This window comes from Scyliorhinus canicula, chromosome 22, assembly GCF_902713615.1.
Source record: "Scyliorhinus canicula chromosome 22, sScyCan1.1, whole genome shotgun sequence".
NCBI classification, from domain to species: Eukaryota; Metazoa; Chordata; class Chondrichthyes; order Carcharhiniformes; family Scyliorhinidae; genus Scyliorhinus; species Scyliorhinus canicula.
Genome location: NC_052167.1, coordinates 7,164,853 through 7,445,792, shown reverse-complemented (window position 1 = coordinate 7,445,792; position 280,940 = coordinate 7,164,853). Strand labels below are relative to the sequence as shown.

Sequence of the window (280,940 nt, the reverse complement as noted above, 5' to 3'; positions counted from 1 at the left end):
GTTTGTGATGCAGAGCAAGGCCAGCAGCGTGGGTTCAATTCTCATACTAGCAGAGGTTATGAAGACCCCACCTTCTCAACCCTGCCCCTTGCCTGAGGTGTGGTGATCCTCAGGTTAAATCACTACCAGTCAGCTCTCCCCTTAAAGGGGGAAGCAGCCTATGGTCATCTGGGACGAGGGTGAATTTAGTTAAGGAGCAGGATTAATGCCTGTTAAGGAGTTATGTTTTATTGAGACTCTGATTCACAGTTTTGTACAATACCATACACTGTAATCTCCCCCACAGCAGGTTGTCCAAGCCTCCGGGATAGGCCTGGAGTCTTGAGGAATTGAAGATGAATCCCTTGGACCCTACTGCAAACATTTCCGGAGAGAAACATTCATGAGGGCATTAAAATATTGTGTGCTCGTTTTCTTTTCTTTGAGAAGTTATGTTTGTTGGTCAGAAAGTGTGGGAGGAAAGGCAGTTTCACCAAGGTGGGCATTAGAAGGTCAGGTGGTAGTGGCGCAGTGGTTAGCATTGCAGTCTCACAGCATCAGGGACCCGGGTTCGATTCCCGGCTTGGGTCACTGCCTGTGCGGAGTCTGCATTTTCTCCCCGTGTCTGCGTGGGTTTCCTCCCCCGGAGGGGGCTCCGCTTTCCTCCCACAGTCCAAACATGTGCAGGTTAGGTGGCTTGCATGTGTTAAATTGCCCCTTGGGGTGAGGTTACAGGGTGGGGGATTGGGCCTGGTGGTCTTTCAAAGGGCTGGTGCAGACTCGATGGCTGAATGGCCTCTTTCTGTACTAACAGGATTTTATGGCACCTTCAGGAATAAGTCCAACCATAGTCGCTGACCCTATCCAATAACTTTCCTTCAAGTAAGGTTGTTTTATTCATTCTTTGGATGTAGGTGTTACTGGTCTAGCCTGAATTTATTGCCCTCTGCTTGTTGCCCCAAGTAGGTGGTAGTGGGCTTTTCAATCCACTTTCACAGTTTGGTACAATCTTTGGTATCCTTACGGGATAATTTTAGAGAGTAATTAATGTTCACGTTAGTGCAGGACTGAAGTCACATCCAGGCCTTTATTAAACTTTCTGATTCCTTCATTGTTCCTTTTAGATAGAACATAGAACAGTACAGCACAGAACAGGCCCTTCGGCCCTCAATGTTGTGCCGAGCCATGATCACCCTACTCAAACCCACGTATCCACCCTATACCCGTAACCCAACAACCCCCCCCCTTAACCTTACTTTTTAGGACACTACGGGCAATTTAGCATGGCCAATCCACCTAACCCGCACATCTTTGGACTGTGGGAGGAAACCGGAGCACCCGGAGGAAACCCACGCACACAGGGGGAGGACGTGCAGACTCCACACAGACAGTGACCCAGCCGGGAATCGAACCTGGGACCCTGGAGCTGTGAAGCATTGATGCTAACCACCATGCTACCCTGCTGCCCCCAAACTTTTACTCCTTTTAGTCCTGTACTCAGAAAATATTTGTTATTCTCCAATACGTTTCTCACAATTTAAATTCTCCAGCTGTCCTGGTGGGATTTGAATTGATGTTCTCTGGGTTACAGGTCCAGCACCATAACCACTATATTACCACCTTATCAATCACGTGAGGGTGCAGGGCAGGGCCCTAACACACAAATCGTGGATGGAGTCTGCATGCAGCAGATCGCTGCTTTTCATTGTCCGTTCTTGCTTTTCTTAGTCAGTCCTGCCAGTTAGGAGGCGAGTGCGAGGCCTATTCAAGGTTCTCTGAACAACTGCCTGAGGGAGGTGAGGTCAGCAGACATCCCTGACACAACCACTCCATCATCTCTCAGCAACTGGCATCATTTCTCTTGGCAGGGAGCAAGGCGAAGACAGAAATAAAAGTAACTCCTCCAAGGGGCGGAATAAAATAAAATGAGGAGCAAGGCACGGAGGGAACTGGAATCTATTTACGAAGAAGGCAGGCCATCAACTGGGCAGCTGTAACAAACGCCGTCACAGGCTGCAGGCTGATTGTGGAGTTGGATGAGCAGGTCATTCTCACCCTGGGCAGTCGGAGCTTTAAGTGTCAATTATATTGGCAGTGCCCCATGAGGCAGTGTACTGTGCAACACATTGCTGAGTGCTGTGACTATGCACTGAGTGACACGGCACCGTGTGAAAACACCATGTGACCCGGCACCGTATGACATGGCATTGTGTGTCATGGCACTGTGTGGCCTGGCCCCGTGTGAAAACACCATTCAACATGGCACCATATGATAGAATGCCATATGTGTGCAGAGTGCTCATTTTTGCTGCAGTGTGACCCTGTACATGGGACCCTGCCCCATGGGACCCTGCCCCATGGGACTCTGCAGCAGCCCAGCTATGTTCGGTAGTGAGCCCCTGGATTTTGACTCCACGACAGTGCACGAACGGCAATATTATTCCAACTCAAGAGGGTCAACCGCTTCAAGGGGAACATACAGGAGGTGGTGTTCCTGTGCATCTGCTGCCCTTGTCCTTCCAAATTGTAGAAGTCGTGGATTTAGAAGGCGTTGTCAAACAAGGCTCGTTGAGTTACTGCTGTGCATCTTATAAATGTTGCCCACTGCTGCTACTGTGCGCCAATGGGGGAGGGAGTGAATATTGTAGATGGGAGCTGGGGTGTCAATCAAGCGGGCTGCTTTGGCCTGGATGGTGCTGAGCCTCACAAATGTGGTTGGAGCTCCACTCCTCGAGGCAAATGGAGAATATTTCATTAAACTCCTAACTTGTGCTTGTAGACGTTAGACAGAATTTGGGGAGCCAGGAGGCAAGATTCTCTTCACAGGACTTCCAGTCTGCGACTTGCTCTTTTAGCCACAGTAGTTATATGGCTAGTCTAGTTTATTTTCTGGTCTATGTATCCCCGAGGATGTTAATAGTGGGGATTCAGCGATGACAATACCACTGAATGTAATGGGGAAATGGTCAGATTGCTCGAGATGGACATTGCCTGCCACTTGTGTGGTGTGAAAGTTACTTGCCACTTGTCAGCCTGCCTGGATATTGTCCAGGTCTTGTTGCATTTGGACACAGACTGCTTCATTATCTGAGGAGTCGCAAATGGTGTTGAACATTGCGAAAGCTTCCCCCCTTTTGATCTTATGATGCAAATTATGTAATTGATGAAAGAGTGAAGATGGTTAGGTCTAAGACGCTACCCTGATGAACTCCTGCAGCTTACTGCCCTCCAACAACCATCTTCCTTTGTGCCAACCAGCTCCACCCAGTGGAGAGTCCCCCCCACCCCCCCCCCCCCCCCCCCCCCCCCCCGATTCCCATTGACTCCAGTTTTCCTGGGGCTGCTCGGTGTCACACTTCGTTAAATGCTGCCTTGATATCAAGGGCATTCAAGTATTTTGTCCATGTTTGGAGGAACACTGTAATGCGGTCATGGGCTGAGTGACCCTGGCCGATCCCAAAATGAGCGTCAGTGAGCAGGTTATTGCTAAGCAAGTGCTGTTTGATAGAACTGTTGGTGTCCTCTTCCTTCACTTTACTGATGATCCACAGCACAGCAAAGTGGTGTAATTGGCCGAGTTGGATTTGTTTTGCTTTGTGTACACCGGAATTTCCTGGGTAACTTCCCACATTGCTGGGTAGATGCCAGTGTTGTAGCTGTACTGGAACAGCTTGGCGAGGGGTGTGGTCAAGCTCTTCCAAAGTATGGTTTTGAATATATAGAGCGAGAGGGAACTGCTTTAAAATGATCTTTCCCTTAGGCTGAGGTGAAGGAGGGGCAGCACAGATAACAGTGAGAAAATTATTTGATGGCTCTGACAAAGAGCAGGCATGAGCATCATGGCGGAGCAGGTGCGAGGGCCAAATGGCCTACTTTGGCTCCTATTTCCAATGATGGACAATATATCCTTTTTTGTGCCATATCATTCTACAAGAGCAGGAGTATTGCATTAAAGTGTTTCATTGTTTCTCAGTTGAAGATGTGTACAACTGCTGTACTCTTTTAACATCACAAAATCAAAATGTTATGCACAGCCTGTTAAGAATCCTGCTGATGTGACCTTCAAGGGTGGCTCAAAACCCCGAAGGATATCTTGAAACACTGGTCCTCAATGCTGTATTTATGTTTGGAATAAAGTGAGGACCTTTGTACAAACCAATGAAGAACCAGTTCAGTAATTGTATAAACAATTAATAAAGAATATTTCTAAAGTAGAAATTAGAATACACAACAAAAGACTAATATGCATCAAGGCACATATGTATATGTATAACCAAACACACTGTGCATTCTGAAGTTACCTCTTGTTCCCAATATATGCCCACATTTCCTGAACTTACTGAGACACCCCTTTTCTCAAACAACATCTAATTTTAATAACTCTATAGGTCAAATCCAGCTAATAGTTACCACACAATACCTCTTAGGTGATCAAATCTGGGAAAGTGTCTCCTCCTGGTTCAATGAAGGCAGGAAACTACGTTGTTTAGGGGAGACTATCTGCAATCTTTTGTTGTTCTAAACATTAGCTAGAACTGGCCTCCATGGCTCAGATCATAGTTGGAACTGCTTGTGTGGCTGTTGGATGAAGACTAGCCTACATCTTCAATGAGGGGCCCAACGGTTGTGTTGTTCAATCTCTCTGTGGATTCTGCTGACTACCTTGTTCAAATTCCTTGTCTTTAGAAGTTACTATTTGTATTACCTCACTGATCTGTTATGGCCATTCACACCTCAATGTCTCTAAGCTCCTGCTAATCTTGTTAGTTGGAAATTGCACCCATTTTTCCTCTATGTCTGCTAATCTTGTTACTTGTTTGTATTTTATTTTCATCTCAAATTCACTGTTAATCTTGTTAACTTCCCACATTCTTGACAAGTCACCTCCAAAACGTAATTACAGACTTAAATTATCAAAGTGTCCTGCTATAACATCTTTGATAATAGTTTCTACCATTTTCCCTATAGTAGGTTAAGCTAACTGGCCTGTAGTTTCCTGCTTTCTGTCTCCCTCCCTATTTTCAAATCTAATGGAACCTTCCCTGAATCCAGTAAATTCTGGAAAATTGAAACGAATGTACCAACTATCTCACAAATCGCTGCTTTTAAGATCCTGGGAATCCATCAGGATTCAGGGATTTGTCAACCCACAGTTGCAACAACCCTCTCAATTCCATTTCCCTGTTGATTGTATTTCCTTGAGTTCCTCCCTGCCTTCCAACGCCTGATTTATAGCATTTCTGGAATGTTACTTATATTCTAGTGAAGACTGATGCAAACTACTAGTAAAATTCACCAGCCATCCCCCTGTTTTCCATGATGTGGAGATGCCGGCGTTGGACTGGGGTGAGCACAGTAAGAAGTCTTACAACACCAGGTTAAAGTCCAACATGTTTGTTTCAAACACTAGCTTTTGGAGCAGTGAGGAAGGAGCAGTGCTCCGAAAGCTAGTGTTTGAAACAAACATGTTGGACTTGAACCTGGTGTTGTAAGACTTCTTACTATTCTTGTTTTCCATGATTAACTCCCCAGACTCACCTCAGATGCTCACTTTGTTAAACCTTTTCTTTGAAGTCTTTAGAGAAACTCTTACTATCTGTCTTTGTTTCTAGCTAGCTTTTGCTCATACTCTTAATTTTTCCCTCCTTAATAATCTTTTCGTAATTACTTGCTGCATTTTATTTTCTGTCCAATATTCTGACCTGCCACACAACATTGCACAATGTTAAGCTTTTTCTTTAAGTTTGATTCTTTTTTATTTAACTATGGATGGTGGAATTTTTCTTTCTCATTCTGCGTATTCTGAAAATCCCCTCAAATATCTGCCACGGCATCGCTATCGACATATTAACCTAAATTGCCAATTGACTTTCGCTCATTCTGTTTTCATGCCCTTATCGCCCTGACTTAATTCTAAAATACTAGTCTCAGACCCACTCTTCTGACTCTCAAACCAAATGTTAAATTCAATCATATTATGATCACTGCTGCCGAGGGATGCCTTCGCTATGAGGTCATTAACTTTTCTTATCTCATTGCACAATACCAGGTCTAGTATAACCAGCTCCATGATTGGCTCCAGAATGTGCTGATCTAAGAAATTATCCTAAAAACATTCTATGAATTCTGAGTCACGTACTCATCTCTAATTTATGTACCCTATGGCAATTTGCACATGGCTCAGGTAATAATCAACAGATTATAACCTGTGAGGTTTTCTGCAGAGAACAGTGTCAATCCCTCTCACTATACTCTCCTCTGCTACCACCGCATTCCTTTTTGCTCCCCCCACTTCAATGGCTTCCTGTACCGTGGCGCCGTGGTCATTTTCCTCCTCCGCCTTGCAGCCCCCACTCTCATCCAAACAAGCTGAGAGAACCTCCTAACCCTTGGATAATTGCAGAGGCTGACACTCCTGCTCTCTGGCTCTCCGAAAAGAATGGAAGTTGATTTGTTCTTAACACAGGAACTGACAATGGGCTATGGTTACTCTGCTCATGCACTTTGTTACATCACCCTAGGCTGGTGTGCGGTCAATTTCAGCCCCACTTGACCCGGAGTCGCAACACAAGTGAGTTAACTAATAATTCTTATAAAACTACCATAAGTCTTTGATCCTTGGCTGTGCAATAATTGCCCTCACCAGGTTTGTAAATCTAAATGTAAACTGTTTATTTAACAAGAATGACTATAATGAAATATGCAGCAAAACAACTAATGAACTATTATCTAATTCCTAATTCCCCACTTTAAATTGCCCCCACCCTTTACACACACCCCCCCCCCCACACACACACACACACCCCACACACACACACACCTACACCCCCCCCACACACCCCCACACACAGCCCCCCCCACACACCCCCCCACACACACCCCGCACACACACCCACCTACACCCCTCCCACACACAAACACACCACACACACACACCCCACACACACCCCACACACACACACCCACCTACACCCCCCACACACCCCCACACACAGCCCCCCCCCACACACCCCCACACACACACACCCGCACACACACACCCACCTACACCCCCCCACACACACACACACCCCACACACACACACACACAACCCACACACACACACCCACCTACACCCCCCCACACACCCCCACACACAGCCCCCCCCACACACACCCACACACACACACACCCGCACACACACACCCACACACACACACACCCCACACACACATACACACACACCACACACACACCCACCTACACCCCCCCCACACACACAACACACACACACACCCTACACACACACACCCACCTACACCCCCCCACACACACACCCCCCCCCCACACACACACACACCCTACACACACACACCCACCTACACCCCCCCCCCCACACACCCCCACACACAGCCCCCCCCACACACACCCCCACACACACACACACCCGCACACACACACCCACCTACACCCCCCCCACACACACACACACCCCACACACACATACACACACACCACACACACCTACACCCCCCCCCACACACACCACACACACACACACCCTACACACACACACCCACCTACACCCCCCCCACACACACCCCCCCCACACACACACACCACACACACACACACCCTACACACACACACCCACCTACACCCCCCACACACACACATACCCCATACACACACACACACACACCCGCCTACACCCCCCCACACACACCCCACACACACACACACACCCACCTACACCCCCCACACACACACCACACACACACACACCACACACACCTACACCCCCCCCACACACCCGCCCCCACACACACACACCACACACACACACACACCCCACACACACACATCACACACACACATACCCTACACACACACACACCCACAAGCCCCCCACACACACACACCAGACACCCTACACACACACACCCAATCACAACCCCCCCCACACACACACCCCCCACACACACACACCACACACACACACCTACACCCCCCACACACCCGCCCCCACACACACACACCACACACACATACACCCCCACACACACATCACACACACACACCCACCCACAACCCCCCACACACACACACACACCACACACACACACACACACACACCCTACACACACACACACACCCACAACCCCCCCACACACACACACCCCACACACACACACACCCAGACACACACACAAAAACACACACACAGACACCCACACACACAGATACACACACACACACCCCACACACACACACCCGCACACACACACACACCCCACACACACACACCCACCCACACCCCCCCACACACACACACACCCACACCCACACCCCACACACACACACCCCCACACACACACCCCCACACACACATACATTCCACACACACAGACACACACACAACAGACAGACACACACACACACACAGACACGCACACACACCCACACACACACCCGCACACACAGAGACACACACACATACAGACTCACACACAGGCACGCACACACACACAAACACACACATACAGACACTCAAGCACACACAGACTCACCCACACACACAGAGACACACACACGCACACACGCTGACACGCACACACACCCACACAGACACCCACACCCACACACACACAGACACCCACACACACATACACGCACAGACACACACTAGCACACAGACACATACACACCCACAGACACACACACATACAGACACACACACACACCCACACACACACAGAAACACCCACAAACACGCACACACAGACACACACACTGACATGCACACACACACCCACACACAGACACCCACATACCCCTCCTACACACACACACCCACCTAGACACACATACACAAAAACACATACACAGACACCCACACACACACAGACACGCGCACACAGCCACACACGCACACCCCCACACACACATGCACGCACAGACACACACATACAGACACACACACACACAGACACCCACAGACACCCACACACACAGACACACACAAGTCAGCCAAACACTGAGCAGCAGAAAGGGTTAAAAAAAGCATAAGGAAAAAAAGAAACTTTGTTCCAGATGGTAGTTTTTAGCACCTTGCTCCTCTTCAAACCTTTTCGTTCGGTTTAAGGTTTTATTGTAGATTTATTCAGACCTCTGTAATTTCAGAAATACAGCACTAACAGTCTTTCTGTGAAGTGAGATACCAGGTTCTGACCTTTGTTTGCAGCCTGCAATGGTTTTCCTGCAGATTCATTCATTCAGATTCTCTGCAAGTTCAGAAATAAGCAGTCACAGCTTTGCTGGAGAAAACACGGAGGAGAGAAAATAGCAGGACCTCATCTCTGTGCTGCCAGAGTCAAACTGGAATTCCTTGGGACTCCGAAAATCATTCCACTTGGATAGGGTCCAATCACCACCTGTTACTGGGCAGAGTACAGCCTCTTGAGCCAATTCATTGTCCACCAATCAATCAAATTGTGTCCATCTCCATCTCCCTGGTGCCGGCAAGTCTGAAGCTCCTGTTTAAACCAACAGAGACTAGCAAAGTGTTCTCTCCTGCAACTTCTGAACTCTGCCTTAAAGATGCACGTCCATTAATTATCCATTTATCAAAAATAATAACGGCAAAATAAATGAAAGGGAAAATAAAGGAATAAACAGGAAGGATCCTTGCACGGGTTCCACCAAGGGGTGGCACAGTGGTTAGCACTGCTGTCCCACAGCACCACGAATCCGGTTTCAATTCTGACCTTAGGTGAGTGTATGTGTGGAGTTTGCATTTTCCCCATGCCTGCGTTGGTTTCCTCTGGGTGCTCCGGTTTTCCCCCCAATCCAAGGATGTGCGGGTTAGGCAGATTGGCCATGCTAAATTGCCCCTTGGTGTCAAAAAAATGTTAAGTGGGGTTACTGGGTTACGGGGATAGGGTCGGGAAGTGGGCCTAGGTAGGGTGCTCTTTCCAAAGGTCGGTGCAGACCTGATGGGCCAAATGGCCTCCTTCTGCACTGTAGAGATTTTATGATTCTATGATTATATAACAGCGCCATTAGTTCTTATCTTTGAAGTCAGAAAAGGGACTGATTCAAAGAGGAGCTGGAACAAAGAACAAAGAAAATTACAGCACAGGAACAGGCCCTTTGGCCCTCCAGGCCGATCCATATCCTTTATCTAAACCTGTCGTCTATTTTCCAAGGATCTACTTCCCTCTGTTTCCCGCCCGTTCATATACCCGTCTAGATGCATCTTAAATGATGCTATCGTGCCCGCCTCAACCACCTCCGCTGGCAAAGCATTCCGGGCACCCACCACCCTCTGCGTAAACAACTTGCTACGCACATCTCCCTTAAGCTTTCCCCCTCTCACCTTGAAATCGTGACCCCCCTTGTAATTGACACCCCCACTCTTGGAAAAAGCTTGTTGCGCTCCACCCTGTCCGTACCTCTCATAATATTTTAGATCTCAATCAGGTCCCCCCTCAACCTCCGTCTTTCCAACGAAAAGAATCCTAATCTACTCAACCTTTCTTCAAAGCTAGCACCCTCCATACCAGGCAACATCCTGGTGAACCTTCTCCGCACCCTCTCTAAAGCATCCACATCCTTCTGGTAATGTGGCGACCAGAACTGCGATAGATCCCATCCGGACCTGGGGACTTGGCCACCTTAATGCCTTTTAGAATACCCAAAACTTCCCCCTTCCTTACGCTGACTTGACCTAGAGTATTTAAACATCCATCCCTAACCTCAACATCCGTCATGTCCCTCTCTTTGGTGAACACGGATGCAAAGTACTCATTCAGAATCTCACCCATTTCCTCTGACTCCACGCATAAATTCCCTCTTTTGTCTTTGAATGGGCCAATCCTTTCTCTAGTTATCCTCTTGCTTCTTATATACGAATAAAAGGCTTTGGGATTTTCCTTAACCCTGTTAGCCAAAGATATTTCATGACCCATTTTAGCCCTCTTCATTGCGCGTTTGAGATTTGTCTTACTTTCCCGATATTCCTCCTGCCGAATTTTGCTATACTTGACCTTTCCCCAATTTAGCACTCTTCCTTTAGGACCACTCTCGTCTTTGTCCATGGGTATTCTAAAATTTACGGAATTGTGATCGCTAATCCCAAAGTAATCACCGACTGAAACTTCAACCACCTGGCCGGGATCATTCCCCAATACCAGGTCCAGTGGTGCTATGTCTTTTCGCCCGACGTCACTTCGTCCAACGACACTTCGTCCACGTCTTTTGGTCCAACGTCTTTTTGTCCGCACGTCTTTTGGTCCTACGTCTTTTTGTCTGATGATTTTTTTCGTCAAAGACTTTTTGTAACTTGTTACGTCTTTTTGTCCGATGATTTTTTTTGTCAAAGACTTTTTGTAACTTGACTTTTTGTAAATAGAAATCAAGGTATAATATCTTCACTAATGCACATAGCAAGGTATAATATGTAATAAAGGATTTTTAATACCGGTCTCTTTCCTTTAACCAGCCTCGTTAAGGATAGTTATTATCGTTCTCTTTCCTTTAACGAGCCTCGTTAAAGGATAGTTATTATCGTTCTCTTTCTTAATTCGCCCATCCCGAAATGGCAAAGTTCATTGTGTCGACGAAGAGCAAAAGAAAGGTAGCTGATGAAAGTAATTACATCTACGATTTTCATTCAAGCAGTACAAACCTAGGAAAAGAATACTGGAGATGTGAGAAAAGAAGGCTGTGTTCAGTGCGGATTCACACGGTAACGGAAAACAATGAGCCGAAAATTATTTATTTTTCTAATGAGCACCTTCATCCAGCTGATGTTTGGGGAGATCAGTCGAATTCATGTACGCGATATAAAAAAATAACTGAACGCCTCAAAAGATTGGTCACTGAATATGATTCAACAACAAAAATTGATTTTTTGAGGAATGTTGCATATAATTTGCATCAATTTTAAGTGATATCTTATCTAAGTGATATGATATCTTTCGGGAATTTTAAGTAATTAGTAAACTTTTAGATTTACTTGCTATGATATCTTTCGGGAATTTTAAGTAATTAGTAAACTTTTAGATTTACTTGCTGTATTTTACTTGCATTTTATCAATAAAATTCTCATAATAAATTATTAGTTCTGTGAATCTATCATTGAAGATATTATACCTGGTTTTCTACTCGTAATTGGACAAAAAGACGTTGGACCAAAAGACATGGGGACAAAAAGACGTAGGACCAAAAGACGTGGGCGAAGTGTCGTTGGACGAAGTGACGTCGGGCGAAAAGGCGCGACACGGGTCCAGTATGGCCCCTTCCCGAGTTGGACTATTTACATACTGCTCTAAAAAACTCTCCTGGATGCTCCTTACAAATTCTGCTCCATCTACGCCTCCAACACTACATGAGTCCCATTCAATGTTGGGGAAGTTAAAATCTCCCATCACGACCACCCTATTGCTCCTACATTTTTCTATAATCTGTCTACATATTTGTACCTCAACTTCACGCTCACTTTTTGGAGGCCTGTAGTAAAGTCTCAACAATGTTACTGCACCCTTCCTATTTCTTAGCTCTACCCATATTGCCTCAGTGCTCGAATCCTCCATCGTGCCCTCCTTAATCACAGCTGTGATATCATCTCTGACGAGCAATGCAACTCCTCCACCCCTTATACCTCCCTCTCTATCCTTCCTGAAACATCTATACCCTGGGATATTTAGTTGCTAATCTTGCCTTTCCCTCAACCAAGTCTCAGTAATACCAACAACATCATATTCCCAGGTACTAATCCAAGCCCTAAATTCAGCTGCCTTACCTGCTACACTTCTCACATTAAAACAAATGCACCTCAGACTACCTGTCCCTTTGCGTTCATCATCTCTTCCCTGTCTACTCTTCCCCTTAGTCACAATGAGTTTATTATCTAGTACCTTACTGGCTTTGGTTGCTGCCTCTTTACTGACCTCTAACTTCCTAATCTGGTATCCATCCCCCTGCCACATTCGTTTAAAACCTCCCCACCAGTATTAGCAAAAGCACCCTCTAGGACATTGGTTCCAGTCTTGCCCAGGTGTAGATGATCCGATTTGTAATGGTCCCACCGAATCCAGAACCGGTTCCAATGACCCAAAAATCTGAACCTCTCCCTCCTGCACCATCTCTCAAGCCACGTATTCATTCTGACTAAGCTTGAATTTCTACTGTGACTGTCTTGTGGCACTGTTAGCAATCCTGAGATTACTACCTTTGCGGTCCTACTTTTTAACTTATCTCCTAACTCCCTAAATTCTGATTGTAAGACCTCATCCCATTTTTTACCTATATCGTTGGTGCCTATATGCACCACGGCAACTGGCTGTTCACCCTCCCCCTTCAGTATGTCCTGCAGGCGATCTTAGACATCCCTGACCCGAGCACCCGGGAGGCAACATACCATTCGGGAGTCTCGTTTTCAACCACAGAAAAGCCTGTCCACTCCCCTTACGATTGAATCCCCTATGACTATAGCCCTGCCAGTCTTTTTCCCACCCTTCTGTGCAGCAGAGCCAGCCACGGTGCCATGAGCCTGGCTACTACTGCCTTCCCCTGATGAGTCATCTCCCCCAACAGTATCCAAAACGGTATACCTGTTTTGGAGGGAGATGAGCGCAGGGGACACCTGCACTGCCTCCCTGCTCTTTCTCTGCCTTTTGGTCACCCATTCCCTGTCTCTCTCATCAATCCTAATCTGCGGTGTGACCAACTCACTGAACGTGCTCTCCACGACCTCCTCAGCATCGCGGATGCTCCAAAGTGAGTCCATCCGCAGCTCCAGAGCTGTCGTGCGGTCTAACAGGAGCTGCAGCTGGACACACGTCCTGCACATGAAGGAGTCAGGGGCATCGGCCGCGTCCCTGAACTCCCACATTGAGCATGAGGAGCATAACACTGGTCTGGGATCTCCTGCCATTTTTACCCTTTACCTTAACTGATTACAAATATATCAAATAATGAATAAGTGAAAGGAATAAAGATTTTACTTACTAATCACAATACTTACCAACACACGAAGAGTTAAATTTCTCCCAGCTACTGCTAATTGGAGCACTTTCCTTACCAGCCAATCAAGTCACTGCTTTGCTGTGATGTCACTCTTCAAATTTATCCCCAAAGACCCTGTGGCCGCTGTTTAAGCAGCGAAGCAGCTCCGCCCACTCCAACAGCTGGATTCCCGCAGCTCCACCCACTCCAACAGCTGGATTCCCGAAGCTCCGGCCATTCCAACAGCTGGATTCCCGCAGCTCCGCCCACTCCAACAGCTGGATTCCCGCAGCTCCACCCACTCCAACAGCTGGATTCCCGCAGCTCCGCCCACTCCAACAGCTGGATTCCCGCAGCTCCGCCCACTCCAACAGCTGGATTCCCGCAGCTCCGCCCACTCCAACAGCTGGATTCCCGCAGCTCCGCCCACTCCAACAGCTGGATTCCCGAAGCTCTGCCCACTCCAACAGCTGGATTCCCGAAGCTCTGCCCACTCCAACAGCTGGATTCCCGCAGCTCTGCCCACTCCAACAGCTGGATTCCCGCAGCTCTGCCCACTCCAACAGCTGGATTCCCGCAGCTCCGCCCACTCCAACAGCTGAATTCCCGCCGAAAAGGAAGAAGAAGAATTCAAAGCTGCATGAAATTAATAACAATGCTTGATTTTTTCAGAGAGATAGGAGGAGGGATTCTTAAGAGTGAAATTCTGACATCTGGTGGCGGCCATGGGCTGATCGGCTGCACAGAAGGTGGCTCCCGCTTGGAGGTGCTGACTTTGGCCCACTGTACCCAGTTAATGGAGATGTTTGTGAAATCAGTAAGAAGTGAGTGGAGAGTGGTAGTTTCTGCCCCCCAGTGGAATGTGGGTGGGGTATCACACCCGGGAAAAACCCCGAGCTCAGGAGTCGGAGCACATGCATGTCACAACACCAATGGGGAAAGGGTCATCGCGTCTATCACACTGCCTGTATGTAGCTGATGGACTTTACTAAGGGGGGCGGATTTCATCCACATCAAAAGGAGATGCCGGGGGTCTGGTCCAGTGCGATTGAGTGAGCAGTCGCCCCTGTTTATGGGAGAGAAGTGCCAGGTGCGACGATCCAAGAGGTGGAAAGGGCAGTGTTCAATCATAGCGACCGGATTGTGTAATTGGAGGCGGAGATGGTGATGCTGGGGGAGGACTCAAAGGTGCTGCGGGAAAAGGTGGGCGACCAGGACAAATGGCCCAGGTGGCAGAATTTGCAAATCGTAGTTCTGCCGGAGGGAGTGGAAGGAACGACTGCCACAGGTCACGTTTTGAGGATGTTCGAGGAGTTGATCAAGAAGGGGATCTACAGGGCAGCATGGTGGCGCAGTGGTTAGCCCTGAGACTGCAGCGCTGAGGACTCGGGTTCAAATCCCGGCTCTGGGTCACTGTCCGTGTAGAGTTTGCACGATCTCCCCGTGTTTGTGTGGGTTTCACCCCCACAACACAAAGATGTGCAGGGTAGGTGGATTGGCCATGCTAAATTGCCCCTTAATTGGAAAAAATAATAATTGGGTACTCTAAATTTATTTTTTTAAAAAGGAGGGAATCTTCGAGAAGGCCCCAGAAATGGATCATGCCCATCGGTCATTAAGACAGAGGCCGAGAGCTTGGGAGCCGCCGCTGACTGTGATTGTGCGTATGCACAAGTTCCAAGACAAGAGAAGATTTTGAGGTGGCTGAAATAAACTCAAGTCTGTAGCTGGGACGGAAATCAGATCCGGATCTATCCGGACATTGGTACTGACCTGGCCAAACATCAAGCAGGGTTCAATAAGGTCAAGGCGGCCTTTCGGAGCAAGGTTCACTTTGGGGTGTTGGACCCGGCTGAACTCAATGGCTAAGGAGCTGTTGGAGGAAAGGAAAACATTGGAGGAGCAGTTTGACATGGTTGACAATAGGGAAAGCGATGTGTGAACTTCTCCGATCAAGTGGGGGGGGGGGGTCTGAATGAATATGAATATGGGGTAAAGACCAGTCGGATGCTAGTCCATCAGTTGAGGCGGCAGGCAGCTGTTTGTGAGATTGCGCAGTTGAGGGACGCAGGAAGGGCGTTGGTAACAACGGCAGATAAAAAAATCAATGAGGCATTTGAGGCCTTCTATCGGGGCTGTACAGGTCTGAGCCCCAGGGGGAGGTCGCAGATATGGGGAAGCTTTTGGATGGGTTGGTGTTGGAGAATGGTTGGAGACAGGGATTGGAGGTGCCATTGGAATTGCAGGAGATAATGGAAGTAAGTAGGGTTGTTGCAGCCGGGGGAAAGCATCGGGGCTGGATGTGCTTCTCAGTCGAATTTTATAAGCAGTTTATGTCAGAGTTGGTGCTCCACCTCCTGGATATGTACAACGAATCATTGGCAAAGGGGGAGTTGCCAGCCACACTGGCGCAAGCCTCTATTTCATTGGTCCCAAAGAAGGATAAAGACCCGCGGAAGTGAGGGTCTTTTAGGCACATCAACCTTCTAAATACTGATGTGACGGTATTGGTGAAGGTTTTCGCAAACCGTTGGATGGGTGTGTACTGGAGGTGGACTCGGGGGACCAGACGGGGTTTATTAAGGGGCGGCAGTTGTCAAGTAATATCAGGAAGTTGTTGAATGTGGTGTTGACCCCTTCACGGAGAGAGGACCGGATATTATCATTTCAATGGATGCGGAGAAGGACGTTGACTGAGTAGAATGGCGGCGCCGTTTGAGTCCTGAGGAGGTTTGGGTCTGGTCCGATGTTTCTTTCATGGGTGCGATTGTTATACGCATCCCTAACGGCGAGTGTGAGGAGCAACATGACAAATTCAGGGTATTTCAGGTTATATAGGGGACAAGACAGGGGCACCACTGTTCCTGTTGTTGATCGTATTGGCTATTGAATCCTTTGCAATTGCGCTGTGGGCGTCCAGAGTGTGGGAGGGCATTGCGAGGGCATGTAGGGAGCACGGGGTATCTTTATATGCAGATAATGTGTTACTATACGTCTCAAACCTTGGATTGTTGGGGAAATTGGGAAATTTGGTGTGTTTTCGGGATACAAATTGAATGCAGCGATCAGCGACGTATTCCGGTGAATGTCCAGGGAGGTGTGCAAACTTGGGAACTCTGCCATTCAAGGTGGCCAGGACACGGTTTCGGTATCTGGGCATTCCCATGACTGAGCCACAATGCAAAAATGGAACCTGGATAGTCAGATGGAGAATGGCGCTCCCAAAACTGTTGGATTATTATTGGGCAGCAAACGTAGAGACGGTGGCATGTTGTTGGGGAGAGGGGGTTCAGAATGGGTGCAGGTGGACGAGGCTCAAGTGTGGGGTGAGCTTGAGGGCCCGCTCCCATTTTCTCTGGGCAGCTACACCAGTAGACCTGTCATGGGGTCGTCTCTCAAAACAATTTGGAACCAGTTGAGGCGGCATTTCAATATAGGACGTATGTCAGTATTGTCCCCAATACGTGGGACACACGTTTAAACCAGGAAGGATGGATGCGATGTACAGGAGTTGGCGCAGGGAAGGGATAGACCGGGTTACGGCCCTTTTCTTTGGGGGTGAGGGAGGTTCACAGGGCTAGCAATGCTCCAGGAGAAATTCAAATTGCCAAGGGAGAGTGAATTTAGATATTTTCAGATCTGGGGTTTTGCACAAACGGAGTTCCCCCCGTACCTTCAGCTGTTAAAAAAGCACACGCTGTTAAATAGGTTGTTAACTGGATGAGCTGGGGACGGGCGGATTCAAGATATTTACGGGTGGTGGAGGAGACGGAGAAGGACAAGGAGCCAGTGGATGGGATAAAGCGGAAATGGGAGGTGGAACTGGGGGGTGGGGGGTCCTGGAGTGAGATAGTGGATCGGATCAATTCGACCTCGTCCTGTGAGAAGATGAGCCTTGAACAGCATGGAGCAGATATAACCCAGGCCCAGAGGAGTGAGTTTTTCCCGGTGGTGGAGGATGAATGTGAAAGATGTGACAGAGGGCCAGCAAAACACGCTCAAATGTTCTGGGGATGCACGAAGTTGAGGAGTTTCTGAGCGGTGGTTTCCATGACTCAGGTCAGAAATGGTGGGGGAGGGGAGGGGGGGGGGGGGGGGGGGGGGGGGTGAGAGGATGTTACCCTGTCACTTGGTGGTGATTTTTGGATATGCCGGAGCTGATGGAGGGGAAAGGGGCCGATGTCGTGGTCTCCGACTCTATGACTGCCCGGCGGCCAAGCGTTCTGAGTGGAAAGTCGGCTTGACTGCTGGGGATCTGAGAGTTGTCTGGAGAAAATGGTTTGTTCTTCGGGGGTCAGAGGACGGGCTTTATACTCAATGGAGGCCTTTTCTATCATTGTCTATCATTGTCTATCATTGTCTATCATTGTCTATCATTGTCTCCAGTGGGTGGAGGGGGGGTGGGGGTGGTGATGATAGTTTTAGAACATAGAATTTACAGTGCAGAAGGAGGCCATTCGGCCCATCAAGTCTGCACTGGCCCTCGGAAAGAGCACTCCACCTAAGCCCCACACCTCCACCCTATCCCCGTAACCCAGTAATCCCACCAAACATTTCTGGACACTCAGGGCAATTTATCAAGGCCAATCCATCTAACCTGCACATCTTTGGACTGTGGGAGGAAACCAGAGCACCCGGAGGAATCCCACACAGACACGGGGAGAGCGTGCAGACTCCGCACAGTGACCCAAGCCGGGAATCGAACCTGGGACCCTGGAGCTATGAAGCAACCGTGCTAACCACTGGGGGTAATTAATAAACTGTTTGAATTCTGTTTATGTTGGGTTATTGTATTTGTATGTTGTTGATTGTGCTTCGAATAAAATATATATTTTATAAAATGAGTGAAGTTCTGCCTGATTTACACCTGTCCAATTCACAGCTCACCCAACTTAAATCTGTCTTCCACCCGATTCGATTGCATTTTCTGGGGTAAGTCAATAAGCTGCCAATACACCTTCACAACTGCAGCTACATTCATTGAAATAGCCACTTGACGGTAGGAAGGTGTATAATCAGACAAAGATGAGTTAAGAATCTTGGAGGGCTGTAAACTGAGAGGAGATTAAAGAGATAGAGAGTTGGAAGATCGAGGAGGGATTTCTAAACAAGGACGAGATTTTGAAAATAAATCAGTAAGCAGAAGGGTGGTGGATGAATGGGGCTCAAGTGTAAGTAAGAATATGATTAAAGAGCTTTGAATCAGCTGCAGTTTATGCAGGTGGATGATTGGACCAGGAGAGCAGTGAATTTTCAAGTTGGGAGGTACCAACGGTTTCATCATGGGATGAGGAGGGACAAGGACAGAGCCAGGTGATGGGAAAACGGAATCAAAAGCTCCACGCGGGGTCAATAGGACACGAGGCGCATTTCAGCCTGCGACAGAAACTAGGGAGGGGAGTGCAGCTCATGATGGGAGCCCATGTTTACCTGGATATTGCATCTTATCCATGACTGGCTCTTGGACAAGCCTGCCAGCGACACAGGGACGTGGAGGGGGTGAGGGGAGATGGTTGGAGCTGGGTGTCAGAACATTAAGAACACATGTTATTCCATCCAATTGATTTTAAGACCTCTCGTTCCATCCATGAGAAACTTGACATGGGCTCAAAATATGGGGAGAATCGGAAAACATGATTCTCTCCGGTGTGATCGGCTTTTGGAAGCCCCCACCCCCCCACCCCCACCGTGCGAACCACGTGAGTCTGGGAACCTCATTTTAATCAATTAGCGTGTCATTCGCCAGCACTCTCTCAAGGCCTTCACCCCTTCATCACGCCAGCGCCATTTACAACAACTCTACATAAATATGAACCTCCAAGGGCGATATCGAAGGTAAACACTCAGGCACCATGATCAGACTCTTCACTGCTCAAGGTGCACCAGGCAGGATGTGGGGGTGGGGAGAGTGAGGTTCAGTCTCCAATCTCACAGGGGGGAGGAGGTGTCACTCGCAGGCCTCCAGGGCTTCCCTTGCGTTAGGGGGGTCTATGGGTCGGCATGCAGGCATCACTTCCTGTGTCCTCCTTGCTGGGCTTGTGGCCAAGTCTCCACTGAGGGAGTGTCCATCCTTACTGGGAGCTGGAGAGTGGCTGGGAGGAGGAGAATACTGAGGGCGGTTGTGAGGTAACTGGGTTGGGTCCCATGAGAAGTTAGAGTGGGTGCCTCAGGAATGGGTTGCTTCTCTATCACATGAGTAATGAAGAGCCTCCCACTTCAGGAAGGACACTTGAACCACGTGTAGATCCCCACACTCAGGCACAACTCTGAGGATCACAGGGTTGAGCTCGATTGAATACTAATTGAAAGGGAAACTCGCCATAGTCCCAGAGGACCATCGGCTGCTTTCCCCTTTGAGCGAGAGGGCTGACTGGTGGTGATTTAACCTGAGTATCACCATACAGGGGACTCGGTTAAGAAGGGCTGTCATGGTTGCCTCAGCCAGCATGAGAATTGAACCCGTGTTGTATCAATTGCACTTGTCTAGGAAGTTTGTCGCTCTGGAATAGGTATATAGGGCTGTGAAATGGGAGAATGAGGGTGCCCTCTAGATTTACACTGGTCAGGCTCATTGCAGGCTCTACTCTAATAAGCGGTGCCTCATCTGTCACAAGAGGCATTCATTTGATTGGAATGCAATTTCATCCTTCAACTCAACAATTCCAAGGAGATATGCAAAGCTAAAGAGAAGAGCCACTGATTTGAATCCCAAGCAATCAGGAGAGACTGGTAGCTTATTGGTATTATCCCTGCACTAGGATTCCAGAGGACCCAGAGCAATCTCTGGTGGACCTGGGTTCAAATCCCACCGTGGCAGATGTGAAATTTGAGTTCAATAAAATTCTGGAATTGAATGGCATTAAACCATTCTTTTTTAAATTTAATTTTAGAGTACCCCATTGCGCCACCGTGCTGCCTTCCATTAAACCATTCCCAAGTCCCAAGCATTGAACCACAATCTTCAATCAAGAGGTTACATCTACATCACACAGGAAACACGGATGTGATCCCGCCATTGAGTTCAGGAGCGGAGTCACGGAGGGACATCACTCGCCGTGGAGACACGGATGGGAGATTATAGTTGGCATACCCGCCAGTTAATTGGGTGAGGAATGGTATGCATGGAACTGGAGTGGGAGCAGGGATGTGAGGAGCAAAGTTGAGACTTGGCAGGGGCACCATGTGTGTGTGTGTGTGTGTGTGTGTGGGTGGGTGGGGGGGGGGGGTACCGGGGGAAGGGGAAGAGTGCCTTATCACAGGTGCGCAACCCAGGAGGTGAGTGGCTGAGATATCACCTTAGAGGTGTGAGGGTGGGTGAGGTGGTGAGGGAGTGGTGAGGGAGTGCGACGTTGCTCTTTTGCCACCATTGCCACCAAAGCCTCTCAGACGGGGGTGGTCACCTTGCTGATGGGCCGCCCTGATTGCAGGTAGAATGCATCCCACAACTGCTGCACCCCACCCAGGAATCTGGTCAGGGCTCCTTCAGAAAAACACAGTGCAGGTTTCCTAGCAACTCTCCCCCCAACCTGACCTGGAACAGGTGCTGGGCACGACCAGGGAGGCGCTTACATGGAGCTCCCCAGTGATCGCAGTGATTAATTTCCCAGGGCTGAGTCTATCAGCGGGAGGGTGTCAGGAGCATCAGGACGTGAGAAATCCGTTTTTCTCACTGGAGCGAATACTTTGCCATTTTTTGATAAGGTTCCGCCCTATGTTGCTGAGGGGCAACCTGGAGAGGAGGCAGGCAGGAACGAGGAGCTGGAGAGGTTACAGTGTGGGGTGAGAACAGAAATCATTGCTGCAGTCCCTGTTCAGGATAGATTTCACTGCCTCGTGTTTCTTAATGAAATACCATGGGCTGGATTCTCCCAAAATGGGGCGATGCCCCCAAGCCAGCGTTAAAATGCTGGCGTTGCACTCCCCAGTGGCCTGCACAAAATAAAAGTTGATTCACTTACTTTTTGGGAGCTGGCAGGAACTTGAGGAGCTTCACACCGCTGCAGATATGGGTCTCTGCACCTCCTATTCCGAGTCCGTGCATACGCTCAGAGGCGGCCTCCAGCGACCGCACCAAGTGCCATGGCGGACCAACACCAACGCCAACGCCAACGCCAACACCAACGCCAATGCAAACACCAACACCAACGCCAATGGCAACACCAACGCCAACGCCAACACCAACGCCAACGGCAACACCAACGGCAACGCCAACACCAACGCCAACGCCAACACCAACGCCAACACCAACACCAACACCAACACCAACGCCAACGGCAACACCAACACCAACACCAACGGCAATGCCAACGCCAACACCAGCGCCAACGCAAACACCAACACCAACGCCAACGGCAACACCAACGCCAACGCAAACACCAACACCAACGCCAACGGCAACACCAACGCCAACGCCAACGCCAACACCAACAACAACACCACAAAACTAGGCCCCTCCCGATCGGCCGCGCGCCTGAAGATCCTCCTGGCCCAATCGTTGCCCCGGCCGCCCCCCCCCCCCCGGTGCCCGATTCCCCCCGCCCAATAGGGGGGCCGCGGACTGAATCCACAGCCGCCACACGAGAGTCCCGACCGGCCACACCACATTAGTTCCACGCCATCGGGAACTCGGCCCATCCGGAGCAGAGAATCGCTGGGCGGGCCACTGGCAATGCCCCCCCCCCCCCCCCCCCCCCCCCCCCACCAGCCGAGCGGAGTATTTTACGAAAGCGCCGATTCTCGTGTCCCGGAGAATCACCGGGCCTGCCCCGGGCCCGATTCTGGCATGAAAATTGATTCCCCGCCCCCGCGCCAAACACGATTTTGGTGTGGGGCTGCAGTGAATCCAGCAGCATGACAGTGCACTATTTGAGTGAATCATTACAAACTGGAGGGAGGGAGATGGACAGATTTAATGGTGAGATTTTCTTATGCGCACATTAAACAGTGTGGGTCATCAGAAAATGTTAAACTGTCTTGCATTAGGCCAGCATGGGGCTTCAGAATCTCCCGTGGTTTGGTGTGCCAATGTGGCCCTCTGATTCCTCATCCATTTTTATGTTTTTCATGTGTGGTGAATCACAGTAGCGTAATTCACGCTGTATTACACATGTTGTACTATGTCTCTGTAAGCTCGGCACACGAGCAGTTGCGCTGCTCTGCCACTAGGGGGAGATACACTGGGAGTGTACGGGAGTTTGTACTGGGCTCCACCCTTGGCTCCACACACGGCTCCTCCCCCTAACCGGAAGTATAAAGGTTGATGCTGAGAGCCTGCCTGCCAGTTCATCTGGAGTTCACCTTGTCACAGGCAGGCTCTGTTGTAAGACGATTAAAACCACTGTTCACGTCTAACCGCGTGTCGCGTGAATTGATGGTCTCATCGTCATGTTTTAAGTTGAACAGTAAGTGGTGCCAAATTGTTCACCCCTATCACAATAGAGCCTGGTGCCATCTCACTCCACATTGAAACCACTCACTCTCACCACCAACATCTGGAATCCTGTCTGATTTAACTCTGCTTTCAACTGGAGACACGGGGACCATTTCCATAAAAGCAAATTACTGCCGATGCTGGAACCTGAAACCAAAGGGAAAATGCTGGACAATCTCAGCAGGTCTGGCAGCATCTGTAGGGAGAGAAAAGAGCTTTGACAAAGGGCCATCTGAACTTGAAACGTCAGCTCTACAGATGCTGCCAGACCTGCTGAGATTTTCCAGCATTTTCTCTTTGGGACCATTTCCAATAGCTCAGTCACCATCCTGCACAGGGAATTATAACTTTGCACTAGCCAGGGATCAAACTGGAAACTTCCTGGTTCCAATGAACAGTGTCAACATATGTGAACCAGCGGGTGAAAGACTCTGTCTTATATATTGAGTAGAAACTGAGACAAATCTCAGAGTTTGTTGAAGATGTTTGACTATAAATCCCATAGAATCCCTTCAGTGCAGTAGCAGGCCATTCAGCCCATCAAGTCTGCATCAACCCTGGCCCACTCCCCACCCTATCCCTATAACCACACCTATCCTGCACATCTTTGGACACTAAGGGACAATGTAGCACAGTCAACCTGCACATCTTTGGACTGTGGGAGGAAACCGGAGCACCCGGAGGAAACCCACGCACATACGGGGAGAACGTGTGGACTCCGCACAGACAGTGACCCAAGGTTAGAATTGAACTGGAGTCCCTGGCGCTGTCCACTGTGTCACTGTGTCACCACAATGGCACACCAAACTAGTGTGAAATATACAGTTCTTCACACAATCTCACAACTTCTTTCCATTTTTCAAAGAGCAGTCGGTCTCTACCTTGCCATCTGAAATTTGAAGATTGCTTACATACATGGTTTTATCTTGTCTCAGTGCTATCTGAGCTCCCTGGTCCAATACTATATATATCTCAATGATGCACATTGCATTTGGAATCAAATTCGCTGCACTTTGCATCAGCACTTAGTGCTGTGCAGACACAAGTCCTGCTTCGTCCTTTCTTCACAAACCTCATGTACATTTAATCTGAGGTAAATTCTGATCTGAGACTGCAACCAGTGGCCAGATATTCCAGCAGCATTTTTCAGCAAAAAGGTAAGTTTTTGTAAGCATTATCTATGATAAAATATCAGCCAAGTTTGCGGTAGCTTTTAAAAGCAATGCATACAACCTGTCTCTCTGAAAATGTGTAATAACAAGCATTGGATCTCAGATTCAGAACTTTATATAGTTTTCTCATTACCAGGAGAACTGTAAGCAGAAGGCCATCAGAGTTTTCGAATGATGACTCTGTTGCAAGTAGGAAAAAGAATTAAGTACCTGTTTGTTTCTTTCTGCCTTACTTCATGCGCTGGTTTCAAATGTTTGCAAGATGACAATCAAGGTTCTAAAATGTCTCCTTTTCTGTTGCATTGCATCTGTGCCTAAACGCGAATAATGTTGTTGCAGTTTTGGGAATTAAGCTGCACTGAACGTGACCAGTCCCAGTGGCAAACATTTGATTGCCTTTTCCAGGCTCACGATTGTACAAACGTTAGAAACCTTTCTGCTGGTTCATTTGATATTCACAAGCGATGTGTGTGCTTTTTCCTACTCGTTGTTCACCAAAGGAGAAAGGACTGATCCCAGCCACCATGCCACTGGCCGGAACCCCTGCACCTATCAAGAAGAAAAGGACACCCAGAATAATTACCAAAACGCTGAAGGATGGTAGGTCCTACATTTATCATGTCCTACTCACAAGCTACAAATGTAGTTTTCCCGATAAAGATACTGGCCTCTTCTAGGTAAACTGAAGGAATTGCTTGGGTTACACTCACATTTCGTTTGGTGGATATATTTGTTTTCTCTTACTTTATAACAAGAGCGAACGCGGAACGGGGGCTCTTTCTGAAAATGTCAGGATTGCTGAGCCCAATACCTTGGCTGCTTTGTTCTATTTAAGATGACAGGTTTGACTGCAAGTTTATAGACCCTATTTATAAAATACCTCTCATACTATCAGTTCTGTAAGCTGCTATTGATTAACTTGCTTATTATAAAGGCAAAACAGTGAACGACTAGGACTCTTTGAATTGTTGCTGAATATTTCCTTTGTTTCTGGTAATTTTATAAAATTTGTGTAGAGCTGGTGTGCCTTCTCCGATGACAGGCGTACACTTTAATTTGGAGAGCCGGTGACAGGGAATACTAACAGCTGAAGATGTGTCTGATTGATTTAGTGACTGCAGTTAGAAGTGTCTCTCATATTTGCAACTCTCACTTATAGCTCCAGCCATAAAAGTGATAGATATGGTTGAGTCCAATAAAGACACAGGGCCAAGGGTGTGCTCCACCATCCACCCCCCCTCAAAACCATTAAACTATTTCACTGTTTCTTCTGTTTACTATTCTCTGCAACAGCTGAAACCGAGATTAACTTTGGGAAGAAGATCAGCATCCCAAGGGATGTTATGTTGGAGGAACTGTCATTGTTGAAGAATAAAGGATCCTTGATGTTTAAAGAGAGACAACGGAGGGTCGAAAGATTCATCTATGAGTCCAATCCCGATGTCTTTAACCCAGATTCAATGGTATGCGTTTCCACCTTAAAAGATGACATTTATCTTACATTCAGTGTTTATCACTTGTTGTGTCACCTCGTAATTCAGTTTCAGAACAGAGCAAATTAAAATTTCTCCTTTTCAATCTGAACTACATCATAATAGCTGCACATTGAAGGTCCTATCACATCACCAATCACATCAGCACCATGGTCTTAAGAAGAAAAAACAATCCCTGATACATGGCAATATTCAGGTGCAGAGAGGTATCAGCCCATTGCCTTACCTCTCCGCCTTTGAAACCTTATCCCTAACAAAACCGTTGCCATCTTTCGGAATGGCTTTTTCCCCACCACAAGTGCCTTTTTCTTCCTCAAGTTCAAGGAGTACAGATATCAATGCATCTCATGCACAACCGGCCTAGCCATTCATCTCCCGATCTAGCTAACCATGTCAAGAACTGCGGGGCCCCAATTTCCTCTGCCAAAACTGATCATTACACCTGGATCATCTAGGAGGGAGGAAATAAGCACGGGTCTCTCTCTTTCTTCACCATTCAAATTGTCTTCCGCCCCTGCTCCTCAATCTTCCAACTTCACTTGCAACAAACAGTGTGTGGACTTCATGATACCAAGATAGATACCATCAACTCAGTTGCCTCTGCTGCTTTCCCCATATTCTCCTTGTTTATGAAGTAGAATCTTGCTCTCGGGCTCTTGCCCCTACCCCAGGCCTGACATGATTTTTCCCACTCTCTTCACCGGTTTCTCTCCCACCTTCCCAATTTCCCATTTTACCTCATGCCAACCATGGGGCCCACCTGGTCTCTTGACCCCATTCCAAATAAACTGCTGATTCCTGCTAAACTGCTGAACTTTCCTAACCAACTCCATGCTAGATGTTATGATAATGGTTCCGTGTCCCTTTCAAAATCTCCCACCACACAAAATGTTTGCAGTCCCTGTCTTCCTGAAAACTACAAGCCCAGCTCCAACATTCCCTTCCTCTCTGAAGGCCCTTGAATACATGTTTGTGTCCTTAATCTGTGTCATTACTTCTGCAACTCTCAGTTTGAATCTCTCCAATCAGGTTTCTCTTCTTACCACAGAATTGAGATGATCAGGCTAAAGATATGGATGTCATTCTCTATGACTTAAACTGTGATATCCTATCCCTCCTCAACCTTCTTGACATTTCACATCTGACATTTCAACTACACCTCCCTCCTCCCCCCCCATATCTCTGCACCATAATCTATCTTACTGCAACTTCCTCACTTAGCAATTATCTATCATAGCAAAGCATATCCAGTCATGGCTTCTCTTTCTAACCCTGCACCATCATCTCTGAAGTCACCCAACGTTCACTCTTTCTGTTTTACAGTTCTTCATTTGCATGCTACAACTTGTCAATGTTATCAAGACACATGGGTCACTTCCAAGCTCTACTCTCTGCCACCTCAATTGATTATCCAGTGTCACTGTGTTATCAGGCTGTTATACAGGATTGGATCAGATGATGTTTTGTACAGTTATACCAGAGAAGACCAAAGTCACTGGGCTGGCTTCTCCGGTTTTGCGGCTATGTCCGGAGCAAGTGTCTAGGATTACGACCAAAATGGCGGCGCCTCCCCCGCACAGATGGTCCGCCCAGTGGGGCGGTTAGCAGCTGCATCACGTAAAACCCCCAGCTTTACCTGCAGAAACGGACGGAGAATTTCCGGGTCCGTGGCCGTCCAAGGGCATGTGAGGACCTGCAGCGGTTGCGCCGTACAGCATGGCACCGGCTGTGCGCGGGCCTGGCCTGCCAGATAGTGCCACCCTGTAACTCCTCTCAGCACCCCCAAACCACCGCCCTCCCCCCCTCCTCCGGGGAGCGGAACGGCTCTCCCCCCAACTGTGGAGGCGCTGGACGCAGTCCGGCCACAGGCGCTGGACACAGTCTGGCCACAGGCACTGGACGCAGTCCGGCCACAGGCGCTGGACACAGTCTGGCTACAGGCGCTGGACACAGTCTGGCCACAGGCGCTGGACACAATCCGGCCACAGGCGCTGGACACAGTCTGGCCACAGGCGCTGGACACAGTCTGGCTACAGGCGCTGGACACAGTCTGGCTACAGGCGCTGGACACAGTCTGGCTACAGGCGCTGGACACAGTCTGGCCACAGGCGCTGGACACAGTCTGGCCACAGGCGCTGGACACAGTCTGGCCACAGGCGCTGGACACAGTCTGGCCACAGGCGCTGGACACAGTCTGGCCACAGGTGCTGGACACAGTCCGGCCACAGGCGCTGGACACAGTCTGGCCACAGGCGCTGGACACAGTCTGGCTACAGGCGCTGGACACAGTCTGGCCACAGGCGCTGGACACAGTCTGGCTACAGGCACTGGACACAGTCTGGCCACAGGCGCTGGACACAGTCTGGCTACAGGCACTGGACACAGTCTGGCCACAGGCGCTGGACACAGTCTGGCCACAGGCGCTGGACGCAGTCCGGCCACAGGCGCTGGACACAGTCTGGCTACAGGCGCTGGACACAGTCTGGCTACAGGCGCTGGACACAGTCTGGCCACAGGCGCTGGACACAGTCTGGCTACAGGCGCTGGACGCAGTCCGGCCACAGGCGCTGGACACAGTCTGGCTACAGGCACTGGACACAGTCTGGCCACAGGCGCTGGACACAGTCTGGCTACAGGCGCTGGACACAGTCTGGCCACAGGCGCTGGACACAGTCTGGCCACAGGCGCTGGACACAGTCTGGCTACAGGCACTGGACACAGTCTGGCCACAGGCGCTGGACACAGTCTGGCCACAGGCCCTGGACACAGTCTGGCCACAGGCGCTGGACACAGTCTGGCCACAGGCGCTGGACACAGTCTGGCCACAGGCGCTGGACACAGTCTGGCCACAGGCGCTGGACACAGTCTGGCTACAGGCGCTGGACACAGTCTGGCTATAGGCGCTGGACACAGTCTGGCCACAGGCGCTGGACACAGTCTGGCCACAGGCGCTGGACACAGTCTGGCCACAGGCGCTGGACACAGTCCGGCCACAGGCGCTGGACACAGTCTGGCCACAGGCGCTGGACACAGTCTGGCCACAGGCGCTGGACACAGTCTGGCCACAGGCGCTGGACACAGTCTGGCCACAGGCGCTGGACACAGTCTGGCCACAGGCGCTGGACACAGTCTGGCCACAGGCGCTGGACACAGTCTGGCCACAGGCGCTGACGAAACCTCAGACCACAAGTGATCCACGCGTCGGGAAGTCGGCCCATCGGGGGCGGAGCATCAGCGGAGGGCCTTCAGGTGGCATCCTGAGGCTGTCCCAACAGCGTATGACTTACTCACCAATGACATTGTTTCGAACAGTACAGTGGCGCAGTGTTTGGCACTGATGCTGCACGGCACCAAGGACCAGGGTTCGATCCCTGCCCCGGGTCACTGTCCGTGTGGAGTTTGCACATTCTCCCAGTATCTGCGTGGGTCTCACCCCCACAACCCAAAGATGTGCAGGCTAGGTGGATTGGCCACATTAATTGGGGTGAAAAATTGGGTACATTAAATTTTAAAAAAGCTTTACTGAAGTCCATGTAAACTACATCAACTTCACTGCCCTCATCTACACACTGAGTCACCACCTCAAAAAAATTCAATCAAATTTGTTAGACATGATCTCCCCTTGACAAAGCCGTGCTGACTATCCTTGATTAATCCTTGCCTCTCCAAGTGGAGATTAATTCTGTCCCTCATAGTTTTTTCCAATAATTTCCTCACCATTGACATTAGACTCACTGGCCTGTAATTACCTGGTACGTCCCTTCTTGAATAATGTCCTCCTGTCCTCTGGCACCTCACCTCTGGCCAGAGAGGATTTGAATATTAGCATCAGAGCCTCTGCAACCTCCTCTCTTGCCTCACACAGCAGCCTGGGATACATCTCATCTGGGCCTGGGGGTTTATCCACTTTTAAACCTGCTAAAACCACGACCCTCTCCTCCCTCTCAATGCTAATCTGTTCAATTATATCACAACCCCCTCCCTGCTTTTATACCTACATCATCCTCTCCATAGTGAATACAGATGTGAAATACTCATTTAATCTTCACCCTCACCCACCCTTTTGGCTCTACACTCAAGTTGCCACTTTGGTCCTGAATAGGCCCTCCTCTTTCCCTAATTACCCTCAATAAAAGACCATAAGACATCAGAGCAGAATTAGGCCATTCGGCCCATCCAGTCTGCTTCGCCATTCAAACATGGCTGATATGTTTCTCATCCCCATTTTCCTGCCTTCTCCCCATTACCCCGATTCCCTTATTAATCAATATATTTATAAAGCACCTTGGGATGCTCCTTTATTTCCCCCACCAGTGTTTTATCATTCCCCCTCTTTGCTCTCCTGATTTATTTCTTAAGTACCTCCCTGCACTTTCTATACACCTCTAAGAAGTCTTACAACACCAGGTTAAAGTCCAACAGGTTTGTTTCAAACACGAGCTTTCGGAGCACGGCTCCTTCTTCAGGCTCGTGTTTGAAACAAACCTGTTGGACTTTAACCTGGTGTTGTAAGACTTCTTACTGTGCTCACCCCAGTCCAACGCCGGCATCTCCACATCATATACACCTCTAAGGCATCCACTGTTTTCAGTCCTCTGTGTCTGCCATAAGCCTCCCTTTTTCTCCCTGATCCAATCCTGTACTTCCTTTTGAATCCTATGTTCTCTTGACTTTATGGCCCCATTCTTTACAGGTACATGATGGCTTTGTACTCTCTCTATTTCCTTTTTGAATGACTTCCACTGCTCTGATATTGGTTTTACTACAAGTATCTGCTCCCAATCCACATTGGCCAGATCCGATCCTGTCTTATTCTATTAAAATCAGCCTTCTCCTAATTTAGAACCTTTATTTCTGGTCCATCTTTGTCCTTTTCCATACTTACATTAAATCCTCCTGAGTTATGGTCACTATCACTGAGATGCTCCCCCACTGAAACTTGTACCACCTGTCGGGCTTCATTCCCTTTCGTACAGTTTTGTAAAAGCAGCTTGTTTTCTTTTTTGCAAAAATGGCGAGTCATTGAAATGTTCTGAGCTGAACTGCGCAAAAAAACCTTCAAATTATTCCAAGCAACTCTATTTCATGTTTCCCTCTCAGTGCTCCATTTATATTGGCCCTTTCTCTGGTTTGTCGAATTTAACCTTAGTCCTTTCTCTCAATCCTCCATCCATACAAAAATTGATGCCATCTCTATTTTCTCACTGGAATTAATTGCCCAGTGGATTTTCCTGTCCTCCATCTATCATAACTGGTTATTTTCCGACTTGACCTTGATCTTGGCCTTTCAGATCAAAGTAACTTAACTATTCTTGATTCTCTTCTATTTTTCCACTTGTGCTTCCCAAGCCAAGAGCCAAGGTTATTAACAGGATTGCTATTAATGTTGGCGACATGGCCAACACCAATTGCTGAACGATTAACAACTATCCAATTACATTGCATTATGGGTAATATATATTTTGTTGCATTGTTCAGAAACATATTTTCCACCTTGTTTGGGAAGAAGAATCACAGGAATACTTCATCCATCATTTAATTTTAAATGAAAATAAATTGTACTTTTATTCAATTGAACTGAAGTTTTCCCAATGAGGTTTACATTCAGATTGATCTCCATTGCAGGTGATCAAGGCATCAAAACAAAATAAGCATAAAGTCAATATTTATGCAAATACCCCATCCATACAAAGGATTTTGTTCTAGTATGCGAATAGTAATTAGCCAGAATATTAAACTCTGTTTTAGAAAGTTTAATAAAATATTTTGAAAATTAGGTGCTAAATATTTGGGGGCCCCTGATGATGCCATCAGTCTGCTCTATCCCATTCAAATATCACAGGTCAAATAGTAATTGTTCTTTGGTTTGATTCATCTTCTTGGGTGAAGGGCAAGCAAAAAAAGACAGAAGTGATAAAACACCGAAAAAGAGAAATAGCAAAAATTATAATTGGAGTTAATGCAAAATATTGGGCTAAATGTGCAACATACAAGTGCCGAGGCAGACAGGGGCTGGAATTGATCCTCGCCAGCAACACAAAAACAGGCTCAGTAAGCTGTAGTCACCGCTCTCACAACATTGAGATTGGGAGAAGATTCAGAACACAACAGCAGCAAAGTTGATTCCAAACTGGAGGTGATTGGGTTGCCAAATCTATTCCCGTCTGAAGAAAAAAATAGATTGAGAGCTGGGGAGCAGTGATTGATTTTTTTCAGAGATAGGTGGAAAATCCAAAACCTGGAGATGAGAATGAGTGAAAGTGTGAAAACAGCTGGGAACTAATGCAGCTTAAACAGTTAAACATGTTAATCAACAGAAACAAACTGCAACCTGGAACAATCAGTGTGAAGTGAACCATTGCAAATACCCTGTAGAGGGGAAGGGAAGGAGTTCTGGGCAGGAGAGCGATTACAGAGGAATCATTCGGATTCCCTACATGGATCTAATTGAGTGAAGCCTTTAACAGCCTTTCCTTGGTTTTTTCTCTCTTAAAAGTTGTGTGTCTTTGAAATGGGACTGTGGGCACAGATGCTTAACACATTGGTCCTTTCTGTTTAAGGGGGGTGTTGTTTTAAATAAATGAGCTAATATGCTGGGCGGAAAGAGGAATTTCAAGCCCAGAAAATGAGTAGAACCAAATATTCTAGTTCAGGGGCTGGTGTGGGGGAAACAGAACCCGGAGTGTAGAAAATAAGCAGGGAGCAAAAACGCCCACAAATCGAGAATATCGAATTCGTTTGCAACAGGAATAAAGCTGAGGCAGTCAAGTTGTGATTCCTCTATAATTAGAAGATCCAAGGCTGACAGGCCAGCTCCTCGCTGTGTGCTGAAGCTGGGTCAGTGTCATGTAGTTAAATCCAATCGCTTTATGGTCACTGAGCTGCTGAACAGAGCTCCTCTGCAACAACCTGCAGCAAAGGCCACATTCACTATGGCCTCCTGAGGAAAGATTATTAAAACCGCACTACATATGGTTTCGCAATATATTCTGTTTCATATTAAAATATGCTACTTGGAATGAAACAAAACAGTCCTCTGTCACTTTTGCAAATCTCCTAGTTCCTGTGTAAAGGGCAGGTTCCCAGACAAGGAAGCTGGGAAAACACCACCAGGGGTAAAGAGATAATAAGCTGAATTAAAACATAAATGGCACATAAAGATTTCTGAATTAAAATTCCACAGAGAGGGGCCATTACTTCAGTAACCCGCTGGCTTATTTGCTCTGCCTCACCTGTCAAGCAGGTCACTCACCGTCACTGTCTGTTCAGGTAACACTGATGACCCTTTGGCAGCCTGTGTGAAAGAACACAATGTTCTCCCGGTGTCCTATCCAACATTCCTCACCCATTCAAGGCTGCCAAAAGGACATGGTAGCTGTCATGTGCGGGGCAACAGTCACAACAAGTGCTATCCAACAGTAATACATTGTAAAGGACTTTGAGACCTTTCTGGCAGAGACACAATAAGACTCATTAAAAATGCCAAAACTTAGTTGGGAAGACAAGAAAAAACTTTGGAAGAAAAAAGTTTCAAAGAAAGGAGGATACAAGGCACTGTTCTGAAAGGTCAAAGGTTGGATGTAGTTAGGCTCACAGGTCACAAAGCTGATTGCCTCTGATGTATGAAATACTGGACATGTCACTTTATCTAACGCTGTACTTTTAGGTCGGTCTGTAGGCCACTTACCTTCCCCAAAATGAATGTCCTGTTGTGTTAAACTCATTCCCATTTGGTAATCAACCATTAAAATTAGTTCATTCCAAATTACCATGTAAGTAACCACCGGCATTACTACTAATTTTCATCTAATCAGGTGCCACTGTGCACAGTGTGATCCTTTCAAATAAGAACAATAAAAAACTCATTAAATTAGAACCATTAAACTACATTTCCCTAATACTTTTCCACATGTCTCAAATGAATGTTCTTAGTTTAGAACATCAATCATTGCCTACCCTCAAAAACACAACTTGTAGGAAAATGCCTGCTTTCCGAACACTAAAGAATATCAGCCACGTTCAGTTGTGGTGTTACCCATAGGGTATGATTGTGACAAGGATTGTGAGATACAAGAGGACATGGATAAACCAGCAGGATTAGCAGATAAGTGACAGGTAAACAATGCAAAAAAGAACAGTGAAATACTACATTTTGGAAATAAGATTGGAGAAAAGAAATATATTCTTAATATTAAAATCGAGTCGAGCAAAAGAGGGATCTTAATATACAGGTGGGCAAATCAACAATTTGGGCAGCACGGTAGCATGGTGGTTAGCATCAATGCTTCACAGCTCCAGGGTCCCAAGTTCGATTCTCGGCTGGGTCACTGTCTGTGTGGAGTCTGCACGTCCTCCCCGTGTGTGCATGGGTTTCCTCCGGGTGCTCCGGTTTCCTCCCACAGTCCAAAGATGTGCGGGTTAGGTGGATTGGCCATGCTAAATTGCCCGTAGTGTCCTAAAAAAAAGTAAGGTTAAGGGGGAGTTGTTGGGTTACGGGTATAGGATGGATACGTGAGTTTGAGTAGGGTGATCATTGCTCGGCACAACATCGAGGGCCGAAGGGCCTGTTCTGTGCTGTACTGTTCTAATTTCTAAATAAAATGGTAGCATAAGAAGATAAGGTCATAAAAAAGAAACAGAATCATTATACAGATACATTGAATATAAAACAAAGGAGACCATGATAAACTTGTACACGACGCAAGCTAGTCTGCAGTTGGAGTCTAGTTTTGAGCACCAGATTACAGGAAGGGTAGAAAAATAATGGATCCATGAGAATTTCAGCAGGATTGAAACGGTTGCAATGAGGCTGTTCTGAGATGTTCAGGCTCTTATCTCTGGGATTGGGAATGTTGGGCGGTTGATGGGATGAATAGTTGAGAACTGGTCAGGGAGTCGGTGGCAAGAAGACAAAAAATTGGAGACAATCACAAAAAGAATTAAATAGGAAATTTAAAATTATTTATTTACACAACAAGTAAGTCTGTGGGCAGATGGCGTGTATTGTAGGCAAGTGGGAGTTCATTCACGTTAATCATTAGAAAAGCAGAATTTTTCTTCAAATGTGTGAAACTTGCAAATGTTAATGTTTAGAGAGACTTAGGGTTACTCATGCAAGAAGTAAGTATAATAAGTTAGCATGCAGGTACAGAAAGCAAGAAGGAAAGCACTTAGTGGGACATTATAAATGTAGGACCTACCATCCTTTACTGTTTTTGTAATTATTATGGATGTCCTCTTCTTCTTGATAGGTGTACGTAGCATGTTAGTCTTTACTGCAATAGGATTGGATTACTGGAATAAAGAAATCTTGTTACAATTGTTTGGGGTTTGGTAAGACCACACCTAGAATACTGTGTGCAATTTTGGTTTCACATATTTAAGGAACAATTTATTTGTACTGGAAGCAGTCAAGCAAAAGTTCACAAGATTGGTCCATGGGATGAGAAGGTTTTTCAATGACGAGAGGCTAAGTAAATGGGGCCCATTTCCCTGAAATTTAGAAGAATGAAAGGTGATCTCATTGAAAGATTCAAAATTATGAAGGGGCTGGACAGGGTAGAAACTGAGAGATTGCATCCTCTGATTGGGAAATCTAGAACAAGGGGGCACCGTTTCAGGATAAGGGCCGATCATTTAGGATTGAGATGAGGAAAAGTTTCTTCACCCAATGGATTGTGAATGTTTGGATTATATTTAAACCAGAGAGACAGAATTTTGGCGTCTCAGGGAATCAAGGGATATGCGAAGTGGGCGAAGGTGGAGTTTAAGCCCAAATTCAGCTTTATTATATTGAATGGAGCAAGTTTGATGGGCTGCATGATCTTCTCCTGCTCCAATTTTATATGTTCTTACATAATGGCTATGGGGAGTGAGCGGGAGAGCATAATTAGACTAGATGGGATATTAAAGGGTATGTGGAGCAAGTGGGAAGGTGGGACTAGACTGAGTTCCTTGCAAGAGTAAGCATTTTGATGTGACAGACCAAATGGCCTGTTATTTGTTTAACATTTTATACATCATGTAAATTTGACCAAGTTGAGAAGCAGAAGATATCAGATACAAGAGAGGAGCAAGAGGAGAATGATGGAGCAATGACGTTTGATAGGTTAGGATAAATGATGCTTGGCTGAGTGAATATTCTTGGAAAGGTGAAGGAGTAAGAGAACACGCAGATATTATTTAGGGAACCAGGTAAATAGAAAGCTAAACATAAGAAGGGGCCAAGTTAGCTGGATGACTAAGAGGAAAGACTGAGAGAAGGAGATAATTGGAGCATTTTAAAAGGCTATATGATAATTCAGGTCTGAATGTTTCCTGTTTTCTCCTCAATAATTCACGCATTGATTTCTATGGAACAATCTGCTGCTGGTTTCACACACTGCACAAATATACCTAACAAATACATTTATAAACTGTCATATACTTTGATCAGACTGCCAAACTGCTTGGTTTTAGTAAAAACATAAAACCTTTTACTTTTTCTCTTCTCACCATCCAAGGCCTCAAACACTCCTTCCAGGAGAAGCAGTAATATTCTTGTACTTCTTTCAATTCTTTCAATCTAGTCTATTGTACTCACTGCGAACAGGATGGTCTCCTCTACACTGGGAAGACCAAACGGGAATTGAGTGACAGTTTTGCAGAACACCTCCTTGGTTCAGTCTGAAAGCATGGTCCTCAGCTCCTGGTGCCATGTCATTTTAAATCTCCACCTTGCTGTCAGGCTGACAACTCTGTCCTTGACCTGCTGCACTGTTCCAGTGAAATTCAACATCACAATGAGGAACAGCGCCTCATCTTTCACTTAGGCACTTTGCAACTTTCTGGACTCAACACTGAGTTCAATCATTTCAGAGGATCGACTCTGCGGTTTTATTTCGTTTCCTTTTCTTTGCACATTTTGTTTTCCCTCTTATTTTTTCCATTCATCAGCACACAGTATAAGGGTATTAGGCATGGCAAGGGTTAATGTGGGACTGGCGATCAGTACCTCCCGCAGTATGGTGGACTCACATGATCGTGAACAGAGTACAGCAGAAGCCAGCATGAGGATACCTAGTTAAGACACCTTGGGGGCGTACATTGTTTTGAGTTGTTAATAAACACTTAAGACAGTATTTCAATGCCCTGGTACAGTGGGGGCATGGCCAGAAAACATAGTGAGCCATTCAAAAGTCTATTGACTTAAGCGGGTCTGGAAAATCCCGCTTGCGCAAGGGGCCGTAAAATTACACCCTTAACATTCAACCGCACAAGCCTCCAGACGTCTGATGAGACACGGAACATACCCTTACCACGTGGTGGCAACTAGTGCACAAATCCAGAACCAAAGAAGCCAGAGTGTGACCCCAGAATCTCATGGCATGAAAAACTAAAGAAACTTAAGTCCTGGCCTGACTGAAGTGCACCTGAACTGAAGACACAGCTGGAGATTGCCTACAAAAAGCTTCATTGCCAGATCTGATCAAACACAGAGTCAAAGGTCCGAGCCAGATTATAAAAGGCTGCGCAAAAATCCAATAATAAAGGCTGAAAACTAGAAGAATTCATTCTGCATATGAAAAACCTAACCTGATCTAACACAGAGTCGAAAGACCTATCTAGATCACAAAAGATGTGAGCAACATTCATTAAAGGCTGAAAGTACCTTTAACAAAAATTGAGGGCACTAATCAGGCAGATCGTACAGACTTTGTAACAAGTGCAGCTGGAAGAATGGTGCAGCTGAGTTTGAAGTGAGCCCTCTGCCATATAGCTGCCGAGTTTGAATGATTGGGGAAAAATGATAAAAACAACAGCTGTGGCCTAAAATTGGCTCCGTATCGCACTTTTAAGTTTAAACAAACCAAGTAGCTGGCTCAAACGGCTTATTTTGAAGATTTCCTGAATAATGGATTACTTTAGAGAGTCAGGCTGACGACTGCTGCCAGGGCCTGCCGAGGCCTGATAGGCAGGGAAGATGCAGTGAGAGAAGGACGGTTACTGCAGTGCCATCTTTGACGAGGTAAAACAAAATTAAAGTTGTACACCTGTCTTACATGAAATGGCCATGGATAATAAATTAAAATCACCAGACCAGCTTGAGCTCATGCAAGGGCTCAAAACAGATGCAAAACTGGTGTCACAGAAAATAAAATGTTTAGATTACAGTACATCAGGATTGGGGAGGGAATCAGTGGGGGTCCAAGTTAATACATTTTATACTTAGTTGGTGAAATTACCAATGAAACCATTCTAATGCCAGGCACTGATGAATCCTCAGCCAGCTTTGATAAGATATTAAAAGCTTTTGACAATTATTTTGATTTTCAAATTGTGGAGCATGCAGAGCTTAAAAAGAGGGAAATAACATCTCAATAAAGCAACAAAAGGGCAAAATACAATATCCAAGCAAACCACATGATGGGTGCAGACCACGTCAGTACAATGAATAATAAAAATCTTTATTGTCACAAGTAGGCTTACATTAACACCGCAATGAAGTTAGCGTGAAAAGCCATGCATGAGCTGAAGAGTTTAGTGCAGAGGAAAGATGAGGCTGAGAAGCAGCAAGAAGACATAAACACAGATTGTTTAAACAGCAACTAACAGGAGGCAGTGCTGAGCCACCTGGCTCAATTGGAGATATAATAGAAGAGCATTCTAAGCAGCAAACGGATAAGAAAGCCATGAGGAGCAATGACAGAACTAAAACAGGCAAAGACTTTGCTGGAGACAGACTTAGCCAACAGTGAAGGACAAGGACAAAGCTCTGCTGCAGATGCTGAAGGAAAAGACAAAAATTAGATCATGAAATGTAAATCCGATGATAAAGATCATGGAACTAGAAGGAAAAGCACGGGATACCTGAAACGTACTGAGAACCTGTGAGTTGTTGAAAAATGAAATGGCTGAAATGAAAATCAAGAATCCAAAAATGGGAAGAAAAGGTTGGACAGTTGCAAGGCAAATTAGAATACCTCAGAAAGGAGCGTTAAGAATCACAGAAACAATAAACACAAGTAAAATCACAGAACGTGAGCTTGGAGGATAGCACAGAGGAGTTAGGCTCTGTTAAGGGAAAACTGTTCAATTCAGAGAACCAGCTTTCATGTATGGAAGATGAGTTTGCTAATGAAGTTAAGAACTGATCAGAACATTGGCATGTTGCTCACTGGAAGTAGAACACTTGAAAAGGGACTTGAAATGCCGAAATGATAACCTTGGAGATGCAAATTCAACTGAGATGGATCTTCAATTAGAGCTTGACGTAATTTCTTCAAAGTCTTCAAAGTCTCTATCAAGTTTAGTGAAACATGCCTGGAATGGGAGAAGAAATTATTTATGCATCAGAACAGTTGGTTGGATGCAGAGTTAAGAATCAGTTCTTGAACTTCGATCCAATCTGAACCACATGAAAGGTGATATGTGCAATATAAAAGAGCAAATCCAGACTTTAAAAGCAGATAAGGAATATTCTTAGAAACAGATTGAGGATCTAATAGGTGAATGGGAAATATAATGGGATGTGCAATATAAAAGAGCAAATCCAGACTTTAAAAGCAGATAAGGAATATTCTTAGAAACAGATTGAGATCTAATAGGTGAATGGGAAAACTCTTAAGGAGCAGTTAGTGACTATGGAAGAAATATTCCAAAAGGAAATGAATTCCCAGGTGAAATTGTTAAGCTTGGATAAGGATTCCCCAAATAATTCTGAAACAAAGTCAACTGAACCCACCAGAGTAGGGGTTGCACTGAATGAAAAGGTCAATAAGCTTTAAAAGAATTAGAAAATAAGAGAGTAAACAAATATTTAGATGAAATTGTGACGAGGTGGAATTGAAGGTTCCATTTCTGAAATGTTAATGTCTGGGAGGAACATGATGGAACTCATGGGGAAAAAAACCCAAACCCCACTCTATGAATGAACAAAGTGAACATTCCCTCTGGAAGGAATGGGACAAACCCATTGAGTCCAACTCCATAGGCAGCATGGTAGCACAGTGGTTAGCACAGTTGCTTTACAGCTCCATAGTCCCAGGTTCGATTCCCGGCTTGGGTCACTGTCTGTGCGGAGTCTACACGTTCTCCCCGTGTGTGCGTGGGTTTCCTCCGGGTGCTCTGGTTTCCTCCCACAGTCCAAATATGAGCAGGTTAAGTGGATTGGCTGTGATAAATTGCCCCTTAGTGTCCAAAAAGGTTAGGTCGGGTTACTGGGTTGCGGGGATAGGGTGGAGACGTGGGCTTAAGTAGGGTGCTCTTTCCAAGGGCCGGTGCAGACTCTATGGGCTGAATGTCCTCCTTCTGCACTGTAAATTCTATGATTCTAGAATTCAAACAAAGCAGTTGGGTTGTAGATAAGGAGAAATTTAACTGCAAGGAGCTCAAAGAATTAGTCAGATAGAGACAACCAGGTGCCTGAAGGTCAGAGTGCATGATGTCAACTCCAAATTCAGAAAATCTGTCCAAAGCAACTGAGCCTACTGCTCCTCCCAACATGATCATAACAAGATCTGGAAGAATTGTCAAGACTCCAGAATTTATAAAGTCAGAGATTTGAGGGGGATCAGGGAAGAAGAGGTAGCTTGAAAAGATTATATTGTCAGTATGATTGGATAATGACTTGGGGGAGGTGTAGTATAAGGGTGTTCAGTGAATAGTGTGGGTCTGGAGAACAGTATCATGTAGAGAGTCACATGACAGTGGACTGAGTACAGTAGAGTCTAGCAGAACACAGAATACAGGTAGTGCTGAGTTAAGGCTATACCATGGAGATGTATGAGTTGTTAAGAAACACTTAATGTTCAACCACACAAGCCTCCAGACCTCTTTGTGAGACACAGAACAAACCCTTACAACACACACACCCGTTCTAGTTAAATATTTTGTTTCTTTGTCCTTTTTATCCCATCCTCTATCTCCTTGGCCTTGTAAGACTAACACTTCTGCCATCCAATTTCTCACGCCTGCCACCTTATCACAGACCTTCCTTTTGTCCTTATCCCACCGATCACCTGCTGAAAACCTCTCATCTCACTAACTTTTCCCAGTTGTGATGAAAGGTCAATGACCTGAATCATTAACTCTGTTTCTCTCTCCACAGATGTTGCCTGACCTGCTGAGCATTTCCAGCATTTTCTGATTTTATTTCAGATTTCCAGCATATGGAGTATTCTGCTTTTTACTTGATTTTCAAATTTTGTTTCGGGAATTTGGTGGAATGAAGAAACTATTTAATTGATAGTTTTACCATGCATTGTAAACTGTTCCATCGATTGCGTTCTTCATCCAGTTTTCAGTCCCTGCACTTTCTCCATATTTCAGTTACTTTGCCCATTCTTCCATTATATTTCGCAATATGTTTACTTCCAGAGTAATATCTTGTTTTAAACATTGTGACTGATTTTGCTTCTCTTGACTTTCATGGATGTTGACAACTTTTAACACATCCACATGTCAAACCAGAGCTTAGACTGAAGGCCTCATGAGAAACTGTGACCTTACTGAAGGTTTATATCGAATAGTTTGAAACATACTCGTCTAACAATCCAAATTCAATCAACCAATCAGAATCATAATGGACATTTCCTGACCTCTGACCTGAGGGAATGCATAACTTCCATATATTTTATGTTTTTTCCCCTAATCTTTATTTCCTAGGACAACCTCCAGAGGTTTCTACCTGGCTCTGGTGTGGTACTGAAGACTGGGGCAGGTGGCATCCAAGTATATGGCCAAATGGGATCCGGAGTCAGAAGTGGGTACAGTCACTTTGGAACACATTCGAGAGGCACAGCACCAGCACCATACCCTAAACCTCAGCACCTTGCTGCTGTCTCCGGGATCACTGGGAAACACGGGAGTGGTCAAGTAGCTAACGGGATTGGAGGTCTTGAAGGTGGCGGAGATCAGGGTAAGTGTGTGAACAAGGTTAACACTTTGAATACGCCACAGACTTCATAAAATGTCCTTGCTTTGTCTTGTCAATAATATTGGTCAACCTGATGCAGGAAGACAGTTGCAGTCTCTGAATGGGGTGCTGTTTACGTAGACAGACTGATTTTCTGGGAGAAATTAAAATGCAAATTGTAAATCCTATCTTGTACCTCGACACGGATTCAAGCAATGCACGAGAATAGAGAGGATTAACAACCAAAGTAGACTCTTCTTTGGACCTGTTTGAATGTGCAGTTGGCACCATCACAGATGCTCTGATGCAGACCACCTGCCAGGCCCAAGGCCCAGTCTGGGTGGGAGAGGATAAACGATTGGGAGTAAAGGCCATAGCAGTTTTCTGGAGCCCTGAGAAGTATTACTTAAGTCATGAAAGCTGCTTAAATTCAGGAATTCCCCGTCACGAGCCTTGAATCGGGCAAACCAATTTAGAAGGGAATATGAAATGAAGTCTGCTGTCATTTCAGGAAGCTACCAGGGCTGCCTAAAACACAAAGCCCCCAACCAATTTAATAGCTACCTAAACTCTTGTACAGATAAGGCACAAAATTGATTATCATTGTGCTTAATTTATACCCATAAAATAGCATCAAAAATGTTAAATTTTAAAATGTGTAAGTTTGGATCATAACAAAGGGGTCTTTGAAATGTTTATTTATGTGGCACCTTGCAAGATCACAGGACATCCCAGAGCACTGTACAGTCAATTCATTACCTGTTTGAACTAATGTAGTGGCTAGATGAAACAAGTTCATATTTTTTCCAGGACAGCATCATATTTTTGACAGGAGTTTTCTAGTTTGTTATTTGCAAAGAACTTGAGGAAAAGTGAAGACATTCTAAGGTTCCTACAAACTAATATCAAACAGCAAGCAGATGTTTTAAAAAAAGTTATTCTTGTGATGTGGGCATTGCAGGCAAGGACATGCCCAACCTGCGTTGCCGTGAGAAGGTGGGTTGGGCCTTCTCTTTGAAGCTCCCACAGGATCCTGCGCCAGACCCATGAGAATGTTTCTCATTCAGCAATTACCCTCAATATCCCAGAGATAAGGAGAGAGAAATAGGCCCAGGATCCCTCCTGCGCGGGACCAGGATTAGTTTGAGCTGTGATGCACTACAGGAACGAACCATGGCTCCTTAGACAGCACCTTCCAAACCCATGACCACTACCATCTAGAAGGACAAGAGCAGCAGATACCTGGGAACCCCACCACCTGGAGTTTCCCTCTAAGTCACTCACCATCCTGACTTGGAAATATATCGCCGTTCCTTCACGATCACTGGGTCAAGATCCTGGAACTCCCTCCCTAACAGCACTGTGGGTGTATGTACACCACATGGACTGCAACGGTTCAAGAAGGCAGCTCACCACCATCTTCTCAAGGGGTAATTAAGGATGGACAATAAATGCTGGTCTCGCCAATGACACCCACATCCCATGAAAGAATTTTCTAAAGTCAGTTAGCCTCATTGTCGAAGCTGACACTGGCTTTTCATGTGCACCTCAGGACAAATGAACATCTTCAGGAGAGGAATGAAAGAGGAGAAAACTGAAAAATACAACTTCCATTTGATAAGGGGCAGCACGGTAGCATTGTGGATAGCACAATCGCTTCACAGCTCTAGGGTCCCAGGTTCGATTCCGGCTTGGGTCACTGTCTGTGCGGAGTCTGCACATCCTCCCCGTGTGTGCGTGGGTTTCCTCCGGGAGCTCCGGTTTCCTCCCACAGTCCAAAGATGTGCAGGTTAGGTGGATTGGCCATGCTAAATTGCCCTTAGTGTCCAAAATTGGCCTTAGTGTTGGGTGGGGTTACTGGGTTATGGGGATACAGTGGAGATGTTGACCTTGGGTAGGATGCTCTTTCCAAGAGCTGGTGCAGACTCGATGGGCCGAATGGCCTCCTTCTGCACTGTAAATTCTATGTAAAAAAAAAAAATTACAGCCCTTCTAAAATCCTCCATGGCTTAAGAGCAATGGAACAAAACTAAGTTTCAATTGAAAATAGTTGCCTTTCCATCACTGACCAATGTGCAAGAACAACACAAATTGAACGAGGTACAACGATAGGTGGAAAGAGAGATTAAGTTACGTTTGAGATAGGAACTGATATATAGAGTGGCATGCATATGGAAAATGAGGTTTTCTTGAGGCATTGGTGCAGAGATGACACAACGTTTAGAGCACAGAAAGAGGCCCATTTAGCCCATCGTGTTTGTACCAGAGAAAAACAAGCCTCCTAGCCCAATCCCACTTTCCAACATTTGTTCCATTGCCCTGCCGGTTACCACACTTGAAGTGATATCCTGAATGAGTTGAGGGTTACTGCCTTTAACATCTTCCAGGCAGCGAGTTCCTGATCCCTAACATCCTCTGGGGGGAAAAAAAAATTCTTCATCTCCCCTCTAATCTTTCTATCAATCACTTTAAATCTATGCCCCTTCATCACTGACATCTCAGCTGAAGTAAACAGGCCCTACCCACCCACTCTATCCAGGCCCCTCACAGCTTTGTACATCTGAATCTAATTTGCACTGAACCTCTTCTCTTCTGGGGAACAAACCCAGCCTCCAATCCTTCCTCATCGCTGCAACCTTCCAGTCCCAGCAGCATCCTGGTAAATGTGCAGAGAGGTGACTGCACGGTGTGTCTGTACAATCAACAATGTTAACCTTTTGTCACTGTTCTGTGATCAGAACTAATCCCATCATAACGCAAAGAAAGGTCTTCACTTTCGCAGCCATGGCTGTTGAGTCTCTATTTCCTTGTTTGCAGGTGGAGTTGATGGTGGGAAGGGAGCTGGAGGAGCTGGAGGAGCTGGAGGAGTTGGGAAGAAGCACATTACAGTATTGAAAACCTATGTGTCACCCTGGGAGCAGGCCATGGGTAACGATACTGAGCTGAAGGCGACGATGAGTTTACACATGGAGTCGCCATCTGCTCCAGGCATGCTCCAGTTTTATAAATCCTTCAACAGGTGAGATTCCTGCCCCAAGAGAACAGAATGAGTTTGAGTTCCACAGCGGGTCCATTCTCCTCTCCCAGCCCACCCCTCACCCCCATTGGTTATCTGCTGATTGGGTCACCCGCAGCTTCTATGAAATGGAAACCGGGTAGATCGGCCAAGTGATGCACTCCGGTTAGAGAGTCCCCTGGGTGCGAAGGTGAACATTAAAATTAATTTCACACAGATAAATGGCACAATTTGATGGGTGATGGGGAAGCAGGACAGGAACAGGCTCACACAAACTGGGCAATCTGCGATTTATCAGCCAATTGGCGAAGATTGCGAATATATGTCCTGTCAAGTTTAGATGAAACCCTCCTAATAACTTTTAACCAAAGCTTCCCTCCAGTTCCTGTGAAGCACAAGGTTAGAGGAGCATCACTGCCACTCAGTGAAGTTTCTATTGCTGGATCTGAAACTGAAGGGAAACTCTCAAAGCAACTTGCAGTTTAGTGCAGGACACCAATAAAGAGGTGACATGAATTAGTTCCGCCAGCCCATCATCTCATGGCTCACTGGCATGTTTACCCCAAACTGTGTGACTGCACAGTAACCTGCTCAGATCACACATGTCCACCCACATGCCGCATTAAACACATCATCTGCTGCATAAATAAAACCTGGGTGATGTTGTTCATTGGCTCCGATAAATTAATAAGAATTTGAATTAAATATAACTTGCTGCTGTTAGTGGAAGCACTAAAGCATCGCTTTCTCTCGGACACTGGGTTGGGATCACTTGGATCTTCCCCAGCCTCGTCCCAGCTTCAGAATGGAGTTGCTGAAGGAAATTAAGGAATTTCTACAAGTTAATTTGTTATCGGGGGTACAGAACGCGGAAAGGCAGAGATCAAAAATGGCACTTTTACTCACCCCACTTGAAATACGCTATAGAGCAATAATACAGAACAGAGATCTTCATCTTGAGAGGGAGGTCAATGAACAAATTGAAATATCTTCAGCATTGGTAAGAAAAAGCTTTGATCCTTTTCCATAGAGAGTAATGAATTGACAAAGAGGTTGATGAAGGTAGTGCAGATGCTTTCTATAAATGGACTTTCAAAAGGCATTTGATAATAGTACCCCACAAAGGATTCTTTGAAAAGTAGAAGCTCTGGCATTAAAGGGACGGTGGGGACTTGCACAAAAGTCGGCTCAGAGATAGAGTGTTGTCCTGATTGGAGAGAAGGATGCCAGGGTCTTCTGGGATCCGTATTAGGATCATTGCCTTTCTCGTTCTCCATACACAAGCTGGGTTTGGGCATTGGGAACAGAATTTCAACATTTATAGAGGATACAAAACTCAGCAAAGTAGCAAATAGTGAGGAGGATAGTTACAGATATGAGGAGACTGACTGGTGATATGGGCAAATACATGATGGAAGTCATTTATTGTAGAAAGTGTAAAGTGATGCAGTTTGGGAAAAACACCATGGAGACAGAGGCAGCAACATCTAAATGGTTTTGAAGGAAAGAAGTGGTGAAATAACTGAGGGACCCGGGGGTATATATTGACCGATATTTGAAGGTGGCAGGGCAGTTAGGAAAGGATATGGGATACATGACTTTGTAAACAGGGGCATTAAATACCAAAACAAGAAGTCATGCTCAACATTACAAACCTCATGGGCAGCACGGTGGCACAGTGGTTAGCACTGGGACTGCGGCGCTGAGGACCAGGGTTCGAATCCCGGCCCTGGGTCACTGGCCATGTGGAGTTTGCACATTCTCCCCGTGTCTGCGTGGGTTTCACCCCCCTCAACCCAAAAAATGTGCTGGTTAGGTGGATTGGCCACGCTAAATTGCCCCTTAATTGGAAAAAAAATAATTGGGTAATCTAAATTTAAAGGAGAAAAAAAAAACATTACAAACCACTGGCTACTCAACTGAATGCAGCATGTGCATCATTCTGGGCACCATACTTGGGAGAAATGTCCAGATCCTGGGCTCGGTACGAAGGAGGGTCATCAGGATGATGTCAGGTCTGAGTGACTCCACCTCAGTGGGTAGATTGGAGAAATGGAGGCTGCTCCTCAGACCTGAGACAGAGAGGCTGAGAGAGAATGTAATATTGCGGAGGGCTTTGATAGACTCAAGAGAGAAACCATCACCCCATTCAAGGTAAAATTCATCCAAGTGAAACATATAAAATTGGTAGGAATAGTCCATGAAATTGAAACATTCCCAATCGAAGACTATAAACATGTGTTTGTTTCTCATCTCCATCAAATACAGATCAAACACCACCGATAGCCAATATAAAATTCAGATAGATACATTGCTCCAGCCCACAGTCAAGAAAATGAGTGATGAAAAATAAACATTGAATGTTTTAAATAAACAAAGAACAGACAATGGTAGTGTGATGCCCTTGGAGATGCACATTTGTGTTGGAATTAGCACAGCATCTTGCACTTGGCTTCCACCAGCGGTAGCTCTTAGTGAGTGGGACCTATAATAAGTACATCTTACTCAGCTGTGGGAAATATCGTAGAGAAGACTTGGTCAGAATTGGGAGCCATAAAACCAGCCAGTTGTAAGGCATGTGCTCTTTCTGCTATTTCTGCACAGATATACAAAGCACTCCCTTTCCAGGGGGTGAGTTAGAGGGATATTGTGCAGGTGAATGCATCCTTATTCGATTTATTGAGAAAAGAAGGTAGTAGAATACAGGTAGTTGAGATATAAAGTCTCACTCACTAAGCCATGTAGACCAGCAGAAGCTGAAGCTATGGCCCACAATCTATCCCCTATAGGCGGAACCATATCGGATTCGCGACTTCTGCTGAGCACTGGGATTTATCAAATGTTAATTGAGAAGAGGTTTGGGCTCCATTCCAACTTGCTCCGTATTTGTCGTCAAGCTCCACACACCAGTTATCGTAACGTCGGAAAAGTACCAGGCAGTAAGCAGTGCCTCGGGGAAATCTGCATTTACACGGGGAGGAAACATTGAAGAGTTCAATGGAGGGTCAAATGATCAAACGGGTTGGGGCATCACTGATAGAATCAAGGGGTCGGGGGTCAGTATCACTGCTAGAATCAAGGGCTGGAGATGGGGGGTAAGGGATCAGGGTCACTGCTAGAATCAAGGGCTGGGGGTGGGGGTAGGGGATCAGTGTCACTGCTAGAATCAAGGGCTGGGGTGGGGGTCAGTATCACTGCTAGAATCAAGGGCTGGAGATGGGGGGTAAGGGATCAGGGTCACTGCTAGAATCAAGGGCTGGGGGTGGGGGTAGGGGATCAGTGTCACTGCTAGAATCAAGGGCTGGAGATGGGGGGGTAAGGGATCAGGGTCACTGCTAGAATCAAGGGCTGGAGATGGGGGGTAAGGGATCAGGGTCACTGCTAGAATCAAGGGCTGGGGGTGGGGGTAGGGGATCAGTATCACTGCTAGAATCAAGGGCTGGGGGTGGGGGTAGGGGATCAGTGTCACTGCTAGAATCAAGGGCTGGGGGTGGGGGTCAGTATCACTGCTAGAATCAAGGGCTGGGGGTGGGGGTAGGGGATCAGTGTCACTGCTAGAATCAAGGGCTGGGGGTGGGGGTCAGTATCACTGCTAGAATCAAGGGCTGAGGGTGGGGTGGGGTGTGTGTCACTGCTAGAATCAAGGGCTGGAGATGGGGGGTAAGGGATCAGTGTCACTGCTAGAATCAAGGGCTGGGGGTGGGGGGGGGGGGGGTGAGTGTCGCTGCTAGAATCAAGGGCTGGGGTGGGGGGGTGAGTGTCACTGCTAGAATCAAGGGCTGGGGGGGGGGTGAGTGTCACTGCTTGAATCAAGGGCTGGGGGTGGGGGTAGGGGATCAGTGTCACTGCTAGAATCAAGGGCTGGGGGTGGGGTGGGGTGTCACTGCCAGAATCAAGGGCTGGGGTCCATTTTGTGTGGCTTGCTCATATTTGCTGCCAATCAGGAAATGCTTATGTTTCAGTTTTTGTTGTTTACCAGTTCTCAAACAGCTGCCAGTCTGTAAGAGCTGTCCTGTTACAGAGTCACCTGACCAGGAACCTGCCTGGCTATTTGACTGGAAGGTGTTCTGGTTTTCAAGCGCCTGCAGCTTGAGTGGCCGGTGTCCACATTATAATTCAACCCCCACCCCCCCAAAAAAAATCTTGTTAAAATAACACAGGGTCACAAAGGGCCTGTTTTTGGTGCCCAAAAAGACGGCAAGAGTTTGAACTCCCTAAAGTCTCTGGGAGGTGTACGTGACCTGATTAACTTTCTTAAATTAGTCGGTTGCTCTGTGACTTGATACGGCCCTGACACTAGATCCTGCATTAGGTTCTGAAATCTCTGTCCACATTCTTCCAGTCAAACCTGTCTTACTGAAAGAGTTGCAGTCCCCTTGAAGATACAAACACTTTCAGCGAAATCTGAGTTCTATTTCTGATTAAACAAGAAAAAACTTCACCAATGACAGCATAAATTCAATGGCCGAGTTGCTTCACGGGGAGATTGACGGTATAATTCCCAAACGGGGGGGGGGGGGAGAAAGGCAGGTTCTGCCTTCTAAAGCGATGTTCAGTGTTGTAACTTAAAATTGAACTAGTGTTCTAAAAATCCTTTCCAGAACTGCCATGCCATATGGAGGGTTTGAAAAGGCAGCCAAGCTGATGACTTTTCAGCTCCCGGAATTTGATACAGCTCCTCCCGAACCTGAGCCCGTGGTCGTATTCCACCAAGATATCAGCTGCCGGCCAAACTTTAACAGGACCCCTCTGGGCTGGACTCCAATGAGCACAGATTCTTTGGTTAACCTTGGAGTAGATCTTGAGTTCAACGCTGAAACTGATGACCTGTAAGAGGCTTGGGCGAGCAGCTGATTTGTTTGAAGCGCTCGTTTGGCCTCAGCTCAGGAGCATTAGAAATGACATTTGGCTTGAATCATCAGTGTATCAATGTGTAGTCTTTAAAAGCTGATGGCTTCTCAAAACCTCTTCCCTCACCCATTACTGACACATTTTGCTACTTGCCTCAAAAACTGATCTGGAGCAGGTTTCAGGTTCCTGTTACAGTTGCAGTTTGCATAGTGTAAGGAAGAGTAAACAGCAAATCGTGATAGAGAAAGATTTTTGGCTTGGATGTCTCTAAGGCAGTAATGTTATCAGGCAACTATTTTCTAAACAAAATAAAAAGCTAACAAAAAATATTGACTGTATTTAATTCCTTGTATGTGAAACATGGGGATGGCACGTGGCACGATGATTAGCACTGTTGCCTCACAGCGCCAGGGACCCGGGTTCAATTCTGGCCTTGGGTCACTGTCTGTAAAGAGTCTGCACGTTCTCCCCGTGTGTGCGTAGGTTTCCTCTGGGTGCTCTGGTTTTCTCCCACAGTCCAAAGATGTGCAGGTTAGGTGGATTGGCCATGCTAAATTGCTCCTAGGTGGGTTGTGCGGATGGAGTGGGTCTGTGTGGGGTGCTCTTTCGGAGGGTCAGTGCAGACTTGATGAGCCGGATGGTCTCCTCCTGCATTGTAGCGATTCTACGAAACTTATAAATCAGTGTTCATAAATTTGCACTTGATGTATCGAATCTAGTCAGTCACCCAGGACATAGCTCTCTCAGTTTAACACCAACAACTGAAACTTTTATTAACATCGTGCTTTAGTTGTAGTAAAACATCCCAGGTCAAACAAAATCTAACACTGAACCACATGTGGAGATATTAGGGCAGATGCCCAAATGTTTGCTCAGAGATTGGTTTGAAGGAACATCCCTTAAAGGAACAAAAAAAGGCAGAGAGCGGGGGGAGCGAGGGGGTTACAGAAATTCTGGTCTTGCCAGCGGAAGGCATAGCTGTCAATGGCAGAGTGACTTAATATTCAGGATGTTCTGGAGTCCAGAATTGGAGTTTTGACAGATATCTCAGAGGGTTACGAGGTTGGAGAATAGAGATAAAGAAAGGAAATGCCATGGAGTGATTTGAAAACAAGGATAAGGTGTTGTTTAACCAGGATGTAATATAGGGGGAGGCTGTGGTATTGTCACTGGACTAGTAAACCAGAGACCCGGAGTACTCTGGGGTCCCAGGTTCAAATCCTGCCTCTGCTGATGGTGATATTTGATTCAATAAAAATCTGGAATTAAAAGTCTCGTGATGACCATGGTCAGTTGTTGTAAAAACCCATCTGGTTCACTAATGTCCATCAGGGACGGAAATCTGCCGTCCTTACCCAGTCTGACTGACATGTGACTCCAGACCCACAGGTGGTTGACTCTTAGCTTCCCCCATCAAGGGCAATTAGGGATGGGCAATAAGTTAATTTTTAAAAATAGGTGACAGTTAGGGCAGGGGCAGATTTTGGAAAATCACAAAGTTTTGAAGTGGAAAAATTGGCCAGTGCCAAAGACTGGATGAAGATTTCAGCAGCTGAGGAGGCAAAGGTGATGTTCGGGAGGTATAAATGGCAATCTTAATGAGTATTGTGCAGCTGTGATGTACAGTGAAACATCAGATCAGTGCAGGCATTGGAATCACTGATTGGAATCGCTAATTAATCACAGGTCGACTCAATTTTCCATAGAATCCCTAAAGTGCAGAAGGAGGCCATTCTGCCCATCGAGTTTGCTCCGACCCTCTGAAATAGCACCTTCCCTCGGCCCACTCCCCCGCCCTATCCCCATAACGCACCTAACCGTTGGATACCAAGGGGCAATTTAGCATGGCCAATCCACCTAACTTGCATATCTTTGGACTGTGGGAGGAAACCGGAGCACCCGGAGGAAAGCCAGGCAGACACGTGGAGAATGTGCAGACTCCACACAGCCAGTCGGCCGAGGCTGGAATTGAACCCGGATCCCTGGTGCTGTGACGCAGACGTGCTCACTACTGTGCCGCCCACATGTACGAATTTAACAGAAAATCCTTCACAGAAACATAATATAGGTGAATGTATTTTGTTTGTATATTTACTGAACAAAAATCTGCTACCATTCAATAATCAAGGAAGCAAAGTACACAAAGCCCAATAAAGCTATGGAACACTCTTCATACTTGTGCAAAGATGAACATTGATGTTACATGTCCAACAAGATGACTCTTACTCAATTTATGCTCAACAGGAATGTCAGAAATGCAATTAACCTTAAGGCTGCTCAGTGGAAACACATTTTTTTTGTAATTTTAGAGTACCCAATTCATTTTTTCCAATTAAGGGGCAATTTAGCGTGGCCAATCCACCTACCCTGCACATCTTTGGGTTGTGGGGGTGAGACCCACGCCAACATGGGGAGAATGTGCAAACTCCACATGGACAGTGACCCAGAGCCGGGATCGAACCCGGGACCTCAGCGCCATGACCCAGCAGTGCTAACCACTGCGCCACCGTGCTGCCCCCAGTGGAAACACTCTTGTTCCTGAGTCAGAGGTTACAGGTTTAAGCCCTGAGAGTATAATCTGACCTGATCCTTCCCTGCAGAGTTAGTCAATTGTCTGATGTGTTCGCTTTCAAGTGAAATGTTATATTGAGTTTGTCTGCCTCTTCAGGTGTAAATTCCCATGGTTCTTTTTTGAAACAAGGCACACAAGCTCCTCAGTTATCTATTAATCTCTCAACCTGCACCTGCAATTGTCCTTGAGCGATAGGACAATGAGGGTGATCATAATTGCTCTCCCTGTTTCCACCCCACCCCACCCCCCACTGTTGCTCAAGATCAATTTTGCTCAGAGAAGGGGGAATATGGAAGATAAACATGGATGAGGAAAACCCAAGGATTACAGGTGAGGTGATATGACCACATCCATGTGCTTCCAACAAATATATTTGTTTGACAACCACTGTTAAAAAAAGCTTCTCTGAAGGAGAAATGTAATGTTTTACAGCAAGTTGGTGAGTGAAGAATAATCTTCAGAAGGAGAATGGAAGAAGTAAAAGTAAGTAATGGGAAACGGCTGTGTATTGAGAAAACACAATTAATATTGTGAATCTCTCAAACAAATCAGTTCCCTTTGTCGTTTGTTTCAATATTCTGCTGCCCAAGTGACTTGGTACCTTATTGTTTTCATTGAGAATCTCAGGCGCAGTCCCAATGCACAGGACATTCTCAAGCTTGAGCTGGGCGATAGATTGGGTATAAATGAGAGCGAGAGAACAGATGGGGAAAAGGAAACACTTGAGGAACCATGTCAGACATTGGGACATCCATACGTGATACTGTGATGTCTATGAAAGGTGTTCCTGACAAACCTTATGTAGTTCAATGGGAGGTAAATGATGAGAGGCTGGGTAAACTGGTTTTACATTCTCTGAGGCTTAGAGGATGAATGGTGATCTCACTGAAACCTACAAGATTCTGAGGGGGTTTGATAGGGTGGACAATGAGAAATTGTTTCCGTTGGGCAAGGAATTTAAATCCCGGGAGCACAGTCTCAGGATCTGGGGACAATCATTCAGGACTGAGATGAGGGGAAATTACTTGCCTCAATGGGTGAAATTTTCTATCCCAGAGAGCTATGGATGCTCCATTATTGAATATATTTAAGGATTGGATTGGATTTGTTTATTGTCACGTGTACCAAGGTACAATGCAAAGAATTGTCTGCGTACAGTTCAGACAGATCATTCTATAGAACATAGAACAGTACAGCACAGAACAGGCCCTTCGGCCCTCGATGTTGTGCCGAGCAATGATCACCCCACTTAAACCCACGTAACCCGTATACCCGTAACCCAACAATCCCCCCATTAACCTTACACTACGGGCAATTTAGCATGGCCAATCCACCTAACCCGCACATCTTTGGACTGTGGGAGGAAACCGGAGCACCCGGAGGAAACCCACGCGCACACAGGGAGGACGTGCAGACTCCACACAGACAGTGACCCAGCCGGGAATCGAACCTGGGAACCTGGAGCTGTGAAGCATTGATGCTAACCACCATGCTACCGTGAGGCCCCAAAGCTATACATGAGAGAAATACATAGGGCAAACATAAATCACAATGTAAATATATAGACACAGGCATCGGGTGAAGCATACAGGAGTGTAGTGCTACTCAGTAGAGAAGATGTGTGAAGAGATCAGATCAGTCCATAAGAAGGTCGTTCAAGAGTCTGGTAACAGCGGGGAAGAAGCTGTTTTTGAATCTATTAATGCATGTTCTTAGACTTTTGTACCTCCTGCCCGATGGAAGAATTTGGAAGAGGGAATAAGCCGGGTGAGGGGTCTTTGATTCTGTTGCCCACTTTCCCAAGGCAGCGGGAAGTGCAGACAAGAGTCAATGGATGGGAGGCGCATTCACATGATGGACTGGGTTGTGTTCACAACTCTCTGAAGTTTCTTGCGGTCCTGGGCCGAGCAGTTGCCATACCAGCCTGTGATACAGCCAGATAGAATGCTTTCTATGGTGCATCTGTAAAAGTTGGTAAGAGTCAATGTGGACATACTGAATTTCCTTAGTTCCTTGAGAAAGTATAGGAGCTGTTGTGTTTTCTTGGTCATAGCGTCAACATGGGTGGACCAGGACAGATTGTTGGTGATGTGCATCCCTAGGAATTTGAAGCTGTCAACCAGCTCCACCTCGGCCCCATTGATGCAGACAGGGGTGTGGACAATACTTTGCTTCCTGAAGTCAATGACCAGCTCTTTAGCTTTGCTGGCATTGAGGGAGAGATTGTTGTAGTTACACCACACCACTAGGTTCTCAATTTCCCTCCTGTAGTCGAGCGCATAGTTGCTTGAGATCCGACCCACTACAGCCGTGCTGTCAGAAAACTTGTAGATGGAGTTGGAGCCACATTTTGCCGCACAGTCGTGTGTCTGTAGGGAGTAGAGTAGGGGGCTAAGTACACAGCCTTGCGGGGCCCCGGTATTGAGGACTAATGTGGTGGTGTTGTTGTTCATTCTTACTGATTGTGGTCTTTGGGTCAGAAAGTTGAGGATCCAGTTGCAGAGTGAGGATCCAAGTCCTAGGTTTTGGAGCTCTGATATGAGCTTGGCTGGGATTATGGTGTTGAAGGTGGAGCTGTAGTCAATGAATAGGAGTTTGATGTAGGAGTCCTTGTTGTTGAGATGCTCCAGGGATGAGTGTAGGGCCAGGGAGATGGTGTCTCCTATAGACAGGTTGTGGCGGTATGCGAATTGCAATGGATCTAGTCATTCTGGGAGTTTGGAGTTGCCGTGCCTCATGACCAACCTCTCAAAGCACTTTGTTATGATCGATGTCAAGGTCACAGGGACGATAGTCATTGAGACATGTTGCCTGGTTCTTCTTTGGCACCGACATGATGGTGGTCTTCTTGAAGCAGGTGGAGACCTCGGGATAGAGTAGGGAGAGGTTGAAGACGTCCACGAACATATCTGCCAGCTGGTCCGCGCAAGATCTGAGTGCACGACCAGGGACCCCGTCAGGACCCTTGCTTTCCGAGGGTTCACTTTCAAGGAGCTGATCTGACTTCAGAAGCTGTGACATTGGTATGGGTGTGTCCGAGGCTGCTGGGGCAGTTGACAGCAATTTGATGGTTTCCTGCTCGAATCAAGCATAGAATGCATTGAGTTCATTGGGCAGGGGTGCGTTGCTGCCGGAGATACTACTCGGCTTTGTTTTGTAGCCCGTTGTGTTGTTTAAGCCTTACCACAACCGACGAGAGTCCGTGACATTAGTCTGTGACTCTAACTTGGTCTGATATTGTCGCTTGGCATCCCTGATGAAGGCTGGGTTAGCACTGTAAAAAATCTACAATTGCCCCTTAATTGGAAAAAAATAGGAGATTAAGCATTTTGAACCCAGTACTCCCTTGTGTACAACATGCTATTACTTCTTTTTTAATATAAATTTAGTGTATTCATTTTTTTTCCATTTCACGTGACCAATCCACCTGCCCTGCCCATCTCTGGATTGTGGGGGTCAAACCCACGCAAACACAGGGAGAATGTGCAAACTCCACACGGACAGTGACCCAGAGCTGGGATCGAACCTGAGGCCTCGGCGCTGTGAGGCAGCAGGGCTAACCCACTGCGCCATCGTGCTGCCCAGCATGTTATTACTTCTGTCTGTTACATTATTCGCACTACACTGCAACTACTCTGCTTGGGGGTTGGCAAGAAAATCCCAACTCTTTCATCAAATCTTATTCCTCTCAATCAGACAAAAATATAGTAATTTCTAATTGTGACGTGGCTGTGCTGTGGGCAGTGAATAGAATTCAAGACTCCATTAATTAGAAGGAGTTACAAGTCATCTCCAGTATTAAGTCCTGCTTTAATATCCATGGGTAGTTAATTGTTGGGATCAGGGTAACACAGCAAGTATTATTCCTGACATTGAAAGGAAGTATACTCATAATGAAAGAAAGATTTGCATTTGTATAGCACCTTGCATGAACCTCGTGCATCGAAATGTGCTTTCCAACAAATGAAGTACTTTGGAAGTGCCACCTTTGTTATAATGTGGAAAACACACAGCCTATTTGTGTAGAGTAGGGTGACACAAACAGCAATGAGATAATGACCAAATAATTGATTCAGTGATGTTGGTCGCGGGATAAATATTTGCCAGGACAATGGGGAGAACCTTTCTTTGAAATATCGCCATGCGATCTTTATGTACATCTGAGAAGACAGTCAGAGCCTCAGTTTAATTTCTCATCCAAAAGATATAGAACAGTACAGCACAGAACAGGCCCTTCGGCCCTCGATGTTGTGCCGAGCAATAATCACCCTACTTAAACCCACGTAACCCGTATACCCGTACCCCAACACTCCCCCCATTAACCTTACACTACGGGCAATTTAGCATGGCCAATCCACCTAACCCGCACATCTTTGGACTGTGGGAGGAAACCGGAGCACCCGGAGGAAACCCACGCACACACGGGGAGGACGTGCAGACTCCGCACAGACAGTGACCCAGCCGGGAACCGAACCTGGGACCCTGGAGCTGTGAAGCATTGATGCTAACCACCATGCTACCGTGAGGCCCCAAATGATATTTCTGACAGTGTAGCATTCTCTCGCATTGGGAGTACCAGCATAGATTCCATGCTAAAGATTCAGGAGTGAGATGTGAAGCCAAAGTACTGTGACTCACAAACGAGAGTGCTACCCTGGAGCTATTCCTAACAGGATGTGACCAGGTGGTCCCAGGTTCAATTTCCAGTCTGTGCCCAGTTTGCTGACTTTAGCTGGAGAGGAAGTGTCGTTCCCACTGTGTGATCCTAGGACTCAGGAAGAGGAAATCAGCCGGGATTTCCTCTTCTGGTCAAAGGTAAAAAGGTTCCATAAGTGAGTATGGGAGCAGGATACAATGCAATTTTTTTTCTTTCTTTCTTCGTGCGATAAGGGCATCACTGGCAAAGGTAACATTTGTTGCCCATCCCTAATTGTCCTTGAACTGAGTGGCTTGCTCTGCGATTTCAGAGGGCAGTGAAGAGCCAGCCACAATATTGTGGGACTGGAGTCACATGTCGGCCAGATCAGGTAATTCCTCTCCATCAACAAATAATCTCACTGACATTCACTGTCTGGACTCAAAAGCAAAGTTGTAATGAATGGCCATTTTTTTAGATATACATTAGTGTTCTCCAAGGTTCAGTGCCAGGACTCCTGCTGTTTTTGTTACACTTTAATGACAGGTACCTGGGGCACAGGCCATCATTTTGAAATTTGCAGATGCCATGAAACTTCGACGTGTAGTAAACAGTAAAGAAGATATTTAAAGAGGACATATTCAGGTTGGTGGAATGGGGGAAAACATGGCAGATGAAATTCAGCACAGGGAAGTGTGAGGTTCAACGGGAAAACTGAGGAGAGGCAGTACAAATAAAATGGTCTAATTTTAAAGTGGATGAAATGAGCAGAAAGATCTGGAGTGCTTGTGCTTAAATCTTTGAAATGGGCAAAACAGGTTCATAAAGCTGTCAATAACGTGTATGGGGTTTTGGGCTGTCTACTGAATCAAACAATGAGTGGAATCGGATCATGGCAAAAGTCAGCAGCCTTAGCCCTGGTCGGAAGGATCTGATTATATACAAACATTACTTGGACTGATTCACCCGACACAGCAATACATAACATTTTACAACACAGGAACGCCATTTGGCCCAACAGTTTCAAGGTGATGTTTATGCTTCATATGAGCCACCTTTTATTGCTCTTCATCTCGCCCAATCAATGTACCCTTCTGTTCTTTTCTCCCTCCCGGTCTTTATCTAATTTCTCCTTCACATCCATCCCGCTCCCATTAACCACTCCCTGTTGTAGTGAGCTCCACAGTCTCACCACTACCCAACAAAGGAGTTTCTCTTCAATTCTTTACTGGATTGATGAGTTTTTTAAAAAGTTTGTTTTCGGGATATGGGCATCGCTGACTGGGTCAGCATTGGCTGCCCATCCCTAATTGCCCTTCAACTATTTCAGTGGGGGGCAGTTAAGAGTCAACCGCATCGTTGTGTGGGCTTGGAGTCACATGTAGGCCAGACCAGGTAAGGATAGGAGATTCCTTTACTGAAGGACATGAGTGAAGCAGATGAGTTTTAATGACAATCGACATTGGTTTCATGTCATTATTAGACTTTTAATTCCAGATTTTTGTTGAATTAAAATGTCACCATCTGCCCTGGTGGGAGCATTACCCTGGGTGTCTAGAATACGGGTCCACCAGTACCCCTACACCACCGCCTCCCCCATGATGTTTCCTATATTTTGGGCTCCTAATTTTGGTTTCTCTTACAAGTGGAAAGATCTTTTCTACATCTACCTGACTGAACCCCTTAGTAATTTCAAAGACCTGCTATCAGGTCAATCCTCAGTCTTCTCTTTTCCAGTGAATAGGATCATAGTCTGTTCAATCTTTCCTGCTGGGATAACATCTCAGTTCTCATATCACATTTGCAGATTTTCTTTGCACCTTCTCCAGTGTCTCTATAAACTATTTAAACTATGGAGAGCCACCCGCAGGTGGTGACCAAGAGTGACCGAATGAAGTTTACCACAATTTGCTGCTTTTTAATTTTATCAATCGGGAAATGAATGAAGTGCAGCAAACTGCAGCAATGTTCTTGTACGATTCTGTCGATTTGCATATTGGATCAAACCACTCGATTTTCTAATTGAACTCATACTGAGCATAAATATCAAGGCTGACAATCCAGTGCAGTACTGAGGGGCTGCTGCGCTGTTGAAGGTTCTTTGGGTGACAAGGAAAACTGAGGCTCCACGAACCTGCTCGTGTGTGTGTAAAACATCCCATGGCACTGTTTTGAAGAAGAGCGGGGGGGGGGGGGGGGGGGTATTTCTTGGTGTCCTGGCCCATATCTATCCCTCAATCAACATCAAAATAAAACTGGTCATTATAACATTGTTGTCTGGGGGAGTTCGTCCTGCATTACAACCGTGACTATACTTAAAAAGTTACTTCACTAGCTGTGGAGTGCTTTGAGGCCAATGGTCGTGAAAATGCTATTTAAATGCAAGTCTTCCTATCTTTAGGTTTTGATGCAACCACAAGCTGTACTTTGGAATGGTGGAATGCAAGTTTGAACTCGCATCTTTGGGTTAGACCAGCAGGGGGAGCTCGAGACAGTGGCTGGGCTTCGTCCCTCAGCAGGTTGGGTTACAGAATGGCCTTGAGATACAGAGAATAACTTTTACAACAAATAAAAAGCATTGGGCTAGGAATCTGTTCCTGTGTATGGTCTGAGTCTGAATTCTCAGGTCAGTGAAACTGTTGCACTGTCATTTGTCTGAAACTATTTACTAGGATTTACTAGGGGCACAGTGGTTAGCACTGCTGTCTCACAGCACCAGGGACGTGGGTTCAATTCCGGCCTTGGGTGACTGTCTATCTGTTTGTACTTTCTCCCGTGGGTTTCCTCCGGGTGCAGTCCAAAGATGTGCAGGTTAGGTGTATTAGCCGTGCTAAATTGCCCCTTAGTGTCCAAGGTTTAAAAAAATAACAATCTTTATTGTCATAAGTAGGCTTACATTAACACTGCAATGAAGTTACTGTGAAAAGCCCCGAGTCGCCACATTCCGGCGCCAGTTCGGGTACACAGCGGGAGAATTCAGAATGTCCAATTCACCTAATAGCATGTCTTTCTGGACTTGTGGGAGGAAACCAGAGGAAACCCACACAGATACGGGGAGAACGCGCAGACTCCGCACAGTCAATGACCCAAGCTAGGAATCGAACCTGGGACCCTGGCGGTGTGAAGCCATAGTGCTAACCACTGTACTGCCCACAGGGGATAGGGCGGGGGAGTGGGTCTAGGTAGGTTGTTCTTTCAGACTCAATGGGCCGAATGGCTTCCTTCTGCGCTGTACGATTTCTATGGTTCTAGGATCTAATAGCCTCAATTGTAAGACATGAATCCACACTGATGCCTGTTCCAATGGGTCAGAAGAAGTAAAAGATTCCATGTCAGCTATTTCAAGAACTGCGGGGAGGTCTCGCCAACATTCTCCAGAAACCAAGATCATCATCAAAAGCAGATAGCAGGCCATTCATTTTGTCGCTGTAGGATGTTGCTATGTGCATATCAGCTGTCACAAAATACCAATGACTGCATTTCAAAAGCTGCTCTTTGACTATGAAGTGTAATAATGTACAATGTTAATTCTTTCTTGTTGTCTTGTAATACATTTCTGCCTTCCTGTTCATAAAGACATATCTCAAAATCTGTGGCAATGAGTTTATACACAGTTTGGGTCTCATTATGTTCACTGCCAGTATCGGCGCTAACTCAATGTTTGCTACGCTTTGTGTAATTGGCACGATAATATTCACCCTGAAATGTTAATGTGACAATGACTGACAGGTTATTAAAAAGATTCATTGATTACTGAGTAAAATGATAATATACATTTTACATAGAATAATGGATGTCTGGGACTGATTGCAAGGAATGATCTTACTGAAATCTCATCTCATAAATCATGACCACTAATGATTGTTCAGTAACACAAGCTCAGTGACAACATCACATTGAGTAAATTTCCCAGGAAATAACCCATTTCATCAGCTTCATACCATTTTATTTTATGTCTCCGGGTGGGGACAGCCATTGAGAACCAGGACGACATCTCCACTCAAGGAATAATAATAATTGCTGCAAGTTTATTTAAGAATAGCCAGTTCTTTGTAATTGGCACACCAAAATTAAAATATTCAATTAATTGAAGGCGGTCTTATCCTGTCCTGCTTGTAGCTACTCCTACTAAGACATGGTATGTGGATGACTTTCGATGACTAACTATCGGGCTTATCCTGCATGAGGTTCCAGACTCTTTACAGGTCACTTGCCATCCGAAGTGTCATGACAGTGATCCGGAAGTATCACACACTTTTCTGATTTTGGTCTTCTGAGCCATTGTAGGATTAACTTTTTGGCATCTCCTGACTCATCAGCCATTCCAACCCTTGGTGAACTTCGGGGTTCCCACACTACACCAGTCGAAGCCAATTGGCCACCTCTCTTGTTGAGATCCTGGGGTACGGCTGCGGCTGTACAAAATCAGCGACTTGAGAGTCATAAGCCAGAGTTGCAGAGTTGTGGGACACCAGTTTCCCTACCCACACCCTGATGGGTTCCCGATAAAACTTTACAAGACGTTCGTAGACCAGCTGGCCGCATTGTTTCTGGGGATGTTTAGTGATTCATTGGCGCGGGGTTCTCTTTCGGAGATTGAGGTAGGCGTCCATCTCCCTCCTTCTGAAGATGAACAAGGACGTCACAGAGTGTGGGTTGTACTGTCCAATCTCTCTGCTTTTGGCTAAAATCCTAGCACCGAGTTTGGAGCCCTGCCTTCCGGAGGTAGCGGGGGAAGACCAGCCGGGGTTTGTGAGGGGTAGAAAACTGTCATCCAACGTGAGGCGGCTATTTAATGTAGTTCTCACACCAACGGTGGGACCAGAACTGTAGGTTATTGTGTCTCTGGACACTGTAAAAGCGTTCAATAGTGTCGCATGGTGGCAGTTCTGGAGAAGTTTGGGATTGGTCCTGGGTTTGTACCGTGGGTGCAGCTGTGATACGAAGAGGCATGGGATTCAAGGTGATTTAACAGTTTGGATCAGAAATTGGCTGGTTGATAGAAGACAAAGGGTGGTGGTTGATGGGAAATGCCACAAGGATCTGTTTTGGGGCCACTGCTGTTTGTCATTTTTATAAATGAACTGGAGGAGGGCGTAGAAGGATGGGTGAGTAAATTTGCAGATGACACTAAAGTCGGTGGAGTTGTGGACAGTGCAGAAGGATGTTACAAGTTACAGAGGGACATAGATAAGCTGCAGAGCTGGGCTGACAGATGGCAAATGGAGTTTAATGCAGAAAAGTGTGAGGTGATTCATTTTGGAAGGAATAACAGGAAGACAGAGTACTGGGCTAATGGTAAGATTCTTGGTAGTGTGGACGAGCAGAGAGATCTCGGTGTCCATGTCCATAGATCCCTAAAAGTTGCCACCCAGGTTGAGAGGGTTGTTAAGAAGGTGTATGGTGTGTTAGCTTTTATTGGTAGAGGGATTGAGTTTCGGAGCCATGAGGTCGTGTTGCAGTTGTACAAAACTCTGGTGCGGCTGCATTTGGAGTATTGCGTGCAGTTCTGGTCGCCACATTATAGGAAGGATGTGGAAGCATTGGAAAGGGTACAGAGGAGATTTACAAGGATGTTGCCTGGTATGGAGGGAAGATCATATGAGGAAAGGCTGAAGGACTTGAGGCTGTTTTCGTTAGAGAGAAGAAGGTTAAGAGGTGACTTAATTGAGGCGCACAAGATAATCAGAGGATTAGATAGGGTGGACATTGAGAGCCCTTTTCCTCAGATGGTGATGTCCAGCACGAGGGGACATAGCTTTAAATTGAGGGGAGATAGATATAGGACAGATGTCAGAGGTAGGTTCTTTACTCAGAGAGTAGTAAGGGCGTGGAATGCCCTGCCTGCAACAGTAGTGGACTCGCCAACACTAAATGCATTCAAATGGTCATTGGATAGGCATATGGACGATAAGGGAATAGTGTAGAGGGACTTTAGAGGGCTTTCACAGGACGGCGCAACATCGAGGGCCGAAGGGCTGGGATCGAACCTGGGACCTCGGCGCCATGAGGGAGCAGTGCTATCCACTGCGCCACCGTGCTGCCCATGCTTCACGTTTTTATAAAGTACTAAATGACGCCCATGTGATTTCTTGCTGGGCAGCCAGTTAATTCCCAGGAGGCCATTACATTCGACTTCAATCTCACTCGTGAGACGATAATTGGTGCAAACTTGGGTCAATGAGATGCTCGCCATATTTGGGCATGATCCGAACTTGTCATTGGGAGCGGGCCGGTTAGATTCGTGCCCGGCACAAATCCTGATATTGGTCTTTCCTGCTATTTAACCGATATGCCCAGATCTATGCCGGTGGGCGCAATGTGGTGGTTAAATCACACCCATGGAGAATGTGCAGGCTTCATGCAGGCTGTCACCCAGGGGTGGAATCAAACCTACGCCCCTGGCTCTGTGAGGCAGCAGTGCTACCCACTGTGCCACCATGCCACCCACCGTGTGCTTCATTATCCCAAGCAGGTCATTCAGCCCAGCTGGCCCACACTAATGTTTGCTGATAGTTTTTCCCATAACTTTGATACATGAGTGTTCAGCAACGATTGGTGACATCTCAGTTGCGATGTTCAAGCAAATTTTGATTTGCAACTACTACTGCGGAAGCCACTATTGGAGAGGTGGGTGAGAGGACTGATGAAGCAGCATGCTCCCTAGTCCTGCAGGGACCTGACTCTATTCTTCTCCAACTTTCAGACTGCATGATTACTGGGACTTCACCATTTGGATCTGCACAGGGCTTTTTCCCCATGTAGTGGGGTCCAACTTACAGACTGTGAGAATGGCTTTCAGGAAAGCTTTGTATCTAAGTTTAGGACATTCATCGAACGTTAGGCGTTCCTGTACTCAGCTGATTGTAGGGTATTTGGGAATAGACCAGGTGAACCAAATGGCCAACCCAGTGAAGCTGAGCTCTGATGAGCATGCTCTCGATACCAGATATGCAGCACATTGCAAGAACTTTGGATTTTGTCCTGCTGCTTGATGTTGCAGAAAGATCTTAAACAGCAACTGTAGAATGTATCTAGTTGCTTTATGTGACACTGGTAGGTTGTCCATTCCTCACAACCATGGCAAATGATGTGAGGACCACCGTCTGTTTGACTTTGGTCTTTGTTTTGAGATTAAATCCATGTTCTCTGCCTGTGGCTGAGCCTACTGAATTGCTTTAGTTGGGCGATTTCACCATCTAATATGTAATTGTTGGAGGGGATATTCCCAAAATAGCAGAACTTCTGAACAGAGATGATTGTGACTAAAGGGTCCTGGAGTTTGTGGCCGGAGGCAGATTAGTAGAAGATCTGTCTTTCTCAGATTTATTGGAAGGTCAAAGCGTTTGGAAGCTCGGGCAAAGTGGTCAACAAACTGAATGTTCTCCAGTGTATGTGTGCGCACAGATCATGTCGACCATACCTTGTCCAGCACAAATGCCACACTGCAAATCTGGGTACACTGAGTGTGTAGGATGAGTGAAAATCCTGTTGAAAACAATCCTTGCAAGAATGTTTTGCTGCTGTGGAGAGAAGTGGAATCCTGTGATGGTTGTAACAGATGAACAATTTCCCTACCTGTACAGGTGAGTTATGGAAGCACCTATGTAATCTTGGGGCACAATGCCCAGGATCCAGATTAAGCAGAGCCTATTGAGTTTCCTAACCATGTCCGCTCCTCCAAGTTTGAATGCTTCAGGTGGAATGCAATTGGCTCTCGGAGACTTCCGCAAAGTTCAGGTTGCTCAGAAAATCAAAGCAATTAATGTCAGACTACCAAGCCCTGTAGCAATGCAAATGTTTACCTTCCACATAAGCCTCCATTCACCCCTCTTAATTTCGACCTGTCAACATATCCTTCTCCCTCATGTTTATCTAACTTTTCTTCAAATACATTTTCACTAGTTGCCTCAACCAATCCTTGTGGTAGTGAGTTCCCCATTCTATTTTTTAAATAAATTTAGAGTACCCAATTTATTTTTTCCAATTAAGGGGCAATTTAGCGTTTTCAATCCACCTACCCTGCACATCTTTGGGTTGTGGGGGCGAAACCCACGTAAACACGGGGAGAATGTGCAGACTCCACACAGACAGTGACCCAGCCGGGAACCGAACCTGGGACCCTGGAGCTGTGAAGCATTTATGCTAACCACCATGGGGGCGAAACCCACGTAAACACGGGGAGAATGTGCAAACTCCACACGGACAGTGACACAGAGCCAGAATCGAACCTGGGACCTCGGCGCCGTGAGACTGCCGTGCTAACCCACTGCGCCACCGTGCTGCCCGGAGTTCCCCATTCTAACCATTCTCTGGACAAAGAGGTTTCTCCAGAATGTGTGGATGTTATACAAAAAACAGATTGAGCGTGACATCCTCCATTTTGGATAGCATTCACTATCTGGTCCCTTTCACGAACAATGTGTACTTTGGTGATGAACCAGGGGTCCGGCAATATTCAATTAAAACAAGATATACTTAAAAGACTTCCTAGAATAGTGTTGCCTATGTCGCTGCAGCGCTGGGGGAGTCTCAATTTTTCATTAGATGACCCGTGACAACGACCAGATGCAAAATGCTTGCAACTTCACCACTTGTGGTCCGCTTGGTGTTGAAATGTGGGCTATCACGGGGACCCAGATAACTTTCTGCATTTCTGACTACACCCTAGAAATCACAGAAGTGTTTGTTTCATCGCAGAACCTCATTTGCAACAGCCACAGACAGCCACAGATTGCGGTTTGTGACAATGCCAAGTTAGATATAAATACAGGCCGGCATGTTTGGTAAAACTGAGCTGAGTCACTAGAATTTCACAGATATTTAATTGCTAACAATGCACTTAGAATTGGATTTTCCATCATACCTTTGCCAGATCATATTAATAAATGCCAAATTTCTGTGATATGATTCAGTGCCAAGAGACGTTTTGCTGCTGTTGTTGAACATCAATGTAACTATTTATTTTCCCCCTGACTCTGCTACCTTTCTGAATCTTTTCTTTGCAGGGTTAAATGCTGATCAGGTTGGAATTGGAGAAGAATTATATATTGCAGCTCCCAGCATAACTTCACACAGACACAATAATTATATATGTCATGGAGAATTTGAACACTGTAACTCCAAAAATTACTGTTTGCCACATTAGTTGAGAAAAGTTAACGCCTTTTCAAAAATTGCAGACACAGAAATGTCATGAGTAAATTTGGAGCTTTGCACAAAAATATTATCAGCAGTAATTTCTGGGTTATAATCTTTACCACAGCATCAGATGAATCATATCCTAGACTCGGTATTACAATGTTCCACATCACTCAGTGATTGATTTGGTAAAAACATCTTATTATTCAAAGAAAATTTGATTCCAAACAGCAAGATTTGCAATCACCAAGGAATAAAATCATAACAAATAGGATCAGGAGTTGACCCATCGAGTCTGTTCCACCATTCAGTAGGATCATGGCTGATCAGACTGTGACCTTAATTGCACTTTTCTGTCTGTGCCCCAGAACCCTAGGCTCCTTTGTCAATCAAAAATCCATAACTCAGCCTTAAATATACCAAACAACAGAATAATGTTCTTGTGTTCCTCCAGTCTGGATATCTGTTGTCAAGCTGCTCTTCTCGAGAAGATTTCTCTTCAGTTCAGTTCATCACAGGTCAACAGCTCCTTTACCTATTCGGGTTTCACTGCTCCTTTGATTCATATAGAAAACATATATATATAACATATATATGATGTTACCATAGAACGCTGGGAAAGGAATCTGTGGCAATTGTCACTCTTTCAGCAATTTGTGTTGAGGAGGATTTGTATTAAATAGTATGGATTGTGTGACATTTGAATCATAGAATTATGAATCTGTACTGTACAACATGTAGTTATTTGTTTTGATGGCAGTGTAGCACGTTCGTCTGGTAAACATCCATTAGACAAAGGAAGAAGCTGAAGCCAGCCTGTCTTCAATGTACACTTATTCTCAAAGCTCAGGATAACATAGGTGCAGCCTACTTTTCCTCTCCATATACAGGTGGGAACTGGTTCTGTGTGCTCAAACCTTTCCCCAATTAGTATCAGCCGTTCTTAGAGGCGAGAGGTCTTCAGCACAGTAAAGGTCCTTTGGTCCATCGTGTCTGCGCCAGTCAAAATCAACCATCTCACTGTTCTGAGATGGACCCAAAAAATGGGCAAGTCGTGCTGCAGCTGTATAGAACCTTAGTTACGCCACACTTGGAAGTGTTCAATTCTGGTCGCCACACTGCCAGAAGAATGTGGAGGCTTTAGAGAGGATGCAGAAGAGATTTACCAGGATGTTGCCAGGTATGGAGGGCATTAGCTATGAGGAGAGGTTGAATAAACTTGGTTTGTTCTCACTGGAACGACGGAGGTTGAGGGGCGGCCTGATAGAGGTCTACAAAATTATGAGGGGCATAGACAGAGTGGATAGTCAGAGACTTTTCCCAGGGTAGAGGAGTCAATTACTAGGGGGCATAGGTTTAAGGTGCGAGGGGCAAGGTTTAGAGGAGATGTACGAGGCAAGTTTTTACACAGAGGGTAATGGGTGCCTGGAGCTCGCTGCAAGAGGAGGTGGTGGAAGCAGGGACAATAGTGACGTTTAAAGAGGCATCTTGATAAATACATGAATAGGATGGGAATACATAAGAACATAAGAACTAGGAGCAGGAGTAGGCCATCTGGACCCTCGAGCCTGCTCCGCCATTCAATGAGATCATGGCTGATCTTTTGTGGACTCAGCTCCACTTTCTGGCCCGAACACCATAACCCTTAATCCCTTTATTCTTCAAAAAACTATCTATCTTTACCTTAAAAACATGTAATGAAGGAGCCTCAACTGCTTCACTGGGCAAGGAATTCCATAGATTCACAACCCTTTGGGTGAAGAAGTTCCTCCTAAACTCAGTCCTAAATCTACTTCCCCTTATTTTGAGGCTATGTCCCCTAGTTCTGCTTTCACCCGCCATAGAGGGATACGGACCCTGGAAATGTAGAAGATGTTAGTTTAGGTGGGCAGCATGGTCGGTGCAGGCTTGGAGGGCCGAAGGGCCTGTTCCTGCACTGTACTTTTCTTTGTTCTTACCCTATTTTCCAGCATGTGGCCCAAAGCCTTGACATCACAACTAAACGTCTAAATACTTCTTAAATGTTATGTGGGTCTCTGCCGGCACCATCCTTTCAGGCAGTGATGAGTTCCAAACTCCCATCATCCTCTTGGTGAAAATGTATTTCCTCATGTCCCCTCTAAACCTCCTGCCCCTTACCTTAAATCTATGCCTCCTGGTCATTGATCTTTCCACCAAGGGGAAGGGTTTATTCCGGTCTACTCTATCTGTGTGCATCACCTCAAAGTTATCCTGATTGAATTACATTTTCCATTGATCAGCCCATCTGACCAGCCCATCTATATCCTCATGGAATCTCAGGCTCTAGAACTTTTGCGACATTAACATAGCCCCTTATAGCGCTCAGGGAATGTATGAATAGTTTATATCATCTTTAAATAAAGCAGGGTTCTCCAATAGATTCTTACTTTCTTTTACCTTAAATATTAAAGCACAAGTTTTCAGGTCTCAGATTTCTTAGCGTATAGACCCAACATTTGGAATGTACAGAGCAGAAGAATGGCTGATTTGATCCCTGGGCGGTGTTTGCTGATCACATTTGGGGTGTAACAATTAAATGCTGTGCAATAATTGGCTACAGTCCCTTTGGTCGAGGGAATGGAAAAAGTCTAATTGTTTCAAAACTGATAATGATCAGATAATCCTCTCTGAACAGTCATGTATCCAGATGTATTCATCACTGACGTGCACTCTCTTCCTGTACCTGAAGAAAGGTAAGCTATGTGACATACTGGAGGGCCATTGGTCGCAACAGAATTAGATACCTGGAGCAGCCAGTACTTGTTGAGTTCTGTACGATGTGGGCAAGCAAATCAGGGCAAATGCCGCTTTGAAGATTCTTGCCGGAAACTTGTATGTCTGGGTTTTTGCTGTGGGTTACTGGTTCTTGTCCAGTCCCTAAAGGGCCCGATGGAGATCCAAACAAAAATGTATGTTTTTTTCTCACTTCCCGTCATGTGGAGCCAGGTGGTGCATGAGTGTTCGGTCATTAAAATCAGATGCAAAGCCCAATTCCTCGACAAGTCTTTGGCCTCTAGCTTCTGCACTGTGAGCATTTGGTAAGCCCTCTGCATTCCTCTCAGCACCTTTTCCCAGGATTTGAGGGGACCAATTTCTATCTCAATTCAATGGAGTACACTGTGGTGAGATACAGCAGTGAGAAAAAACATGTTTTTAAAGTGTGTTTAATCCATTAAACATCTATCTGAGGCTAGTACTTCCTTTTTCCAAGGCAAATGGCCTAGATATAGACAAAATATAACAAAACAGATCTCAACCCCCTGCCCCCGGCACCCCTGCAATTAACAGTGATTCATTCATTAAAGTAGGTTATGGCTGCTGTCCTCAGTGGAACCCCTCAACTGACCCTCTGACAGTGTACTTCACTTTTCCTGGGTACAAGAATTCCATTAGGTAACCCAACCATACCGAGGCACTAGGCAGAGTAAGAGACCTCCAACCACTGGGCAATCGACGTGGCAAAGGCAAGGACATGTGCATTCATTTCAGTCTGCAGACCCACTGAGTCCGACACCCCAAAGATGGCACAAAAGGTTCCAGATCCATATTCAGAATTGCCGACATTGTGCTGAAGAAGGAGACCCAAAAGCTTCCCAACTTGGGCAAGTTGGTAAGAACATATGTGTGTGGTTGGCCAGCCCCCCAGAACACCACTCGTGCCTGTCTTCTACCTCTGAAAAAAAGCCATTCATCCCAGCTTTGGTCAGGTGCGCCCTATACACCTCCTTAAACTGAATTAGACCAAGCCGTGAACATAAAGACATGGAGCTCACTCTGCGAAGAGTCTCACTCCCCACCTCATCATCCACTATAGGCCCCAGCTCCCTCTTCCACTTCGCCTTCACCCCATCCGCCAAGTCCGAGTCTTCAGACAAAATTTGCCCATAAATACCGGATGTGCTACCCTGACCCCGCCAACGATCCTTTCCAACAGAGATGTCCGCGGTGCCTTGGGAAATGTTGCGATGGCCACCCGTACAAAATCCCTTATCTGGAGGTTCCTGAATGAGTTCACTCCCACAAGCTGAAACATCGCCGACAATCCCTCCAAGCAGGCAAACTGTCCCTCTATAAACAAATCCCAAAATCTCTCAAGCTCTTCCCACATCCCGAATGTGGCGTCCAATCTCGACGGCTCAAACAAGTTATTGGCACAGATAGGGGCCAGCCTCAACACGGATCAAAGCTTAAAATGCTGCCTGAATTGTCTCCATATCCTTAAAGTAGACTAGACCACCAGGTTGGAGGAGTACCAAGCCGGAGAAAATGGAAGCAAGGCCAGCACCAAGGAACCCAGGTTAGACCCGTTCACAACCGTACCTCCATCTTCCCCTATACAGAACTGGGTCACTGCACCACCCCAGCACCTTCTCAGCTTTCAATAATAATAAAGCAAATTTGGCAATGCTAGCCCCCCCACCGACCCCCCCCCCCCCCTCCCCCGACTGTCTAACCCTTTGGAGGACTACCCTACAGACCCTTGGAGACTTGTCCACTGATGTAAAAGAAAAGATCAATCTATTAACCCTCACAAAAACGGATTTAGGGAGGAAGATAGGAAGACATTAAAACAAGACCAAAGACCTTGCAAGAATATTGATTTTAAGAGACTAGACTCTGCCCGCCAGGGACAAGGGAAGATTGTCCCACTTTTGCAGGTCGGACTTTTTATTTATTTAATAAATTTAGATTACCCAACTATGTTTTTCCAATTAAGGGGCAATTCAACCTACCCTGCACATCTTTGGGTTGTGGGGGCGAAACCCACGCAAACACGGGGAGGATGTGCAAACTCCGCAAGGACAGTGACCCAGGGCCAGGACCCGAACCCGGATCCTCAGCGCCACAGGCAGCAGTACGAAGAACTGTGCTACCACGCTGCCCTGCAGGGCGGACTTAACCTTGTCCACCAGACTTGTGAAGTTCAATTTATGAACCACTCCTCTTTTTATCCCCTTCCACTTACCCAAAGCCCTCAAAACTATGGATAAGGGCTCAATCGCTCACTCAAATAGGAGGGGAGACATCGGACACTCCTGTCTAGTCCCCCTGTTCAAATGGAAGTACCCCAAACTCAAAGTATTGGTATGAACACTAGCCTAGGGGGCCCTATACAACAATCATAACCATGAAATCAATTTTGGCCCTAGACTGAACCTCTCAAGAACTTCGAAAAGGTACCTCCACTCCACCCTGTCAAATGCCTTCTCGCCATCGAAAGACACAATCCCCTCCAGAGAGGGGGCTTCGGAAGTGGAGAGAACCACAATCAACAGCTGTCTGAATATTGGCTGATAATTGCCAGCCCTTGACAAAGCCTCTCTGATCATCATGTCAGAGAGACAGGGCTCCAGTCTTACTGCCAACACTTTAGCCAGGACCTTGGCGCCCACATTTAACAGTGAGATAGGCCGTAATGACCGACACCCGCCCTCAGATTCTTATTCTTCTCCACCACTGAGATCTCAGCTTCCAGTGAGGCAAGTTGACCTCTGTGCCCCGACAAAGGCACCTCCACCCCCTTCACCACGCTCTTTCACAGCCTCCAAAGTCCTCTCCAACATTTCAGGGACAGGACCCAGCACCTCCTCAATCAATTTACGGAGAGTATCGACATCACTCTCCATTGCCTCTCAAAATGTTTTTCAAACTGCTTTTCAAATTCAGTAGCCAGTACCCCAGTGATCGGGTGGTCATAACCACTGGAGCCGTGGCCGCCATGCTCCCTGCTGAGGCGCCACACAAAGCCTCCGAGTCAGTTAAGAATTTCCATCCAGACTTCTTAGTTGTCACCTTTTTTGGCATACTTCCACACGAGGACTCCTCTACTTTGTTATGGGAAGAGCTTGTCCCCCCAAAAAAACATGTGAACCGGGCAGAAAGGGCCAAAAAAAAACATGTACCCTGGTGGGAGCTACCGAGTGCATAACCTCCTCCATCCAACATGCCACCACCGGAAGATGGCTCTTTTCCCTTTTTCAATACGTCAGTGTTCTGACTTTTTCAGTGATTGCTCATCTATTCCTGGAAAAAGAAATCCAGCTTTCTTTCCTTCAATGTCATGTTCTTAATTATTGCCATCTTATTATCCTCTATTAAGACTCATGTTCTTCCGTTGATTTTACCCAGGGTTCAAGTTCAATACGACTCCTAGCTTCCCAGAAAACATACACTTTGTCTTTCTGCCCGGCATTTACATCAAGGAATTTGTGATAGATTGTGATCACAAACTTACGCATCGAGAGTGAATTGATAACGCTGTGTAAGATTATTTATTTCCCCTCCAACTTCCATTAGGCTTGTGATTTTTATCCAATTTTTAAAAAGTTTAATACTAAAAATGATCTCAACAAACTTTTAAAATTATAGGAAATTATAAAAACTAAAAAAAAACTCAAAATGCCGTCAGTTGAATCATAAATAGTGAAGTTCTTTGCCAATTTTTATTTTAACAGCAGTTGAGAAAAGTGTGCTCCTTTTTCATTTTTGGATTTTCCACTTTCCAGGTCATCTGTACTTTGCACATTCTATTGCTGCAACAAGTCTGGGTGGAGTGATTATTTTGTTATCAAAATAATGGTAGAGTTAGACTCATTCTCCTTTGTGGTGATGTTTCAAATTTTATATAGTTTTTATACAGTTTTGCAACCTTCCTTCTCATGTTTCGCAGGCTGATGGAAAGTATTGCAATGAGGAAGGACTCGGTTTGTGGTTAGGGGGCGGAAAGGGTGTGTCACATAAAATAGTCATCGAGTAATGAAATATCATATGACAGGATTATTGCCCAAGCAGCCTTGCCTGCAGTCTGTCAGGCGGTGGCATCTTATTTCAGCCATGTTTCAGTGCATAGCCTGAGTCAGAAGGTTGAGGGTTTATATCCTAAGCTATTACTCCATTGCAGAATCAAGACTGAAACTTCCAGTACAGTACTGCACTGTTGATGGTGTAATCTTTTACATGAGACATTAAACTGAACCCCAATTGTCCTCTTTTTTAAAATAAATTTAGAGTATCCAATTATTTTTTCCAATTAACGGGCAATTTAGCGTGGCCAATCCACCTGCCCTGCACATCTTTGGGTTGTGGGGGTGAGACCCACGCAGACACTGGGAAATGTACAAACCCCACACGGACAGTGACCCAGGGCCGGGATCGAACCCGGGTCCTCAGCACCGTAGGCAACAGTGCTAACCACTGTGCCACCATGCCCCCCCCCCACCTTTCCTCTTTAATGGATGTAAAAGATCCCCATGACCAGCATTTATACCTCAGACATCTAAAATACAATATTATCTGGTGGTAATCATATTGCTGATTGTATGATTTTGCTGTCCACAAATTGAATGTTGTATTTTCCACAACACAACAGTAATGACAATTCAAAGTTGGCTGTTAAATGCTTTGGGGTGTTCTGAGGTTGTGAAGCCATCACATAACTGCAAGTCTATCTTATATTTTTGTGTCTTCCGCATGCCACGTTTAGAATACAATAATCTATTGTGGTGAATCAACTAGGAACAGACGAGGCAACAACATGGTCAGGGTTCATTCATCTTTAGAACTTGAGTATCAGACCTAGGGGGCGAAATTCTCCCATCGGGAGACTAAGTCCCGACGCCGGAGTGAAAACCGGAGTGTTGTACTTCGGCGTCAGAGGGCGCTCCTCGCCCCCTATTCTCCCATCCCCGGGGGGCTAGGAGCGGCGCCGCATCATTCACGCGCACTGGGCCTTGGCGCCGCGTAAAAGCGACGCCGCGTAAATTACATCACCCGCGCATGCGCAGGTTGGCCAGCATGCGTGTTTGCCGTCCTCCCCGTGGCCGCCCCGCAGGAAATGTCGGATGGATCTTGCAGGGCGGCGGAGGAAAGGAGTTCCTCCTTCAAAGAGGCCGGCCTGCCGATCAGTGGGCACCGATCGTGGGCCAGACCCCTTTTGAGGCCCCCCCCCCCGGTGCTGGATCCCCCCTCTTCCCCCCCCCCCCCCCAGCGTTCACGCCGGCAGCTACCAGATTCTCCCAGCGGCCAGCCGTGAATCTCGCCGCGCCGGTATGGGGGGGATCCGCCCAGGATCTCCCTGGAATCATAGAATCCCTATAGTGCAGAAGGATTCCATTTTGCCCATTAAGTCTGCACCAACCCTCCGAAAGAGCCCTATCCCCATAACCTAACCTGCACATCTTGGACACTAAGGGCAATTTATCATGGACAATCCACCTAACCCACATATCTTTGGACTGTGGGAGGAAACCCACGCAGAGACGAGGAGAACATGTAAACTCCACACAGACAGTGACCTAAGGCCAGAATTTAATCCTGGTCCCTGGCGCTATGATGCAGTAGTGCTAAACACTGAGCCATCCCTGATCTGCAACTCTGCAAACTGATTCATTTATTTACTGAAACATGAGTTTTGTTTAATCAGTAATTCGTCATCTGCCAATATCGCACCATGTCAGTTTGCTCCACAGATATGTTGATAATTGTGTGAATGCAGACAACTGTCTATAACTGCGACTGATGAAAAGCTGCAATAACTCATAACTCCATTAATTGGACTAAACACAAAATGGAAAAGAGCAACTGTAACATAAGGAGGATCTGTCTAACGTTGGAATTTCATTGAAAAATAGAGGACAGGGAGGAACAGAATTTGGGTAAGTTTTGCATTACTAAAAAACAATTAAACTTTTCCAATAATAGGGAATAGGATACTGGGAATGGACACAAATTTGTTACCTTACCACAAGAACATATATTTATATTAGTGCCTTGAATGTGGTAAAATGCTTCAGAGGAGAACAATCACTTGACTAATAATCCAATCATTAAAGTAAATCACCATGTATGATGCCCCTCACCTTCAGAAGACATTTGATTTAGGATTATTTGCAGTGTTTAAGAGGTGTAGAACATATTTGGGAAATGGTCAGAGTGACATTTACATGTTCAGAATCAAGAACTTGCATTGCACAGGAAGACATTTCAAGATGGTTTACATAAGATTACAAATCCAGCTATATTTCTGGAATTTAATTAGTCAAATAAAACAGATCGGATTTTTGCAGCATAAAGCATAGGCGCCAGTGACAAATTAAAAAAAAAAGGCTTGTATTTATCTAGCACCTTTCATGGCCCTCAGAATGGCTCAAAGTATTTTAAAATCAATTAAGTATTTTTGAAGTGTGGTCGCTGTTGTAATAAAGGAAACATGGCAGCCAATGAACTTCCAGAAAGCTTGCACAAACAGCAATAATGATGTTGACTGAGACAAATATTGATCAGATCACTGCGGATAACTCTTGCTTGTCTCCAAAACAGTGTCATGGGATCTTTTATGTTGACGTGGGTGATCAGATGGGATCTCGGTTTCATGTCTCTAATTTCTCTGTGTAATAAATTGGTGCACTATCAATTACGACAAGACAAGAGTAGAGAGTAATTGAGGCTTTATTACAGAGATGTGTGGCCTCCTACAGCTGCTGTACACACACATTTATACTCCGCCTACTGGGCGGAGCCAGCAGGCAGGGATCTACCCCCGTACCTGTAGTACAGGGGCCTTACCGTAATACCCTCGAATGCAGTGCAGTATATACAATATAATACAACAGTGGTGACTACCACAGTCTCCTCAAGGCAGAACCTTCGACAGCACAGCACTTCCTCAGAGCCTGAGAATTTTGTGGTGGGTAACTCACCTCCAGTCCCCCAAAATCAGTCCACTATCTACAAGGCACAAGTCTGGAATGTGATGGATTATTGTTCACTTGAGTGCCTGGATGTATGCAGCTCCAATAGCACTCAAGAAGGTTGATATTATCCAGGACAAAACAGCCCACATAATTGGCACCCCATCCACCACCTAAACATTCACTCCCTCCATCACTAATGCAGCAGTGTGTATGACATATAAAAGATATGTTGCAGGAACGTGGCAAAGTTCCTTCGCCAGCACTTTCCAAACCCATGACTTCTACCACTTCGAAGGATAAGGGCAGCAAATACATGAGAACATCACCACCTGCAAGTTCCCCCTCCAAGCCACACACCACGCTGAGTAAGAATTACATCGCCATTCCTTCATTGTTGCCAGATCAAAATTCTGGAACACCTTCCTTGTAATAATTCCAGGAGGTGCGGAGTGAAAGGCAGAACTGGTTGATTTTAAATTGAAAATAAAGTTGCTGTGCCGATCTTGGGCTCCTCACAAAATAATGCCATCTTCTACACTCTGCTCTTGTCGTTTAGCGAGGAAGGGCTTCATGTCATATGTGGGGTGTCCTCGGATTCCACCACTGTGCTAATGTGGTTTCCTTCTGCGTCCACGCTCGAATCTGCTTTGTGGATACTGGCAAGGGATCCAGGAAGTTCAAGGTCACGATGACATCTTCCAATGCCGGCAGAGGGGCCAAACTTGTGGGCTCAGGGCATCCACGTTGGTAATGTGTGTTCCTGGCCGGTGTTCGAGAGAATCTCGTAGGCCGGGGTGGGGAGGTGGGGTGTTGTGAATGGGAAGAGGGGAATCCCTCTTTGCAAAGGTCAAGCAGGTGTTTGTGACCCGTTGTGATTGTGAAATGTTGGCCATGGACATATGGGTGGAACTTCTCACCCCAGAAATAACAGAAAATCCTTCATTTTCAAATTTTAAATCTGAAAATAGAGCGTTTCCACGTCTGCCAAGATTGTGGATGCTAATGCTAAAGATCTTTGTGCCAGTGTTCCATCGATGGGAAAGAGCTGCCCCTACTCCATATGGACAGGCATCACATGTTAATACCAGTTCACTCGGGGTCGTAATGAGCCAGGATGTTTGATGATAGTAACTGCTGTTTCACCTTCACGAAGGCTTCAACCTGTCATGTCTACCATGATCACGTCTGGTGTGGGGGTGAGACTAAAGTGGCCAAGTTAGGGATTAATCTCCCACAGTAGTTTACGAGGAAAGATTTTAATTCTTTGATATTTCATGGGGTTGGTGCCTCTTTGATGCCTTAACTTTATCCTCCATGGGTGTAGGCCTTTCTTATTGACTTGGTAGCCCAGGTAGATCACTTTGCCCGCCTGAAACAGACACTGTTCTCGTTTGATCAGAAAATAGTCTCAATGTCTCCTACAGGTTTTCTAGGTGCTCTTTTTCCATGGCTCCTGTGATTAGTATGTCATCAAAGTATGCTGTCACCTTTGGTAGCACTTGGAGAATGTTCTCCATCATGCGTTGAAAAATGGCGCATGCCGACAAGACTCCGCTGTTTATATTCGTATAAACCCTTATGGGTGTTAATCGTCACATACTTCTTCAATGGCTCGTCTAATCTAGAAGGAGGTAGGCATAGCTCGTATCTAGTTTGGTGAAGGTGTAACTCCTGCCAGTTTGGGATCTGTGGGTGGCACGGTAGCACAGTGGTTAGCACTGTTGCTTCACAACGCCAGGGTTCCAGGTTCGATTCTCGGCTTGGGTCACTGTCTGTGCGGAGTCTGCACATTCTCCCTGTGTGGGTTTCCTCCGGAATGTGGTGACCAGGGGCTTTTCACAGTAGCTTTATTGCAGCATTAACGTAAGCCTACTTGTGACAATAAAGATTATGATTTTATTATTATTCTATATGTGGCATGTACAGATCTAAATGTGAGGCTTTATTAACCGTTAGTCTATTGTCCGCGCAAAGGTGAACTGACTTGTCAGGCTTGAGGATGGGGACCACTCGTGCAGCCGTAAACTGTACTGGTCATATTATCCTGAGGTTCTCTAACCGCTTGAGTTTGGTCTCTACTTTGGTAAGTATGGGGCTGGTTGTGCCCTGGGTAGGGCGTCAGGGTCCACAGAAATCTTTTCCCTCGCTCCGTTTGTTTTACCAAGGCCTTCTTGGAATACCTCTGGATATTTGCCAATGACCTTGTACAGTCCGCTGGTTCCTCGTAAAAAAGTTTGTAGTCAGTTCAGATGGATCCTCTGGAGCCAGTCTCTGCCCACAAATCTGCATCCTGGTCCTTGTACAACTATGAGTGGGAGTCGGGCCATCTGCTTCCCAGAAGTAACTGGGGTCATAGTGGTCCCATAATCTTCAGTGATTCCCCTCTATATGTGGTCAACCTGGCCCTGCTGTCTCACAAGCCTCGGGCAAGATGCCCATCCCGAGATGCAGAAGGACTGTTCCCCAATGATGGAGACGGCAGCTGCCATATCCACCGCCGTTTCTAGGGAATGATTGTTGACCAAGAGTGTTATCTTTATCGGGGCAACCTTAGGGGTGGTGATGCAGTTTAGTTACATCGCTTATATTCCAAGGGCTGAAAGACTTGCAAGACCCGGGATTGAGGTGGCTTTAGCTTCCAGCCTGGGTGGCACATGTACTGCTGATTCTTACAGCCTTGCCTGGCCCATGTCCTTTGGCTACACTTACAACAGCTTTGCGGCTGAGTTACAGTCCTCGAGGGAGGCTTCCCTTCCTAGGATTAATCGGCTGTCTTTTGAGATGCCTGACTGAATGCTGAGTTGATGGTGGGTGAGGAATGTGGGAGCCTTTACTGGGAAAGCTGGCTTTTCTGTATGAGGATCCTCACCCCACCCCCAGCCTGAGAATGTTACTGTCCATTATCCCTTGGAGTTTTTGAGCCGGTTTATCAGCCTTCCCAAGGATAGTGCTAATTCTCTAATTCTAAAGCGCTTTTGAAGTCTTGGGGCAATTCTACCAACAATTCTGTTTGTGTCGTGACATTATTGATCACACCCTAATTACCAAAGTAATGATTCCAGAAGGCGCAAAGTGATAGGCCGAACTGGTTTATATTAAGCTGAATAGTGGTTAGCACAACCGCCTCACGGCGCTGAGCTCCCAGGTTCGATCCTAGCTCTGGGTCACTGTCCGTGTGGAGTTTGCACATTCTCCCCGTGTCTGCGTGGGTTTCGCCCCCACAACCCAAAAATGTGCAGAGCAGGTGGATTGGCCACGCTAAATTGCCCCTTAATTGGAAAAAATAATTGGGTAATCTAAATTTATTAAAAAAAAATATATATATTAAGCTGAATATGCAGCCTTACTGTGGCACACCAAAAAAAGCGTCTCAGGCCCGGACTCCCGGTCTGGGAGCTACATTTAAAGATCCCGCTATCGTGCCTCAGCTGGGCTGGCCAATGCCTGCACACCACGGGAATTTGTATTCTACGAAGCCTGAAGGGAAGATCAATCAGTGATTCCCATGTGGTGCTCATGAGAAAATCGCATTTCCTAATAGCATGTGGGGACACCCACACCAGATGGACTACAGTCCAACCAACCCAATAAATCCCACCCGCACCCAACTCCACCCTGTACCCAACTCAATATACCCCACCCGCACCCAACTCCACCCTGTACCCAACTCAATATACCCCACCCGCACCCAACTCCACCCTGTACCAACCCAATAAACCCGCCCCCAACTCCACCCTGTACCCAACCAAATAAATCCCACCCGCACCCAACTCCACCCTGTACCCAACCCAATAAAACCTACCCGCACCCAACTCCACCCTGTACCCAACCCAATAAACCCCACCCGCCCCCAACTCCACCCTGTACCCAACTCAATATACCCCACCCGCACCCAACTCCACCCTGTACCAACCCAATATACCCCACCCGCACCCAACTCCACCCTGTACCAACCCAATATACCCCACCCTGTACCCAGCTCCACCCTGTACCCAACAGAATAAACCAGTCCCACCCATCTCCACCCTGTACCCAACCAAATAAACCCCACCCGCCCCCAACTCCACCCTGTACCCAACCCAATATACCCCACCCTGTACCCAACTCCACCCTGTACCCAACCCAATAAACCCGTCCCACCCAACTCCACACTGTACCCAACCCAATATACCCCACCCGCCCCCAACTCCACCCTGTACCCAACCCAATAAACCCCAACCGCCCCCAACTCCACCCTGTACCCAACCCAATATACCCAACCCGCACCCAACTCCACCCTGTACCCAACCCAATATACCCCACCCTGTACCCAACTCCACCCTGTACCCAACCCAATAAACCCGTCCCACCCAACTCCACCCTGTACCCAACTCAATATACCCCACCCGCCCCCAACTCCACCCTGTACCCAACCCAATAAACCCCACCCGCCCCCAGCTCCACCCTGTACCCAACCTAATAAACCCCACCCGCCCCCAACTCCACCCTGTACCCAACCTAATAAACCCCACCCGCCCCCAACTCCACCCTGTACCCAACAGAATAAACCCCACACGCCCCCAACTCCACCCTGTACCCAACCCAATATACCCCACCCTGTACCCAACCCAATAAACCCCACCCGCACCCAACTCCACCCTGTACCAAACCCAATATACCCCACCCGTCCCCAACACCACCCTGTACCCAACCCAATAAACCCCACCCTGTACCCAACCCAATAAACCCCACCCGCACCCAACTCCACCCTGTACCCAACCCAATATACCCCACCCTGTACCCAACCCAATAAACCCCACCCGCCCCCAACTCCACCCTATACCCAACCCAATAAACCCCACCCGCACCCAACTCCACCCTGTACCCAACCCAATAAACCCCACCCGCCCCCAACTACACCCTGTACCCAACCAAATAAACCCCACCCGCACCCAACTCCACCCTGTACCCAACCCAATATACCCCACCCTGTACCCAACCCAATAAACCCCACCCGCACCCAACTACACCCTGTACCCAACCCAATAAACCCCACCCTGTACCCAACCCAATAAACCCCACCCTGTACCCAACCCAATAAACCCCACCCACCCCCAACTCCACCCTGTACCCAACCCAATAAACCCCACCCGCCCCCAACCCAATAAACCCCACCCTGTACCCAACCCAATAAACCCCACCCTGTACCCAACCCAATAAACCCCACCCTGTACCCAACCCAATAAACCCCACCCGCCCCCAACTCCACCCTGTACCCAACCCAATAAACCCCGCCCACCCCCAACTCCACCCTGTACCCAACCAAATAAACCCCACCCGCACCCAACTCCACCCTGTACCCAACCCAATATACCCACCCTGTACCCAACCCAATAAACCCCGCCCACCCCCAACTCCACCCTGTACCCAACCAAATAAACCCCACCCGCACCCAACTACACCCTGTACCCAACCCAATATACCCCACCCTGTACCCAACCCAATAAACCCCACCCGCCCCCAGCTCCACCCTGTACCCAACCCAATATACCCCACCCTGTACCCAACAGAATAAACCTGTCCCACCCAACTCCACCCTGTACCCAACAGAATAAACCTGTCCCACCCAACTCCACCCTGTACCCAACAGAATAAACCTGTCCCACCCAACTCCACCCTGTACCCAACAGAATAAACCTGTCCCACCCAACTCCACCCTGTACCCAACCAAATAAACCCCACCCGCCCCCAACTCCACCCTGTACCCAACCCAATAAACCCCACCCGCACCCAAGTCCACCCTATACCCAACCCAATAAACCCCAACCGCCCCCAACTCCACCCTGTACCCAACCAAATAAACCCGTCCCACCCAACGCCACCCTGTACCCAACAGAATATACCCCACCCGCCCCCAACTCCACCCAACCCAATACACCCCACCCGCCCCCAACTCCACCCTGTTCCCAACCTAATAAACCCCACCCGCACCCAACCCCACCCTGTACCCAACCCAATATACCCCAACCTGTACCCAACCCAATAAACCCACCCCACCCAACTCCACCCTGTACCCAACCCAATAAACCCCACCTGCACCCAACTCCACCCTGTACCCAACCCAATAAACCCCAACCGCACCCAACTCCACCCTGTACCCAACCCAATATACCCCACCCGCACCCAACTCCACCCTGTACCCAACCCAATATACCCCAACCTGTACCCAACCCAATAAACCTGCCCCACCCAACTCCACCCTGTACCTAACCCAATAAACCCCACCCGCACCCAACTCCACCCTGTACCCAACCAAATAAACCCCACCCGCCCCCAACTCCACCCTGTACCCAACCCTATATACCCCACCCTGTACCCAACCCAATATACCCCACCCGCCCCCAGCTCCACCCTGTACCCAACCCAATAAACCCCACCCGCACCCAACTCCACCCTATACCCAACCCAATATACCCCACCCGCCCCCAACTCCACCCTATACCCAACCCAATAAACCCCACCCGCCCCCAGCTCCACCCTGTACCCAAGAGAATAAACCCGTCCCACCCAACTCCACCCTGTACCCAACAGAAAAAACCTGTCCCACCCATCTCCACCCTGTACCCAACCAAATAAACCCCACCCGCCCCCAACTCCACCCTGTACCCAACCCAATATACCCAACCCGCCCCCAACTCCACCCTGTACCCAACCCAATATACCCCACCTGCCCAGAACTCCACCCTGTACCCAACCCAATAAACCCGTCCCACCCAACTCCACCCTGTACCCAACCCAAATAAACCCGCCCCACCCAACTCCACCCTGCACCCAACCCAATAAACCCCACCCGCCCCCAACTCCACCCTGTACCCAACAGAATAAACCCCAACCGCACCCAACTCCACCCTGTACCCAACCCAATATACCCCACCCGCACCCAACTCCACCCTGTACCCAACCCAATATACCCCAACCTGTACCCAACCCAATAAACCTGCCCCACCCAACTCCACCCTGTACCTAACCCAATAAACCCCACCCGCACCCAACTCCACCCTGTACCCAACCAAATAAACCCCACCCGCCCCCAACTCCACCCTGTACCCAACCCTATATACCCCACCCTGTACCCAACCCAATATACCCCACCCGCCCCCAACTCCACCCTATACCCAACCCAATAAACCCCACCCGCCCCCAGCTCCACCCTGTACCCAAGAGAATAAACCCGTCCCACCCAACTCCACCCTGTACCCAACAGAAAAAACCTGTCCCACCCATCTCCACCCTGTACCCAACCAAATAAACCCCACCCGCCCCCAACTCCACCCTGTACCCAACCCAATATACCCAACCCGCCCCCAACTCCACCCTGTACCCAACCCAATATTCCCCACCTGCCCAGAACTCCACCCTGTACCCAACCCAATAAACCCGTCCCACCCAACTCCACCCTGTACCCAACCCAAATAAACCCGCCCCACCCAACTCCACCCTGCACCCAACCCAATAAACCCCACCCGCCCCCAACTCCACCCTGTACCCAACAGAATAAACCCCACCCGCACCCAACTCCACCCTGTACCCAACCAAATAAACCCGTCCCACCCAACTCCACCCTGTACCCAACCAAATAAACCTGTCCCACCCAACTCCACCCTGTATCCAACCAAATAAACCTGTCCCACCCAACTCCACTCTGTACCCAACCAAATAAACCCCACCGCCCCCAACTCCACCCTATACCCAACCCAATAAACCCGTCCCACCCAACTCCACCCTGTACCCAACCCAATAAACCCCACCCACCCAACTCCACCCTGTACCCAGCAGAATAAACCCACCCCAACACCACCCTGTACCCAAATAAATACACCCCAACTCACCCACTCCATCCTGTACCCAGAATAATAAACCGACCCAACTCCACCCTGCACCCAACCCAAAAAGCCCTGCCCCCACCCTCCGCACAACCTAATAACCCCACCAAACCACCCTGCAACCAACACAATAAACCCCACCCAACCACCCTGCAACCAACCCAATAAACCCAACCGAACCATCCTGCACCAACCCAATAAACCCCACCAAACCACCCTGCAACCAACACAATAAACCCCACCCAACCACCCTGCAACCAACCCAATAAACCCAACCGAACCACCCTGCACCAACCCAATAAACCACACCCAACACCACCCTGCACCCAACCCAATAAGCCCCACTGAACCACCCTGTACCAACCCACTAAACCTCACCGAACCACCCTGCATCAACCCAATAAACCCAACCGAACCACCCTGTACCAACCCAATAAACTCCACCGAACCACCCTGCATCAACCCAATAAACCCCAGTGAACCACCCTGCACCAACCCAATAAACCCCACCCAACCACCCTGCACCAACCCAATAAACCCCACCAAACCACCCTGCAACCAAAACAATAAACCCCACCAAACCACCCTGCAACCAACCCAATAAACCCCACCCAACCACCCTGAAACCAACCCAATAAACCCCACCCAACCACACCGCAACCAACCCAATAAACCCCACCCAACCACCCTGTACCAACCCAATAAACCCCACCCAACCACCCTGCACCAACCCAATAAACCCCACCCAACCACCCTGTACCAACCCAATAAACCCCACCCAACCACCCTGCAACCAACCCAATAAACCCCACCCAACCACCCTGCACCAACCCAATAAACCCCACCCAACCCCCCTGTACCAACCCAATAAACCCCACCCAACCACCCTGCACCAACCCAATAAACCCCACCCAACCACCCTGTACCAAACCAATAAACCCCACCCAATGCTGCACCCAAGCCAAAAAACCCCACCCAACGACCCTGTACCCAACCCAATAAACACCACTCAACTCCACCCTGCACCCAACCCAAAAAACCACTCCCAACTCCACCCAACCCAATAAACCCCACCCAACTATAAACTCCACCCAACTCCATTCTGCACCATTCCAATAAACCCACCTAACTCCACCCTGCACCCAACAAACCCCGCCCAACACCCAACCCAATAAATCCCGCCCAACGCCACCCTGCACCCAACCCAATAAACCCCGCCCAACACCCACCCAATAAATCCCGCTCAACTCCACCCTGCACCCAACAAACCCCACCCACCACCCTGCACCCAACCCAATAAACCCCACCCAACACCACCCCGCACCCAACCCAATAAACCCCACCCAACACCACCCCGCACCCAACCCAATAAACCCCACCCAACACCACCCTGCACCCAACCCAATGCCACCCCGCACCCAACCCCACCCCTCACCCAACAAACCCCACCCCACCCCACCCTGTACCCAACCCAATAAGCCCCGCCCCCACTGAGCTGAAGTCTCGGACGGGGCTCACCTCTCGCGAGAGCTGCGGCGGTTCCATGTTGGAGCTCTCCCGGTCGCAGAGAAAGACACCGGGAAGGGGAGAGAGAGAGAGAGAGAGGCACCGGGAAGGGAAGGAGAGAGAGGCACCGGGAAGGAGAGAGACCGGGAAGGAGAGAGAGAGAGAGACCGGGAAGGGGAGAGAGAGAGAGAGAGAGAGAGAGACAGACAGAGAGGGAGACACCGGGAAGGAGAGACCACTAGAAATAAGAGACCGCGGGAGACAGCGGCGGCCAGAAGGACGGAGGCAGAGAGGCCGGAGGGAGAGTGACCTGAGGGACGGAGGGAGAGTGACCGGAGGCAGAGAGGCCGGAGGGAGAGTGACCGGAGGCCGGCCATGAGGTGAGGGACAGCATTTCAGTTGGCGATTCGGGAATCGGCTCCTCACCCCCCCCCCCCCCCCCCGGGAGCCGGGGACCGTTGACGGCCGCCGCCCGCGCGCCGCTCCTGACCCTGGGGGCGGGGCCGGTAACCCAGCGCCGTGTGAACACACTCACTGTGCAGCAGCCTGGTCAGTCAGTGTGAACACACTCACTGTGCACCATCCTGGTCAGCCAGTGTGAACACACTCACTGTGCAGCAGCCTGGTCAGTCAGTGTGAACACACTCACTGTGCACCATCCTGGTCAGCCAGTGTGAACACACTCACTGTGCAGCAGCCTGGTCAGCCAGTGTGAACACACTCACTGTGCAGCACCCTGGTCAGTCAGTGTGAACACACTCACTGTGCAGCAGCCTGGTCAGTCAGTGTGAACACACTCACTGTGCACCATCCTGGTCAGTCAGTGTGAACACACTCACTGTGCACCATCCTGGTCAGTCAGTGTGAACACACTCACTGTGCACACTCACTGTGCAGCAGCCTGGTCAGTCAGTGTGAACACACTCACTGTGCACCATCCTGGTCAGCCAGTGTGAACACACTCACTGTGCAGCAGCCTGGTCAGTCAGTGTGAACACACTCACTGTGCACCATCCTGGTCAGTCAGTGTGAACACACTCACTGTGCACCATCCTGGTCAGTCAGTGTGAACACACTCACTGTGCAGCAGCCTGGTCAGCCAGTGTGAACACACTCACTGTGCAGCAGCCTGGTCAGTCAGTGTGAACACACTCACTGTGCACACTCACTGTGCAGCAGCCTGGTCAGTCAGTGTGAACACACTCACTGTGCACCAGCCTGGTCAGTCAGTGTGAACACACTCACTGTGCACACTCACTGTGCAGCAGCCTGGTCAGTCAGTGTGAACACACTGTGCACACTCACTGTGCAGCAGCCTGGTCAGTCAGTGTGAACACACTCACTGTGCACACCCACTGTGCAGCAGCTTGGTCAGTCAGTGTGAACACACTCACTGTGCAGCAGCCTGGTCAGTCAGTGTGAACACACTCACTGTGCACACTCACTGTGCAGCACCCTGGTCAGTCAGTGTGAACACATTCACCGTGCAGCAGCCTGGTCAGTCAGTGTGAACACACTCACTGTGCACACTCACTGTGCAGCACCCTGGTCAGTCAGTGTGAACACACTCACTGTGCACACTCACTGTGCAGCAGCCTGGTCAGTCAGTGTGAACACACTGTGCACACTCACTGTGCAGCAGCCTGGTCAGTCAGTGTGAACACACTCACTGTGCACTCCCACTGTGCAGCAGCCTGGTCAGTCAGTGTGAACACACTCACTGTGCAGCAGCCTGGTCAGTCAGTGTGAACACACTCACTGTGCAGCAGCCTGGTCAGTCAGTGTGAACACACTCACTGTGCACACTCACTGTGCAGCAGCCTGGTCAGTCAGTGTGAACATAGTCACTGCAGCAGCCTGGTCAGTCAGTGTGAACACACTCACTACAGCAGCCTGGTCAGTCAGTGTGAACACACTCACTGTGCACACTCACTGTGCAGCAGCCTGGTCAGTCAGTGTGAACACACTCACTGTGCACACTCACTGTGCAGCAGCCTGGTCAGTCAGTGTGAACACACTGTGCAGCAGCCTGGTCAGTCAGTGTGAACACACTCACTGTGCACACCCACTGTGCAGCAGCTTGGTCAGTCAGTGTGAACACACTCACTGTGCAGCAGCCTGGTCAGTCAGTGTGAACACACTCACTGTGCAGCAGCCTGGTCAGTCAGTGTGAACACACTCACTGTGCACACTCACTGTGCAGCACCCTGGTCAGTCAGTGTGAACACACTCACTGTGCACACTCACTGTGCAGCAGCCTGGTCAGTCAGTGTGAACACACTGTGCACACTCACTGTGCAGCAGCCTGGTCAGTCAGTGTGAACACACTCACTGTGCACTCCCACTGTGCAGCAGCCTGGTCAGTCAGTGTGAACACACTCACTGTGCAGCAGCCTGGTCAGTCAGTGTGAACACACTCACTGTGCAGCAGCCTGGTCAGTCAGTGTGAACACACTCACTGTGCAGCAGCCTGGTCAGTCAGTGTGAACATAGTCACTGCAGCAGCCTGGTCAGTCAGTGTGAACACACTCACTACAGCAGCCTGGTCAGTCAGTGTGAACACACTCACTGTGCACACTCACTGTGCAGCAGCCTGGTCAGTCAGTGTGAACACACTCACTGTGCAGCAGCCTGGTCATTCAGTGTGAACACACTGACTGTGCACACTCACTGTGCAGCAGCCTGGTCAGTCAGTGTGAGCACGCACACTGTGCAGCAGCCTGGTCAGTCAGTGTGAACACACTCACTGTGCACACTCACTGTGCAGCAGCCTGGTCAGTCAGTGTGAACACACTCACTGTGCACACTCACTGTGCAGCAGCCTGGTCAGTCAGTGTGAACACACTCACTGTGCAGCAGCCTGGTCAGTCAGTGTGAACACACTCACTGTGCACACTCACTGTGCAGCAGCCTGGTCAGTCAGTGTGAACACACTCACTGTGCAGCAGCCCGGTCAGTCAGTGTGAACACACTCACTGTGCACACTCACTGTGCAGCAGCCTGGTCAGTCAGTGTGAACACACTGTGCACACTCACTGTGCAGCAGCCTGGTCAGTCAGTGTGAACACACTCACTGTGCACACCCACTGTGCAGCAGCTTGGTCAGTCAGTGTGAACACACTCACTGTGCAGCAGCCTGGTCAGTCAGTGTGAACACACTCACTGTGCAGCAGCCTGGTCAGTCAGTGTGAACACACTCACTGTGCACACTCACTGTGCAGCACCCTGGTCAGTCAGTGTGAACACACTCACTGTGCACACTCACTGTGCAGCAGCCTGGTCAGTCAGTGTGAACACACTGTGCACACTCACTGTGCAGCAGCCTGGTCAGTCAGTGTGAACACACTCACTGTGCACTCCCACTGTGCAGCAGCCTGGTCAGTCAGTGTGAACACACTCACTGTGCAGCAGCCTGGTCAGTCAGTGTGAACACACTCACTGTGCACACTCACTGTGCAGCAGCCTGGTCAGTCAGTGTGAACATAGTCACTGCAGCAGCCTGGTCAGTCAGTGTGAACACACTCACTACAGCAGCCTGGTCAGTCAGTGTGAACACACTCACTGTGCACACTCACTGTGCAGCAGCCTGGTCAGTCAGTGTGAACACACTGACTGTGCACACTCACTGTGCAGCAGCCTGGTCAGTCAGTGTGAACACACTCACTGTGCAGCAGCCTGGTCATTCAGTGTGAACACACTGACTGTGCACACTCACTGTGCAGCAGCCTGGTCAGTCAGTGTGAGCACGCACACTGTGCAGCAGCCTGGTCAGTCAGTGTGAACACACTCACTGTGCACACTCACTGTGCAGCAGCCTGGTCAGTCAGTGTGAACACACTCACTGTGCAGCAGCCTGGTCAGTCAGTGTGAACACACTCACTGTGCAGAAGCCTGGTCAGTCAGTGTGAACACACACACTGTACAGCAGCCTGGTCAGTCAGTGTGAACACACTCACTGTGCACACCCACTGTGCAGCAGCCTGGTCAGTCAGTGTGAACACACTCACTGTGCACACTCACTGTGCAGCAGCCTGGTCAGTCAGTGTGAACACACTCACTGTGCAGCAGCCTGGTCAGTCAGTGTGAACACACTCACTGTGCACACCCACTGTGCAGCAGCCTGGTCAGTCAGTGTGAACACACTCACTGTGCACACTCACTGTGCAGCAGCCTGGTCAGTCCGTGTGAACACACTCACTGTGCAGCAGCCTGGTCAGTCAGTGTGAACACACACACTGTGCACACTCACTGTGCAGCAGCCTGGTCAGTCAGTGAGAACACACTCACTGTGCAGCATCCTGGTCAGTCAGTGTGAACACACTCACTGTGCAGCACCCTGGTCAGTCAGTGTGAACACACTCACTGTGCAGCACCCTGGTCAGCCAGTGTGAACACACTCACTGTGCAGCACCCTGGTCAGTCAGTGTGAACACACTCACTGTGCAGCAGCCTGGTCAGTCAGTGAGAACACACTCACTGTGCAGCAGCCTGGTCAGTCAGTGAGAACACACTCACTGTGCAGAAGCCTGGTCAGTCAGTGTGAACACACTCACTGTGCAGCACCCTGGTCAGCCAGTGTGAACACACTCACTGTGCACACTCACTGTGCAGCAGCCTGGTCAGTCAGTGTGAACACACTCACTGTGCAGCAGCCTGGTCAACCAGTGTGAACACACTCACTGTGCAGCAGCCTGGTCAGTCAGTGTGAACACACTCACTGTGCACACTCACTGTGCAGCAGCCTGGTCAGTCAGTGTGAACACACTCACTGTGCAGCAGCCTGGTCAGTCAGTGTGAACACACACACTGTGCAGCAGCCTGGTCAGTCAGTGTGAACACACACTGTGCAGCAGCCTGGTCAGTCAGTGTGAACACACTCATTGTGCAGCACCCTGGTCAGTCAGTGTGAACACACTCACTGTGCAGCACCCTGCCCAGTCAGTGTGAACACACTCACTGTGCAGCAGCCTTGTCAGTCAGTGTGAACACACACACTGTGCAGCAGCCTGGTCAGTCAGTGTGAACACACTCACTGTGCACACTCACCGTGCAGCAGCCTGATCAGTCAGTGTGAACACACTCACTGTGCACACTCACTGTGCAGCAGCCTGATCAGTCAGTGTGAACACACTGTGCACACTCACTGTGCAGCACCCCGGTCAGTCAGTGTGAACACACTCACTGTGCACACTCACTGTGCAGCTGTGTGGTCAGCCAGTGTGAACACACTCACTGTGCAGACTCACTGTGCACCATCCTGGTCAGTCAGTGTGCACACACTCACTGTGCAGCAGCCTGGTCAGTCAGTGTGAACACACTCACTGTGCAGCAGCCTGGTCAGTCAGTGTGAACACACTCACTGTGCACACTCACTGTGCAGCAGCCTGGTCAGTCAGTGTGAACACACTGTGCACACTCACTGTGCAGCACCCCGGTCAGTCAGTCTGAACACACTCACTGTGCACACTCACTGTGCAGCTGTGTGGTCAGCCAGTGTGAACACACTCACTGTGCACACTCACTGTGCACCATCCTGGTCAGTCAGTGTGCACACACTCACTGTGCAGCAGCCTGGTCAGTCAGTGTGAACACACTCACTGTGCAGCAGCCTGGTCAGTCAGTGTGAACACGCTCACTGTGCAGCAGCCTGGTCAGCCAGTGTGAACACACTCACTGTGCAGCAGCCTGGTCAGTCAGTGTGAACACATTCACTGTGCAGCAGCCTGGCCAGTCAGTGTGAACACACTCACTGTGCAGCAGCCTGGTCAGTCAGTGTGAACACACTCACTGTGCAGCAGCCTGGTCAGTCAGTGTGAACACACTCACTGTGCAGCAGCCTGGTCAGTCAGTGTGAACACACTCACTGTGCAGCACCCTGGTCAACCAGTGTGAACACACTCACTGTGCAGCACCCTGGTCAGTCAGTGTGAACACACTCACTGTGCACACTCACTGTGCAGCAGCCTGGTCAGTCAGTGTGAACACACTCACTGTGCACACACACTGTGCAGCAGCCTGGTCAGTCAGTGTGAACACACTCATTGTGCAGCACCCTGGTCAGTCAGTGTGAACACACTCACTGTGCAGCACCCTGGTCAGTCAGTGTGAACACACTCACTGTGCAGCACCCTGGTCAGTCGGTGTGAACACACTCACTGTGCACACTCACTGTGCAGCACCCTGCCCAGTCAGTGTGAACACACTCACTGTGCAGCAGCCTGGTCAGTCAGTGTGAACACACTCACTGTGCACACTCACCGTGCAGCAGCCTGGTCAGTAAGTGTGAACACACTCACTGTGCACACTCACTGTGCAGCAGCCTGATCAGTCAGTGTGAACACACTGTGCACACTCACTGTGCAGCACCCCGGTCAGTCAGTGTGAACACACTCACTGTGCACACTCACTGTGCAGCTGTGTGGTCAGCCAGTGTGAACACACTCACTGTGCACACTCACTGTGCACCATCCTGGTCAGTCAGTGTGCACACGCTCACTGTGCAGCAGCCTGGTCAGTCAGTGTGAACACACTCACTGTGCAGCAGCCTGGTCAGTCAGTGTGAACACACTCACTGTGCAGCAGCCTGGTCAGTCAGTGTGAACACACTCACTGTGCACACTCACTGTGCAGCAGCCTGGTCAGTCAGTGTGAACACACTCACTGTGTAGCAGCCTGGCCAGTCAGTGTGAACACACTCACTGTGCAGCAGCCTGGTCAGTCAGTGTGAACACACTCACTGTGCAGCAGCCTGGTCAGTCAGTGTGAACACACTTGCTGTGCAGCAGCCTGGTCAGTCAGTGTGAACACACTCACTGTGCAGCAGTCTGGTCAGTCAGTGAGAACACACTCACTGTGCACCATCCTGGTCAGTCAGTGTGAACACACTCACTGTGCAGAAGCCTGGTCAGTCAGTGTGAACACACTCACTGTGCACACTCACTGTGCAGCAGCCTGGTCAGTCAGTGTGAACACACTCACTGTGCACACTCACTGTGCAGCAGCCTGGTCAGTCAGTGTGAACACACTCACTGTGCAGAAGCCTGGTCAGTCAGTGTGAACACACTCACTGTGCACACTCACTGTGCAGCAGCCTGGTCAGTCAGTGTGAACATACTCACTGTGCAGCACCCTGGTCAGTCAGTGTGAACACACTCACTGTGCAGAAGCCTGGTCAGTCAGTGTGAACACACTCACTGTGCACACTCACTGTGCAGCAGCCTGGTCAGTCAGTGTGAACACACTCACTGTGCACACTCACTGTGCAGCTGCCTGGTCAGCCAGTGTGAACACACTCACTGTGCAGCTGCCTGGTCAGCCAGTGTGAATACACTCACTGTGCACACTCACTGTGCAGCAGCCTGGTCAGTCAGTGTGAACACACTCACAGTGCAGCAGTCCGGTCAGTCAGTGTGAACACACTCATTGTGCACACTTACTGTGCAGCTGCCTGGTCAGTCAGTGTGAACACTCTCACTGTGCAGCAGCCTGGTCAGTCAGTGTGAACACACTGTGCACACTCACTGTGCAGCACCCTGGTCAGCCAGTGTGAACACACTCACTGTGCAGCTGCGTGGTCAGCCAGTGTGAACACACTCACTGTGCAGCAGCCTGGTCTGTCAGTGTAAACACACTCACTGTGCAGCTGCCTGGTCAGCCAGTGCGAATACACTCACTGTGCACACTCACTGTGCAGCAGCCTGGTCAGTCAGTGTGAACACACTCACAGTGCAGCAGTCCGGTCAGTCAGTGTGAACACACTCATTGTGCAGCTGCCTGGTCAGCCAGTGCGAATACACTCACTGTGCACACTCACTGTGCAGCAGCCTGGTCAGTCAGTGTGAACACATGGTGCACACTCACTGTGCAGCAGCCTGGTCAGTCAGTGTGAACACTCTCTCACTGTGAACACTCACTGTGCAGCAACCTGGTCAGTCAGTGTGAACAGTCTCTCACTGTGCACACTCACTGTGCAACTGCCTGGCCAGTCAGTGTGAACACACTCACTGTGCACACTCACTTTGCAGCAGCCTGGTCAGCCAGTGTGAACACATTCACCGTGTAACAGCCTGGTCAGTCAGTGTGAACACACTGATTGGAGTAGCTTAGTCAGTCGGTGTGAGCACGCACACTGTGCAGCAGCCTGGTCAGTCAGTGTGAACACACTCACTGTGCACACTCACTGCGCAGCTGCCTGGTCAGTCAGTGTGAACACATTCACCGTGTAACAGCCTGGTCAGTCGGTGTGAGCACACACACTGTGCAGCAGCCAGCAGACTGGCCACAGCACAATAATACATACCCTTCTGACCAACTGCACTGCTCCCTCTGCATGACAGCGACTTCAGGGGCCAGTTTTGACTTTTGCTCATGATTTAACCTTGGGCCCGCAGCAGTTTGGCTCTCTTTCTGTTTGGGAGAGAGTTGTTGGCCAAGTGGGTGGAAATACCAGTTTTTTGCCTCGTGGATCTAGTCACACCAGATATTTTTGTGTATGTTTTTATTGATTTTCATATTTCATGCGGTACATAGTTTTGTTATCACTGGCAAAGTCAAAGTTTGTACATCTACATAGTTCCTTTTGGGAGGAAGTGAGTGAGGTAGGTGTACATGTACATGAAATGAAAATGAAATGAAAATCGCTTATTGTCACGAGTAGGCTTCAATGAAGTTACTGTGAAAAGCCCCTAGTCGTCACATTCCGGCGCCTGTCCGGGGAGGCTGGTACGGGATTCGAACCGTGCTGCTGGCCTACTTGGTCTGCTTTAAAAGCCAGCGAATTAGCTCAGTGAGCTAAACATCTGTTCCCACCTGAAACTTGCTGACTGTCTACCTATTTCTTCTCCCACCCACTGCGGCTGTGGGCCTTATCTGGCCATTCCACCCTGTTTGGGCACTTTGTGTTGGCGTGTGTTGCCCAGCTTGTTGGTCTTGACTTTGTTCCCTCCCTCTTGTTTTCAGGTTCCTCTGCTGCCTGTGTTCTGTGGTCTGCCCCGCTTGTTTTTATGCCTGCCCCCCTTCTCCCTTTTCTTTACCTTTAATACCAGATATTTTTTAACGGAGATATTTTTTGCCTCGCCACTTTCCAGCTTTCCAGACCTCAGCAGATGATAATGTCTGCCTCCATTTTTCAGACACACGCCAGGGCCAACACAAAGTGCCCAAACAGGGTGGAATGTTGGTAGTGATCCTGCTATAGCCATTTATACTTTGTCTAGACCCATCTTTTGTTTCTTTACTTGACATATTACTGTCTTTTTTTGTCCCATCATCTGTTTTGCTATTTAATCTCTCCTGCAATCCAACCTATCTCACATTCCATTTTGTTCTCCACCTCTCTCGCATCCACACTTGCGTAAAACCACCCCAGTTCTGACAAAGCGTCACCAACCTGAAATGTTACCTCTGCATTTTTCTCTGCAGATGCCACGCATTTCCAGCATTTTGTTTTATTTCAAAATTTCCAGCATCTGTAGAATTTTGTTGTTTGTAAATCTGTCAATTCCTTTTAATAGCAACCGTTTCTAACATTAGCTGTTTAAGTATTGTTTTATGTTTTCATCCACTGACATCAGAGATTCCAGAAAATAATTTGCGAGTACAGGGCATGGGACTTTAAAATTGCTGACATTCTCCACATTTGTATTGTTGAATGAAATGAAAATATGATGGTTGTGAAGACCAGTTGATCTGTTGTATTACACTCGGGGAGTGAAGATAAAATGTAGCCTTGAGGTGAAATTATGTTTGAGGGCAGGGAATAATTGGACCAGGGTTGTACGTATATAATTCAGCTCCCCCTTCAGACATTGTATTATTATTTTTTTAAAATAAAGCATTGATTTTATATTTAGAGTTGAATATTAAATATTGGGGCAATTTAGGAAGCAGTGAGGTGGATTGGAGCACGTAGTTTCTTCAAAGCTGGGGAGTTAAAACCGAAACATTACAGTATCAACATTTTAGCACAAAAAATGTGATGTTGGGAATTGTATGTGAATGTTAGACTTTTTCAAGTAATGTGGATTACAAACCCTGTTGGGGGTCAGGCCTCTTAAGAGTTGAACTTCCACATACTCTATTAGTACTAGAGTGTTCTCATTTATTTCAGTGCTGAAGTCCAAGTTCTGAACTCAGTTGGTTGCCAGTGCTCCCATATTTTGGGATGTTGTGAAGTTTTGAAAATTATCACTGGTGCCTTCTGATTGTCTAATCATTCTATAATACATTGATGGGTTGAGGGATAAAAGTAATACATCAAGTAGCCTTGCAAATATCTGTTGAAATAATTTGCTTTCCCAGTGCCTTAATTTTTGGCACTATTTTCTTATGACGGATGTCGCACACTTTGGATTGTTAATTGTATATAGTTCCCAGCATGTCTAAATGATTTTCTATGGCTATGATGCTTAAATAAATCAAATATTTGTCAACTAGGTAAGCTAATTTTGACAGTAATGCTCTTTTGCTCAGAAATTGCTGCTTTATGATTTCTGAAGAGTATTACATCTTTATATAATCTGTTTTCAAGTTTTATTTTCAATATATTGTTATATGGTTAATATCTGATGTTCTGCATGCTCAACAAAAATTCCAATAAAACTACCTGGTTGTTTTCAAACTTCTGAAAAGCAAATGTCTCACAAATAGTATTGAGTTTTTAAGCACCAGGTTTTTACTTGTTTTACTTTGTGCCATAGGTTAGGAGAATTGCTTGCATTGCCATGGGTTTTGCAAGTCTCTTCTGGCTAATCGTAATGCCTAACCTGAGGTAGAATATTGTTGCTGGTCATGTTTTGGTGCTGATAAAGTTAGTGTTGGATTTTTGCTCAAAGTTTATCATTCACCCCCCCCCCCCCTGAAATTGCAAGCCATGTACTATTGGTAAAACTGCAACATTAGCTGGAGCTAGGTCGGGTTGGTGCTGTAACCAAATAGTATTTTTTTCCCTGTTGCATTACCTAACTAGTTTTAGGAATTGTGACCCTTATGTTATCGCAAAAATGGACTACATCCTGAGGCTGAGACAGCGGGTGGTAATCTAGTTTTTCATTGAAACCTAAAAGCAAGACTAGGAAGTCACAGCATGATGCAAACTGAAGGCTGTATTCAATTGTACATATCAAAGGGCTTATTCTGATCTAAAGATCTAAGAGATAAAAGCTTTTTCACCCTTTTCTAATAAATCAGATTAGTTCATAATTTTAAATAATGAAATATAAAAAGCAAGGTGCAAGAAATTAACACTTGTACTTATTTAATAATTTATCATGTTGAACTATTTCAAACAGTTCATTATTGTATAGTTGCATCAATATATTTTCTGAACTGCTAAATGACTTTCATAACCTTTCCTGTACAACATTCTCAGTAATTGTACCTTGCAGCTCCATTCATTCTTCGCGCTCTCCAGGCACCTACTTGAACCGCTGCAGTCTATGTGGTGCAGGTAGCATACAAGATGATCAGAGGATTAGATAGGGTGGGCAGTGAGAGCCTTTTTCCTTGGATGGTAATGTCTAGCATGAGGGGACATAGCTTTAAATTGAGGGGAGATAGTTATAGGACAGGTTCTTTACTCAGAGTATTAAGGGCGTGGAATGCCCTGCCTGCAACAATAATGGACTCGCCAACACTAAACACATTCAAATGGTCATTGGATAGGCATATGGACGATAAGGGAATAGTGTAGATGAGCTTTAGAGGGATTTCACAGGACGGCGCAACATCGAGGGCCGAAGGGCCTGTACTGCGCTGTAATGTTCTATGGATTTTAAAGTGCATACTTTATCTAGACTGGTAAGATTAAGACAAGTGATAGATAGAGGTGACCGGAAACGCAGCTGTTCATTTTATAGAAATTAAAGATGTTGCAAAGGAAGCTTTTATTCAATTTGTGGCGATGTCAGTAAATGTGAACTTGAACATAAGGTTTTTTTTTTTGCGACTGTGTTACCTGTATTTGTAATGCATTAACTCTGAGGGTTAGTCACAGTGGGGTGCTGTTCTTTGGAATCTTTTGAAGTTAACAATTAAATTTAGCACTGAGCTGAACATGGTTTCAGTGTAAATGGTAGCTTTTCACTGAAATTGCATTTGAGGTCAAATATAGTAAATAGATCTGTCAGTTTCTGTATGTATACTTGATAATAAACTGACCAATCCACAGGTTGATCCCCTAGCAAACAAACATACCCAAGGATGATGATTATAAAATTCCTATCCATTGCACTTTCACATTCGTGTTTGCTGCTTCAATGAATTTGTTTTAATTATATTCTTATTCATTCCCATTTTAACTGCTATGTTGTGAATAGTTGGAGAGAATATGGGATTGGAAGCTCACCGAGGTATTGAATAGGACAACATTAAGGGCAGCACGGTAGCATTGTGGATAGCACAATTGCTTCACAGTTCCAGGGTCCCAGGTTCGATTCCGGCTTGGGTCACTGTCTGTGCGGACTCTGCACATCCTCCCCGTGTGTGCGTGGGTTTCCTCCGGGTGCTCTGGTTTCCTCCCACAGTCCAAGGATGTGCAGGTTAGGTGGATTGGCCATGATAAATTGCCCTTAGTGTTGGGTTGGGATACTGGGTTAAGGGGATAGGGTGGAGGTGTTGACCTTGGGTAGGGTGCTCTTTCCAAGAGCCGGTGCAGACTCGATGGGCTGAATGGCCTCCTTCTGCACTGTAAATTCTATGATAATTCTATGAAACAAGGTTATGAATCTATGGTAAAGATACCGAGTCTGTGATGAGGGCCAAAGTTGATGGATGGCTTGACTATTTACAATGGTTAACTGGGGGAGATTGCTGTTCATTCCCTGACTCTTGGGAGGAGAGAGATTAGGGAGGGAGCGTTTCCAAATTTCTGTTAATTTTTTCTGTAACTCCACGTTTGAATATTTGTGGTTAAATTCACACTGCAGCACTCAAACAGCACCGATGAAAGTCACATTTGTCATTTCTAACTCTCTGATCAACCATGCCATCCTTCTCCAAATCCTCACCTCTATTGTCCTGCTTGAATGGTCCTGTCCTCGCCTGGTTCCATTGTTATCTATCCAGTTACAGCCAGGCATTTCCAGTAGTGATTTCTTTACCCAGCCTTTCCATGTTAACTTGAGAATTTCCCATGATTTCACCTCTTCTTCATACTGCCCAGAGTAACATCATCTGCTGGAGTGTTGTCAGCCGTGTCTCCGTCACAACTGAGTTGAACAAAAGAATATTGTGGCCAATGCTAACTGATGCCCAACGATCAATTTGGACAGGTTAGGACAGTGCATCAATACTATTAAATGTGAAAAATTATTCCACCTTTATTGATCTTATCCAGCCACAAGTCTGAGCCTGCACCCCCTGTATATGCTTAATCTATTACCAATTATTCGCTGGTATGTTTCTACCATTGTTATCGAAGCATTTCTCTGCATAAGTTGTTCGATACAAATCACATTTTATACTGTGCTTATGTTGGAGTCACTCCTTGAAACACTTCAGATTATTCTGCTGCAGTGATGCTACAAAAAAGATGAGCACTAAATTGGAAGAACTGCCTTCCTGAACCCCTTTGCTGCAAGACCAGATGAATCAGTTGCAGTTTCCTCAAGTTAAAAATTACGAAGAGCAAAGGCATCAACTTTGTACCTTCAGATGCATCTCCACTTGCTGTGAAAAGTGGGCCATATAAGCTTGTATTAATCATTGCAACAGTTAATTGTGCAATACATGGCTAAAAGTTTGGAGGTTTTCATGGTGAGAATGATAACATTGAGTTAGAAGATTTTTAGGGCTGCACCATGTAAAATTTGCTCTGAGATGAATCCATTCTTCTAAGTACCCCCTTTGTTTAGGTAACCACTGCTCTTTTTGGAGCAAATGTTTTGTGGCGTAACCGGAAAATCATCTTACTCAATATATAGCTATTTTCCTGGACTTCATGTTTTCCATAATGGCGAGAGTAGATATAAGCTCTGCTGGCCTGTAGGACATTAATAAGTACTTGTATCAGTTGAAAAATATATGTCCAGCGAGCTGCTTTCTATTTTTGCAGGCAAAATGTGAAACCTTGGTGTTGCACACTGCTTTTGGTAGCAAGGGCACCACCTTTGTTCAATTGCCATTTGGTGCTGATTGCAGAGATACTGTTTGCAGCAAACCAGCAACTTAAATGAGCCAGAAACGGGCTCCAAACAAAGTGTAAACATGTCCAAAATGTTGAATAAAAGGTGGCACTTATTTGAGATAATTGAGCACTTTTGTTTGTTCCAGTGTTTGTTGAACTTGTCTGGAACAAATTGCTGTATTGGTATGAATACTAAATGAAGGCTTGATTGTGTCAAAAGATTTGCTCAATTCTTGCATATCTTTAGTTTATTTCCTGGTGCACAAATGTCTCTTGGCTGAATACACTATAATGAGCCACATAATTAAATTCATCAGAACAATTCAAAGATAATCTCATTTTGTTTACAGGAAGAAATTCCCAGAAGCTTTGAAAGCGCACCATGGTGTGAAGTAACTGTAGTGTAATCAAATGATATTTTGGGTGACTGGTTAGTATTTAGCAATTCTTTTGTATAGAAGAAATAGTGAAAAATACACAAAAATGTGAAAAGGTTTGGCAACCAAAATTTGCCGCTTCACAATTAGATGAGACAGTTTTTAAAATTTGGCAAGATGCAAGCAACATGTTTCATACAAAGGAAATCTCGAATCTATGTACAATTATTTTAAATTGGAGTGGATCTTTCAGTACAACAGGTTTTATTTTAGTTTAGAGACTGTCAGGTTCTTGTTCAGTTTTAACTTAAAACTTCAATTGTTGAATGAGACTGAGGAATTTTTAAATTAATTTACGGGATGCGGGCGTCTCTGGTTCGGTCAGCATTTATTGCTGATCCCTAGTTGCCCTTAAGGTGGTGGAGTTGAGTTGAGTTGCCTTCTTGAACCGCTGCAGTCCTTGAGGTGTAGGTACACCCACTATGCTGTCAGGGAGAGAGTTCTAGGATGTTGCCCCAGCGATATTGAAGGAACGGTGAAATATTTCCAAGTCAGGGTGGTGAGTAACGTAGAGGGGAACCTCCAGGTGGTGGGGTTCCCAGGTATCTGCTGCTCTTGTCCTTCTAGATGGTAGTGGTCATGGGTTTGGAAGGTGCTGCCTAAGGAACCTTGGTGAGTTACTGCAGTGCATCCTGTAGATGGTACACACGGCTGTCTGTTCATCAGTGGTGGAGCGTTTGAATGTTTGTGGAAGGGGGAGCAATCAAGCGGGGCTGCTTTGTCCTGGATGGTGTCGAGCTTCTGGAGTGTTGTTAGAGCTGCACTCATCCAGGCAAGTGGAGAGTATTCCATCACACTCCTGACTTGTGCCTTGTAGATGGTGGACAGGCTTTTGGGGGTCATGAGGTGAGTTACTCGCCGTAGGATTCCTAACTTTGACCTGCCCTCGTAGCCACAGTATTAATGGCTAGTCCAGTTCAATTTCTGATCAATGGTAACCCCCAGGGTGTTGATTTGTGGGGGATTCAGCGATGGTAATGCCATTGAAGGTCATGGGGCGGTGGTTATATCCTCTCTTGTCGGAGATGGTCATTGCCTGGCACTTGTGTGGCATGAATGTAACTTGCCACTTGTCAGCCTGCCTGGATATTGTCCAGATCTTGCTGCATTTGGACATGGACTGCTTCATTATCTGAGGAGTCACGAATGGTGCTGAACATTGTGCAGTCATCTGCAAACATCCCCACTTCTGACCTTATGATGGAAGAGAGGTAATTGATGAAACAGCTGAAGATGGTTGGGCCGAGGACACTACCCTGAGGAACTCCTGCAGTGATGTCCTGGAGCTGAGATGATTGACCTCCAACCACCACAACCATCTTCCTTTGTGCCAGATATGCCTCCAACCAGCAGAGTATTCCCCCCCGATTCCCATTGACTCCAGTTTAGCTGGGCTCCTTGATGCCATACTAGGTCAAATCCTGCCTTGATTTCAAGGGTAGACACTCTCACCTCACCTCTGACGTTCAGTTATTTTGTCCATGTTTGAACCAAGGCTGAAATGAAATGAAAGGGGCTGGTTTAGCACAGGGCTAAATAGCTGGCTTTTAAAGCAGACCAAGGCAGACCAGCAGCACGGTTCAATTCCCGTACCAGCCTTCCCGAGCAGGCGCCGGAATGTGGCGACTAGGGGCTTTTCAGTCATTTCATTTGAAGCTTACTTGTGACAATAAACGATTTTCATTTTTTTCACTTTCATCATCTTGGAACATATGAATTAGAGCAGGAGTAGGCAATTCATCCCCTCGAGCCCGCTCCATCATTCAATACGATTGTGGCTGTCTCCTTGGCCTCAACTCCATTTTCCTGCCCGTTCTCCATAACCCTTCAATGCATTGCGAATTAAGAATCTGTCTAACTGCAAAAACTTACTCAATATCCTGGCATCCATCACACTCTGGGGTAGTAAATTCCACAGATTCACGACTCTGAGGGAAGTAATTTCTTCTCATCTCTGTTTTAAATCTGCTACCCCTTATCCTAAAATTATGACCTTTTGTTCCAGATTGCCCCACAAGAGGAAGCATCCGCTGTTCATCTACACCTCTTTTCATAAGACAAACCCCTCCTCTCTGGAATCAATCTAGTGACCTTTCTCTGAACTGCCTCTAATGCAACAATATCCCTTCTCAAGTAAGAGGATCAAAACTGTACGCGGTATTCCAGGTGCGGTCTCATCATTGCCTTGTACAGTTGCAGCAGCACTTCCCTACTTTTCCACTCTTATTCCTTTAGCTATAAATGCCAAAATTCCATTTGCCTCCCTTATTACCTGCTGTACCTGCATACTAGTTTTCTAAGATTGATGCACAAGAACACCCGGATCCCTCTGCACTGAAGCACTCTGAAGGCTATCTCCATTTAGATGATTTGCTCCTCCATTTTTCCGACCAAAATGTGTAATCTCACACTCATCCACGTTAAACTCCATCTGCCACATGTTGGCCCACTCACCTAACCTATCATATCCATTTGTAAATTTTCTATTTCCTCATTGCAACATACTATCCCACCTATTTTTGTGTCATCTGCAAATTTGGCCATAGTACCTTCTACCACTATGTCCAAGTCATTAATAATATAGATTGTAAATTGCTGGAGCCCCAGAACCGAACATTGTGGCATCCCACTAGTTACATCTTGCCAACCCATTTATCCCAACTCTCTGCCTTCTGTTGGTTAGCCAGTCTTCTAACCAAGCTAATAAATTACCCCCAATCCAATGTGATCTTGTGTGTTAACCATTTGTGCGGCACCTTATCAAATGCCTTCTGGAATTCCAGATATACTATGTCTGCAGGATGCCCGTTGCCCACTTGGCTTGTTACATTTTCGAAGAACTCCAGCACAGTCAAACAGGATTTACCCGTTGTAAAACCATGCTGACACTGATGGAATGGGTTTTGATTTTCCAAATGTCCTGTTGTCATTTTCTTCATAATAGAATCAAACAATTTCCCAAAGACAGATGTTAAACAAACTGGTCTATACTTTTCTACTTGCTGCCTCTCTCCCTACCGTCGCCATAATGCACTAACTCAATGCCTCATCCTTGAGGCCTTTTGGTTCATGCTCTGCAACTGCAAAGTTGGAAAAAAAAAAGAAATATTTTTAGTAAGAGCTTCTATTTCATAAGAAGGCTTCAGGCCAATCAACATCCAACAGCCTGTTGTGAAAACTACACACATTTTGAGACAAAGGTTGACACTGAATTAAAGGAGGAGAGGAGGAGGTAAATTTTAGGAGCATTTTAAAGAAGAAAATAATGCACCAAGGTTGAGGGAGGGAATTCTGGAGCTGAATGTGTAGATGGTTGAAGGCATGGCACTACTGGTGGGGTGTTGGGAGCAGGGGTTATAGAAGAGGTCAAACTTGAAGGGACACATACGCCATTTTGGGATTTGCTCTCTATTGAGTGTTTTAAAAGTGATTCACCATATCAGAACAAAAATATGCGATTTAGCCCTCGGGCTTGTTCAACTATTGAATCAGATCATGTCTGATCCGTATCAGAGCTCCATTTATCAATCTTTGTTTCCTGCACCTTGACATTGGTCTGTTATGAAAGATTATGTGTTTTAGCTTGAAAATGAGGTGTCTGAGAGACGACCTTATATTCACGAAGATCGTAGATGGAATGGAGGAAGTTAATTTTACATACTGAAAATAAATTTGAGTGAGCCACAGACATGGCACCAAACTACAAGATAATTTTGCAAGATTGATATCAGAAAGTTCATCTTGAAAAATATTTATACAAACATTAGTACTTGGGTGGATTTTGTTGGAATTTTTCTAACATGAGTCACCAGTGTTTCTGTAGGTCACGCATACCCATTGCATGCTGCATACAACTTCAAAATGATTAAATTCTTTCTTTTATTTTCATTATTGCCCTTGTGCTGCTTTTCTCAAGCAAACATAATTAGGATTGCTTGCAGCGTTGAGGTGGTTGATTTTAGCATTTTTAAGTTGCTTCTTCCTGTTAAAGTTGATAAACAAGTTTGAAAAAGATTTGGGCAAGTGATTACCACATGGTGAGTACCTGGTCATGCTTATGCTGTCAATGGGGTGGGATAGCCCAACAAAGGAAAATCAGGAGATAAGTTAATCAGCCTTCAAACACAAACTTTGCTTTCCTGCCAGTTTTCGGTACTCTGCTTTGCTGAAAGGTTAGATAGACTCCTTGCAGAGGGTTCTCCCTTCCCTTGGTACCAAAATAAATTAATGATAGTTCACATAAACGCCTTGTTGGTGGTATTTGATAGATTGTTTGACTACAAAGGCATCACATTTGAGCCTGACCAATTGACTGACCTGGTGTCCAATTTGCACAGCAGGGAATAAACTCTGCCTTTTTTGCTTTGCATGGTTCCAATCGTCACTGGCTAAATTTGCTGATGCATTTTGGGAGCTATTTTACTTCACACGCGCTACAATGGGATGTGCTTTCTCGCTGAGAACTGTTGAAATTTTAAATGAACTTGTACAGATGTGTGAAATTGATGGTACAAGACTGCAGAATATTCAATGACAAACTGTTTTGCTATTTATTATTTATTATTGACAGTGAATGGAGGAAAACATCACATTTTGCATAGTGAAAAAGGCATTTTTTTTTGCTGACACTCCTACTGCTGGAATAAGTTAGCTGAAAAGACCAATATTAGGACCTCTGGAGAGATGGTGACATAGTGGCAATGTCACTGGGCTGGTGATCTAGAGACCTAAGCTAATGAATGTGGAGGGGGGAAAGGGTTTAAATCCCACCATGGCAGCTGATGGAATTTAAATTCAATTAATAAATCTGGATTATAAAGCTAGTCTTGGTAATGGTGGCAGTGACCACTATCATTGGTTGTTTGAAAAACCCATTTGGTTCACGAATGTCCTTTGGGAAGAAAATGCCATCCTCCTACATTGGCCTGCATGTGCCTCCAGTCCCACAGCAATGTGGATGACTCTTTAACTACCCTTTGAAATGGTTTCACAAGCCACTGGGTTCAAGGGTGATTAAGAATGAATAGCAAATCCTGGCCTTGTCAGAGATGGCCACACCCCATGAAAGAACAAAGGAGCCCAGGACCCCTCTGGTCTGTATGGGTCAGCTGGAAATTCTAGGGGGAAAAAGGATTTCCTCTCCCATTTTTAAACTGAAGTTTAACTATTTGGTAAATGACAGCTGAACTTTGCTTTCTCGACATTTGGGCCAACATTTCTGCTCTGCATTTAAGCTGACATCTTAACTTCTAAAGATTGCTTCTATCCCAAAATGGCATTGTACAAAAGACAACTATGATCAATTTTTCAATCAAAATCAGTAAACTGCAACCACCCGAGAACTGGCCGTCTTTCATTACATAACTTAAAATATTTTTGATTTGTTGATTTGAACAAGATTCGAAATAATTTGGCACATTAAACTTGGGATGGCTGGGAGATGTGGCATTTTACTTGATGGTTGGCTATATGAATTTTTTTTTAATCAACTAAGCCAGTATTAGCACATGGCATGTGCCAACTTAATTTTTAGCATTAGTTCTTTGTATTCATATTAATAGTTTGTTCTTAAAAAAAAAAAAATTGACATCATCCAATTATCTTGGTGCAAATTTGAGTGAAATCCATCTAGATTCATAAATAATTCTTTGTAATTTCATTAAATATCAGTAAAGCTGAACAAGTGGCCATCTTGTCAAAATGAGTCATTTAGTTGCAAAAGGAAGGTAAGGTAAAGTTGCCATTAGTCCCAGATGACCACAGGCTGCTTTCCCCTTTGAGGGGGAGAGCTGACTGGTGATGATTTTACCTGAGGATCATCACATCTCAGGCGGGGGGCAAGATTGAGAAGGCGGGGCCTTCATGAATAACCTCAGCCGGTGCAGGAATTGAACCGGTGTTGCTGGCCTTGCACTATATTACGAACCAGCTGTCTAGGCAGGTGACCTAAACTGGAAAGTATGTTTTACTGCATTTAGCTTTCAAGATGTAATTTTATAAAAAATTCTCAATTTACTTTTTGCATGAAGGGAAATTCAGAAAATGCAGATTGAGCTTCACGTGTCTCTTCATTGCGCATATCTAAGTAAAATTGTTTTGTACGCAGCTAGTTGCAAGTGCATTATCCAATTGAAGTGAATTGAATGCCCTTGCGCTGCTCTAATTTGAGTGTTGCATGCTTGATGGATGAATGCTTCAAATCTGACATCCAGACTGAAACCGTTCGCTCCCTTCTTTCTCCACAGATGTTTTCTGACCTGCTGAGATTGTACAGTATTTTCTGTTTTTGTTTCCGATTCCAGCATCTGCAGTAATTTGCTTGTTATCTTTTGTCTAAATCTGAGCATATTCTTGTCGTCAGCCAGCATCTTTAATGAATCCAAGTTGTACATACTAAGAGCATGAATTGTTGAACCATAAACAGGAGGCAGAAACTTGTAGTGATCTGTACATCTGCACGTACACCAGGGACTACAGACAGATGTAACAGCCACAGCATCACTTGATGTCAACATCAGAGATGGGTCCAGCCCAAGGGAGGATCCGCCTCTTTCAGAAGCACAAGGCTCGTGAGCAGCAGCAGAGACAGCTCAGCATAGGCAGTTTACCTTAGCTTCACTGGTCATACCTCTTGACTGTATTATATCTAGTTAAGCTCTGGAAACAGAACAAACCCCTTGAATAAAGTATTTGTGTTAACTGGAAGTCTACAATCTTTATTCAGACTTAGAGAATAACATATGATACCAGGAGTGATTTCAGAAAGCTAGCTAGACACCAGCAAGAGAAGAAAAACTTAAACCGGATATTTGACTGTGGAAGACTTGGCAGCAAATGGATCCTCAACGACTAACTGATTCGATGGAACTTGTTGGAACTCCATGGCAGCTGGAAACAACCGGTAATTTAAGTTATAACTGGAAAATGTTTGAAAAGCTGTTCCAATTATTCATCACAGCTAATGATTTAAGCACTGCCTCTGACTCCAACGAAAATAGCCCTACTACCTCAACAGGAGGGCATGAAGCTAGAGAAATCTATAATTGCTTTAATTACTTAGAAGGTGAGGACAACACCAAAGTAGACATTATACTCAAAAATTTGCTGAATGCTGTAACAGTCAGTCCGGTGAGATGCTGGAAAGATTTAACTCTTGTTAGAGAAACGGAGGGCCCATCTCTGATTTTATTACAAATCTCAAGTTAATACCACAAGGCTGTGATTATGCTGATTTCAGAGACACTGTGATAATGCATCAATTAATTTCTGGACTATCTGATAAAGATTTGAGGAAAGAACTTTCACAAAATAACTATCTAACTCTAGAAATAGCTATACAAAAATGCCTTGCATATGAACAAAAACAAAATCAGTACTGTGAGTCTCTACAAACACAGAATCATCATTTAGAAAACAAAATCCATAAAAATGGCGTGAACATTCACCACGAGGCGGAGGTGAGGTTGAATCGGAGAAAGACGGAGGTTCTGAGCGACAGCCATCTTGAGAAAGGAGCCTCACATGCGCAGTTGCGAAAAGAGCGCACCGTACAGGAAACTTAGTGTGCGCACGGGCAATCGAGTCCTACACATGACGTCACGAGCGTCATGATGTCAGAGGACCAGGACCACGCCCATTTAAAAGGGAAATGCATGAAAATGAACAAAAAGAAATTTAAAGCTGTAAAACCCAATTTTCTTGCCTCGAAAGACAGAACAATGCCCGAACTTAGACCAGCAGTTGGAAATAATTTTCACAACACCCTGGAACAAGCAGTTAGCACCGCCCTAGAAGATGATATGGCCCTTGTAGACTACGACTCGGACGAAGATTTCATCTTGGGAGATGGCTACCCCAGTACCAAATCCGAACCGCAACTAGACGTGTTGTACCGTGAAGACCCCGACAATGAGTTCTTCGGAATGGGGAATCTTCAGCCCAGCATATATGACATCCCGACTCGTGAGTGCAGGATTATGCTGTGGCCTGACGCGAAGGGTCCCAGCCTCCACACAAGAAGATGATTTGTTCATTGAGCATGAAGGGAATGATCACAACTCCGAAACAAAAAACGATGATTTGTCTATCGAACAATACACACAATACTGCTCAGACATAGCTGAGTTATTCGGAGATCCTGATTACAGCATCAGCAACACGGTTGAAAAGCTCAATAGGACTCTTCTCATGGTAGATGAATCCAATACCATGGTGCCATGGCAGATCGTCAGTACATTGGATGACAGCTATACCCAAGACGAAAATGACGCCACACAGAGAGCACAGAACGACTCCACAGAGAGAGCGATGACAAACTCCATAAAGAGAGCGATGCAAGCCTCCACAAAGAGAGTGACGCAAGCCTCCACAGACAGCTCGGTGACAGACTCAAAAATGGAAGCAAGCAAATACTCCATAGTGAACGCCATGCATGTACAAGACCATGAAGATCTATCAAGCCTATTTGGGCCACCAGAAGAAGACACTGAATGTCTACCCACTGTATGTGAGACAAGTAACGAAGAAATCACAATTTCCATACAGGATCACGGCGAGACTGATATATCTCAGCTCGTCTGCACAGAAGCACTCAATAATCAGAGGACGGCCACGTCCAGGCAGTTTACCTTCGCTTCACTGGTCATACCTCTTGACTGTATTATATCTAGTTAAGCTCTGGAAACGGAACAAACCCTTGAATAAAGTATTTGTGTGAACTGGAAGTCTACAATCTTTATTCAGACTTGGAGAATAACACAAAACTATGAACCTAGAGGTCCAGACACCTTTCAAAAATGCAATGGCATGAAACTATAGTTTAGATTCACCCTTCAATATGCCCATCCATACTCTTCTATCATCGACCATTTCACTGCTACTTTCTATATAAACGGTATATATGTTATTAGCAGTGCTTAAATAAATAGACGGTATTTGTATTTTGTGGACTGTGAAATTGTTTTTGAGTGATGCCTGTGTAAGCAGTCCTGCTGTTGTGCTGGCACAACTTGTGTTATGACCACCAGTGGTTTCCATGGATTCCAAACAGGAATTTCAAGTGGTATGACTGCTAAAGTTAATTTTTCAAACACACTTTTAAACATTGATATTTGTAGCAACTTAAAACAAGTTGTGAGCTGTATATCAAAGATGTTAGGCTAACCAAGCTTTTGGACACACATAGGCCACAGATTTTGTTTGTGCCTGACCCACCGTATTCTAAGGACCGTATGTAAAGTCTCCTGGATGCAGAGTTAATTGAACAACTGATGTCTCCTCTAGTTTGCATTCAGTTTTGTGTCAGGAAACAGATAGTTTTAAGTCATCTATGTTTGTATTTGTGGATATTAGAAACAAGATATAACTTAATTAAATTAATTTTTTTGTTTCTGTGTCAGAAAGGGTTAGAACTTTAGTTAGCTTCATGCATGTCTGTGGGTCTTGATTTCATTTCAAACTGTCTGCATTGTAATCAAAGGTTTGCAATGTGAAAACAAACAAGAGTTTAAAGAAAGACTAGGCTGTTGCTTTGCAACCAGCAAACCACATTGAAGAGTAGAAATGTTTGGCTTCAGTTGGAAGCAGGTACCTGAGAAGAAAGCAGCTCTCACAGAACCTGCCAGCAGATGGGCAGTACAATCCAGTAAGGGGCAGAAAGGCCCAAAATCTAAAGAACAGAGAGGTCTGGAAACCAGGGAATAAAGAGAACAAAGAACAAAGAGAACAAAGAAAAATTACAGCACAGGAACAGGCCCTTCGGCCCTCCAAGCCTGTGCCGATCCAGATCCTCTATCTAAAACGCGCCTATTTTCTAAGGATCTGTATCTCTCTGCTCCCTGCCCATTCATGTATCTGTCTAGATACATTTTAAATGACGCTATCGTGCCCGCCTATACCACCTCCACTGGCAATGCGTTCCAGGCACCCACCACCCTCCGCTTAAAAAAACTTTCCGCGCATATCTCCCTTAACCTTCCCCCTCACCTTGAACTCGTGACCCCCAGTAATTGAGTCCCCCACTCTTGGGGGGGGGGGGGGGGGAAAGCCTCTTGCTATCCACCCTGTCTATACCTCTCATGATTTTGTAGACCTCAATGAGGTCCTCCCTCAACCTCCGTCCTTCTAATGAAAATAATCCTATTCTACTCAACCTCTCTTCATAGCGAGCGCCTTCGATACCAGGCAACATCCTGGTGAACCTCCTTTGCACCTTCTCCAAAGCATCCACATCATTTTGCAGCGACCAGAACTGCAAGCAGTATTCCAAATGTGGCCGAACCAAAGTCCTATACAACTGTAACATGACCTGCCAACTCTTGTACTCAATACCCCTTCCGATGAAGGAAAGCATGCCGTATGCCTCCTTGACCACACTATCGACCTGCGTAGCCACCTTGAGGGTACAATGGACCTGAACACCCAGATCTCTCTGTACATCAATTTTCCCCAGGGCTTTTTCATTGACCATATAGTTTGCTCTTGAATTGGATCTTCCAAAATGCATCACCTCGCATTTGCCCGGATTGAACTCCATCTGCCATTTCTCTGCCCAACTCTCCAATCTATCTATATTCTGCTGTATTCTCTTGACAGTCTCCTTCACTATCTGCTACTCCACCAATCTTAGTATCATCTGCAAACTTGCTAATCAGACCACCTATACCTTCCTCCAGATCATTTATGTATATCACAAACCACAGTGGTCCCAGACGGATCCCTGTGGAACACCACTGGTCACAGTTCTCCATTTTGAGAAACTCCCTTTGTTGCTCTGTTTACTTGGTATAAATATTGCAGTCAAAATGGTCGCCTTCCTTAATCCTAATTCTGTTTACTTTCAGAGTCGCCAGATATCTCTCGATACCGCCACAAGGTTCAAACCCGAATACTGATCAAAGAACCAATACACCAGTTTGTTAGTTCAAAGTCAATACTATTTATTTACACACACAGTAAGATCTACTCATGCGCAAAGTACTACAAACTAAACTATCTCTAATGCTAACGCCTATACTTAACTTTGGGTGCCCACTCAGTCAGAGGAACAATGGCCGTTGTTCGGATCTGAGGTTGTTGGGTTCGAAGAGGTACAGGAGAACAGCTAAGGTCGTCCGTCTGGTAGCGAGCGTTGAGCTTGAACTTACTTGCTTCTGATGATGCTGGTGGACGGGTGTCTCCACTTTGAGAGCCAAGTCCAAGAGAGCGATTCTCTCGTGGGGGTTCCTTCTTATTCCCAGAGGGGCATTGCGTGCTTTTAGGCGGGCCTTAAACTTGGCCCCAATTAATTGGGCCGCTTCTTGATCACTGGTATTGATCTTGACCAATAAAGGGGTGGGTGCTCTGATGGCTGGGCGTATCTTAGGTGGCCGCTGGCCTTGCTTTGTTTGTGTCTTCGGTTAGGGAACTGGCGCCGGGATGTTTGAAACAGTATCGGTTGCTTGAGTGTCTTTCCTTTGTTCCCGGAGAGGCCATCAATATGCTAATCGACCTATAGTTTCAATTCCGTCTGGGAGCTGTCTCCAATATGCATGCAGTCTCTGTGCCTGCTTGTTTTCCTGACATTGTCCACAGTTCCCTACATTCTTTGCGTGCGTCCATTTTGTATTCTGGAAGTGGCCATCCCAGATGGCTACACCTTCCACTACTAATCTCTGTCTCCTGTTGCCCAGCCAGTTCTTTATCCATCTAGCTAGTACACCCTGGACCCCATGAGACTTCACTTTCTCCATCAGCATACCATGGGGAACCTTTTCAAATGCCTTACTGAAGTCCATGTATGTGACAATGACAGCCCTTCCCTCATCAATCAACTTTGTCACTTCCTCAAAGAATTCTATTAAGTTGGTAAGACATGACCTTCCATGTTGCCTATCACTGATAAGCCCATTTTCTTCCAAATGGGAATAGATCCTATCCCTCAGTATCTTCTCCAGCAGCTTCTCTACCACTGACATCAGGCTCACCAGTCTATAATTACCTGGATTATCCCTGCTACCCTTCTTAAACAAGGGGACAACATTAGCAATTCTCCAGTCCTCCGGTACCTCACCCGTGTTCAAAGATGCTGCAAAGATATCTATTAAGGCCCCAGCTATTTCCTCTCTCACTTCCCTCAGTAACCTGGGTTAGATCCCATCCGGACCTGGGGACTTGTCCACCTTAATGCCTTTTAGAATACCCAACACATTCTCCTTCCTTATGCCGACTTGACATAGAGTAATCAAACATCTATCCCTAACCTCAACATCCGTCATGTCCCTCTCCTCGGTGAATACCGATGCAAAGTACTCGTTAAGAATCTCACCCATTTTCTCTGACTCCACGCATAACTTTCCTCCTTTATCCTTAGTTAGGCCAACCCTTTCTCTAGTTACCCTCTTGCTCCTTATGTATGAATAAAAGGCTTTGGGATTTTCCGTAACCCTGTTTGCTAAAGATATTTCATTACCCCTTTTAGCCCTCTTGATTCCTCATTTCAGATTTCAGAATACCTACATTCCCAGTATTCTTCCAAAGCTCTGTCTGTCTTCAGTCGCCTAGACCTTATGTCTATTTCCTTTTTCCTCTTAGCTAGTCTCACAATTTCCCTAATCTTGCCATTTCTATCCCTCATTTTGACAGGGACATGTCTGTCCTGCACTCTAATCAACCTCTCTTTAAAAGCCTCCCACATATCAAATGTGGATTTACCTTCAAACAGCTGCTCCCAATCCACGTTCCCCAGCTCCTGCCGAATTTTGGTATAGTTGGCCGTCCCCCAATTTAGCACTCTTCCTTTAGGACCACTCTCGTCTTTGTCCATGAGTATTCTAAAGCTTACAGAATTGTGATCACTATTCCCAAAGTAATCCCCAACTGAAACTTCAACCACCTGGCCGGGCTCATTCCCCAACACCAGGTCCAGTATGGTCCCTTCCTGAGTTGGACTATTTACATACTGCTCTAGAAAACCCTCCTGGATGCTCCTTACAAATTCTGCTCCACCTAGACCTCTGACACTAAGTGTATCCCAGTCAATGTTGGGAAAATTGAAATCTCCTATCACCACCACCCTGTTGCTCTTACATCTTTCCATAATCTGTTTACATATTTGTACCTCTATCTCACGCTCGCTGTTGGGAGGTCTGTAGTACAGCCCCAACATTGTTACCGAATGAAAAGAGAAATCCCAGAAAGACTGAAGTCTAAGGGACTGGAATCTGAACAAGGTACTACTCGCTGAAGTTAAAGAAAGGGGTAGAGGAATGCTCTCAATTCAAGGCAGGGCTGAAAGATGCTGACCTGGTCAAGTCAGCTGGCAAGAATCCAGACATTTTAAGTAATCTTAAGGTTGGTGACATCTTGATACAGCCTGTGAAGCAATACTGTTCTGTTGGTATGACTGGGTACCTAAGGCGTTATGTGAAAGCCTGAATGCATGTGGCAATCCAAGACAGGAATAATGAAAGCTAGGATCAAAATCCTGGAAGTGGCTCCTTGGTGAAGGCATCTGACACCATGTTGTTTGGTAGAAGATTCTAAGGCACAGTGAGGTTATGATTGAGTGAGTCTGTAGCTGCAAAGATAGCATGGAGACTGGAAGGCCAAAGACTGGACTGTTGAAAAGTTGTAAGTGATTCATAAGTTTATTTGGAGGTGAATGCAGAAGGAAATTGGTTGAAAAAGAGTAAGGGTTTTCATAAGAAAATGGTTGCAAGTTTGGATGATTGAGGCTGGAAGGAGATTGTGGGTGTTTTTACACTTGCGCTGGATCCAGATTGGCGAGGTATGTTTTGTTCTTTTTCATGCTTTTGGATTTGGTCTGTTTCAGCATGCTTCACCCTACCTCCCCTAGAGTACAAATGCAGAATTCTGTATTTTAATTGAACAGAGGTTATTTGACCTTGGCTAAAGAAAGGAGAGCATTGTTAATTGTGTCCTCTGATGTCAAACCAGCAAAGGTGGTTCTGCAGGGAGAATAATAAATTATTTATTTAAAAAAAAATAAAATTTTTCATTCAAATTTTCACGAGAAAGAAAACCATAACAGAAAATTCTAAGAACAAAAAGAACAACCCCCCCCCCCCCCCCCCCCCCCCGTGTATACAAAAGAGAAAAAATAAATAAACGCCCGTCGTTGGATTTTACCGTTCTGCCAGGAGATCTAGGAATGGTTGCCATCTCCTGAAAAACCCCTGCACTGACCCCCTTAGAGCAAATTTCACCCTCTCCAATTTAATAAACCCCGCCATATCGTTGACCCAGCCTTTCCACGCTTGGGGGCCTCGCATTTCATTTCATTACATTTCCTTCCACTGAAGAAGACTCCTCCGCCGGGCTACTAGGGACGCAAAGGCCTCTTTCGCCTCCTGCACTCCCGGCTCCACTGCAACCCCAAATATTGCGGGTCCCCAGCCTGGATTGACCCTGGATCCTACCACCCTTGATACCGTCCTTGCTACACCCTTCCAAAATTCCCCCAGCGCTGGGCATGCCCAGAACATGTGGACATGGTTTGCTGGGCATCCAGAGCACCTAAAAACCTCCTCCTCACTCCCAAAAAACCGCTCATCCTTGCCCCGGTCATATGAGCCCTATGCAGCACCTTAAACTGTATGAGGCTAAGCCTCGCACAAGAAGAGGAGTTCACCCTTTCCAGGGCATCCGCCCATGTCCCCTCCTCAATCTCCTCACCCAGCTCCTCCTCCCATTTACCTTTCAGCTCCTGCATCACCTGGTACGCTTCCGAGACCCTCCCCTCTCCAACCCACACCCTCGAAAGCACCCTGTCTTGAACCCCACGCGGCAGCAGCAGAGGGAACCCTGCTGCCTGACAAACGCCCTTACCTGCATGTACCTAAAGGTGTTCCCCGGGGGGAGCCCAAACTTCCCTTCCAGCTCACCCAGGCTTGCGAACTTCCCGTCTATGAACAGGTCCATCAGCCTCCTGACACCTGCCCTGTGCCAACTCAGGAACCCGCCATCAATTCTCCCTGGAACAAACCGGTGGTTCCCCCATATCGGGGACCCCATCGAGGCCCCCACCTCCCCCCTGTGCTGCCTTCATTGCCCCCAAATCTTGAGATTAGCTGCCACCACCGGGCTCGTGGAATACCTCATTGGAGGAAGCGGCGCGGTGCCGTTACAAGTGCTTCCAGGCTCGTGCCCACACAGGATGCCATCTCCATCCTCTTCCATGCTGCCCCCTCCCTGTCCATTACCCATTTACGCACCATCGCTGCGTTGGCAGCCCAATAATACCCACAGAAGTTGGGCAGCGCCAGCCCCCCCATCCCTGCCCTGCTCCAGAAACACCCTTCTGACCCTCGGGGTCCCATGCGCCCACACAAATCCCGTAATGCTCCTGTTAACCCGCCTGAAAAAGGCCTTTGGGATAAGGATGGGGAGGCACTGGAACAGGAACAGAAACCTCAGGAGCACCGTCATCTTGACTGACTGCACCCTACCCGCCAGAGACAGCGGCAGCATGTCCCACCTCTTAAACTCCTCCTGCATTTGCTCCACCAGCCTTGTGAGGTTAAGCTTATGCAAGGCCCCCCAGCTCCTGGCCACCTGAACCCCCAAGTACCTGAATCTCCTCTCCGCCCTTTTCAGCGGGAGCCTCTCAATCCCCCCCTCCTGGTCCCCCAGGTGTACCACAAACAGCTCGCTTTTCCCAAAGTTAAGCTTATACCCTGAGAAATCCCCAAATTCCCGGAGAATCCCCATCACCACCGGCATTCCCTCCACCGGGTCCGCCACATACAACAAAAGGTCGTCCGCGTAGAGCGACACTCGGTGCTCCTCCCCACCCCGGACCAGCCCCCTCCAATCCCCCGACACCCTCAGCACCATAGCCAGGGGTTCAATTGTCAGCGCAAAAAGTCGGGGGGACAGGGGACACCCCTGCCTCATCCCTCGATATAATCGAAAATACTCCGACGTCCTCTTATTCGTGGCCACACTCGCCATCGGGGCCTCATACAACACCCTCGCCCAACTGACAAACCCCTCACCAAACCCGAACCTTTCCAGCACCTCCCACAAGTACCCCCACTCGACCCTATCAAAGGCTTTCTCCGCATCTAGCGCCACCACTGTCTCCGCCTCCCCTTCTACCGCCGGCATCATTATAATGTTCAAGAGCCTCCGTATATTAGTGTTCAGCTGCCTCCCCTTCACAAACCCCGTTTGATCCTCGTGGATAACCTGCGGCACACATCCTCAATCCTCGTGGCTAAGATCTTTGCCAACAACTTGGCGTCCACATTCAAGAGTGAGATCGGCCTGTATGACCCACACTGCAGGGGGATCCTTGTCTCGCTTAAGAATCAAGGAGATCAGCGCCTGAGACATCGTCGGGGGCAAAGCCCCCCCATCCCTTGCCTCGTCGGCCTTATGCACATGGGAGAAGTATGAAAGTTCCCAGGCCCTCGGCCTCGCGAACCTCCATGGATCAACCCCTCCCATCTGGTCCATAAACCCCCTCAGCATCTTAGCCGCCGCAGGCCTCGAGAAAAATAAATTATACCCGCTGAACAAATGATGGTCACAGTCAACAACTTGAATATCATTTTGCATGGGTGTTGTTTTTAGAAGCAAATGCCTAGAAGAGTGGAAATGAAAGCTGGCACATGATAAACCCCTTCTTCAGAGTAAATGGAGCAGAAGACGAAATTAATTTTGCATAGAAACTGATGCACAGTATGAGGAAATAATTAAGTTCAATAGGCATGCTGAGAGGTGCAGCTGGCTTGGATAAATGGTGTTCAGATAAGCAGCTTCCCAATAGTAGGCTGTCTTCAGTGGACATTTTGTGGCTAGAAAGCTGTTACTTCTGTTGGTTGTGTCAGTATTGTATTGCTTTGTATTGTGCCGATAGATGTTGGTTCTTGTTTCAGTAAATGAGCATTCTTGTTGTCAACTTTAAAGATTTGACTAAATGGGCATTGGCTGAAAGGAATGGGCTAGGTGTAATTGTAAATGTAACTCTTATAATGGCAGGGGAAATTGAGTACATAAAGTATTCTGATGAGAAGAAATGCTTTTGTTAATTGTGCATTGTACATTGTACTGGTGTGGTAATGTTCTGTGGTGGTACTTCCTGTGTGGTGTGTGAAACGGACGTACTGGTTTTGTGGTCGCTGCTTCGCTTTTTTGTCTTTGCGAAATGATGTATTTCAAATACCTACTAGATGGGTTTCCTTCCTTTCTTGTGTGTTCAGGCCATAGATCTAAATCATTGATTATGTAGTAGGTTTGACTTTTTATTGAATAGGCTTTTCTCTCAATTGTTCAGCTGTGGTTTACTTAAACCCTCTTTCTTTCCTATAATCCAGAGGCTGTATTTTTTCTTTATATCCTGTATATAATCTGCCCCATGCGATCTGTACTTGATTAATAATTACAGCACTTTCAGTAATCTGGTTACTGGATTTAATATATATCTGGATCCAGACTGATGAAATTATGTACAGGTCAGACTTTATAACACAAAGAAGCTAATACATTTATTTCTAAAAATGGAAGTAGAGAGTTTGGAAATTCAGCAAATACAACATATCTGAAAATAAAACCAGATAATACTGGAAATACTCTGGTCAGGCAGCATCTGCGGAGAGAGAAACATGTTTCAGATCGATGACCTGTTGAAAAACTACCGCAACTGCAGTATGGCACTTTTGTTTTGTATTATGCCATCTCTTAAAATGTGAAACCTGTACGGTCAGCTATCTTTTTGAAGATTGGTTTAGGAAACCTGTCAGACCAAATTTTGGATGACTTCTTTGTGAAGTTATAACTTGAAATATTTACTGAGTATTTAGAGATGACTGTGATGATTAAAGCTAGATGGCAGAGATTTATTTTGGAAGGTTTGGCAAGCATGTTTGAAGAACTGACTGTAAAGTCATTTGTGGATTTTCAGCTATGTGGAAGAGGAGAGAAGATGGGTGTGGTAGCGTGGCTGCTTTCAGAGAAGGTACTACATAGGTTGTATTTAAAATTGATAAGGCACCCCGGTCTAGATTAGATGCTTCCAAGGAGACCAAAGGAAGTGAGTGGAATTTGCAGAGACACTGATCATAATTTGATTCCGGGATGGTGTCAGAGGACTGGAGAATCGTGAATATTGCACCCTTTTTCCAAAGAGGGGATGAAGATAAGTCCAGCAACCACAGGCCAGTTTACCCTCAGTGGAGGGAAAGCTTTCAGAAGTGCTAGTTTGTGACACAATTATAGGTACTCTGGTAAATACGGATTAATTAAAGAACCCCAGTGTGGATTTGTTACGGGCAAATCGTGTTTAATTAAATTGCTTAAGCTTTTTTGATGTTGAGGTTGATTAGAGTAATGCTGGAGGTTGATGAGGGTAATAATGTTGATGTGTGTGGAGTTTGAAAAGAGAAGTGCTGTCAGCTCATGGAATAAGAGGGGCAATAGAAACATAGATAGAAAATTGACTGAGTGACAGGAAGAAAAGAGGAGTGGTGAATGGTTTTTGGACTGGAGGAAGGTGTATGGTGGAGTTCCCAGGGATTTCTGATAGGACCCCAGCTTTTCCTTCTACATATTCATGACCTATACCTTGGTGTACAGGACACAATTTAAGAATTTGTGGATGACACAAAACTTGCAAGTAATTGTGAACAGTGAGGAGGATATTGTAGTAATTCAAAAGAATATAGACAGATTAGACCATAAGACATAAGAGCAGAATTAGGCATTCGGCCCATCGACTCTGCTCTGACATTCAATCATGGCTGACATGTTAGTTTTAGCTAGACAGCTGGTTCATGATGCAGAGCAAGTTAGCAGCGTTGCCGTTATTAATCGGGTCATAGTGTAGAAAAACAAGGAAGTTACGTTAATCCTGCATTTAAAAAAACTGGTTTAGCCACAACTGGAGGATTGTGCCCATTCTTTTGGATGAATATGAGGGCATCAGAGAGAGTGCAAAAAGATTCATGAGTGGTTCCAGGGATAACATTAGAACTAGGAGTAGGATAGGCAGTTCAGCCTCTCGAGCCTGCCCTGTCATTCAATATGATCGTGGCTGATCTCATCTCGTCCTCAATCCACTTTCCTGCCCGTTCTCCATAACCTTTCCAACCCATTACTAATTAAAAATCTGTCTATCTTCTCCTGAAATTTACTCAATGTTCCTTCTCCTAAAATCTATTCAATGTTCTGGCATCCACCACACTTGGGGGGGGGGGGGGGGGGGGGGGGGGGAGGAGAGTGAATTCCATTGATTCACGACCCTGTGAGAAGTAATTTCTCTTCATCTCTGTTTTAAATCCTTATCCTAAAACCATGACCTCTCATTCTAGATTGCCCAACAAGAGAAAACATTCTCTCTATGTCTACTTTGTTAATATCTTTTATCATCTTATATACCTTAATTAGATCTCCTCTCATTCTTCTAAACTTGACAAGCGTATAGGTCTAAACTGCTCAATCTCTCTTCATAAGACAAACCTCCATCTCTGGAAGCAATCTAGTGAACCTCCTCTGAACTGCCTCGAATGTAACTACATCCTTTCTCCAGTATGGGGACCAAAACGGTATGCAGTATTCCAGGTGCAGTTTCACCAACGCCGTGTACAGTTGCAGCAACACTTCCCTCCGTTTATACTCTATTCCTTTAGCTATATATGCCAAAATTCCATTTGCCTTCCTTATTACCTGCTGTAGCTGCATACATGCGATTCATGCATGCCACCCAGATCCCTCTGCACCGAAGCACTCTGAAATTTATCTCCATTCAGATAATTTGTCTTTCTATTTTTCTGAGCAAAATGGATAACCTCACACTGCATTAAACTCCATCTGCTAAATTTTGGCCCACTCACCTAACCAATCCATATCCTTTTGTAAATTCTTATTTCCTCAGTGTAACTTTCTATCCCATGCGGACAAGGAAAGATATAGTACCTTCTATCCATGTTTCCAAGTCATTAATATAGATTGTAAATCATTGGATCCTGAGGACCAAACCCTGTGGCACCCCACAAGTTACATCTTGCCAACCCAAAAAAGATCCATTCATACTGACTCTCTGCCTTCTGTTGGTTAGCAAGTCTTGTATCCAAATTAATAAATGATCCCTAATCCCATGTGATTTTATCTTTTGTGCGGCACCTTATCAGATGCCTTCTGGAACTCCAGCCTACAGGATCCTCATTATCCACTTGGCTTGTTACATCTTTGAAGAAGTCAAGAAAATTAGTCAAACACTGTTTATCCTTCATAAAACCATGCTGACTCTGATGGATTGCGTTTTGACTTTCCAAATGATGAGGAACTTAAGTTGTATTGAAAAATTGGTGAAGTTGGGTTTGTTCTCCTTGGAGAAGAGAAGGTTGAGAGAGGTTTGATCAAGGTATACAAATCCATGAGAGGTTTGGACACAGTGGATGGAAAGAAATTGTTCCCATTGGTGGATTTAAATTAGTTTGCAAAATAAGCAATGAAGCAAAACTTACGCAGCAAGTGGTTAGGATCATGAAAACACTTCCTGAGTGTATGGTGGAAGCAAGGTCAATTAAGGCATTAAAAGGGAAACTGGATCATTATCTGAAGAGGAAACAATTGCAGTGCTTTAGCAAAGGTGGTGCAGCCAAAACTTTTTTTTTAAAATTTAGAGTATCCAATTATATTTTTTTCCAATTAAGGGGCAATTTAGAATGGCCAATCCACCTAAACTGCACATCTTTGGGGTGTGAGGGTAAAACCCACGCTGAAATGAAGAATGTGCAAACTCCACACAGACAGGGGTGCAAACATAATTAGTGGATGATGTGTTAGGCAGGTTGGTTCGATGTGGACTGCACTCGATGCAGGGAAGTTAGAAACAGACGTCTAACACTGGAGAAGATCCAACACTGTTTTATTCAACTATAGAACTGCGATACATATTCAGTTGTGGGTCGACACTATACTGATCTGACTGGTGACCTTGTAGTAGCCTGACCACACTTACTAGCTACCGCATGGTGTTTGCACTTGCTAGCTCATGGACTCTGACTGTTTCAGTAGCTGGGTCCCGAGAGAGCGGGAAACCTAGTGCCCTCTGGCTTTATAGTGGTAGTGTCCTGTCTGGTGATTGGCTGTACTGTGTTGTATGCTTACTGGTCATCCTATGTGTCAATCACTGCCTGTCTGCATCTCATTATAAACGAGTGGATATTATGACAGTAGAATGGTCTCCTTTTGCAATATATTATTCTATGAAATGGGATTCATCTTCTCAGAACTTTGATACTGGTTCATCATATTCTAATGTCATAGACTAATACATCTTGCATCAAGCTTAAATTCACTTTAAATTCTGAAGGGTTATGGAGTGTTTGTCATGATGAGATGTATTATAATTTTTCTGTCCTTCAGAAGTACAGTGAAGAATTTATCTGAAATCTTTTTAAAGACCTTGGGCTACTTGTGCATTTCTGCATTGACTTCTGCTTGGAAGACTTGGTAAAATGTAACGATTTTGAAGGTTATTCTGCATCGTTGCCTTCCTAGCAGTAACAAAAATAGATCAGGGCTTCTGTACATGTTAAATCACAGTAGCAAATGAAGTTAAAAACTTATACTAAATGATTCACCAAATGTTTGTAGAGCCAGTAAATAGTTTTCCAAATCAGAAACTGAGGGATCAACAGCAAAACTAAGTGAAAGACTAATGAACATGGCGTAAAGTTATGTGGTTCAAAGCAAATGCTCTCGTATTTGTTGTTCCTTTGTAAATTTAAATTACTAACGCATTTGGAAGAAATGAAATTAATATACATATCCGCCTAACCTGTGCGTTTTTGGACTGTGGGAGGAAACCAGAACACCCAGAGGAAACCCACTTAGAGCCTGGTAGAGTGTCACAGTCATCTGAGGCAGGAATTGAACCTGGGTCCCTGGTTCTGTGAGGCAGCAGTGCTAACTACTGTGCCTCTGTGAATTCTGTGAAGCTAGGAACAAAAAGCTGTAAATTGTGATGAAAGTGTTTTATTGAGATAGCATTCTGAATTTTACAAATGAATGATAGTTAAATATCAAGGTGTCATCAATGATGGTGCACAGTCGTTGATCTCCTTGAGAAGGTATTTACTTTAGTGAATTGCTCAGTTATCCATTGATTTGGTAGCCGAGAATACCATGGCACGGTACATCCTCCCTCTCCCGTGCTGTAAATACAAACTCAATTTAAGATTTTTTTTATCCTGATGTTTGTAGATTGTGGTGCAGCTGTGGGGCAGCTCAAGATATATTATCTCCTTGCAACTCTTAATGCCAACTTTCTTGGATTAGTGTAATTGTTCCCTCTTCCAGCTGATTGGCTGTTTACATAGTTTTACTTTATGTGGGAATGTGTATATTTTTGGATGAGGGAAGATAGCTTTCTGTTTTGGTCTGCATACTCCAGGATGTCAGAATAAGTGAATCCTTGAATAAGATTTTGAAGTTACTTAGAAAATCAGATCCAGGTTCTAGTACATGTAAGATGCTGGTGAAAAAGTAAGGTTGCTACTGTTGTGTTTAATCTAGACAGTTTCAGCATGCCAGATTCTCATCTAATCATGCTGCTCAACGTCTGAGTCTATGCTTTAGTGCATTGCTGAAAATCTATAATCTTCGTTGTCCCAGAAAGGAGCAATATCGCTGATACAGTAACGGAATAAAACAAATATCACTGTTTTTCTTCTAGCCATTGCCAACGTGGTGCAAAACAGGGTGATTCCATTTAAAGAAAAACCCATAAGATAGGTCACCTAACCTCAGGATATTTCTTATTATGATTGGTTCAGTGCATTTTTGTGCATGTTTCAAGGAATCTTTCAACATGACAAAGTTCCCTTTCTGTCTATTGCATTTCTTGTTTGTGAAAGGTATGATGTAATCAGTTTTGCTTGTTTCATCAGTTATATTGCTTGGTCCATTAAGATTGCATTTTTGAAACTGCTTTAAATGTGTAGTATAACTGCATTCGTCTGTTCAGGTGTCTGTGGCAGTATGGTCATGACACGATAAACAAAATTCTTAAACATTGAGCAGTTTTCAGTCTATATCAGGAGATGTGAATTAAATCTGCGCAACAAATTACTGGAAATGAGACATTATTGAAATTTTGGAAAATGTTTTTTTGTTTGTTGGCCTATTATTTGTGTCTTCTGTTTAACTGTGATGAATTTTTTCTTTAAAAATAAATTGCCCTTTTGCAGTAGCTCATAGCCATGAAGGACTGGAGCATAGATGTGAAGGACTGGGTCCCCGAGGCTGCTATTGTCATTGTTGGGCCATTACTTAAGCCCTTTATATTTTGGGCGGGATTTATCGGCAGTCACGTTAGTGGGAAATTCCGGTCCCACGCTGCTGTTAATGGGAAATTCCTTTGACAGCGGCGAGACCGGTGGATCTTTCTGGCGGGCTGCCTCCACTGCCGAAAAACGCACGCCGGGTGGTCGGTAAATCTCACCCTGGAATATTTCAGTGTTCAGTGAAGACATTTTGGAATTCATTCTGATTTCTTTTTTTTTTTTGATGCCTTCTTCAAAAACATAAAATAGGACTAAATGTTTTATTTTTACCCACCTCACCTATGTATTCAGCTGAAAACAGTGTTCAGTTGGTTCATTTGATGTTTGCTGTTACTTTAGACAAAACTTAACAACTGCTGTATAAATATAACAACATTTTAATCATTTTAATCAAAATTAAAATAATAGATCATGAAATTAATGTAAACATTACCCTTTTGGGCTTTTTTCACTGCTGAAGCTTGATTTCAAAGTTTTTTTTAAAATAGTAGAACAGATAATTTACTCTTGTACAAATCTAACTGTTAATTTACTTCCTCTTGTAAAATCTTAACTGTTAATCATTATTGATATTTTAGTGGAATTGCATTCATGAGCCCAGTGTTTTATTAATATTTTACAAAGAACAAGCTTATCAACAGCAGTTGCGCAATTCTGGAAAAAAAATAAAATGGGAAAGCTTTAGGTAACAACATTATAGCTGACAAATAAACAAGCAGCCACTGATTTCATTGTAACAGGGAGGAAAGATCCATTCCAGAAAAAATACTGTTCACATTTCTTCTAAAGAAATCATAACTTCTAAAGAAATTATAACTTGATTGTACATTGGTCCTAAAAACTCCAGTGACCTGCGTCAAGATGTTCAGCAAAACAAAAGAATAGGTTAGTAATTATAGTGATCATTGGAGCTGTTACATCAGTTTGAGTCCTGAGTGACCGGTGTGGCAATGACGTGCACCGCTTCATCTTGATTTCAATGTTTATTGATTTGAGGATTGAGAAGAGAAGGAGGAGGAAGAGTGAAAAACTAATTGCACTAGTTTTACTCCAAAGTAGACCAAACTATTTCTAAGCGATACCACAAGCAACACAATCCAATCAATGTGCATTTTCCTATAAAAGTGTGCAACTGAATGGGCCGCATTGCCTTCACCTGTGCCTTTATAACTCTGTGAAGCATGTTGACAGTTCTTGGAGCTGAAACCTATGGTTGTTTTTATATTGTGTAAGATGTGTTAATGATCTGGTTCTTAGAGGTGTGGTTCTGGCTATAATCCAGATACATAAATATCCTTTTAATATTTGCCTTAAGCTTGATACTTAAAGCTTGTGCCACTATGAAATCCAGTCGTTAAGACATTTATAAAAAAAAAAAAATAATTCCAATTAAGGTGCAATATAATGTGGCCAATCCACTTACCCTGCATATCTTGTATCTTTGCAGACACAGGGAGAATGTGCAAACTCCACACGGACGGTGACCCGGGGCCGGGATCAAACCTGGGTCCTCAGTGCTGTGACGTAGCAGTGCTCACCACCGTACCACCCCTAGTCGCTATAAATGAGCAACAGATTTTTAGGTCCAGTGAAACCAACATTGAAAGAGTCCTACAGTTGCTGACTCCCAAATTTGTGACCTGGATCTCACTGTCTGAAAGTGTTAAAGAGGCAGAAACTCTTACATTTAAAAAATATTTAGTTATCTACTCATGGAGCCGTTACCACTAGGGTTGTGGACCAAGTGCAGGAAGGTGGGATTAGGTTGGATAGCTCTTTGTTAACTGGCACCGACATGATGACATGAATGACCTGCTTCTGTGTTGTGAATTTTCTGTGAATCCATTTTGATTCTATCAAACAAACTTTCAACCTGCAGATGAAAATTAGTAAAATGATGCAAAGCAGAACTTGGAATTAAAAGGTCATTACTTGTCTGCAGATCTCACAGGTCTCCGCTTAAATTAAACATTTGTGTCAAGGGGTAGCCTTTAGGAGCTTTCTGTTGTTGCATCAGACTGATGCATTTCAAGATTATATCACGGGTGCTGAGAATGTACCACCATCTGCTGAATACTGTACTGCCAAGGTTGTAATGCAAACTAGAAGTTGAGTGGGAAGTGGAGATCATTTAAAAAGGGAGCCTGGGCCTGTTTATAGACTCTGGCAACAGTTTATAGTAAAACAAGGTGATGAAATCTAGTAGATCTGAGTTTTTCTGATTAATTTGTCGACATGCTGTTACTGTAACCAGCAAACTGAAATGGAATTTACCCATTTTTTAAATGGGTGTAACGTGCAATAATATAGTACTTGTAACTTTTTTATAAAGCTCTGAGAGTAGTGTTCTTCAAGGGAGCAAACCAGCTTAAGATTTGGTGACTTTACAACTTGAAATTGCAATAATTATTTTCTAAATGGAGATAATCATGTTTATTTAGGTCTTGTATTACACTGAACTATTTATCATGTTTCATTTTGCTCTGTGCATTCAATTCTTTTGCAGCTATGGTGATTTAACTTCCCTCAGTGGGATGTCATCACATGACAGTGAGGGCAAAGGTTATTTTGATTGTTTCAGGGAAGTTTAATATTTTTCTCTATTCTAACACTATTAAAACCACTAAATGTATGATCTTGTTTGTAGATACAACAGGTTTATTACGTTGCTGTGTTCCATATGTAGCTGTTGAGTGTTCAACTCTTTTTTAAAAAAACTTAATGCATGATCACTGGTTATATGAATTTTCCCTGCTTGCGATTGTTAAATGGGATAGTAAATTGCTAACTTTGTGGGAAAGCTTTACTTTTCACTTTGGATCATGTGACTGGTTCTGTTAACATTCTTGGGGCCAGTTTGACACAAACTAGTTGCTGTGGAGTGTTGCTCCTGTGCTCTTCAAGGGTGCAAATGGCACATTTATTTTCCTTTGCTGGAGACACCCCTGTTGTGGTCTTTGTTTTGATCCTTTTGTATGGGATTGCTGAATCTATGGTAGTTACTGCCAAGTTTTGCTGTGGAATCATACCCACTGAGAATTATATTTAAATTGGCTAAGATGTTTAACTCTTGGAGACCTTTGATCATATCTGTTCAAAAATGCCTTCCTACTGAGATACCCATGCCTATTTTATCTCCACACTTTTTCCATTTTATCTGACTATCTGCTGTGGTTTCAAATTGCTTGAATATTAACCAAATCATAGATGGGAAAATTTGTCCAAGCGATTTAAATGACTAAACTTTTTTGGTGTTCAAACCTGGTAGCATTAGGATCCGGATGAGAACCCAACTAATTTCAATTTGTAAAACTGAGGAAATGTTACTGCCCCACAGGAGTGATAACACTGACCAATAGGTATCTTTTATGTTCAAACCAATTTTAATTTAAACACAGAATTAACCACATTAGCAACAAAAAATAGCTTTACAGTTAAGTTACAACAGATGCTAAGTAAAAGAAGAAACCTTAATTTATTTTCTAAGCCTGCCAGTTCATTCCAATTAAGCAAATCAATATAAAATTACACTCGTGAATAAAGTTAACAACCAGGGTTTTACTTGTTTTTCTCTGTTCAGGATGTTTGGAGAGGACTGACCTGAAACACCTCTGTTCAGATGGTGTTTTGCAAACCTTTTTTACCCAGGGACCCACTTTCCAACTGACAGGCCTTCAGGACCCATGCCAATTGACCTTTGGGACTTCGCCCTTATTTTCGAATGCTTTGTGCATTATGGTACAAATCCTTCAGGTGTGCCATTTTGAACCATCCTAACTTTTCTTTTGTACTGTGGCCCTGTTTGCCTCTTCCCCCTTGATTACACCTGTGTACGTTTCTACATTTTACTGTTCTTTTATTACTGTTCTTGTTTCTCTTAGCCTCGTCGCTCTGCTGAGGTTCTTTGTCATTCTAGTGGGAGTGTGGAAATATTGAACTCCCTCCCACAAACAACTGGAACGCTTTACCAGCGGAGGTGGTAGAGGCGGGCACGATAGCATCATTTAAGATGCATCTAGACAGATATATGAATGGGCGGGAACAGAGGGAAGTAGACGTTGGAAATAGAAGACAGGTTTAGATAAAGGATCTGGATCGGCGCAGGGTGGGAGGGCCGAAGGGCCTGTTCCTGTGCTGTAATTTTCTTTGTTCTTTGTTAAACCTGGGGGTTAACAGGAAATTTCCAAACCGAAACTGCTAACTTTTGTTTAGTAAGTGTTTGAACATAGAACATACAGTGCAGAAGGAGGCCATTCGGCCCATCAAGTCTGCACCGACCCACTTAAGCCCTCACTTCCACCCTATCCCCGTAACCCAATAACCCCTCCTAAACTTTTTGGTCACTAAGGGCAATTTATCATGGCCAATTCACCTAACCTGCATGACTTTGGACTGGAAGGAAACCGGAGGACCCGGAGGAAACCCACGCAGGACACTGGAGAAGTGCAGACTCCGCACCAGATATGACCCAGCGGGGAATTGAACCTGGGACCCTGGCGCTGTGAAGCCACAGTGCTAGCCACTTGTGCTACCGTGCTGCCCAAATCTAAAGCTCCCCGTCGGGGAATTGAACTCCGGTCTCCTATGGCAGGCGGGGATAATAATTACTATACTAACGAGGATAATAAAAGGATTATAAAACGAAGGTAAGTAGCTGGAGTTAAAATACAAACCAGTCATGATCTCATTAAATTGCAGAGCAGACATGAGGATGGATAGTTTATTTCTGTTCGTACTTTCCAATCTTCCTAATCCTGGACTGAATCGGTTTTTTAAATTCTCGCACAATCTCTACACATTGCCTGATAACGTTAATTCATTCACCCCTCTTCAGAATAAATATTAAATCTGAGGGAACGGAAACGAGGTGTCATCCTTTTGTTGAGATCATTGTTCTCTCACGAACGACAATCTGGTCCTGAACTATAAGTCCCCACAAAACTCTGCTCTCAGTAAATACTGAGAATAATTAAAATATCCTATCCAAGTGTTGCACGGCATGCGCTAGTTAGCATTGCTGCCTCACGGCGCTGAGGACCCGGGTTTGATCCCGGCTCTTGGTCACTGTCTGTGTAGAATTTGCACATTCACCCCGTGTCTGCTTGGGCCTCACCCCCACAACCCAAAGATGTGCAGGTTAGGTGCATTGGCCATGCTTAATTGCCCCTTAATTGGGAAAAAAAAGAATTGGGCATTCTAAATTATAAATATCCTCTCCAAGTTGCAATTCCCGGATAAATATCAGCCAGTTCTCGGGTTGATAACCCCATTGCTCGTGTGTCTTCAGCACAGCACCATGGGATCACTTGCGGCAAAATGAGAGGGTGGACTTGTGACTCAAACCCAAAACCCTGTTACAATTATATTTAAAATAAAGCTGTCGCTGCATGAAAACACAGCAGTTAAAATTCCTGCTTGGCCATGAGGAAAGCTAGGGAGGTATTTACAAGACAAAATCCTTCAACTAAAACTTTCCCTTAAATTCTCTCTCTGGGCAGGAGAGCAACGTGATCCTATGACAGGAAACAAGGAGGACCTGGAAATCGGGCACTAAGATCGAACACACAAACATTGTGACGCTTAACTCTTGTGGCCCTTCTGACACCTACCCGCGGGTCGCAACCCACACTTTGAAAAACTCTGGATTAGAGATCGAGGACATACTGACTCTTCAAACATACATAGAAACGTTCGTAGAACAATAGAAGCAGGAAGAGATCATTTGGCCCTTCGAGCTGTTATGACCATGGCTGACCATCACGTTCAATGCCATGCCCCCGCCCCCTATATCTCTTGTCCTTTCAGCCCCAAGAGCTATAGGATTCCTTCTTAAAATTGCACAATGTTTTCACCGCAGCTACTTTTTGTGGTTGTGAATTCTACAGATTCGACACTCTCTTGGTGAAGAAATTTCTCTTCACCCCAGTCCTAAAAGTGGTTTACCCCTATCCTCAAACTAGACCCCTGTCATAGGAGAGTTCTGGACTCTCCCACCATTGTAAATATTCTTTCTGAATCTACCCTGTCTAATCCTGTGGCAATTTTATAGGAATCTGAGACGCGCCCCTGATTTTTCTAAACTCCAATCTTAATACAATCCTAACCGATTTTAGTCTCTCCTCATCTGACAGTTCTGCCATCCTAGGAATTGGCCTGGTAACCTTCGCTACATTCCGTCATAGCAAAGAAATCCTTCTCTGATGAGGCCACGGAAAACTGCACACAATACTCCAGGTGGTGGCCTCCGCCAATGCCTACACAATTGTAAAATATCTCTATTCCTATACTCATCCTCTCACTATGAAGGCCAACATTCCATTTGCCTTCGTTACTGCCTGTTGTATCTGCACACATACTTTCAGCAACTGATGCATGAGGGCACCAAGGTCTCGCCGAGTATCCATCTCTCAATTTACACCAATTCAAATAATAATCTGCCTTTCCGGCTCCTTTGATTAACTACATCATCTGCATCCAAAGCATAAGGCATTATTTGTGCTCCTTACAAGATGTCCCTTGACGTTTAGCCTGGACCAACACCATACCCCCATAAATTATACATACTCCAAGGGCCTTCAAAACCTAAACAATATTCATTAGTTGGCTATCTGTAAATGGTTCTCAAGATCTATTAGCAGAAACACTTCAACTTCAACTCAATGATAACCTCGCTTTAGGGCACCTAATTCATCGCTCTAGCTGTCATACGTATGTGTGCATCTTAACCCAGGTTTTAATAATATTACTGCAAATATATAAACTACGACAATTTCTTTACAATCACTACAATAGTTCAGCTGGTAACAAATGAAGGGAAAAGTGCTTTGGTTTGTCATTCTTCCTCATGACTCATTGAAATTAGATAAATTATGTCTTGCCCAACAGATTAATTGCTGCTCTGTTGTGATGGGTTTAACAAAAGACATTTCGTTGAAGTATGTTTGATTCCTTTTTGTCCTTGGGATGTGTGCGGAACAGGCATGGTAAACATGTATTGCCCATCTCAAGTTGACCTCAGGCTATGGTGCACACTTGGATTTTAGTGATTTGATACAACTAAGTGGACAGTTAAGAGTCACTCATGTTGGTGGGGGGTCTGGAATCACACACAGGCCTGAGGAGATGGCAAGTTTCCTTCCTTAAAAGATATGTGAACAATTTGCATTCTTGTCAGAAAGTAAGCCAGCAGCTTCATGAACAGATATTAGCTGAATTCAAATGCCAAATTATCATGGTGCAATTTAAACTTGTTCTCAGTATCTAGCAATCCATTCAATCCCCTTTGAGTACCTTGATTGAAGCTGCCTCTGTCCAGAGCCTGGTCGCTGTTGACTCACTGTTGCGGGTGGCAGTGGGCACCGAGGCCTAAAGCTCCTTTAAGTTCAACCAGCAGCACCTGGCAGACCGCAGCCACCCGGACCGCCACCCCTATCCCCAAACCCAGGGGCCGGTGCTGAAGAGTGGCTGCCGGCCGGAAAGGGAAGATGAAGAACATAGAACAGCGCAGTACAGGCCCTTCAAGAAGCCCACCCAGGGTGAAGAAGGAGAACTCAAGCGGCTGGAGGAAATGAGGTGGCGGCAGCTGGAGGAAACTGCCAAGGGAAGCGGCACCTGGAGGCTGGGTGGGCGGCCATGGAAGGCAGCCAAGAAGCCGGCGGCAGGCGCTGATCTGGCTGCTGGGGTGGAAGGTCACTAAAAGGTGAGAGGAGCCGAGAGTGAACCTGAGGGTGCCACTGGGTGAAGAGCAAAACCGTGATCGAGGGAGGAAACCCTCTCATGAAGTTTGTTCCAGACTCCAGCCACCCTTTTGGTGAAAATCTTTTTTCCTCACATCACTTCTCCTTTTACAAATTACAACAGTTCTTAAGTAAAGGAGCAAACCCAAACTTCCTAAATATTAATTATATTCCAATTAAGCAAACAAATATATTTCAAATATCATGAATATTCATGAATAAAGTTAACAATCGGGTTTCTATTTGCTTTTTTATGCAGAAGTTTTGGAGAGAGAACCTTTCAGGACCAACTGAAACACCTCTGTTCGGATTAGTGTTCCGGGACCGACTAGCTCTTCAAACAGATCTGGCTCCTCCCATTAACTACAGTATCTGAACCCAAAGCATAGGACATTATTTTGCCTCTTCTTACATGATGTCCCTTGACTTGTTTAGTCAAGACCAAACCAATACCGCTCGTAAATTTCTACAAATTCCTTCAAATTTATTCCATTGGCCAGCTATCTGTAAACAAGTAACTGGTTCTCAAGATCTATGAGTGGAACACTTCACCTGAAAATCAGTGATTATCTCGCTTTTATGACACCTTAATCACAGCTCCAGCAGTCATGATGTTTGTATGCATCTTAGCCCAGGTTTTAATACCACAAAAAATATAAAATATGACACTTTCTTACATTCGTGACAAAGATCAATAGGGATGGCACAGTGGTTAGCACTGCTGCATCACAGCACCAGGACCCGGGTTCAATTCTGGTCTTGGGTGACTGTGTGGCGTTTTCACTTTGTCCACGTATCTGCTCTGGCTTCCTCCCACAGCCGCATGATCTCGTTCTGCACTGTCTGAATTCTGTGGAACTATCCTCAAAAGTTGACAATGTTTAAAATCTTTGTATCATTTGCAAATTTTGAAATCATGCCCTGAACACCACAGTCTAGGTCATTAATAGATATTTTAGGAAGAGCAAGAGTCCCAACAATGACCCCTCCATTGCAAACCTGCCTTCATTCTGAAGAACAGCCATTTATCACTACTCCCTATAATGAGATGCAGCACTGAATCCATAAAATCCCAACAGTACAGAAGGAGGCCACTTGGCCCATCAGGTCTACATTGACCCTGCGAAAGAGCTTTCTACCTAGGCCCCCACCCTGTAATCCTGCACATTGATCATGGCTAATTCACTTAACCTGCACATCTTTGGATATTGGGTGGGACATTGCAGTTTTTAATTAACCAGGAAATGAGTATGTTGAGAAAAGGATAGTGCATTTAGCTAAGAAACAGCCACATTTCTAGAATTCAAAATATTTGACTGAAAATAAGTATGTGGGAATTTGTGCTGCTGTTCCATGAACAATTTACCAGTATCTGAGGTGCACCTTTTTGTCAAATGTATTCTGGCATTACCAAGGTCACAACCTACCTGTAGCTACAATTAGCATGTATGTTATTACTCAAAAGATGAATAAATTGAGTAGATTTTATTGCTTAGTGTTCTTTGGTTTTGATTGTGCCAGAAATGTTGCGTGCCTAACATTTGGTCTAAAATACTGTTTAAATTCTAACTCTCATCCAGTGGCCCAAACAGGGAGATGGAGTTTTGGGAGTTTGAGTTGAGGGAGTTCAGTGAGGAGGGGAAACAAAGAGGTGCACTTTCGCTTTTTCACCTTGTAGGAATTGATTCTTCTCTGCTACAGGAGAAGAAGCTAGCTATCTGGTGAGTGGGTAAGGTCTACACCATACCTCAGGCTTAAAAAAGTTCAGGAATTTGTAGTAAGTTTAATAAAATACATAAAATAAGGTAAATAATTGAATGAAATAATTTGTTAATTTGGACACCAGGATGTAGGACAAGAGATGTGTCAAATCTGCAGCATGTGGGTGCTCCTGGATACCAGTGTGATCGAGGGAAAGTATGGGGAGGGGAAGGCGCAGTGCTATTGTCACTGGGCTAGTAATCCAGAGACCCAGGCTAATTCTCTGAGGTCCCGGGTTCGAATCCCACCATGGCAGATGGTGAAATTTGAATTCAATGAAAATCTGGTCTTGAAAGTTAACGATGACCATATTGCACATTGTTGTAAAAACCCATCTGGCTCACCAATATCCTTCAGGGAAGGAAATCTGCTGTCCGTACCCGGTCTGGCCTACATGTGACTCCAGACCCACACGGCGATGCGGTTGAGTTTTAACTGCCCCCCTCTGAAATGGCCGAGCAAGGCCACTCAGTTCAAGGGCAATTAGGGATGGGCAACAAATACTGGCCCAACCAGTGACTCCCACATCCTAAGAATGAATTTTTAAAAAGCATGGCTTGAAGAGCATTGGCTCCGAATAATTGAGCTGGAGACCGATCAGCATAAAGGAAGGGGAAAGTTACTCTTTGTGCTGATACCCTTCAGAATTCGCCTTTCGGGGGGGGAGAGCCGAATGGTGACATATAACCTGAGGATCACCATACCTCGGGCGAGGGACAAGGTTGAGAAGGCAGGGTCTTCATGAATAACCTCATGTTCTTTGAAGGAGTCACATGCTGTGAATGAAGGGGAACCGGTGAGTGTACTGTATTTAGATTTAATTACTTAGATTTACTGTACTTAGACGTAGACATTTGCTAAGTGCCACATCAAAGGTTATTGCGTTAAAAAAAAGTTCATGGTGAAGGGGCTGACTGACTATTCTGGTAGAAGATTGGCTAGCTAACAGGAAGCAGGGCCGGGATTCTCCCCTACCTGGCGGGGCGGGGGGTCCCGGTGGGATGGAGTGGCGTGAACCACTCCGGCGTCGGGCCGCCCCAAAGGTGTGGAAGTCTCCGCACCTTTAGGAGCCAAGCCCTAACATTGAGGGGCTAGGCCCGCGCCGGAGTGGTTGGCGCTCCGCCGGCTGGCGAGAACGGCCTTTGGTGCCACGCCAGCCGGGGCCGAAGGGACTTCACCGGCTGGCGGATGTCCGCGCATGCGCCGGAGAGTCAGCGGTTGCTGACGTCATCCCCGCGCATGCGAAGGGGAGGGGGGTCACTTTCGCCTCCGCCATGGTGAAGACTATGGCAAAGGCGGAAGGAAAAGAGTGCCCCCACGGCACAGGCCCGCCCGCTGATCGGTGGGCCCCGATCGCGGGCCAGGCCACCGTGGCCCGACCCCGGAGCCCGCCCGCGCCGCCTTGTCCCGCCGGTAAGGTAGGTGGTTTGATCCACGCCGGTAGGAGACGCATGACAGCGGTGGGACTTGGGCCCATCGCGGGCCGCAGAATCGCCGGTGGTGGGCCCGCCAACCGGCGCGGCGCGATTCCTGCCCCCACCGATCCTCTGGTGCCGGAGACTTCGGGACACGGCGGGGGTGGGATTGACGCCGGCCCCCGGCGATTGTCCGACCCGGCGGGGGAGGTCGGAGAATCCCGCCCCAGGTCTTTTTTAGGGTGGCAATATGTAATGAGTGGTGTGCTGGGGCCTCAATTCTTTACAATTTATATTAATGACTTGGATAAAAATGGGGAAGTTATGCTTCAGTTGTACAGGACATTGGTGAGACCACATCTAGAGTATTCTCTTTATTTAAGAAAGGACGTAAATAAGGTAGAAGCAGTTGAAAGAGGGTTTACCAGACTAATACCAGGAATGGACAGGTTGTCGTATGAGGAAAAATTGGACAGTCTAGACTATATCCACTAGAGTTTAGAAGAGAAAGCAGAAACTTGATTTAAGACAGATGAGGAGAAAATTATTTTCTGAGGGTAGTGAGTCTTTCCTCAAAAGGCAGTGGAAGCAGAGTCTTTGAATTTTGTTCAAGACAGAGTTAGATAGATTCTTGATAAACAAGAGGGTGAAAGGTTATTGGGGATCGGGGAAGGTTACAATTAGATCAGCTGTGATCGAATTGAATGGGGGAGCAGGCTCAAGGGGCTGATTGGCCTTCTGCTCTTCATTCGTATGTTCATATGTATTATTTGCTTTCAATCGTTTGTTCGTGGTAAACTCCTGGAAAAAGTGTATTTTAAATAACTATCTTTATCCCACCCTGCATCCTCCTGAGTTCTGTGCTGTTTATTTGATATTTGGAGGTTCCAAATGGATAGCCTTCAGTTGCTGCTGTTCAATTCTTTGAGAGGTGTTGCATGATGGATGTCAGATGCAAGTTCCTTCTATAATTATGTGCCTTGGCTTTGTAGGTTTGTTTCTATGGGAACTGAATGTTGTGCAGCAACATAGTCATTTGGTAGAAATTGCTGTTACAGTATTCTCTCAGGCATAGTATTGATATAGACAGTGCAGAAATACAATTCGGTATGTCTAGGATATATATTACAACTATTTGGCTAAAAAGGCTTTAACTGGAACTGTGTAGGATGAATGAATTGAGGAAAAAATAATTATTTTTTATTATAAATTTAGAGTACCCAATTTGTTCCAATTAGGGTACAATTTAGTGTGTCCAATCCCCCTATGGGGGCATTCTAGCGAAGTTTGCCGATAATACAAAGTTAGGTGGTCAGGCAGGTAGTGCTGAGGAAGTGGGGAGGCTGCAGAAAGATCTAGACAGTTTGGGAGAGTGGTGCAGGAAATGGCTGATGCAATTCAACGTGAGAAAATGTGAGGTCTTGCACTTTGGAAAAAAGAATCCAAGCATAGACTACTTTCTAAACGGTGAGAAAATTCATAATGCCAAAGTACAAAGGGATCTGGGAGTGCTAGTCGAGGATTCCCTAAAGGTAAACATGCAGGTTGAATCTGTGATTAAGAAAGCGAATGCAATGTTGTCATTTATCTCAAGAGGGTTGGAATATAAAAGCAGCGATGTGCTACTGAGCCTTTATAAGGCTCTGGTTAGGCCCCATTTGGAGTACTGTGTCCAGTTTTGGGCCCCACATCTCAGGAAGGACATACTGGCACTGGAGCGTGTCCAGCGGAGATTCACACGGATGATCCCTGGAATGGTGGGTCTAACATATGATGAACGGCTGAGGATCCTGGGATTGTATTCATTGGAGTTTAGAAGGTTAAGGGGAGATCTAATAGAAACTTACAAGATAATACATGGCTTAGAAAGGGTGGACGCAAAGAAACTGTTTCCATTAGGCGAGGAGACGAGGACCCGTGGGCACAGCCTTAGAATTAGAGGGGGTAAATTCAGAACAGAAATGCGGAGACATTTCTTCAGCCAGAGAGTGGTGGGCCTGTGGAATTCATTGCCACGGAGTGCAGTGGAGGCCGGGACGCTAAATGGCTTCAAGGCAGAGATAGATAAATTCTTGATGTCGCGAGGAATTAAGGGCTACGGGGAGAATGCTGGTAGGTGGAGTTGAAATGCCCATCAGCCATGATTGAATGGCGGAGTGGACTCGATGGGCCGAATGGCCTTACTTCCACTCCTATGTCTTATGGTCTTATCCTGCACATCTTCGGGTTGTGGAGGCGAAACCCATGCAAAAACTGGAGAATGTGCAAACTCTATACGGACAGTGATCTTGGTGCCGTGAGGCAGCTGTGCTATCCACTGCGCCACCATGCTGCCCCTAGGAAAAATGAATTCTGATTGGAATTTGGATTGTGCAGCTGAGAAATGTATTTAAGCCATTCTTATGCAACATTAATATTTTTAATGAAGTACCATACAAACTTCAATATACTTCAGTTGAGCAGCTGCTGTTATTTTGGGAGAGTTGTAAAGCTAGCTTTTAGATAAGTATATTTTGTTGTTCTCCTTTTTCTGTGTATTTAGTTTGTACTGTTTCAAGCTTGTGCTTTCTGTCACAGGAGAAGTGGCTTGTACCATTTTTTGTTCTCTAATGAAATGAAAATCGCTTATTGTCACAAGTAGGCTTCAAATTAAGTTACTGTGACAAGCCCCTAGTCGCCACATTCCGGCATCTTAATTCCAGGTTGAAGAAGTGCCAGCCAATAAAGTGACTGCCATTATTTGCATTAGCTAAGGAAAAAAAAATTGTGTTTAAACTGCTAAAGATAAAGAACTTAATTCATTAGTGGAATGGGAATGTAAGCTTAGTTTTGTGAATCTGTTAATTTTAGAAAGTGTATACACTGCCCAAATTTGCACTATACATTAATTAAAACTGTGGCTTATTTTATTAAATTGTATTAAAATATATGGCTTATTGTATTAAATCACGTTTATCTTCCATCAGGTGGTATGTTTGCACCAATGATATGGGTAAAATCTAGGACTCGTGACGAATAATTCGAATAATTACTCATCAGGGATTTGTCCAGATTGTTTATTTGATTGTTTTAGCCATTCCGATATTAAGCTGATGGACTAAAATAGTCAATGTAATGATAAATTGTACTTCTCAGAAATGTTAATGCAACACCTGCTAATGCTTTAAATAGCAGTCATTTCCCCCAGAGAGAAATAGATAAATCCCTGTTCAAATATTGAAAAGTAGAACAGCTCCCTTGATGGTTGTTGATGAGACAGCATAAACTGAACCATAATGTTGTGGTTTCGGCTCTTGGTTTCTGCTGAGCTCACTTTGGTTGATACTTGATTTGTTATAATGGGCTCAGCCGTCTTGGGAGGTATAAATCAGTCAAAGTTCCTGAACAATGATAGCTATTCAGTTAATGCTGAAAGAATCAGTCATCTTTGTGCACATTAGGTGAGATAGTAAAATATAGTTGATATTGTCACCGGGCTAGTAATCCATAGACCCAGTGTAATGCTCTGGGAACCAGGTTCAAATCCCGCTACTGCAGATGGTGAAATTTAAATTCAATAAACACCTGGAATTAATAGTCTAGTGCTGACCATGAAACCATTGTTGATTGTTAAACCCATCTGGTTCACCAATGTCCTTTTAGGGAAGGGAATTGCCATTCTTACCATGCCTGGCCTACCTGTGACTCCAGAGTGCAGTAATGTGGTTGATTCTTAAGAGCCCTCAGCTGAAGGGCAATTGGGGATGGGCAATAAATGCTGGCCCAGCGAACGATGCCCACTTCCCATGGTGAAGTATGGGTTTCTGTCATGATGCCATTCCCACAGTTGAATGTCCAGTTATTTTTAGGCACCATGCATGAAGGTACCTGACAGCAACGGACGATTGTGGAGCCATTCACTGCCAGTATGAGTCTGTGCCATCGGGGGAACAAAACAAAATAAGACCAGATATGGTTTGCATTGTTTTGGAGTGTTGTTAATTGTGACCCACCTGCTTAATGTTGAAACTCTGCTGCAAAAGTATGCAATGCTGTAATCGTAGAATAAGTAAGCACAGAGGGGAAGCTATTCAGCTAGTGTACGTGTTCCACTCCCTGCTCTACATGCATAATCCTACAAATTTAACCCCATCTAAATATTTATCCAATTCCCTTCACTAGGGATAAACCGCATCCATTATGCACACTGCAAGAGAGATGGTAGCGTAAAAGCCTAGTAATCCAGAGGCCCGGCCTTATGGGGATATGGATTAAATTCCACCACGACAGCTGGTGGAAATTCAATTAATGAATCTAAAATTGAAAGCTAGTCTCAGTGTTGGTGACAAATATCATTGATTGTTGTGTAAACCCATCCTAAAGGAAATCTGCTGCCCTTACCTGGCCTGACCTACATGTTACTCCAGACCCATAACCATATGATTGACTCTTAACTGCCCTGTGAAATGGCCTAGCAGGCCACTCAGCTCAAAGGCAATGAGGGATTGGCAACAAATGGCGGCCTTGCTAGCAATGCCAACATCACATGAAAGAATAAAACAAAAGGACCTATAAACAACTGTAGTTGTATTTATTTAGAGAGAAAACAAAACGGGTGCCATGGCTTCATTTTCTGGAATTTTCTGTGTAAATGCTCTCTCCCTTTCTGACATTTCCTTAAGTACATGCATTTATTTGAGCAAGGCACTCGGGCAGTGTTAACATGGTTTTGTGAAAGGAAAATCATTTTTAATGAATTTATGGGAGTTTTTTGAAGCAATGCTGTGAATAAAGGGGAGCCGGTCAATAGACAAGGCTGGATTCTCTGATTCTGGGGCTGTGTCCCCGAGCTGGCGTGGGAATTATGGTGTTTTATGCCAGAAAAACTGGTGCAAAACGGCCACCGATTTCCTGTTTTTCTGGGGGCTAGCATGCCGGCAGCGTAGAGCACCTGGCTCTAGCTGCCGATTCGCCCCGGAGAATTGCCGGGTCCGTGGCCGCGCATGCGCACGGCAGTGGCCTTCAGCGGCTGCGCCGTGCTACATGGCGGAGGCTGTTCGCGGAACCGGCCCGCGAAATAGCCTCCCCCTCGGCTGGCTTGTGCACCCCGTGCCCTCCCCTGACTGTGGCAGACGCTGGATTGAGTCTGCACACCAAGTTCCCGACGGATGAGACCACATGTGTATCACGCCGCTGGGAACTTGGCCGGTCAGGAACGGAGCATTGGAGGGTGGGCCTCAGGCAATGTCCTGAGGCCGTCGATACGTGGCGCAGTATGCTGCTTTGAAGGGGGTGGAGCACCACAAAAGTGGCGTTGCCCCAATTTGGTCAGAAACTTGGATTCTCCGGCTGGTCGGCAAACGCAATTTCGCCGTTGATGACCGGAGAATCCAGCCCACTGCACTTAGATTTCCAGAATGGAATATAAAAGCTCATAGTACGTAGGGGATAGCATATTGACATGGATTGAAGATTGGCTAGCTAACAGGAAACAGTTGGCAGAAATGGGTCTTTCTCAGGTTGACAGGATGTGACGAGTGGTGTGCCACAGACATCAGTACTGGGACCTCAACTTTTTAACAAAAATATAAATGACTTGGGTAAAGGAACTGAAGGTCTGGTTGTTAAATTTGCTGATGACAAAGATAGGTAGGAAAGTAAATTGTGAAGAGTGCTTAAAGAGGCTACAAAGGGACATGGGTGAAGTGAATGGGCAGAGATCTGGCAAATGGAGCATTATTTGGGAAATTGTCCATTCTGGAAGGAAGAAAAAAACAACTTATTATGTAAATGGCGAGTGATTGCCGAGCTTTGCGCTACAGAGGGATCTTGCAGTCCTAATGCATAAATCACAAAAGGCTAGTATATAGGTACAGCAAGTAATTAGGAAAGCTGATAGAATGTTATTGTTTATTGTGAGTGGACTTGAGGTTATGCTTCAGTTGTACAGGACACTGAAATGAAATGAAAATCGCTTATTGTCACAAGTAGGCTTCAAATGAAGTTACTGTGAAAAGTCCCTAGTCGCCACATTCCGGCGCCTGTTCGGGGAGGCTGTTACGGGAATCGAACCGTGCTGCTGGCCTACCTTGGTCTGCTTTCAAAGCCAGTGATTTAGCCCAGTGAGCTAAACAGCCCCTGGAGTATTGTGTACAGTACTGGTCTTCTCTTCTTAAATTCATTTTTTACAGGATGTGGGGTTCACTGGCATTTGTTACCCATTTTTAATTGCCCTTGAGAAGGAAATATGTAAATGCATTAGAAGCAATTCAGGGAACATATACAAGACTGATACCAGGAATGAGCAGGTTGTCTTATGAGGAAAGGATGGAGAAGTAGGTTTGTATTAAGAGTGAAAGGTGACTTGATTGAAACCTTAAGATCCTGAGGGGTATTGACAAGGTGGATGTGGACAGGGCGTTTTCTCTTGGCGGAGAATCTCGGTTACTAATTTCAAACGGAGATGAAGAAAAATTCTGTCTGAGGGTCATGAGTTTCTGGAACTTGCTTCTGCAAAATGAAGTGAAAGCAGAAGTTTTGAATATTTTTAAGGTGGAGCTAGATCGACCCTTATTCAAGGGGTATCGGGGGCGGGGTGGAGCAGGTGGGGAGTAGGCAGGGATGTGGGGTTGAAGTTGCAATCGGATCAGACCTGATCTTATCTCATGGGTTTGATTATTTTGTTGAATGGTGGAGCAGGCTCGAGGGGCTGAGAGGCCTACTCCTTGCTCCCAATTCATATGCACGTTTTCAGTGAACTTTGGTTATGTCTCTGGTGTACACCAATATAAGATGAATTGCAAAAGAACCAAATGTGACATGAGGAAGGAAACTATTATACAGCAAGTGGTTGGGATCTGAAATGCACTGCCTGAGTGCAGTGGAGACAGATTCAATTGTGGCTTTCAAAAGGGAATCAGATCAGCACATGAGAGAAAATTGCAGGGCTATAGGGGAAAAAACAGGAGAGTGGAACCAGTGGAGTTGCTCTTGCAGAGAGCCAGCATAAGAATGGCCTCCATCTGCACTGTAACCATTCGAGGATTCTATGCTCATCAGTTGATGAATTGTGAAGTAGTATTGAGCACAAAGGAATTGATTCATGTCTGGTTGGGATTTTGCTAAGTCAATTTCAGTTGGGGCACTGCAATTGACTTTGATGAATTCAGGCTAAAGACACAAACACTGCCAATGTTACTGCCCTGATCGGTATTTAGTGCTTTCAACTGGAAGAAAATAATGACCTTGCATTTCTATAATTCTTTATTATGTCTTAAACTTAAGCTTAAATTTAGTAAACTACAATTAGATTTCAATCTGAGACATGGGAGTGCATCCTGTATTTAGTTGTAGACTGTGCAGCTTAGCTGAACTCATAAACAAGCCACACCTTTTGGCTTCACCGTTTTACACGTGTACAAACTAACTGTGACAATTTGGCCAGTGCACAATTCTGAAACACACAGGGGAATTTGTCACTGCCACAGTTGGAAATCACGATGTTTGTTTGTTGCCCAGGTGAAGACTAGCACTGCCTAGAAGGCAGTTAAAAACAGTTTTCTTGTCTGCCAGTCTTTAAATAAATTCATGTATTTGGTTGACTTTTAGCTGCCAATATCTACTTGTTGGTGAAAAAAGAACAGCTTTATATGCATTGAATTGGTTTGAAGTGTGATTACTGTTAAGTGGGTAACACTGTAACCTTCATACAAACAGGAAATTCCATAAATGCGTTAGTGAAAGAACAGTGAATTAGATCTTCATGGTTGAGGGTGGGTGAAATATTGGGAAGGGCAATGGAACAATTCCTTGTTTTGTGACACATAGTGCTTTGGAATCTTTAATTGACAGCATATGGAAGGTGGGAACAAGACTGTCAGTTTCTTACTTACTAGTATCCAAACTAAGAAATTGTCTAAACTTTCCAAGCACAAATCTTATACAAATTTCATCTCTATAAAGCTGTAGATATATCGAAACTTAGAAACCAAGAAAATAGGAGCAGAAATGGCTCTTTGGCCCTTCGAGGCTGCTCTGTCATTCACTATGATCTTGGCTGATCATCCAACTCAATAACCTGGTTCCTGCTTTCTCTCTCTCTTTTCCGCCCCCTCCACCCCCCCATATCCTTTGACCCCTTTACCCTCAAAGGTTATTGGCGATAACCTCCAGGTGTCAATGCCAGCAAGAACTTCTGGTCTTGTCGACGGCGCACCACTGACACGGGGTTCCCTGAGGTGCGGAATGGATTCAATGGGAACTCCTATTGACAGCGGAGGGACCGGAAGATCCTCCGCTGGCCAATGGTGGGTTGCCTCCCACCGCTGAGAAATGCGCTAAGGCAGGCCAGAGAATCTCCCCCTATATCTAACTTCTTCTTGAAAAAATAAATGATTTGGCCTCAACTGCTTTCTGTGGTAGCGAATTCCACAGGCTGACTACTCTCTGGGTGAAGGAATGTCTCCTCCTCTCGGTCCTGAATGGTCTACCTTGGATCCTTGGATTGTGACCTCTGGTTTTAGACTCCCCTGCAATCGGGAACATCCTTCCTGCATCTGCCCTGTCTAGTACTGTGTTAGAGTTTATTGGTTTCTATGAGATGCCCCTCCCCCCCGCCCCCTCCATTCTTCTAAATTCCAGCGAAGCGAATATAATCCTAACTGACTCAATTTCTCCTCGTACGTCAGTCCTGACATCCCAGGAATCAATCTGGTAAACCTTTGTTGCACTCCCTCATAGTTAGAACATCCTTCCTTAGATAAGGAGACCAAAACTGCACACAATATTCAACGTGTGGTCTCGCCAAGGCCCTGTATAATTGCAGCAAGACACCCTGCTCCTTTACTCGAATTCTCTTGCTATGAAGGCTAACATACGTTTAACTACTTTATCGCCTGATGAACTTGCATGCTTGCTTTCAGCGACTGATGTACAAGGACACCCAGCTCTCGTTGTACATTCCCTTCTTTCAATTTATAGCCATTCAGATAATCTGCCTGGCTACCAGAGTGGCTAACCTCACATTTATCCAAATTATACTGCATCTGCCATGCATTTGCCCACTCACTCAACTTGTCCAAATTGCACTGAAGGATCAGTGCATTCACCACACAGCTCTAGGAATGAGTGCAAAATATACTTTCTGAACCTTTGCTTAGAATTATTACGGAGAAGGAACAAGCTTGCGTTTGTACACTACCGTATCACATCACACTATGGGCAGCACGGTAGCATTGTGGATAACACAATCGCTTCACAGCTCCAGGGTCCCAGGTTCGATTCCGGCTTGGATCACTGTCTGTGTGGAGTCTGCACATCCTCCCCGTATGTGCATGGGTTTACTCCGGGTGCTCCGGTTTCCTCCCACAGTCCAAAGATGTGCAGGTTAGGTGGATTGGCCATGATAAATTGCCCTTCGTGTCCAAAATTGCCCTTAGTGTTGGGTGGGGTTACTGGGTTATGGGGATAGGGTGGAGGTGTTGACCTTGGGTAGGGTGCTCTTTCCAAGAGCCGGTGCAGACTCGATGGGCTGAATGGCCTCCTTCTGCACTGTAAATTCTATGTCTATGTCTATCTCTCGGGAACATTTGGGGCTGGATTTTGTGCTTTCTCACTGGTGTGTCTTAAGGTAACATCCAGAGTGCCGTCAATTGAAGCCTTATGTGGCCAATTAATCACCACTTGAAGCACTCATCCTGCCATCATGGGTATTTTACCCACAGCTGAGGGTGGGGAGAGGTGCACTGTTGGCATATAGAAATTGTTCCTGATAATATTTTGAAGGGGAAACCCCAACCTTGGTTGGGGATTGCTCACTTGGAATTTTTCTAAGACAGTTTTGTGTTCTGATTTTGAAATGGGCATCTGCTTTTGTAGTTGGTCTGAAAACCAGCAAATCGGACTCCCAAAGATTGGGTGAATTTTGAGGGTGACTTAACTGTAGCAGCTTTCAACAGTACTCAATTCAAATTTGGTAGCATAACTTGGAATGAAAATTAATTTGATTGCAAGTGGCATAGTGATTTAATTTTCACAAAGAATCCATGCAACTGTGACTGGTACAGAAAGTTCAGAGTGCTTGGGTGGTACTAGCTTTAGGTCATTTGTTAGTGAGGCAATGATGGAGAGAACTGTCTCATATCTAGCATTTCAAACTTCAGCTAACCTTCAGACAACGAGGAGGGTGAGCTACAGAACTTTAATTTGCTTGAGTGTTGAATTATGAGCAGAAGGGTGTAACTCGGTACTGCTTTCCATCTGCACTGTACAGCTGCTGCCTGAAATGTAACCACAGCATTAATTTGCATTTAAGCTTTTCGTTCTGTAACCTACTGATACCCCAGTAGAATGTTGAAGCCCAGAAGGAAGCCACTCAGCCCCTCGTGTCTGTGTCAGCTCTTTGAAGAATTCAGCAAACCACTTTACCTGCAGTTAACTGGAGGCTAGAGAATACAAATTTTGAATTCCATATGCTACATTAAACGTTAGCAATTGAATATGGTTTTTGAAATTGTAGTTGTCGATCGTGCATGATTTGTGCAGTTTGCTGCTTGAGTCTGAGTTTTGGGTTGCTAGTAATTTCACCACAGCCGTACTGGATATTGCACTTCAAGAGCTTCAAATCATCACCTTTTAAAAAGATATTCTACACAAGTTCAGTAATCTTGCAAATCAATTCTGTCGCCAGCTTGTAAAACAAATTATGCAAACCAGTGGATTTGGGGTCTGGGGTAACTGATTTTTGTTCAAATGTTTGTTTTAACATTGATGTTTCACTGTACTTGCTGGTTAAGCTTCTGTGACATTGCTCACAAGTTTAAAGGATTTCTCCTCGAAATGGCTTCTCGTTGTTCACTTCTTTGGGAATAATTTGCAGGACAGTTGTAAGCATCTTAATATTGTACTGAGCAGTTGAATGCAGAGATTGACAAGTTAGTGTGGTGGAAATATGAGCTTTTGCAGGTTACATGGTCCAGTCTCCAACTTTCTTTGGATTAAAATGTATTTGTAATTGAGTTCCTGTCTGCTTCACCTGTCAAAATGATTGAGAGGAGTCAAGAAGAATGAAAACTGCACACAGACCAGCTTAGCCTACATTGTGCAAGCACTTTTAAAATATGTAGAGAGAAAGCAAAGTGAAGACTCGAGGCCCAATGTGTGAGATATCTACAGGGTCGATTGTGATGAGTAAAAAGGAGGACTTGATGAATCATAAAGTCACAGTTCATGATGCCTTGCTTGAAGCAAAGAACTACATTTTTGAACTTCAGCCAAAGGGAACCAAGAACTGCTGCTTTTCTTTGTCTTGACATTCCTGGAATGGAAGGGCACTAAGCATTATGTCTTCACTATGTTGAAAGGAACCTTCCCTACAGAGACTTCAGCGGTTCAGTGAGTTACCTTGCCACCACTTTCTTAATGATACGAGGGATAGCCTATAAAGCAAAGTTGAAATCAGGTCAATTTTTAAATCTAAAACATAAACAAAAGAGCAGCTGCTTTTAATTATTGTATATGAAACTAAACTTTTTTTCACTGATCGAGCATTCTGGGGGAAATTGTATCCTGATTGGTAATAAATCTCTCCCAATTAATTGCTTTCATGTTGGTGAAGAAACAGTTAAAACAAAACCGGGATTAAATCTACTAATCGTGGTTTCAAAAGAGCCATTATGGCTACCGAGATTATTTGAGGAGAAGGAGGTAGAAACCCTCCTTTCATGGCATTTTTAAGATTGGATTGGATTTGATATTTTGTCACGTGTACCGAGCAGCTCAACAGATCATTAAGTACATGGGAAGAAAAGGGAATAAAAGAAAATACATAATAGGGCAACACAAGGTATACAATGTAACTACATAAGAATGTTTTCAAACTTGTTCTGGCCAGGAACTTGATTTTTTTTTAGCTCACTCCTGCTAGGTCCTTTAACTGTGCAATCTCTGGGTATTCAAGCTGGACCTCCATGCAATTCTGGGCATCCTCGGCTGCAGTGGAGTTTTCTTTTGCCCTCTTCTTCCAAATTTGCCGTGAAGCTTCTCCCGGGCGATCACCCTGTTTGTCTTCACTTCAGATATTATCAGTCAGGCGGCAGCACAGCAGCACAAGTGGATAACATTGTGGCTTCACAGTGCCAGGGTCCCAGGTTCGATTCCCCGCTGGGTCACTGTGCAGAGTCTGCACGGTCTCCCCATGTCTGCGTGGGTTTACTCTGGGTGCTCTGGTTTCCTCGCACGCTCTGGTTTCCTCGCACAGTCCAAAGACATGCAGATTAGGCGGATTAGCCATGATTTTAAAAATTGCCCTTAGTGACCAAAAATGTTAGGAGGGATTATTGGGTTACGGGGATAGGGTGGAAGCGAAGGCTTAAGTGAGTCGGTGCAGACTTGATGGGCTGAATGGCCTCCTTCTGCACTGTATGTTCTATGAATGCTGCTCCTTTAATTTTCCAGCATTTGAATTTCTGCTGCAGCTTCTCTGAAGTTCTGGGTTTTTCCAAGAGCTGCCACCATGTTGTAGGATGTTGGATACGGTTCGCCAGGTCTTAATGAAATCTTTTTCGTCTTAAGTAGTTTAACTGTATATATTTATAAACTGCAGTAACTATCTACACATTTACAGTCGGAGCTGTCTCCATGCTTGCTTGTGCACATGACTCTGTCCAACACATTTAAAGTATATATTTTTATTGCCAATTTCCAAATTTGACAGTTTAACATATAACGCAAATAATATTTACAGAGTATGATGTTTCTGAAGTACAATTTTACATGCACCCCTTCTGTCGGCCCTCCCCTGTCCAACACATATACTGACACCTGTGTCATGTATTCTTTTATAACACTGTGGGTAGTAATGTACACATTCCCATGTCAATCCGGTCAATCGTGTATGTGCCAGGATCCTTGTACTACATTCGTCACTGCTGCAACGATGGTTACTTGGTAAAAATATTCATTTTTAAATCATTATGCTTGTGTTGATGAAAATCGGAGAGCAGATTGAGTAAAGCTCTTAGTGGGTTGGTGTCTATTCCTATGATATATGATCTGAAAAAGAACTCTGGAGAATTGTTTTTAACTGATTCAGTTACATTACCTTCAAGCTGAAAGTACTGTTTTTAATTCAGTTTTCACAACAGTAATCAAAGTTACTTGTGTTGCCAACATCAGTGGAAAAATAAATTGTAATACTGTCTGATCTTAATTCATAGTTACAACATTTAAATTATATGCTGTCAATTTTTCAGCACCAAACACTCACTTTGCTGTGTTAGTAACATTACTTAATTCAAATTCTTAGCTAATGTTAGCGCAACAAAGACCAAATTTATCAGAAGCAGGATGAGCATGACTGTCTTTTTTAGGAGAGGGAATCTTTTTTTAGTTGAAACCGAAACATTTTTTAGGTGAATCCTGTTTTAACTAGTTCAGAATTATGAGGGCAAGTGACTGGGAGGAATTACTGGGTGTGAAGAAACTGAATTGACATACGTGGTGAAAATGACGCAGTTGCTTTAATATGGAGATTAACAACTACCCTTGTTGAGTTGTCTCCTATTGTCGGGTTCTAGTTCCTTGCAATTAATTTTGAATATCATCAGTGCTCACAAATGTTTACGTTGACAATTTTTTTGCCTTGTTATTTAAAAAGAGTGCTCTTGTATCTGCAAGTTTCATCTGGTGTTGCTAAGTATCTTCAGTGCTTTAGGCAAACATTCACAGGCGTATGTTCATATTCACAGTATAACTGGTGTAGTCAAATATTATTACTGATGACCTCATTGTGGTGTGACTTGCTGTCTGTTGGCTGGTGTTTGAGTCATCTGTGTTTAAAGCATCAATTGTTTGCAGTGAAGGCTGACATGCCTTAAGGAAGTGTGAGCAATACACTGGTTTATTTTTCATCAGATAGATTAATTGCTGTTGTCTCCAAGAAATTCAGAGTTTTAAAAATGGATTTTATATCTTGTGATGGTGTGATATACTTCATGCAAACTCGAGCATAATGTTAATGGATCTATGCAGTGTTAAAGTATAGTTAGTATCGGCACTGCAGCCTCTGTACAAACTGCTGAAGTTAAAGTACATCTCATTTACTATCACTGAGCTACGAACATAACCAATAAGAAACAATCTAATTGTATTTTCTTTCTGTTTGCAGATTTTTGTCAAATGAACAGCAGCTGATCCAAGCAGTTTAACAGATGAACAGATTCCACTGGATAAGAGAGAATCTGGTCAGAGTATGCTGACATGGCCCATATAAAGCTTCAAATGCTTGATTAATTTAATGATCTAGAAAAGGATCAAGATGCACTGTGGAGCTTGTGGTTACAGGTTCAAAACAATGAGTTCATAGCTATCTTATCAAGGAAGCTTAATCAAAGGCGAGCTTGAATGTTTGGCAGAACACTGAACAAATAAGGAATACGTGATGCAACATTTGACCAAGTGCTTTGGCAGAAGCTAACGTGTTTGTGCTTTTAAAAGATCTTCGTGCTGGTACCGGCTTTAAAATATTTGAGGAATCTTGCACTGAAAGCCGAGTTCTCTAATTATGACTCTCTTTCAGCTTTCAATTATTGCCAAGTGAGAATATCTAGTTAGAATGTGAGAAAATAAATTCCACATCTGGTATTGTGAAAGCTGAATTCCTATTCTGTGAGTCCACAATACTGTGGCTGGATTCGGGACGTAAGCAACTGCTCGTACAATGCTGCACAGAGAGTTGTGACAAATTACTCCCAAACGATTGAAGCTGTGTGAGATGCTGTTTTAAAACTTGTGCTGCAACAAAAGGAGGCATCGGCTTGGATATCGGTTTTGAACTATAGTTTCGTAATGGAATTTCGAGGAGTGACCACTCAACGTCTGCTCTCTGCTGTGATTTTTAATGGCTACTTGAGGGACTGCCAGATCAACATTAAATCTGTCTTTTGTAATCTGATGTGAGATGATTTTCCTTTTCCGTTAAATGTCAGGATGACAATTCTGCTATAAAATACTTAGTATCAGAGTCTAAAAGACTTTGGCCAAGATGTCCTGGAGGAAGGGTTATTTCACACCAAACAACAATCTTCAGGGGATGTTTATGCCACGCAGCACGACTTCTATTGCAGCAAGTAAGGGACTGATGAATGAGCCTGGGCAAAACAGCTGCTTTCTCAACAGTGCGTTGCAGGTGAGTAGCTTTTATTGTATTGATACATGGCACTACAGGATATATACACCACTGTTACATATTTAGCTATTTGATAATTTTAAAAAGAATACATTGATAAACTTGAAGGTTATACATGTGAATTGCAAAATCGTGAAGTGTGAGGTATTATGTTTTGCTTAGAAAAATAACGATTTGGCATCATGAGAAAATAAGAATCTCAATGTCGTGGAGGTAGAGTGGAATCTGGGAGTACAAATATGCAAATCACTAATTCCATGCAAACTAATAAAACCGTAATAAAAACAAACTAAATCTACGATTGATTTCCATGGAGGATAGAAATTAAAATTAAAGAGGTTTTGCTCAGCTTTGACTAATGACAGGGAGATCTGAACACACACCCTTCCACGGCAGCTAGGTTATTTAAATTCAGTAAATCTGAAATAAAAAGTCAGTAATTGTGGCAATGAAACTAATGGATTGTTGTTAAAACGACATCTGATTAACTAATATTGGAACAAAATCTCCCGCCTTTACGAGGTCTGACTGACCTGTCTGTGATTCCGGAATCCTCGCAATGTTGTTGACTCTTAACTGTCCTCTAAAATGGTCTAGCAAGCCACTCCGTTAGGAGCAGCACGGGATGAGCAAATGAATGCCTGCTTTGCCAGTGATGGCCATACTCCTTGAATGAAGAAATTAAAAAGAATTTGAACTCGGTTAGATTTCACTTGGCAGACTGTGCGTGATCTGGCTGCCATAAAAAGGATATAGAGGCACTCGAGGATGCAATAAAGACTTAAAAGGATGATACCAGAACTGCAAACTTGGGTCTGTCAGGAAAATATGAACAGGCTGGGGCTCTTTTCTCTTGAACAACAAATATTGAGGGGTGACCTCACACAGGTCATCAAAATTATGAAAGGGGTTGATAGCATAGACAAAGAGCATGTGATTCCACTTGTGGGGGAAGAGCGGAATGCAAGATAGTCACCAAGACCTGCAAATGGTGGGTTATTAGCAAGAGGCCAGAAGATTAATATTGTTACTGGAGGTTGGTGAATTTTGCAATTGGACTCTGGGGGGAAAAATACATAATCTTTATTAGTGTCACAAGTCGGCTTACATTAACACTGCAATTAAGTTACTGTGAAAATCCCCTAATCGCCACACTCCGGCGCCTGTTCGGGTACACTGAGGGAGAATTCAGAATGTCAATGGCAGTCAACAAACACATCTTTGAGGACTTGTGGGAGGAAACCAGAGCACCCGGAGGAAACCCACACAGACACGGGGAGAACGTGCAAACTCGACACAGACAGCGACTAAAGCCGGGAATTGAACCTGGGTCCCTGGCGCTGTGAAACAATAGTGCTAACCATTGTTCTACTGCCTCATAGAGCGTGGGCCCTGGGTTCACTTCCAGCCTTGGGTGAGTGCAGAGTTTACACTTTCCGTGTCTGCGTGGGTTTCCTCCCAAAGTCCAAAAATGTGCAGGTTGGGTGGATTGGCCGTGATAAATTGTCTCTTAGTATCCAAAAAAGGTTAGGTGGGTTTACTGGTTACGGGGATAGGGTGGGGGGTGTCGACCTAGATGGGGCGCTCTTTCCAAGTGTTGGTGCAGTCTCGATGGCTGACTGGTCTCTGCATTGTAGCGATTCTATTCTGTGATCACCTTTCATTCTTCTAAACTCCCAGTAAATACAAGCTCAACCTTTCCAACATTTGCTCATATGCTAAGCCCCTCATCCCAAGAATGAGTCAAGTGAATCTTCTATGAGCTGTTTCTAATGCATATGCCTTTTCTTCAATAAGGAGACCAAAACTAAACCATGCCCTCGATGCGATCTCACCAATACCCTTTGCAATTGTAGCAAAACAACCCTACTTTTTATTCCATTCCTTTTGCGATAAACAACAATATTCCATTTGCCTAATCTCTTACCTGCATGCTAACTTGTGATTCATGTGCCAGGACACTCAGATCCCTCTAACTCAGTTCTGCAATCTCTTTCCATTTAGACAGAAAATGTGCTATTTTTTCATTCTTCCCAACATATAATCAGACAAAGTCAGCATGTATTCACAAAAGGGGAATCATGCTTGACAAATCTACTGGAATTCTTTGAAGTTGTAACTCGTAGAGTTGAACGGGGAGAACCGGTTGGTGTGATTTATTTAGTCTTTCAGAAGGCTTTCAACAAGGTCTCACATAGCAGATTACTATGTAAAGTTCAAGGCAATGGGATTGCAGGTAGTGTATTGAGATGGATAGAAAGCTGGTTAGCAGAGAGGAAGTAAAGAGTTGGAATAAATGGATCTTTTTCTGACTGGTAGGCAGTGACTAGTGGGGCACCGCAAGGTTCTGTGCTAGGACTCCCAACTGTTCACATTATTTATTAATGACTTGGACAAATGTATTATTTTGAAATTTGCAGATGATACAAATTTGGGTAGGAGGGTGAGCTCTGAGGAGGATGCAGAGATGCTTCAGTGGGATATGGACAGGCTGAGTTAGTGGGCGTATGCATGGTGGATGCAGTAAAATGTGAGGTTTTCCGCTTCGGTCGCAAAAATAGGAAGGCAGATTATTTTTTGAACGGGTGTAAATTGAGAGAGATGTATACTCAGCAAGTCCTTGGTGTCCTTGTGCATCAGTCGTTAAAAGTAAGCGCGCAGGTACAGCAGGCAGTAAAGAAGGCAAATGGTATGTTGGCCTTCATAGCGAGAGAATTTGAGTATAGAATAGAGAGGTTTAACTGTATAGGGCATTGGTGAGGCCACATCTGGAGTATTGTGTGCAATTTTGGTGCCCTTATCTGAGGAAGGATGTTCTTGCTACGGAGCGAGTGCAGCGAAGGTTTAAAAGGCTGATTCCTGGGAATGGCGGAGGGGGGGGCCTAAGTCAGTTACGATTATATTAATTGTGAGAGAGGATCTCATAGAAACTTATAAAATTCTAACAGGATTAGAGAGTGTACATTCCGAAAGAATGTTCTGATAATGGGGGAGTCTAACAAGGGGTTATAGTTTAAGGATAAGGGGTAAACCTTTCAGGACTGAGGTCTTCCCCCCCCCCCCCCCCAAGAGAGTGGTGAATCTGTGGAATTCGTTACCACAGGAAGTAGCTGAGGCCAAAATGTTATGTAATTTCAAGGAGGAATTAGATATAGCTCCTGGGGTAAAGGGATATGGGGGGGGGGCGGGGTGTTTGGTGGGATCAGGTAATTGAACGTGATGATCAGCCATGATCATTGTAAGGAACCTCTTTCCATTCCTTGTTTTCCCACCTCAATTCCTGCCTTGCTGGCTGCCTCAGAATTGCAGACCTTGTTTGTAAAAGTACAGACTCTTGACCCCCCCCCCCCCTCCCCCCATCCCACCCGCCTGAGCAAGCTGCTATTTGGAAAGGGCCAGGCAGACCCTAGATTCAGTATGCTCTGTGGCATAGTCCATGATGTTTTGTTGAACATGGCTGGCATTAATCCCCTCTTAAATTCCCGGACATCTTCTATTCTCAATTGGATTGACAGAGCCTTTCAGAAAATTCTGAAACAGCATGCAGGTTCCATTTTGGCTTTCAGTTTTTGTTCTGAGCAGAAGCCTGTTAAATATCTCGCCCAGAAAGGTTGGAACTTCCCTCTTATGATCCCTTGGCTGGAGTGAACAGGTCTGGATGTTCTTTGTGAAGGTTTTATTTCTGACTGAAAGACTGCAATCTGTAGTCAGGTTTCTGAAAGTTCAAATCTCTCTTTGGAAGGCTGACGATTTAAAACATACTTTCTATCAGCGAAGGTTGGCGGTTAAAATAGTCTCCAGCCCGGCCGGTGAATGTTGCAACTCTGATTAAAATGCTGGGGAGCTGAATCTGTAAAATGCTGGGGACCTGAATCTAATTTATCTCAACTGATGGGCTGTGGTTAAAGACCTCATTCTGTGCAGTCAGTTAAACCTGTTTGAAGATCCAGTCCAGCGCCAACTGCGGGAAGAGGGGGCTTTTTAAAAAACCTGTTTGAAGTAGTCAGGTGAAGGATTCTAATGTTATCTCACGAGCCCGAGAGCCAGTCTGGTGGAGGTCATTCAACTGAAAGTGACTCCCCAGAGAGAATTCTACAGCCGACATGTTCGAATTGAAGGCAACCATTAGAAGATCCAAACAAACCAATGATTGCAACACTTGGCGTTCTCGTAAGATTGGCAACGAACAAGACTACAACCGTAGCAGCAAAGATCCATCTCTCAACCCCAGTTTTAATCCTGTTACTTTGAACGTTCCCTACCCCACCTGCCCCCCACCACTGTCTGTCTCGTGTGTCAAGGGGAGACGGGGTTAGGGGAATAATTAGATTAGCAGATCGTTGTTTTATTTGTGCCATTACATGTCCTTTGTTATAAATAAACAGTTTTAAAAATATTTTACATGCAAATCCGGTGCCTGTAATTCATTGGAGTAGTCAAAGGTCAGATATTCGAAAAACATAGAACATTTTGGTGAATTCACTTATGTTGGGACTCCGGGGCCTGCGGGGCTGGAAATTACCGCGCACCAGCCCAGTGTTGTCGCATCGTGCTGAATGGCAGAACAATCTCAATGGGCTGAATGGCTGCCTCCTGCCTCTAATTTTTATATTTCTGTGTTTCATTCCAAAGTGGAAAAGTTCAGTTGTAAAATCCATGACCATGAGTCACTAAAAGCTAGCATGCAGATGCAACAATGAATTAGGAGACCAAATAGTATGCTGGTCTTCATTGCAAGGGGATTGGAGTACATGAATAAAGATGGCTTGCTGAAATTCTCTGGAGCCTTGATGAGATTGCACTGGTGTATTGTGAACCCTAACAGTGAACCTCTCAAGGCAAACTTAATTTTCTCCATACAGAGAAAGCTTGCCATGTCTGATAGCCAGGTCTCCGACTTCGGGGGCTTTGAGTCCCTCCATGCTAATAGTATCCGTCTCCAGGCTACCAGGGAAGCAAAGGCCAGGACGTCTACCTCTTTCTCCCTCCTGGATTCCCGGGTCTTCTGACACCTTGAAAATCGCCACCTCTGGACTCACCGCCACCCTTGTTTTAAAACCTTGGACATGACATCTGCAAGCACCTGCCTAAATCCCATAAGCTTTGGACATGTCCAAAACTGTGGACATGGTTCGCTGGTCCTCCCGCGCATTTTGTGCATCTGTCCTCCACCCCAATGAATCTGCTCATCCGGGCCACTGTGATGTGAGCCCGGTGCACAACCTTAATTCACGGTGGTGAATCTTTGGAATACCTTCCCCCAGAGATTTGGTGAAGCTCAATCATTGAGCATTTTAAAGACAGAATTGGTAGATTTCTGGAATACTAAATGACATCAAGGGCTATGGGGAAAGCACAGGAAATTGACATTGAGCTAGACAATCAGAAATGTTCTCATTGAATGGTGGAGCAGACTTGACACGGTAATGGTCTACTCATGCCTGCCAGCTGGCATGGGCACTGCCAGGTTGACATTTTGTTGCGTGCGCTTGTGATTGGAGTGGCGGGTGCTTGTGTTTTTTTTATTGTGGGGGCTCCCATAGTGCGTTTGGGATGGGGTGGGAGGTTGGGATTGTTTCGGGGGCTTCTGTTATCCGGGCGCCATTTAAAAATGCCATCCTTATTTCTCCGCTACAATGGGGAGTTCTGGCGAGCAGAACTCTCCACTGTACAAAACGGGCTCTGTGCGGCCATGCCAAGTGCTGAGAAACACGCGGGGCTCTGTGCAGCCACTCCCAATTGCCGGGAACAGATGGGTAACGCTCTCTCGTCAGGGGACTTTGTTCCCTTTTGGGAGACTCACGCCCCCATCCTGTTGTAGTGTCAAAATGTATTTCACGTGAAGTGAATTCTCTTCTCGCACAACTTCTGATTTTAATGAAGGTATTGACGTTTAGTGTTTTCTCTAAACTTGAATAGTGAAATGTTATTGATTGAATCATGGAACAATTTAAGTAACTTGTTTACTTAAACATTTCTCCAAAGGTCCTTTGGCACCTTGATATTTTTCGAAGAAGTTTCAGACAGTTGACCACTCACAAATGTATGGGAGAGTCCTTGCATATTTTGTGCTCTCAAGTAGGAGGAACATTTTATTCTATTTTTATTGTAAATCTAAAACTTGTTTTGGCATAATTTAAAATTCTTAACCCTCGCAATTTCTTTAGCTCTACATCCATGATTTGAAAAAAAAGGTGTAAAATTCTTGGAATTTGTCAATTTGTGCCATTACTGCTCATTGTATTGATTTAAAAAAAAAAATAAATTTTTAATTGAAAAACGTTGAATTTATACAACAGCATCAACCATACTAAAATACCAACAATAACAATAATGACAACAATCAAAAACCTTCCGCCCCTCCTCAATGAACAACCAACATATTAACAACACTTAAATTAACACAATTTGTTACATAACCGTAGAGAAAAAAAAATAGATACTATAATAAGGAACCCCCCCCCACTTCCTCTGGGTTGCTGCTGCTATTGACCAAGAGTACCTATCTTTGAGCCAGGAAGTCCAGAAAAGGCTGCCACCATTTATAGAACTCTTGTACTGATCCTCCTCAGGGCAAATTTGACCTTTCCAACTTTATAATCCCACCATGTCATTGGCCAGGTCTCCACACTTGGGGGCCTCGCATCCTGCCACTGCAGCAAGATCCTCCGCCGGGCTACTAGGGACGCAAAGGCCAGGACACACGGCCTCTTCCGCCTCCTGCACTCCCTGCTCCACCGCAACTCCAAAAATCGCGAGTCCCCACCCTGGTTTGACCCTGATCCAACCACCCTCGACACCGTCCCCGCCACCCCTTCCAGAATTCTGCCAGTGCTGGGCATGCCCAGACATATGGGCATGATTCGCTGGAACTCCCCGAACATCTGGTGCACCCTGTCCTCACCCCCAAGAACCTACTCATCCTAGTCCCGGACATGTGGGCCCGTGCAGCACCTTAAATTGGATGAGACTAAGCCTCGCACATGAAGAGGAAGAGTTGACTCTCTCCAAGGCATCCGCCCAAGGTCCCGACCTCTATCTGCTCCCCAAGTTCCCCCTCCCATTAGCCTTCAGCTCCTCCACTGACGACTCCTCCACCTCCTCCTGCATTACCTTATAGATGTCAGACACCTTCCCCTCTCCGACCCACACCCCCGAAAGCACTCTGTCCATCGCCCCCCGCGAGGGCAGCAAAGGGATCCCTCTACCTGTCGCCTAGCAAACGCCTTACTTGCAAGTATCTGAACATTTCCCTTGGGGAAGCCCAAATTTATCTTCCAGTTCCCCCAGGCCCGCAACCTCCCGCAATTAAACAGGTTCCCCTCAATTTACTGATGCCCACCCTTTGCCACCCCCTAAATCCCCCATCCTTGTTCCCCGGGATGAACCGATGATTGCCACCCAATGGAGCCTCCATTGAGCCCCTGTTTCCCCCCTATGCCTCTCCACTGTCCCCAGATTCTTTGGGTCGCCACCAGCACCGGGCTCGTGGTATACCTCTTAGGGAGAGCGGCAACGGCGCCGTTACCATGGCACCCAGGCTCGTACCTCTACATGACGCCATCTCCATTCTTTTCCACGCCGTCCACTCCCCCCTCCATCACCCATTTACGCACCATTGACGCATTGGCCAGCCCAATAGTACCCCAAAAGGTGGGCAGCGCCAGCCCGCCTCTATCTCTCCCTCGCTCCAGGAAAACCCTCTTCACTCTCGGAGTCCCATGTGCCCACACAAAGCTCAAGATACTGTTAGTCACTCTCCTAAAGAAGGCCCTGGGGATGAAGATGGGCAGGCACTGAAAGAGGAAACAAGAACCGTCGGAAGCACCGTCATTTTGACGGACTGCACCCTCCCCGCCAACGACAATGGCAGCATGCCCCACCTCTTGAACTCCTCCTCCATCTGATCTACAAGCCTGGTGAAATTATGTTTGTGAAGAGTCCCCCAGTCCCTGGCCACCTGCACCCCCAGGTACCTAAAACTCTCCCCTGCCTGCCTAAGCGGGAGCCTACCAATTCCTTCCTCCTGGTCTCCAGGGTGCACCACAAACACCTCTTGCCTAAATTTAGTTTATAACCTGAAAAGGCCCCAAACTCAGCTAGCAGCTCCATCACCCCCGGCATCCCTCCCACCGGGTCTGCCACATACAGTAACAGGTCATCGGCATACAACGACACCCTATGTTCCTCCCCACCTCGCACCAAACCTCTCCACCACTCTGAATCCCTCAACGCCATCGCCAGCGGCTCGATTGCCAATGCAAACAACAAGGGGGACAGGGGACAACCCTGCCTGGTCCCTCGGTAAAGCCGGAAGTACTCCAACCTCCTCCCATTTGTGGCCACGCACGCCATCGGGGCCTCGTATAGCAGCCTCACCCATCTAATAAACCCTTCACCAAATCCAAACCTCCCCAACACCTCCCATAAGTACCCCCACTCCACTCTATCGAAGGCCTTCTCCGCATCCAGCGCCACCACTATCTCTGCCTCCCCCTCAATCGCCGGCATCATGATGGCATTCAACAATCTCCGCACATTTGTGTTCAGCTGCCTTCCCTTCACAAACCCTGTCTGGTCCTCGTGTACAACCCCTGGCACACAGTCCTCTATCCTGGTGGCCAGGATTTTTGGCAGCACCTTAGCATCTACGTTGAGGAGAGATATGGGCCTGTATGAACCACACTGCTGGGGGTCCTTGTCCCTCTTTAAGATTAACGAGATCAGCGCCCGCGACATCGTTGGGGGCAAAGTCCCCCCTTCCCACGCTTCATTAAGTGTCCGCACCAGCAAGGGGCCCACTAGGGTCCACAAATTTTTATAAAGTTCCACTGGGAACCCATCCGGCCCCGGTGCCTTCCCTGACTGCATCTGCCCGATCCCCTTAACTAGCTCCTCCAGCTCAATCGGCGCACCCAACCCCTCCACCTGCTCCTCCTGCACCTTCAGGAAAGAAAGCCCGTCGAGGAACCTCTCCATTCCCCTCCTCTCCCCCGTTGGCTCCGACTGGTACAGTTCCCCGTAAAAGTCCTTGAAGACCTCATTCACCTCTACCCCCTTCCGCACCACATTCCCACTCTTGTCTCTCACTCCAGCAATTTCCTTAGCCACATCCCGCTTGCGGAGCTGATGAGCCAGCATCCTACTCGTCTTTTCACCATATTCGTACACTGCCCCATGTGCCTTCCGCCACTGTGCCTCCGCCTTTCTAGTGGTCAGCAAATCAAATTTAGCCTGCAGGCTGCGCCTCTCCCCCAACAGTCCCTCCTCTGGTGCCTCTGCGTACCTCCTGTCTACCTCCAGCATCTTTCCCACCAGTCTATCCCTCTCACTCCTCTCGCTCCTCTCCCTGTGTGCCCGGATGGATATCAGCTCCCCACAAATCACTGACTTCAGGGCGTCCCAGACCGCCCCCACCTGAACCTCCCCCGTATCATTCACCTCGAGGTACCCCTCAATACTTGCCCGGACCCTCTTACACACCACCCTCCTCCGCCAACAACCCCACATCCAACCGCCACAACGGGCGCTGGTCCCACACCTCCCCCATCTCCAACTCTCTCCATTGCGGAGCGTGGTCGGAGATTGCAATGGCTGAATACTCGGCCTCCTCCACTCTCGGAATCAGTCCCCTACTCGCCACGAAGAAGTCTATCCGAGAATAAACCCTATGTACGTGGGAGAAGAAAGAGTACTCGCGTGCCCTCGGCCTCACAAACCTCCATGGATCCACCCCACCCATCTGGTCCATAAATCCTCTCAGTACCTTGGCCGCCGCCGGCCTCCTACCCGTCCTAGAGCTGGACCGATCCAGTGAAGGATCCAACACCGTATTGAAGTCCCCCCCCCCCCCATAATCAGACCTCCCGCCTCTAGATCCGGGACCCGTCCCAACATACGCCTCATAAAGCCCGCATCATCCCAATTTGGGGCATACATACTAGCAAGTACCACCTTCTCTCCTTGTAGCCTGCCCCTAACCATAACATACCTACCCCCCTTATCCACCACCACCTCCGATGCCTCAAACGACACATTTTGCCCCACCAGAATCACCACTCCCCGGTTCTTCGCATCCAACCCAGAGTGGAAAACCTGCCCCACTCACCCCTTCCTCAGACGGACCTGGTCCGCCACCTTCAGGTGGGTCTCCTGAAGCATTGCCACATCTGCCTTTAGCCCCTCAGATGAGCAAGTACCCTCGACCGCTTCACCGGCCCATTCAATCCTCTCGCATTCCAGGTGACCAACCGGATCAGAGGGCATCCCGCCCCCCACCCACCGTCGACTAGCCATAGCCCTTGACTGCCCGCCCCAGGCCAGCACCCACCGCCCGACCCAGTCCCCACAGCGACAACACCTCATCTCTGTCCCCCCCGGCCCCCACCAGCTCCTTCCTGACCCTGCCAGCAGCAACCTGGTATCCCCCCCCCCCCCCCCCCCCCCCCCCCCCCCCCCCCGCCCCCTCCCAGGCTAGGAACCCTCCAAGCCGCGAACCGTCCTCCATTGTACTTCCGTGGGTCAGCTAACTTCTGCTGACCCCGGAAACTCCCGCCAATAACCCGACCCCTCCCAAAGTGGGATCATCCCCCATCCTATCCCTCCTCCAGGCACCGCTCCAGCGCGGGGAAGAACCAGTTAAGGCCCCGCCTCCCCCGTCATCGTCTCCAGCCCCGCAGCGCGGGAAACCAGAGGAAAGCCCGTGCTTTCGCAGTGCCCCACCACACCCTTCTGACGCAGCTCCCAAATACCAGCCCCACTCCATACCCCCAACCCGACATAGAATACAACAAACCCCGCCAACCCTCCCCGCAAGATACAAAACCCAAACAATGCCCCACAGCAAAAAAAAACAGAACAACACCCCCATAAATAACCATATCAAAATTGCAAAAGTACAGAAAAAGAGAACACAGCAACAGCAGAAACCAGCAATAAAGTATTACAACCAACCCCCCAACCCGTTCAAGTCCAGTTGCTCCGTCCGCACGAAGGCCCACGCCTCCTCCGGGGAATCGAAATAATAATGCCGGTCCAAATAAGTTACCCACAGGCGCGCGGCTGCAACATTCCGAACTTTATCTTCTTCTTGTAAAGCACCTCTTTCGTCCGGTTAAACCCGGACCGCCGCTTAGCCACCTCCGCACTCCAATCCTGGTAGATCCGTACTACCCCATTCTCCCAGTTGCTGCTCTTCACCTTCTTGGCCCAGCGCAGCACACACTCCCGATCACTGAACCGGTGGAACCTCACCAGCACCGCACGCGGGGGTTCATTCTCCTTAGGCCTCCTGGTGAGTACCCTGTGGGCTCCCTCCAGCTCCAGGGGCAGATGGAAAGACCCGGCTCCCACTAGCGAATTCAGCATCGTAGCCACGTAGGTTGTCAGGTCCGACCCCTCCGTAAGGCCCAAGATCCGCAGATTTTTCTGCCTCACGTGGTGATCAAGCTCCTAGAAGCGGTCCTGCCACTTCTTGTGGAGTGCCTCATGCCCCTCCACCTTACTCACGAGGACCACGGCCTCCTCCTCTCGTTCAGTGGCCTGGTTCTGCAACGCCTTGATGGCAGCACCCTGGGTCGTCTGGATCTCCGAGAGCCTTTTGTTCGTTTCCTGCAGAGAGCTCAGTACCTCAGCCTTGAAATCTGCAAAATAGCGCAGGAGAGCAGCTTGTTGCTCCTGGGCCCACTGCTTCCACTCCTCTGGAGCTCCGCCAGCCGCCATCTTGGATTCCTTCCCCCGTTTTTTTCTGGGGAGCTGCTGCCATTTTTTTCCCCCTTTCCACTCCGAGTTCGAGTCATGAACTGCGGAGAAAGTCGATCAGCATACCTTCTCCCACCGGGAGACGTCAAAAAATTTCCGTTTTGGGCTCTAAAAAGAGCCGAAAAGTCCGTTTGAAACGGGAGCTCCCAAATGTGCGGCTTCCTACGTCATCGCCGCCACCGGAAGTCCTGCTCATCGTATTGATGGACGGGTTTCTTGAAACTTAAAATTGAAATCTCCTCCAATCAACCAAGGAATTTATCATTCAAAACTAAACTGCGGCCGTAACCAATACATGTTCGCTGTTAATTTAATTATCTACCCCCATAATTAACATGCGTCTTACTATCTTCAGCAAAGTCTTCAGGAACTTATGTCCAACCTGTGCCTAACAAATTACACTCAAAATCACAAAACAGATCAATAATGAAAATAAAATGGTTGTTGGAAAAAAAAAAGTGCAGTCATTTTGAATGGTAATTTGCTTTTCTTTGCTAACTAATTAATAGAATTATTGTCAGGCTCACACATGTTCACCCTGGTTGCTTACACATTGAGTTTGTTATAAAAAGTTCAGATTACCATTCCATCCCATCTGTTGCCAATAGAGTTTATTATGGGGAAGGCCATTGTCAGTTATATTATTTGCACTTCAGTAAACTGCTGTTGACAATTTTTCAAGATCTTGGACCTGCTTAACTATATCCACCTGTAGAGTGCATTGAAGATCAGAGAAGTAAACCCACAACCTTGGAGAAATTATGTTTGAAAATAAATTCTTGGTGATGAACCAGCCATACACATGGACAAAGTGACTGAGATCTGCAATGTTAAACTAGTCAGGCATCAAAGCAATGCTTCAATAAACTTGGAGAAACTTGAAATAAATACTCTGTGAGACCAGTCAAGCTGTACTGCCCATCGGGGGATTAATTCTTGAATCTCAAAAAAGTAATTAAGTAGAATTGGAGATTGGTACGAATTTGCCTGTTGAATTTTGTTGCATCTGATCAAAGCTTAAGATCATAATATCCTTAAGTAATTACACTTCAGTAATGCAATGAAGGTCAGAGAAGTCCTGAGAGAACTGCACAATTACATGTAAGCACTGCAGCTTTGATTTAAGGGTTATTACAGAGAGTTGGTAACTCACATTGACAGATGTGTGAAGGAAAGTTAAAATACACAAAGCAGGCATTGCTTTTTTGTGGTTTGCAATCACTTGCATTTCCCCTCTAAACTACCCTGTACCGTTATTCCACTCTTTTTAGAAATCCCAAATTCCATTTCTTCAACCAATCCCTCGGGTCCCTTTGTAACTTCTCCACTTGGGCCCTACATCTGTCCTCCTCCTTAAATGCCTTGAGACTTTTTTCGGTACCCAAGCAATCTATTAGTAGTTTGAGATAAGAGGTTATAGCTCAAAGTACAGCAACCATTTCTGTAATGTTGAACAATAGAATATTTTGTAGTGCAAATGTATTAATAATTATGTTTGAAAATAAATTCTTGGGTGATGAACCAGTCATACACATGGACAAAATGACAGATCTGCAATATTAAACTAGTCAGACATCAAAGTAATGCTTCAATAAACTTGGAGACACTTGAAAACTATTAACAACTGATGGGATGGAATTTTTTCTGTCGCTCAGTGCATTCGGATCCAGCAAAAACATTTGAATATTTTTGTAATAACAAGAGACAGGAAACTGTGGAAGATCAGAGGGAATATGAAATACAAATCACTAAAATGCGTGTACAGAAAGGAAGAGTAATGTTGGTGATTATCTTTACCAAAAAGATAAAGTTATGTGTCAGTTGCGTAGAGCCCTGGTTAGGCCTGAACTGAAGTATTGCATTCGGCTCTGGGCGAGAAGGACACCTTGGCCCTGGAGGGGGCACAGTGAAGGATTGCTGGAACTATAGGACTTTTTAAGGAGAAATTGTAAGCACAGGTTGCATACACATGACTTTCATTCCCCTGAGATTAAATGATTAATGGGCAATGTATTTGGGACTGGTGAAAGGATTTGATAGCGTTAGATGTAGAGATTATATCTCTTCTGGTGTGGATAGCACGTCCAGCGTAACAGATTCATAGAATTGTTATGGTGCAAAAGGAGACCTTTCAACCCATCATGTCTGCATTAACCTCCAAATGAGCATCTGACTAAGTGACCACCTCCCCACACCCCTCTCTGCTTTTTCCCCATAACCTGCACATTGTTTCTATTCAAATAAACATCTAATGCCCTCTTTAATGCCTCTATTGAATCAGCCTCCGCCACACTTGGACAGTGCATTCAAGACCCAAACCACTCATGAAAATTTTTTTTTTCTCCGATCACATTTGCTTCTTTCGCAAATCACTTCAAATCTGTGTCCTCTCGTTTGTGATCCTTTTATGAGCGGGAACAGTTTCTCCCTATCTGCTCTGGCCAGCCCCCTCATTATTTTAATCTCTATCAAATCTTCTCTCCAACGACAACAGTATAGTTGTGTTAAGGGGTAATTGTAAGCTGTTCTTTCGGGTGTCAAGTTAAAAGTTAAATATTGTATTCATAATAAAGTTTAAAAAAAAAAAAAATACCAAAGCCCTATTTTCTCATGCAGTCGCCCCTGGAGCAAACCATTCTTTTTGCACAGTCTTAAAATAAACTAAAATATTGGAGTTTTGGTCCAGTATCCTAGCCACTGTTGGGGACTGGTCTGGAATTGTAATAGCCCTAACAAGGTGGCACAATCTTAAGATTGATGTTGGGCCTTTGAGAAGTGAAATCAAGAACTGCTTTTTTATGTCTAAGAGAGAAAATGTGGAGTTTTTGTCTGCTCCAAAAGTGGTGAATTTTAGTTCAATTAAACTTTCAAGACCAATATCAACATAGTATTGTTAGATGTAGATTTCCAGGGCTATGGATTGAATGTGTAATTAGGTTGAGATATAGAATTTATGATCCAACTGAATGTAGGAACCAGCTGCAGGGGTTTTCCTATATTCCTGTGGTCACCTACATGAAAAACTAGATGACTTAGTTGAGTGAAAATATGTTTTCTTAATTATGAAGTCAGTGGCTCGGGTGAATTTTGTCAGCCAGAATCTTTACTGAATATCCTGTGGGCAGCATAGTGGCACAGTGGTTAGCACTGCTGCTTCACAACTCTCGGGACCCGGGGTCAATTCTGGCCTTGAGTGACCGTCTGTGTAGAGTTTGCACTTTCTCCCTGTGTCTGTGTGTTTACTCCAGGTGCTCCGGTTTCGTCCCACAATCCAAAGATGTGCCAGTAAGGTGGATTGGCCATGCTAAATTGCCTCTTAGTGTCCAGGGATGTGCAGGTTAGGGAGGGTTACTGGGATACGGGGATAGGGTGGAGATGTGGGCTTAAGTAGGGCGCTCTTTCCAAGGGCCGGTGTCGACCCAATAGTCCGAATGGCCTCCTGCACTGTAAATTCTATGAAAAGTCTTCACTCTGAAATAAAACATGACCCCTTTTGCAGGGGCGGGCAAGTGGGAAGAGGTGAAACCAGTTGTTCAGAGAGTCACTTTGTTTTTCATTGCCAAAAAAGAGTTACTGCCTATGGCACATGAGAATTTAGAATATATCTGCAAGAATAATGAAGTCTGTTTTTGAATTATAAATGGGTGGCTTTTAATGATTGATGTTTTGGATGCCCCCTTCATATATTTCCATATTGCTGCCATTTGTCTGCAGGAATAACCCGAGCAATTGTGTTTCTCATGAATGATTGATGGTTCAAATTGTATTTTATAGATGGTAGGGCTCCAAATTTTAATTTTAAATTAAAGGTGACAGAAATGAACAAGCTGCACTGAGGCATGGTGACCTCTGTTGGTATTGACTTGTGGGGCGTTGTGCTCCAATTAACCCTAGATCATTAATTATTGATGGATTTTATAATGAGTTTATATAGAATCCCTACAGGAGGCATTTCAGCCCATCGAGCCTGCACCAACCCTCCGAAAGAGCACTCCACTTGCCCGCCATATCCCTGTAACCCTGCATATCGATCCTGACCAGTCCACCTAACCTGTAACAGAAATGGGTGCTATTTTACTTCCAGGTTTATGTGAACCTCAGTTATATCAGCCCTTTTTAAATGATTAAATAAATTTATTTTGTTGTTGATCATCCGAGATTATTAATCTGAGTATGTTGATTCTGTAAGGAGACCAAATTCAAGAACCTCTAATCTTAATAATTTGTCCAGATTTAAGGATAGGCATCCCCCAGTTAGAGGATTAATGTGCTGCTTGGATCAGCATTCTTGCCTCATCAGTTCCTTGTCAATGATGACATGGAGAACATTTTATATTCAACTATAGAAGGTATACAATTCTGTTCTCATCTGGGGCGAGATTCTCCGATCCCCAGCAGGGTCGGAGAATCGCCCGGGGCCGCTGAAAATCCTGCCCCCGCCGTGGCAGAAATTCTCCGCCACCCGTGAATTGGCGGGGGCGGGAATCACGCCCTGCCGATCAGCGTGCCCCCTGCGGGAATTCTCCGGCCTGTGATCGGCCGAAATCCTGCCGCTGAGAGCCCAATCCCGGCGCCGAGATTGGCGGGCGGGCCCCCGGGGTCCTGGGGGGGGGGGGAGATCGGACCCCGGGGGGTGCCCCCAGGGTGGCCAGGCCCGCGATCGGGGCCCAACGATCAGCGGGCGGGCCAGTGCCGTGGGGGCACTCTTTTTCCCCTGGCGCCAACCACCACTACGCCGGGACCCCTCGCCCTGCCGGGTAGGGGAGAATCCCGCCCCTGGTCTCAACACTTTGAAGCTGGAATGAGTGTAAAGCATTAATGAATGGGAACTCTGGCAATTTGAATTGTTTTATTTGTGTCTCTTAACCCAGGAATATTGGGGTCAAGCAGAACAAGAAAAAACTTGCACCTGTACTGTGCTTTTCTTATTCTCTGAATATTCTATAGTGCTTCACAGCCAATCAAGTACTAATGAAGCCTAATCACTGTTTAAAATGGCCTGGAGGGGTGCCTGTCAGCACATAGGAAGATCCATAAACAAGATGTTTGGAATTGAAAATTAGTCACTTGAGCAATGCAATGAAGACTCATTTCTGCTCTTGGAACTATATTCCTTAAAGAGCCTTTGTGTCAAGATTGGAATTTGTTCTTTGGTCACACCTTATTGTTCTGAGTATTAGTTCAGTCTAATTAATAAACGTTGGGTGTTTGATACCTGTGAGATCTAAGACAGTTCACTGTTTACTTTTGTGAGTTAATCTTGTAATTATTGTGGTATTTGCATCTGTGAGTGAATTGAAGACATTTGAATATGCCCTGACTTTGCTATGATGCAAATTCTAGGATTGTGCACGTCTCTTCCTGTTTTTTCCAAATATTTTTCATTTCAACAAACAACCATTTTTTCCCAAAGAGAAACAATTGACAAAAACATTCAGGATGCTTATTTTTCCTTCTCCATCTACTCTGGTAGCATAGTGGTTATTTTACTGGACTAGTAACCCAAAGGCCAAGATTAATGATCTAAAGACATCAGTTTGAATCCCATTACTGCAACTTGGAAATTTAAATTTGGTTAATTAAGTAAATCTAGAGTAAGCCTCAGTATTGATGAATATGAAACTGCTAGATTGTTATTAGAATTCATAAAACTATGAGAAACAGGTCAAGGAGTGGACTATTTGGTCCCGCAAACCACTCTTCCATTCAACAAGATCATGGCTAATTTGATAGTCTTGACTCCCACTTTCCTGACTCCCCTGGAGATCAAAATCTGCCTGATTCAACTTTGAATATTTTCAATAACCCAGCCTCCACTGTTCTCTGGGGTGGAAAAATGAACAATCTTCTGAGAGAGGAAATTCTTTTTAATCTCCATTTTGTGAGATCCTTTATTTTTAAACTACTCTCCGTTCTAGATTCCCCCACGGGGGAAGCATCCTTTCAGCATCTACTCTGTTAAGGCTCCTCAGATTCTCATGGTTGAATAAAATCACCTCTCATTCTTCTATATTCCACTGGGTATAGACCTGGTGTGGTCTCATCAACATCCTGTTTAGTTATAGCAAGACTTCCTTACTTTTATACTCCATCTCCCTTACAATAAAGGTCTGTTTGTAACCAAAGAGAAAATGCTGGAAAATCTCAGCAGGTCTGGCAGCATCTGTAGGGAGAGAAAAGAGCGAACGTTTCGAGTCCAGATGAGAGCTTTGACAAAAGCTGGAGCTTTGACAAAGGGTCATCTGGACTCGAAGTGTGAGCTCTTTTCTGTCCCTACAGATGCTGCCAGACCTGCTGAGATTTTCCAGCATTTTCTCTTTGGTTTCAGATTCCAGCATCCGCAGTAATTTACTTTTATTAAAGGTCTGTTTGTTTGTATTCTGATCCACTTGCTATACCTGAATGTCCTACAACACAGGATTACACTTCTGCTGAACAGCAGAAGCAGTGTGTTATAGCCGGAGGTAGCCAACCCCATAATAGTGGATCAGATCAAAACTGCAGTCATGTCCCATACAATTACTAGTTGTGGACAATTTACCAACCAGGAGGAAGAAGCTCCATGATCATCCCCATCTCTGTGATGGCAGAGACCAGCAGCTGAGTTCAGAAGACTACTGAATCATTTACAACTATCTTCAGCCACAAATCCAGATTGCATGATCCATTCCGGCCTCCTTCTCAGGTCCCTAGCATCACAAGCATATTCAATCAATTTGGTTCACTCTGTGATAACAAAGAATAGGTGAGTTGAGTGGATACAGCAAATGCTATGGGCCCTGACAGCATCCTGGCTGTAGTGCTGAAAGCTTGGTGCTCGAGATTTAGTCACGTCCCCACCCAAGGTGTTTTGGTGCAGCTGCAGTATTGGTATCGACTTGACAAAGTGAAAAATTATCCGGGTATCCTGTAAGTTAACAGAGGTGGTCAGCAGGATGCTGTGTCCTCATAGATGCATTCTGAGGCAGTATGTTAAATCCTTTAATTGCAGTTTATACGGTTTAATTTGGCTGGTGTTAATCTGAGAGTCCCGTTCACAGAATCACAGATTAGTTACAGTGCAGCAGGAAGCCATTCACGGTTCTCAAAATGAGCAGTCCCTTTAGCACCATTCTCTCATTCTTTCCATAACCGCGCAAATTTTCTTATCAGATAACAGACTAAGAAGCGGCACGGTGGTGCAGTGGTTAGCACTGCTGTTTCACGGCGCTGAGGACCCGGGATCAATTCAGGCCTCGGGTGACTGTGTGGAGTTTGCCCTTTGTCCCTGTGTCTGTGTGGGCTTCCTCCAAAGATGTGCAGGTTAAGTGGATTGTCCCTCAGTATCCAGGGATGTGTGGGGTAGATAAAAGTAGTTGTTATAGGAATAGGACAGGGAAGTGGGTTTGGGTGGAGTTCTCTTTCAGAGGGTCGGTGCAGGCTCAATGTGCTGAATGGCCTCCTGCACTGTAGAGATTATATGAATTTATGATTCACAGCTCCAGGGTCCCAGGTTCGATTCCCGGCTTGGGTCAATGACTGTGTGGAGTCTACACGTTATCCCCGTGTCTGCGTGAGTTTCCTCCGGGTGCTCCAGTTTCCTCCCGCAATCCAAAAATGTGCAGATTAGGTGGATTGGCCATGATAAATTGTCCCATAGTGTCCAAAAAGGGGAGGATGGGTTACTGGCTACGGTGGTAGGGTGGAGGTGTGGGCTTAAGTAGGGTGCTTTTTCCAAGGGCCAGTACAAACGTGATGGGCTGAAGGGCCTCCTTCTGCATTGTAAATTCTATGATTCTATGTAAATTGGCAACACTAAATTGCCCCTTAATTGGGGGGGGGGGGGGGGGAATTGGGTACTCCGATAACAGTCTAGCTCCCCTTTGACTGCTTCAATTAAATATCTTCATATTTCAAATTCAGTTGCAGGGTTGTGGTCAGATAAGAGCAATTTTGCACTGGGTTTTCTGACTATTCTGTTGCAAGACCAGTACATTGGGAACTAGCTCCACTAAATCCATAATCAAAGCACCTGTAAATGTATAACCTGGCATCATGGACCGAGTTCCCAGATTCTTAAGTTGTTAATATGTAGATACTGTTATACTTAATTATCATACAATTTAGTACCAGTTTAGGTTGTTAGCTATAGGTAGTGAAGCTTCAGCTCAGTTAAACCAAATACATCAAAAATGTTAAGTAGTCTTCGTTTTCATTTCAAAAATGCTCTTGATTTTTTAAATAATCTTTATGCCTGTTTTTAAGAAGTCTCATCAAAAAGTTTGGACATTTACACCAGGCCAATCAGGATCTGTAAATTGTGATACTTTAGGTGTGTAGTTTATCAGAATGCGTTTCTTGATGAATGCTAATTAACACACGTACTTCCGGCATTTACTGCTTTAAATCCATATTTCCGTTACTTTTCGCATTTTGTTAAAAAATATTTGTGGAATGCCACAGTTGATGGCACTTGTTTTTGCAAACCCAGCTTTTATTGCTCACCATCTAAATCTCTAATGTGCAACATTTCACTCTGTGTTTTTATCTCTTCCTGTATTTACTGTCCACTGCTGACCTGGCAGATTAAACAACATGAGAAAAACACTGACTTTGATACATTGAAATTCTGAGGTAAAAATTACTGATGGAAGGGCTGGAGGGGAATGAGCAAAGGCAAGATTTAAGAGGTGGGTTTTGAAGAGGTATTGTTACATGAGCACTAACGAGAGGGAGGGTTCAAAGGATGTTAGAGGTTAGAAGATGAGAGAACATGTTCAGCATCTTGAGGCTTAGAACATCGCAGAAGTGGAGGTCTCAGGAGAATACTGTGGAGAAGGCTAGCATTTTGACATTGGAAATTGGAGTACGAAAACCAGTGCATATTGGTGAGAGTCCGGGCAATGTGGATGCAGGAATGTGACTCCATGCAGTTGTTGGAGGTTGTGCACACCTAAAAAAGGATTGCTTCCAGGTCCTGGCTCTGGAGGTACCACTACTCGCTCTAATAGGCAAATTTGCCAAAGACTGATGCTGCCCACAATGGATAAGATTAAATTTGCAACATCTCATGAGATCCGGTTGAATCTTTCGCGGCATGGCGAGTTGGGTAGATCCTGGAAGAGGCCTCCTTCGAACAGGGGACACAGTCAGGCCCAGTAGATTGCGCCCATGACGAAAGTGACTTGGCACTCCAGGCACTTATTTCAAACTGCTGCCATGCTGACCTTTAATCTGTGTTGGGGACCAGTTACATGTAATAAGCAATGTAGATCCACTTCTGTGTTTTCTAACTCTCATCCCCTTAGATGTGTAAGTACAAATGCAATTTTTTTTCTCACCATCTGATTTCTGGCTAAATTATGTAAATTCAGAATTTGTATTTAAAGCTTCCAAGCTGCAAATGTTTTAAGCAATTTCCAGTTCAGGAGGTGAGAAGCTTCAACAGTTAAAGCTGCCTCTCTGAACTAGGCTCTCATTGCTTGCTTCAGTGCATTTCTTGCCCAAATAACACGGTTTATGGCAATTGACCACTTTAATGCAGCTGCATTTGTGAACTCTGAGAGGTATTTAGTTAATTCAGTATTACGTATGTGCATTTTTATTATTTCATGGGATGTCGGCATCACTGGCTAGGCCAGCATTTATTTTCTGTCCTTAATTGCTCTTTTTATACGTATAGTTCTAAGTCAGGATGGCGTGTGCCTTGGAAGGGAACTTGCAGGTTGTGGTATTTCCATGCATCTGCTGCCCTTGGCATTCTTGGTTTTGTTGAGTTGCTGCAGCACATCTTGCAGACGGTACATGCACATTCCACCACCTACAGTGGCAACAGTGAATTGAAGATGCCGGATGGGGTACCAATCGAGCAGGTTGCTTTGTCCATGTACGTGTGTAAATGTACATTTTAATTTATTTTTCAAAAAAGTATTTTTAAAAATACTTTTATTTTTGCAGAATTTTTCATAATAAAACAGTAGTAACAATAATAACAAAACAAACTAGAGTGAACATTAACATAGTGCAAAAAGAGAATATACAATAACAATTAAATAGACATTACCCCACGCGACCCAGTCTTCCCACACCATCCCAATGAAGCACTCACCCCCCCCTCCCCATGGATTGCTGCTGCTGCTGACATTTTAATTTCCCCCGAGAAAGTTGACAAACGGCTGCCACCTCCGAGAGAACCCTAGCGTAGACCCTCTTAAGGCAAACTTTATTTTCTCGAGCTGAGAAACCCAGCCATGTCGGTAACCCAAGTCTCTACACTCGGGGGCTTCGAGTCCCTCCACATTAATAAAATCCGTCTCCAGGCTACTAGGGAGGCAAAGGCCAAGACGTCGGCTTCCTTCGCCCCCTGAACTCCCGGGTCTTCTGACACTCCAAAGATCGCTATCTCTGGACTTGGCACCACCCGTGTGTTAAGCACTTTGGACATTGCCCTCATGAACACTTGCCAGAACACTCGAAGCTCCGGGCATGCCCAAAACATGTGGACATGGTTTGCAGGGCTGCCCTTGCACCTCATACAACTGTCTTCTACCCCAAAAAACTTGCTTATTCTCGCTGTCGTCATGTGTGCCCGGTGGGCCACCTTAAATTGAATTAGACTGAGCCTGGCACATGATGAGAAGGAATTAACCCTTCACAGTACCTCTGCCCACAGACCCGCTTCCAATTCCTCACCCAGCTCCTCTTCCCACTTGCCCTTGAGCTCCTCTACCGGTGTTTCCTCCGCCTCCTGTAGTTCCTGGTAGATATCCAACACCCTCCCCTCCCCCACCCAGGTGCCGGACACAACCCTGTCCTGTATCCTCCGTGGCGGCAGCGTCGGAAAGGCCACTACCTGTTTTTTCAGGAAGGCTCGTACTTGCCGATATTTAAAGGCGTTTCCTGGTGGCAGATTAAATTTGTCCTCTAACGCCTTCAAACTGGGAAAGCTTGCGTCTATGAACAGAGCTCCCATCCTTCTGATGCCTGCCCTCTGCCAGCTCTGGAACCCACCATCCATCCTACCCGGGGCAAACCTGTGATTGTTGCATATCGGGGTCCAGACCGACGCTCCCTCCACCCTCTTATACCTCCTCTACTGTCCCCAGATCTGCAGTGTCGCCACCACCACTGGACTTGTGGAGTAACGGGTCGGCGAGAACGGCAAAGGAGCCGTTATCAAAGCTCCCAGACTAGTACCTTTACATGACGGCGCCTCCAGCTGCTCCCACGCGGCACCCCCTCCCCCACCCCCCCATCACCCACTTCCTAGTCATAGCTATATTGGCCGACCAGTAGTAGTTGCGAAAGTTCAGCAGCGCCAACCCACCCCGACTATGCTCCAACAGCGATCTCCTTACTCGCGGGGTCTTATTCGCCCACACAAAGCCCGTAATGATCCTACTCACCCGCTTAAAAAAGGCCGTTCAGCAGCGCCAACCCACCCCGACTACGCTCCAACGGCGATCTCCTTACTCGCGGGGTCTTATTCGCCCACACAAGCCCGTAATGATCCAACTCACCCGCTTAAAAAAGGCCTTAGGGATGAAGGTGGGGAGGCACTGAAAGATGAACAAAAATCTGGGGAGGACAGTCATTTTCACGGTCTGCACCCTCCCTGCCAGTGACAGTGGGAGCATGTCCCACCTTTTAAAGTCCCCTTCCATTTGCTCCACCATCTGGGTCAGGTTGAGCTTGTGCAGGGCATCCCATTTCCTGGCCACCTGTATACCCAGGTAACGAAAACTTTTCTTTACCATCCTGAGTGGCAGCTCTTTCAGTCTCTCCTCCTTCCCCTTGGCCTGGATCACAAACAACTCGCTCTGCCATAGCTCGTGGTTCTATAGCTAGGGCAAATAGTAATGGGGAGAGGGAACACCCCTGCCTCGTTCCCGGTGAAGCTCGAAGTACCCAACCTCAGCCGGTTTGTACATACACTTGCTACAGGCGCCTGGTACAGCAATTTCACCCAGCCAATAAAGCCCTCACCAAACCCGAACCTCCCCAGCGTTTCGCAGATGTACTCCCACTCCACCCGGTCAAAGGCTTTCTCTGCGTCATAATCTTAGTTTATTAACACAATTGTTTAGAAATTTGTACAATCCTTATTTTAAATTTTAATTTAAGATGTAATCTGGGTGGCCTCTTGGTCGACACCCTGTGGACAGTTGTAACATTTGTTTTTAATTAACTGTTCTTGTTCGCAAAGATGCTGATCATCTTCAAGTAGCAAATAGGAAACATTGTTTTAGCCTTTCTTGCTTTGACAGAAAGTGCCGCAAAATCAAATGTTCAACTTTCTGTGTCTATCTTTAATGTTGTTTATTTGTTCTTTACTGGCTTGAACAGGTTTTGGGTGCAGTCCAGTATGTTTCTAATTACCGTTAAAAGTTGTCAAATTGTGCAGAGCTCTGGTTTAATGCTTTGGCATAAAATTAACTGTTGGGTTATCATGTTCAATTTAGGTTTTTGTGGAGAATGCAGTCAGATCAACTAAGTACATTTCACATAAAAACTGCCCTGCAATCAATGTGTAAACCTCAAGCTGTATGAATTGCAATTCTGCAGAACTGTAAATTAGATTCAATGACTGGAATCATCCCATCTGATTTTAATGAATCTTTTCTACTTGACATGAGCCAACCTTGTAGGAATATGAACTAAAGTTTCCACTGGTTGAATGGAATTTTAAAAATAATTTAAAATACCCAATTAATTTTGTCCCAATTAAGGGGCAATTTAGCGTGGCCAATTTACCTACCCTGCACATCTTTGAGTCGTGGGGGTGAGACCCATTCGGACACGGGGAGAATGTGCAAACTCCACCAGACAGGGGGCCGGGATCGAACCCGAGTCCTCAGCATTGTGAGGCAGCAGTGCTAGCCACTGTGCCGCCCTTGAATGGACACTTTCAAGTTGTTCGATTCAGAAATGAAGGATTGTTACCATGAATAGAATACGCCTTGTTTTCCTTATGCTAACTAATGATGTTGACAGCAAATACTTGGATATAATTTGCAGTATGGACCAAGTAGCCCCTCCACAAAGAATTCCATCCAAAAATTCGTGAGTGTCCACGAGGTGTAGGTCACCCATACAAACCTTCAATGATCGTGTCAGCTGTTGTCCATAAATAAATTATCAGTACATTCCTTTTAGCAGTTGCTTTATTCATCCAATAGTGTGACATTTAACTGGCGATTCACCCACCAACCCGAGGCTTGGCTTCTGGTTACCAATTTGAAATCTCGTCTCCCTTTATCTATCACGCTGGACTATTTCAATGACATTGGGAACTTGGACTAAATTTGAAAGGACAAGATGCCATTTAAACATAAATGCTGTTCCAGTACAGTGGAGCAGAGAGAAGTCATACCTTATAAGAATAAACTGTGGTATAATTATGGTGGTTCTGCTGGGTTCAAAAAACGGCTATGTGGGAGGAAATCGGAGCACCTGGAGGAAACCCACGCAGACACGGGGATAAAGTGCAAACTTCACACAAATCACCCACGGCCAGAATTTAATCTGGATCCTTGGGGTTGTGAGGCAGTATTGCTGACCACTGTGCCACTGCGCTGCCAAGGAGAAGGTTGGCCAGGTTGTCCCATTGGACTTTAAACAAATGAGGATTTATCCTGAGGATACGTCACAGTGGACGCTGAAAGGACATTTCCCCTTATGGGAGAGGCTAAAGTCACTTAAAGTCAAGAACAGTCACACTCTCATTCAGGGATTCAGTGTGAAACACGATAAAATACTGAGGCTAAATGCATCGGTTACAGTCCTCATCAATTCCTCATCAATCACTCATTGTTACATAATTATAATATGCAGGAGTCCAGTTTTAATCACTTGTCCATGTGCATTCAGGTTATTGTGCTCAATTCAAATTGCCTAATGGTGTGTTTGAATAGCATTTCAGTGTCCAGTTTCTCTCCATTTAAAGGCACCTGATGTTGAATGAAGAGATGAAGAAAGTATTCTCTGCTTGTCCCTGTTCCCTTCCTCATCAGCATAAAATGAATAGTTGTCAAAACTCTGGGATTAAAATTATGGTGTTTTTAAAGGATAGGCTTGTAGACCACGAAGGTACAAACAAACTAGCTTTATTGGCAAGACACTTATTCAACCGGCTGTAAAAATTGACTGTTCGCCTTCTCAAACTGCTGATGACATCATTACCATGTCATGTGATCGGACTCTTATAAGTGACCTTGTTCCAGCTAGGAACACACATGAAAACACAACAAAAACGATGAAATGTTATTGCTTTACATTGTGAAATCAGGCACAGTATTAATCAAATGAACTTTATTCTTCAACCATCTCCCCAGACAGCATCCCACCTCATACCAGTTGCTTTTCCTACGCTTGTCAGTATTTCTAAAGCTTTCTCATTCTTGCACTATTTACAGTTGTTGCTGTTAACATTTTCACTGAAATATCAGGAAAAGGGGCAAGCTTTGTCTTTCTTGTTTACGAAAGGTGGTAGGGAGATCTGTATTTAGCAAACTGCTTTTCACAGAAGAGCACAAGCTCTTGTAATGTTGGTAGATTTCAGTACTGCAGATTCAACTGTTTACTCAAGGTGCAGGGTCATTTATTTCCATTGCATAAGTTATTGCTATTGTGCGATGTGTTGGCAACAAAATGGTTACGCTTTCAACCTTTAAAAACCAACAGTGTGCTGAACTTTCAGATAGTCTGATGATGATTAGTATAATTAGAGTTGCCCTTCGAGATTTGTACACCAGTGTCCCTACAAACATTGAGATAAATGATCAGATGTTGTTTGAGAATTAAATGTTCTGATGCACTGCACTGAAATGTCAGCCTAGATTCCGTGTTGAAGTCTTGTGAGTGTGCCTTGAACTCACAATGTTCTGACACTGAGGCAAGAGTGCTAACTTTGACAGTGAACTTCACAGAAAACTATTGAAAAAAGCAACATATTTAAGCTCTGTTTGTTGGTCATCAGTAAAAGTAACAATTGCTGGTTGGAGATTGAGGAGGAGCAGAAATGTCTTCATTTTAGAATTTGATTTTTCAGTGTGGTACATTTCCCGAGCTCTTTGGGAAGATTACAATTCATAGAAAGGTTTACAATTCATAGAAAGGTTAACGGTCTTGAATGTACTTTGAAAGATACTGGGGCTAAAGGGTAAATCATAAGAACAGATTTCACACACCAGACTTGCATTTTCTTGAATATTGAAGATTTAAGGTGTGATTTAATTGAGGTGTTTAAGATGATTAAAGGGTTAGATAGGATGGATAATTGAAGGTCCTTTTGTTTTTCTGTCTCCGTAGATAGTTCAGGCAGTCCCCTATTTGGCTCCCCCACCTTTCACCAACACTCCAACTCCCTCCCTTCCCACCACCCTCCTTTCTCCCCCCCCCCCCTCTCTCTCCCCCCTCTCTCCCCTCCCCCCCCCCCCCCCCCCCCCCCTCCCCCAACTCCCCCTTTCCCTTCTGTTGGTACAGAGGCTGGTCTCTCCAGCGCAAAGTTTAGTGCTTGTACCATTTGTTGTTTGTAGAAATGTGTCGTGAACTGTTTTAATAATCACAGTATTCACCCACCCCCACCCCCCTCCATGTACATTGGTACTGAGGGGAGGGTACCCTGTTTCTCCAACACAAAATTAGTGTTTGTACTTTTTGGCCTTGTATATATTTTTGACTATTTTAATAAAAAGATATGGATAGAGAGAAGCTATTTCTCCTGGTGGCATAACCTTAAAATTACAGCTGTTCAGAACTGATAACATAGAACATAGAGTGCAGAAGGAGGTCATTCGGCTCATCGAGTCTGTACCGACCCACTTAAGCCCTCACTTCCACCCTATACCCGTGACCCAATAACCCCATCTAACTTTTTGTTTTTGGTCACTAAGGGCAATTTATCATGGCAAATCCACCTAACCTGCATGCAGACACTAGGAGAATGTGCAGACTCCGCACAGACAGTGACCCAGCAGGGAATCGAACCTGGGACCCTGGCGCTGTGAAGCCACAGTGCTAGCCACTTGTGCTACGGTGCTGATGTCAGAAAGCACTTCTTCACACCAGCAATAATGGAACTTTCAGCCCCCAAAATTACCATTGAGACTGGGGTTAAAGATTGATAGATTTTTATCGGGCAAGAGTTGAGGGCTACAAAATAATGTTGGGCAAATGTAGTTGAAGTAAAGGTCAGTCATAACTTAATTGAACGATTTGACAGGCTGGATGCTACTTACTTGCTTTTGGATATTTAATATGTTTGTGTGCTGTTCCTTGCCACCATTTTAGAGGAGGCAATATCTCATTGAAAATGAATTAAATTCAAGGTTAAATTAGTGGGCAGACAGGGCGACAGGGTTAGCACTACTGCCTCACGGTGCCGAGGTCCCGGGTTCAATCCTGGCTCTGGGTCACTGTCCGTGTGGAGTTTGCACATTCTCCCCGTGTCTGCGTGGGTCTCACTCCCAAACCAAAGATGTACAGGGTAGGTGGATTGGCCACGCTAAATTGCTCCTTAATTTGGAGAAAATAAGAATTGGGTACTCTAAATTTGTTTATTTTTAAATTAGTGGGCAGACGACTATCACAAGTATATTGGACATCTGCCTGCCAGAATCGATAGAAATTCCTCGGCTCCAAACCATTTATATTCAGACCATTTGAGTGGGAAAATTTATACAATCTGAAAATAATTGTTGTTGCTATTTTTAAAGTATAAACTTTTGAACCATTTTATGAGCTGCTTTCACATCTGAAAAACTTGGCAAATGATGTGACTCTGCGCAAATACTGCTAACTATTTGTCTTAAAGGAGTTTTGAACGTTCTTTGTATTTAAAAACTGACACGAATCCCATAAGTTTTGTTCACTCCACTTTACAAAAAGTGAAATTGTTTAGCACAAAGCACTCTGCACCACGAATAGAACTCTATATTAATCACAGTTCAATGTTATAATTCGCATCAGTTTTTCTGTTCCTGCTGAAGATTGAATGATGTAGATAAACCCCCAGTGCTGTTGGGTAGTTTTTCACCTAGCTACTTGTCACTTAGTTCCTCATGAGTGCCTAGCCTAATGTTGTACCAATAGTTTCCTTGGTAACTGAAATACAGCAGTTAGATTCCAGAATTTTTATTTTGAAATTTAAAAATTGTAACACCTACGTAAATGTAGTCCGTTTATTTACAGACATTTCTACTGGAACTGTTTTTCTGAACTTTGGTGACTTCTAAGGATATGAGCCAAAAATTCCACGGAATGTTTTCACAATGGAAGCCATATTGTGAAAGAGTTGGCCAGTAATGTAGCTGCCATCCTTTAAAGCATTGTTCGGTTTAAAAATATCATAGATGGGTTCAAATCCGCTTTTGTTTCAAGGCTTGATTCCGGTTTTGGTTGTTTCCCTGCAACACTGAATTGGCTTTAAATGTATAAATATCCAAACAATCTCATCTTGCATTTACATAACATCTTTCACTCAAAACAGAAATATAAGCAAACTAAAACAGATGTTGACCAAATTTGAGCTTCTTAAAATGTTATTTTTGATTTAACATTCTTTTTTTAAAATGGTGTTTGTGTCTATAAACATGTTGTTCTAAAATAACCAACACGGTGATGATGGGGAAAGGAATTCTGAATTTAAATAAAAAATGCTACAAACACTGAACAGGTAAGAAGCCTCTGTGGACAGGCCAGGACTTCATATTTTGTATATGGACTTTTTGTTTTGATGAAGAATCTCTTCTTGAAACATATGCCTCCATATGTTCTCAATTTACAGAGCCAGCATTTTCTGCTTCTGGTTTAAAATGTTTGATGTAAATATTTTCATATTTGTCTGAAAGACTTGTTGGCCGGGATTCTCCCATTCGGCGGCAGAGTGTCCGACGGTGTGAAAGGGCTGCTGGGAGTACCGATTCTGGCTCCTACAGTGGGGCAGCACGGCGCTGGAGCGGTTCACGCTGCTCCAGCCTCCCATCCCGGCGCGAACTGTGCGTGCGCCAACCCACACATGCGTGGTGGCCTCCCTCAACGTGTCAGCCCCGACGCAACATGGCGTGGGAGTTCAGGGACCGGCGCGTAAGAAAATAGTCCCGGGGAGTGAGATGCCAGCCCGCCGATTGGTGGGCCCCCATCGCAGGCCAGGCTCCATCGGATGCGCCCCCGACCCAGGTGTGGAAAGCGTCGGCGGGACTCTGCATTTTTAGAGCGGCCGCTTACGCGCCGGCGCCAATGGCACCGATGGGGCGTGGAGCGGTTGCGGGGATTCTCTGGCCCAGCGCGGGGCTGGGAGTATCCCGCCCCATGTCTCTTGAAAATTATTGACTGACCGATCTTTCTTGAAGAAAGAGGGCTTCTTTGAAAGAATAACTAATGTCTACATTTCCTGTTCCATCAGCCTTTCATATTGCCAGAAAATACTTTTGGAAGTAGATTTTGGAATGCACTAACTCTAATCTGTTTCCTGTAGGGAATCTTCACTCAGTTCCAATACAGCAAAGAAAAGGTGCTGCCATCTGATGCCTTGCGTAGTGCTCTTGCCAAAACCTTTCAAGACGAACAGCGCTTCCAGATGGGGATCATGGATGATGCAGCAGAATGTTTTGTAAGTGAAATGACAGCTACCAGGATTCTCTTGTTCAATTAATCGGTAATACACTTCAGAGGAGAGGAGCTGGTCCATTTTTGGAATGCTTATGTAATGAAAAATTGCAACCTATTCCATAGGTGAGGGACAGAGCTTGGAATGCCGTCCTCATTTATAATTTCAAGAAAACGAACTGTTAAAAGTACTAAAAGCAGCTGAAAAAACTGCAACTATTACTTGCAAGTAGGAATTCCACCCTCTCTCAAATTTAGTTTGGCAGTGAGCAACAAGACTGACTAAAGGGCTACTATGAATGCTCCTTGTATTTGTAAAACAAGATATTGATTCTGTTCCCTATTCATGGTGCCATAACCTGCCACGTTGTGACCACTTAGCTTTAACAGTCACCAACAGGTGAGATTTATCATTAAAATATTGTATAAGCTTGAAATCTATTTCTTCACCGTGTTGCAATTCTATGGATCATGGTTCATGTTAATATTTTTAGAAGTAATTTTTAGTTATAGGAATTAAAGTTTAACTGGAAAATGGGGTCAATCCAATTAAAGCTAGTTTGAAGTCTATTAACCTCAGGTCATCATTGCCCCAACCTTTAAGGCGAACAGCTAAAAAAGTAAGATCATTAAACAGCAAGTGGGATTTCTTAGCTGGGAAGCTGAAGACATGGGGCAAGATCTACCGGCTGGGTTGTGCCCGGAAAGCGGTGCGGCGCAACCGGTGGATGCGGGGAGGATCCCTCTTTCAGGATCTAACGTGCTCGCCATGCCTCGCAAGATCTTGTTAGATCTCGCAATGTGAATCCTGCCCCTTGTGGGCTGTATCAATTTCTGGAAAAGGTGCACATTCGAGTGGGGCAGCTGGTGTCACTCCCAAGATCTAACCAAGGCATGGCATCTCACCCTCTCACCTGGGAAACCTCGGGCGAGCTCCATTCAGTGCTGTTTCCACAAAAGGGATCTAACCGAACAGCACTTGTGGGAGACTCCCAGGGCATCGGAGACCCACAGGTGCATGCCCTCTGGGCAGGGTAGCATTCTGGCATTGCAGCTGCCAGTTAGGCACTCTGGCACTGCCAGGGTGCCAGGCTGGCATTTTCTGCACAGTGGGGATCAGGACCGGGACCCCAGGGGTGCTGTGCGGGGGAGGGAGTGAGGCGAGGACCCCCTTATAGTGAGTTGGGGCTGAGGAGGTGTTCGGGGGTCACGGGGGCTCGAGAGAATGGGATGCCATTTCAAAATGGCATTCTGACCTCTTGCTGCAGTGAGGAGTTCCGGTGAGCGGAGCACCTCCCTGCAGAAAACGGGACTAAGTGTGGTTTGACCACATGTTCCCTGGTTAAGGCCCTGATCTACCCGGATAGAGGAGTGTTTCTCAGCGCTCCAAGCGCCACGAACACCTGAAAGGGCTGGTTTAGCACAGTGGGCTAAACAGCTGGCTTGTAATGCACATCAATGCCAGCAGCGCGGGTTCAATTCACGTACCAGCCTCCCCGATCAGGCGCCAGAATGTGGCGACTAGGGGCTTTTCACAGTAACTTCATTGAAGCCTACTTGTGACAATAAGTGATTCTTATATTATTATTATCACGCAGCTAGAGTACTCTGTCCCCATTCGGGTAGATCGCGCCCATGATATCTACAGTGTTAGCTGTGATGTCAGTCTATAGCGATGTTTGTTTTGGGAGTTGGAACAAAATTAGTTTAAAGCATTCAGTAAATTCTGAAAGTTTGTAATCTAATTTATTTAATCAGATCAAAGGAGGAATATGTAAATGACGGATAATTCGGTTTGAAGAATCCCAGAGCAGGCTATATTGTCATGGAGTTGGATGGAGCTCAGGAAGGTTCTCTGGTTTCAATTTATCTGGTACCTCTGCTGACAGAGGTAGTTGCAGTTTGGACTTGGTATGGTTTGCAGCTCACAGAGAAGATAGCCAATGTAAATGGCAGTTAGATAGACCTGCACTCCAAGCAAAACAAACCAACTAACTTTGTTATTCACTGTGTGGAAATCAGCTGAGGCTTAATAACAGAAGCTTGAAGATTGCCTAGCTTGAAATTAGTGGAGGAATCTACACTAGTTTTTCAGACTCTTGTGTAAAGAAAACAACAAGCAGATTAGTTTGGAAGTATTGGACAAGTAACCAGAACAGGATACTGAGGCCTCCACAGTTAAGCAATATATGAAAGTTTTACCTCTAAGAATAGCTGCAGCTGAGGAGAATGTGCATGACAATTGTGGCATACTTACAGGTGATCCCTACAGAAGTGAATAACTTTCAGATTGCTTTGTCTTGTATGAGAATTCTTGGGGGGAAGTAAGAAGTAAACCTGAGTATATAACATAGTTTTAAGCCTTATTGTCAGATTAATAGTGTTTAATTCCTTTATATGCAATAAAGTTTGTTTTCTTGAAAATAAAGAGCAATCATATGGCATAGTTCTATTGACTAAAACAAGGGGCGGAATTCTGCCGTAATCGGTGGGGCGGGCAACTCCGGCGGGACGGTGTGGCGTGAACCACTCTGGCGTCGGGCCGCCCCAAAGGTTAGGAATCCTCCGCATCTTCAGGGACTAGGCCCGCCCCGGAGTGGTTTGCGCCCCACCGGCCGGCGGGAAAGGGGCTTGGCACCACGCCAACCGGCGGCTAAGGGCCTCCGCTGGCCAGCGCGAGTTGGCGCATGCGCGGGAACGCCAGCGTGTGCTGGCGTCATTCCCGTTCATGCGCAGAGGGCTTCGTTTCCACACCGGCAATGGCAGACTGCTACAGCCGCCGGTGCGGAACAATAGAGTGCCCCCACGGCACAGGCCCGCCGGCGGATCGGTGGGCCCCGATCGCGGGCCAGGCCATCGTGGGGGCAACTCCCAGGGCTAGATCCCCCCCCTGCTTCCCCCCACCCCAAGAACCCCGGAGGCCGCCAGGTCCCACCAGTAAAGGACCTACTCCAATTTACACCGGAGGGACTGGCAAAAAATGGGCGGGACTTTAGGCCCATCGAGGGCCGGAGAATTCGGGCAGCCCCGTGGCCCATCGAGTCGCACTGATGTCCGCTATTCTCTGAGGCGGGCAGCACGATTGACGCTGGGCTGATTTTTGAGGGGCCGGAGAATTTGGAGGAAGCGGGGGCGGGATTCACGCCGACCCCCGGCGATTCTCCGACCCGGCGGGGGGTCGGAGAATCCCGCCCAAGGTGTTCGGACATTTAAAATCGTAATGTAATATTTTCCCCTACTTATTCACATGCCCCATAAGTGAAACGTTATTACACCACAACAATCTACATAATTGGAAATCCATTCATACCAGTAACAACAACTGTGCCTTTCTTGTATCCTCTTACAATAGGGTGTTGCTTGAGATTAAATTCGGGTCAGCATTCTATGGGATGGATGATATGAAAATCCTTGATAACTTGATTTACTTTTTAAATGGTGTTGGGCATTTTAGCCAAAGTTGGTAATATATAGGAATAAAGTTCAACTTGAACCAAACCTTTTCCATGAAGCCCTTTGCATACTTTAGACTGTTCATACAGGCCTTTAACTTAGTCGAGGTCCACCAAAGGAAAATAACTATTGTTGCCCCAGATACTTGCATTGCAACTGACTTCAATTTCAATAATTAGCAAAATACCGTTAGCTTTTTAATCATAGTCATTTTTAGCAAAGTAACTTCAAATTCAATCAAAGGTAATGGGTAGCATTTCAAATGATGTTCATTTTCTGCAGTTCTGAACTCACATAATTTGCTCAGGCAGATTTCCTTATCTGGACTGCCTTCGGTCAAAGCAGTTAAAGAAACCAAGTCAATTTATACAACTTGTGGATTTTGGTTTCAAAGCGACAGAATATTTTGTTGAGCAATTTATTTCTTCATTTGAAAAGTACAAGATGTTGGGCACATTTTTCATACAGTCTCAATTTTGCATTAAAGCTATGTATGAAAATTAAAAGATGCACGCTAGCAGGAGCTGGCTGGAATCTTTACTGTTGCAGAGAGATGCATCACCCTTGTGATACGGGACTGAAGTACCACATTTTGAACTCTGGCATTTACCTGACAACACAGCGTATCTTAGCACAGATTCTGGGTTTTTGTCAGCGGTTACGAGTTCTATTGTTTACCATCAGTGATGGCTGAGAATGTTGATTCACTCAACAAGACACACCAGACCTGCTCCTAATGCTGGGTAACATACCCATCAATGATATCCATTGCTCGTTCTTTATTTATTGCAATTAGCCACTTCTGGATTCCTAACTAGCCAAATGTGGCTAATCACGAACTTATTTAACAATAAGCCCCCTACAATTAAGACTTTCCTCTTGTTTCGACAAATTACTATTGACAGTTGATGTGTTGACATTCAACATTGAATGAATTGATTTAAATTATGCGAAAGCTGAAATTCCGCGTACTTTTTATATTCTTCACAGGAAAATATCCTCATGCGAATACACTTTCACATCGCAGATGAAACGAAAGAGGACATTTGCACAGCAAAACACTGCATTCCTCACCAGAAATTTGCAATGACTTTATTTGAACAGGTAGGAGATGTTCATGTTCCCGGCAATAAGAATAGATTTTAAAAACCATCTTCTAGAAGAATTTAATTTTGTATTACTTTTTTAAAATTTAAGTTCATCTATGTTTTAAGCTGAAGTTTGAGATTTACCTCTTTTAATGCTGAATTATCCTGATAACATTTACCAAAAGAGATATTAGCCATCTGTGGATGTTCAACATGTTGCAACGGTGTAAAATGGTTGCTTGTGAAAAATGCTTGTCAATTATCATGCTGCTTTTTAAATAAATAGTCTAAAAATGCTACATCACCATCGTGCTAACAGCAGTCACAAGTGTTATATTTTTGAAATGGAAGCTGGATCTTGTGCAGTGCAGTACAAAAAGTGCAGCAGTAATAGCTAAAAGACAGCTAAATGAAGACATTCAGGCAGTTGAGCAATTGCTTTTAGAATGATGTTTTCAAACTGAATGGAAAAGGTATTTGACTCCATGTGCTTTAGGGAAAGAATTTCCAGAGGCTGCCCACATCATGGCGTATTAATGTCTACCTGGACTTGGGAGCAAGCAGCAGACTTCATTGCTACCCCTTCCACAAACATTCAGACCCTCCACTACCGATAAACAGTGTGTACTATCTACAAGATGTTCTGCAGGAACTCGCCAAGGTTCCTTTGGCAGCACCTTCCAAAACCATGACCACTAGCACCTAGAAGGACAAGCAGATACCCGAGAACATCACCACCTGGAGGTTCCCCTCCAAGTCACTCACCATCCTGACTTGGAAATGTCATGCCATTCCTTCACTGTCATTGGGTCAAAATGCTGGTGTTTCCTCCCTAAGAGCACTGTGGATGTACCTACATTTCTGGGACTACAGTGATTCAAAGCAGGAATTCACCACCTTCTCAAGGACAAGTAGGATGGACAATAAATGCTGGCCAAGCCTGCGACATCCACATCCCGTAAAAATGGATGTCAAAACATTCCGCCCTTCGTGATATGTGACACAGAAGTCGCAGATTCCAAAATCACGTACAGCTTGTGACTTGGGATACTTGATTGTGCCATGTTTTTGTTGAGCTTTTTACTTTTTGAAATTTAGGGTACTCGATTCTTTTTCCCCCCCCCCAGTTGATGGGCAATTTAGTGTGGCCAATTCACCTACCCTGCACATCTTTTGGGTCGACATCCACGCAGACATGGGCAGAGTGTGCAAATTCTACACGGCCAGTGACCTGGGGCCAGGACTGAACCCGGGTCCTCGGCGCCGTGAGGCAGCAGTGCTAACCGCTGCGCCACCGTGCTACCCCTGTGCTCATTACTTTTTAGGAACAGAAGTAAGTAATTGGGTGCCTCGAGCCATTCAATTAATGTGGTTATGACTGATCTTTATCTTAACTCCATTTATCTACTTTTGATCCATATCTTCAGTACCTTTACCTAACTAATTTGCCTCTCTGCTTTGAACTTTTGAATTGACCTTCCCACAACAACTCAGCTGAGGGCAAAAGTTTCAGATTTCCACTTCCATTCCTGTGAAAAAGTGCATGCTGACCTCCCCCCAAATGGCCTAGCTCTAATTATTCTGGACTCGTGCTCACGTGCCAGAAGATATGTTTCTCTCTCTGACTTATTTACTTGCTTTGAGATTTATGAGGAAGGAAAACTGCCACCTTCACCCAGTCTGACCTGCCTGTGACTCCAATCCTCAACAACGTCATTGACTCTTAACTGGCCTCTGATGTGGCCTCGAGAAGCCACTCAGTTGCATCATGATCCCTACACAGCAGCCCTTCAGGTCTATCACCATCTATTCAGGGCATTTAACAACGCCCATGTCCAGAATGAATAATTAAGAAAAAAAATGTACCCGACCTTAATCTGAATGCTGACAGCCAGAACTTTGCTCTATGTTTTTGGAGCATTTGCAATTTTAACTGTTGGGGAGACAGTTCCTGAGCAATAGTTTTGCTGATGCTTGGCAGCAAACCTGTAGAAAGGACGCACAAATCTGGGAGACACAAAGGACAGGGCTTTAATGTTTTCCAGGTCACCCTGTACCAAATTGTGGTAGAAGTTATAAAAGCAGTGAAAGCTTCAAAGGTGGAGCAGTTTTAAAAAGAAAGTTGATTGTTAACAATGTATAGTTCAGTCCAGTATCAAACCAAGTCCTCCTATTACCAAGCTGGGTCCTGACTTTGGGCCTGAGAAGCTTGAGTTAATATTTGTTTTGAAACTGGTGCTCATAATCGAGCATCCTGAGATTAACATAAATCATCATGGTAAGTGAAAATTCAGATCACAATTAATGCATCATATATGTGTGGTATTAAAAAATCCTTACTGCTCATCCTTCCTCTTGCTATATTTCCTGGTGTTAGGCCCAAGATAGAGTAGGGCAATCAATCCAAAGGACATCTTATTCAAAAGTGCAAAATTGTAAAACTCTATACCTCATCCCTTGAAATTTCTGGTGCATGTTTCATAGTAAAGGCAGTATAACTTGTCTGATTTTCTTCCCCATCCCCAAACTATATTTTGTGTGTACACAATGGAATAAGTATGAACTGAGATTGGTAGCTTTCTGTTTTGCTTAGCACTGGATGTTGTTGTTTTCACAAACAGCTAGCCAGTTTTTAAAATCATATTAATCATATCTAATATTCAGCAAGGACATTCTGCTGTTGCGACTCCCGCAGTGATGTGTGAAAACAGAACAGTTAGCGTGGCAACTTAGTAGTAAGTTTTGTCCTTTTTGATGGAGTGTGCAGAACAATTTTTTCTTGCAGTGTGTTTGTACTAGCTGTGGCGCAACATCTGATCCACTGCCTTTTATCCAAATGGTGAACTACATTTCTACAACTGCGTTGTGGTAAGCCATTGCTAAAAATAACTGTGCTTTATACAGCAACATTCTCATGCATAAAGATTCTAAAAGAGCTGGAATGTTGTGAAAAATGAATAAGCTTGCTCAGGAGTGTGCTGCATTCCTTGTTGACAAATTGAGAAATCAGGCTACTTTCTTTACAATTTCGAATACTGAAACCATGTGCACTGACTTTAAACATGACTTTAAACAGATTTATATGCGAGTGGAAATTTACGGGTTCCAAATGTGGTCTCGTGGTCAACTCTTAGTGGAACATGACTATACCGGACAAGTTATAGTAAATGTTTGAAAGTGCTGTAGTTGCTAGAGGATGCTACTTGCTGCTGAAAGAGAATCTTGCCTAATAATAAATGTTACCTATCTCTGCTATGTTCTGGCAGGCTCCCTAAGAGTCCCTGAATAGGGAGTCTTTCAAATGCTGACAACCTTACTCTGATTATTTATGTTGCATCTCTTCCACACTTGATGCATGATAAAAGAATGATGTGTTCTAAAGATGGAGAAATCTTCCAAGGGAGGAAACTGACAAAGGAGTTCCTAAAACTAGTGCACTGAGCCCTACTTGAACAGCGTGCCCGTTTGCCTGCAGAGGAAGAGGCAAGGCTAGATCAAGTTATGAGTAACAAATAAATTGGGTAGATCCGAGTTAACCGTGGTTAAGCAATTCTGGATTGGTGACCACAAAATTATATGTTTATGGTCTAAATAGCAAGGAAAAGGGTTAATGTAGGAGCAAGTGCACCAATTGGAATATTACAGATTTTAGAAAGTTGAGCTTTGAGGTGTTGTGAAAGGAAAAGTGACGGAAAGGATTGTTGATCGACCCAGAGATATTAGGGAAAAGACATTGCAAACCATAATTTTCAAGGTGAATCATTTTATTTTAAAAATGGACTAAACTTTTAGGATGCCTTGGACAAATAAAAACTAATGAAACATCAAATTAAAGTGCATATAATATAAGTATGATTAAAAATTAGACAATAAAAAATATGGTTTGCAAAATCAGTAAGGTTGGCAAGGAGATAGTATGAAGAAAGAATTTTGTATTAAAAGAACAGTAAAATATTCTAGCAATAGAATTATTAACTGTGGGTATGGAACCATTGAGAGGAAGGAAAATTAAATTATTATTCCAGAGAGCAGTGGAGACGGGGTGGGGGGGGGGGGGGGGGGGGGGGGGGGGGGGGAGGAGGAGGAGAAGAGAGTTGAGGCTACAATCTTGTGTTGTGCAAATAGACATTGCCCATGATTGCAATGTTTACTGAAGAAAAGCTTTGGGGAGGACCCCACCCTGATTTTGATATAAAAGTGAAGTGAAGAAGGTATTTATTATAAATAACAGGAAACTAAAGGGTGACTGGACCCTGGGACCAAGTTAGTTTTTAGGATTCTATTGGGAACAGAAGATGACGACAGCTTTTTTCAAAGGGAGAAAGAGAGTTAGTAAGTCTTGGAGGTTTAGGGAGAGAAAGGCACCAATAATGGAGTGATTTAAATTGGACATTTGCAATTGGAGGAATGCAGGGCAGCATGGTGGCACAGTGGTTAGCACAGCTGCATCACGGCGCCGAGGTCCCAGGTCCGATCCCGTGGAGTTTGCACATTCTCCCTGTGTTTGCGTGAGTTTTGCCCCCACAACCCAAAGATGTGCAGGTTCGGTGGATTGACCATGCTAAATTGTCCCTTAATTGGAAAAAAATAATTGGGTACTCTAAATTTTTTGTTAAAAAAAGAATTGGAGGAATGCAGAGATCTCAGACAAGATGTAATGAACATCTGTATAAAAATTTGTACGGTCGCTATTTTTAGTACTGTCTGCCAAAATTTGGATGCCACATCACAGGAAGGATGTCAAAGCAATAGAGACAGTGCAATGCAAGTTGCACAAGGGTGCTGCCTTGTATCAGTAAATACAAATGTGAAGAAAACGTTCCAAAATTGGGGCTGCATTAGTTTAAACAGAGATTGCAGGGTGATTCAATATGCAAAGAATTACGAAAGTATAGTATAAATAGATAGACTATTTACAGTGATTGAAGGGTCTAAAATGAGGAGGCAGTGATATAGGATTAAATACGAAATAAAAGGCTTTAAATTGTGAGTTGCCTTGAAATAGAACAGCCTATAATTTGGAGATCTGTCAACAAACCTTCTTTGTAGGCTTTCTCTCACATTATTATTCTGCAAAAGATAGCCTTGTGAGAATGTTTAATACATAGAATACTGAAAACTGTAATTGTAGGTCTGCCCCAAACTGTAGAACGGTATTTTTGACATGAGTTTTTCTTCAGTATAAATATTGTTCATAGCGTTGGGGGCAAAATAATATTCAAGGATAAACCCTTCAAATCAAGTACATTTTAGAGAGATGCAAGGGTGACCTGCATTCTTTAATCTCTTTCTTTACTCAGAGTAGTAAGGGCGTGGAAAGCCCTGCCTGCAACAGTAGTGGACTCGCCAACATTAAGGGCATTTAAATGGTCATTGGATAAACATATGGATGATAAGGGAATAGTGTAGATGGCTTTTGATTGGTTTCACAGGTCAGCGCAACATCGAGGGCCGAAGGGCCTGTACTGCGCTGTAATGTTCTATGTTCTATCTTGAACCAAGACGTAACATTTAAATACTGTAGTGTGCAATGTGCGAACCTAAAGGGAAAACGATGTTAATGTTTCCGAACAAAGTTTTCAAACATTGTGTAAGATACAATATGGCAGTCGTACTTAATTATGATCAAAACGAGTTGTGCATAATTATCTTACATAGGAAATTGTTTCGGCACCTAATTAAATTTGAATAACATAGCAAAGCCTTCTTATTAATTCTGGAGAACTAGTGATAAAGTTGTCAGTGTCTCTGTTGTAGATGCCCTGCAGAGTGGGGGCTTTGTTGGTTTTCATGGGAACCAATTTTTTTCTGTTTTGTCCCTATTGTGCAGTAATCAAGCAATACGTATGATGGAAAGACGTGAGAAACCGACGCCTGACATGTTTGGGGAGCTTCTGCAGAATGCAAGCACAATGGGTGATCTTAGGAACTGTCCAGTACGTGTCTATTCACTTCTATTTCTCAGTATCTGTGATTATTTAAATACAAAGGAATCACTGCAGTTGATGTGTTTACCGTGCGCCTTTAAGACATGAAAATCATCTAATAATGCAGCAATTTTACAGAGCTGCTTTAATGCAAACTAATGCTTTGATGTTTGCCATGTTGCGAGGTTGTAGTTTGAATAATGCCATGACAACAGTCGAGTCACTGCGCAGGTGCTGCTTTGCTTGTATACAATTGTTTGAAAGTCACCACTTGATATTTGGCTGTTTGGTCCTAACCCATTGGTTGGGGAAGATCTGCACAGGGCAGTGATCAGAATACTGCATTCCTGGCCTGGGAATATCAATGCAGCACTTCTTCAGTGTGTACAAACTGCTAGCAGATTAGCTGGCAATGCGTAAGTGTAGTCTTTACTTGCAAGTTGTGATGAAAAGGTGCAGGAAAAATTTGGTTTCAAAATTAAAACAAATCAGACAGGGTTGACCAGAAGGTAAAAATATGCCAGTATATTAGTATTTTGTGTTGCAATTTTATCATTTTCAAGGGAGCCAGACTTGTTTTCTAAGTCTTCTGCCTCCACTGCAGTATTTTTGTATCACAAATGCACCACTATGAAACCTGTTCAGCGCCCACTTAATGACTTGTTAATATCCCTTTGTGCTGGAAATGCCCAATTCCATGGTAATTTTTACATCCTTTGGAAGATGGTCTGAGAATGTAATTGGATTCTCAATGACGACAGTTTATTGTTGAATATGAGAAGTTCAAAGCTGTAAGCAGTTTGTTTCTGTCTCCTGATCAGACTACAACATAACAGTGATAATAAAATAAATGTGTCCTACTCTTAATCTTATTCAAATCATTGAAGTGGTTTCATGATATAAACATAGTTCAAGCATTTGTAATTAAAATGCTATATGCTTCGTCCATTTGTAAAATGTATTATTTGTCGTTGGATAAATATCTTAATTTAAATCAGCAAATTCATATAACTTAAAAGTGTATTCACTGTTTATTTTTGAAAGATATAAAATGAAACGACATTTTTCTGTATTAACCTTCCAAGCCATTTTTAAAAGTGGACTTGAAAGTGTTCCTTCAAATATTATGCATCTTAATTTTCTTCCTTTCTCTTGCCCTTAATCTCTGTCCCATTAATCTTCCCCCCCCCCCCCCCCCCCCCCCCCCCATTACACATTAAATATCCAGACGAGTCTACGGTGGGTTTGATGTCACTTACATTGACAGGCAGGTAGTATGGAGCCGTTGCTTTGGCTTCATCTAGCTGCCCTCCCGTCTAAAGCAACTGAAAATCTTAAATAAAGATTAATTTGGGGCCCACTACTATGTTGTGTTGAATATAAAGACACAATTGGAGTGTCTCAGCTTGATTTGAGTTTCAGTACTGTCTTCTGTAATGTTGCTGATCTCCCTAGCAACAAGCAAGTATGTTGAAGCAGTAAAGCTGAGAAGCAGTGTCTTGTCATTGACCATGATTGAAGATTTCCCTTTTCTCTTTGATTGTTAAAGATTGTGCTTATGGTACATTTAGTGTTTTTCTGCGATTTCCTGAAACTTCCTTTGTTCCATTTGATTAGAGATTAATGTAACTTGTCAGATGCTGTTTAGTAGAAACCTGTACATTCTTCTTGTTAATCCTGAATGTCTGCTGCAGACAATTAATTTTATGGGGGTTGGGAAGGATGGGAAAGGCAGCAACTGCTACTATGAACAGCAGTGTTCAGCAACTCCAAGGATATTTTCAGGTAAAACCACTGAAAACAGAAATGGTCATTTCAGATGTTAATATTTATCGATTAGACTTCTGAGCATCAAATTAGTAAAATGTTATCTGGAGCATTGTGTCCCAAACTGGGTGAATAAATTAATCAAATTGCCCATATGGAAGGTGAATCCTGAAGTTAATGTTAAGAGTATATTGCACTGATGCTGAGCTTGTTATTGCTACTTACTGATAATCGATCATTGGCAGTAGTTAATTAGAAACTGGAGTGACTGTCTGAAACGATGTGACAAACTGTATTCGTTGCCTTTTGAAGATCATGCGGTATATCACAATGATTAATGTCCTTTTATTGATCACTAATTGGCTCAGCACAAATTGCACTTTCCAGTTATAACTTCATAATGAAAATTACAAATTACTGTGCCTATTTTTTTGGAAATGTTATGCGAAATATAATTACACAATTGGAACTATTAAATGAACAATGTCTCGGACTTTTGCACAATTAACACCAAAGAGAGCCGGAGACTGCCCAGTGTATTTGTGATCTTCTTTCATTAGTCCAGGGAGGTAGAGGTGGAGATAGCCAACACATATTTACAAATAAATAACTATTAACATACAGTCTATCCATTTCAGCATAAGAATTTATTTTTCATCTTTTGTAGCTAAGTAAGTTTTTCAATTATTCAATTAAATCTTGAGAAAAGTGGTAGAATGTACCATTTTAATCACAAGCCAAGCTTTCGTAATACTAATCTTTTAGTAACGCAAGTCGCCGCAGACATTTTTTTTAAAGTTAATTAAAAATTTTAATCCGATTAATTCTTGTTCAAGCCCCACAAATAGCTGAAAACTCCATCACCAGTGGGTGCCCTGAATGGGGATTAGTAGTTGTTTTGGCTAGCTGACCTATTTCCACCTCCTTCCTTAGGCTGGGCACTAAGCCCTATAACAACATTCAGTGGACCTGGCTTAGGCTGAAAGTTGAACCTGGTGCTTTCCTGCTCACTGAGCTTCAACTTTTGTACTGCATCTTCAGTGGCCTAGTAAAGGGAAGATAATGAATTTATAATGTATACTGCAGTTGTTTGAATAGTCATTACAGTCAGTTTTTTTTTCCGTTCACTTAAACTAAATCTGGTGAGAGTGCAGAGGAATCACCTGGAGCAACCTGCTCTCATCTACCACTGTTCTGCCTCTTCATTGTCATCTCATCTTTCTCTCCCATTGTTTTGAGAGGTACCTGGTTCCCACCAACTGTCTCCGATGAATAAAATTTGGAATTTAGCACCGTATGGGAGTGAACCTGCAGCTGACTAAGCTGACACAGCACATGCAGGGGTAATGGGCGGTACTGTTGTACAAAAAAGCTTCATTTTTGTATAGAACTGTAATACAACAATAAGTGATGTTCAAGGAGGAGATTTTCAGATACAGAGTACACCCATCAAGGGTGAAAAGATAGGAGAACCAAAGTCATGGATCATTGGATGATGAGGGAGATAGAGTACGATCAAACAAAAAAAAGAGTGTGTGTGATGCCCATTAGGTGAATTCTTCAAGTGAGAACCAAACCCAAGTACAATAAATTGAGAGGAAAATGAAAAGGAAAATAAAACTGGCAAAGAGAGGATATGAGAAACAACAGCGGTTAACAAAGAAAGGAACCCAAAGATCTTCTCCCAGCACGTAAATAGTAAGCAGATAGTAACTGGCAAAGTGGGGCCTATTAGAGACGAAGAGAGTGAAGAATGCTTAAAGCTGCATGGCAAGGCTAGAAAAAGTAATGAGTACTTTGTATCTGTGTTTATTAAGGAAGAGGATGCTGATGAAATATTGATAGAAGCAGAGATCAGTGGTGCATAATCGGAGAAAACAAATCAACAAGCCCTTGGAAAAATTTGAATTAATTAAAGATTGCCAGCACAGATTTTTAAAACGCAGAATATTCTTGACTATGAATGTTCCACCGTTGAATGCATTTAAGGCTGGGATAGACAGCTTTTTGGTATCTCAGGGAATCAAGGGATGTGCTGGGACAGACTCGTGGAGGTTTTGTGTGCCTATATCTTTGAAAATGGAAAGACATACTGTGAGAGTAAATAGCTGGGATCGTCAGCTTCACAGATAGAGATATTGAGTACAATAGCAGGGAGGTTTTTCTGAACCTGTACGACTTTCTGGCAAGAGGTGCAGAGGAGATGTGAGCAAAAGCTTTTTTACTCTAACCCTAACCCTACAACCTGTTGCCTTCCTAGGTGGTTGAAGTGGAGATGATTGATGATTTTAATAGGAATTTGGATGGACCTTCGTGGGAGGTGGGGGAAATAAACTTACAGGACTATGGAGATAGAGCAGGGAAATAGGGCTTTACAGCTTTCAATGAGCACTGCATAAACTCAGTGCTGTTCTTGTTTGTTTTGGTTTCATGTAGGGAGCTACTTTTTTTAAACTTTTGATTTCCTTTACAGAGCAACTGTGGCGAGAAGATCAGAATCCGCAAAGTGTTGATGAATTCCCCTGAGATAATCACTATTGGTCTGGTTTGGGACTCTGATCATTCTGATCTTGCTGAAGATGTCATCCATAGCCTCGGAACATGCCTCAAACTAGGAGATGTAAGATGGTCATTATTGTTTATTATTGGACAATATGGAAAAAACATTGTGTATTTTGCATCAACATTTACCAAATACCAGCAGTAACAAGGAGCATAAAACTAAGTCGAGCAGATGAACTTGCTAGGTTTAATTGAAGCAAAGAAATGGTAATGGAGAAAATAATGGGACTGAGATTGGCAAATCTCCATTACCTGATTATTTTCACCCTAGAGAATCGAGAAAAACATTAACGAATGGATTTTAGCTGCATTTGCCATAATTTTCCAACGGTCTATAGACGAAGAAAGTGTTCCTTTGGATTTGAAAATTGTAAATGGCACTCTATTTATGAATAGCAGGAAGCAGAATCCAACTAACTGCAGATCCATCAGTTTAACATCAGCTGGGGGGGGGGGGGGGTTTCTGGGAATTTCCAGAGACTAAGCACTTGAACAAGTATGAGCTGATCAAAGAAAATCAAAATAGATTAACGATGGGTATGTCATGTCTGACTAAACTTGTTGAATTTCTTGAAACCAGTAGCAAGGTGGACAGGGGCCGGTTTAGCTCAGTTGGTTGGACAGCTGGTTCGTGATGCAAAGCAAGGCCAGCAGAGTGCGGTTTCAATTCCTGGACCGGCTGAGGTTATTCATGAAGGCCCGCCTTCTCTACCTTGCCATCGTCTTGTCCTGAGGGTCTTGGCAGCTTGACCACCACGATCGTGTTCGCTTAACCCAGTAACCCCAATTAACCTTTTTGGACACTAAGGGCAATTTAGCATAGCCAATCCACCTAACCCGCACACCTTTGGACTGTGGGAGGAAACTAGAGCACCCGGAGGAAACCCACGCACGCACTGGGAGTGTGTGCAGCCTCCACACACACAGGCACCCAAGCCGGGAATTGAACCTGGGCCCCTGGAGCTATGAAGCAATTGTGCTAAGCACTATGCTACCATGCTACCCTCTGGACTTGATGGGCTGAATGGCCAATTCTTGTTCCTGTACTTTAATGTGTGCAATAGAACCACACTAATGGCTCTTTGTTTATTTTTCATCAAATAGCCTAAAGATTTGTTTTGTAGCCATTTAATCTTTGTAAAGGATAAAATTTACCAAATAATTTTTAGATAGTAAAAGGCCTGTTGACAATCGCACCCATTGGGTGAGATTCTCTGGCCTTCCAGAGTTTCCCTTCCGCGTGTTTCTCAGCGGCGGGAGACACCCTGCAATTGGCTAGCAGCAGGATCTTCTGTTACTGACGCTGTCATGGGATTCCCCATTAAATCCATCCCACACCCCTGGGAAACCCGCGGCGGGGGTACGCCATCGGAGGAACTCTGTTGGAGGAACTGACCCCGCTGGTGTGAACAGCATGAAGATCCCGCCCATTAAAGTTTAATAGCAAAATTCTTGTCTTCATGATTTTGGTTTTCATACAGTTTATTTGATTCACATAAAGTACTGCTTCTTTCGCCACTCATTGTTTCAAACACAGATCAATTAGCTTATAGTTTTGTAAGCTGGTATGTAGAGAATTATCCTTTGTAAAAATTTATTATCCTGGTCAAATCTAACAGAATAAGTAGAATATTGGGAGTTAAAGATGTGAAGCTGGGCTGTGTTCTTGTGTAAGGAAGAGATTTTTATTCTGGCTAATGCACAATGTGTTTATGACGGAAATGGGCTTTGAGGTTATTCACCAGCAAACTACCTTAGAGCAGGCTTTGACAACAGAAGGTTAAAGGCTAATTTTGTTAAAGGCTTTCATCATTGGAGAAAACATTGAATTAATTTGCTGCTTCAAACATTTGGCAGCATTCACTGCACCACTTCTGTCAAACATTGCATTCTGATGCAGCTCTCAAATTCTGCTTCAGGTGCTCCTGTTATTGTGCAAGGGTCAGTCTATGGATTTTATTTGTGCTGTGGTGTAGATTTTACAAAAGAAAAGCTGATTTACAATGTTGTGCCCTTTTTCAATTTTGTGTTTGGAAAATGAGAATAACTGTTTGCTGGTTACCAGAGCAGAATAAAAGCTTACAGCTTTCTTTTTAAATGCCATTGTGTCCAACAAATTCATTGGACTGTTTTTTTAGATCTGCAGCTTGAATGAAGGGAAGAGATAGAGTGGGCAGGATAAAATTGTTTCGTTTGGTGGAGAATTCTAGAACCATGGGACTTAGATTGAGGATAAGTGGCAGAAGGTGTAGAGGAAGAATGTTTTTACGCAGAGGGCGGTGGGAGTCTGGCATTCGATGCTCAAATTGGTGGTGGATGCAGAGACTCTAAACTCTTCGCAAAAGTATCTAGCTCTGAACCTCGAGCTGTAAGCCACAGGGCTATGGAGCGGGTTCAGGAAGGTGGGTTTTGAAAGGGCAAGTACATAGGTGTCCTTGGGCTGGCATGGACAAGGTGAGCCAAATGGCCTCCTTCTGTGGAAATCATAGAATTTACAGTGCAGAAGGAGGCCATTCGGCACATCAAGTCTGCACCGGCTCTTGGAAAGAGCACCCTACCCAAGGTCCACACCTCCACCCTATCCCAATAACCCCACCCAACACTAAGGGCAATTTTGGACTCTAAGGGCAATTTATCTTGGCCAATCCACCTAACTTGCATATCTTTGGACTGTGGGAGGAAACCGGAGCACACCCACGGGGAGGATGTGCAGACTCCGCACAGACAGTGACCCAAGCCGGGATTCAAACCTAGGACCCTGGAGCTGTGAAGCAATTGTGCAAGCCACAATGCTACCGTGCTGTGCTGGTAACTTTTCAATGGAAGTCTTGGAATATCCATTAATTGCATTGAACTTTTTTTTGAATGGTACCATTACGGTCTGGAATGCAGAAATAAAATCAATGAGGAACTGACCAAATCACTGAGCAGTTGCAGCTTTGTTCTAACTGTATGTTCCTTTTCAGTAATAGATTGCTATTTTGGGTCTATTTTCCCACACTCCACTGTTGATTATTCTATGTTATTTCAACACTATGGAAACAGCAAAAAAATTGGAATTCTTCTTGAATTATTTTTATTTGTTTTATAAATGTTTTTTATTGGGTTTTTGAACAAAGTATATTTACCGTTATGTACACAGAATAAGATATATATAATATATATATTATGTATAGAAAAGAAGTTCTCACAAATATAACAAAAAAAAAGTAGTAATAAAAAAGAAATAGAAAATAAAATAAAGTAACTGGTACAGTATTATGCACCAGCTCAACAGCAGCAACTCTGTACAATTGGCAAAATTATTTACAACTCATAAGTAGGCGTCTGTTTGTGGGAGGGGGGGGGGGGTCGGGGGTCACTTGCTTCTCCCGGACGGATTTTGCTGCCGTTGTCGTCTAGTGCTCACCTCCGCTTCGGCCGTTCCTCCGGTCTTTCGCCTGTATTCTCCTTGTTCTCTGTTCCTGTAAATGCCAAGTTTATTATCGGTCCCCCCCGTGGTTCGCCTTTCTTTCCTCTTAGGCTTAGGCGCCCCCCCCCCCCCCCCCCCCCCCCCCGTTTGTTCGTCGGCGGAAGCTGTCAGCTGACCTTCGGATGGTGAATTTCATTTTCTCCACTTGGAGACATTCCAAGAGGTTGGACAGCCAGTCTGCAGTTTTGGGTGGTGCTGCTGACCGCCAGCCAAACAGGATTCTATGGCGGGCGCTCAGGGAGGCAAAGGCAAGGGCGTCCGCCCTCCTCCCCAGGAATAGATCTGGCTGGTCTGAAACCCCGAAGACTGACACTTTCGGGTGTACCGGGAAGATCTCACTTTTGCTCCTGTTGAGTTTGTAGCCCGAGAAGACGCCAAACTCTTTCAGGAGCGCGATAGTTCCATCCATGCTGCTTTGTGGGTCCGAAATGTAGAGGAACAGGTCATCTGCATAGAGTGAGACTCTGTGCTCTGCCGCCCCTTCGGATCCTCCTCCAGCTTTTTGCTGCTCTGAGCGCAATTGCTAGTGGCTCGATTGCTAGAGCAAACAGCAGCAGGGACAGTAGCATCCTTGTCTGGTGCCCCTGTGCAGCTGGAAGTATTGGGAGTTGGTGTTATTGGTCCGTACGCTCGCCATGGGAGAGTTGTATAGGAGTTTTACCCAGGAGGTGAACCCTGTTCAAAGTCCGAACCGCTCCAGTACCTCTGAGGTATTTCCATTCAACTCTGTCGAAGGCCTTTTCTGGGTCTAGCGAGATTTCCCCTCTTGTACGGCCTTTAGCACTTCCCAGAACGTGGAGGGTGAGACCTCCCCGTTCTGGTTGTTCTCCGTGTACTCTGCTATGGCCCGCAATATCTTTTCGGTGAAGGCCTTCTGAATTATTTTTTTAATATAAATTTAGAGTCCACGATTATTTATTTTTGTTTCCCATTAGAAACTGAAACCGTTTTTGCACTAGCTAGACAATTATAGTGTCAATGTGGTTTAAATCCATTGTCGAGAACCGTAATCAATCATATTGGGTTTTACTGTGATTGACCAACATTGAATAAAAAATATCTTGGGAAACACGATGGATTTTCTTTTTAATGGAGTTGCTATTTTCCTGTTGTGGGAGTATCATAATTTTCTCTTGGCCAGTCAGTCTCCGGAAATATTATAGCAACGAATGCAGAATCCCAATATTAATCACAGATCTCATTTATGTTCGACTCTGACTTTTATTTCCTCCAGCTCTGTGAATAACTTGCCTCTTACAATTCCCTCATTAATGAGTAGTGACCTGTAAACCCTCTTGAGTATCTTGCAGAACGTTTAGGAGCCTTGGTGCCTGCAACAAAGTATAGTTTCTAACAAGGTCGCACTGTAAGCAAGTGCAGTATGATATGTTCTAAAACAAAAAGATTGACTTGCATATAAAAATGATTAATTGTTTGATTCCAGATAATTTAGGCAATGTTTCATCTTGTGCATTTGTTAATGAGACTGCCATTTTGTTTTCTGAGAGCTCAGAATAACTAAAGCAAAGATAGATGCCGATATCTCTCTCCATTGTAAACTAATGCTGCTTTAGATTTAATCCGTCACAATTTCATCCAGCTCCTATGGATATACTTTGTATTTTACAGCTGTTCTATCGGGTGACCGATGACAAAGCTAAACACACAGAGCTCTATTTGGTAGGGATGGTGTGTTACTATGGTAAACACTATTCTACCTTCTTTTTCCAAACAAAAATTCGCAAATGGATGTATTTTGATGATGCCCATGTGAAAGAGGTACTGGTTCTTTACCTAAAATGCTGCAATTTTGTATTGATGTACTTTAGTTTGAGTGATGATATTCCTGGCATTTAAGTGGCTGAATGCACAAGTACATGAATAAAGTAACTATGACGGCCTTGTCTTAAGCTGTCTTATCTTAGTTCATGCCTTTGCTTCCCCTGTATATGATTTATAATGGTGTTTGAACTGTACATTTAGACAGTCACTTCGGAATGAATGTTGCTGGGAGGCAGCCCCCACACACAGTCCCCAGCACCCCTCACCCCCATCCAAACTCTGAAGCGGCTTCTCCTGAAGTAGTACACTTTTCATTGTGAAAGAAGTATTCCAAGGGGACGGCCTGTGCTGAGGACATGGTTAACTAAAAAAGTTAATGACAGTATTCAAGTTAAATAAAAAAGCATTAAAGTTAAAGAAAAAGCATATATTTGTGCCGAGGCTAGCGGCAGGTCAGAAGATTGGAAAGAATATAAAGAACATCAAAGAATTACAAAACTTTTTTTTTAATTTTTCCAATTAAGGGGCAATTTTGGGTGGCTAATCCACCTACCCAGCACATCTTTGGGTTCTGGGGGTGAGAATCGCGCAGACAGAGGGAGAATGTCCGTACGGAGTTTGCACAATGACCCAGGGCCGGGATCAAACCCGGGTCCTCAGCACAGTGAGGCAGCAGTGCTAACCACTCCGCCACCGTGCCATCCTGACAAAAAGATTTATAGGGAGGGAAAAAGAGTACGAGAAAAAGCTAGGCAGTAATATAAAGGCAGATAGTAAGGTATTGATATTTAAATAAGAGTTAACAAAATGACTGGTGGTGCAATGGAAAGTGCATCTAGGAAATTGGTAATGGAAAGTATGGCTATGGTAGATTAATCAAATAGGTATTTTGTGTTGGTCTTCATTATAGAGAGCACAAGTAACAACCCGGATATAGCTGTAAATCAGAAATTGGATAGGAGGGTGGTCTTCACCCCAAGATGGTTAATGCATTGGTTTTATTTTTCCAAAATCTAAATGGTGATAGATTGTGGAGCTCTGAGGTGCAGAGGGGTTGGGGTGTCCCATTGCATGAATCACAAAAGACTAGTATACAAGTACAGTAGCTAATTAATAAAGAATGAAATAGAATGTTATTGTTTATTGTGAAGGGAATTGATTTCAAAAGAAGGTTATGCTTCAGTTGTGTAGGGCATTGGTGAGACTACATCTGGAGCATGTGTACAGTATTGGGCTCCTTATCCAGGAAAAGATATAAATGTATTAGAAACAGTTCAGGGAAGGTTTACTAGACTAATACTAGGAATGGGCAAGTTGTCTTCTGAGGAAAGGTTGGTTAGGTTAGGTTTGTATACACGAGTTTAGAAGAGTGAGAGGTGACTTAAGTTCCTGAGGGGTATTGACTGAGTGGATGTGGAGCGACTGTTTCCACTTCTTGGAAAATCTAGAACTAAAGATCACTTGATAAATAAGGGGTCGCTCATTTTAAGACTGAGATGACGAGAAGGTTTTTCTCTGAGGGTCGTGAGTCACTGGAATTCTCTTCCTCAAAAGGCAGAGTTTGATAGATTACTGATGAACAAGATTATTGATTGATTATTGATGAGCAAGAGCGTGAAAGATTATCGGGGGTAGACAGGAATATGGAGATGAGGTTTCAATCCGATCACCATGATATTGAATGGCAGAGCAGACTCAAAGGGCCGAGTGGCCTACTCCTGAACCTAATTCGTATGTTTGTATGCACATATTTTTAAGTGTAGAATGGTCAGGTTTCCCCTCTCAGATAATCCCATCGAAATGCAGCAACGTTTAATTCTGAACAGCATCACCAATGGAGGGAATGTTGAGTAAGCTATGTTGACTAAATATATCTGGGACAATGCAGTCCTTATGATGGTATGTTCGTGACGTCTGTACTTAATTTCGCCTCTATATTCCATTGCAAGCTGAGATTGCCAAAGTTTTTTTCTAAAAGTTGCTCCTCTTCTGAGCCCACATTTCAATGTAAGCAAATTGTTGCAAAGAGTAAATCACTCTAGTTTCTTTACCATACGCAGGCACAAATAGGTTAACACATAACAAGATCAAGTTTTATGAAGGCCATGTTTTTAGATGTATTTGAATTATGAATGCCAGCTTAACAAAAATTCAAACAGTTTCAGTGTGGATAAAGCAATACAGTAACAACACTAGTGTTGCAATTCTCATTTTCAATTTAGATTGGACCCAAATGGAAGGACGTAGTGACCAGATGCATTAAGAGCCACTATCAGCCATTACTCCTTTTGTATGCAGATCCAAGAGGCACTCCTGTGTCTGTACAGGATCTGCCCCTAGCAGATTCCCGTCAGTACAGCAGAACCTGTTATGACAGTGAAGATTCAGGTAACTATGACTTGTTATTTTAAAGGCTTTAAAGTGGCCGCACATAAGGTTTCAGGGATGGCGACTTCAGTTACATGGATAGGTTGGAGAATTTGCGGTTGTTCTCCGTAGAGAAGAGAACATTGAGAGGAGATTCAGTAGCAGTGTTCAAAACTATCAGAATCTGGATGCAGTAAGTAAAGAGAAATGTTCTCATTGACAGAAAGGTCGAGAAGCAGAGGATACCAATTTAAAGTGATTGGCAAAAAAGCCAAAGTTGACATGAGAGAATGCTTTTATGCAAGTGGTTAGGATCTGAAATCTGTTGCCTGAAAGGTTGGTGGAGGCTGCTGCAAGCTTGGCTTTGAAAAAGGAGATGGATAAGGGGGAACATTTCCTAGGCTATGGAGTAAAGACAGGACAGTGGGACCAGCTAAACTGATGTTGCAGGGAGCCGACAGGCGACTCGACAACCCAAATAAATAGCTCCCTTTTGTGCCTTAATATTTCTATGATTATTCATGTGTAATATAAAATATCTCCAGCTGCATTTGGCTCAACATGGCCAGATGGAGGAATGTAGCAATGTCTTATTTGCAGGTTCTCCTCCAAACCACTCACCATTCTGTATTGGAAATAAATTGCTATTCCTTCATCGTCTCGAGATCAAAACGCGGGAACTCCGAACAGCACTGTGGGCATAATGACTTCACGTGGACTGCAGTAGCTTAAGAAGGCAGTTCACCATCACCTTCTCGAAGGAAACTAGGGATGGGCAATAAATGCTGTCCGTGCCATCAATAGCCATTATTCTGTGAACTAATTCTGAAAGCTGAAGTATTAATACAGGTTTTGTGCTTTTGAAATTGATTCGCATTAACGGCAGCACGGTGGCGTAGTGGTTAGCACTTCTGCCTCACGGCGCTGAGGACCTGGGTTTGATCCCGGCTCTGGGTCACTGTCTGTGTGGAGTTTGCACATTCTCCCCGTGTCTACGTGGGTATCACCCCCACAACTCAAAATGATCTGCAGGGTAGGTCGATTGGCCACGCTAAATTGCCCCTTAAATGCTAAAAAAGAAAATTGGGTACTTGAAATTGATTCGCGTTAGTTGCGGAGCGGTCAGTTTTTCCAAATGTTCACCAGTTGCCCCGAGAATTTTCATGTTTGCTATTAGGAAAATTCGAGTTTGCTCGTGAGAGTAAGAGCAGCCTTTCCCTGTGTAGCGATGCCGCAGTTCATCATATCTTTTTTGAAAGTTGTTAAGAATGCCATCAGTGGAGTAATTAGAGCAAATCATCAACTAGTTTGTGGTTATAAAATTGAAAGAGTGAGACAATGCCTATAAAACACCCCATTGAAAAATAAAGGGCTGGATTCTCCGGACCCCATACCACGTGTTTCTCTGCAGTGCGTCGTTTGCTGTCAACGGGATTCTCTCTTCCCGCCATTTGTCAGTCAGATTTCCTTTTGAAGCCACCCCATGCTGCTGGGAAACCTCCGGGGAATCCTGGCGGCCGAACATTCCAGCCAACGTTAGAAATGCAAAATTGGGAACTGCACTGCCAAAACTGAGATGCAAGGTTTTGATCTCCAGTCTGTCCTGTGGTAACAGATTTCAGTTGTAGCTTCAGTTTGCCTTTACCTCTTTTGGTTTGGTTCAGATCCAGCAAAAGGGCAGTGCGCAGGAGAACATTGGCCAGTGGTAGAATCATGCCTGATCGCAGCATTAACTTTTGAGGCTGCTATAAGAAGGAGCAATACATCCCAAGGTGTCAGAGGGCAACTGGTTCCTCTGAATTGGACTCTTAAGGGTCAGACTTTTAAGATTGAAGGGTAGAAAGAGATGAGAATATGGAGGAAGAGGGAGTTATTATTAGCTGTATTTCTACTCATTAGTTCTCCTACATTTGTCATCTCCAATCACTCTCCAGATAAATCTATTCACAATCAAAGAACACAAACTTTCATTGCAATTGTTTGTAGTATTGTTTTCCATATTTTAAGTGCTGACAATGAGATTCCCTTATTAATGATGTAATCCTTTTTAGATATATTGTTTGGGGAAAGTTTGTATCAAGTGTTTACTTGCTAAGCATAGTTTCTTGTTTTCTTAAATTAACTGATAACGGTAACCGTGTAGAAATTGTTTTTGACACTATTTCCCTTGCAGAATGCTGTGTTTGAAAGCCTTGTGTGTAGATTAAGACTCGATTCGTTGGTGCGTGACTGTTGTAAAATGAAAAGGCTTCTGTCTCCTCTGCTGGATTTCACTCCCTTGCAACTGTTTGCCGCAACTGGTATTCAGCAAAGCCAATTGAGATGGCAGCTATAATTGGAATATGTGATGTGCTCTGGATAGTCTTACTCATATTTTTATGGCATGTCTTTTTGCAGGAAGAGAGCCATCGATATCGAGTGACAGCAGGACAGATTCTTCTACTGAGAGCTACCATTACAAGCACAGTCATCATGAGTCTACGATCAGCCATTTCTCCTCTGACTCGCAGGGTACAGTGATTTATAACATGGAGAATGATACAGCCTCTCAAAGCAGCAGGGACACAGGTACTATAAATCTAGAACTGATGCATAGCCCTAAGAATCGAAAATCAATCTCTGGCAGTACAGATCCTGGCAAAATGGACTAAATTAAGATAATAAAGGATTATAATTTTAGACAAGGCAATTTAACGGTGGATACTATAAATTGAAGTGCAATAAAAACTGGAAAAGAAATTGATTCAATTCTCATAAATTTTCAACCCAATCCATGAGCCATTAAGTGGAGATGTTCTTTTTAGACCCTTTGAAAGTATAGGTGATATTTGAGAACATGTCCTGTTGAAGGAACTAAATCTTGTATTTTCCTTTTTTTAAAAAAACTTATGACGTGGGTTCAGATAAATTAGTTTTTAATGTGTTGTAGTATGGAATAGGCATCTTGTTTCATCTGATACTTTAATCTGCCACCTGGAATTACAATAGTCTAATCACCCAAAATAATTTCCATAAAGGAACTTCTTGGAAATCGGTTACCTGGTTGCTTTAACAGTGGGTGGCACAATGGTGAGCACTGATGCCTCACAGCCAGGTACCCAGGTTCAGTTCCCACCTTGGTGACTGTGTGGAGTTTGCAAATTCTCCCCGTGTATGCGTGGATTTCCTCTGGCCGCTCTGATTTCCTCCCACAATTCAAAGATGTGCAGATTAGGTGGATTGGCTATGCTGAATTGGCTGTAGGTTAGGTGGTTAGGGGCAGGGAAGAGTGGGCCTATGGTAGGGTGCTCTTTCAGAGGGCCGGTACAGCCTCGATGGGCCAAATGGCCTCCTTCTGCCTGTAGGAGTTCTATAGTTGTTAAGTGGTTACCATATCTGTTATCTGTTCTAAAATCAGTTGTGTTTCACTTGTAGGTTTTAATGTTGCTTAAATAGGTCACTGCTTGGCGTGCTATGGACACTACTGATTGATCAGCCAGCTTGGCAAACCAGAGGGACTGGGAATGGTAAACTGATTATCGGGAATGGTATTTTTCTGATGTAGTTGCAGATAGCCCAGAAAGCTCAATCCCCATTGATGGGGTGGTCATGGTTGGATAATCAATCAAAAAATTATCAGTGTTTTGTATTTGTAAACTGCATGGATTTAGCTGAAGTTCAGCAATATACCTGCTCTGACTCTTGTCTAAGCTCTCTGTAGGTCATTAAATCAAGTGTGTGTATGTCTCAAAACAGCTATTTGCTTTTATACAACCGTGCAACGTAAAATCTATTGAACGCATTTGAAGGTATAATCCCAAATAAAATGATGCCAAGCCAAATGAGTAATTTTTAGCAAGAGAGAAGGAACTCTGGAAGTGGAAGGAATTGGCCTTTGTAATGATGAGGCTATTGGGCCTGAGACTCTACTTGGGATTGAGTAGGACAATGAGGCTGAGAATCTAGTTCAACTTCAGAGGCAGCTGGAAACAATGGTGTTGGTGTTTAATTTGTGGTAAATGTTGAAGACGCTTGTAAGATCAGTCTCACAAAAACTGAAGGAAATTGTGACTGATCTAAATATTGGACCAACAGTCTGACAGCGCAAAGGCCATGGGGAGGTTCCCAGAAGTAATGGAAAGGTACAAATGGGTGTCATCAGCGCACATGGAAGCTGAACCTATATCTAGGGTTGAGATTACTTGAGAAGCTTGGATTTGAATAATAAAGATTGAAAATTGGGGTTAGATAGATTTTTTTTCACAACTTGCAGCAGAACCTTTGAACTCTGCTCTCAAAACTAAATTTATTGGTAGTAAGGAAGCTGAATACATTTGAGGTTTGTGATCACTGATTACAGTGTAATAACAGTCAGAGACATCACTGATAATGGTGAAACGTTGCTATCTGCATCATAGGTAATAATATCACTGTTATTATTAACAGCATTGTATTAGTCAGTGAGTTGGTGGCGGGGAATCTATGGAGTTATCCCTGCCGTATTCTTTAAAAGTTATTATTTTTATCTTGAGAAATTGATATTTTGTCTCAGGACATCATACAGACAGTGAATCTAATCACCGACCTCCTTTCAAAAAAGGGATTTCTGTGGATAGAAGGCGGAGTTCCAGCCGACCTAGACACCCTGATAATCGAGGAAAACCAGAGAAATCCGATGAAGTTCCGCCCTGTGGTTATCACAGTGAAGGTGAGGAAAGGAATCTATCGAGAAACCCTATAGCAAAAGTACCATGAATTGGGAAGTGCTGGGTGGTGGGTGCCTGTGAATAGTGGAGTATTGCTCTTGTGCAAGCTTTATCCTTTGCATCTTTTATGTCTGAAATTTTAGGTGAAACGTTAAAAGAGAAACAAGCCCCGAGAACTGGACCAAAACCTGCTACTAGTAGGTTAAAGGACTTCAGAGAAACCATGAGCAATATTATTCACAATAGACCGTCACATAACCAAGATCAGAGTAACAACAAATCATTTCCAGCCAAGGCGATTGAGATTGTAGATAATGACAGTTTCCGAACGTCAGGTGGACAGTCACGTAACTGGGAAATGGAAAGCACCAGCAGTGAATCCAAATCGAGCTCATCAAGCAGGTCAAAGCCTTACCTGTGGAAACCGAAACGGGAAGTCCTCAATATTGACAGTATTTTCACGAAAGAGAAAAGGAGGATTGCCTGCTATACTACAATGAATGCAACGTCCGAGGATGGCACTAAAGATTGTAACCACAATAAGACCGAAAATGTGGTCGGAGTTGGAGCTCCTTTAGATAATACAAAGAATGAAGGGAAAGGCGTACACTTAAGTAATGACAGGTATGAGAAGGCTGGGTATCCTGGTAAGTGTATGCAACAAACTGGGATCCACAGTTTGGGAGAAAGCGAATGTTTTATTCAGAGAATGGAGTCTGGCTATGAAAGCAGTGAGCGCAACAGCAACAGTCCAGTAAGTTTGGATACTTCGGTTACTGATGGGATTCCAGGTGGAGTGCACAACTCTAATGCCAATCCTTTCAGGTAAATGAGTCATCTGATTACTTAACATTTCTGACTCGCTGTTTGACTAGGAGGTTATAAGTTTAATTTTGCTTTATATTGTTTGTTAAAACATAAATATTCTGGAATTGCTTCAGCACAAAGCTTCTAGTCACTTTCAAAATCTTTGCATATATTTTTTCCAATATCAATATTTCTAAGAGTGTGTGAATACAATTCCTCAAGCTTGACCGAGTGTGCAGCTTAATATCAGATGTATTTAACAGTAGTAGCAGAAAGAATGGCAATAGCACTATGGGATTCTTGTACGAGCAGAATTTGTTTCTTTGCCTGGCAATTAGGATTCAAGTACAATTTACTTCTCAACTTTTCGTGGTAAATAAATATGTTGGCAAAACCAATTAATTTTGGTGAGTAACAGGGCATGTACATGGTGAATGTACGTTGTACAAACCATTTGATATAATCGCTGTATGACGACTAGATTGCCAACTAAATAAATAATAGGACACACTGATTATCATGAAATACTGCTTTGTCTTTAAATTTGCAATCCTTCCCCTAATGCAAGGTTATACTGCTGCCTGCCTGTAGCCTTAATTTATTTCCATTATACCTGTGGTAATTGCTATAATCTGTCTGTCTAAGTGGGCACTTTTGTGCCTTACAGTAAATGTCGATTTTTCTGAGGCACAACGTGTGTACTGCTCTCTTTAAAGGGAAGCAAATGCCAAGAAACCCATCAGTTCCGGTCCTTCGTGGAAAACGGTTCCCAAGTCCAAGAGCAGCAGTGCCTTACAACAGGAATTATCTGTAGCCTCTAAGAGCTGGGTGAATTTGCAGCAGACTTTCAGTAAGAAAACCTTTTTATATCCTAATACTGAGTGCTTCTTCTTTCTGATGAATGTAGATTGTCTTGATGGTGTTTTGTTTCTCACATGCATGTGATGTCATAACAAAATCACTAGCTGCTTTTTCCTCTTTTCCTCCCTGAAGTTTATCACCAAATGTTTGCTTTACAAATATCATTAGTTTGAAAATGCGTGCGACAAGATGCTGAAACTGCCCCAAGCTGTCTTGGCTCCATATATTGGTGCAGGAGTGTTTTTAGTTTAAAAAGAAAGCAATGTGGTTTTCGCGTGCTGGTGTGCACTGATCAGTAACTGAGAAAACATACCAGTCGTCACAATGCCTCCATTTCACCCCCTCCTGCAGTTAATAACTTGTATTGTTTTTATCACTTTATTTTGAAGTGCAGTTTTCCTTTCTAATTGAAAATGAAATGAAATGAAATCGCTTATTGTCACGAGTAGGCTTCAATGAAGTTACTGTGAAAAGCCCCTAGTCGCCACATTCCGGCGCCTGTCCGGGGAGGCTGGTACGGGAATCGAACCGTGCTGCTGGCCTGCTTGGTCTGCTTTAAAAGCCAGCGATTTAGCCTGGTGAGCTAAACCAATGTGAAGATGAGATGAAGCCAGAGCTGAGCATTTATGTTTTTAAAATATGTCCATTAAAAATGTTTCATAAAAACCAACTCTCTCAAAACGGTTAACCAAAATAATTGATATTGACCTGAGTTATATTCTAAGACTGCAAAGTTTGTTGAAATAACAGATTGACTTGTACAGGTTGCCCAATGCCAGAGGTAATGGTATCTCGATCACCCCCAAAGTTGACTTTCAAGCATATGGGCTACCTGGTTTATCAGGAATTGGATTGAGGTGATCCAAACTCATCAGCAGGGATTTTAACTCTGATTCCAATGCTGAAGGAGCAATAATCTGATGCTCTGTCACCACTAAACCTCCTTTTTATTTCACAAATGTTCTTGTGATTTACTGTGAATTACTTTGATATTTGCAGCCGTTAGTAATTTTGACAAGATTTTTTGTAACGTCTTAACAGTGCTAAAACTGTACACATGTTTATGACCAGTAACTGCCAGGTTCCCCACCCGCAGATTGAATAAATAAGCATCTTTTGCCAACTATGAAAGTCAGTAATAAGGAATTTAAGGCTTGTACACTTTGAGCTGTTAAAATTACTCTTGTGGAACAGCAGCTACTCGTGATTGTCTTTTTACCCCACACCCCCTCACACAATTTTTGGGAAGCATTCCATTGTTTGTCTTCTAGTTCATTATGTTGCATATTTTTTTGAAACCAACAATTCTACAGATTGCTCATTTTCAGCTTTGCTAGGACACTTTAAATGCCAGGTAGTTACCAGGATAGTGACATGGTCAGTTGTTGCAGCTGGAGGTGCTAATGAAACAAACCACCCGTGAATGATGTGAAGATGAGATGACGCCAGAGCTGAGCATTTATGTTTTTAAAATATGTCCATTAAAAATGTTTCATAAAAACCAACTCTCACAAAACGGTTAACCAAAATAACACAATAAAAGAACAAACCTAACCTGCAAAGCACATATTAACGTAACCCCAAAACACTAAACTGAACCCCCTAACAGCTGACGGTGACTAGCTCCTTAAAACAATGGAAATGAGTGGCTGCCATCCTAGGTAAAACCCTTGTACCGTTGAAGAAAGTGGCCCAAAAGCTTACCAACTTGGAACAGGCCCAGAACACAATAGTGCGGTTAGCACACACACAAACCCCCCCCCAACCACCCCAGAACAATTCTCATAATCCATAAGACATAGGAGCAGATTTAGGATATTCAGCCCATCGAGTGTGCTCAGCCATCCAATCATGGCTGATATATGTTCTCATCCCCATTCTCCTGCCTTCTCCCTATAACTTCTGATCCCCATATTAATCAAAAACCTATCTATCTCTGTCTCAGAGACACTCAGTGATTGGTCTTCACAGCCTTCTGTGGCAAAGCGGTCCACAGATTTGCCACCATCTAGCTGAAGAAATTTCTCTTCATCGCAGTTTTAAAGGATTGGATCAAGTTTACTGAGCACATTAAGACATGGAGTTGACCCTGTGAAGGGCCTTGCTCCATATCTCACAATCCAGAATGGGACCCAATTCACCCTCCTATTTCACCCTCCCCTTACTCAATGGAACTGACCCTGCTGAGGGGATATGGTCATATATGCCCGAAATAGTCCTCCTTCAGACCCGGCCAAAGACAAAATCCTCCTCAACAGGGAAGAACGTGGTGCCAAACATCCGCATATGAGAGTGATATCGATCGATATGACCCACATGCTGCTGGGACTTTGTCTTTCTTGAGAATCAAGGAGATGGAGACCTATGTGAGGGGAGAGGGCAATGACCCCAGAATAAGGTACCAATTGCTCCGGTTAAAATTCAATGGGGAAGCCACCTGGGCCAGGGGCTTTATCAATCTGTGTCAACCCAGTGCAATTCCTGATTTCCTCTGGGGCCCAACGAGGATTCCAATCCTCGCTCCTCTCTCCCTCCACAGCTGGGATGGAGAAGCTTTCCAAAACGTCAGTCATGACCGATCCCTCAGCCGGAGGCTCTGATCTAAAGCAATCCTGATAAAATGATTCAAAAGCCTCATTAACCTGAGGGAGGAGTGGAAACCAGGCTGCCACTTCCATTTTTAACTTTAAATTGATTACCAGATTAACAGGAAAGGTTTTTAGAATCGAGATCCTGCTCTAGTGTTCTGCTCGGCACTATTTCGGCTCCCTGTACGCATACAGGATGGAAATATTTTTCAACTTTCTGGGAAATACTCACCTTATGTTCCACTTGACTCCTTGTATCAGCTGGAGTGTAGCTCCCCAACAGTTTGGCTTGAATTAGGCATTTGTTCCCCCAGGGATTTAGACTTTACTGTAATAATACTGGTTCCAATTACATTATTTAAACAATATGTACTTAAAAACAATTTCTACTTGTGTACAAGATGAGCTCAAGCCACGTCTTGTTACTGTTTTTCTTCCTGACACGTCACAGCTGTCCCTAAAGCATAAGTATCTGATGACATGACTACTTTGCTAAGTCACTGTCTGTTGCCCAGTCTCCTGGATAATGCTAGTGGGTGTTTAAATTGCTTATTATTTCAGTGGCGTTTGCCATCCATTTACCTCTTGCCACAAAAATGGAGAGTAATTCATAGCAAAGGCACATGCACCACCTAGTGGTGGAGAATTGCTACAGCAAGTGCCTCTTCCTCATTCACCCCGTTCCACTGAGCATCATAAAGCAAAGGTAGCAGCCATATCTGATTGAAAGCCACTCACACAAGGATCTAGGTGAAGCAATTAATGCTGTATATGCCTGGTATTTGCCCTTGGACTCTGGAATATCTGTGGCTAGCAGTTGCAAACTATCCAGTGTCATTCCATCAGTGAAAGAGGACGTAGTTGATGGACAGACTGTGTAACTTGGCACAACGGTTGTTCAAAGCATTTGCTCAAAGTTGGACGTGAGAAAGAAGCACTTGTGCATTTAAACTCTAATGCCTGTCATGATTGGGTTGCAGAGAGAGATATGAGAGATTGAATAAACTGGGATTGTTCTCCCCAGAGAGACGGAGGCTGAGGGGGCGACCTGATAGAAGTTTATAAAATGATTAGGGGTATAGATAGGGTAAACAGTTGGAGGCTTTTTCTCAGGACAACATTGAAAACTACAAGGGGGCACAAGTTCAAGGTGAGGGGGGAAAGGTTCAGTGGAGATGTGCAGAATACGTTTTTTTTACACAGAGAGGGTAGTGGTGGCTTCAAATGCACTGACAAGTGAGGTGGTTGAGGCAGATACGTTAGCGACCTTTAAGACTTAACTGCATAGACACGTGAACAGACGGGGTATAGAAGGGTACAGGCGGTTGGTCCAGATAGGACACGTGATCGACGCAGGCTTGGAGGGCCAAAGGGCCTGTTCCTGTGCTGTACTGTTCTTTGCTCTCTGAGTGTTCAGGCAGAGGTTTGTGGCCACTTCAGTATGGTGGGTTCCTGCTCATCCGACATCTGGACTGACCTTTTTAAATAACTCTCACTTAAGATTTCCAGACTTCTTGATGTGCCTGGGGTCACTGAACTTTCCAGGAAATCAACTTCCTTGTGCTGCCTTTTGGTAACCTTTTCCCAATCCTGCTTTTACACTCCCGCATGGTTAACGGGAACACAGGGAGGAAATTGCAGCAGATTAGAAGTGGTTTCATGTCTTTTTGCAAAGCTGTCATCGGGAGGAAAATTCAGGCCAGTGTCTGGCAAGGTCTGCAGCAATGATCTTGTTTAAGTGAAATAAAATAATCAAATATTACACATTGGCACACAGATCATGCCTCAAGACTAAATGGAAATGGCGTGCAAAATCTGTTTTCTCTTAACTGTAATTTCCTCCATGTCATTGGCTCCTCCCTGCCAAAGATTTGTTAAATGGACACAAGCCAGATGGTGAACGTTTAGATAGATGTCATAAATGTTTACAGCATGGAAACAGGCCCCTTGGCCCAGCTTGTCCATGCCACCCAGTTTCTATCACTAAGCTAGTCCCACTTGCCCGCATTTGGCCCATATCCCTCTATACCCACCCTGCCCATGTAACTAACGGTTTTTGAAGGAAATAATTGTACCTGCCTCTACCACTGCCTCTGGCAGCTCATTCCAGATGCTCACCACCCACTGTGTGAAAAATATTTCTCTCTGGTCTCTTTTGTATCTCTCCCCTCTCACCTTAAACCTATGCCCTCCAGAGAAAAAAGTACCAGTCTATCCATATAACTCAGGCCATCCAAGTCCTGATAGCATTCTCGTAAATCTCTTCTGCCCTCTTTCTAGTTTAACAATATCCTTCCTATAATAGGGTGACCAGAACTGAACACAGTATTCCATGTGTGGTCTTCCTAATGTCTTGTACAACGTCAACAAGACGTCCCAACTCCTGTATTCAATACTCTGACCAATAAAACCTAGCCTGCCTAATGTCTTCTTCATCACTGTGTTCACCTGCGACTCCACCTTCAAGAAGCTATGAACCTGTACCCCTAGATCTTTGTTCTGTAACTCTTCTCTCTCTCTCTCTCTCTCTCTCTCTCTCTCTCTCTCTCTCTCTCACTCTCTTCATCTCCCCCCCCCCCCCCCCCCCCCCCCCCCCCCAACTTCACATTTATCCAAATTAAACTCCACCTGCCGTTAATCGACCCACTGGCCCAATTGGTCAAGATCCTGTTGCAATCTTATATAACATTCTTCACTATGCCATCAATCTTGATGTCATCTGTAAACTTAATAACCATGCCTTCTACATTCTCATCCAAATCATTAATATATATAACCAATAACACTGGAACCAGCACCGATCTCTGAGGCACACCGCTGGTCACAGGCCTCCAGTTTGAATAACAACCCTCTACATCCACCCTTTGGCTTCGGTCGCCAAGCCAATTTTGTATCCAATTTATTCACAGGAGGCAGCATCACTGATCTCTGTCTCCTAACTCTTAACTCACTGTCCCCGCAGACTCTCTTTATATGTGCTCTCATCCCATAATCAGACAATGGCTGGAATTCCCTGGTCATCAAGATTCTCTTTTTTTTCCTGCTGGCAGCACACCCCCGCCTGCGTGGTTCACGGCAGCACAGGGTGGCTTCGATGGGAAATCCCATTGACAAGCGGCTGGAAGATAGAATCCCACCGGCAGCGAAGGGAGCGCCACCGAGAAGCAAGCTGCTGGAGACCCAGAAAATTCAGCCCAATCTGTATCGTTAACAACATAATCAACCGACCATTAACAATATTTTAACTGAAACCCTAATCATTTTCTCCCAGATTTGCACTGGTTTTAATTTCAGTAAAGTAAAGCTCAAGAGTTGTTAGGATACTGTTGTACTCTAGAGTGCATTTTTGAATTTCTGCACTCTAGAGGGTTGTGGATGCTTCATCATTGAATATATTAATAAGGCTGGGCTACACAGGCTTTTGATGTCTCAGCGAATCAAGGTATATGGGGAGCAGGCGAGACAGTGGTGATGAAGCTGAAGACAGCCATGATATGAAATGAATGGCGGAACAGACTTATTGGGCCGTCTGGTTTACTTCTGCACCTACCTCCTGTGTTGTTATTCAGAACAAATACCCAAGCTATTACCAGATATCTTGAGCAGCTGAATGTATTCTGCTGTGTAGCCATGCAGGCTGACTTTCTGGTTCCTTGTGACTGTTTGCACTAATGTCCTAGAACTGGGGAGGTATCTTTCATCAAATGAAAGCCAATCTTGATGTTGGAACGTGGCAGGGAGCTGGGAAAACTATGCTTTTTTCCATAACGTTTGAGTGAAGAGATTTACACACAACCTCAACAGCACCATTTTTAATATATAGATAGATTCTGATTTGACTGAAATTGTGTTCATTTTGTTCAGACTAAAAATAGAACTGTAGTCCTAAATTTGCTGCGATGAGCTCAGTGAATGGCGAGCTTCTGTTTCATACTGTGGATACTTTGGGAAGCTTCCATGTCCCTGAATGGTAAAATTATTGGCCAATGGTGTCTGGTGTGTGATAGATTTCCTGGAAAAGCAATGCAGCAGCTGACTCTGACAAATAGTCAGTATAATTGATGAGGAAATAACTCCCTGCCTTGCTCCAGCACTCCACACCCGAACCTAACACCATGCCTATAGATGGGTCATGTAAATTAGTTACATGCTGTTGCCTACAAACTGAACAAAAGATTTTGAAAGGATGGAAGTGTTTCTTTAGCTTTTTCAGCTGTTAATTTAAACAACTAAAGCTTTCTTTAATTTTGTTAGGATGTTTGTGAATTGATCGAGCTTCTCAAAGTCCTCATTCTACAAAGTAAAACCCACTGAGCTGCAGCATTCAGAAATTATTTAAATTAAATTAAATCCATTTTTTTCTCCTCACTAACCTGATACAGTTACTGAAAGGTAAATTTGACAAGTTATGTATGCACAAAAGACCTATGTGGTGCTATTGGCCAATTGTTTAATCTGCTTCATAAAGATGAAAACTACAGTCAGCCCATGCGCAGTGAGTTGGATGAGCTGGAAGAGGAGATTAAAAGGAGAACGAAAGAAGAGGAACTGAGGAGAAAGAAACTTCGGGAGAAGGAAGCCACTATGGTGTTTAACCCCCGACCAAGCAAATTCATGGACCTGGATGAGTTACAGAATCAGGGTGAGTGTTTGCCCACTGCCTGGTCCCAATGAATAATGGAATGTTTGTCTCCGGCCCACATTAAGGGAAACTAATTAAAGGTACTTGCATTTCATTGCTGGGGTTCTAATAAACTCTGAGGCAACGACCTAGCAGCCTCATTAGCTGGGGTTGCAAATCCCGCAACGGCTGCTAAATCCCACACCCATGACGTAGGGTGTGGAGGTGCCTGTAGGCCCCAAGGCTTGAGGAACATGGGGCAAATCTACAGGGCATGGGGGGGGGGGGGGGGGGGGGGGGGGCGGAGGGCGGAGTCCTCCTCCATTTTGGGGAGGGCGGTGGTGCCTAAAATTTATCTTTCAGATAAAGGGCGACCCAATATCAGATTCCCAGCTTAGCCGGCAAATTTAGGCTCCTCCCAGCTGTCTGAGTGATCCTCACCAGGCGAGAAAAGGTAGCTGTGAACCCAGCGAGTTTCACTCAACTTTTCTCGCCAGATCCAATACTCGGCAATTTCGGGAAGATTGCACCCCGAGACCAACATTGGGCAGAATTCAATGAAAACATTTCTAAATTCATTTGTGGCGGGTTTTTCAGGGAGTTTTCCACCAACTCTGCTGGCGAGTTCCCCACCGTTATCTGATGACACTTAGTCACTTTTTTGGACCCTGAGGAATTTCTCACCGTTTAGCCCACGCTTAGAATATTTTTTTCAACATTGGGGAGTTGAACTCTGAGATCAAACCATCATTTTGAAAGGGTGGCCCAATCTCAAAGTGAGCTTGTGGATCGCCCCTACCAAGGGAAATATCACCCCCCCCCTCCCCCCAAGTGAGGACACACCGCTGTGGGACCCCCCTTACAGGACCCCAACCCGTCAACCTCCCAGAGGTCCCTACGTACCTGCCCTGCACAACCCCACTCTTCAAACCCCCACCCTCCTTTATGGGCATGGCCCTAAGGCCTTGACCCTTGGCAGTGCCACCCTGGCACCTGGGCAGTGCTCCTGTCTACTTGGCGGTGCAAGGGTGACAGTGCCAAGGTATCCACATTCCAAGGGGAGGGCCAGGGAGCCGCCCTTCACTATCCCTGACCGCCCAGGGGCCTCAACTGGCCCAGGAGGCTCTGGGTGCCATTGCCCCTGGTCCACATTCTTGTAGACCAGTCTGATTGGTGCCCGGCTGCAGCCTCTGTGGGGAGGTCGGTGAATCGAGGAAGGGTAGTGGATCCCGGGTAGGTAGACCGTAAGTAAGTTTGCAACCTACTTTAGTGAGCGTCATTTGGTCCTGCCCGTTTTTGGCGGAGTTCCGATTCTGACGCCTCGCGAGACTTGGTTGTATCCCGTGAGGTGCAGAGGCTGCTGGGAGGCCCAGGAGGCCAGTCCTAGGTTTTACCGGCACCGTTGTGCTCTTGCTCGAGCGCAACACGACCACTGGTTCGCGCCCATTGCTTTCAATGTAGCACTGCCAATGTGTCTCCACTCTTCGTTGGTGGGCTTCTGACCTAGCTGTTAAGTCCCATAACCATTGGAGTTTACCTGTTTGTGGAGAGTGTTGTGTTCCTGCCGTTGTTGGCACTATCACTGCAAATTCCTGTTATGTTACCGAGTATTCTTGTGTTTATAGAATCGTAGAATGGTTAAAGCACAGTAGGAGATCTTTCGACCCGCTGTGTCCATGCCAGCTCTGTGCAAGCAGCTCCGCTCGTTCCACTCTTCTACCCTTTCCCCATAGTTCTCCAAGGTTTCGCTGTTCAGGTTGTTATCCAATTCCTTTAGAAAGCCACAATTGAATCTGCCCCTTCGGCAGTGCATTCCAAATCCTCCATTCAAATATTTTTCCTCATTTCACTGAGGTTCTTTTGCCAATCGTCTCAAAGCACTGTTTTCTCCGGGCAGAATGGTGGCGCAGTGGTTAGCACTGCTGCATCACGGCATTGAGGACCCGGGTTCGATCCTGGCACCGGGGCACTGTCCTTTTGAAGTTTCACCCCTGTGTGGGTCTCACCCCCACAACCCAAAGATGTGCAGAGTAGGTGGATTGGCCACGCTAAACTGCCCCTTAATTGGAAAAAAATGAATTGGGTATTTTAAATTTATGTATAAAAAAAGACAAATGGTATATTGGCCTTCATTGCGAGAAGATTTGAGTACAGGAGCAAGGATGTATTGCTGCAATTATACAGGGCCTTGTTGGAGCCACCCCTGGAATAGTGTGTGCAGTTTTGGTCTCCTTATCTGGGGAAGATGCTCTTGCTATAGAGGGTATGCAGCGAAGGTTTACAGACTGATTCCTGGGTGGCAGGACTGATGTATGAGGAGAGATTGATTGGTTAGGATTGTATTCGCTGGAATTCAGGAGAATGAGGAGGGGACCTCATAGTAACCGAGAAAAGTCTTAACAGGACTGGACTAAGTAGATGTAGGAAGGATGTTCCTGATGGTGGGTGTGTCCAGAACCAGGGACTATAGTCTGAGGATACGGGGTAGACCATTCAGGATAGAGATAAGGAGACATGTCTTCACCCAGAGAATGGTCGGCCTGTGGAATTTGTTACCACAGGAAGTAGTTGAGGTCAAAACATTGTATGTTTTCGAGAAGCAGTTCGATATAACACTTGGGACAAAGGGGATCAAAGAATATAGGGGGGGAAGACAGGGTTAGGCTATTGAGTTGGATGATCAGAATGGTGGAGTAGGCTCGAAGGGCTGAATGGCTTCCTCCTACCCTTATTTTCTATGTTTCACCAATTTGTGCACACATACCTCCTAGTTGGTGGAAATACCTTGCAACTTAATCCCATTGGTTTGTGCAGTTCATTTAAAATTAGACAAGTTGTAAAATTGTTCCACAAAACATTTGATTTTTAAAATTCCATACAATAAAAGGGAATTTGAGGATGTATCATTGAGCTTAATCTGGTCTAAACCAGCTTCCACCCGTGCGCTTTCCTGAGCGAGATGACAAGCCGGCAAGTGCTGCAGTTACTCTGATCACCCAGCTGCTGAAGGGTCATATTTCTTTTTTTACCCACCCTCCTGTGGTGAGACTCATTTCCGGATAAAGCATTTGGAGAAAGGAACTTGCTTTGCAAACCCAAGTCCTTTGCAAAAACAGTTCAGAGAATGAAAAATAAGTTGAGATATGCATGATGAAATACTTGATTGGAGCAAAAGGGAAGATCAGGAATATCAAGAAATTGTGATTTGGGTAAAACCTAATCTTAAAAGCTTGAAGGCAATGGGAGAACTGGAATACTGTCGGGAGTTAAGCAGCTCCTCCGCTTTTAGGCTATGAGGAAAGTACAAGTTAGAATAAATGATGTTGACAAGAGGATGTCAGGAGAAGGATTGTCTAGAGTTGCATATTTTAGGCTTGAGCAGGAAAAAGTTGAGAGAAGCACTTGACTATAGCAGGATCTTCAAAATAGGGGAGGACTATTTTTCTTGGATTCTATCCACTAAGCTGGGAGCGATATGAGTCTTCTGATGTAAGGTAGCAGTACTAGTCTGTAGACATAACTTGAAAAGCTTGCATGTTTTCTCAACTTGATGTGAAGTAGCAATGTCCAGTTTGGGAAATGTGATCCTCCAGTATCACTGCAGCAATCATATATTTCATTTCTACATATTCCCTTTAAAAGTTCATAATTCTTAAATATCTGTACTTTGAATAAAATAATGTCAAGTTACATCAGTGAAACAGAACTACTTCAGATACCCGTGCAGTACTTTTTGCTGCTTTGTAAGGGCTGCGAGGACAAACATTTGACGTTTGTATAATTTTCAAAGTTATCTTTATTTGTTTGCATTAATGTTGGAATACAGGCCCAATTAATCTTAGTTTATAAAAAATGATATGATATAAATAACCTTAACAGGTTATTATTTAATTGTGACAGTTTGTGGTATTATGGGTAACTAAAAGTAAAGTAGACCCAAATGATCTTTATGTGGGGGGCGGGGAGCTGACTAGTGGTGATTTTAACATGAGGATCCCCACACCTCAGGCGAGGGGCAAGTTTGCAAAGGTGGGGCCTTTATGAATAACCTCAGCCGGTAGAGGAATTGAACCCACACTGCTGGCCTCATTCTGCATCACGAACCGGCTGTCCAGCCAGCTGAGCTAAACCGGCCCCCAATGTTATGAGTAGACAGCGAGGGAAGGCATGAGAATGAACTGGCAATTTATGTTAAATCACTTAATTTTTTTTCTTCTAGTATTTTTCCACAGCAATACTTTCTTATTTCTTTGTTTTACCTCCTTGCAATTTATCTGACTTCCTTCTCATTGCCATTAGAATGCTTTCTCTTTAGTAACATTGATAGTTGCATTAGATTTTTTGGTAAAACTGTAACCACCTACTTGATCATCTAAAGATGTATTTATGTTACCAGATTGCAGTTGCTACATGGCCCATCAAGCTAGCACCAATGATTGTTCAGATCCGCAATTGGTTGATTTGAGGAATCTACTGTATGGTTGAGGTGGCTAGTTCGCGCTAAGCAAATGATCAGAGTTTGATCTCCTCGTTTGCAGTCTAATTACAATTATGTTTCTGTATTACACGGGGAGCCCAGCATTTCTGGGGGTGCCCAGCAGATCTCGTGGTATTGCTTACAGTAAGTATTTTACTGAAGGGAGCATTGAATTGCCCAACAGCTTATTCACTGCTAATCTTCAGCTGTTTTAAATTGCTTGTCCCTTTAAGGCCATTTCATTTAAATAGAGATAGCATGAGGTTGAGTTTAACTGCTGTTTGGTGACAGAAATGTGCAGATTAGATATTTCTTGCTCCAGGTGAAAACAGCAGACTGAAAATGCTGCCTTTATAAAAAATAAAAATAAAAATCTCTCTAAATGTTTGTTACTCCCATTTGGAATGAGAACACTTAAAAGATTTCATACCTTTTATCAATGTACTATACAATTTTTTGATTTGAAAGAATGTGTTCTTGTGTAATAGTTTTCTGCCAGCTACTGCTAGTGTTCATAATACCGATAAGTACTCTTTAACTAAATGCATGTTTAAAAAAAACTTGGTGTTGCTTCTGCAGGGAAGACTGACAAGTTTGAGAGATCATTACAGGAGGTAGACTCTCTATTAGAACAGTCTTTCAGTCTTGAACAAAAGGATGACTTGGCTGCAGCGCTCAATCTCTGCAATGAAGCTGTGTGTAAGTAAGCCTAACAGCCTCTGCTGCTTGCGGACTAAATGCCCTCTAACCGGTTATAATATTTTACCCACTAAAACCGTGTTCTTTATTTGGCTAGAAACTGAAGCAAAACTTGCCAGTTATCCATTTCTTCTTTATATACTTGTCCTTTGAGTATCAAAATTTATCTTGGAATTATTTCACAGAACTTTTTGATGTAGAATATATTTTAGAATACAATTAATGCAGTGAATATCTAGATTTTCAAAGTTGAACATTTTAACCAAAGGTTCTTGTCATTTTTAATTAAGTTCAAAATTTAGTTAAGTGTCTATTCGAAAATGCCCTTTCTAAGGGAAACCGTTTAAAAATTGTGCTTTATTTTAATTTCTCATTTGGTTTTAGTCAAATATATATATTAAAAGCTGCAGTTTACTTAAATTATGTTTACAGTAATGCACCTAACTGGCAATTTTCAAACTGATTCTGCTAGATTTTGCTTGAGTCTGCAGTAAACTGGATAAATGTGAATTGCATTTTGCTCAATATTTCTTTCATGCTTTTGAGCACTATATACATGTTATCGAAGGCCAGCGTGGTGATTATGCCACTCATTCACTTTACTTTGATATTTGCTTAACTGTGTGGCTATGCATATTCTTTGTAGGATATGTGATTTAATTAGCACTTGATGTGACATTAGACAAGTCTCTGTGTGCAGAACACCTTTCTGTAATTAAAGCTGTATCACATTGCTGTCAGGAATCACTGCATAACATTTCATCAGAACATTTTGTGAGTTTCTCATACTTCTGTTTTACAACTGCATGTTGTTTGGGTCTGCGTGTGCATTTTTTTTCTGCTGTTTTGCATTTTAGCTAAACTAAGACTTGCTATGCATGAAGGCAGTGCCATCACACACAGCAAAGCCCTTGCTGATAAGAAGCTCCATGTTTGCATGAAGAAGGTTCGAAGTCTGCAGGAGCGCATGCAGCAATCCATCCACTCCCCTCCATCAGGGGATCCCGTGACTGAATGCAAAAGGTAGTATTTTAGGATTAAAAGGGGCAAAATGTCAGCTAGAAGACATATTGCAAATAATGCCATGAAAATAAGACTTTTTGTTTTATAGAAAATGAACTTGAACTTGATGTTGGGCACAATGTTCAGTAACTATGCAAATTATATATATATTATAGTGCTTTTTAAAAAAAATCGAATATGCCAAAATTACTATGAAATACTGAGTCACTTGCACTGAGCTAAATGAGACTGTTCATTCAGGCTAAAATTGTAATGGAACAAGTATAGTTGGAGTGACTTACACTGAGGACTGTGTAATGTTGGCAACTTCTTTAGAGATTCATTTTAATTTCTAGCCCCTTGCAAACATTTGCCGGAGATATTTAGTACACATGCTGATTCTATTTCAGAGAAGTTGTACAGAATCTTATTTTCTCATGAATCCTAACTATGAGTTTGACTCTTGGCTTTTCCACCTTGCCTCGTGATAATTCCTTAAACGGGATAGTAAGTAGAATTCCAAATTATACTGTCTTGAGGTAAATCGTAAAATAAAGATGTGAGATTTTAAATGTGGTGTTCAATTAAAACTCTTGTTTATTGATAGTCACATGCAGCATTTGTTTGGCTCTGGCCGAGATTTTTTCCAGTTTCAACTTTAGAAGTAACACGATTGTTTTTTATTTCAGTGTGCAGACTAGCCAGGTCCAAGTACTGTTAACATCACAGAGAGTAATGGAACCCATTAATGAACCAGATCACAGGCCCAAATCTTCCCCAGTCCAATCAGCCACCCATCACCAACTTGCCCAACATGCATCCAAGTTATACGACCCTCATTCTGAGTCGCATGGCAAGGTTTCTGCTCCATTGGCTTCTGAACCGAAACAAAACCAAACTGCCACATACGCCACCGAGCTTTCATCTCCCCGTACTTGCAAATGGGTTCCAGCTTTTCTCACTGGGGAGAAGGTGGAGGAGAAATGTGTAACTGGTGCAATGCCCAAACATCAGATGAAGAATATTGATGAACCAGTGGAAGAAAAGGAAGAATCTGACTGTCCAGCACGCAACCAGAAACCGACAATGAACAAACATGGTTCCATGCCATTGCTTTCAGCTGAGTACAGAGACATGAATTTCACGTTTCCATCACCATCTCCCCACGTGCAGGTGTCAACTCAAAAGGATGAACTGGATGTCTATTCAAGTAGCAATCCTTATACTTCTGGAACCTGCAACCCAGTATATTGCAATTCAAGACAGTTTAACACGACTGATACCAAAATCTTTCCATGTGCAACTTTGTCTTCCACAAGCTTGAACTGGTCCTCTGAACAATCTACTTATCAATCACATAAAAGTGATTTAAGTTTGGATTTCAATTCAGCAGTGTTTGATGGTGCCCATTCACCTAAGTTCAAGCCAGCAGTTGATAGTGTTAATGTAAAGGCAATGGCATCACATTTTCAAAGGCTAAATATTAAGTTGGGCCAGAGAAATCATGATGGTAATTTTAGAAGTGCATGTTCAAATTCTCCGCCAAAGATGTTTGATCAAGAAGTATCCCACCCACCTCTGACTTTGCTTCAAGAGGTGGGGGCTTTCCAAGGGAAGGATCAGTTGGCCAGTGCAAAGTGGTCTTCTGATAGCTTGTATTCTCCCCAGGTTTCAGATGGACCTTTGGACTGTAAAGCTGAGGTGCCTGATAATCCATCTATGTCTGCTTACAGAGCAAACACAGATGCTGCTGCGAGAGGTGTAAACACTCACAGAGGATCAAGTTTTCCTCCTGACACTACGACAGACGAGACATACGAACAGCTATGCCAAGTTTCTGTTCAATCATATTTCGGGGAAACCAGTTCCAACAACACCTCTGAACCAGTGAGACGACAACATGAGCTTTCCACCTGTACTGCTTCTGTGCCTTCAGGCAGGTGGATTGATGTAGATAGAGAACATTACATCGCACAACCAGATTACAAAAGCACTGAGCAGCATCACTTACATGGTAATCTGTACAGTCAAGAAAATAACACACAGACTCGTGCAAAACAACAAGTGCAACCATTTCCGTGTGCCACCCAGGATATGGAGCTGGAGTTTTCAGAGCTGGAATCCCTGTATCAAGCAAGTTTGCAGGCTTCTGAGAACACCAGATATTCACCAGGGAGACAGTGGGCTGAGAACACCACCAGACAAAGCGGCACTAAACCAGGTGAGAGCACTCAATGTGATAAGCCAGCAACGGCACTTCCAAAGTTTCAAAATTTGAGTTTATCTTTTAGGATGTTTAATAATTAATTAAAAACTGCTCAGTTATTGAATATTTTGGTTGGGCCTTGAGATTTAGCTGGAAGGAGCAGAGTTTGTTGGGAGGAACACTTCAGCTTGACTGTACAAGGAAGGTTAATTACCATGATTAATCAGTGTTTTCACCAAGGCATCTTGGGTTATTCCCATCAACTCAATACTTGGCACCCTCGAGTTGTCCGGCTCATTAATTACAAACCCTTTGTGGATTATGCAAATGAAAGCACACTAAACTACAGAAGATTCATCAGTCTCCACATGCAATTTGTCCAAATTCCCTTTCCTGGCGCTAAATTAGATTCCTGTAAATGGTTCCCTCTCCTCATGGAACATATATCCTCCCTTTTAAAACTGTCATCAATTTTTAAAAAGAAGAAACGTTTGTTGTAAACTGCCACCTCGTTTCCAACCTTCGTTTCTTCTCAAGTTCTTGATAATGTTGTCACTTTCCAAACCCACATCTATCATTCATGCCAGTCCCTGATTGAATCTCTGCAGACAAGCTTTTGCCTTTGCCACAGTACCAAAATATCCCTAAACAAGGTCACAAATGCCATCCATTGTGACTCTAATCATTGTCAATTATCCCTCTTCACTCATGTTTTCTCTGAAACAGTAAAACTCCTCATCCTCCTCTATTGCCGCTCATCCATTGTCCTGTTTGGCAGGGGTACCTTTATTTGATTCCATTCTTACCTGTTGATCGTAACTGGGGAATTTAGTAACAATGGCTCCATCATTACCCCTAGAAACCCTGAGGATCCATCCTTGACATCTTCCTCTTCCTCACCTGCATGTTATTCCTTGGTGACACCATCCATAGACATCTACTTACTTTCACATGTATGAGAATGACACCTTGATCTTTCTTTGATAAAATAACCATATTTGTAAAGCGTTTCCCCTTCTTTGCTTATTACCTGTTGCATTCTTTGGCACCTGGGTCAAGCTTCAATTTGACTTCTGTTGAGTTCTCCTTGTTTTCCAGTTGGTGTCAGCAATCCAGATTTAAGAATAGAGTGTCATTAAGATTTACCAGTGATCAAGAATCAATGCATGTTTATGTGCTTGGAAAGATTAATGCAGTTTTGGTAATAGAGTTTAAAACGATTATTTCTTTCATTGAAACACTCAAGTACAACAACTTCTAAGCTAAGTTTCCACAGCTTAATAAATATGACTTGTGCCCTGGATGTATAAAGAATTGTCTGCCAGAGCTAGGTCAGGCCTAAAGCTATTTTTGACCTGGTTTGCCATGTATTCAGTCCCAATGTCGCTAAAGGTGAAAAGAAGGAAACCAATTTTGGCTATTGTTTTGCAAGACTACATTTGGAGGCAGAATTTATACTTTATATTCAGGTTACCTCCTACATGATAGAAAATGTAATGTTCTTGCCAGTACCCTGCTCACGATTACTTGTATATCAAGGGAAGTAAGGCTTAGTTCAGTTGAAGTAACAGTTTGAAAACTTTACTATGTTGGAGAATCCCACAAATATTATATGCTCCAAGGGATCTATTGTCCTAACCTCCAAGAGGCACTTGCCCAAAGAAGAAAAATTGCAGTAAATTTCTTAATCGGAATATGGCAACAGAGAACAATATGTTAATGGTTCATATATTGTGATACAGGGTATGCTTGACCATAGGTGGGCAATGTACGTCATGTATGGAGCCATATTTCAAACTTTTTCTCGGTGGGAGGGGGTTGATGACCCTTTTGAAGACTCGGCTAATTAAAGACAGCTAACTTTATAACTAGCTATTTTTTCAGCTCTTTTAATATATTCATGTCTCCCTGATTTTTGTACTTCCTCTAGTTTCTGCACATACAGTTACAAGAAAACACTCCTCTTTACCTGGAAGAGGTCGATCAAAGACTCCAACCGCAGAGATTGAGCGCAGTGCTTATGCAGCAGTATCCTATGGGACACCTGTACCAGTCAGTACAAAGGTACTGAAAGCTCAGTAGGAAAAATATTTTTGTCTGTTCTCATCCTAAAGTATATTCAGAAGTGAATAGAAATTGTCCCTTATACCCTAATTCATAATGAAGTATGATATTGCCTGTCATCTGTTCTAATTTACATTGAATTGACAGTTTCTGACAGGCTATCGGTATGGGTGGTCTGGGGTTCGAAAACACCACCATCGTGAATTAGGGGTAAGGGGTGCCCTTTTGAATTGAAGTTAAAGTGCAAGTTCTACGGAATCTGTTTATTTCAAAGTAGTCCACTGCTACCAATTTGAAAAAAAATATTTTATTTTTTCAATAAAGATTTGAGTTTTTTTAAGTAGAAATGTGCTTGATTGTCAAGCAATGTTGCTGATGAGGCAGAACCATTATTTCCCTAACCCAAGAAGTCACTCCATTATTTCACTGGGAGTGGTGACTTTGCTTCAATATGACAGCAGTTGGAACTACTTTGCCATAGGGAAAATTATGGTTAGATCTTGCTCAATTGGGCAATGAAAACATTGTTTTACTGGGTAGCAACAGTCTCCTTATGGATCCTGCAGAAATGAAGCACTACAATAGAAGGATCTGTCTAAAGGTTGGTGAAGAGCCAGACATAACTATTGACGGAAAATGAGTCAAGGTTAAGAGCTTGTTGTTCTATTGCATCACATCATCATTTACATTGTAGCGGCATGAGAGTCCTTTGTGGAATTTCACTTCAACTCAAAGCTGTACTCCAAATAGTAATCAGTGACTCCATACCAAATAATATGTGAAAACAATTTTTACAAAACAATTTGATTAGTGATTTTTTTTAAATGAAAAAAGGAAGAAAAAAACACTTCGGTATACATTAAAGAAAGGAAGAAACACCACTTCATTGTCGCACAAATTGTAACCCCAAATTGGTCTGTTCAAGTTCAAAATAGTTTTTTAAAAACCCCCAAAATGGTCTTGTTTGAGAGTGCCCTAAAAAAAAATCTTTATTGTCACAAGTAGGCTTCCATTAACACTGCAATAAAGTTACTGTGAAAATCCCCTAGTCGCCACATTCCGGCACCTGTTCAGGTACACGAGGGCAGCACGGTAGCATTGTGGATAGCACAATCGCTTCACAGCTCCAGGGTCCCAGGTTCGATTCCGGCTTGGGTCACTGTCTGTGCGGAGTCTGCACATCCTCCCCTTGTGTGCGTGGGTTTCCTCTGGGTACTCCGGTTTCCTCCCACAGTCCAAAGATGTGCAGGTTAGGTGGATTGGCCATGATAAATTGCCCTTAGTGTCCAAAATTGCCCTTAGTGTTGGGTGGGGTTACTGGGTTATGGGGATAGGGTGGAGGTGTTAACCTTGGGTAGGGTGCTCTTTCCAAGAGCCGGTGCAGACTCGATGGGCCGAATGGCCTCCTTCCGCACTGTAAATTCTATGTATCTAAATTCAGAATTCTCAGCTGGTACGGGAATTGAACCCGCGCTGCTGGCCTTGTTCTGCATCACAAACCAGCTGTCTAGCCCACTGAGCTAAACCAGCCCCTGTAATGGTACAATTCCCCTGGTTCATGTATCACTAAATCAGTGAGTAACAGTGTACTGGGGGTGGACTGTCTGATCAGTCATTCCATTAACATATCTTACACTGTAATCTTCGATGGTTGACTGTTCCACTCCAGCTGCAACGCTCGATGCTGTGTTCCTTCAAGTCTAATCCCTGCCTTCATCCCAGTCTTGCAAGGTTTCTATCCAGACCTTTCCTAAACAAGAGTCTGACAACCATGAATCTTTATCAAATTCTTCTCACAGGCACTGCGAGGTTAGCAGACTTTGCTTTTTACACATCTTTCTGATGTCTCTCACCTGTCATCAATCAGGTTATACGATCCGTCAATCAAACTCCCTCTCCTGATTCCACACCATAGTTGACCAGCCATGTGAAACATTATCCATTATCCTGGCTTTCGGTTCAAGGGTCACCGAATGCCATAAGAATGGATTGCTGTTCATTCATTTCTCACAAATTCCCCATTTTTGCCCTTTGTGGATTTATTCTGAGCTCCTGCCTTTGAAAGGACATGTATTTTAATTTGCTATAAACTTCCACTGCTGGCCTTGAGTGTTCAATCAGTCCCATTTATTTTTTTCCTCTAACCTTAGAAGATGCAATTCAATGAATTTGCTCCAAGAGAAAATGAAGAGAGTGATGATTACAGTGCAGAGAATTTCCGACGTATTGCTCGCAGTCTGAGTGGAACCATTCTTCCTAACGGAGAGAATCCTGTGGCTACTTCTCACAGTGTTGTGAGTAAACTTCCTGCAGCAATTTTAGACCTGTAAATGCGAGAAAATGTTTTGTGCACATGAGTTTTTAAAATCTTAATGAACCCTCAGTGAATTGTTTAATATTGTAAAGGAGTTTAGGGGAATAAATTTGAGGCAATTTTTCTTTCTGCCATTACGTAAAGTCTCTGCATATGTTTATGTTGCAAGGAAACAACAACCCTGAGAAAACACGTGGAGCCTCAGAAAAGATCGGTCAGTTCCTCTTCCTTGACCACATTCCAAACTCCTTCCCATGATCCTCATGTGTTAACCTCTTTCCCTCGGCACCATCCCAACCTGTCACAGCACCTTTCGTCTGATCCATTGTGGCCAATCAAGGCTGGTGAGGCAAACAGAGCATCAGGTAATCTTGGCTTCTCAACTTGTATCTCCTTTAGTGTGTCCACAGTGTGTGTTTTTAAGCTTGCAGGACTGTCTGTCCTTGTCTGGTTGTTTTCCTTCCATGTTGTGTTGTTACCTGAGCTGCTCTTGAAAATATCAATATGGTAATGAAGTTACTGACAGAGTTGCTTTGCATGGAGAGTGTATTTACAATATAAGACTACATTTTGATGTTTACTGCCAATAAATGAAATAGATAGCATTGGTTCCACCAAACACCAAGGCATTATAATACCCAGCCTCTACAAATGGCAGCAGTTTGAGAAACATTAATGCACTCTAATTTCTGATAGGTTCTTGCCATTTGCTGTTTTTGTACTCTGAGACCTGCAAAACTTTTGCGTTGAAATTAGTGCCTTTATTGCAACAGTACTTCTTTAGATCTCCATCCCCGTCCCGTGTCATTCCACCCCTCTCAGTCATTCCCATCCCATCCTTTTTTTCATATAAATTTAGAGTACCCAAAAAGGGGCAATTTAGCATGGCCAATTCACCTAGACTGCACATCTTTGTGTTGTGGGGGCGAAACCCACGCAAACACGGGGAGAATGTGCAAACTCCACACAGACAAGTGACTCAGAGCCGGGATCGAACCTGGGACCACGGCGCCATGAGACAGCAGTGCTAACCACTGTGCCACCGTGCTGCCCTAATCTTCCCCTTTATACCCTCCATCTCGCCACTTCTTTCTATGCTATCGGCATAATAATATTACAATAATCGCTTATTGTCACAAGTAGGCTTCAATGAAGTTACTGTGAAAAGCCCCCAAGTCGCCACATTCCGGCGCCTTTTCGGGGAGGCCGGTTCAGGAATTGAACCCGCGCTGCTGACCTTGTTGTGCATTGCAAGCCAGTCCCTGATCCCCTATTCCATTCTCCCAATCCCACCCCATCCCCCACGTTGTTGTCAGGCTCCTTTACTTCCTACTGCTCTTTTTCTCCATTAACACCCTTCACCCCACCGCCATCAGCAACTGTTGGCAGCCGCAAATGACTCTCACACTCCAGTCAATACGTCAGAGTAACAACAACTAAAAACAACAACCACTAACTGAACCCCGAAGAAAAGTAAGACACTTTTTTGAGGGGCAGTGGGTGGAGGAACAGACACAGCTTTGAGCTCCACTCCTCATGTTTTGGAGAGTATTACAATCCCGGACTAGGCGCCAACATTTGCCAGGATACTGAACAGGAACAATGCTTAACAATAAAATGAAACACTTTAACTCCTAACTGATAGGACGACATAGTGGCACAGTGATTAGTACTGCTGCCTCACGGCGCTGAGGTCCCAGGTTTGATTCCGGCCCCAGGTCATTGTCCATGTAGAGTTTGCATATTCTCCCTGTGTCTGCATGGGTCTCATCCCCCTCAACCCAAAAATATGTACAGGGTAGGTGAATTGGCCACACTAAATTGCCCCTTAATTGGTAAAAAATAATTGCATGCTCAATTTTTTTAAAAAATAACTCCTAACTGATACCTCCTTCATCTCCAATCAAGTAAAACCCATTGGGTCAAAAGCCACTCTTAAGTACAGTTAGAAAACACAGTATTTCTTGCAGCTTTCTTGATAAATAGTTCTTTTAAAAGACTGCTTGAAGAGAGATCCTTTCAGTAAGTAACTTGCAGAACCCTGTGTCAGATCGATGCTGCATCTGACCGCCTTCTGCTAACGCTGCTGTTCAACTCGCAGCTTCTAGCAACTAATTCAAAACTGACTGCTACAGACCTGGCTCCTCTCATTAGTACATCATCCTTATCCCACTCAAATCCCATGACCCACTTAAGTTTAAGTACAATGTTTCTAATTATCTACTCCCCCAAAATCAAAACAAAAACCCATTAGGCTTCTCTTTGTTAACATAAGCATGACTTGAAAAATTATGACCCAGATTTACGACATCTTAATTGCACTTCCTGCAGCCACAAAGTCTGTATTTTAAACCAGGATTTAAAAAAAATTACTGCAGGAGATATATACACGCACTAACCCAGGCTTTTAAAACCATTACTGCAGCGAATACATGTACCAATTTCTTACATTTATCACATAGAGATTTACAGCACAACAAGAAGCTACTCGGCCCTTCTGTCTGTGCTGGCCATCAAGCACCTATCTGTTCTAATCCCATTTTCCAGCACTTGGCCCATAACCGTACTTTCTGATCTCAACAGATTCATCAGAAGAAGTTGAAATGTCTCCAATTTGCTGGGGTGGGGTGAGTTAAAAAGGACCCATGAGATGGGGATGGGATGCACTCCCGTTTCCCTGGCGGGGACGGTGCAGACGATCAAGATGAACGTGCTGCCCTGGCTCCTCTTCCTGTTTAGATCCATACCGATCTACATCACCAAAGCCTCTTTGCATTCAATAGGTTTGGCCCTCCCGAACTTGCATTACTACCACTGGGCAGCCAAGGTGGAAAGAGTGAGGGGATGGGTAAAGAACCCCGACACAGAATGGGTGAGGTTGGAGGAGGCCTCGTGTACAGGGATGACCCTCCGGGCCCTCACCACAGCAGCGCTCCCATCCCCGCCAGCAAAACACTCAACAAGCCCAGTGGTGGTAGCGACCCTGAGAACTTGGAACCCAATGAGGCAACATTTTGGTCTGACTGAAGTGTCCATCATGGCCCCCATCTGTGGTAACCCGAGGTTTGCACCAGCCATGCTCTATGCCACCTTTTAGAGGTGGAGACAGGATGGGGAGGACACTGACGTTTAGGGGCTTACACAGGTGACAGACTAACGACCTTAGAGGAGCTGACGGAGAGACTGGACCTACCAAAAGGGAATGAACTCCGACATCTGCAGGTCAAAAACCATCTCCGCAAGGAGACAGCAGCTTACCCACGAACCCCGAGAAACACAACACTAGAGCAGTGACTGGGTGCGGACAGTCTGGGGAGGGGAAACTGCGGGGACCTTTATAGACGACTCTGAGAAAGGACATGTTCCCCACTGGACGAAACTCGGGGTCAAAATGGGATGCAGAGCTAGGGACAGAAATAGGGTGGGGACTCTGGAGCAAAGCACTGTGCAGGGCCAACTCCACCTTCTCTTGCACAAGGCAAAGCCTCATGCAGCTGAAGTTGGTGCACAGAGCACACCTAACCAGAACCCGAATGAGCAAGTTCTTCCCGGAGATGGAGGATAAATGTGAACAGTGCCAGGGAGGCCCGGCAAACCACGTCCACATGTTTTGGGCACGCCCCAGACTTGTTGGGTTCATGGCAGCCTTCTTCGAGGCTATGTCCAAGATTGTGGGGGTGAGGGTGGAGCTGTGCCCAAAAGTGGCAGTCTTCGGGGTATCAGACCAGCCAGAACTATTCTGGGGAAGAGGACCGACGCCCTTTCCTTTGCTTCTCAAATCGGCCGCTGAAGAATCCTGCTCGACTGGCGATCAGCAGCACCACCCACAGCTGCAGACTGGCTGACAGACCTATTGGAATTTCTTCACCTGAAGAAGATCAAATTCACCATCCGAGGGTCAGAGGATGGCTTCCACAAAGCACAGAGGCCATTCACCAACTTGTTCCAGGACCTGTTTGAAGCCAGCAGCCAATAGAGGGTGGGGGCAGGGGTACACGAGAGCCAACGGGACCACAGGGAGCAGACAGGAAGGGGGCGGGGGGAGCATGCGAGGAAAAAGGAGGGGGAGACTGGAAAACAACCAACAGCCAGGGAGCCTAGAATAACACCACAAGTAAAGGAACCCTCAAGGGAATGCCGAAAACAGGACAGGAGGGTGGAGGGGTCGGGCCCAGCAACAAAAGGGGAGGGGTGGGAAAGGGAGAGCACCGCCCACTTGTAAATAGCAGATAACTATTCATTGTACAGATAAGGACCCTGAAACAAGGAATGGGTGGGGGGGACCGGCACAAAGGAAATTGACATGTATGTTGTAATCGGCACAATTGTCCTTACTGTTTGCATTAGTGTATAATATATACAAACTTCAATAAAAATATTTTTTTAAAAAAGGAAATGAGGCAGGGAAGGTGGAGAAAGACGGGGTGGGGAGCCGTTGGGAAGTAGCGATCATAATATAATACAATTCAATATTAAGTTGGAAAAGGATAAGAATCAGGATTAAGATCCCAGACCAGAAAAGGGCAAATTGTAGGCGTCTAAAAATTGAACTGGAGCAGGTTGATTAGAAACGCATTTTGGTGGGTTAAACTGGATGAAAAATGGGAAACTTTTCACCCAAGTTGATAGCACTTTCCGAGAGTCAGTGTTCGTGCAATGTGGCAAATAGACGTCTTCTATGCCGAAGATGAGTAATAAATGTTGCTGATCGATGGGGGCATTTATGTCATTTAAAAGGCGACTTGTGGAAGTGAGAGACTTGAACAGTGCCTTCCTTGTTCTGAATTGATCTAACATTGAACGCAGGTTCAATATTTTGCTCATATCTAAGGTGATAATGGACACCAAACAGTCCAGTAACACAGACAACTGTGTACTAAAGACTTTAAGCCAGATTCAGCGAGGAATATCATAGAGAAAGTGAACGTGTGGGGAAAGTATCAGTGATAAAAATATGTTTTGTGACTTCAAAAAAAATATGTATTCAAAATGCAGACCATGGTTAAAATTTCTGTGAGGATTCTTCTGATCTGCCGTAACCTTGGCAGAAGATCATTTGGGACAGCTATTTCTCGCAAGCTATCCCTAAAATCACAATTGATGATTGGGAACCTGTATGAAAGTTCTTGCGCTGGATGTTCGAATGTGTAATTAATGCAGTTCGTCTCTAATCAAAATTCCCCAGTAATTTTATGAGCTTAACTTCCTCTGTTTCTTGTGAAAGCAGACAAGAACATCGAAAAATTTCTGGCTGTGTTTGACCGGAGTGAAGCTCTCAACCATGAGAACTACCAGAGTGTTGCAGTGAATTATGGAACGCTGCCACGCTTTCAGAAGAGTTGGACCAAAGAACAGAGGCCCATCAGAAAAGATCAGGTGCATATTGAGAGTAAGAATACCATCAAGCAGAGATTGTCTCACAGTAACCAAGCTGTTCTGCCAGACAAGAGGAAGGTTGAACAAATTTGCAGAGATCCATCCAGCATATCCACATTGAACAGGCCTCCGCACCAGACTAGGACTGAGCTAAGCTACAGTTATGGTTCCTCTGATCATTTTGCTGAGCATCACCGACCTGTGCACAGCACTGGCCACAACCCTTTTCCAAAAAACAGCAATGTGGCAAATACCGTAAATCGTCAAAAATCACCATACAACACATCATCACACTCCAACACTCCAGGTCCAGTCCGTCTTGATGTTCCCCCCGATGAGGATTGGAGAAAGACTATTTATACTCATCCTCTGCCCAGTGAGAGGAGGCATTTGTCCCATCATACTACTCCAAGGGCCAACGGTACTGGTGTTTATACAAGGCGGCCATCCTTTGGTCGACTAATGACTGAACAAATTACTCCACAGCCAGGCACCAGGCGGCGTCAGTGTGCTTTATGCCAGCAGGTATTCATCGATGAGGCCATGGTGTATTGCAGAAACTGTACTGTGTACATGGCACGGTTTGAACCTCGACACTGATCCTTTGCGACTAATGTCAGCCAAAGCCAATGATCGTCTCAGAAGCAATTTATCTTGAAGAAGGTTATTGCTTAGAATAACCACTGGTACTGCCACTAACTGAGTAGGTTAACACTGTAAAACTGATCACTTATCAACTGTGGTGTTGAAAATTAGAAGTGTGCATTTGAGGGTTAGTGCATTTGAAAATGATGAAGGCTAAAGATTGAATGTATTTAAATAATAAAACCTGACATTTTTTTCAGTTACTAGTTTGGGATTGTGTTTAAAGTTCTGATGCTGGATGTAAAATTGCACTGCTCTCTTGTGGATATATAGAATTGATTTTTACTGCATCACTGTCATAGCCCCTCTATTAATTTGGATCTTTACACTGACAAAAAAAGTGCAGTGTTCTCTCCTGCAGTGTAATGATCTAAATGTCATTCGTGATTTACATGTCGAGTTGCAACAGGCATTTTCAGATGTAATTGTAGTGAAGGCAATTTAATAATCCATTGAACTCATTCCAATTCTACCACGTTGAAATGTTATGTATGAGAATAAATACCAGCAGGCCACTTGAACGTTGTATTTTAACTATACCTCAATTTCTGTTTAAGTCTTGGTGGTTCCAATATCTCAAACGTTATTTAAGGTGAGCTCAAACCTATGCAGCAGGATCCCAGCTACTGGATATTTAACATGTTCCACAGAAATTGCTCTCTCTGCTATTTTAGTAGAGGTGTTCACCATTTAATATAATCCAAGTTCCATTAAAAGAGTGGGGAGAGGAATTGCATCAATCCATTCAACTTCTGTATGCTGTTTGGCCTGTCCTGCCTCTCAACCCTGTTAATTATTTTAGTGGAGTGTCCGCATGGGAAATTATTGTCAGCTTCACCTGCAGCAACTTTGCTTTGTCAATTCTTGGGCCGGAAGGGGGTTTAAAGATGAACAATACACAAAATAATTCGCTGTCAGTGTAGGTTTAGTACAATTGTAGTTCAAATTTGGTTGCAGCCTGAGGTAGTACTCGTACTTGCCGTCTGTGAACAACTCGTTTTTTTTCTACAACACACATGAAGGAGTTAACAGACTGACTGCCCACATGGAAGAGACCTTGACACTTTATTCACTGTCCCATATATATGTATATAATTGAAATTCTACTTGATTGTAGGTCTGATGTGAGAGACAGCACAGAGGTACTGTTTCACTGAGGGCCACCAGAGATGAGAAGCTGCTGTTAAAAATAAAAAATGAAGGATGCAACTTGAAATGTAATTATTGAAGAAGCACATGTGTAACTGGTCATTTGGCATGAGTGCGATGGTGTGAGAAATTGGGAAAAGTTAATATTGATGTGTGAATATTGGATTGTTGGAAGGATGTTACAAGGCAGCAAGACAGTCATATTTAGAGGACTCATCCATCAGGGTAAAGCTTCAGTTGCAGGCCCACAACAGCTCCGACTCTGATTGCCTTTAATTTCCTTCTACTCGTCTGTTATTTTTATAATGCGTATGATTCTGATTTTTTTTTTTGTGGCACTTGTAAAGTTCGTAGTGACTTGCCAGTATCCAGAACTGCTGAAGATCCATGTGAAATGTCACCAGTAAATGCTGTTGTAATGTCTGCAGATTCATGACGTTGATCATGGTGAACGGGTATGGAGAGGTACTTTTCTGCATTGAGTACCCAGGCCATTCACACCCTCATGTATATTCGATCAGAACTCCCAATGATAAGCTAAAGGTGTACATATGTGGGATTAAGAGATTTTATTGTAGAAAACTGTTTACAGATTTTTACCCTAATTTCATACTTGTCTGCTTAGTAACAGCTTGATATTCTTGCTAATGTATTACTGTTAAAATGTGTACAGCTTTTACAGCCAATCAAATGTGAATTGGAAAATTTCTGTACCTATTGGTATTTAATTGCAGTGCTAGAAAATGCAACTCATATTTTTGCAATAAAGTATCCAAATGTGCTAATAATTGAGCCTGTCATTGTTTCAAACCCGATGAACAACAGGGTTAAGATGAAAAGCAACCGCTCTCTGAACCACACAGAGGACATCCTTCATGTCCTCATACCACCCAAAGGTTCTTCACAACTAATTAATTACTTCTGATGTATAGCTGTTACTGCAGTTCTGTAAGGCAACTTGACAACCAATTTTCTCAGCAAGGTTCCACGAACAGAATAAACTTAAATGTCAAGTTAATATCTTGATGGTATTGGTTGAAGTCGGATTCTTAGCCTGGTCATTGGGAGCACTCTCCTGTTCTTTTGTTCAGTGTGTTGGGATGTTTTTACAAATATTTTGAGCACCATGGACAGGGTCTTGGTTCAAACCTCAGCTGAAAGAGCGCATCTCTGACATCCCAGCACTGCCTCGGTATTGGACTGCAATGTCAGTTTAGAGTATTCGGAAAGCCAAAGGATTGGTCCCTGATGATACAGGGGCTATATGAACCAGTGGAATTCACTACCCCAGAGTGCGGGTGGATGCCGGGACATTGAGTAAATTTAAGGAGGAGATGGTCAGATTTTTAATTAGTAATGGGTCGAAGGGTTGTGGAGAACGGGCAGGAAAGTGGGGTTGAGATTAGATCAGCCATGATCGTGCTGAATTGCCTACTCCTCCTAATTCTTAAGTAGGTTTGGCAGCATCTGTGGAGAGAGAAACCGAGTTAAGGTTTGGAAGCCGTGTGACACATATCCCCCCCCCCCCCCCCCACAACCGCGAGGCGTTAACTCTGTTTCTCTCTCCACCGATGCTGCTGGATCTGCTGAATCTTTCCAGCATTTTTCTGTTTTTATTTCAGAGGGGCAGCACGGTAGCACAGTGATTAGCGCAATTGCTTCACAGCTTCAGTGTTCCAGGTTCGATTCCCGGCTTGCGTCACTGTCTATGCGGACTCTGCACGTTCTCCCCGTGTGTGCGTGGGTTTCCTCCGGAAGCTCTGGTTTCCTCCCAGTCCAAAGATGTGCAGGTTAGGTGGATTGACCATGATAAATTGCCCTTAGTGTCCAAAAAGGTTAACTGGGGGCTACTGGGTTGCGGGGATAGGGTAGATACATGGGCTTGAGTGGGTTGCTCTTTGTAAAGGCCGGTGCAGACTCGATGGGCCGAATGGCCTCCTCCTCTGTAAATTCTATGACTATGACAATTTACTAGTGAGCAATTTCCATGCTCAGTTCAGTAAATTCTTAAATCGTTTTGCACAGCCAGTTGAGATAAATTTACTTTTGTTGTATTGTGGAAAAATAAATGTGCATAACACACTGTGCTGGAGCACACGGGTCACAGTCCCAGAATGTCTCATCAGTTACAATCAGAATACTCCAGTCTGGGGTGATTTGGAGTGCAAGTGTATCTCCTAATAACTAATCTGCAAGACATTTAAACAAAGATGGGAATTGAGCCATATGCTGCTGGATCCAGGTGATTAGAAAGAATTGTACCAAAAATTCCCAATATGTGTTTGAGGAGAAAGCACCACATTAACACCTGAACTGGTATTTAGATGATTGATATTTGGCACAATTTCCTCCCTTCTGCCCCCCCCCCCCCCCCCCCCCCCCCCTTGGGAGCAATGGCATATTACAGCAATCATTAAGACAATGAAAATGGGGCATAGCTAACCGGGTTTAATGATTTGCTATCTACCTTTGTAATGTGATTACTGGGCTATCAAAATAATAAATGCCAATGGAACAGTTTTCCATAAACTTTGATCTCAAACTACACTTTATATCTGTTTACAAATAAGACACTGCGGAAGTATAAAGCCCTCGGTGGAATGAACATCCACAAGATGTTTTAAGATGTCAGTTGAGATTCGATGGTAATACTTGCCTCGAGTCAAAAGAATCCACTACAGAGACTGGCTGACACATAGTGCAGAACTGATGCTGTACAGTCAGAAATGTCATCTTTCAGATGTGACACTAAATCAATGCCCTTTCTGCTCCCTCAGGACCATGTAAAGCAGTGTTTTTCAAACTTTTTTTCCCAGGACCACTTTTGCCAACTTGTCGACCTTTGGGACCCACGTCACGTTTGCTAACCCAGCCTATCCTGCGATACTATTGCCCCAGGAAAGGGAGGGAAAATAAATGATCTAGTTTACCTGCTCTTACTCACTATCCAGTAGCTTCTGGTGCATTGAATTTATGTCATCATTGTGTGAGGACAGGATCATGTATGCCTATGATATCCTCCCATCTTATATGGTCCACTGTCCAGGGTCACACATGAAGGCTAGTTACTCATGAGAGATACTGGAGAGATGCCAACAAATGTGAACCTGCATTCATTGTGGGACACTGCCTTGAGGAATCAAAGAAGTGAAGGAAGAAGACTGAAGTGAGGAGAACAAGGTGGGAGAGAGCCATATGTGGTTCTTATAAATAAAACAGCCATAAATCTGAGGATAATGATACTAAAATCCTGATTTATAATTGGCTTAAATGCAATTCAATTATTTGATGCAGGTTATTTAGATTCAAAGTACTATTAGAAACAAGTTCACCAATATTGATGAATGCTGACAGCACTAACACTGGCTGACAGCACTAACACTGACCCACAGACATCTGACAAACTAACCGTTTATTAATCAGATCTGCTGAGCTTGGCAGTGAGTTCTCTGATGGTCTTCTGTTTTATGATGGTCTTTCTGCTGCAGGATGGTCTCCTGGAGGGGGGTGTATAGTCCCCTTGATGTCGTCCACTGGACCAAATAGAACACATGGGGTCCTGGTCCAGGGGGATTGAAGTGCAGATGGACCATGTCTTGAGCCGCAGCTTTGGCCAGGAGAGGAGAATCCGCTGAACGTGTTGCGGCCCGGAGCCACCACCGGGAAGAGGTTGGGGTGGTGGGGGGGGGAATGCAAGGCTTGTCGGAAATCCATCAAGTAATTACTCCCTTTAGAGGACTGAATTGATGTTTTAGGCAGAATATTCCCTGCAGGCATCTGAATGCTGACATTGGGAAACTGCGTTAGAGGTTGATGGATTCGGAACACCGTGACCCTTAGCACCACGACTTTTTTTTAAAAAAAATTTTTAGAGTGCCCAATTTTTTTTTTCCAATTAAAGGGCAGGCAATCCACCTAACTTGCACATCTTTGGGTTGAGGGAGCGAAACCCACGCAAACACAGGGAGAATGTGCAAACTCCACACAGACAGTGACCCAGAGCCGGGATCGAACCTGGGATCTTGGCGTCATGAGGCAGCAGTGCTAACCGAGCACCACGCCTGCGACCCCCATTTTGAAAAAGCTTGATGTAAAGGAATCCATGGCAGTATTTTTTTGAAGAAGAATAGGGGAGTATTTCACACCGTCGAGGTCATCATTCATCCCTCAACCAACACCACTAAATCAAATTAAAACACTCTCCTTACTGTTTGTGGGACTTTAGGGTGTCTGTTTCCCAACATTACAATTGTGAAGACATTAGGCACAGAGAATAAAAGAGCAAAGATGTTACGTTGAACTTGCATAAGACACTAGTTTGACCTCAGCTGCCTTCAGTTTTTGGTGCCGCACTTTAGGAAAGATCTGAAGGTATTGGAGAGAATGCAGAAAAGATTCACCAGGATGGTTCCTTGGATGGAGAACTTGAGTTATGCCGATAGTTTGGAAAAGCAGGGACTATTTCTCCTTAGCGTAGACAAGGCTGACAGGAGATTTGATATAAGAATATATAGGGTCACAGGGAGAAGGCAATGGAACGGCACTGGGTAAATTGCTCATTTGGAGAGCTGGTGCATACATGTGGGGCCAATTGGCCACTTCCTGAGCTATACGATTCTGTGATTACTCAGTTGACAAACCGTTCATCTTCATGTCACATCTGGATCTGCTAATCATAAATCCGTGGCTCTGGTTTCTAATGGAAACAGTTGCTCCTATTCCCTCATCAAAAATCCTCCTAATTTTGAACTCCGCTATTAAATCTCCCTTTATTTTCTCTGCTCCAGATTTTCTCGAGGGGAAGGGAATTCGGGGAGGGAGGGGGAGGGGGTTCGATGTTAATAATGGAAAGGGGCAGGTCAGGCTCACTGGGCAGGGCCCGGTGGTATGATGATGGTCGATAAGAAGGGGGGTAAGAGACTCCCAGTTAAGACAGTCACGTAGAATGTGAGGGGGTTGGGAGGCCCAGTCAAGGGTGCTTGCGCACCTTAAAAGTTTGAAGGCAGATGTAGCAATGCTGCAGGAGACTCACCTGAGGGTGAAGGACCAAGTGAGACTTAAAAAGGGCTGGGTTAGTCAGGTGTTTCATTCTAGATTTGACGGAAGAGCTCGAGGGGTCGCGGTAATGGTCAGCAAAAGAGTACGATTCGAAGTGGAGAAGGTGGTTGCAGATCAGGGGGGTAGGTACGTAATTATGACAGGGGTGCTGGAGGGGAGGCTCGTGGCCCTGTTAAATGTATATGGTCCTGAGAGGGACGATGTGGGATTCGCAAAGAAGGTGTTTGGGACCATCCCTGACTTGGACACACACAAACTGATAGTGGGGGGGTGGGGACTGGAACTTGGTGCAGGAGCCAAAATTGAACAGGTCATCGCCGCGCTCGCTGGCTCCGTCAGGGGGGTCGAAGGCGCCGGCTGGGCTAATGGTGGAAATGGGAGGGGTGGACCCTTGGATGTTTCTGCACCCGAGGGAGCAGGAGTACTTGTTTTTCTCAGCGGTCCATAAGGTGTACTCGCGGATTGACTTTTTCAGGGTGGGGAAGGCGCTGCTGGCTGGGGTAAATGAGTCGGAGTACTCGACAATTGCAATATCAGATCATGCTCCGCATTGGGTGGATATGGTACTGGAGAAGGGGATGGTACAGAGACCAGGGTGAAAGTTAGATGGGGGACCGAGGGTTTTGTGACAAAATTGAAAAAGTAATTGAGGAATATGCTCGTTTTAACTGCACGGGTGAGGTGTCAAGGCGGTTGTCTGGGAGGCTTTAAAGGCATTGGTCCTTATGAAAAAGAGGAAGGAACTCCAGGTGAACTTTGACCCACTATCTACCAGGAAAGCGGTACTCCAATTGAGGTGAGCAAGGGGGCAGTTTACGAGTATGGAGAGAAGACGGGCCGTGTGTTGGCGGGTCAGCTCCGTAGAGAGACTGCGGCAAGGGAAATCGCCCAGGTGCGGGACAGGGCAGGGAAGTTGGTCGTAGCTCCAGATCAGATTAACAAGGTCTTTAAGGAATTCTATGAGAGGTTGTACAGGTCAGAGCCACCTGGGGGAGGCCGGGAGATGCAGGAATTTCTAGATGGGTTGGAGTACCCGAGGTTAGGGGAGGGGGACAGGGCTACATTAGAAGGAGCGATAATGGAGCAGGAGATAAAAGGTGCGATTGGGAGGATGCAGTCAGGGAAGGTGGCAGGGCCGGATGGGTTTCCGGTGGAATATTATAAAAAATTCAAAAATAAGCTGGTACCGTTGATGGTGGGGCTGTTTGAGAAGGCCATAGGGAAGGAGGTGTTACCACAAACCTTGGGGCAGGCATCGATTTCCTTGATACTTAAGAAAGATAAGGATCTGACGGAGTGTGTGTTGTATAGGCACATATCACTTTTAAACGTGGACGCGAAGGTACTGGTAAGTAGGCTGGAGGAGTGCCTCCCAAAGGTGACAGGTGAAGATCAGACAGGGTTTGTGAGAGGGAGGCAGCTCTTTTCGAACATTAGAAGGGTATTGAACGTCGTTATGGTACCGGTGGAGGGGAAGGAAACAGAGGTAGTTGTGGCATTGGACGCCGAGAAAGCGTTTGACCGGGTAGAATGGGGGTACTTGATGGCAGTTCCAGAGCGGTTTGGAATTGGACCCAGATTTGTGGACTGGGTAAAGCTATTATATAAGGAGCCGAGGGCGAGTGTTCGCACAAATAATACCAGCTCAGAATACGTTCCTCTCCACCGTGTGACGAGGCAGGGACGTCCTATGTCCCCCTGCTGTTTGCACTCGTGATTGAGCCATTGACCATCGCATTAAGAGGTTTGGGGGTATGGAAAGGGATAGAGCATAGGGTGTCCTTATATGCCGATGACTTAGTATTGTACGTGTCGGAACCAAGTGTGTCAATAGGGGGAATACTGGAGCTGCTTCGGGTGTTTGGGTCTTTCTCGGGGGACAAATTAAATCTGGACAAGAGTGAGTATTTTGTGATGTCTCGGCCAGGGGTGGGGGCAGGGGTAGGGGGGCTGCCATTCCGTAGGGCAGGGACTCACTTTAGATACCTGGGGCTGCAGGTTTCCCAAGATTGGGGGGGGGGGGGGGGGGGGGGGGGGCTCCGTTGGTATAACATTTCTAGTTTGGTGGGGAGGGTGAAAGCTGATCTGGCAAGGCAGCATGGTCTCCCTCTGTCACTGGCGGGTCGGGTACAGGCAGTTAAAATGAACGTGTTGCCGCGATTTCTGTTTATTTTTCAATGCCTGCCAATTTTCCTGCGAAAGGGATTTTTTAGAGATTGAGGGATGATTATCTTGTTCATATGGGGAAGGAAGGTGGCCAGAATTTAAAAGGTGCTACTACGGAGAGGAAGGCAGGCAGGGGGTTTGGGTCTTCCGAACCTGATGTATTATTACTGGGCGGCGAATGTGGAGAAGGTACGGAGCTGGGTCAGAGGGGATGACTCCCAATGGATCAGAATGGCGGAGAGTTTGGGTAGGGGGTCGGGATTGAAGGCGTTAGCAACAGCGCCGCTCCTGACGGCCCCAGGGAGATACTCAGGGAGTCTGGTAATAATAGCTTTGTTGAGAATTTTGAGGCAGTTTCAACAGCACTTCGGGTTGGGGGCAGGGTCAAGGGAAATGCCGATTTGGGGGAACCATAGATTTGAGCCAGGGAAGTGGGATGGAAATTTTCAGAGATGGGAGGAGAAAGGAATTAGGACACTAAAAGATTTATTTCTTGGGGGTCATTTTGCGAGATTGAAGGAGCTGGAAACGAAGTATGGGCTGGAGCAGGGGGAAATATTCAGATACATGCAGGTTTGAAACTTTGCCAGAAAGGAGATACAGAGCTTCCTGGTGGAGCCGGTCTCCACATTGCTGGAGGAGGTGCTGACGACAGGGGGACTAGAGAAGGGGGTAGTGTCAATGGTTTACGGGGCTATTTTGGAGGAGGAGAAGGCGCGGCTAGAAGAGATCAAGGCAAAGTGGGAGGAAGGCAACCTCGTGCGCGAGGTTGGGGCTGATACAGCTGAAGGTAGTGTATAGAGCACACCTCACGAGGGCGAGGATGAGCCGATTCTTTGAAGGAGTAGAAGATGTGAACGTTGTGAACGTTGCGGGGGGGAGGGGGGCTGCAAACCACGTTCATATGTTTTGGTCCTGTCCAAAGCTGGAGGATTACTGGAAGGAGGTGTTTAAGATAATCTCGAAAGTGGTGCACGTTAAACTGGACCTGGGTCCCTGGAGGCCATATTCGGGGTGTCGGACCAGCCGGGGTTGGAAACGGGTGCAGAGGCAGATGTTGCAGCCTTCGCCTTGTTGATCACCCGAAGGCGGATCCTGTTAGGGTGGAGATCAACCTCTCCACCCCGTGCACTGGCATGGCAGGGGGACCTGCTGGAATTCTTAATGCTTGAAAAGGTCAAATTTGAACTGAGGGGAAGGATGGAGGGGTTCTACAATTCATGGGCGTTATTCATTATGCACTTTCGAGAATTGCATCTCATCAAACGTTCGGGGGGCTGGGAGGGTTGGGGGGAGGGGGGCTGGGAGGGGGGGTTGGAGGGGGGGAGGGGGGCTGCTGGGAGGGGGGCTGGGAGGGTGGATTGGGGGAGGGGGGCTGGGATGGGGGCTGGGAGGATGGGGGCTGGGAGGGTGGGGGTGGGGGAGGGGGGGCTGGGAGGGTTGGGGAGGGGGGGCTGGGGAGGAGGGGGGCTGGGGAGGGGGGCTGGGGAGGGGGGCTGGGAGGGGAGGGGGGCTGGGGAGGAGGGGGGGCTAGGGAGGGGGGGCTGGGGAGGGGAGCTGGGAGGGTTGGGAAGGAGGGGGGGCTAGGGAGGGGGGGCTGGGGAGGGGAGGGTGGGTTGGGGGAGGGGGGCTGGGAGGGTTGGGGCTGTGGGGGAGGGGGGGTTGGGAGGGTTGGGGGAGGGGGGTTGGGAGGGTTGGGAGAGGGGGGGGTGGGGGGAGGGGGGGCTGGGAGGGCTGGGGGAGGGGCGGCTGGGAGGGTTGGGAGAGGGGGGGTTGGGGGGAGGGGGGGCTGGGAGGGCTGGGGGAGGGGAGGCTGGGAGGGTTGGGGGAGGGAGGGTTGGGGAGGGGGGGCTGGGAGGGTTGGGGAGGGGGGGTTGGGGGGAGGAGGGGCTGGGAGGGTTGGGGAGGGGGGGGTGGGGGGAGGAGGGGCTGGGAGGGTTGGGGGAGGGGGGGCTGGGAGGGTTGGGGGAGGGGGGGCTGGGAGGGTTGGGGGTTGGGGGACTGTATGTGTTAATGGTGACTAAGGGTGATTCCTGATTCCTTTTTGTCATTTATTTATGTTAACATGCGGCCCAATGTCTGGGGTTTGGTGGGAGGATGGGATCGTTGTTATTGACATTACATTCGTTACTGATTATTGTTTATTGTTGGGTGCAAATTTGGGAGAAATGTGAAAAAGGAGAATAAAAAAATATTTTTAAAGTTTTCTCTGCTCCAGTGTGCACACAAGTGAAGACCTTCATCCCTCATATCATATTGGTAATTCACACCCGCTCCAAGGACTTCCTAACGTGACATTCCCAGAATTGGACACACTGCCCCAGTTAAGGCAGTGATTTATAACGGTTTACTTAATTTCCTTGCTTTATATACTCCGCACCCAGTACAAGTTCCTGAGTGCTCCCAGCGCTACTCCCCCTAGTGGTAGGATAGCGCTACTGCGCTTACAAAGACAGTGTGAATTAACATATATACATCTATATTACATTCACCACAAAGGCTTCTTGGAAATGTAACGTTTCCATGGCAAATTTGTAGAAAACTTGTTGCTTAATGTTTGAGCAGCAGATCCCTCCCTGCCCTTTCATTACCCCAGCAAGGGTGCTATACGATGATATGATTAACTTTTCCATTACCTTGGCACTGTCTTTTCTACGGTTGCATCTGGCCTGATTAGCTGAAAGAAACCGAACATGCATTGTGTAATGTGGATGAATACATTCTGCTCGAAATATGAAGTAAGTGTTTGTTCAAATATATCATTAATTTCTCATCCTGATGTTACATTTTAATACAAGCAAAACTGAATCTTGTACTTTAGTAGCTCAGGAGAAACAATGCTAATGCATTTTCATTTAATTTGTGATTATTGCACCTTAAAATTGTTTGTTTTAAATTCAATGCAAGGTTTAACTGTTGTAAATAGAAATTTCAATTTTACTTTTATTCACGAGCTTTCCACACGCGACATGGTTTCTGTTTATTTGAGATTTTGCTTGCAAAAAAAATGTGATTCTCCCCCAACCTCTCCTCTTCCCCCATCCTAGTCTGTATCTGCGCTTCAGCCTGGAATGTGGGATTAGTCAGAAGGAGCACCCTCTATGTCAGTCCCAGCCTTCTCTTTATCAGAATCACCTGGTCAATTCCATTCACAATTTCAAATCCTGCTCCGTAAGCTTGATGCTGAACAAAGCATTGGATGTTGTTCCCACTATCAGCCATGTGTCCAAAGACTATCGACAGGTGTTAGCGCTGCCCTCAAGGGACAAGAGTCATCTCAAACTTTTTTAAGGTGGATTGCTTTATTGGTGAGAATGTGAGGGATTTGCTATATCTGATGAAGCTCAATTTCACAAACTACATGGCCTTACATGAAACACATTGTCTGAGTAGACACATATTGCCCAATTCATTTTCAAATGGTTCTCAATTTGCTCTTAAACCCTCCACTGCTGCGCATATTAATACTAAAGGGTCAAGATTTATTTCAGAGCTACAGATCACATGGGACATTTCATAGAATTTAGAGTGCAGAAGGAGGCCATTCGGCCCATCGAGTCTGCACCGGCTCCTGGAAAGAGCACCCTACCCAAGGTTAACACCTCCACCCTATCCCCATAACCCAGTAACCCCACCCAACACTAAGGGCAATTTTGGACACTAAGGGCAATTTATCATGTCCAATCCACCTAACCTGCACATCTTTGGACTGTGGGAGGAAACCGGAGCACCCGGAGGAAACCCACGCACACACAGGGAGGATGTGCAGACTCCGCACAGACAGTGACCCAAGCCGGAATTGAACCTGGGACCCTGGAGCTGTGAAGCAATTGTGGAATCCACAATGCTACGGTGCTGCCCGTTCCCCTCTGCCTGCTCCCTCATAAGGTTTTCTATTTAAAGACTGTTTTAACTGGCTCTGACCTTCATCTCCCATATCTTCATTTGGGTCAGCCAAGTCAAGCATTTCATTTGGCATTGATGCCTTGAGATGAGCTCTCAACAGGAGTTGGAAACTGAGAACTGACCTCCCTGTGACTTCTGTGGACTTTGGATGCTGGCAAACTTTAATGAATGCAGTTATTTATGGATCTGTTGTTCATTATTTCCCAGTGTGGAAATGTGCTCCCAGCCCTGAGCAGGTTTACTGAAATGGATACCTTTTTAAAAAGCCCCTCTGCTGAGGGTCTTGCAAATGTCGGGGAACTTTTCGAGCAGCCAGCATGGACACGGTGGACAGAATGAGAACTTCATGGTGCAAGATTTTATGGAGAGTTGTATTTTTTAAAATCTATTTGTGTTACAGAAAAAACGGTGACATGTTAATTTTCTTTATTGATTAGTTTACTGTGGGAGATACACCCTCTTCATACCAGGCACGCTTTAAAAATTTAGAAGAATAACATGACCATAAAGAAAATATACTCTTGTATCGCTCACACATGTATTAACTTCATTTAGGAAGTGAAATTAAATTGCAATAACTTCAATTTCCAATACTTTTGTTAAAATTATTTTTTTATCCAACTAAGGGGCAATTCAGCGTGGCCAATCCACCTACCCTGCACATTTGTTTGGGTTGTGACCCACGCAGACACGGGGAGAATGTGCAAACCACATGGACAGTGACCCAGGGCCGGGATCAAACCCGAGTCCCCGTGAGGCAGAAGTGCTAGCCACTGTGCTACTCCTCAATTTCCAATACTACCCGTTGGTTAGATTGTGCCCTACAGAACAATGAACATAAAGTGTTTAAAATAACCAGTCTTAACAGTCTCTCATGTAGACTTCTAAATGAAAATTCACCCTAGTGCTGCAACTGGAAACTGCAAGAAGATACAAAAGTTATGTAGATATGTAGACTGTTTGCGATCAGGATTTCTGAGCTAGGAGAAGCAGTCAGCATTACACTGTGACTGTCACTTCTTTCCACCTGGTTATTATTTGTTATGTCTTGCTTTGGGGAAGCACGGTAGCATGGTGGTTAGCATAAATGCTTCACAGCTCCAGGGTCCCAGGTTCGATTCCCGGCTGGGTCACTGTCTGTGCGGAGTCTGCACGTCCTCCCCGTGTGTGCGTGGGTTTCCTCCGGGTGCTCCGGTTTCCTCCCACAGTCCAAAGATGTGCGGGTTAGGTGGATTGGCCAGGCTAAATTGCCCTTAGTGTCCTAAAAAATAAGGTTAATGGGGGTTGTTGGGTTACTGGTATAGGGTGGATACGTGGGCTTGAGTAGGGTGAACATTGCTCGGCACAACATTGAGGGCCGAAGGGCCTGTTCTGTGCTGTACTGTTCTAATTCTAATTCTAATTCTAATTCAGCGACTGCACCACTGACCAAGGTCTGTGATGGGAGCTGCTGACTGTTTAGGAATTTACATTCTTTGATTTCTATAATGTACAAAGTAGTTAATATTCCTTCTACTCAATCTTTGTGTTTGGCATGACCGAGTAACTGAAGTTTTGTGTTCTTGGGAGTTTTAGCAGTAAGGCTCTAAGAAAAATGAAGGCCACAGTTGTACGATTTGCTACTATGCTTGATTTTTCAATTGACATCTAAATTGTAAGAAGGTGTAACAATTTGTGCCTGTTGATGGGGCCCTTTTCCCACCTTTTCACTGCTGTGGCAGAGGCTGTAATACTCTGGTCTCAGGGAATCCTCCTCCCTTGTTGCGTTGAACAACCTCTAAACTGTGGAACCACATGTTTCCCTTCATCTCACCTATCACAGGCCTTTAAACCCAAGGCCGCAGCCATCCACACTCGTTCCTTTATTTTCTCGTGACTCCTATGCTCCTCGGCTTTGCTGGCATTTATCTGTTCTTTACCCAAGTTTTCCAATTTAAACTATAATAGTGAGCAGTGTGAGGAAAACAAAGGTAGTCTTCAGGGATTTATATTTGTGTTGGCAAATATTAGAAATAAGGTATACTTTTAAGTGGGTTTAATTTAATGTTTCTGTTGTTACTCTACCCTGGGCAAGTGCGCGGTCAATTCCAGACCCACATGCCCCAGAGTCATAACACAAGTGAATTAATGAATAATTCTCATAAAAATTCCTGATAATTCTGGCCCTTGGCTGACTGATAATTACAGTCACCAGGTTTGTAAGTTGAAACCCAGTTGAATGACATTTGCAGTAACGATAAGTGCAACAGCACCCTTAAAATACGTTTTTAAAAATGTGTGATGCCATTTTACTACAGTGTGGGAATCGAGATTCGAAGTGATTTTGAACAGTTTGCACACCGGTCAAGGCAAAGAAATCCCAATGGGATTGGTGTAAAATGCTGGACTGGAATTGCTGTTCAAAGTGGAGCAGAAGCTTTTGTTTCAAAGGTCATTTGGAAAACATGGGCTGGATTTTGGAATGCAAACCGCTAGGGAAAAGCACAAGTCTGAGAGAAGATTTTGACGGCTGTTTTTGTGAATGGAGTTTGGAAACACTTGTGACAATCATCTGGGGGATCCTGGAGAGAAATTCACAAATACTAGCTTGGGTTCAGTGTGGGGAGTGTATTTGACCAACATCATCTTATGTGCTTAAAAGGGACTTTGTGTTAATGAGACTGTTGTAGCTTGAGATGTACTTTGTAATCCATGTCAATCCTAAAACTTGTGTAATTGTTAAGCGAAAGGAGTAGTATAGGTGTATTATATTATAAAGCTTCTCTGAGATTGAAATTAAAGCAATAGAGCTAGTCGCAACTTGAGACTTTAATTGTTTCCCTCTCCACGGATGCTGCCTGGCTTGCTCAGTATTCCCGGTGTTCTCTGGTTTCATTTTGGATTTCCAGAATTCGCAGTGTCTTGCGTTTGTAATGATGAGATTGTTTTCATTGTGTCAACAACAGGCATCAGCCAAATCGAATGCTGCAAATTCTTCGATCAGTGGTATTATACTGCACAGTAAATGTCAGCTTCACGTTGGTACCTATAATGGGCTGAATATTTGTGAAATATTCTCAGATATGCTTGAGTTTGTTACATACTGTCATCGGTTCAAAAGTGAAGTGAACTAATGCATGCTTCTGTTTTGCTCCCATTTATCTGGTTTACTTTGGCACACACTATTATGAAAAATGAAATGAAAATCGCTTATTGTCACGAAAAGGCTTCAATGAAGTTACTGTGAAAAGCCCCTAGTCGCCACATTCCGGCGCCTGTCCGGGGAGGCTGGTACGGGAATCGAACCGTGCTGCTGGCCTGCTTGGTCTGCTTTAAAAACCAGCGATTTAGCTGAGTGAGCTAAACCAGCCCCTGGTTTATTAGCTTGCTCGCTGAACAATAAAAGATCAGGCCAACCAATCTCTGTGCACAATTGCCAAGTTTAATTTAATAAATCTAGCCATTTGCGGATTGGTGAGAGAAGATGGTAGTGAAAAAAAGGAAGACTTGCATTTATATTTCATGATTATCAGATATCTCAAAGCGTTCTACAGTAAATTAAGTGCCTTTTGAGGTATGATCATGCAACAACCATGAACAGCCTAATCACGACCAGATAATCTGAGGAATAAATATTAGCCGGGGCACTGGGGAGATCTTTCCTGGTCTTCTCTGAAACAACTCCATGGGTTCTTTTTTACACCCACCCTAGGAAGCAGGTGGGGCCTCAGTTTAACACCTCACCCAAAAAACAGCACGACTGACGATGCAACGCAGGACGTCAGCCTTAATTTCTGTGCTTCATTCTTGGCGTAAGACTTGAACCTGGAACCTTGCAACCTACTGAGCCACAGTTGCCTGAGTGTTAGAAAGCCCTAACAGGAAGGCCCGATTGACCAAGTTTACCCTACCTGTAACTCCAATATCACACACTTTAGTTGACTCTTCATCTCCTCTGAAATGACCCAGTAGTCCGCTGCCTTGTGCAAGCCATCACTGAATAAAGGTTCGACCTTACTTCCTCGGGGCTACACAATAAAGATGTCCTTGCTGGTGCCATCCAATATTCCAATAACTAATATTAAAATATATATTGTTTGGGACCAATTCCTATGTGTTCCCAAACATGTATTTGTATAATGTCACTATGATACAGCAAGAATATATTTAGAAGCAGTGTGAGCTGATTAGTACTGGGTTATACGATGGTTCTTGTCAAGGAAGCAACACTGCATTGTAAAGATTTGAGATGGGACATATCTGATAAAATTGTTAATATTCAAGAAGGGTTAATGAGATACATTGGCTATTTAACATTGAAGATTGCTTGCCTTGCAACCAGTTGGGGTAAACGTAGTAGAGTGAAAAGCCACGGCAGTGTGAGACAGCCCACATTGCCACAACATAGCATTGGTTTCATACAAGATTGCTTTGGTTACACTGCCAATTTTGTATTGTCTCAATGTGGTCATTATATCAAATCCATGCAAAGTGTGGGCAATTGCCCCATCCACTGAAATCATTCTCATCTACAACGGACAGCCAATTATATTGGCCAAAATCCAGTTGTTAGTATTTGCGTTGAAGTCCATTTCAAAGGTGCCAGTTGGCCAATGAAAGGCTGGAACTGAACTTTCATTGATCCGGAAATTATTTCTCAATTGCAGAGTTGCTGATAATGTATTTTCTCAGGTTGATAACAGTCCAAAGTACACCAGGTACAGTACACAATCAAGTAAATGCCATATTTTACTTCCACTTGTTAATTCGTATAAGTTGTATGAATGCCAGAAACAAGAATATTGTCGTCATACACAGAAGTGCAACTTCATTTTGCCAGAAACCCCAAGTGCTGAAATCGATATTTTGTTCAATCATGTATATTTCTCCAGGAACCCTGTGGAATCCAGAATACAGGTCATGGCAGAGAGAGTAAAATACACCAATTAGGTTTCAACCTTATAAGAAACAAATGTTTTAAAAATGAACAAAACAGTAAACGTCACCAACATTTGACACTCTGGTGTCCTTCCTGAACATATTTTTTTATTAGAATTTTAAGATTATCTCTTGAACTGGATTAAATCCTCATTAACTAGTTCATTAATTTAATAAGATCAAATCCCTTCTCTATAATTCTCAAGGCCCCTCAGCCAAAGTGACTTATTCATCTCATCTGAAAGACAGTCCATGGAAAGTACTGCATTACGTTAAAATGTCAGCATAGATTTTGGTAAAGGTTGTTCTGTGTACGTGGCTGGAGGGGATACTAACAGCAGATGGCTTGTGGAGTTGGTGTTGGCTGTTGCTGGGAGGAAAGCAGACGGACTTGGAGATGTTGCAATGGGATAAACCAACAGGCTTCGCATCAATTAATCTTCAATCCTGATTTAATGAGTATTGGTAAGCCATGCCATTAAAGTTTGAGTACAAGGAAACTGAATATTTGTAACAAAGAGTTTGAAACAATATAGACCAGTGTTGTCTGATTTTTTTTTAAAATGCTGATTAACCGCAGGTGTAGCTGTGGCAATATGGTTTTAGCCACTTTGTAGTAAAGAAAAAATCCTTGAGCATGTAATAAGGTCAATGAATGTCATCTTGTGTGCATTTACTTCAACATCTCCCACTGTTCAAAAAGGAAGGAGGGAAAGCACTTTTATGCTTTTCACCTCTGCATTTTGCCAATCAACATACATGAGGTTAAGGTTCGCATGTATGGGCCACGAGAATATGATTATTGAATTCACATTCTGAACAATAGTCTGCAAGTCTAGGTTTTTTTTACTTGCCAGAAATGCAATTGGCCACATTTGGATTCTCAATTAGCCACATGGGGCTACTGGTCAATGTAATGGACAACGCAGCGTTTTAATTGTTTTTAAAATTTAAAAATATTGAGTCCGTTTTTAAGAAATGCACTCACTTTGTTGAATTCATGTAAAATATTTGTCCCTTTAGTTCATTGATTATCAGTGCCTGTGGAAAGATGGGAAAAACAAAACATTAATGTTTATCCAACCTGTGCTGTTTAGATAGCTGTAGATAATTTATTTAAGGTTTAAAATTAAAACTTTATGGCCTTTTCTAAAGTACAAGGATCACAGAGCTGGGTTGGGTTTAATAAGAATCTTTGGCTTATGACGTGTATGTTTATCTTATCTTCTGTAATCAACATAGTGACTGGGCAGACACTAATTGTCTCTTTTTACTTCCCCAATTAAAAATCAAAAGGAGAAACTTGACATTGTACCCCTAACCCTAAATGACAGAATCAAAGACAATGCTTCACCATAGATTTTAACCAACAGTAAATGTACTTTACTGTTTAGCACACTGGGCTAAATCGCTGGCTTTGAAAACAGACCAAGCAGGGCCAGCAGCACGGTTCGATTCCTGTAACAGCCTCCCTGAACAGGTGCCAGAATGTGGTGACTAGAGGCTTTTCACAGTAACTTCATTTGAAGCCTACTTGTGACAATAAGCGATTTTCATTTCATTTCATTTTCAATAACAAATATTTATTTGTTGCTGTTTTCAGTCACTCCATGCTTTTTCTCTCTCTGCTCTGATCTCCAATTCCTAACTCATTTTGATGCCTCACGCCCACCGCATAGCCCAACAACGTGCATCTTAAACTTCACCCACACTTTGCCCTCTTGCCTTTCCGAGAGTTCCCCAGCTCTCCTGCTGTGACTCAAAACCCATCACCCATACCAACCTCCTGAATGTCTTCAACCTTTAAACAAACATCCCCGTCCGCTACCTTTTTTCTGAGTTTGGTCGCAAGTTGAATTGCCCACAGAGAATTTGCCAATTCATTCAGAACACGTTTACAGTCCTATTTTGCCTGTTTGGCGCCCTCCCCAAGTGAGAAGCCTGAAATTAGTAATCTGCTGAGTAGAATTAGGGAACCAATGTACCATTTTTCCACGTCGCGGTTGTATAATTCCAGCTAACTATGCCACCATCCAGTGCAATGTTTTTCTAAAATCTACATACCAGTTCTAAAGTTATTTTTAACTACACTTATCTTACGTTTAATCCATAACGGAATATACTGATCCACTTCAGCCAGGCGAGCCACTGCAACATTTTGTTCAAGTTCACCAAAAACCCTCCAAAAACCTACAAATACAAGTGAAGTATTCATCAGAGCTTCCATATGGGTAACAGGAACCAGTAGAAGGTGTTGTGAAATGGACCAAGAACAGTCTCTTACCATCATGAAGACGTATGGGATGGCGATCAGGGCATTGGCTACTGCAAAGGTGTTGACACTTGCACTCACGAGAAAGGCCAAACTCACTGCTGACAAACTAGTGAGGCTGAGAGTCAAGCAGAATAAGAAAAAATGTGCCGCGTCTTGCTTCAATCCTGCATTGAAAATATTGGACTCAAAAGGTTGAATATGCATTTCCTTCATTTGCTGTCTGCTGTCCTGGGTGTAACATGATCACCACATTTGCCTACATAACAGCACCTTCGGAAGGAATTAATTCATTGGAAAATGCTTCAGGATATCCTAACGTAAGAGAGGTTGCTGTACAAATGCAAACTTTTTTTTCTTAACCTTTGTTTGAACTTTGTCTATCAGTGGCATCCCAGTAATGGCCACTTCCAATCTCACTCCCTCAGTTGGGAGGAGGAAGAGGTGGCGAGGTTGTGCAGTGGTAATGTCGTTGGATTAGTAATAGAACATAGAACAGTACAGCACAGAACAGGCCCTTCGGCCCTCGATGTTGTGCCGAGCAATGATCACCCTACTCAAACCCACGTATCCACCCTATACCCGTAACCCAACAACCCCCCCTCTTAACCTTACTTTTTAGGACACTACGGGCAATTTAGCATGGTCAATCCACCTAACCCGCACATCTTTGGACTGTGGGAGGAAACCAGAGCACCCGGAGGAAACCCACGCACGCACTGGGAGGACGTGCAGACTCCGCACAGACAGTGACCCAGCCAGGAATCGAACCTGGGACCCTGGAGCTGTGAAGCATTGATGCTAACCACCATGCTACTGTGCTGCCCCTAATGAAGAGGCCCAGGCTATCGCTCTGCAGCCATGGAGTTCAAATCTCACCAAGGCAGCTTCTTGAATGTAAATTCAATTAGTAATAAATCTGAAATATAAAGCTCGTCTCACTCATGGTGACCAAAACAGCTATCATCAATTATTGTCCAAACCCATCTGATTCACTTTTTTTCCTTTAGATAAGGAAATCGGCCATCCTTACCTGGTGTGGCCGAGATGTGACGCCAGAGCCACAACAATGTGGCTGACTGTTAACCACCCTTGGTTCAAGGGTAGTCAGGAATGGGCAACAACGGCCGGGCTTGCCAGTGCCACTCACACCCACAAAAGAAGGAAGATGGGAAAACTCCATAGCATTTGTCCCCAGGCATCTACTACTGACTATACTAGACTTCAAGATATTCTTCCACTACTCTCTTTTAACTGGTGTATCATTAATAAAAGTAAGGAATCAATCTAAGTGGCTTTGTATTTATTATGTGGGCACGTTTGTCTGGGTGCTGGTTATAATGGGGCACTATTGTGTATTTATTCCTCATTGTGAATGTTGGTGACAGGTAAACATGATGAAGACACTTACCCATCATAAAGTAAGAAATAGCTGCAAAGCAAAGAACGGGGATGATGCGATTGGGGATCACATCTGCCAGGATCTTGGACAGGAAGTAAGCTGACGTTCGATAATAGCCGCTCGCCTTTTCGTGTCTGATTAAAGAATTTTTTTAAAAAACTTGTACATCACCAATGTCTCAGATTGCGAGCAATAAGAAGCAGGAATTTAAGGTTAAAATAATTAACACAGCATCAGTAGTTTTGAGGGGAACACCACCTGCAGGTTCCCCTCTCAGCCAATCACCATCCTGACTCGGAAATGTATCCCCATTCCTTCACCGTCATTGGGTCACAATCTGGACCTCCCCCCACCCCCCCTCCCCAACAGCACCTCAGGAACTACAACGGTTCAGGAGGGCAGCTCACCACCACCTTCTCGAGGATAATTATGAATGGGCAATCAATGCTGGCCCAGCCAGTGATGTCCACATCCCAGTAATCAATTGTTGAAAACATAGGGCAGACTTCAATGGAAAAGGTTTCAAGTTCATTGGTGGTGGGTTTTTCAGGGAGTTTCCCGCCGGCTCAGACGGTGAGTTCCCCACCCCTATCAAATGACATTTAGTCACTATTTTGGGCCCTGGGGTGTTTAGCACACAGGTAGAATATTTTTCAGCACTGGCCAACTGAACTCCGAGATCAGGCCGTCATTTTGAAAGGTGCCCCAATCTCTAAGTGAGCTTGTGGGTCCACCCCAACCATGGGCACACTCTTCCGCCACCCCCTCCAACCAAGTGAGGACCACCCACTAGGGTCCCTGCGGGGGGGGGCATCCGTATTATCTGCCATGCACTCTCCCAACCCTTCAAACCGCGCCCCCTCCATTCTCTTTTCATGGGCATGGCCCCCCTTAGGTCCTGACCCTTGGCAGTGCCACCTGGGCACCCTTGCACTGACACCCTGTGAGCGCTCCTGAGAGCTTGGCACTGCCACCTTGACAGTGCCAGGGCAGCAGTGCCAAGAACCCTGCATTCCAGGGGGAGGGCAAGGGAGCCACCCTGCACTATCCCTGACCACTCAAAGATCTTTGGCCTGGGAGGCCCCGGGGTGCCATCCTGCCTGGTCCACGTTTGTGTGGACCAGGACCAAACAGCGGCCGGCTGCAGCCTCCGTGGCGAGGCTGGTAGTTCCTGGGTAAGTTTGCCAAAGTCAATTTAAAACCTATTGAGATGCGTGCCATCTGGTCACGCTCCTTTTAAACGGTATTCTAATTCCAACGCCTCGTGGGTGTGGGGTAGATCCCGCGAGGCATGAAGGCTGCCAGGAAGCCTGGGACAGGCCTCTCCTGGCATCTACCGCCTGCACCGATCAAGCGAGAGCACAACACGGCTGGGCTGATCGCTCCTATAGATTTTGAAACTGGGACCTATGAGGGCCCTCAGTCCCTCGGACTCGCTGTACTTCGTTTCTGCAATGTTTTATAATGATTAAATAAACCTCGAGTTATTTCACAACTTTCCTCTGGATAGCCAGAATTGTGGACAATTTTAACTCAATCTGCCTGGCAGGAGTTTAACTTTGATGAAAAGTGAAATTGGGCTAATTGCAAACAGTGCAACCCAGTGCTGACACGCACCGCACACTGGGAGTAACATGTTACTTGCAGCACTATTACTGTGAATCAGTTCATCTGCTGGTGTGTTTCTGGACTCGATTTGGTTTTAGCAGTGGTTTGTTTTTTCAGTAACCATTGAGCCAAGCTGTGACTGTCAGGGTCTCCAATTCCCCCCTTTTTCATTCACTTCCCTAAAACAAAAACAGGAACAAAATACTTAGCTGCGTACAAAAAGAGTGATTTTTCTTGTATAAAGATTTCCACAGCTGAAAGGTTGCCAAAAACCTGATTGATTATTATGAAGAAGAATGCGCCGATTCTGAAATTTAAAAATATACATTTGAGACTTCATGGACACAAAGGCACTAGCCGCACAATACATCACATCAATCCGCCAAACTTTTACAGGGATAATGGATACTAAATGCTCATCCACAACCTGTTTTCCTCTCACTTTCCTCTGCCCCTATCCCTTTGCTGTATTTGCATTATCCCCTCCTACCTTCCCCTCCCTGACCCTGAATGATCTGTCCTTAGCCCAAATTTCATCTTCATCCCCTTACAGCCCCTAATTCAATGAATTTTGATCTTGGTACGATGATATCTCTGATGCCCCCAATACCCCTTACACGGTGGCACAGTGGTTAGCACTGCTGCCTCACAGCTCCAGGGACCTGGGTTCAATTCTGGCCTTGGGTGACTGTCTGCGCAGGTTTCCACTGGGAGCTCTAGTTTACTCCCACAGTCCCAAAAAAATTATAGGTTAGAGGGATTGGTCATGGTAAATTGCCCCTTTGTTTCCAGGGATGTGAGGCTTACGGAGTCGCAGTGATACAGTGGGAGCCTGGTTAGAGTGCTTTCTCAGAGGGCCGGTGTAGACAGGATGGGCCGAATGGCCTCCTTCAGCACTGCAGTGAGCGGGATAGGTTGCAAGTGGAGACGGATGGAAGTAATGTTTCAGTGGCTGAGCCACTTTAGGGTCTGACAACTTGCTTACAAGTACAATTAATGATACCTTTTCAACAAACCATTCCCGTATCCTTAATGGCATTGTTTTGCACTTGCAATTCTCCATCCTCAAGTTATTAAAGTCAGAAGGACATCCTTTGGCCCACTGACTTTACTCAAACTGTCTGCTGCCAGCTGAGTTCATGATCTCCACTTAAGGAGGAAACTCAGAAGTGAGCAGTTAGTTCCCTGCATACTCTCTTCTAATGCTGAGTGGGTGCACAGGAAGCCACCAGCTGATACTCTGAAATATTTTACCCATTGGGTTTTATTTATATAAAGTACGGAGACTGAATAGAGGCAAACAAGGAAATAAATGATCAAAAACATTCCCCAATCAGAAATTCCATAATAACAATCTTTATTATTGTCACATGTAGGTTTACATTAACACTGCAATGGAGTTGGGCTGTTTAGCTCACAGGGCTAATCGCTGGCTTTGAAAGCAGACCAAGGCAAGCCAGCAGCATGGTTCGATTCCCGTAACAGCCTCCCCGAACAGGCGCCGGAATGTGGCGACTAGGGGCTTTTCACAGTAACTTCATTTGAAGCCTACTCGTGACAATAAGCGATTTTCATTTCAAGTTACTGTGAAAATATTCATACTGTTGAATGAAATACATGTAATCATTTGTGAATTAAGTTATTCCTACCTGTTCTGCAAAGCCTCTGGCATTGTGTGTGGTATTTGATAATATATAAGTCCATTCAGTATTCCAAAAAGTAACATAAGGAACACTTGAGCTACTGAGGTCTGTGGGTTTCTGCACAAATTCTTGATGGTTCGGCCACACATAATGTACAGCTGAAAGTTCAAGAATAAATAATAAATGCTTCAGCTAAACTCAACAAAGAAACACACAAACAATGACCCTACCTTATTACAATTTGTTAGTTCGCATTTACTATTATCCTAGGTTCAGTACATTGGTTACTCCAATTAGTGACCCACTTGGTCCCTCCTTCCTGGAAGGTACTTTTTGTTTTGCAATTATCTTGTTCAATGGTAGCATAACCCACAGATTGTAACAGAGAACCATCATCGAGCTACATTAGGTGAATTATTTTGCACAGCTCGACTGAAATACATTCTCTAAAGATCATTTGCTTATTTTACATGAAATATATGAATGCGCAATCCTCAATTTAACACTGGCAACAATCAATTTCTATGCTCCTTGTTTATGAAGAATAATAAAAACACAACTTGCTAAGCTCTTGAATGATGGCTCACTTCTCAACTCTAGCTGACTGGACTCAGCTTTCAAACATATTAGACATTTCTTAATCACTGCAGAAAGAGCCCAGCTCATCCTCTTCTTCAGAGAGATTGAGAACCAGGGACAACTCCTCTGTTGTCCACTTTAAGTCTGTGATATTGAAGGGGAGAATTTCTATCAGGCTGCAAATTGCAGCTACACCTGAGGCGATATGTGAACAGGAGGCTCCAAGGGATCAAGCTGGGCCCAGATGTTGGCTGTGTGCAGTATTTACAGGTCGCTCGGCAGGAATAGTTCATGTTGGTGTTTCACATATACTGCCCATTTTAATTTATCTAATCCCATCAATTTATCCTTCTATTCCTTTTGTGTTTATCTAGCTCCTCACTAAATTCTACTCACCTCAACCACGTTCTATCCAATCTGTTCACAATGATGTTCCTCCAGAATTCCATTTGGATTATCATATTTATGGCCCCTATTTCTGCCCTAATCATCTCACAGTAGCATGATTGTAGATAACAATTCTCTCATTAAATAACACTTCTACAGTCACCAGAATGTCCCTGAACTTTGCAGGCAGTTACATTTTGTCGAAATGTAGATTTGTTGAGACTATTTTCAGACTGCCAACTTATTGTCAAGCTAAAAATGCATCCTTGGGAATTAACCAACGACAGGCCGAATCCAAAATCACAGAAACATGATAACGTAAAATATTCAGTTCAAACAACACAGATATAATTAATGCTTCATAATAGGGCTGCGCGTTTCTACCATAGGTCTTCATTTGATTGAGTAGGTTAATTCTGGGCCCACAGATCTCTGGGAAAATGGGGCAGGATGTCCCACATGGTATTGGGATCCGGAGAAGCAGGATTTGCTTCATTTTCTTTCCCTTTCTGCTGCCAATCTGCCTCATCAGTAAAACGCTGGGAGTCAGTACGATGCTGCTTGATGAACAAGTCATTGCCATTCTGAAAGATTGGTAGAAAATGCCTCCCAGTTACCAAGATCAATGCTGCCGCGTTTTGAGGAAAGCTTCAAAGTGTCTTTCAAGCATTAGTTTTGTCCTGTTCCACAGCTCTTAGGAATGCGAGCCATTGAGGAGCTGAGGCAACAGGATCTGTCAGGAAAGGTCCTTTGGGGCCACCCTGGCGATGTCCAATCCTTCAATGTTGATTTTGCAGAAGTTTTGCCTGAGTGTGGTAGAGCTGGTTTCAAGACGGACGCTAGTGTTTCTTCAACAGTCCTTCCAATTCAGACAAATCCAAGAAATTTCGCAAAAATCAACACGAGGAACTCTTCATTGCTTTAGTCAACCTGACCAAAGCATTTGATACAGTTAATCGTGGGGCTCTAAAGATCTTTGTGCTACAAAGATCTGCATGTCTCAGAAGAACAATCTTGCAACTGTTCATGATGACATGACTGCAACTGGCTTGAAGGGAGATCCGAAACAGATGCCTTCAAAATCCAGACTGGTGTCAGGCAAGGCTGTGTGATACCCTCTATACTACTGACAATGTCCCTGACATCTGCTGGTCACCTCAAAGGTCATCTGCCCTCTGGTGTGCGTATTAAATACTGCGTGGGTGGATCTCTTTTTTAAAAAATGTTTTTATTCTCCATTTTCACATTTTCCTTCAAAATTTACACCCCCCCCCCCCCCCCCCCCCCCCGACAGTAAACGGTAATAAATACAAAATCAATCCCCTTGACAATAACAATGATCCCATCCTCCCACCACCCCAAACAACAGCCTACCTGTCAATATCTGCATCCAATAAAACAAACCCTTCCATGGTGGAAACAAAAAACAAAGGAGAAAAAGAAAAAGGAGTCCGGGATCGCCCATGGTCACCATTAACCTACAGAATCCACCCCCCCCCCCCCCCCCCCCCCCCCCCCCCACTACACTCAATGCCATCCAACCTCTGAAAGAGTACCGTACATGATACCCAAGAGTTGTAAACACCCCCCACCTCTCCAACTCCTCCCCTCCACTGCCTCTTGTAAAACTCCTCCCCCCAACCTCGGTTCCTTCCCCCCAACTTTCCACGCCGGCTAGACCACTCGGACCCTGTTCCGCCAGGCTGCCGCAGCCCCTCCCCCACCTCACTCCCGTTCACTGGCCGGCTTAAACCAGCCAGTGCGGAGGCCCCCGCCCGGGTCCCTTTCCCCCTTGCCCGGCCCTAGGAAAGCCCAGAAATTCCCTTTTAGCACACAAACCCCGCATATCCACCTACACCCCAAAGTAAAAGTCCTTGAGCTTGTAAGTCACCCTCAGCTTCGCTGGATATACAATGCCGCACTGCACTTTGCTAATGTACAGTGCCCTCTTCATTTGGTTGAAGACAGCCCACCTCCTCGCCAGCTCAACCATAAAGTCCTGGTATACACGTATACCAGCTCCATCCCACTGCACCACCCGCTTCTGCTTGGCCCAGCACAGGACCTTCTCCTTCACACTGTACCTACGGAAGCACAGAGTCACTACCCTTGGCGGCTCACTCGCCTTTGGTACAGGCCTCCAAGACCGATGAGCCCGATCCAGTTCATATCGGGAGGGATCCTCCCCCTCCCCCAATAGTTTCGCCAGCATCGCGGCAAAATACTCAGTTGGCCTCGGCCCTTCAACTCCTTCGGGCAGCCCCACAATCCTCTCATTCTGTCGCCTGGATCTGTTTTCCAGGTCTTCCATTTTTCCTCACAAATCCTTGTTAATCTCTATCACCTTCCGCATCTCCTTCCCCATTTGAGGTAGTTTGATCACCGTGCTGCAATAATGTCTCCTCCACTTCCTTCAGCGCCTTCCCTTGCTCCCGCACCTCCGCCACTGCGCTCGTCACCGCCGTCGTCACCGGGGAAATCGCCTCCTCCACCAGCACACTCAAAACCTCCCTCATCTCCTTCCTCATTGTCTCCATGTGTTTTGTAAACTACCTTTCAAATGCCGCAGCCTTAGTTATTTCTTCAGCCGTAAGCAATGCGGCCTCCCCTGGTGCTCCAGCCTCCATTTTCCTTGGTGACCCCGCGGTGACCTTTCCACTCCCCGATGGACCTTCAGCTGTTTTTTTTAAGGCCATTTTTTTGCTCACCCTCGGCATTTTCCTTTACTGTGCCTTCACTGTGTCTCCTCCGTGCCTTCTCCCTGCCTTTGCCGCCTCCATGGACCCTGGGACCGGGCTGAAAGCCCCGAAAATGCCGTTCCCGAATGGGAGCCTTCCATTGTGCGACTGCTTCCCGCCCGCCGTCACCGGATGTCCAGCTAAATGGATCTCTTTAACCTCAATCACCTCTGTGCCAAAACTAAAGTGACCATCTTGGACACACACGATCTGGTTTTGCAGGTGACTTTGGTGTCATTTCTCTCTCTGCGCCAGATTTACAACCTACTCACAATAGCTTAAATCCTACAAACAAGAAACATGACCTGTCTTTGAATGTTACCAAAACAAAACTCATCTGTCAACCTACACCTGGTCAGACAATTATTCCACCTCCCACAACGCATAGAATTCCTACAGTGCAGAAGAAGGCCATTCAGTCCATCGAGTCTGCACCTACCCTTGGAAAGAGCACCTTCCCTAGGCTCACACCTCCACCCTATGCCTGTAACCCAGTAATCCCACCTCACCTTTTGTACACTAAGGGGTAATTTACCATGGCCAACCCACCACTTTGGATTGTGGGAGGAAACTGGAGCACCCAGAGTAGACAGGGGAGAAAGTGCAAACTCCACACTGTCGCCCGAGGCCGAAATTGAACGCAGGTTCCTGGCACTGTGAGGCAGTAGTGCTAACCACTGTACCACCCGTATATACGTTGAAGGAGAAGCTCTGGAATAGGGAATAATAATAATAATCTTTATTAGTGTCACAAGTAGGCTGACATTATCATCGCAATGAAGTTCTGTGAAAAGCCCCTCGTCGCCACACTCTGGCGCCTGTTCGGGTACACTGAGGGAGAATTCAGTTTGTCCAATTCACTTTTCGGGACTTTGGGAAGAAACTGGAGACATGGAGGAAACCCACGCAGACACGGGGAGAACGTGCAGACTCCGCACAGACAGCGACCCAAGCCGGGAATCAAAGCCGGTCCCTGGCGCTGTGAAGCAACAGTGCTAACCACTGTGCTACCTTGCGCCCCTGTTGAGTACTTCCCACACCACAAAAGGCCCCATTGACAACATCAGACCAGCTGCTCTAGTTTGGCTTTCTATAAACTGCAACATGTGTTTGACAACAAAACTTCTGCAAGTCAATAACAGTCCTGGTGTTGGGAGTACTGTCAGCACCATGCTCCTGTACTGTAGTGAGACCTGGACTGTGGAGCAGTGACACAAGGGAAGTTCCAACAGCAATGCCTCCATAACATCCTTTGGATTCAATGTTTGTTGTTACCTATTGGATTTAATTATTCCTTCAAAGAAAACAACACAAGACGTTAATCTACCTGATACCAGAAAGGATTGGCATATGAAGATTTTATTTTACTTGAAGACTTTGAGACATCAGGCACAGACAAGGACTTCAGTTCCTTTTCAATGTAGTCATAGTACTTTGACTGTTGGAAATTATGTGCCAGGAGATTCTTTTCTCCTCCAGGATCCAGGGCCGTTTGAGAAATTATCACAACCTCTTTAATAAAGAAAAACACAAGTTGGCATGTTTAGATAATACACTGGCTGAGTGACTGTTGCATTACTAACAATGTTAACAACAACTGGGATCTACCCACTGCCTTTCATGGAGGAAAACATCCCACACCACACAGCGACAGATTAAGAAATATTCAGTGCGTTGACCCAATGCTTAATTAAAGAGGTGAGTTTTAAGAAGGATCTTAAAGTAAGACAGATATGTTCAAATGTGGAGGGGTTTAAGAAGGGGATTCCAAATCTTGGGGACCAGGTAGCTGAGGCGCAGCAACCAATAGTGCGAGGAAGTGATTCTTCAAACAGACCTAGCTCCTCCCATTAATTACATCATCTGTCTCTTCTTACAAAATGTCATTTGCCTTGTTAACCCTAACCAAACACAATACTTCTCATAAATTATCTATACCCCAGGGTTCCTTCAAACCTATTCCATTGGCTAGCTATCTGTAAATAAGTAAATGGTTCTCAAGATCTATTAGCAGAACACTTCACCTGCAAATCAATGATTATCTCACTTTTATGACACCTTAGCCACCACTCTAGCAGTCATACTGTCTGTATTGTCATGAACCCACCTGGAGCCAGCAGTAGGGCCTCAAATGGTGTGCATGCCTCTTGGTAACAAGGTTAGAACAGCAGTTTAGATAATAATCAAATGTTAATAGTTTATGGAGGAGAAACAGATTATAAACGATTGGGTAGGTCCATGGGATAGACATATGTTAATATACAATCACGGAAGTAGATGGGGCAGGCACCCAAATACACAGAAGGCATAATCAAAGGACAACAAAGGTATAATTGACCAGTCCCTGAGAAGGGAGGGAGGCGGTTACCTCCTAGAAGTCTCAGTAAGTGGACAGGCCAGTTTCCAGCCACCAAGCCTGAAAGCCAGGTTTACAGCAAACAAGCTTCCTAAATCTTAGAGCCAAGGCAGTGCAGAAAACCTTTGTAACACCAGTTTTAAAATATCTTCACCGGACCAGGAAAAAGACGGTTCGAGGTTTGAGCATCTGCCCTGTATTGTGTAACTATAGCTGGTTAGTCAGTTTGGATGCTGTTTGGAGAAGGGGAAGTCTGACAGAGTTCATAGATATATTTTGTAACAGGGGTACATTCGAAACAAACGGCGTGTGTTTAGTAAGTCATACATTTTAATTCTGTGAGAGTAGAGATTTCTGGTCTGTGTGTATTTGTCTTTACTTTAATAAATAGTCTTTAATAATTGTTACATGACTACTTTCCCACGTGGGCAGCACGGCGGCTCAGTGGTTAGCACTGCTGCCTCACGACACCATGGACCAGGGTTCAATCCCAGCCCCGGGTCACTGTCCATGTGGAGCTTGCACATTCTCCCCGTGTCTCACCCCCACAATCCAAAGATGTGCAGGGTGGGTGGATTTGCCATGTTAAATTTCCCCTTAATTGGAAAAAAAGAATTGGGTACTCTAAATTTATTTTAAAAAAGGAGAACTCTACTTAGAACATAGAACATAGAACAGTACAGCACAGAACAGGCCCTTCGGCCCTCGATTTTGTGCCGAGCAATGATCACCCTACTCAAACCCACGTATCCACCCTATACCCGTAACCCAACAACCCCCCCCCCCCCTTAACCTTACTTTTTAGGACACTACGGGCAATTTAGCATGGCCAATCCACCTAACCCGCACATCTTTGGATTGTGGGAGGAAACCGGAGCACCCGGAGGAAACCCACGCACACACGGGGAGGACGTGCAGACTCCATACAGACAGTGACCCAGCCGAGAATCGAACCTGGGACCCTGGAGCTGTGAAGCATTTATGCTAACCACCATGCTACCGTGCTGCCCCTTTCCCACCTTATCCCCATAATCCTTGATTTCCTTGCTGATAAAATATCTGTCTATCTTAGGCGTGAACCTACTTAACAACTGAGATTGTGCCCTCTGGTCCCAGACTCTCCCACAAGAGGAAACATCCTCTCAGCATCGACCCTGTCAAACCCCCTGAGAATCCGATATGTCTCAATAAGGCCGCCTCTCACTCTTCTAAACTCCAATGAGTACCGGCCCAACCTTCTCAACCTTTCCTCATAAGAAAATCCCTCCATTTCAGGGATCAACCTAGTGAACCCTCTCTGGACTGCCTCCAATGCCAGTGCTGTATTTTTCTATGTTCTATATCTGTCCTTAGATAAGGGGCAAAACTGTTCACAGTATTCCACGTGCAGTCTAACTAGTGCCTTGTATAGTTTTAGCAAGGCTTTCCTATTTTATACTCCATTCTCTTTGAAATAAAGGCTCACATTCCATTTGCCTTCCCAGTTACCTGCTGAACTTGCAGGCGAGCTTTTTGTGATTTTTACAGAGTTTTGGATTGACTCATATTTCTGGAGGCCAGTCAGGAGCGTATTGGAATAGTTGAGACTGGAGGTGACAAAGGAAGAACTGAGGATTTCAGTGGCAGACGGGATGAATCGGGGCGGATGGATGCTGGTGCTGTTTGTCGGGGAAAGTCGCCTGTATGATGGAAAGGATAAGGGATTAGGAACTCAGCTTGTGGGTTGAATAGGTGCAAAGTCTGCTTCACCCTAAGGCAATGGCTGGAGAGGGGGAGAGATGGAATCAGTAGCGAGGTTATGGAGTTTGTAGTGGCCGACAGAGATAATCCTTTCAGTTTTCTAATGATTGGCTGGAGAAAATTGCAGCTCATCAGAATATGAGACATTGGATGAGAATCTGAAAACACAAAGGCAGTGGTGTGGTTAGCAAAGGGATGGAGAGATAGAACTGGCTGTCACCAGCGACGTCTAGAAGTTCTTTGTGGATGCTCTTGCCAGAAAGTGACATTTAGTTGAGAAGGAAAAGCTCAAGGATATATTGGAATCTAGGATGACGGCCTGCATTATCTTTGTCAGTGAAGCTCCTCATCTCTGGAATCATTCTCATTAATCTTTTCTGCTCTCTCCCAAAGCCTTCACATTTTTCCTAAAGTGTGACACACAGAACTGGACGCAATACTCTAACTGAGATTGAAATAATAATTGTATACAGGCTCAACGTAACCTCCTTGCGCTTGTATTCTCTGCCTCTATAATGAAGCTCTGGACACTATCTGCTGTGTGAACCAGTCTCTCCAGCTGCCCTGCCACCTTCAATGATTTATGTACATTTCACGGTAGCATGGTGGTTAGCATCAATGCTTCACAGCTCCAGGGTCCCAGGTTCGATTCCCGGCTGGGTCACTGTCTGTGTGGAGTCTGCACGTCCTCCCCGTGTGTGCGTGGGTTTCCTCCGGGTGTTCCGGTTTCCTCCCACAGTCCAAAGATGTGCGGGTTAGGTGGATTGGCCATGCTAAATTGCCCATAGTGTAAGGTTAATGGGGGGATTGTTGGTATACGGGTTACGTGGGTTTAAGTAGGGTGATCATTGCTCGGCACAACATCGAGGGCCGAAGGGCCTGTTCTGTGCTGTACTGTTCTATGTTCTATACCTAAGTCCCTCTCCTCCTCCACCCCACTCAGAGTTTTATTTTATATTGTATCTCCATGTACTTCCTTCCAAAATGAGTTACTTCACATTTCTCTACATTGAAGTTCACCTGTCACATGTCCACCCATTCCAACAACCTGCCTGTATCCTTTTGGAGTTCTACACTATCATCCCCACAGTTAACAATGCTTCCGAACGTTGTATCTCGCTAATTTTGAAATCTTGCCCCGTGCTTCAAGGTTTGGGTCATTGATGTATATCAGGAAAAGCAAGGGTTCCAAGAATGACCCAACAAGGTTTGGTGCTGTGGTAAGGGTAGGAATGCGATTGGGGAGAATCAAACATTGAATTGTGGGAAGGATGGGTCCAGGTTTGCCAAACAACATTCAAAGACGCTAGAGAAGAAAGAATGATTGGAGATGAGGGCAGTTCTCTTCTCTCCTTCTTCGTTCCATACAGTCTGGTTGAATTAGAAGCCATATTAGTGAAATGTAACTGAAAGATAATTATCAATAAATCCTGATCATCCATAATACCTGGATTGGAAGTTTCATTGGAAGGTGAAATTGCTTCATTAATGACATCCAAGAAGAAATCGGAGGGGTTGTTGTAAGGCTCACATTCGTACCCTACAAAAGGAATAATTTGCCAACATTATTGACAGTAGCAGTGTATTGTTACAACCTCCTCGGCAACGGCGTGGTCAATTACAGCCCCACTTGACCCAGAATCACAACACAGTTGAAATTAACTTTTAATTTAAAAAAATTCCCAAAGTCTTTGATCTTTGGCCACCCAATAATACAGTCACCAGGTTTGTAAATTTAAGCACAATTAACTTTTACTTCTAACAATAAATATAATGAAATAGGCAGCCAATTCAACTGGTTAACTATTATCTAACATCTAAAGTCCCCTCTTTAACTCACCCCATTCACTAAACACACATAAGACAGGCAAACACAGAGGGGAAAGAGGGGGGTAAAAGAAGATAGTAAAAGTAAAATTATAAGAGTCTTTATTTCACCAGACGTCTTCCAGTGAGATTCAATCTTCAGCCTCAGGGCGACAGTCGGTGGCATAAAGTTGGGGTTCTGCTTCTCAAAATCTAAGTGTACTATTTTGAAACTTTTTAGTTACTCACTTCCTCTGCTCGACTTAAAGGTATGTCTCCATTAAAGATCTACGAATCAAAAATGATAACAACAAAATAAAAGAAATAGGAAATAAGGAATCAACAGGAAGGGTCCTTACAACGTAAACAAGTCAGATGTCCCCCCCACAAAAACAAAGTATTTCAGATGCTGGAAATCTAAAAAAGAAACAGAAAATGCTGAAAATATTCAGCAGCATCTGTGGAGAGAGAAACGGAGTTCTGGTTACAATTCGATAACCTCTCACTGCAAACTCAAAAACGGTAGAGATGCCACAGGTTTTCAGCAAGTGCTGTGGAAGGGGGAAGGTACACAGAAGGGGAAATCTGTGACCAAAGGAAATGCTGATTGACTGTGAGTGATCTTCCAGTCGTGAGGCTCAAATACACATTATCTAAACCAGTTTATACCTGGAGTTGGTTTACCTGTTGGTTATAAATGTGGAGTTTGGCATTGGACTCCTGGGAGGGATGTTTAGACTGCCGGCCACTATTAATAGCTGATTAATCAACTGCTGTCTCTTTTTAGTGAAATTTATTTAGTACCACACACTTGCTTTCATTCACTGAATCTCCAATTAGCACAATGAGCGAAACTGCTCAGGCCCAACTGAGTATGTCAGATCTATAAATAATTAGTTAGCATTGCGCACAGCTCTTGGGGAATTACTTATTAGAATCAGTGGAGTTTTTTAAAAATAAAATAAATTGAGAGTACCCAATTCATTTTTTTTTCCAATGAAGGGGCAATTTAGCGTGGCCAATCCACCTACCCTGCACATCCTTGGGTTGTGGGGTGGGGCCCACGCAGACACGGGGAGAATCAGTGGGTTACATTGGTCATTTTGGCAATTGGATAAGTCAATCATTATAATTGAATTTACACCATATTTCAAAACCCATGGATGAATTAGAAACAGCCAGAAAGGTTTCTGAGCAGATTTCACACAGCCTGGCCATAGTTCTGATACTTCATTTACATAAACCTCGCTTTGTAGAATTACACTTGTGCGAACAGATAAACAGCTCTGAAATGGGAAACTGGACATGACCTTGAGTGCCACCATTCAGGCTTTGAGGGTGTAAGAGGGGATAATCTCGGGAAATATGAATAAATATATTATTGGACTAATATAGATGGTCAGTCCCTGAGCTCCAAGTGCTGACTGACCCTGTGAGTGTTTCAACAATAACTTGCTTCAAAAAGGAACAGGGAAATTCTTCTCCAGGTCAGCCTTAATCCACGCGTGTTAAAGCCCAACATTAAATGTAACTCCATTACCAAGATCTTTAAAGTAGTTGATGGTTTCTGCACCATGACCTTGATATACAATGTTTCCTTTGCTCATCAATGTTATGTAATCCAGCAATTTATAGATGGAATATCGAGGCTGGTGGATTGAGAAGATTATGGTTCTCCCATGTGTGGCCAACCTAAAATCACAAAACCAGTCTCTAATTATCACGGCCAATTAGCATTGCAGCTCATTTTGGAAGATGAGGACATTCTATACTGAGAGAATCAGGACAACGGGGATGAACCATATACATTTACCAAGCTAAAGGAAACATTTTGACATTCTGACCATCAATGGAGCCAAACAGTATCCAAAGCGAATCAGAGACAATGAAGCAATGATGTTCTACTATCTGCATTAGAAAATATTATACACATGGTATTTTCTCTCTTGTTAAGAAACAATGATGTTATCGCAGTGGGCCACAATAATGTAGTCAGTAAAAGCACGCTGGATAATATAATACAAGGGCAGCAGGAATACATGGAAGCTATCAGATAAATATTGTTAACTCGCATTTGTTCTGTTTCACGTCCTTCAAAATCCGACCAACAGCATTTACTGTGATGATACGGTTTATTCTTGTGACATCACTGTGAAGTGATTTGAGCAAATGTTTAGGGACAATGCTAATCTAATTGAGATCACCACTTTGTACTTTAGTTGGTGAATTCAACAAGACATTAGCAAGAATCCAAACCCATTCCACTTGAATAATAATCGCTTATTGTCACAAGTAGGCTTCAATGAAGTTACTGTGAAAAGACCCAAGTCGCCACATTCCGGCGCCTGTTCGGGGAGGCTGGTACAGGAATTGAACCCGCACTGCTGACCTTGGCTTGCATTACAGGCCATCTGTTTCGCCCACTGTGCTAAACCAGCCCCTAAAGGAGGTTCTTCTATTACTAACTGAAAAGGTGAAACGCAAACAAAAAAAAATGAACCGGGTTTGTTGAAGAGATTTAAAATCACAAAAATGTGATTAAACTTTAAATCTACTCATGTTTTAAGACGAGGGGTTCATTCCTAGAATACTACAAGCCAATCTGAATTTACATTTCTCAGCGCACTAATATTCCATAATGAATTCCTTCACTTTTTGTTTAAGAACAGGGCTTGTGTCAATTAGATGAAGACTTACGCGTGGAGTAGCTGCATGATGGAGCTAGCTGTGTTAGCATCAAGCCCTGTAGTTGGTTCATCCAGGAACAGGAGGGAGGGCGAGGTGATTAGCTCCATGCCAATACTGCAACGCTTTCGCTCCCCGCCAGAAATCCCACGGATGAACTCTGTGCCAATCTGGCAAGATATCAATAGATTGTTAACTCAGAATATCTAAGGCAAATGCAGGGGTCCAGCTCCCACACATTCAGCTCCTGCTGTACCTGACAACTGGTATCACAACCCCACCTGACTGAACAAAAATGTCCGCCCAGCTTAATGCTGGCCAAGGTGAAGCCAATCATTTCATTTTTCACTATTACCTAAGGTATTGATTCCATCCAATCCTCTGGCTGTCAGCCCAGGCTATGTGAAAAGCAAAGCTTTGGTGTAAACCCCAACTCTGTGAAAGGTGTACTACCCACATTCCAGCTAACATGATGGCCATTCCCTTTTGTTTTCAACTACCTCTCCCTCGCAATTCGCATTCCTTCTTTCTTATCTTCGAACTTTCCATTGCAATTCAGTCCTTGTGACCTGCCCACTTTCACCATCAAACAATGCTCGTTGAAACATGTTATCGAGGTATGAACAATATGGCATCTAATTGTGTTCACATTGTAGTAAAACAAAACAGTGAATAGTAAATAGTGCCAGGACATACGCAAAATGTAGCATCTCTGTAAAAGGGGAGATTAAATACATTATATTACACAATAGAATGAATGAGAGGCATGTAATATACAGAGAGTATGATTATATGATATAGAATGATATCATGAGTACTGATATGTGCCTGTCGGGCAGAGTGATTGGTGTGAGTGTTTTGAATTCTGGGTAAAATTACCTTGGTATTGGCGCAATCTTTTAATCCAAGTTCATCGATGACTTTGTTCACTTTTTGTTGCTTCTCCTCAAGCGTGTACCTTTTTCTGGGAAGTCGAAGATTTGCAGAAAACTCCAGGTTTTCTTTGACTGTTAATGTTCCCATGAGAACATCGTCCTGTTATTGAAGAAAGTAAGTTCTTCAAAAATTGTACCACATACCTTTTTTAAAAATTGAAATAGTCTTTCAGTTTACAAGACAGCCATGGGTGAGCAAAGCCATTCCCAGATCTTCAGTCCAAGTAGAACTTTACCCATTAAAATATCCAATTGTTTTTTAATAATTCCAGGATTTTGCCGTGTAACCTACATGAGATGCCACAGTAGGATCCTTAGGATGCACAGGCTAAATACCATTAATAATAGTAGGCTATCAGAGGAGACAGAACAAGACCCAATGGTCCTTGAAATCAGAAGGCAAAAGTGGAATTGGATCGATAGGCCATAGTTTGAGGAAGTCACAGAAAAACGTTACACAGCAAGCTCTCACATCGAACCCACGAGGAAGGAGAAAGCGAGGCAGACCGAGAAACACATGCAAACACATACAGAAAAGGAGACGGGAGATGAGGGCTATATATGGAAACAACTGGAGAGTTTGGCCCAAGACAGAATTAGCTGGAGAGAATTTGTCTCTGACCTTTGCTCCGTCAATGAGTGAAAAGACTAAGAAGAAGAAAAAGAAGACGAAGAACCTACATGTATCTTTATCACTCTGTGTGAAGACAAAATTCCCGATGTCAATCCTGAATTAATCATTCCCCAGTTTGAACTCAGTCCCCTGGTTCAACTTGGGCAAATGCGGATGAGATTTTGCTGAGGAAGTAATGATGATGCTAATGCAGCTCAGTATTATCAGCAGCAACATTTAGGGGAAGGCAGATGCTCAACTGAGCATGGAAATCCCCAGATCTCTGTCAGAGTTTCTCTCACCATGGTTAGCTTGAGGAAATCAACATCTCAACACCAGTCCCATTGTTGAAATACAATGAATTCCTGACTTCAGTGCAGGAGGTACAAACTAAACTTGTCGTGATATAATTTCAAGATTTTAATGATGAGATCAATGTTAGTTACTGCCAATCAACCTCTCTAGTACTGACAATTAGCAAGTGTGGAATAGTGTTCCATCAGGTATTAAATTGTTGGAGAGTTTAAGAATACCAAGGAATTTTAGGGAAAACATATTGAATGACATTGCGCCAGATTCCTATCGGGTCTTCTGGAACTATTCAACTCTGGCAGATGATTCATTGATGTACAGGGTGTGATACTGACATGAACTCAAACCATACTTTACATGCCACAGGAAATCTCACTGACATTACAGCCCTCACCTGCACAACATAAGCAGACTGGAGGTTAAAGTTCGAGTCCACAAGTCGGCCATTCAGTAGAATCTGACCTGATTTGAGTCCTTTTTGATCCTTCCGGTTTGCTAACACATCTAGAAGCCTATGAGAAGAAGAGACAGTGTTTAAACCAGCACCAAGAGGAAACATTCTGGTAGTTTTGTGATATTTTGTACGACTCACGAGGTCTTGCCACTTCCTGTTGGACCAAGGATAGCGTTCATACCGGGTTTCATCATCCCACTGAAATAAAGTGAATGGTTATAGCCAAGTCTATCAATACACATTGCCCACTTCTTCAACACAAACTCAAATATCCAAACACCAAATCGTCACAACTCAAATGCAAAAGGCAAAGAAGGTCTAAAAAAACAACCTGGAGTCCCATTTTCAAGTTCAGGAGATTCAGCATGACCTTAGTGCACACTCTGACACCCATATGGTGTTGCACATTCCCAACAACCGAATTATAGCCCTGTTCCAGAGACTAATTAAATATCCAGTCAATATGCAGAGATCAAAATCGCAACAAAGGATGTAAACATGTAGGTAATGTAGGAATTTGACCTTTGAATCTACGTGAGGTGGCTCTGTTGCTGTAATTGATTCAAAATGCAATGTGTTTCCAAAGAGCAGGAGAAGGCCACTTATGAAGTTCAAAGTGGAGTTGATGTGTCGACAATAGCCTGGAGGTCAGCAACATTGAAACAACCACTGTCCAAATCTGATGTGGAAGGAAGCGAGTGTGAGACCAGGTGAATGCCAAAAAAAATGAAAAATAGATGTGCTTGTTCAAAGTCATGAATTATTGAAAGGTTACAGACCAGTTCATTTATCATCTATGGCAGGCAAAGCTTGTCCTGGATCAAGGATTAAAGTATTTAGATAATAAGGGGGGGAAACAGCAAAGTTTTCAGAAAGGTCAATTGTCCTCGACAGACCGCAGAATTCTATGAGGGAACATGAAAACAGGAAGAGGCCATTCAGCTATTTGAGTTCTTCCGCTAGTCAATTAGAAGCATAGAATTTACAGTGCAGAAGGAGGCCATTCAGCCCATCGAGTCAACACCGGCCCGAAGGGCAATTTGGCATGGCTAATCCACCTAACTTGCACATCTTTGGACTGTGGGAGGAAATTGGAGCACCCGGAGGAAACCCACGCAGACATGGGGAGAACGTGCATACTCCACACTGACAGTGACCCAGCGAGGAATCAAACCCGCGTCCCTGGAGCTGTGAAGCAACAGTGCTAACCTCTGTGCTACCGTGCTGCCCATGTTGATCTATATCTTAACCTCATTTACCCATTAATCCCCTTGCCCAATAAAAATTTATCAACTTCAGTTTTGAATTTTTCAATTGGCCCCCCAGTTTCATTGGCCTTTTGAGGAAAAGGGCTCCAGATTTCCATTTCCCTTTGTGTCAGGAGGTGCTTCCTCACAGCCTGAAACAGCCTGGCTTGAATTTTAATGTTCTGCCCCCCCCTTGTTCTGGACTCTCCGCACCAGTTTTGCCCTATCAAATATTTTTTAATAATTTACGGGGCAATTTAGCGTGGCCAATCCACCTAGCCTGCACATCTTTAGGTTGTGGGGGTGAAACCCACGCAGACACGGGGAGAATGTGCAAATTCCACACGGACAGTGACCCGGGTCCGGGATCAAACTCCAGTCTTCAGCGCCGTGAGGCAGCAGTGCTAACCACTGGGTCACTGTGCCACCCAGCCCTATCAAATATTTTAATCATTTTCTTTTTTTAAATAAATTTAGAGTACCCAATTATTATTTTTTTCCCAATTAACGGGCTATTTAGCATGGCCAATCCACCTACCCTGCACATCTTTGGATTGTAGGGGTGAAACCCACGCAGACACGGGAAGAATGTGCAAACTCCACACGGACAGTGACCCAGGGCCGGGATTCGAACCCAGGTCCTCAGGGCTGCAGTCCCAGTGCTAACCACTGCGCCACGTGCCTCCCCCATCATTTTCAACAACTCCATTAGATCAGCATTTAATCCTCTATATTCAGTTGAATGCTAGACACGTCTATGGAACTTGTCTTCACAATTTAACCCCCCTCCCCCCTGTGTCATTGTTTAAGGAGACAAACAGATTGGATGGTGGAACAATGCACATGATCTTTAGGAAAGTAAGTATTTTACAAGGTTACACAGAGGTTGCAGGAAGGTTGACAGATGCGTTATCCCAGATAGGAAAACAAATTGGATTTAAAATTAGTTAGAAAAGAGAACGCAGGAATGAGGAGCTAAGGCCAGAGTTTCAGAGCAGTGAGTCGCAGGGTTCAGTTCTGGGGTGGCACTATCGGGATTGGGGTATTGTTGGATACCTGTGACATTAAAAACCCTTGAGCACACCCAGTATGTCACCTATCACTTTCTTCCGCAATGCGGGCCAACCTCTGAACCCTTGGTCTATCTCTCCAGGCATCTCCCCCTCCCCGTAGCACCCACCCACCCTCTGGCCGTGGACATGTCCCCCTAGCGCCACCCCAAGTGCCTCCCCCCTTCCCTCCACCCCTCCCCCCCCCCCCCCCCCCCCCCCCCTCCCTGAGCCAGGGGCAGCAAAGCCCAGTGCCCCCGGGCTCTTTGCCTGTGAGGTTAATCACACTCCTCGGCTCCCCACAGAAACCCTTCCGCCAGGTTCATGTTTTTCAAAAGGAGTACTAATCGGGGCCAGCGTGACCACTTGCTGGGGAGGCCACTGAATTACGGGAGGCCATTGGATCTGGAGTGGCTCCCGTTAATTGTATGGAAATGGGCCTTGCTACGGCGAGATCCCAATTTCGCCTACGGGTTGCGGGCAGGTTGCATTGCAAACTGCCGCCTGCCACGGTTCTCGTTTCTGGCCTCTCCCACTATTCACTGGCCTTGTTTCGCTCAAGCGAGCGCGCAACGAGGCCGGGTAATCGAGCCCAGAGTTAACGCTTCGAGTCCACGGGGCTAATCTTCACCCTGAAATGTTTCTCTCTCCACAGACACTCCCAGACCAGGTGCAGCATTACCTCTTTTTATTTCAGATTTTCAGCATCCACGGTATTTTGCTTTTATTAAATAAATGATGACTTTGTATGAAACCTTCTGAAGACTTCAGTTGAAGGAGTCTTTGCTGGATTGGAATACGCACCACATGAGAGCTGGAAACCTCTATGAGTGCGGGAGGCAGATTCACTGGGAGCTGCTACATTACAGGGTGATCAAACACATCTGTTTAAAACTCTGAAATGATGGGGCAGAGCGGAAAGAAGCAATCCATTCCCAGAAGGCAAAGGGACAGCAATGAGGAGCAACAGAGAGGAGAGTTAACGAAGAAACTCCTTCACATAGAACGTTGTGTGGAATTCACCCCCAGGGTGGGTGACTGAGCGTCACTGAGTGCCCAGGAGGCAGCTGCCCACCACCTTCTCGAGGGCAAGTAGTGATGGGCAACAATAACTGGCCCAGCCAGCGAAGCCCACACCCCGTAAAAATGAATTTAAAAAAATTATTCGAGATTAGACAGGACAGGTGATAGAAGCAAATGAAATCTGTGAATGAGGTTCAGATTATTTGCTCATGTATCACCTTGCGGGGTATAAGGCAATTTCAAAATTCAAACAAAAGAGAAATAGTTGACTCCCATGAAACGGACATTCACAAGCCCCAGGTGAAGGGACAGCTGTGAAGGGTCAACCTGCTGGCATTAGACTTGCCAATTCCCTACACACTGGAGGAGTCCCGCTCACCCACCACCCAGTTGTCCTTGTTCAGAATGCAAGGGATCCAGTCTACACAGTCTTACCTGACACAGCACAGGATTTCCTTCTCCTTCCCTTTTCTGCAGAATGCTCCTCTTGAATTCACCACATATCTGAGGTTGTGAAAAGTCAGAATTGGACCAGAATTTGGAAAATCGGAGCTTTTCTCATTTCTGTTCTGCGTTGCCATTTTGAGGCTAGTGTTCCCTTTTACAATCAATGTGAGCAAAGGTGAGGTTCTTATCTTATATTACACAGTGAAACATGTGATCATAGATTACAGTCTTCATTTCTGATAGGAACATGTACCATTAGCTACCTAACTGCTTACAGTAATCTTTCGGATGTAATCATAGAATCCCGGCAGTGCAGAAGGAGGCCATTCAGTCCATCGAGTCTGCACTGACCCTTGGAAAGAGCAACCTACCTAGGCACTCCCCATAACTCTGTAAACCCACCTAACCTTTTTGGACACTAAGGGGCAATTGTTTATGGCCAATCCATCTAACTTTCATATCTTTGGACTGTGGGAGGAAACCGGAGCACCTGGAGGAAACCCACGCAGACACGGGGAGAAAGTGCAGACTCCGCACAGACAGTGACCCAAGACGGGAATCAAACCTGGGACCCTGGAGTTGTGAGGCAGTAGTGCTAACAACTGTGCCACCAATAATCAGCAAATAAGAGCATTTGTTCCAAGTTGATTTTATTTATTGTCAGTTTCATTTATTTGTGGAAACACGATTGAATTTGAAATAGTTCTACGCTGACTGAATTAAGGTCCCGTAATCTCCTCAAACATTCCAGTTGGAATATTGTATTGGTTGGTCTAAAAAGGTCCCCTTTTCACGCAGTTCCCTCAGCGCAGATGAATTTAAAGGGCCCATTAAAAGGAAGATGTTGTGTTTCTGAGATAGGTGAATGGGATGTGAGGGTCGGGGGCAGATATTGGCTGGGGGAGGGGTAGTTGGACATGGTGAGGGGGAGTTGGACATATGGAGGATTTGGACTTTGGCGGGAGGGGGAATTTGGACATTGGGACGGTGGGGAGTTGTCTATCAGGGGGAGGTGGATGGGGACTTTGGGGAGGGAGTTGCCTTCAGTTGAGGAGGCGGGGAGTTGATACAGGCGGGGTGTGTGAGGCCGGGTCAGGTCATTGGCAGTGGTGGGTGGGGGAGGGGGTCATTCAGGTCTGGGGGGTGGTCGAGCCCAGTCAGGTTGGGAGGGGTCAGGCTAAGGTGGGGTTGGGCAGTTCCATGCAGGTGAGAGGGTGTGGGGGAGGGAATACCGTAGTGAATGGGGTGCTTAGTTACGGGGTGGGGGGGTCTGTGAGGCTGCCCTGGGTGGTCCGGGCTGTGGGCGTGTCCCAGGCAGGGCTCTCTGGGTATTTAAAATAGTTATCAGGAGTTAGAATAGAATAGAACAGTACAGCACAGAAGAGGCCCTTCGGCCCTCGATGTTGTGCCGAGCAATGATCACCCTACTCAAACCCACGTATCCACCCTATACCCGTAACCCAACAATCCCCCCCCCACCTTACTTTTTAGGACACTACGGGCAATTTAGCATGGCCAATCCACCTAACCCGCACATCTTTGGACTGTGGGAGGAAACCGGAGCAGCTGGAGGAAACCCACGCACACACGGGGAGGACGTGCAGACTCCGCACAGACAGTGACCCAGCCAGGAATCGAACCTGGGACCCTGGAGCTGTGAAGCATTTATGCTAACCACCATGCTACCGTGCTGCCCCTAGAATTGCTTTTTTCCCTTCTTATTTTTTCAGAGTAACTATTGGTGTTTCATTGGCAGAACCATGGGGAGTTGCTGATTTAAATCAACTTGTTGGATGGTTCTCAGCGCAAAACGATTATCCAGGGGATGTTAACACATCTGTACAATTGCCGGGTAAACTCTTACCTCGGAACCTCCGAGAGAGATTCCCCAGAGAATCTTCAGGGAACCCCCCCCCCAAACTGACACTGGGGAGCCAGGAAGTTAGGGAGCAATGATTCCAGAGTGTATCCAATCAATTCATGCTTGTAGGAGACCATAGACAATCTCTAAGAACTTATTGCAATATCCTTTTGCCAGTGGACAGGCAGATGTGAGGGAATGGTTTATTCACAGTAAATCAAGAGGATGCTTAAGGCTCATGCAGTGATTCTTGAGCAGGTTAGTGGCTGCGTTTAAGTTTCAAGGAAGATAGACTGGCTGTCAGCCACCTGTTACTCAAGTACCACTGAGTTGGACATAAAGAATTCCTGAAACCAGGAAAATGGCCCTTTCAGAGCAGTAACCCACTTGGCCTGTGTATAGAATCAGCTCCTGGACAAACCTTTGCCACATGTCGTGGAATATGTTAGGGAATTAGCACCAATTATTCAGGTCAGTCCTCAGGGGTCACATGCAAAAGCCCATTTCTATACACGCAAATATAAAATCCCAAATCACAGAGATCAACAGGCAGGAAGGAAATGTAACCAGAGCAGGGGGCAGTGTTGTGGAAAATTATTGCAACCTCCTTCATGTTTAAATGTTAAAGTTTAACATTGTTTTTGAACAATTGTAACTTTTTCCATTGTTTTATTTTATAAATTGTTTAACTTAAACGTGTGCTGTTCCACCTCTCTCTCCATTTTTATAATGCACCTTAAAACCTATTCATTAAAAAATAATTCCAATTGAGGGGCATTTTAGCGTGGCCAATCCACCCACCCTGCACATCTTTTTGGGTTGTGGGGGTGAGACCCACGCAGGCACGGGGGAGAATGTGCAAACTCCACACGGACAGTGACCCGGGGCCAGAATCGAACCTTGGTCTTCGGCACCGTGAGGCAGCAGTGCTAACCACTGTAAAACCTCCTCATTGATGTAACACCTATCCTGGTACCTCCTTATGTGAATTGGTGTCAAAGCTCCTGTGAGTCTGCTTGAGAAGTGTCACTAGAGGTTTAATATAAATGTAGGTTGTTCTTTTTTGTGAAATGCGAATGATGTTTTCGCTTTTATACGTTGACAGGTAGAGATTAAAATTTCTTGTAATAAGTGCATGAGGTTCCTGGAAGATTAGCCAATGGAACATTAGTCAGTTTGGACAGGAACACATCCTGCGGTACAACAGAATTCCACAGGGTGGCACCTGTGGACCACACATCCAGATGGACACATTATTATCAATGTTTAGCACTCAGTGTCCATAAAATAAAGTTTCCTATCACAGGTTCATACTGATACACACAACTGAGCTGTTTAAATAAGAACCTGATTTCATGAGTGATTTTCGCTTGAATTAAATGGTATCTCGATGACATTATCTACCAGTTCAGTTTATATGAATCTAAAAAATAAATATGGTTAACTGGGGTTTCTGATCTTGCGTCTAGAATTGTAATTAACACAGGAAAACTGCTCAAACACTAAAGTGTCAGGGACGTGCTTGTTAATGTTGTACACTTGATATTAAGGAACATACGCACAGGAGGCCATTCAGCCCCTCGAGCCTGTTCCACCATTAAGCGCACTCATGGCTGATCGATCACCTAGCTCCGGACACGCTCGATATCTCTTAATACCATTGGCTAACAAAAGCCTATCAATTTCAGATTTTAAATGAACTATTAATCTAGTAACAACTGCTGTTTGTGCAAAATAATTTTAAATTTCTGTGCACTTTGTGTTAAAGTGTTTCCTTAGTCCTGAAAGTTCTGGCTTTTTAGTCAAATTCCTCCAGTGGTCGTCCCCCCCACAAAGCAGCAGAACTAGCTTCTCCCTATCTACCCTGTTCTACTTAATAGTTTGAAAACTTTGCCCAAATTGCCCCCTAAACATCGAAATTCCAGGGATTATGTTAGGGAATTAGTTTGGATAATCCTTTCTTGTAATTTAACTCGATGAGTATCATTCTAGGAAAATCTAAACCACTCTCCCAGGTAGCCAATACATCAATATATTTATTTGTAGCTAACTTATTTATATGCATCTTTTCACAATAGCAATAAAGAAGTAGGGCAGCACAGTGGCACAGTGGTTAGCACTGCTGCCTCACGGCGCCGAGGACTCGGGTTCGATCCCGGCTCCGGGCCACTGTCCGTGTGGAGTTTGCACATTCTCCCCGTGTCCGCCTGGGTCTCACCCCCACAACCCAAAGATGTGCAGGCTAGGTGGATTGGCCATGCTAAATTGCCCCTTAATTGGAAAAAAATGAAAGGGTAC

At 44.9% G+C, this 280,940-nt stretch overlaps 3 protein-coding genes across 8 annotated transcripts; 2 read left to right on the top strand and 1 right to left on the bottom strand.

The window, feature by feature from the left end:
• The first annotated feature begins 24,374 nt into the window (after nucleotides 1-24,374).
• Nucleotides 24,375-50,153, top strand: myoz1a (myozenin 1a). Its single transcript, XM_038782662.1, has 6 exons — nucleotides 24,375-24,556; nucleotides 25,072-25,171; nucleotides 25,865-26,034; nucleotides 41,710-41,962; nucleotides 44,777-44,978; nucleotides 49,577-50,153. Exons 2-6 carry the CDS (start codon nucleotides 25,096-25,098, stop codon nucleotides 49,806-49,808), a joined length of 933 nt encoding a protein of 310 aa, XP_038638590.1. The 5' UTR covers nucleotides 24,375-24,556; nucleotides 25,072-25,095; the 3' UTR covers nucleotides 49,809-50,153.
• A 35,334-nt stretch (nucleotides 50,154-85,487) lies between these two features.
• On the top strand, nucleotides 85,488-236,226 carry LOC119956124 (inactive ubiquitin carboxyl-terminal hydrolase 54-like). Of its 6 annotated transcripts, XM_038783015.1 has the most exons (23): nucleotides 85,488-85,636; nucleotides 148,162-149,181; nucleotides 155,167-155,240; nucleotides 162,402-162,420; nucleotides 179,396-179,530; nucleotides 183,970-184,083; nucleotides 186,853-186,935; nucleotides 189,898-190,003; nucleotides 194,235-194,381; nucleotides 199,425-199,574; nucleotides 201,800-201,965; nucleotides 204,342-204,512; nucleotides 206,476-206,631; nucleotides 206,773-207,454; nucleotides 208,153-208,286; nucleotides 215,354-215,527; nucleotides 220,563-220,682; nucleotides 221,540-221,705; nucleotides 222,374-223,905; nucleotides 225,821-225,954; nucleotides 228,105-228,248; nucleotides 228,438-228,633; nucleotides 233,496-236,226. In XM_038783015.1, exons 2-23 carry the CDS (start codon nucleotides 149,038-149,040, stop codon nucleotides 234,242-234,244), a joined length of 5,496 nt encoding a protein of 1,831 aa, XP_038638943.1. In that variant the 5' UTR covers nucleotides 85,488-85,636; nucleotides 148,162-149,037; the 3' UTR covers nucleotides 234,245-236,226. The 6 variants fall into 6 exon arrangements, with proteins under 6 accessions (XP_038638943.1, XP_038638937.1, XP_038638942.1 ...); XM_038783009.1 differs by lacking the exon at nucleotides 162,402-162,420 and having other exon boundaries at nucleotides 85,491-85,636; nucleotides 155,167-155,258; nucleotides 179,394-179,530; XM_038783014.1 differs by lacking the exon at nucleotides 162,402-162,420 and having other exon boundaries at nucleotides 85,492-85,636; nucleotides 155,167-155,258; nucleotides 179,394-179,530; nucleotides 206,524-206,631.
• Nucleotides 236,227-250,804: 14,578 nt separating this feature from the next.
• LOC119956197 (broad substrate specificity ATP-binding cassette transporter ABCG2-like) lies at nucleotides 250,805-276,939 on the bottom strand. Its single transcript, XM_038783202.1, has 15 exons — nucleotides 276,770-276,939; nucleotides 273,154-273,213; nucleotides 272,956-273,073; nucleotides 271,581-271,736; nucleotides 270,714-270,871; nucleotides 269,557-269,708; nucleotides 267,658-267,750; nucleotides 263,442-263,626; nucleotides 258,417-258,568; nucleotides 256,985-257,074; nucleotides 255,169-255,293; nucleotides 253,770-253,924; nucleotides 253,586-253,675; nucleotides 252,474-252,526; nucleotides 250,805-251,444 (listed from the first exon to the last, which is right to left on the bottom strand). The coding sequence occupies exons 1-15, from the start codon at nucleotides 276,913-276,915 to the stop codon at nucleotides 251,297-251,299; spliced, it is 1,881 nt and encodes a 626-aa protein (XP_038639130.1). The 5' UTR covers nucleotides 276,916-276,939; the 3' UTR covers nucleotides 250,805-251,296.
• Between the last annotated feature and the right edge of the window lie 4,001 nt (nucleotides 276,940-280,940).

Bases quoted from the DNA above. Each gene is read 5' to 3' on its own strand.
- myoz1a (XM_038782662.1), top strand. From the start codon at position 25,096: ATGCCACTGGCCGGAACCCCTGCACCTATCAAGAAGAAAAGGACACCC. The intron at 25,172-25,864 runs GTAGGTCCTACA...TCTCTGCAACAG, and splicing joins TACCAAAACGCTGAAGGATG to CTGAAACCGAGATTAACTTT. The intron at 26,035-41,709 runs GTATGCGTTTCC...TTTATTTCCTAG, and splicing joins TCTTTAACCCAGATTCAATG to GACAACCTCCAGAGGTTTCT.
- LOC119956124 (XM_038783015.1), top strand. From the start codon at position 149,038: ATGTCCTGGAGGAAGGGTTATTTCACACCAAACAACAATCTTCAGGGG. The intron at 220,683-221,539 runs GTAAGTAAGCCT...TTTGCATTTTAG, and splicing joins TCTCTGCAATGAAGCTGTGT to CTAAACTAAGACTTGCTATG. The intron at 223,906-225,820 runs GTGAGAGCACTC...TACTTCCTCTAG, and splicing joins ACAAAGCGGCACTAAACCAG to TTTCTGCACATACAGTTACA.
- LOC119956197 (XM_038783202.1), bottom strand. From the start codon at position 276,915: ATGGCAACGCAGAACAGAAATGAGAAAAGCTCCGATTTTCCAAATTCT. The intron at 269,709-270,713 runs GTAAGTCTTCAT...TTGTGATTTTAG, and splicing joins ATCATGCAGCTACTCCACGC to GTTGGCCACACATGGGAGAA. The intron at 263,627-267,657 runs GTATTATGGATG...TCTTTATTAAAG, and splicing joins CAATGAAACTTCCAATCCAG to AGGTTGTGATAATTTCTCAA.